This window comes from Lynx canadensis, chromosome D1 (assembly GCF_007474595.2).
Source record: "Lynx canadensis isolate LIC74 chromosome D1, mLynCan4.pri.v2, whole genome shotgun sequence".
In the NCBI taxonomy this organism is placed as follows: Eukaryota; Metazoa; Chordata; class Mammalia; order Carnivora; family Felidae; genus Lynx; species Lynx canadensis.
In genome coordinates this window covers 111,135,383-111,419,303 of record NC_044312.2, presented here as the reverse complement: position 1 = coordinate 111,419,303, position 283,921 = coordinate 111,135,383, and the positions used below count along the sequence as shown (strand labels likewise).

At 51.9% G+C, this 283,921-nt stretch overlaps 4 protein-coding genes and 1 non-coding gene across 27 annotated transcripts in view; 2 read left to right on the top strand and 3 right to left on the bottom strand.

The window, feature by feature from the left end:
* CPT1A (carnitine palmitoyltransferase 1A) overlaps positions 1 to 43,724 on the top strand; it is a 53,229-nt gene extending 9,505 nt beyond the window's left edge. Inside the window, exons 2-19 of the mRNA XM_030330762.2 lie at positions 5,863 to 6,016; positions 7,881 to 8,020; positions 11,097 to 11,268; positions 13,058 to 13,159; positions 15,735 to 15,872; positions 16,320 to 16,397; positions 17,087 to 17,194; positions 19,586 to 19,673; positions 21,972 to 22,167; positions 24,243 to 24,431; positions 25,325 to 25,430; positions 28,593 to 28,709; positions 30,171 to 30,335; positions 37,293 to 37,427; positions 39,004 to 39,156; positions 40,031 to 40,144; positions 40,390 to 40,482; positions 41,423 to 43,724. Coding sequence (XP_030186622.1) covers positions 5,876 to 6,016; positions 7,881 to 8,020; positions 11,097 to 11,268; positions 13,058 to 13,159; positions 15,735 to 15,872; positions 16,320 to 16,397; positions 17,087 to 17,194; positions 19,586 to 19,673; positions 21,972 to 22,167; positions 24,243 to 24,431; positions 25,325 to 25,430; positions 28,593 to 28,709; positions 30,171 to 30,335; positions 37,293 to 37,427; positions 39,004 to 39,156; positions 40,031 to 40,144; positions 40,390 to 40,482; positions 41,423 to 41,509 — 2,322 coding nt within the window. The 5' untranslated portion in view covers positions 5,863 to 5,875 and the 3' untranslated portion in view covers positions 41,510 to 43,724. The remainder of the gene's footprint in view (positions 1 to 5,862; positions 6,017 to 7,880; positions 8,021 to 11,096; positions 11,269 to 13,057; positions 13,160 to 15,734; positions 15,873 to 16,319; positions 16,398 to 17,086; positions 17,195 to 19,585; positions 19,674 to 21,971; positions 22,168 to 24,242; positions 24,432 to 25,324; positions 25,431 to 28,592; positions 28,710 to 30,170; positions 30,336 to 37,292; positions 37,428 to 39,003; positions 39,157 to 40,030; positions 40,145 to 40,389; positions 40,483 to 41,422) is intronic.
* On the bottom strand, positions 8,212 to 8,296 carry TRNAS-UGA. The gene has a single exon. It is a non-coding gene; the product is annotated as a tRNA-Ser (tRNA).
* A 2,327-nt stretch (positions 43,725 to 46,051) lies between the features above and the next one.
* On the top strand, positions 46,052 to 81,938 carry TESMIN (testis expressed metallothionein like protein). The gene is made up of 9 exons (XM_032594941.1): positions 46,052 to 46,565; positions 48,267 to 48,425; positions 50,751 to 50,871; positions 52,951 to 53,024; positions 56,748 to 56,839; positions 75,176 to 75,278; positions 77,920 to 78,057; positions 80,136 to 80,311; positions 80,703 to 81,938. The coding sequence occupies exons 1-9, from the start codon at positions 46,095 to 46,097 to the stop codon at positions 80,890 to 80,892; spliced, it is 1,524 nt and encodes a 507-aa protein (XP_032450832.1). The 5' UTR covers positions 46,052 to 46,094; the 3' UTR covers positions 80,893 to 81,938.
* A 12,224-nt stretch (positions 81,939 to 94,162) lies between these two features.
* On the bottom strand, positions 94,163 to 100,473 carry GAL (galanin and GMAP prepropeptide). Its single transcript, XM_030333280.1, has 5 exons — positions 100,393 to 100,473; positions 99,672 to 99,726; positions 96,277 to 96,363; positions 95,942 to 96,019; positions 94,163 to 94,424 (listed from the first exon to the last, which is right to left on the bottom strand). Exons 1-5 carry the CDS (start codon positions 100,471 to 100,473, stop codon positions 94,354 to 94,356), a joined length of 372 nt encoding a protein of 123 aa, XP_030189140.1. The 3' UTR covers positions 94,163 to 94,353.
* A 38,517-nt stretch (positions 100,474 to 138,990) lies between these two features.
* Positions 138,991 to 278,353, bottom strand: PPP6R3 (protein phosphatase 6 regulatory subunit 3). Of its 23 annotated transcripts, none has more exons than XM_032594938.1 (24): positions 278,255 to 278,348; positions 232,257 to 232,409; positions 208,815 to 209,047; positions 204,052 to 204,238; positions 200,809 to 200,946; positions 198,630 to 198,695; positions 195,728 to 195,840; positions 192,127 to 192,240; positions 182,026 to 182,155; positions 179,780 to 179,932; positions 177,499 to 177,648; positions 176,364 to 176,428; positions 174,093 to 174,208; positions 172,392 to 172,477; positions 166,197 to 166,283; positions 161,427 to 161,524; positions 159,533 to 159,587; positions 158,271 to 158,401; positions 152,454 to 152,575; positions 149,869 to 150,022; positions 148,335 to 148,441; positions 146,742 to 146,892; positions 144,245 to 144,364; positions 138,991 to 141,163 (listed from the first exon to the last, which is right to left on the bottom strand). In XM_032594938.1, exons 3-24 carry the CDS (start codon positions 209,039 to 209,041, stop codon positions 141,112 to 141,114), a joined length of 2,622 nt encoding a protein of 873 aa, XP_032450829.1. In that variant the 5' UTR covers positions 209,042 to 209,047; positions 232,257 to 232,409; positions 278,255 to 278,348; the 3' UTR covers positions 138,991 to 141,111. The 23 variants fall into 23 exon arrangements, with proteins under 23 accessions (XP_032450829.1, XP_030187426.1, XP_030187428.1 ...); XM_030331566.1 differs by lacking the exon at positions 278,255 to 278,348 and adding an exon at positions 277,691 to 277,852 and having other exon boundaries at positions 161,427 to 161,506; XM_030331568.1 differs by lacking the exon at positions 278,255 to 278,348 and adding an exon at positions 277,691 to 277,852 and having other exon boundaries at positions 161,427 to 161,473.
* Between the last annotated feature and the right edge of the window lie 5,568 nt (positions 278,354 to 283,921).

Sequence of the window (283,921 nt, the reverse complement as noted above, 5' to 3'; positions counted from 1 at the left end):
GAGAGAGGGAGACACAGAATCTGAAACACGCTCCAGGCTCTGAGCTGTCAGCACAGAGCCCGACGCGGGGCTTGAACTCACGGACCGCGAGATCGTGACCTGAGCCGAAGTTGGACGCTTAGCCGACTGAGCCACTCAGGCGCCCCTCTTGTTCTGTTTAAAAGTTTAAAAAAAAATTTTTTAACGTTTATTTATTTATGAGAGACACAGAGACAGACAGAGACCGAGCATGAGCAGGGGAGGGGCAGAGAGAGTGGGAGACACAGAATCCGAAGCAGACTCCAGGCTCTGAGCTGTCAGCACAGAGCCCCACGCAGGGCTTGAACCCACAAACCACGAGATCATGGCCTGAGCTGAAGTCGGACGCTTAACCGACTGGGCCACCCAGGCGCCCCCGGGTTTCTTGTCCTAAGGCCTCTGGTAGTTGCTCAGTGATGATTTGAGAGAACACACGACTGACAGAAAGGGGAGTTAAGCTCTCTTTTCATCCGTCTGTGTTTTCTTTGCAGCCTATCTCCCTGCCCCCGCCCCCCCCTCCGCCCACCCCGGTCTTTCCTGCTTTTCTTTTCTCTAGCTGGCTGAGAATTCGGGGAGCAGGTGCCGTCCTGCCGAGCAGGTGGATCCCAGGGGTCATGCCGAGTAAGCCCATAAGCTCTGTCCCCGGGGAGGTCACCTCTCTCCACCCAGGTAGAGAGGTGCTCAGGCGGGGATGGTATGGGGTAGTGGTGGGAGGACAGCATGTCTTTGCAAATTAGCAGGGTGTGGTGCTTGTGCGCGTCAAGGGGTGAGGCACGGAGCCTGGTAGGCAGTGGTGGGCTTCTAGGAGGGGAAACGGTGGTGAGGTAGCAGTTAAAGCCCCAGGCAGGGCCCTGTGCGGGGCTAACTCCTGGGGTGCAGAGGGGCTGGAAGAGGAACCGGGGACCCCCCAGCTCAGAATCCTGCCAGGGGTGAGGGGCGGTAGCAGATAAGAGTCTACATGCCCGGTCACCTTATCCGGGAGGAAGAGGATGGTGAGTGAGGCTGGCGCTCAGACTGTTTAGTTGTGTCTCTCAGCTGGGGCATAGCAGAGCCCCCCTCCCCAACCCCCAACAGCACCAGGAGGCGGCGGGGGGGGGGGTGCTGCCTGCTCACAAGGCCCTCGGGGGCCCCCTTCGTGCCGAGGCCCTTCACCGCCGCTATCCTGGAAGGTTGAAGGGTTACAGAGAAAAGCTGTCCAGTTAAGTGGCCTGGCTCCAGACGCAGGCCCGGCCTGCCAGCTGGCCCAGGGCCCTTCCTCTTACAGGGTGTTGGGGTTCCCAGCCGTGCTGAGAGAATGACAGGAGTCACCAGGAGGGGACTCCAGGGAGGCTGACCCAGGAGCGGAGAGTGGGAGACCGGGCAGGGTCAAGTTGATACGGCAGAAAACTAATATCCCAGGAAGGGGGCTCATAGGTATTGTTCTGTACTTGTCCGTGTTTGCAGCATCTCCCGATTTAAAACGTTCGGGGCAGAAAACGACCTTGCTGTGTAGTACAGTCAAGTTCGCCGGGCCTCCTGTGGGGTCCTCCTAATTCCTGATTGTCCCTGAATTGATGAATGGCTCGCCTCCTTCCGTCTGGGATGGGGGGGGGGGTCTCTCTTCTCCCCCAGCCTCCGGTGCGGTCAGCCTTTGGGAAGTGCTGGGAGCTGCGTCCTCCTCAGTTATTCTGGCCCTTTCTGGGGGAGACTCGGAGGTGAGGGAGGCAGGGCAGGCAGGCAGGCTTTGCCCACACCCACCTGGGTGAGAGGTGAGGGCGTGCCCTGCGTCGTGCAGGTCGTGCCAGGGCGCGTTAGGTCAGGGGGGTGCAGTGATCCGACAGGTAGCCTCGCTCGTCCTTTGTTGTTGTTGTCATTCGAGGTGTCGTTGGGTGGGTCTAGCTTATTCCCCGGTTACAGACACTGGAATGCAAGGGCCGGCTTGTGGGCGGGCAGAAACCCTGTGAACGGGCCCCTCCTGATTTGACTTTGACTCTGTGCATGGGTGGTGGGGCCTGGCCGTGGCTCTGTGGGTGCTGGCTTCCGGCTCACGTGGCCGGCGGGCGAGATGTGCCCAGGAGGCGGGCGCTGACGGCCACTCGAAGGGTCTAGGGAGCTTTGAAAGTTGGTCTCCGAGTGTGAGATTGCACTGAGCTGCAGCGGACAGGTGTTTTATTTCAGTCAACACATTTTCAGAAGTGATAAGGGAGGATCACACACCGACGGAAGAGGGACGGGCACAGCAGACCCCTGTGTGACCACTGCCCGACTTCAGTTCCCACACGTGGCCCCCACGGTTCATAATTCTGTCCGTCCATGCCCTCTACCCCCAAGATTTTGAAGCAGACCCTAAACTTGACAGAAGACAAACTTGTACTGATAAATATTTCCGTATGTATTACTAAAGTATAGCAGCTCTTTAAAAAACAACAACAACAACAACAACAATATCCTATGATGCCTAAAAATATTTAACGGCAGTTTCCAGATGCCGCGAGCTGACAGTTGTTCGAAGGAGTGGGTTCTCAGCGAGTGGGACACTGGAATTCTGTATTTGAGGAGAGGTTTAGGGGCATAAATGTTGAATAGATAACACTTCCGTTTCTTGAGGCAGTGTTTTTTTTTTCTTTCTTTTTTTTTTTAATAACAGCTTTATTGTGGTTTAACTTACCCCACAGTCTGCACGCCCGTCCAAAGCGAACACTCCAGCGATTATGAGTCTCTTTACGGATATGTGCAGCCATTAGCACAGTTAACATTGGAACGTGTTCATCGCCCGAGAAAGAAGCCGTCCTCCCTTTAGCTATCTACCCCACTCAGTCCTCCTTCTGCCCCCAACCCTAGGTGAGAGAGAGGGAGAGGCAGAGAGAAAGGGGGACAGAGGATCCGACGTGGACTGTGCTCTGACAGCCCAGAGCCCGACGCGGGGCTCGAACTCACCAACCGTGAGATCACGACCTGAGCTGAAGTCGGACGCTTAACCCACTGAGCCACCCAGGCGCCTCTCATAAGTGTTTTTGTTTTTATTTTTATTTATTTATTTATTTTTTAATTTTTTCATTCTTTTTTAAATTTATTTTTGAGACAGAGAGAGAGCATGAGCAGGGGAGGGGGAGAGAGAGGGGGAGACACAGAATCGGAAGGGGGCTCCAGGCTCTGAGCTGTCAGCACAGAGCCCCACGCGGGGCTCAAACTCACGGAGTGTGAGATCGTGACCTGAGCCGCAGTCAGATGCTTAACCCACTGAGCCACCCAGGTGCCCCTCATAAGTGTTTTTAAACATGAGGCTGTGATGCCAGGATTGGTGGAATGTTCGCTTACTAGATGTGCACAGGGAGTTTTCAGTTTTCAAGCCTTTGTCGTCCGGTTCACTTGGTCCACTAATGACCGCTATGGCTCGAAGAGGGACTTCTGCTCAGGGCAGTGTCCGGGCGACTGCAAAACTAGAGAGCCAAATTGTCCGTTCTGCGGTGCATTTAGGACTCTTACATCTGGCTTTTAGTTCAAAGCAATCAAAACAAGCGAATCCTGACTTAAATTCAGTGTTCTGACCAGGCCGTTGACTCCTGGAAAGGACCGCAGAGACTCCCTATCTCGCCTGCCTCTCCCTGGCGGAGGTTAGATTCCTGAGCAAACACCGGGACCGATACCTTTGGATAGAATGGTCTACAGACACGATGTTTATGTTCCGTCTGCATTAATAATCCCTCAGGTCTGGGTGAAGCTCTTGAAAGATCTTATAAACCATCGAGAGGGTAGCCAGTCTGTTAACCTTGCTTGCCACACTTCACGTTCTGCAGAATTCTCTCCGTAACGCCTGCCGCCTGCCACGTGTGTAGCCTGAAATCTTCGTGGGGAGGGGCTAAGGGTTAACCGTGAGGCCCCTGGACAATCCTAGAGACCCTTGGATAGCTTTTGGAGGGAGAGGATTCAGAGCGGTTTGGATGCCCCCGTCAACATCCCGAATTACCTGCAGCAGGCATTTGCCTGGAGAGCTCGAGGCTTTCAGTCTTGGGGTCTGGGCCTGCACAGCCGGCCAGGCGAGGGAGCCTGGCTCCGTGCCCATGAAATAACACGTCGATAACCTTGAACGCTTGGCAGACCAGGTCAGAGCCTCAGGTGCTGCGTGGTGACACTTCCCAGGTGTGCCCGTCCCAGCCTGTCCCTCTGCCCCCGGCATCCCCACCTGGACGCCCCTCCCACTCCCAACCTGTCCTGCCCACGCGGACACCCTCCTGTGTCCGCGAGTGGCTCCCGTGAGCGGATGGGCCAGAAGCCCCCGGGGGCCTCTGGAGGCTTTCTGGAGCGGGTCCTCCTCCGGTCCCCCACTGGTGCCCCTGTCTTCTGGAAGACTGCTTCCCCCTCTTACTGGTCATGCTTCCCGGCCCCACCCACAGTCCTTACGTCAGCCAGAGCGGACTTCTAGAGAACAGAAACAGTGACTTAAAGCCCTTGGAATGTTTTTCCTTCGTTCTTAGCATAAAACCCCTCTGCCTCCCATGGCTGCCTCTGGGCATTCCTCTCCAAAGTTAGCTGCCTGCCCTTGACCTCAGCCACCCTGCCCTTGACCTGCCCTTGACCTCTACCTAGAGGCTTGTTTTCCTTTAGGCTTGAGAGGCTTGCCCTCTGGTCTTCCTGTGTCACCCGGGAGGTCCCCTCTTTTGGCCTCTGTGTCCGAGTTGGGGCGGGGACCTTCTGCCAAGGTCTCCATCCTCCCTGTGGCTGGCACACCGGAGGCAGTCGACAAACTCTGGCGGAAGGAGCGCCCGAATGAAAGCTGCGTGCCTTTTGGGGCCTCTCCTGGGGCTCTTTGTTCCAATCAGCTGAAGACTAAGCTAGTTTGGGCTTTTGTAACTGGGCATCTTTGAAAGCGCGGTACCTGTTGATTTCCTCAGGTCCTACGCCCGCACTCTGTCGGCTCAAACAGATAAAAGCGGGAGGAACCGTTGGCGGTGAGAAAGCTCAGTGTCGGGTTTTTGCCCCGGTCCTCGGTGACTTTGCCCCTCTGTTAGCTGCCCTTTCCTCGCGGGGCGCTCGGGCAGAGTGTCGGAAGAGAAGGTGGCCGAGGGGCCGGCTGTGCGGGAGGGAGGCCGGGAGGGCATCAGGAGTGGCCAGGGAAGAAGACGGGCCAGGAGGAAGGGAGCCAGAGACCCGGCCCGGAGCCATTGACGGGAAAGGTGCGTTCATTTGTGGGCGCTCGTCAGTGTTGCAGCCTTCGGGCTGCTGACCCAGGTTGGTTTCAGTCACAGCCTCCGAGGAGGAGGAGGAGGAGGAGGGCCTGGCTCCGACACGCATAAGCACCCGCTCCCGAGGACTCCGTGCGCCTGGATTTCGTGGCGTCTTTGTGGCGACCGGGATGGTCTCTCAAGTCAGCAGCCACAGGCACACCCGAGTCCCGGTGCCCCGGCCTGAAGACGAGGGGTTCAGGGCCATCACGGACTCCTGTGGACCCTCTGGGTTTCTTCTGTGCCAGCCTCCAGGCGGCATTTGCAGGTTGCCGAACAGCCACCGGCTTCCTGAGTCAGCGGGGTGTGGCCTGGGCTGCTGGCCTGGAGGGTTGGTGCCGTGGGATGGCCCGGGGGCGGGGGCCAGGGGGTGGGGGTTTCTGGGTGGGAGGGGGCTCCCCTCCTGGACTCTGCTGATCCCCGCCCCCAGGCCTCCGAGCAGAGCGTGCGGTGGGCTGTGTAGTGCCCGACAGGCAGGGGAGGGGTCGGCACGGAATCCCAGGATCGGATCTCTTAAGGGACCGTTAAGTTTGTCAAATGGCTAGGAAACCTGCAAATTCAGAACGAATCCCAGGGCCGTGGAAGGGGTTTTCTAACATCCGGTGAAAGGCTGGTGTGTTACGCTCTCCCCTCCTCCTCCTAGGGCGTTACTGAAGATGGCGGAAGCCCACCAAGCCGTGGCCTTCCAGTTCACGGTCACCCCAGATGGGATCGACCTGCGGCTGAGCCACGAAGCCCTGAAGCAGATCTACCTGTCTGGACTTCATTCCTGGAAAAAGAAGTTCATCAGATTCAAGGTTAGCAGATACCTGTTGAGATCTGTAAGGCGCTCACGTTAGCATCTGAGAAAACGCCTCCAGCTGCTGGTGAGAAAGCATTTCAGAGCGGTGATTGCCGCGTAATTGATACTTCCTCTGTCCTTGTGAAACACGCTCACTGGCTTCCTGAAGTTCTGGAAGGCAGGCAGGGGAACCGGCGCCCCTAGGCAGGTGAGTTGGGGTTCAGAGAGCCTGCTCGGAGAAGCAGAGGAAAAGACCAGCATCCGTGTCTCCTGCTTGGAGCCCAGAACTCCTTACGCCTTGTAGAAAAAGGATTGTTTCCCAGCTGTGTGGATTGCAGTGAATTTACCTAACGGCTACCTTGCTGATAAAATTAGCCAAACGTTGGGGCGCCTGGGTGGCTCAGTCGGTTAAGTGTCTGGCTTCAGGTCATGATCTCACGGTTTTGGGTTCAAGCCCCGCGTCGGGCTCTGTGCTGACAGCTCAGAGCCTGGAGCCTGCTTTGGATTCTCTGTTTCCCTCTCTCTCTCTCTGCCCTCCCCCCATGCTGTTTCTCTGTCTCAAAAATAAATAAACATAAGAAATTAGCCAAACGTTGAAATAGGTGCACGTAAATTCAAATATAGCTAGCTTCAAATGCTCTCAATCCTGTTTACCTGAAAGAGTGGACATGTATTCACCATTTTTAATTAACCATGAGTCTTATTTCCCCTTTGCTTGTAAATTCAATTTATTTCCAAAATCACGGAAGGAATAAAATACACATATGGAAAAAATTCAGACGAGAGAATTGTCCGGTTCCTCCCCGCCCCCACCGGCAATGAGGGAAACGGATAACTGTGTTCATTTTCCAGTTTCCTTTTCAGAGGGTGTGGCTAAGAGAAGGGCTGTTGAGAAGGTGCCAGGAGCCAAAGTAGGTGAGAGCAGTGACCTCAGAGAAGGTGGACAGGTCCCTGGGAACCGGCCTTGCTGGACAGGTGCCTGGGGCACAGCCAGAGGGCTCCAGGTCACAGGCCAGCCCCAGAGGCACCTGTGGTGGGGGAGGGCGCCACCTACAGGGAGAGGCACGTTTTGCCACCCGACCTTGTCCAGAGCAACCCCTTTTTACCTCCAAATCCAAGAAAAGAGAAAGTTGGGTGCAGAGCTGTGGCCATCAATCGCTGCAACCCAGTGCAAGTGTTCTCTGGTCTTCAAGACCTTGTAGGACAGCTGAACAGTGCACAGCTGTGCCTAACCGAGGGGTTTGCAGAGGAGCACAGGGCTCGGAGCAAGAGGGGAGGCAGGGGGATGGCGGGTGAGCGGGAGACCTTCTGTCTAGACCCTTCCTGCCTCCGTTTTATTTATTTATTAAAAAATTTTTTTTTTACTGTTTATTCATGTTTTGATAGAGACAGAGCATGAGCAGGGGAGGGGCAGAGAGAGAGGGAGACACAGAATCTGAAGCAGGCTCCAGGCTCCGAGCGGTCAGCACAGAGCCCGACGCGGGGCTCGAACCCACAAGCCGCGAGATCATGACCTGAGCCGAAGTCGGACGCTCCACCGACTGAGCCACCCAGGCGCCCCAGTGACGTCCTTAACTCGGTGTCATGAGTCAGTCTGGATGGAGATGGGGGGAATCGGTGTTAAGCTAGTGGCTCGGGGGATTCTCCTGTCCCGGGGTCACTCTCAGCGAATCTGCTCCAGGGAGGGGATTGGCTCAGAAGCAGAGGAAGCGAAGGGGCTGGAGGCCCTGGGGAAGATTTCCAGTAGTGACAGTGTGGTCACTTAGCCACGATGTGCTGCAGACGCCTCCTTCCCAGTGTCCGTCATCCCACTACCCTCACTACCAGGGGCCGTGGATTTTGTGGGCGGGACGTGCTCACGGTGCATGCTCTGTTTCCAGAATGGCATCATCACCGGCGTGTACCCGGCCAGCCCCTCCAGTTGGCTCATCGTGGTGGTGGGTGTGATGTCAACCATGTACGCGAAGATCGACCCCTCGCTGGGAATAATCGCGAAAATCAATCGGACCCTTGATACTAGGTAAGTACTCTTTCCAGATCGCAAACCCTCTAGGAAGTTAGCGATTCTCGTTAGTGATTTTTGTCGCTGGTATGTATTCTTTTATTATTAAAAATTTTTTTTTAATGTGTATTTATTTGAGGGGGGGAGGGGCAGAGAGAGAGGGAGGCCCGGAACCCGAAGCAGGTTCCAGGCTCGAGCTGTCAGCGCAGAGCCCGACGCAGGGCTCGAACCCACGAATCACAAGATCATCCCCTGAGCTCAAGTCAGAAGCTCAACCGACTGAGCCACCCAGGCGCCCCTATTTTCTGGTTGGAAAGCATCCTAGTACCTTCCAGCTGCCATGGCTGTTCCGTGCCAGACCTCCAATCCTATTTCTCTGTTGTTTGTTTGCACTGACAAACCTTTTAAGTCTCTTACTAGAGCGGTAACGGTCCCCAGAGGCCTCGTCCCATAGCTGGGCTTTGTTTTTCGGGCCAGAGGGCACGTGTGGACGGTGGGAACCCCAGTGACGGACGAGAGGGCAGCCCAGGGGTGTCCCTGTCGTGTCGGGGGCTGGCCTCAGCCGAGCAGATGAACTCTGGGCCTTTTGAGAAAGCAGTCCGGGGGCGCCTGGGTGGCGCAGTCGGTTAAGCGTCCGACTTCAGCCAGGTCACGATCTCGCGGTCCGTGAGTTTGAGCCCCGCGTCGGGCTCTGGGCTGATGGCTCAGAGCCTGGAGCCTGTTTCCGATTCTGTGTCTCCCTCTCTCTCTGCCCCTCCCCCGTTCATGCTCTGTCTCTTTCTGTCCCAAAAAATAAATAAACGTTGAAAAAAAAAAAAATTAAAAAAAAAAAAAAAGAGAAAGCAGCCCGGAGCCTGCTTTCAATTCTGTGTCTTCCTCTCTCTCTGCTCCTCCCCCGCTCACACTCTCTCTCTCTCAAAAATAAATAAACATTAAAAGAAAAAAATTTAAAAGCTTGGCCTTGGGTCGCCTTGAGCAGGTGCCCTTTGCCCTTGATCCCTTCTTGTTGAAAGCCCAGAGTTCAGCTGAGTCGCTCCCGGCCTCCACGCGGCCTCAGGAATGCCGGCTGGGGCCTTTACAAGCGTCTGCAGGGCCTAGAATAAAAATGCCATCATTTCAGGGGAAGCGTGCCTGGGCTGAACGCCTGCCAGATCCCCTGCGCTGCCTTGGGGGCCCGGGAGGCCAAGGCGGGGACCCCAACATTCCTGATGCCCTGGGCAAACCTTGCTCCTCCTGTCCTGGCGATCCTGGGGAGTCACAGGCCGACCCCTGCAGACGGCTGGCCTCCACCCTGGGTCATACTGTTTCTCCGTACGTTTCAGACTGCTGTGGGTTTAACACAGATTTTTAATTTACTCTCCAGTGTGGACTCTTAACACTGGATTATATTTAGAAGTCTTGGCTATTTACAGCCCTTTATAATCTGGGTCTTTATACGATTTGTTTCTTTGCCCCCTCTAAACCAATTGCGGTGAACTGGGCCGTCCCTGGCCCAGATTTAGAAAGAACAGATTAAGAGCCAGCGTCTTCCAGGCTCGAGGGTCATTCTGGAACCATCTTCCTGGAGAGCATCTCCGACGGTCCCGGGTGACTGTTTTCATAAGCATAGACGTACTGGCTGTGTGGGGTGTGCTCTGTGTTTGGCCCCTGCAGCTTCAGAAGGAATGTGTTCTTTAAAAGAAAGCTTTTTTGGGGGGCACCTGGGTGGCTCAGTCAGTTAAGTCTCTGACTTCGGCTCAGGTCATGATCTCAAGGTTCATGAGTTCGAGCCCCACGTTGGGCTCTGTGCTGACAGTGCAGAGCCCGCTTCAGATCCTCTGTCTCCCTCTCTCTATGCCCCTTTCCCTTGTGGGCTTTCTCTCAAAAATAAATAAAAAAACAAAAATAAAAGAAGGCTTTTTTTTTTTTTTTTTTTTTTTTTGCTAATGCTTGTCATCCAAGTATCCATATGTATATTATATTAAAAATCCTGAATGTGTCGTCTCTTTGTTAACGTTATGATACTCTCCAATTTTTGTGGACCTAATAGGTATGTGTCTTTTCCTTCAGTGATGTAGGACTTCGGAATCCAAAGCGTAGATGATCTGAGAGATAGGTTCTTAAATGCCTAGATCTAAGCTGGCTTACAGATTACACTATCCGAAAAGAAAGTGTAGAGATAAAGCAGAGGCTATAGTTAAACTTGGACACAAGATTTCTTTTTTTAAGTTTATTTATTTATTTTGAGAGAGAGAGAGAGAGACAGATAGACAGGGCACCTGAGTGGGGGAGGGGCAGAGGGGGGGAGAGAGGGAGAGGGAGAGAGAGAGAATCCCAAGCAGGGACCATGCTATCAGTGCAGAACCCCACATGGGGCTCGATCTCACGAATGGTAGGATCATGACCTGAGCTGAAACCAAGTGTCAGACACAACCTCCTGAGCCACCCGGGCACCCCAAGCTTGAACACAGGATTTGACGGCTTATAGAAAGACACACATTTTGGAGCAAAAGTATTTTACGTTCAAGATAATTAGTTTCAATGTCACTTAAGCACGATAAGGTGTTAACTTGGCGGTTTTTCAGTAGTGGAAGTACCTTTACCTTCTGTATATTGGTCGTGTTAATAATTTGAAGCACACTTGAATCATTTAAAAAAACGAGATACAACTGACGTATAATGTCATGTTAGTTTCAGGTGTATAACATCATTTGGTAGGTGCATATACCTTTAAGTGATTACCACCAGCCTAATTAATATTCATCTCCCCATATAGGTACAAATTTTTTTTTTCTTACGGAGAGAGCTTGTAAGATCTACTCTTCTAGCAATTTTTTTGAAAAGTGTGTACTTATTTTGAGAGAGAGAGCAAGTGTGCATGCAAGCAGGGGAGGGGCAGAGAGAGAGAGAGAGAGAGAGAGAGAGACCTCACTGGCAGCGCAGAGCCCGACATGGGGATCAAACTCACGAACCATAAGATCGGATGCTTAACTGACCGAGCCACCCAGGCTAGCGTCCTCCCTTTGGTTCGGGGTCCAGAGTGTCACTGGTGTCGAGGGGAGGCTGCTCTGGCTGGCATCGCGTAACGCATTCTCGGCTTGTCTCGTCTCCCTAGCGGCTACATGTCCAGCCAGACGAAGAACGTGGTCAGCGGCCTCCTGTTCGGCACGGGGCTGTGGGTGGCCCTCATCATCACCATGCGCTACTCCCTCAAGGTGCTGCTGTCCTACCATGGCTGGATGTTTGCGCAGCACGGCAAGATGAGCCGCGCCACCAAGATCTGGATGGTAACGGAGCCTCCCTTCGCCCTCAGTGCCGGACTCGTGTGGATTTTTTTATTTTCTTTATTTTTGAGAGAGAGAGAGAGAGCGACAGAGCATGAACAGGGGAGGGGCAGAGAGAGAGGGAGACACAGCATAGGAAGCAGGCTCCAGGCTCTGAGCTGTCAGCCCAGAGCCCGACGTGGGGCTGGAACTCCCGAACCATGAGATGGTGACCTGAGCCGAAGTTGGACGCTTAACCGTCCGAGCCGCCCAGGCGCCCCTGGTATTGGTTTTTCCTTTTTTTTTTTTTTTTTTTTTTAAGTGCTTTTATGGGGCACAGTTTGACGTACAAAAGGCCGTAGCTGTTGAGCAGTGTGTCTGCGGGGACGTGTGCACCTGCAACCCCATGATCAGTCTCCGGGCCATAGACTTAGCTCCTTGCAAAGTTTCCTCACGCCCTGCCCCATTTTCCTCCGTGGAAAGAGCCCGTGAATGAGATCCACCTTCTCAGCAAGGGTTTAGGCCCACAGTGCGGCGATGTCGGGGACAGGGCCAGTGCCCCGGCCGGGCAGCCGCCGCCCCGTTCGCCGCGGTATCGGTCCTTCCGTGGCTGGCTCGCCTCGCCTGGCACGGAGTCAGGTGCGGGTGCCTTGTACTTCCAAAGGAGGATCCCCGTGGACCTCTCCCCTCCATGCTTGGCTGGTTGACCTGGGAGTTGGCCTCTCCTTGCTGCCAGGGGCATTGCTTCCCCGTGACTCACACGTGTGGCCAAAGAGTAAAGAGTCTGGGAGTCCTGAACATGGTGTATTAGCGTGTGCTAGGCTCGCCATCCATCAAAGTAAAGTGACATCCGTCTGCAGCTTTCAAAGCTCTTCTGACTGAGTGGTTCCCCTAGCCGACCGGTCTGACCAGGTCTCCCCGGTTCACCCTTCTCCCCGAGGGGGTTTTGCCTGCTCTCCTGGGCCCGTAGTCTGAGCGTCCCCTCGTCTGCCGTGCGTGTGGACGTTTGTCCGACTTCACCCGTGACGGCTGAGCTCCACCTCCCAGGGCCCACCCGCACCCACACGCTTCGCTCTCCTCCAGACCGACTTCCTGTGCCCACGTGGCTGTGAGATTTCAGTTTTCCAGAGAAGCAGAATTTAACACCCACGAGAGAGTCAGAGACGGCACCCACACTTCACAGAATAAAGCTAAACGGTGTTCCCACGATGGCATTCTGGTCACGTCCGGTTGAGTCCCAGCCACCCCCCCCCTCCCCCCCGAGCCCTAGAAATGCCTTTGAGGTCTGGTCCACAGGAGATGACCAGTTACGACACCAAGGTTAGATCATTCCAGATGAAAGCGAGGGCCGATAGGCAGATAGGTGCGTGCTGTCCATTGGGCTTGGCGGTGGCTGAGGGGGGGGGCCGCACCGCTGCTCCTGGGGTTGGCTCGAACCCAGGCTTCTCGGTCCAGCCCCTCATCACCGTTGCCAGAGTTTTGAGCCAGTCCCTAACCCGAGGGCCTCGCAGAACCAGCTGACTGACACGGGGCCCGCATGCAGCGGTGCAGTCAGACAGCAGAATCTGGGCGCCCAAGAAGGGGTCCTGTCCCGGGCCCCTCGCGGCATGTGTCAGACTTGGGCTTTCATCAGCCTGGGTTTCGTTTGGGCTTCCCTGCTTGTTTGTGTGCCCGGGGGCGGAAAACAGACCAGAGGGGACACAGGCCACCGCAGAACATCCGCAACCAGTCGGCAAGTCGTCTGCGCTTGAGAACCGGTTTCACATCTTTAACGCGGTCTCACGTTTTAAAACGTACCTTTTTTGTTTTTAAGGGCATGGTCAAGATCTTTTCGGGCCGCAAGCCCATGTTGTACAGCTTCCAGACGTCTCTGCCACGCCTGCCGGTCCCTGCGGTCCAGGATACTGTGAACAGGGTAAGCGTGGCTTCAGCTCGCTGTGACGCCCGCTCCGAGGTGCAGGTGTCCTGGGATTCCGCTTTGTGACCGGGTTAATTTACCATCGTTGGGTCACGGACTTGTCTGGCTGTTGTGGGAGATCTTTTCCTTTCTGATGTATCAGCGTGTGTTATGTGTTTTACTTTTTTTTTTTTTTTTTAATTTTTTAAATGTTTATTTGTTTTTGGGAGAGAGAGACAGAGCATGAGCAGGACGGGGGTGGAGAGAGGGAGACACAGAATGCGAAGCAGGCTCCAGGCTCCGAGCTGTCGGCACAGAGCCCGACGCGGGGCTCGAACTCATAAACCTTGAGATCGTGACCTGAGCCGAAGTCAGATGCTCAAACGACTGAGCCACCCGGTTGCCCCCGTATTAGGTGTCTTTTAAAAGGTATCACCCTTGTTAGAGAAACGGCTTCACAACGTTTTTCTTAGATAGCTTCGTTGAGCCGTAATTCACATGCTGTACAGATCCGTCCCAAGTATCTAGTCCGACGGTCTGTTACGTGATTAGCGTTTTACGTTGTGATAAAAATGTATATGGAACGTAAACATGACCGTTGTAATCACTTTGAAGTGTGCAGTTGTGTGGCATCGAGTACATTCTCTTAGCACAGCCTCCACCACAGTCTAGTTCCAGAACTTTCCGTCAGCAAAGCCCCGTGCCTGTGAGCATCATAACCCGTTTTACGCCCCAGCCCCCCGGCTCCCACTAGGCTGTCTCTAGGTTTGCCTGTCCTGGAAGTTTCCTGTAAGTGGAATCCTGCAATATGTCCTGTGCGCCCGGCTCTTAGACCGTTGAGATTTATGTGTCCCTCAGTCTGTCATTCCTGTTGATGACTGGATGCTATCCACCTGTATGGTCGGACCGCACTGTATTCATCCATGCATCTGTCGATGGACATTGGAGTTTTTTCCACCTTTTGGTTGTCGTGAATGGTTTTCGTTTTCGTTCAGGCACCTGCTTGCGGTTCTCTCGGGCGCGAGCCTGGCACTGGGATCACGGGATGAGGGAGGATTTCTTGTTTAACTTGTCAAGGAACAGCCGTGCTGGTTTCCACGGCGCCTGCGTTCCCACCGCAGCCAGTTTTTGCCTGTCCTGTGGCCCCACTTTAAAAACGTCTTGGCTTTTGGGGCCCCTGGGTGGCTCCGTCGGTTGAGCGTCCGACTTCGGCTCAGGTCATGATCTCGCAGTTCGTGGGTTCGAGCCCCGCGTCGGGCTCTGTGCTGATGGCTCGGAGCCTGGAGCCTGCTTCCGATTCTGGGTCTCCCTCTCTCTCTGCCCCTCCCCTGCCCATGCTCTGTCTCTCTGTCTCAAAAATAAATAAAAACATTTGAAAACATGTCTTGGGTTTTGAATCCAGGCTTAGTCATTTAGTTTCTGTTGGCTTTTTCGAGTCCCCCCTCCTCTCTGCTCTCGTGTGCCCTCCCCTGAGGACGGGCCTAGCGACACCTGTGGTTCTGGTGACTGGCCTCGAGCTCATTCTAAGTGTTGTTTTCAGTTTCGCGAATGCACATCTCACTTGGAATAAACTCGAACAGCCGGTTGGTTTCAGCAATGGGGCCCCACCTTTAAACATTCAGGGAGATTTCTAGAGATTTCATTGCTGCCTCAAAGCTGTTTTCACAGCAGATAATGTTGGCACAGTGAAACGTTTCCTGGTAAACCGAGGGCTTTACTTTCTTGTTTGTGATGTTTATTTTTGAGAGAGAGAGCGGGAGCGGGTAAGGGGCAGGGAGAGAGGGGGAGAGAGCATCCAAAGCAGGCTCTGTGCTGTCAGCAACGAGCCCATCACGGGGCTTGAACCCATGAACTGCCAGATCGTGACCTTGGGTGAAGTCGGATGCTCAACTGAGCCCCCCAAGCTCCCTTCTTTTTTTGTTTTTGTTTTCCATAATTGTTTTCATTCTTTTTTTGTTCTTTTAAAGTCGGTTTACTTATTTAGGAGTCGGGGAGGAGCAGAGAGAGGAGAGGCAGAGAATCCCAAGCAGGCTCCACACTGTCAGCGAAGAGCCCGACGCGGGGCTCGAACTCACAGACCATGAGATTATGACCTGAGCCAAAGTCAGACGCTTAACCGACTGAGCCGCCCAGGCGCCCCAAGATTTTCTTTGCTTTTAATTTTTTTAATGTTTAGTTTTGAGAGAGAGAGAGAGAGAGAGAGAGAGAGAGCGAGCATGGGTGGGGGAGGAGCAGAGAGAGAGGGAGACACAGAATCCGAAGCAGGCTCCAGGCTCGGAGCCGTCAGCACGGAGCCCCACGCGGGGTTCAAACCCAAGAACCGCGAGATCATGACCTGAGCCGAAGTCGGACGCTCAACCGACTGAGCCTCCCAGGCGCCCCGCGAGATTTTATTTTTAATCTCTACACCCAGCGCAGGGCTCGAACTCCTGACCCTGAGATCAAGAGCCACGCGCTGTACTGACTGAGTCCGCCAGGCGCCCCGCTTGGGGAAGATTTTTGAACCTTTGAAATCTGTTTACGGTTTTTTGTGAGGCACGGATGAGGGGCCCGTGCATTTTAACTTGGCTTATGTGCTTTTCGTCAACCCCAGTATCTGGAATCGGTGAAGCCGCTCATGAAGGAATCGGACTTTAAACGCATGACGGTTCTCGCGCAAGATTTTGCCGTCGGTCTCGGACCAAAACTGCAGTGGTATCTCAAGTTAAAGTCCTGGTGGGCTACAAACTACGTAAGTGCTCCCACACACCGTCGTTCTCGGGGCCGAGTGTTTCGTGTGCAAACACGGGTCCGTGCCACGAAGCCGGGCTCCCCCGTGTGTGGCCGCAAGAGGGGGCCGCCTGGCGGGTGACCCGAGATGGGATGTGGAGGAGACGTTAACTGTGACCTGACAGACCCGACGATGAGGCCGGAAGTCGGGGCTGGGGGGCTGGGGGGCAGTGGCAGGGGTGGGGGGTCGCGCTGTGTTTTGATGAGGCCCCGTCTATGAGGGTGTGGAACTCGCACACCCACCCGGGCTCCTGTGTGCACCGATGCGTGTGCACGCACACACGCACCTCAACACGAAGCAGTGTGGCAGGAGTCCCCCAGAGCAGTCCTTGCCCCCCGCCCCGGGCCCCGCCAGTCTGTGTCACTCCTGCTAAGCTCACCAGCGGTCTGTCCTGTGTGCACCCGACAGGTGAGCGACTGGTGGGAGGAATACATCTACCTGCGGGGCCGGGGGCCACTGATGGTGAACAGCAACTATTATGCCATGGTGAGTGGCCGGGGAGCGCCTGTCCCCGCTCCCGCTGGCCCTGGGCTTCTGTCCGCGGCCCCGGGGACCTGCCCTCCGCGCCCAAAAGCTGTGTGTGCGTCTCTGTGTTTGCCCCGAGCCACCGCGGAGAAATGAGGACAGCAGAAATGCTCTCGGGCCCGTGCCCTCTCCCTGTTGCCACCCCTGGGCGCCGGGTCGTGCCACAGCAGCCTGAGGGCCCGTGTCCCTGCCCAGCTGCCGCGCTTAGTGACCTGGTGGGCCGGGCGCACAGCTTCCTCCCTCGCTGCCCTAAGGCGCCAGGAGACCGAGCCCCGTGTGTCATTTCAGGGTCTCTCGGGGTTTTTTTCCCTGTCTTCCGCGACATTGATGGCCTGGGAGGGCACACGCCATTCTTTTGTGAGAAGCCCCTGAAAACGGGGGGTTTTGGGAACTGGCATTTAATACCTGTAATAACTAGCCAACCTCATTCTTTGTCTCTTGCTTTGTCCTTCCCTTCCTTTCATTTTCCCGTGAAACATGAAATAAAACCAGCAAAGCGTAGGAAGCGGGGTTTCGGTTTGTTTTCTATCAGAGCAGGTGTGATTTAACACGTAGGGAAGGATTTCCGCGGTGCAGAAACGCCCTCCTGTGCAGTTACGTCAACTTGTCTCCTCCTACGAATGTTCTCTGTGCCGTGTGCACCTTTCCAGGACTTGCTGTACATCTTACCGACGCAGATCCAGGCGGCGAGAGCCGGCAACGCCATCCACGCCATCCTGCTGTACCGACGGAGACTAGACAGGGAGGAGATCAAGCCGGTACGCAAGCAAACTGCTCTTTAAGAGTTTCGCTTTTTACGTTTATTTATCTACTTTGAGAGAGAGCGCGTGCACGTGTGGGGGAGGGGCAGAGAGAATCTGACGCAGGCTCCGGGCTCCGAGCCGTCAGCACAGAGCCCGACGCGGGGCTCGATCTCACGAAGTGTGAGATCATGACCTGAGCTGAAATCGAGAGTCGGAGGCTTAATAGACTGAGCCACCCGGGCGCCCCTAAAAAATTCTTTTTAAGCGGCTTTGTTGACGTGGTGCACATACGTGAGGCATGCGGTTTGATAGGTTCTGATGAATTTATATAATGTACCCCTGAAACCGTCACCACAGTCAAGACCGTGAACACAGCCGTCACCCCCAGACGTTCCCCTGGGGGCCTTGTGCTCTCGCTGAGCCTCTCCATCACCTGCCAGGTAACCGCCACCTGCCTCCTGTTATTCTAGATTGTTTGCATTTTCCAAAGCTTTGTGCAGGTGGAATCCTACAGTGGACACTCTCTCTGTCTCTCTGTCTCTCTCTCTCTCTCTCTCTCTCTCTCTCTCTCTCTTCTTTCACTCTGTATAACTATTTTGAGATTTAACTCTCCGTGCGTATCCTAAACGGATATCCGTTCGTTGTACTTTAGTCCCATAATCAGCCCTGGAAGAAGCCCTTGCTTACTTGTGCAGGAAAATGGTTAAGCTGGTAAATTATTCAAGAGGGACGAGATGTTCCTTCCTTCTTCATGCCCTGCAGGGAAGGGAGCCCAGTGCAGGGGCTTAAACTCAAAACCCTGAGATGAAGACCTGAGCCGAGAGCGAGGGTTGGACACTTAACTGGGGGCCACGCAGGCGCCCCATCGTGTCATGTCCTTTCATCCTTCCCTTCCCTTGCCTTCCCCATCCCTTCCCTTCCCTTGCCTTCCCCACTCCCCTTTCCCTTCCCCTCCCCTTCCCTGCCCTTCCCCTCCCCTTCCCCTTCCCTTCCCCTTCCCTCCCCTTCCCTCCCCTCCTCTTCCCTTCCCCTCCCCTCCCCTCCCCTTCCCTTTTCCTTCCCCTCCCTTCCCCTTTCCCTTTCCTTCCCTTCCCTTTCCTTTCCCTTCCCTTCCCTTTCCCTTCCCTTCCCTTCCCTTCCTTCCCTTCCCTTCCCTTCCCTTCCTTCCTTTCCCTTTCCCCTTCCCTTTCCCTTTCCCTTTCCCTTTCCCTTTCCCTGCCCTTCCCCTCCCCTTCCCCTTCCCTTCCCCTCCCCTTCCCCTTCCCTTCCCCTCCCCTCCCCTCCCCTTCCCTTTCCCTTCCCCTCCCTTCCCCTTTCCCTTTCCCTTTCCTTCCCTTTCCTTTCCCTTCCCTTCCCTTTCCCTTCCCTCCCCTCCCCTCCCCTTCCCCTTCCCTTCCCCTCCCTTCCCCTTTCCCTTTCCTTCCCTTTCCTTCCCTTTCCTTTCCCTTCCCTTTCCCTTCCCTTCCCTTCCCTTCCCTTCCCTTCCCTTCCCTTCCCCTTCCCTTCCCTTTCCCTTCCTCCCCCTCCCCTCCCCCTCCCCCTCCCCCTCCCCTCCCCTCCCCTCCCCTCTTCTCCCCTCCCCTCCCCTTTCCTTCCCCTTCCCCTTGAGAGAGACAGATAGAGCACAAGTAGGGGAGGGGCAGAGAGAGGAGGACAGAGAATCCCAAGCAGGCTCCACACTGTCGGCACAGAGTCCGATGCGGGGCTTGAACTCACAAAGCATGAATCCTGACCTGAGTCAAAGTAGGACACTCGACTGTCCGAGCCACCCAGGCATTTCTTTCTTAAATACACCTTTGGTTGAAAGTGTCAGTTTATAAATGACCGATCAGAACGTGTTACTTGGGAAGGAAGATGCCGGAAGCCCTGGCACAGTTCAAGCTTTGCTTTGCGGTGAAGGTCGGCATCCCAGAGGAAGGCTGCTCTTTGCAGAGTTTGCAAGGGATTAAGTCAAATGCCCTGTGCACTTGGAAAACAAATCCAGCATTTCAAAAATTTTTTTTCAGTTTTTTTTAATGTTTGTTTATTTTTGGGAGAGAGAGAGTGTGTGTGAGCAGGGGAGGGACAGAGAGAGAGGGAGACACAATCAGAAGCAGGCTCTGAGCTGTCAGCACAGAGCCCGGTGCGGGGCTTGAACCCATGAACCGTGAGATCATGACCCGAGGTGAAATCAGATGCTTAACTGCTGAATCGACTGAGCCACCCAGGCGCCCCTAAAGATTTTCTTTTTTTATTCTTTTGTGTAATCTCTACCCCCAGCATGGGACTCGAACTTACAACCCCGAGATCAAGAGTTGCACGGCCTTCCCACTGAGCCTGCCCCGTGCCCCACAAATTCAGCATTTAATTTGCTCCCCCCCCCCCCCCATGGAATTGTTATTTGTTTGAAACATACTCTTGTTGCAGATTCTGCTGCTGGGATCCACAGTCCCACTCTGTTCCGCTCAGTGGGAGCGGATGTTTAATACTTCGCGGATCCCGGGAGAGGAGACGGGTGAGTGGGGCTCCTTCCGGAAGCAGCACTTTCGCTCCACACGGAGGCGGCGGAATGACAGTGCGGTGATTCGTGCCCACCCCTCCTGAGGTTGTGAGAATGCGGGCTCGGGAACATTCCTTCCGTTGACCGGACGTGTGGCTTGTCTTCAGACTTGAGTTTGTCCTGGGCTGAAGGCCGTCAGATCCGGGCAGGAGTGCCCTCTTCTCCCTCTGGCTCCCGCAGGGGCGGTCTGCTCTGGCCCACGGGTGATGCACGCGGGCTTGTGCCCACCGGGGGCGACCGAGCCAGGACGGCTGACCCCCACCCACCCTTCCCGAGCGTAGGGCGGCCACATCACCCGCCCAAGCCGGGGCACCCTCGAGAATGAAAGGAACACGTGGCATCACCGGGGACTGTCCCGGGCTTGCCCGGCCACAGCTCAGGCTGTGCTGCCACTGAGCCTCCGGGTGGCCGTGCCGGGAGGAAATAACCTGCCACTCTCACCTGACGAACCAGACCCTGTCTAGACCTCATGGCGGCCACCCTGACGAACCCATTGCTGCCATTGAAGCTGGTCGTATATAGAGTCCCAAGCTGATCGGCTTTGGCGTGGGGGGAGAGGGGGTGTTGTGGCAGCCGGGTGCTTCCAGACTGTGAGCCCTGGGCGGTAACTTGTCCCCTGGTGCTGGGCACGGGGGTCCTTGGACGCAGAAGCTGCCCTCTGGGTGGGCTTCCGTCTGGACTCTGCTTTCTGGGACCCGGGATTCAGGAGCTTCCTGAAAAGTCACTCGAGCAGCGTACCTGCTGTTCCCCCGGCGTGGGGCGTCCTGGCTAAAAAGTCAGCCCCTGTCTGTCTCACGCTCTGGACTCGGGTGGCCCGTGGCCAGACTGCTGCGAAAAGTGGCCGGGCCAGCAAAAAGCAGTTTTGGAACAGTTGCCCCTATAGTGTTTGTAAAAGTGATTTTAATGAAGCGTCCTACGGTTTTGCCCCCTCCTGTCCGCGGTTTCGCGTTCCGCGGTCTCGGCTCTCCACGGCCAGCCGCCGTGCGGGAAGCACATGGTCCTCTAGAACATCAGCCTCACCCTGTGTCACACCTTTGTCCCTCGCCTCACGTCCTTTTACCACGTGGGCGTTTTACCACATCACATCATGACACGAAGAAGGGTGAGGACAGGGTATTTTGAGAGAGAGAAACGACGTTCACGTAACCTTCCTTGGCATGTACTACGTTTGTCCCGTTTTATTATTAGTTATTGTTAACCTCCTGCGTCTAGTTGATAAATCAGACTTTATCGTAGGATCGTAGGTATGTAAAACAGAAAAGCCAGCAGTGTGTTTCGAATTAAGTACACTCTGGCTTCGGGCACCCACTCGGCAGGGTGGGTGGTCTTGGAACATACCCCTCTTGGATCGGGGGGGGGGGGGGCTGCTGTACTTTTCTCTGCCGGGGTTTTGGGCCTCATCTGACAGAGTTATTCCTAAGTCTTTTATCGTTTTTGTTGTTTTAAGTGTATATTTCGGGCTGTTGGTTACGGAGTATGTGAGTTTCTAGAGTCGTGGTCACAAGTCACAGACAGCGTGGCTTAAAGACACATTCACTGCCTCCTGGTCCTGGAGGCCGGAAGCTGGAGGTGCAGGCACGGGCAGGGCCCGGTCCTCCCGAGTCCTCTCTACTGGTGTGTGGTCCCTCCGAGTGTGTCTGTGTCCTGCTCTTTTCCTAGAAGTATCCTAGTCATACGGGGCTAAGGTTCATCTTACTCACCGTGTTTTAACATAATTACCTCTTTAATGTCTGTATCTTTGAGAGAGAGAGAGAGAGCACAAGTGGGGGAAAGGCAGAGAGAGAGGGAGACGCAGAATCCGAAGCAGGCTCCAGGCTCCGAGCTGTCAGCCCAGAGCCCGACGCGGGGCTCGAACCCACAGACCGCGAGATCGTGACCTGAGCCGAAGTCGGACGCTCAGCCGACTGAGCCCCCCGGGTGCCCCTTCTTATTTCTGACTTTGAAGTAAAGGCTGCACGTTTGCTGGAGTTTTCTGGTAGAAACCCTTCAGCAGTCTTAAGTCATTGGCCCAGGATGGTACGTCCCTTGAGTGACTGAGCAGAGCTGCTGAGCCAGAGCGAAACCCGTGCGATCCCAGAGCTCTCCAGTCTGATGCCACACGGACTCTGGAGACTCTTGAGAACTGGACGGACGAGCCGAGCTGGGGGGACGCGGGACGAGGGGTTGGTGCCGCGGGCAAGCGGGGGGTGCCTCTCTCCTGTCCCGTAACCTCACGCCTCTGGATTTTGTGTCTCGCCCCGCGTCCCGCCGCAGACACCATCCAGCACATAAGGGACAGCAAGCACATCGTCGTGTTCCACAAAGGCCGTTACTTCAAGGTCTGGCTCTATCATGACGGCCGGCTGCTGAAGCCCCGGGAAATCGAGCAGCAGATGCAGAGGATTTTGGACGACCCCTCGGAGCCCCAGCCCGGGGAGGCCAAGCTGGCGGCCCTCACCGCGGGAGAAAGGTGCGCGGTGTCTGTGACCCCGGTGGTGCCTGGGGGCTGCGGGGACCCCTCGTGGTTCTCCCTCTTCCCCGGGGGCTCAGCCGGAGGACAGGTGCCTGTGGGCGACCTGCGGCTGGCGGTGGGGGCGGGGCCAGAGCCCGACGTCCCCGTCCCCGCTGGTGGGTCACCGAGGCCGCGTGTGCGCGCGGGTGGGCCTGCGTCCGCACGGGGACCGGGGCCCCCGACAGAGAGGAGTCAGCCTGTTTTGTGCGGCTGCGGGCGTATTTAATTTAGGACACGGGACAAGTTTAAACCAGGGCCTCCGCGTCAGGGATAAATTTCCTGCCACGTCTAAAGATCGTTCAGAGGCTTCTGTTTACTTAAGGAGTTAGCTCGGAAACAGAGCTGAGTGTCTCTCGGCCTCGGCTGTGTACACGTTGGGCTGGAGAAATCTGTGTCCTGGTGGGGACGTGGGCCCGTGCGTGGGGATGTTAAGCGGCATCCTCCCCCCGCCCCCCGCTACTCCCCCCTCCCCCGACACCAGCAGCAACCACTTAGTGGCAATGAACACAACTGCCCAGACTTTGCTCGCTGTCACCAGGGGGCAGTATTGTCCCCGGTTGACCAGCACCGGCTTCCGGCGATGGGGCAGCTGCGAGGGCAGCAAGGTGGTGAGTGACCCTTCTCAGAGAAGAGGAAGATGCCCGGGCACGAGCACGCGGAGGGTGGCAGCGGGCCCGACAAGTGGCAGGGGCGTCCAGGGAGCGCACTGCACAATCCGTGCAGGGAGCTGCAGAGGGGGTCGGGGACGCCGGAACACAAGGCGGAGAGGGTTCTGTGTGCCCGACTGCGTTTGGGCTTGACTCTGCTGTTGAAGGGGCCACCAGGCACCCCGAGCACGTTTGCGAGATTCTTCTGGCCCAGGGGCTCCTGCAGGCAAGGGGGTCCTCCGGCAGGGACGGCCGGAACGGCAGCCTGAGCAGCAGGGGAGGCTCGGTCCCAGAAGCCCCGGGAGTGTTGGGTCATCGCTGGGTTCGACGGGGCTGCGAGGAACGGCGGTGGACGGTCCGTCCTGGGGAACGAGCTCCCGTCCCACGTGCCCGTGAGCGTCAGTGCGCGGGATGGCGGGCGGGCGCGGTGCAGCCACGGAGCGGGCCTTCCTGGGGTCCCCCACCCCCCGCGGGGCTCAGCGGGCACCCGGCCCCGAGCTCCCCCATCTCACCTCCCGGAGCCCCCGGTGTAGACGCCGAGCGTGTCTGACGGCCTGTCACTTTCCTGCCCCCTCGTACTGCACCAGGTGCAGAGTAGATGTCCTTGTCACCGTTGTCCCCTGGCAGACACTGACGAGAGCCGTCCGGGCCGGGGAGAGAAGAGGGCGGGAGACAGACCAGGTGACCCTGACCTGGAAGGGTGGGCGGGGCGGCAGACCTGAGGGGGCGCTGAGTGAGGGGCCCAGGAGCAGTCCAAGCAGCCACGGCTGGGGCGCCTCTCAGGAAGTGGGTGTCGCATCGGCTGCTTGTAGCTCCCGTGAGGCGGGTGGGGAAGAAGAGTCCCTTCACTTGCACTCCCGGGGGCGCCTCTTGTCCCGGGGGTGTCCCGGGGTCGTTCGCAGCACGGACTTGGGCGGGACTTGGGTTTGAAGCTCTCCCCGCCACAAAGTAGCTGTGACCACGTCTCTGTGCCTCAGTTTCTCCCTCTGAAAAATGGGGACGGTCGCGTTGACCAGGGAGCCAGGACAGGGACGAGGTGGCGGTCACACACTTGCGGTGACTTCCTCGCCAGAACCGCTCCAGGATGGGGACCCTGGTGCGGGCGCGAGGGGCGCTTTCTCGGGGTCACTGCCCCGAGGTGGCGGAGCTCACGGGCCAGCCTGCGTTCTTGTCGCACGTGCGGCAGTTTGCGAACGGAGGTGCGCGTCGAACTCCTGCCCGCAAACGGCACGGCCACCCGCGGGCAGTCGTACGCGCAAAATCCTAAGTGTGCGAGTCCCCTTCGATTCCTAGCAAACTGGGAAAGACGCTGTCGTTTTGAACGTCACGGGTAAGGAGAGGTCCCTGCATTGCCGCGGGCTTACCTCCGTTGAACTCTGATTTCAGAGTCCCCTGGGCCAAGTGTCGCCAGGCCTATTTTGGCCGCGGGAAAAATAAGCAGTCTCTCGACGCCGTGGAAAAGGCCGCGTTCTTCGTGACGCTGGACGAAACCGAGCAAGGGTACAGGCAGCAAGACCCGGATGCGTCGATGGACTCCTATGCCAAGTCCCTCCTCCACGGCAGGTGTTATGACAGGTACTGCACCTCCCCTCCCTCCTGAGGGACCGTAGCTCGCCTGCGAGTTTGGAAGGGACGTCACATGTCACCGCACTTGCCTCCGGTATCTCCGCTCTTGAGGAATAAGGGCTCACGTAAAACACAACTCTTAAGGGGCGCCCGGGGGGGGGCTCAGTCATTAAGCATCCGACATTAGGTTTCGGCTCAGGTCAGGATCTCGCGGTTCGTGAGTTCGAGCCCCACGTCAGGCTCTTCGCTGATGGCGCGGAGCCTGCTTGGGATTCTGTCTCTCCCTCTCTCTCTGCCCCTCCCCCTCTCATTCTTCCCCCCCCCCCCCCCCAAAATAAAGAAATAAACTTAAAGCACAACTCTTGACTTTCTTCTTTCCATACACACACACACACACACACACACACACACACACACACACAGCTTAAGTGGCAGACTTGAGATCCTAACCCCTTCTGCGCGTGACCACCCGTCATGGTAGTGGTGACAGGCATGGCTCCTGGTGTCTGGGACCAGGCAGGGGAAGGAGGTGGACGGGGCTGACCTGTTGCTCACTGATCGTCACCGTCCCGGAGCCTCCTGTCCCTTGTCTGTGAAGCAAGGTCCTGCCTGCCCTGCCCCCGGGGACAAGGTCCGGCCCAGGGCGGGGGTGTGCGGGCACGTGGCCTCCTGTCGCTTTGGCAATTGCCTTGTGGGCTGGTTCACGTTAGAATAACACGTTCTATTCTGCCGGTCTCCAGCGCACAAATGCTTACGTCTGTGTCTGATACACAGAAGTGACTGGCCTCAGAGTCCAACGTGCGCTCTTATCATCAGTCCACAGAGGTTCAGGAGCAGCTTGTCGAGGGGCGGGGGCCCAGGAGCCCACCCAGAATAAAACGTGTAATTTTTGTTTCCCGCAGGTGGTTCGATAAGTCTTTCACGTTCATCGTCTTCAAAAACGGGAAGGTGGGCATGAACGCGGAACATTCCTGGGCCGACGCGCCCATCATCGGGCACCTGTGGGAGGTGAGCCTTTGCAGCTCCGGCTGGGATGTGGGAGTTGTTGCAAATCCAGACCCCAGACTAGGTTCTATCGTGTGGTTTTCGTCTGATGATACGATGCTTCGTGACACGTGTGGGCACTGGAAGTCACCAGTAGCCCAACAAAAGCCCTTCGTGTCTTCGCCTCCTACAACTCACGTTCCTTAGGTAGAAACACATTTAATGGGGCACCTGGGTGGCTCAGCCTTGGTTTCGGCTCAGGTCACGATCTCGTGGTTCGTGGGTTCGAGCCCCGTGTCGGGCTCTGCACTGACAGCTCAGAGCCTGGAGCCTCCTTCAGACTTTGTGTCTCCCTCTCTCTCTCTCTCTCTCTCTCTGCCCCTCCCCTGCTCACACTCTCTCTCTCTCTCAAAAATGAAGAAAACATTAGAAAAAAAATAATAAATAAAATGTGGTGTTGGGTTGGCCCTGCCAGTTTTTTTAATTTTTAAAAATTCATTTCTCCCTGAACTGTTTGAACTGTTTTCAGTGTTGGCGTGAATCACCGAAGGGAGGTTTTGCTTTCTTTTTTTTTTTATGACTTTTTTTTTTTTTAAGTTTATTTATTTATTTTGAGAGAGAGAGCACAAGCAGGGGAGGGGCAGAGAGAGAGAGAGAGAGAGAGAGAGAAGGAGAGACAGAATGCCAACCAAGCTCTGTGCCATTAGCACAGAGCCCAATGCGGGGCTCAAACCTGTGAACTGTGAGATCGTGACCTGAGCTGAGATCAAGAGTCCGTCGCTTAACCGCCTGAGCGCCTCCCAGTGCCCCCAAGGAAGGTTTTGCTTACTTAAGTCATCCATCACAGTTCTTGTTTAAAGAAATTGCTGAATTCCCGGGTTGTCAACAGTGGCCTTGATTCAGAAATTCTGTATTACTTGGGTCTGATAACGCTCAAGGTAACTTTTTTTTTTCAATTTTCTTTTTTTTAATGTTTATTTTTGAGAGAGACAGAGACCGCGTGAGCAGGGGAGGGGCAGAGAGAAAGGGAGACAGAATCCGGAGCAGCCTCCAGGCACTGAGCTGTCAGCACAGAGCCCGACGCGGGGCTCGAACTCACAAACTGTGAGATCGCGACCTGAGCCAAAGTCGGACGCTTCACCGACTGAGCCTCCCAGGCGCCCCGATGGAAGTGCTGGCGTTTAACTGTTACCGTCATCTGACAGAATGGCCTGTGGGTCCGGGGACTGGACGGGGGCCCCAGGGGCTCCCTGCGTGGATGGGATCTGACCTACTCTCTTGTCCCTGAGGCCCAGGCCAAATTAGAACGAGAGCTAGCCTAACTGTGCCAAGCCAGTTAAGAAAAAATCAGGTCAGAGTTGTATCCATTTTGCTGTCCGTTGTATTTCTGAAATTTCAGCATGTTGGACACTCTGGGGGCTCCGATGCAGAGCGGCTCAGACGCTCGGCGGGTGTTTTTTATCTGTTTCTTTATGTTTTGCCTCCCCTGCTGGGGAGCTCACTGAGTGCTGGGATTCCGCTTTAAAGAAATGTCTTCGTGGGGCGCCTGGGTGGCGCAGTTGGTTAAGCGTCCGACTTCAGCCAGGTCACGATCTCGCGGTCCGTGAGTTCGAGCCCCGTGTCAGGCTCTGGGCTGATGGCTCAGAGCCTGGAGCCTGTTTCCCATTCTGTGTCTCCCTCTCTCTCTGCCCCTCCCCCGTTCATGCTCTGTCTCTCTCTGTCCCAAAAATAAATAAACGTTGAAAAAAAAAAAAATTAAAAAAAAAATAAATAAAAAAATAAAGAAATGTCTTCGTTATTGTTGATGGAGATATAATTCGCGTCCTATGAAATTTACCTCCTTAAGGTACACAACTCCTTGGGTTTTGTGTTTTACAAAGTAGTTGTCCGGCCATCACCATTACCTAATTTTAGCATATTTTCATTCCCCCCCCCACCCCATCCCTGGCAACCACAAATCTACTTTCTGTCTCTGTCACTTTGCCTGTTCTGGGCATTTCATAGAAACGGACTCCTACAACGTGTGGTCTTTTTTGTTGTTGTTGTTAAGGTTTTATTTTATGATTATTTTTTTTAATTTTTTTTTTTTTTTTTTTTTTTTTACTTTTACAACCAAGTTAGTTAGCATCTACTGCAATAATGATTTCAGGAGTAGAGCCCAGTGATTCATCCCCTACGTATGACACCCAGTGCTCATCCCAACAAGTGTCCTCCTTACTGACCCTTCCCCATTTAGCCCATCCCCCACCCAACATCCCTCGAGCAACCCTCAGTTTGTTCTCTGTGTTTGAGAGTCTCTGATGTTTTGTGCCCCTCCCTGTTTTTATATTATTTTTGTTTCCCTTCCCTGATGTTCATCTGTTTTGTCTCTTAAAGTCCTCATATGAGCGAAGTCACATGATATTTGTCTTTGACTGACTAATTTCACTTAGCATAATACCCTCCAGTTCCATCCACGTAGTTGCAAATGGCAAGATTTCATTCTGTTTGATTGCCGAGTAATATTCCATTGTGTGTGTGTGTGTGTATCCCACATCTTCTTTACCCATTCATCCATCGATGGACATTCGGGCTCTTTCCATACTTTGGCCGTTGTCGATAGTGCTGCTATAAACATTGGGGTGCAAGTGTCCCTTTGAAACAGCACACCTGTATCCCGTGGGTAAATGCCTAGTCGTGCGATTGCTGGGTCGTAGGGTAGTTCTGTTTTTAGTTTTTTGAGGAACCTCCATACTGTTTTCCAGAGTGGCTTATGATTATTATTTTTTTAAGTAGGCTCCAACGTAAGGCTTGAACTCATGACCCTGAGATCGAGACCTGAGCTGAGATCAAGAGTCGGACGCTCACCTAGCTGAGCCACCCCGGTGCCCCATAAAGATTTTATTTTTAAGTAATCTCTACACCCAACCTGGGGCTTGAACTCCTGACTGTGTTCCTGACCAGCCCACAGGGTCCGTTTTTCTCCCCGCTCCTGGAGTGGAGATAGGAACGGTCACATTAGGTGGCTGTGCCGAGGGTGTGAAGTCCGCACACCCCAGGAGTGACTCTTGTTAACGTGTCAGTCGTATCTCTGTAGAGAACAAGGATCCGTCTCCGTCGGATGTCGTTTCAGATACGTCTTACATAACACTGTCGGCCACGGTGATCTTCTCTCACTTGACATGTGTATCTTTTCGTTTGCGACAGTACGTCCTGGCCACTGACTCCTTTCAGCTGGGTTATGCCGAGGACGGGCACTGCAAGGGCGACCCCAACCCGAACATTCCGTACCCCACCCGGCTGCAGTGGGACATCCCGGAGGAAGTGAGTCCGAACGATCCGTCACCCGGGGTGGGGGACGAGCTTCAGCTCTCCCAGCCGCACTGACCACGCGCACTTGGTGGGTGTGCGCCAGCCCAGCTGAAGACCACGGACACTGAACCTTGTCCGTGCGGGCGTCTCCGGGGGGCCGTGGGGCTGCCCCAGCTCCTGCTGTCTCAGGGGCCCCGCTAGGTAGTTCTTCCGCTTGAGGTTTCGGCGGAGACGGTCGGCGACGTTTCCAGCTCGGACCTCGCTAGACGTCACAGTGAAAAAGTGGGAAACTGAGTCCCTTCCTCCAGGGTTGAAGGACTCCAGATCACGCCCTTATAATTTTTGTCTCTTCAAGATTCTCAGGTGCAGTCCACTCGCTGGAAGGAAGCGTTTGGGGGGAAGGGGTTTTTGGGGTGGGAATAGCACATTCCAGCTCCTCTGGTCCGAGCAGGAGTTCCCGGGCCTCAAGAAATAACTGTCGAAGTAGAAAACGCCACATCTGGTGCTGTACCCCAAGCATCTGTGTCCCCGGGGCTGGGGTGTGCTCCCCAGAGAAAGGTAGCCTTTGCCAAAACGCGTCAGCTGACCGAGTCGGTCGGCATTTATTTAAAACGTGTCCGTAGATTTCACTTTTAGAGCCTTTTTAGTTTCACAGCAGACGTGAGCGGAAAGTCCGTTGAGATCCCTCCTGTCCCCCTTCCCCGACTCCACACGCACGCAGCCTCCCTCACTACCCACGTCCCCGCCAGGGCCGTGCGTCCGTCACAGCCCGTGAACCTGCATCCACGTGTCACCGTCACCCGGAGCCCAGCGTCGCCGTGGGGGTTGACTCTCAGTGGTGAACGCATCACTGATGAGCCGGGTGCGTGGTGACCTGTGTCCACCAGCACAGCATCCCAAGAGTCGTGTCGCTGCCCAGAGACCTGTGCTCTGCCTGTTCATCCCTCCCCGCCCCCCCTCCAGCCCCCGGCGGCCGCTGATCTTGGCCCGGTCTCCACATCTTGCCTTGTCCACGATGTCCTGTTTGTGGAATCCTGTCGTACGTGGCCTTTTCAGGCTGGCTTCTTTTGCTTGGTAACACGCATTTACGGTTCTTCCGTGTGATTCCGTGGCCCGGTCGCTCATTTCTATCGTGTGGTTGTACCACAGTCCGTTTCTTGCTTTAAACTGGTTCCTCGGTCGCCGCGATGGGTTTCACAAAACAAAACTCGGGCTGTTCCAAATGGCCTTTGGGGTCCCGCTCAGAGCAGGAATCCCCCGTCTCCTACCGGCGTCCCTCCTGCCGGGGCCACCCCGCCACTGGTCGGCGAGCGGGGTGCCGTGTTGCCAACAAACCACAGCTGCTGGGTAACACTTTGGAAAGAGCCGAGAGGAAAACGGGGTGTGTTTTCGGGCACCAACCCTGTGGCTTCGGGGTACGTCGGTAACCCCTCCGCCCTCCCCCATTAACTAAAACCTCTCCTTTCCCCCAAGTGTCAGGAGGTGATCGAGACTTCCCTGAGCTGCGCGAGCCTTCTGGCCAACGACGTGGATTTCCATTCTTTCCCGTTCCACACCTTCGGCAAAGGATTCATCAAAAAGTGCCGGACGAGCCCGGACGCCTTTGTGCAGCTCGCGCTCCAGCTGGCGCATTACAAGGTACGAGCCTGGGGTTTTGTCGCGAGCCCTGTGGGGTCCTGGACGCAAACGTGCCCAGGGCCGTGTGCCCCGTGGGTGGGGAAGGCCAGACACCTGTCCCGGGGGGGCAGCCGCTGGCGCGGAACACAGCCTGCTGGGTCTTTTGCCCGCGCGTCCTAGTCCGGGGTCTCTGCCACCGACGGGATGGGGCGCCTGGTGAGCGGAGCCCCCTCTCGGGTGGTAAACTCAGGGAAAGAAACGGATGCGGGACGGCGAGGGGTAATGTCGACCGTGGATAAACTAGAACACACAGGCCAAAACTGTACTTAAAATCGACTTTCCTGTAGTTCTTTTAACGTTGATTTATCTTTGAGAGAGAGACAGAGACGGAGCGTGAGTGGGGCAGGGGCACAGAGAGAGGGAGACACAGAATCCGAAGCAGGCTGCAGGCCCTGAGCCGTCAGCCCAGAGCCCGACGCGGGGCTCGAACCCACGGACAGTGAGATCGTGACCCGAGCCGAAGTCGGACGCTTCACCGACTGAGCCACCCAGGCGCCCCGACTCTACCGTAGTCCTTAACAGAGACGGTCACATCTTGAGGCTTTCTTTCACCCAAAGCAGTGGGACAGAAGCACAGCCATAGGGGAGCTGAGCTCTCTGTCGGATGGAGTAAGTGACCGAAAGATATGATAACTGGACCTTAGGATTAATGAGCTTGATTTCTTTTTTAAATTGATGAACACACATTGTCCATAAATACGCAGTGTCAGGGCTTTAAAATACAGGGCTTTCCGATACAGAGGTTTTCCTAAGGGAACACTCGGTTCCACAGTAACCCATTTGAACACAACTGGATGAAATGTTTTCGGCGGCGACAGAAATTAGTAAAGCTGACCCAAGATAAGGCACGAAGCTGGAAGGAGGTCAGTCCCCAAGGAAAGTCAGAGGTGGGTGGGACGCCTGGGTGGCTCAGTCGGTTCAGTGTCCAACTTTGGCTCAGGTCATGATCTCACGGCTTGTGAGTTCGAGCCCTGCCTCCGGCCGTCTGCTGTCAGCACAGAGCCCTCTTCGGATCCCCTGCCCCCTCCTCTCTCTGCCCCTCCCCTGTGCTCGCTCACTCTCTCAAAAGTAAACCAACATCTAAGAAAGTCAGAAGTTGGAGAGCTGCCTGAAACGTGACTGTGCTTAGAAGCAGCTGCGGGGCCATGACAAGCATAAGTTCTAGGGGCTTCGGAAAGGGAGGAGCTGCCTGGTTGGTTCCTGGGCAGGACCCTTTCCATCAGCGCGTCACACATGAGCAGGTGAGCTGGCTTGCCTGACATCGCGGCGCACAGTGGCGTGGCTGAACGTGGACCCAGGCAGGCTGGTTCTGAAACCCATGCCTGAACGGGATGGATGCAAAAAAGACCAACGTTGCTCGTGAATACAAATGCAAAGAAAAAAAAAACCCTAAATAAAATAGTAGCAAATACAATCTACCAGTATAGGAAAAGTACAGTCACCAGCAGCAGCTTATGGTCCCAGCAACGAGGGGACGGATCGGTCTTAGCAAATCCGGTAATAGATTAAATCGCATTATTCGATCAGGGGAGGAACCAGACAGTCCCCTCGACAGATACTAAAAAGACATCAAACACTGTCCATTCCTGACGACAGCTCTAAATGATAATAGGGACTGTTTCCTTAACGTGATCAATACTGTCGCGTATCAGTAGCCAGCATATGGCTTTAAAGGTGAAGAGGAGAGTGAGTCACCCCATTAAAATAAGGGTGAGCTGCAGCCGGCAGCTTCACTGTCCTCGAACTCCTTTCCGTAAGTGCAGTCAGTGCAGCTGACGGGATACTTGGGCAGGGGGACCGTCCAACATCCTCTCGGGAAGAGCGAGCAGAAAAGCTTTTACGATTAAGACGAACGCTCAGAGCGGAGCCTGCTGCGGAGTCTACAAAGCCCAGTATCTTCCTTGTCGAGCCGTGACGGCCAAGCAGAAAATAGAGCAGGTGGACAGAACGGGAGCAGAGACAAGAGTCTGGGATCCGGGCGTGTGTTCATAAAGCAGGTGGGACGTTGGGGGGAGGAACGGCCCAGAGCCACGGAGAAGATAGAGACGGTCTCCGAAAGGGAGACAAGGCTGTGGTTTGGGATAGAGAAGCTTGACCTCATAGAGGCAAATGTTCCCGGTTCACACTCCTAGTGTGAACACAGTCTGAGGTCCGAAGATGATTTGGGGAAGCTTCGAGTTCGTCTAGAAGAGCTGACGTTTGAGACTCACCGGGGACGATCCGAAAAGGGTACACGTAATGAGGCGGACGCTTGTTCTTTCGAAGTCTACGATGTAGAAGTTGGAAGAGCGTGGTAATTATCACGGTGCCATACTGCCTCCGGATAGTGCCACGCAGTTCTCTATGGCAAAGGTGGGATTTAACATCGGTGGGCGGGGATGAATTAATTAGGGAATGGAGTTGGGGAAATTGGCTGGAGGGTTCCATTTGGGAAGAAAAGACAGAGCCCGGTAGGAAAACAGAGTCAGAGCAGAAGTGGGTGGTTCACGAGAACGGAAAGCTGCAAACGGTCAGTGGATGTAGGTGGACAGTCTAATCTTGCCGGGAATCCAGAAAGTGCAGTGTAAGGAAGACTGAATCTTTGTGCCATTTGCAAAGGTCTTCCTTGAGTTCCGTGTTTGTGCAGGGCAATTTAGAAAGGGGCGTTCGTGCACAGCAGTTGGGCTCATAAAGCTGGAAACACGTGTCGTGAACGCGTGACCACTTCCCTGGCAAATTGTGCCTTGCGAATTGTATCCTTCAAGGACAGGCTCACAAAGGTCAGTTTAAGCACACCCCTCGGTAAAAATTGGAATCAATCTGAAAGCTTATCAGTGTGAAACCTGTTAGATTACGGTATTCTCGTACCATGGACTGTCACGTGACTGTCGAGTGATGTCTAGCATAATCTGTGAAAATGCACGGCTATGGGGCACCTGGGTGGCTCAGTTGGTTAAGGGTCCGACTCCTGACTTCAGCTCAGGTCGTGAGCTCACAGTTCGTGAGATCGAGCCGCACATTGGGCTCTGTGCTGATAGCTCGGAACCTATTTGGGATTCTTTGTGTCTCCCTCCCTCTCTCTCGGTTCCTCTCCTGCTCTCTCTCTTTCAGGAAGGAAGGAGGGAGGGAGGGAGGGAGGGAAGGAAGGAAGGAAGGAAGGAAGGAAGGAAGGAAGGAAAGAAGGAAAGAAGGAAGGAAGGAAGGAAGGAAGGAAGGAGGGAGGGAGGGAGGGAAGGAAGGAGGGGAAGAAAAAGAAAGAAAGAAAGAAAAGAAAGGGAAAAGAACAAATATGTGGTTGTAAAACACCATGTGAAAGTTTGAAGGCTGATAATTTATTACAGTGATCTTCAGACTTTGGCCCACAGGCCACATCCAGTCCGTGACTTGTTTTCGCTTGGCCCTTGGGCTAAGAATGGTGTTGACTTTTAATAATTGAAAAAACAAAACAGAAGGATAACACGACATGTAAATATCAATCGGAATTTCAGGGTTCACAGGGAACATGTGATTAGCACAGTCACTCCTAATCTGGATGTCCTGTCCACAGGTGTTTTGAGCTGCAGAGGGACAGCCGGGCCACTTGGCCCACAAACACGTGATGTTTGCTCCCTGCGCGGCACAGAAAACGCTTCCCAGCTCTGGCTTTATTGTATGCAGAGCCTAGAAGGGATGGATGGAAGACACTGGCAGGCGGTGCTGGGAAGGTTGATCTCTATTTTCTTCTCTTGTGCCGTGTTCGCGTTTTCTGGGCGTGTAAAGTTACTTTTTCAAGGCGAGAGATGACTTGTTTTCGGTACTTACATCTGTTCTTTGCCCTCCGGCTGGAAGTTGCCAGGATTTCATTCTCCACCCTCCCACCCATGTCTGTTTTTCACACCGCACTCAACCTATTAAGGACGGTCCGCGTATTAAGATGACCTATTAAAGATGCCAGGCAGCCCTTTCCTTTCAGAAGTTCGCACGTGCGTGCTCGCTCACGAAGCGGTTGCTGTGTTAGGGACGAGCCTCTCCCTAGAGACCCTCCTCCGCTCAGCTCTGAGCCGCAGACCTCTTTTTTTTAACGTTTATTTATTTTTGGGACAGAGAGAGACAGAGCATGAACGGGGGAGGGGCAGAGAGAGAGGGAGACACAGAATCGGAAGCAGGCTCCAGGCTCTGAGCCATCAGCCCAGAGCCTGACGCGGGGCTCGAACTCACGGACCGCGAGATCATGACCTGAGCCGAAGTCGGACGCTTAACCGACTGCGCCACCCAGGCGCCCCCAAAGCTAGTGTAGTTTTGAAGTAGTGATAAGCACGATAATATTTTGGCGTATCGGCAGCAACCATAATTTGTTGCACAAACAGCTATGATTTTCTCTTCCAAGTCACAGGGGCTGTTCATAATGAGTGTGGTTGGTCGGCTGTGCTTCTAAATGCCGTATTTCAGTTTGAGGTTGGCAGGAACTAAAATGTATCTATTTTTCCCTTCCGAGTGACCACGTTACCAAGGTTAGTAACCATTGGTCTGGTCCCTGTCTGCCCTTCCAGCCTTCTCTATTGACTCATTCAGCCTCATTCACTCAGCTTTGGCCACGCTGGTCTTTTTGCTGCCTGGGAGTATGTCAAGCTCGTCCCTACCTCAGGGCCTTTGCACTTGCTCTCCGCTGGTAATTGCTGTTTCCCAGACAGAGGCGTGGTTGGTTAGGTCTCTGCCCAAGTGCCCCCGTCTCCTATTTAAAACAGCCGCCACCCCGTGGCCCTTCTGTCACCCTGCGTTATTTCTGTTCGGTGCACCTGTCACCGTGTTACATTATATATATCACCCGTTTCTCCCGCTAGAACACTTGCCCCTTGAGGGCAGGGACACAACCCATCTCGTGCCAGGAACGCGGCAGCCGCGAGGAAGAAGCATCCGCAAACGAGTCATGACTGATTGAATGAACACACAGGGCAGCGGTCCTGTCTTTAGTCTGTGGCTGTTTGCCTCCTGCTTTGGGGTCCTGTTTATTTTTCATTTAGACGCTAGAGGTGAAAAATCCCCCCGAGTGCCACCACCAGCCTGAACACTGAGCCCGGGGCAGCCGTCCCAGGGTGTGACAGGTTTGTGTTCCTGCCCCGTGCATGTTAGTGTCTTCACAGACTTCTGGTCCTGCTCGTTAGAAACTGGAGGCGTCCGCGGGGGGCGAGCGGCCGCTGTCCCGGGGGTGGCAGGTTGAGTGGGGCTCCCGGCGTAACCCGGCTGGAGACCCCGAGCGCACTAATGCTCGATGCGTTTGCCGAGACGTTTAGGGGGTCGTTGAAAAAACTGTGGGTACCTTGCATGGCCGTGCTGAGCACTCACGATTGAGGTTTGATGTTGGAAAGTGGGCCTCACAGAAGTCGTTGCCTCGTGGAGCCCAAGCTAACTTGTGTTAAATGACTAAAATGCCACATTTACACTCTTTGCCCGGATCTCCTTCTCTTCCTTCCCTCCTCCCTGCCCGCGGCTGGATCACGTGCCCCTTGGCGCCCCTTGGAACCCGCAGCTGGCAGCGAGTTCGCTGAAAGCCGTGTTTGCTAAGATCACCCGGACCCCGTTTGCTTGTTAGTCTTCTCTGTACCCCGCATACACCAGCACAGGGGGCAGCGTGGAAGCCTTCCGCGTGGGCAAGTGCCAGCCACCGAAGGTGGATCGTCACAGGCCTCCTGGCCTGTGTTCCCCACCCCGTGGCCTGCTCGCCTCGTCTCTTCGCAGGCAGGACTGGGGGAGGGACAGAGCCCCGAAGGCCGCTCACAGCCACGGCCCGCGCTCCGGGAGGCTCAGCCTGGACTCTGGCTCTGGGTTTCTGTGACATTGTCAGCTGGTCGCAGGGCCCCCTCCGTCACGTCGGGGTCACCCGGGCCCGAGCGCCCGGCGCTGTTGTCCGCTCAGGAATAATTTGGGTCCACAAAGTGCCGTTGGCCGCTTTCCCGTCCATATTGGGAATCGGCGTGTCCTCGAGCTGGCCTGGCGGCCACGGGCACTTTGCAGGCGATTTCCTCCCACGGCGCATGCACTCCTCGGACCCCGTCCTTGTGCACCACCTGCCGCTTCCCCCTGGAGCCCCGGCCGTGCCATCAGCTGTCCCTCCCAGGGTCTCCGCCTCTGCCACCCCAGCCCCCTCGCGGTCCCCGACGACAGCGTTCCTGGACCCCATGGGGCCTCTGCCCGTCTTGCCCTCCCCGTCCCCTCCCCTGGGCTTGGTCTCCCCGGCCTGTTGCCGTCCTCCCCGATCTCGTCCCGTGGCCCCAGGCACAGCACAACCACCCCCGGCTCCGGCCGGCTCTCCGCCCGCTGGGCCCCGCACCCAAGAGGCTGGCGTACCCCCGGGCAGCCACCCTCTGTTTCGCGCCTCCTCTCTCTGGCTCTCAGCGCCTCCCTCCCCCGTCGGCAGGCCAGCCTTCTTCATGGTTCACTAGAAAAATGAGAGCATCCCAGTGAGACCTCAAGACCACGGCCACCCCCCTCTGCTTCGTCTCCCCTCCCGCCCGGCCACCTGCCCTCCTTCTGGAGGACATCACTCCTCACCTGTCCCTTCTCAACTGGGTCATCGCCGCCGTCATGCAGACATGGTGGAATGTTCCCTGCCAACACCTTGTGTCTTTTAATAACTTGCCCGAACATCTCCTTGCCCCGTGTTCCTCCCATAAATGTGTCTGCACTTGGGGTGGCGGCGGGGGGGGGTGCGTGAAGCTCAGGAAATCGCGCCATGGCATCGGTTGCACCCGGAAACGGAACCTGGGCTACCCAGAAACTGACCTCCCCCGCCCCCAGCCCTTTGCAAAGCTAACGACGTCTCCGTCTGCCTGCCGCACAGCCCCGTGTGAATGAAGACTGACGTTGACTAAAAGCTAAAGCTGACCGTCACCTTGTCCCTTCTTGTGCATCAGAGTCCATCCGCCTGCCCTGCCTCGTATGAAAGTTCTCTTCCTTTCCCAGGACATGGGCAAGTTTTGCCTCACGTACGAGGCCTCCATGACCCGGCTCTTCCGAGAGGGGAGGACGGAGACCGTGCGTTCCTGCACCACGGAGTCGTGCAACTTTGTGCTCGCCATGGTGGACCCCACCCAGACGGTAAGGTGGCGTCGGGCTGGGGACACTTCGGGGCTGACCCGCGAGCCTCTGCAGGGGGAGCCGTGTTCAGCTTCTCCCCTGCCCTCCTTTCAGGGGAACCGGGCGTGGTCGGGACGCGCACAGAGAGGTTAACGTTTGTGTCCCTTCCGTAACGTCTTACAGCTTGGACTCCCTGAGTCTAAGTTAGACGTGCACCCGGCGCGGGCAGGCCTGGGAGTGGGTGCGGCAGGACAGAACAAGGGGCTGGGTGCGGATGCGCGGACCGGGCCACGGGAGCCTTCCGCTCGGGGTTACGGGAGCCCGCTGCCCACGCCGAAGCTCCCCGCCCGGGCCCGGGGCTCCGGTTGTCCGTACGCTGCCTTTGAGAATCTGGCAGTGGCCTGGGAACTGTTAGGGCAGTTCGTTTTCGTAGCCGAGGATCGGAGACTCCGGTGAATTCCATAGGCTGCTGGGCCACACAACCGGGACGTGGCCGAGGCCAGATCTGTGCCCAGAGCGCAGGCGTGCACTGCTGGTGGCCCGGGAGACATTGGCCGGGGCCCTTGCTCCGCCCTCGCCCTGCCCACTCCGCTCCGCCCTACTCTGCCCTGCCTGCCCTGTCTGCTGTGCCCTACTCTACTCTGCTCCGCTCTGCCCTACTCTGCCCTGCCCTGCCCTGCCCTACCCTACCCTGTCTGCTCTGCCCTACCCTGTCTGCTCTGCCCTGCCTGCCCTGTCCTACTCTACTCTGCTCCGCTCTGCCCTACTCTGCCCTGTCCTACTCTACTCTGTTCCGCTCTCCCCTACTCTGCCCTGCCCTGCTCTGCCCTGCCCTACCCTACCCTACCCTGTCTGCTCTGCCCTACCCTGTCTGCTCTGCTCTGCCTGCCCTGTCCTACTCTACTCTGCTCCGCTCTCCCCTACTCTGCCCTGCCCTGCTCTGCCCTGCCCTACCCTACCCTACCCTGTCTGCTCTGCCCTACCCTGTCTGCTCTGCTCTGCCTGCCCTGTCCTACTCTACTCTGCTCCGCTCTCCCCTACTCTGCCCTGCCCTGCTCTGCCCTGCTCTGCCCTGCCCTACCCTACCCTACCCTGTCTGCTCTGCCCTGCCTGCCCTGTCCTACTCTATTCTGCTCCGCTCTGCCCTACTCTGCCCTGCCCTGTCTGCTCTGCCCTACTCTGCCCTGCCTGCCCTGTCCTACTCTACTCTACTCTGCTCTGCTCTGCCCTACTCTGCTCTGACCTGCTTGCCCTGTACAGCCCTACACGGCCCTGCCCCGCCCTGCTCTGCTCTGGTGAAACTGTTCCCGAGAACAAAGGCTTCTGATTCTTTGGAAGGACATCAGTAGGCACGAGCAAGGTGACGCTGGGCTGGCTGCACACAGGGCCACCATGCCTCTCCTGTCGTGCGCCCCCCCGCGGTTTCTGACCCGCCCTTTCAGTGGCACAAGGTGGGGCTTCCGCCCCGGCACGCCCCTCCCGAGACCCCCGTTTCTCAGGCCATCGGACCCTTGGAGGGAAGGGCCGTTGCTTGCGTCCCAGAGCCGACTTAGACCCCCCCCTCACAACTCGCATCTCCCCACCCCTCCTCGCTTAGGTTGAGCAGAGGCTCAAGTTGTTCAAGGTTGCCTCCGAGAAGCACCAGCACCTGTACCGCCTGGCGATGACTGGCTCCGGGATCGACCGTCACCTCTTCTGTCTCTACGTGGTGTCCAAGTACCTGGCCGTGGATTCCCCCTTCTTGAAGGAGGTGAGTGTGGCTGCCAGCGGCCGCTCGGCCAGGCATGTCGACTACACCCAGACTAAGTCGGTGCAGCCTTGCAAGTGGGACGGGGCCTCACAAACGGGCGTTCGAGCTGAACGGTCATCACAGTGTCAGATCCGAGCTGTGCTTTCAGTGCCGTGTCCCTTCGGTCCCCGGGAATACTTGGTGTCACATTTAACCCTCCTGACCCCCCCAGACGCCAGTGACCTCGAGCACGGAGCATGGAGTGATGAGCTCTTATATGTATCACCCTCGTTTGTAATGGAGTTTAATTTTGAGCTATAAAATTTAATTGTTAACGATGCCGTGTTTAACAGGCAACTCGAAGACTTCCTGCGAATTTGCTTCCGGGCAGCACAGCCCCCTTTCCGAATCTTAGTTAATGTATCCGCCCCCTTTTCTGCTGGTGCTGCCCATCCCCCAACCATCCGGGTGCCCTCATCTGCCCCAGGCCTTCTCTGCGCACATACTGCCCCCAGACAGCCGGGCCTTCAGGGCCGCAGACCTGTGGCGTCCGTGACCACCCAGACACCGAGCAAGCCTTTTCCTGTCTCCAGTGGGGCTTCCTGTCTCAGGGACAGAAGAGGACGGTACAGGGAGAAGTGTCATGGGAGAGACGCCTGGGTGTTAAGCATCTGACTTTGGCTCAGGTCATGATCTCACGGTTCATGGGTTCGAGCCCCGCACCGGGTTCTGTGCTGACAGCGTGGAGCCTGGGGCCTCCTTCAGATTCTGTGCCTCCCCCTTTCTCTGCCCCTCCCCCGCTTGTGCTCTGTCTCTCTCTTTCTCTCAAAAATAAATAAACGTTAAAAACATTTCTTAAAAAAGCGCCATGAGAGAATCTCCTTGTCCTCAACAGGTCTTATCGGAGCCTTGGAGATTATCAACCAGCCAGACCCCTCAGCAGCAGGTAGAGCTGTTCGATTTGGAGAAGAATCCAGAGTACGTGTCCAGCGGAGGGGGCTTTGGACCGGTAAGTGACTGAGCGTGATGTACACAGAGCTGCAGGTCGGGGACAGGACGCGCCCTCCCGTCCGCCTCTGCTTCAGGTCTTCCGGAATGTTCCACTCGCCCCTCCTTGCCTTGTCGGGCACCACTGTAGAGGAATTCTGCAGATTGTTAATGCAGGTGTTAATTCCAGTCTTGTATGGAAAAATGTTAGTCCCGTTTTCACATCATCTTTCCCGAGGTTCAGCTGAAACTTGCCTTGCTCTGTAGGTTGCGGACGATGGGTATGGGGTGTCCTACATCCTCGTGGGCGAGAACCTCATCAACTTCCACATATCTTCCAAATACTCCTGCCCTGAGACCGTAAGTATGAAACAGGGCCCCCTTTTCTAAAGACGGGGTGTTTTTACGGCCTTCTTTTTAATTTGACAGAAGTGTTTTTCCTCACTTTGATGGAAAAGACCAGTTCAACTGTATACTTTTACTTGCCTTGGACTTTGTTTCAAATAAATGAATTTCAAGATTCTCTTAACCTAAGTTTTTCAGTTTATTTAATTTGAGAGAGAGAGAGAGAGAGAGAGAGAGAATCCCAAGCAGGCTCTGTGCTAATAGTGTGGAGCCCGATGTGGAGCTTGAACCCCACGAACCATGGGATCACGACCTGAACCAAAACAAGAGTGGGATGCATAACGAGCTGAGCCACCCAGGCGCTCCTCTCTCAACCTAATTAACTGAAAAGATTAAAAAAAATTTTTTTAATGTTTATTTTTGAGAGAGACAGAGCGTGAGCGGGGGCGGGGCAGAGAGCGAGGGAGACACAGAATCCGCAGCGGGCTCCGGGCTCTGAGCCGTCAGCACAGAGCCAGACGTGGGGCTCGAACTCACAAACTGTGAGGTCGTGACCTGAGCCGAAGTTGGGCGCTTAACCGACTGAGCCACGCTGGAGCCCCCTATCCTTGTCTCTATGCTTCCTTTCCACGTGGAAAGCAACGCCTGAAAGCAATGCCAAGTGCCCTGTTAGCAGAGAGGACTGGAATTCATTTCTTTATCGTGTTTTATGTAATGTGTTGCCATGAGGGGAGGCCTTCCGGCAAAAGCACACCCGCACACGCACACGGCCGGTTATCTCCGTGAACCCTCAGCATGTCTCCAGGACGCGTGACGTAGTGATGAAGCCATAAAGTCAGAGCTTCGAGAACTGGCAAAGAGGAATGTTTGCAAGGGGCCGTTTGTAAGTGGCTCACGGTATGGGGATTTACGCGTCGTAACGTGTGTTTTCCCGGTTTTTGTTTTTGAACGCCAGGACTCGCATCGCTTTGGGAAGCACCTGAAACAGGCCATGACTGACATCATCGGTTTGTTTGGGTTCAGCTCCAACTCCAGAAAGTAATCCCACGAGAGCCACCGTGAAGGAGAACGAGCTCTGCTGATAAAAACCAAATGAAAAGTAGCTGTTGCTTCTGATTATAGTTCAGGGTGAAAAATCGCTCAAGAAACCCAGAAGTTTTCCTTCCCGCCCGGGGTTTGGTGGTGTTGTTTCCTAGAACAGCCTTCTTCACCCTGTGAAGTATAATCCCACTACTTCCTGGCAGGTCCTGACTTTGGGAATGTTTGATAAGGTGCCCGCCCCCCCCCACCCCGAAAGTTTTTGCAGCCACACTGCGTTTATATATGGGATAAAAATCTGGTTGAGCTAGTTAAGGGACTAGTGGGGTTGTGACTTCACCCATGGGAAATGACAGTGGCACGTTTCCTCGGTGGGGACCGAATATCTGGTCCTTAACGGGCATTTACTTTTTATCGGAGCTTTTTTTTGTGCAGAGAGAGAAGCGTTCCAGGCAGAGATGTTAGACTGTTCGTAGTTGACGCGTGTATAATGCACTAATGGAAGCCTTGTGCTTTGGGAACCAGTTTTGTGTCCCTGTGGGTAGTAACTCTGTCCTCGTCTGGCTTGGTAGTCTGTGTGTGCCTCTCCGTGTCTGAAGCGAGTTAGCATCCCGTATTCTGTAGTTTTTACTGACCGTGCAAGTCTTCAAACCCAGTGCCTTAAAAACGCGAGGCCCTAATGAAAGGGAGACCGTAGGAAAGATGTGCTCTGCAAACCTTCAGGTGGAATGGTGAGCGTCTTACTCCTTTCTCGTTTACGGAGCGGATAACCCTGTAAATAAGCGTTTCCTGTGGCTTCCCTACCCCTAGAAAGACCAGTTTCCTTGGGAGGGCAGCTGGCCTAGAGCCCTCTCTTCGGCCCGCCTTCCTTGCATCATTAAGCGACAAAAGAAAGAGTGTGCGTGTGTCAGAAACGGGGAGCGAGGGAGATCATGACCGTGTCTGCCGTAGTCACTGAAGAATAAAAAGGTACAGGACGTGCCTCGGGATCACTGCTTCCCCGGGCTGACGGCAAGGAGGGCGTGACGTTGACCACTGACGAAGGAAAAAACGCTCAAGAAACGGGAAGAGTGACCTCAGAAGGGTCAGGACAGTGCAGCACCTGGAGGCCCCGGGCGTGCTTTCTAACCCCACCTGGGGAGGGAGGACCCCTCTCCTTTCCAGCCGAGATGCGGGGAGATGGGAACAGGAGGCCACGCCATCTCGGTGACCCGCCACGAGTCACCGGTGACAGGTGCTAAGTTTAACGTAGCCTATCCTTCGGGTGGGGAGTGCCTTTATGGAGAGAGTCTGATTGACCAAAAAGCGATTATGCACTGAATCGTCTTCCGTATTTAATGTAACACTTAAGGATCGTGGAATGAAATAACCCACTGCCTCTGGGCGGTAGTGACAGGCTCAGCTGTCCCATTTTTAAACTGTGTATTTATTTTTCTGACCACTTTGCTCCGGTCGGGCTTGCTTCTGTAAAGAGTTGTGCACTCCAGTGATAACAACGGCCAGGCTGAACTGTTGGAGGAGACAGGGCGCTTGCTTGCAGAGCACATTTATTTATGTATATGTTTTCATGCAAAATTCCCACCTAAATGGGCCAAAGATTTTTTTTTTTTTGCTCTTAAAAGCAAGAAGAAATGAAAACAGGCAAAAAAAACAAAACAAAACAAAAACAAAACTAAGATGAAAACCAACAACTATGATAACAAACCCTCGTGTTCATCTGTGGTTCACAGTCAAGGAGGTGGGGGGTGGGGACTAACGCAGTCTGCCCCGGGTGGGCACGGCTTCCAATCAAGGGGGCATCGGCGACTGTCAGAGCCACCTAAATCCTGCACTATTGACCTGACAAGTCTGCATTCCCTTCGCGTTCGCATGTGAATTTGAATGTTGACCCGTAGCACTTAATACCTATTTGGGCTTGTCTCTCAGGTTTAAATATTTCCAATGTAATTACCTGTCGTTAACCAGTGCAGTTATCAATGCAATTTTATATTTACTGAAAGAAAGAAGAGTGGGTTTTTATTGTACATGTTGCAAGGAGGAGGGAAGAGTATTAATGTATTTAATTTAACGTGGAATAAGCCATAGTCTTTTCTTAAAGGAGCTGTGGTTTGAATTTGTTACCTTGGGCTGTCCGTTGCATGTAAATACAATATGCTCTTTTGGATGTAAATCTTAGAAATGCAGGATGAATGTTATCATTAATAAAACATTAATCCCAGTCTTTGTTTCTGGCTCTTCCCTTATGTTGATAAGGAGGCTATGAGTCAGGGACGAAGGAAGTCAGGCCCTGGAGACAGAGGTGAGGGGTTTGTGCCCATGGCCTGGCTTGGGCAGAGTGCACATCACAAGATTCACGGGCCTTGCTGAGAAAGGAAGCTGCTGTGGGCCGTGGGTTTCTAGTCTTCATCCCTTTATGCGTTCCCTTCCCGCCCCCACGCCTGGAACAGTGTCCCTCGTATAGTAGGTGCTCAACAAATATCTGTTCGGTGAACGCACGAATTCGTTTTCTCAGTAGTCTTTATTGAGTGCCTATTGCGTGCCAAGCTCTGCTCGGTAGAGCGGGGGCCCCACCAGGTTCTGGCGGTGGTGGAGATTGGATCCAGTGAGGGGAGGAGAGAACCAAGACAGCCGTTCAAAGGATCCTTGGTGTCCCAAGGCAGACGAGAGGGTCATGAGTAGGGGGACGTAGCTGGCTCGACCAGGAGGTGGAGTTGGGCCCGGGCCTGAGGAACAAGATGGCACTGGCTTTGGCTGACCCAGCTGGGCCGGCATTACATCTAGGAGTGTTCCAGAGCTCCTGGGTCTTTGAGTCTGGCTGGCTTGTGACTCACGCAGGTGGCTGCGCACGCCTGATGATCAGAGCGGCTCGATGCGAATGTCTGTCACGAGGGAGTGAAGGGCAGGGCCTCACGGGCTGATGTGCTTGGTCACAGGCTCTTGGAGCTCTTCGCTGCTGTTCGCTTCGGCTGCCTTCCAGATCCCTACAGTTCGGGAAGCCCCACTGCGTTCTCAGCCCTGCCCCGAACTCCGCTGAACTTCCTCGTGATGTGATTATTTCAGCCATAAAATGAGAGTAAGCTCATCGACACATGCCCGTGTAAGTGAGGCCCTGGACAGGGCTGGAAAGATACACAGCCGACTTCAGCATCCCCTTTGGGGACTGGCACGGTGCTTAAGGAAACTTCAGCCCCATTTATAATGTTTAAATATTTCAGTAGGAGAGATTATGTATTATTCACTTAAGGAAAAAAAATCTACCTTAATTTTGATCCGAACAAGTCAGACTGGCCTGAGGGCCTCAGTTTCTCCCTGTGAGCCTGGCGCTGAGGACCCCGGGGGGCTTCCCCGGCCCTCACCCCGCCCCCCGCCCCGCCTCCGACCTCCCACCCCGCAGCAGCCGGCCCCGCCCCCTCCTGACGCACCCGCAGCTCGGCTCCGCCCCCGCAGTGGCCCCGCCCACCGCTGCCCCGCCCCGTTCCCAGTCCCAACCGCCAACGGCCACGGGCACGTGAGGGGCCCGCCCGCCCCGCCCGCCCCGCCCCGCATCCTGGATCCGCGCTCCCGCAGCCCCCGCGGCCCCAGGTGCGTCCCCCTGAAGAGGCCTGAGCCCGCGCCCCCTCCGACAACTGAAACGTCAGCCGACATCGATATCCCCGCGGTCCCCGGGCCCGGCCTAGGGGTCTGCAGGAGGGGAGAGGGACCGTGGGTCCCCTAGTCAGGGCCTCGGAGACCGCGGGGCCCCTCCCGGGTCAGCCCCACGGGGACGGGGGTACCTCTCTCGGGCCAGGCCCTCAGGGACGGGGGTACCTCTCCCGGGTCAGCCCCTCGGGGACGGGGGGACCTCTCTCGGGCCAGGCCCTCGGGGACGGGGGTACCTCTCCCGGGTCAGCCCCTCGGGGACGGTGGGGGGGACCTCTCTAGGGTCAGCCCCTCGGGGATGGAGGGACCTCTCCCTGGTTAGGCCCTTGGGGACAGGGGGATCTCTCTCGGGTCAGGCCCTCGGGAACGGGGGGACCTCTCCCTGGTCAGGCCCTCGGGGAGAGGGGGATCTCTCTCGGGTCAGCCCCTCGGGGATGGTGGTACCTCTCCTGGGTCAGCGCCTTGGGGACTGGGGTACCTCTCCCGGGTCAGCCCCTCGGGGACGGGGGTACCTGTCGGGTCAGACCCTTGGGGACGGGTGGGACCCCTCCCCAGTCAGCCCCTCGGGGATGGAGGGACCTCTTCCTGGTCAGGCCCTCGGGGACGGGGGGACCTCTCTCGGGTCAGGCCCTCAGGGACGGGGGGGGGTACCTCTCGGGTCAGCCCCTTGGGGACAGAGGGACCCCTCCCCGGTCAGGCCCTCAGGGACGGGGGGGAGGAGGGACCTCTCTCGGGTCAGCCCCTTGGGGACCTTTCTCGGGTCAGGCCCTTAGGGATGGGGGGACCTCTCCCGGGTCAGGCCCTGGGTGGGGGATGGAGGGACCCCCGGGGTCAGGGCGGGGCCGCACCCCCCTCACCTGGCCATGTGTGTGCAGGTGCTTGGCTCCCGGCCGGATTGCGCGCGGCGAGGGGTGCAGGGCGACGCCCGGCCCGAGGTCCCCTCAGCAGACATGGAGGAGGCCCCTCTGCTTGGCGGGATGTCCAGTCCCGAGGAGATGGTGACAGACCTTTTCAGCGCAGACAGTCCGTTTGTTTCCGAAAACCTCACCCTGAGAGACCCGGTGGTGGTGAAGCACGAGGAGGGCGAGTTCCACATGTTTAAAGACGCGTACCTGAGCCCCGCGGACCCCACGGAGCCCCTCCTGCACGCGTTCAGCCCCCCGCTGCAGGCGGACTGTGAGACCCAGGGCAGAGCGGAGCTGGGGGGGGGCGACCACGCCCAGGAGATGCTGGCGGAGTACCCCGGCCTCCCCGACCTCAGCCCCCTGGAAGACGCCGTCCTGCCCGTGGCCCCGCAGCCCCAGGCCTACAACGTCCACTTCCTGTCCTCCCTGCTGGCCCCGCACAGGAGTCCCGCCGTCCTGCCCCTGGGCGCCTGGGCCAGGGAAGGAGCCGCCCACCCCGGTGTCCGGGTGATTCCAGTAAGACCCATGTGGGAAAAAGGCTCGGGACCTCTGTCACCCTGTCCCAGACAGAGTGACACTGGCCGTCCCAAGACCCCCCCCCCCCAAGCCTTTCGTAGCATCCCCGGTTGGATTCACGCCTTCCAACTGAGCGCCCCACTCTGGAAGCCGGGTGGCGGCTCCCCAGCGAGCCATTCTACCTGGAGGAGAATCGGGTCCCGGGGCCCTGGTTCCAAGGTGGGCTCACGCTGCAGAGAGCACAGGGCAGCAGAGGGAAGGAGCCAGGAAGCGCGTCGTCCTGGGCCCTGTTGCTGTCACTGGCTTTAGGAAAGGGGCCCCTGTTGACGTTAGTGTTAATAGTGCCTGTGAAAAGTGCAGTGTGGTTGAGTTTTCATGGAATCGTGGAATCAAAATGTGAGAGCTGCTTTCTGCTGCTAAGGGGCTGTTCCTCGGGCACATGTAACACGAATCCCAGTTTACGTAAACTCCCGCTAATTGTCAGCCGACCGCCCCCTTTTAGAACCACTGGTGATTTCTGCTTTGTTCTCGCCGAAAGGAAACAAGTCAGTTTTTAAAGGCAACGAAGGATCCCGAGGAAATGTGTGCTGCCCCCTAAAGGGACATAGTTTGGAAAGTCACTGTGTTCTCGGCAAATTTTAGGAAGAATCCTCATGGTTTTGGAATACCGAAATCTGATGGCAATTTCTTTAACCACTGAGTCTTTTTTTTTAAATGTTTTTATTTTATTTATTTTTTTATTCTTGAGTGAGAGACAGAGTGTGAGTGGGGAAAGGGCAGAGAGAGAGAGGGAGACACTGAATCGGAAGCAGGCTCCAGGCTCCGAGCTGTCGGCACAGAGCCCTAAGTGGGGCTCGAACTCACGGACCGCGAGATCATGACCTGAGCCGAAGTCGGACGTGTAACCGACTGAGCCGCCCAGGCTCCCCATGAGTCTTTTTGGTTTTTAAATTGCATTGATTTTCAGTGGTACCCCTGGCATTTCGCCCCCTCTCTGGTGGTGGTGCCCCGTGCCACTGAGTGGGCAGCTGTTACCGCACGTGGCTTGGAGACACGGTTGGCAGTTCCCCCTGACCTCAGTGTTTCTTGTTAGTGATCGTCCTGCCACGCAGTCAGGAGAGCACTACTGTGTAATTGTAAGTTCGGCTGTAAATGCGTTCTCAACATTACTGAAGCATCAGCGGGGATTGCGGGCGTCTCGAGAAAAAAAACAAAGTAGTCAACTGAAACATTAAATACAACCTGATGAGCACGCTCTAAGAACGGGGAGAAAGGGGCAGCCTTTGAGGCCATTTTGAGGGAGGTCCCACAGGGCTGTCAGCTCCTTTACAGGGTGGGGGGCCGTCCAGCAGCTCCAGGGGCACCCCAGCCAGCCAGGAAGTCCTTACGACGTGTGTTTGAAACAGCATGAGCGCCACCTCGAAATCACAGCTCCACACCCGGGGTACCTCAGTTGAGGGCAGATGGTCTCAGTCCTCCAGGTCCTTACTCCCCATCGACGCTGGTCAGATGGCTCATCGCACCCCCCCCCACCCCCTCACCCCTCGCCCCCCATAGGGAGAATGACAGTGAGGGGCAGAAGGAAAGGGAAGGGCTCTCTTTACTTTAAAAAACGTAACTTCCACAGAGAATTTTCCGTATTATGCAGCCATGAACCCGTGTCCACGGTGTGATCTCTAGAATAAAAATTGCTTTTTTTAGGTGGAAATAAAGGAAGCCGGTGGCGCAGTTGTAAGTAACAACCCAGAGGAGGCAACTTTTCAGAACGCTCTTGGCCCCGAACCCTGTCACACGTTTGAGTCATCCCAGGAAGCAGAGGAGGCCGCCGGCTGCTCTCTCAAGAAAGACTCTAACCCAATGGTAACGATGCCAAAGAAATGTGTCTAACGGGATCTTAAACGTTTGACTCCGATCGTCGCCAAGTCAACAGGAGTCATTGATTTCATCCTGTTTACTTGTCGACCCCGCCTTTTTGGCTGTCTCATCTCGCGGAAGAGGGACGTAATTAGGACCTTGCTAGGGCTCCGTTCGTCTCCAAGATCCTCCTTGCCCGGGTCGTAGCAGACCAAAGGTCGGGGCGTTGCCGTGTTGCCAAGGAGGGTAACCGCAAGTCCCCTCGGCCAGTGCAGACCCGGGGGGTGGCCCAGGGACCGAGGAGCCTGCAGAGCTCTGTGGTTGGGCGGGCGGTGCTGAGGTTCCGGGGTGGCTGTTTCCCTTCCTGCCTGCCCCCACATTCCTAATAATGCCAAGTAATACTTGCATGACCGTGGTTTATGCGCTGGTGTTACTTTGTATTTCCATTTGATCCTCCTGTCAACTCTGTAGGGGAGACATAATTTTTATCTACGTTTCACGGTTCAGAAAACAGAGATGCTACATGGTGTGCTTGCCAGTGGTACATCTGGGACTCCAGGTCTCCGTGTGGTGAGGCCTCCGGAGGAGAGGGGAGCCCGAGGATCGGGGCCCGCCTGTTCCTCTAGCAAAGAGTCCAAGGAACCAGAGACAGAGATTGCCTTCTCCGTGGCGGCTCTTTATTCTGAGAAAGGAGGCCTAAGCTCTAAGGCACAGGCTTGAACTAGGAAACACTTGAAAATGAGCTCATCACAGACTCGGGCTTAGCTGGGGCACACACTAGCTCCTGCCTCTCTGTGGTTTTACTCAGGCCCACGCGTTCTGACAGCAGAGCTTTCCCAGGATGCCTGGACCAGGCGAGCAGGATGAGAACCTTCCAGTGCTGCCTGACGACCAAGTAGCCTGGGCACGGTCCTGGGGGGGGACACGGCAGAGACCGGGAGAGCCCACTCTGGACGTTTCCCCCAGTTTTGTGCACCTGTGTGTGTGTGTGTGTGTGTGTGTGTGGCTAGGGCTCTATCCTCTGAATACAAATAAAATTCCAACCAAACATGAATACTGTCCTCTTAGCCCATGTCAGGGTGATCTAAGGGTTTGACCCAGCAATCAGCATTTGCAAGGCTCTACGTGCGTTATTCTGGTAACCTCAGTCCTTTATGCTTATTCAGGTTTTCCTGTCTGGGAAACCCAAAGGAGACTTAAAGTCAGAAACCACAGCTTCTCTGGGTATCTGTGGTTTGACTGTCAGAATTAGAAGCTGTGCGTGGGCAGAAACCACGACTTCTCTTCCGTATTCACGCCGTAATGGCTTGGACGGGAGCGCACCCAGCGAGGACTCTGTCTGTGCTTTGCTTGACTTATGTCTTTGACTGACGGACTCACCTGGCTTGCTGAGGATTTGTCGGTGGTTCGAATCCAACTGGGTGATCTGAGAGTGCCAGTCAGGCCCAGGAAGACTGACGTGGCCTCTTCGAATCTTCGGCTTCTTGGATTAGCCTTTCTTTTTTTAATTTTTTATTTTTTTTAATTAAAAAAAATTTTTTTTAACGTTTATTTATTTTTGAGACAGAGAGAGACAGAGCATGAGTGGGGATGGGGCAGAGAGAGAGGGAGACACAGAATCTGAAACAGGCTCCAGGCTCTGAGTGGTCAGCACAGAGTCCGACGTGGGGCTCGAACTCATGGACCGCGAGATCGTGACCTGAGCCGAAGTCGGGACACTTCACCGACCAAGCCACCCAGGCGCCCCGGATTAGCCTTTCTAAATGGTGCTTGCAGGGAATAAGATAAATGAACATTAGAAAAAAAAAAACACACATGTACAAGAATGATAAATATGTGTGTATAGCAGGGGAGAACAAGTCATAAAATTAAAGATTATCCTAAGGGTGTGACCAGCTCCAGAGATGGAAGTCAGGGGGACAAAGTCTTTCTTACGGTTACCTGGACCTGAACGGGGCTGGCACTGGGCCCATCGCCACACTCTTCATTCGTGCTGACAGTGGGGCCCAAGGGTGGTGGAGGGAGCCCTGGTGCATGGTCGCCTGCTCTTGACCCTGACCCTCCGCGGGCAGGCACCCGTAGGGGAAGGCGTCCGCAGACTTCCAGCAGCACACCGGACACGTCTCACAACACGCTTCCGGGGGCGGGGGGCGGTGCCTCCAGAGAGCATGTTATCGTAGAGTCAGAACTCGAGAACAGATCTCTAGTTTGCCGTTTTCCATTAAAACTGAAATTCTGGATTGAAGTCACTTTCTCAGATTTAAGGTTCTCTAGGTTCCTATTACTGGATATCTTTTAAAAACGAAACCTGATCATTATTTCTCATTTTAGGTGATATGTCAGTTGAAAGGGGGCACACAAATGCTGTGTGTAGATAATTCTGGCACGAGAGAGCTAAAAGCACTTCATTTGGTTCCTCAGTATCCAGACCAAAATAATTACCTACAGTCAGGTACAGAGCAAACTCCTACGAAAATTGTGTCCTACGTCGTACGTAAGTTGTGAGTGAGTGTGTTTGGCTTTGGATGTAGAGTAAACGTGAAATAGGCAGTTAGGTTATGAAACGGGCAGCGTGGCAAGTCTCACAGCCCTTGTGGGTGAAGTAGGAATAGAAAACAAATCCTTGTAGACGAATTGATGTGCGCTGTGTTCTTGGGCGGTTACCCCCTCGTGTTGCTGGCTGCAGAGAGCTTTGGGGGTCCCAAGAGGAGACTGCTGTCACCGACGGGTGGGTGTGTCTACAGGGGACTGGGCGGAAATACCAAACTTCCCTACACTGGGTAGGGGCTGACTGTTCAGGTGGGGTATAAACCATACACATTTTAATGGGAACGTTTTCACGTGATGGATGAGAACTATGGCTGGGCTTTAATCACCGTGAGCTTTGAAATAACTATAGCCGCTGCTGATTTCGCTGCCACTCACTCCAAAACATCTTTAAACGGGCATCACCATAATTAATGACCTATAAGTACTTGATTCTCCCCAAGTTGCTTATACATGATCAGAGAAAGAATAAATGACATCGCTTTAGGATTGGGTTTACAAAAGTTAGACACTCATTCTTGAGAACTGGGCCTCTCTGTGTGGATTATATACGTGATTGTTATTCTAAATCCGGAGTTAGCCAGAATGTTGTTATCCGATGTTTCACTGACCTTGCCAATGATTTATTTTTGTTTTATTTTTGTTGTTGTTGAAGTATAATTCACATACCATCTTATGCTCGTTTCATGTGAATAACGTAGTGATTTGACATTTGTATGCACTGGGAACTGATCAACACAAGAAGTCTGATTACATCTGTTATCGCACAAAGTTGATACAATATGTTGACTCTGTTCCCCGTGATGCACCTGCCAATAATTTAAATCAGGAATAAATACAGATGTCATTTCGGTGGAACTTTGGAGTTCATGGCCAAAAGAAATATCACGACTCCTATCCCATCCTGTCTTTATTTAGGGACAGACAAAATGCCTTCAAGACGTTTGCTTTTCAACGATACAGGATTGGGCTTGGGGTTTTGTCTTCTAGAAGCCCTTTGCTACGTGCCCACGGATTTTCTGGCTTCATTCCCTGTAGGTCAGAGAGGCGTCTGATCCTCTACACGGGCAGAGAGGGGTGCTTTCCTCATTCCCGTCCTTCTGGAACATGACAAAATCCTAATGCCCTTAGATCCACAGAAGGAGAGGGTTTATATAATGTTCTCCAAATCTGCTTCCTTGTCACATAATCGTAACCCCCCCGCCCCCATGCACATATTAAATACCCGCGTAAAATCAGTGCATCCTGTTACCAGAGTCTCAAGATAACGTCACTCAAAGGCTGCATAAGCCAGGAGCAAGAAATGTGTTCCCGTTGGTTAAGTGATTCAGGACGCTAAGACACATTTCTTCTTCTACCTGGACTCATGCACACAGAGATCTTCAGGGCTCTTAACGCCTGGGGAGTGTTTTTCGTAGCACCCTTAGACCAGAGAGATACTATCAGTGCCGGTAGTTAAAGAGTGTGGTCCAAATAGCCTTGTACGTATTTACATCCTAGCAAGAGAGTAGCCATTTGAAAAGAGAATGCACATAAATTGGAAGTAGTTCAACAGATGTCGTGTGTGCGTCCAACAGATGTCGCTGTGCTTCCTCTGAAAGTGTGACGACGCTGAGACTCCCTGCTGAGTTGGCTGTGGTACCTGAGGGCACCTTGGCACACAATTTGGGAACCTGGGCACTGGCAACAGAGGGGTGTGTGTGTGTGTGTGTGTGTGTGTGTGTGTGTCGAATATAGTCGACTATCCTTGGGAGCTTAAGTAGCTTTATGACCAAGACAAAGGGTGTGATAAGCAAACAAATAAAATAAAATACATTGACTCCAAAGGTTTTACAGAGTAAAAAACCAAATGGGATCAAGATAAGTTTAAATGATTTTGCACACGATAAATCCGTGATTCGTGATCATGTTTGTACTTTCTTCCATGTGCAAATGAAAAGAAACAATGCATGTTACCAATTAATTTTAATTGTCTTCCTTACAGATGTCCCTAAACCAATGACTACTTTAGTAGGAAGATTTTTGCCAGTCCCAGCAAAATTAAATCTCGTTACACAAGTGAGTCATTGTTTTAAATTAAAAAAAATACAGTTGGGCATTATTTTCTCCTAACATTTCAATTGTCGAGGTTGGGCTTACTCAGGAAATAGAATTTATCCTCTGCCTTTACCAAGTACCCCGTAACTTCGCCGCTGGGTCAGACCCCGGGGGTCGGGAGGGAGTGGAGTGAGTTTGAGACACAGTTCTGTGCCTACCGTGGGGGCTGTCATGCCCTTGCTACGGCCTCTAGACCGTCGCTGTGCCCGTCTGTTGAACTCGTCCTTTGTGGCCCAGCCACCCACCAGCACATGCTGCCCACTTGGGATAGAATATGCTTCAGTTTCCTTGGTGTAATGGAAATGCTTTTTTAAAGTTTAAAGTGCTTTTAGGGGGCACCTGGGGGGGCTCTGTCGGTTGAGCGTCCGACTTCGACTCAGGCCACGATCTCGCGGTCCGTGGGTTCGAGCCCCGTGTCGGGCTCTGTGCTGACAGCTCAGAGCCTGGAGCCTGCTTCCGATTCTGTGTCTCCCTCTCTCTCTACCCCTGCCCCGCTCGTGCTCCGTCTCCCTCTGTCTCAAGAATAAATGAACGTTAAAAAAAAAAAATTAAAGGGAAGAAAAGAAAGCGTGTGACTCTGCCCCCTGCAGCTTACATTTTAGTGTGGGAGACAGACACCAGGCAGATGTAACGATTTATAACGGATTCTAGGAGAGCGGAGGATGGGCGTAGGGGAATGGAAGTCCGCTGGGGAGGAGGGCAGTCACATTCGGCTCCACCGAGGTGACGGTCGAGCAAAAGCCTGAAAGAGAGGAGAGGGTGAGCCCTGTGACTATCACGTGGGAGAACTTTCCAGGAAAGCAGAACATCACAGCACAGAGTCATCCTGCTGTAGAGACAGGGAGGAGGTGGCCGTGGGGGAGCTGGGCTGGAGTGGGTAGAAAGAAGGTAGCGGGGGGGTGCCTGGGTGGCGCAGTCGGTTAAGCGTCCGACTTCAGCCAGGTCACGATCTCGCGGTCCGTGAGTTCGAGCCCCGCGTCAGGCTCTGGGCTCATGGCTCAGAGCCTGGAGCCTGTTTCCGACTCTGTGTCTCCCTCTCTCTCTGCCCCTCACCCGTTCATGCTCTGTCTCTCTCTGTCCCAAAAATAAATAAACGTTGAAAAAAAAAAATTTAAAAAAAAAAAAAAAAGAAGGTAGCGGAAGGGGACGGTGGCGGGGGGGGGGGGGGGGGGGGGAGAGATAAGGAAGGACAGGACCAGGGAGGGGCAGGGGCCGGGGAGCCGAAGCAGCGTCCCCGTCCCCTGATGGCCGTCAGCAAGGCTTGTGATGGGCTGGGTAAGGGAAGTAAGGGAAAGAGGAGGCAAGGGTCCCTGCGAGGTTTTCGGCCCGAACAAATGGAAAGACGGCGTTTCCACCAAGGGGCGAGGTGCACGTTTTGGGAGGGGGACCAGGAGCTGCGCTTGCCGCGTCGTGCAGGAGATGTCTGAGGCGCCCCAGGGACCGTGTTATGCGGGAGTCGTCCATGCGGGTCTGCAGGCCAGCGTGAGGAAGGGGAGGAAAGGCCTGGGCTGGAGGGAAGGGGAGTCGCCGGGGTGGAGAAGGCACTCAAGGCCCCGAGACCAGAGGAGAGCGGTGAGGCAGTGGGCGTTTGTTGAGGGAGTAAATCGCTTTCTCTCGAAAGATACGGGAGGCAGGAGGAGAGAGGACTGGTCCGTGCGGGAGATCCTGGGCCGTGATCCTCTGGGCGCGGGATGCAGAGTCTCTGCTGACCCTGGACAGAGGCCTCCGGCCTCCTGGCGGCCCCCACGCCACCGGCCTTCCTGTCCTGTCTCGGCCCCTGTCTGTGCCCCTTTGGGCCACGACCTCCTTTCTGACCACCTCCTCCCCATCTTTCCGTGGCTGTGTCCTTGTCCCCGCGTCGGCTGCCCTGACTTCTTATCCGGTGTGGACCTCGAGGCAATCATCTTAGCAACGCATTTGCTGCTTCTCTGCCAAACCCCAATCCGTGTGTGTATTTTGAAGGATTTTGTTTTGAAGGCCTCTCTACCCGCAGCGCGGGGCTCGAACCCACCAACCTAAGGTCCAGAGTCACATGCTCCCCTGACTGAGCCGGCCAGGCGCTCCCAGATTCTGTATATTTTTTGAAGCGCTTTGCTACTCAGTTCGCTGTGTGGACCAGAAGCCTGGGCATCATTTGGGAACTTGCCAGAAATGCAGGATCTCGGGCCCTGCCCCAGACTCACTGGCCCAGAATCTGCGGTTTAGCAAGGTCACGCCCTCACTCCCGGGTGGCCAGCCTTCGCTGACGAAGGTCACGGGTTCTGGCACAAAGTCACCCTAGATTTACCCCCCGTGGGGCACTGAAGCTACCTCTTCTGTGCTTTGCTTTGGGGCTAAATAAGCAAAGGGGGGAAGAGAAATTGTGCCTGGTTTGTGCACAGAGTTGCCTCGATCCTGAGAATCGGGAAGTCCTTTCTCCGAAAGCATGCAAAACTTTGGGCCGCCACTGGGGACACAGGCCTGACAGGTGTCTGGGTGACAGGAAAGGGATAGTTTCAGGAACTTGTGAGCACTTCCCTCCTGGCAATCGAGCGAGGAGGGCAGAGCCCCAGGTGGAAGAGAGGGGCTCTGGGGGAGGTTCCCCGGAGGACGGGGGCTTTGTGCTGAAGAAGGTGGGACCCGGGGTGGCTTCTCAGTGTCTTCAAGCCCCACAGCCAGTGGTGACGCACGGTTTAACAAGAGGCAAAAGAGAGAAAACGAGAATGAATAAAGCATTTGCTTCTCTAAGATTGTACTTTTTTTTTTTTAAAGTTGTATTTATTTAAGGAGTCTACACCCAAGGTGGGGCTCGAACTCACCACCCCGAGATCAGGAGTCACATGTTCCACCGACTGAGCCAGCCAGACGCCCCACCAGACCGTACTTTTTATAGAAAGCTTAATTTTTAATTGCAAGTTGTCAGGGGAGGAAGGGACAAGGATATGCTCCTGAGGTGTGATATATACAAATCATCTCAAAACCTAAATGTGTGCAGAACTTGACTTTTCCGTGGGCTTCTGAGAAGAGAGTGAGGTCACTGCTGACTTTGCCGCCCTTTCCTTTCCCCCGGAACACCCTCTGTGAGCCACGCTAAGGAGGCGCAGAGAGAAGGGTGAATGACAGCAGAGAAGGCAAAGGGCGTGGAGGGTGCGAGGCTGTGACGTTGTGTCTGGATTTGTTGAAACGGACTCTATAGATGAAAAACTAATGGTTGATAAGACTTCGGATGCCAAGATCTCTTATGTTATACTAAGAATGTAATCAAAATTAACAGCTCCAGCTTATGGAAGCTTTGCAATTGAATTTATTTCACAGTTCGCAGTCCTAAAAGCGAAAAAGCTGTCCGTGTCAGTGTCCCCGGCCAGTCGGCCGATGGCTGTCCCCTGTGTGGGGGTGCAGGACCCGGGCAGCCGTGGCTGTGCCCCACCCCAGAGCCCCCTGGTCCGCACAGGCAGGGCCTTCTCCTCCCGGGCACACTGTGGCCAGGGGGTGTGGGAGACCTGGGCTGGGCTCCCCCCCGACTGCTGCCGAGGAGCCTTGGCCGGAGCCCCCTCTGTGTCAGTGGGGTCGTGGTGGTGATAGGTGACGTTGTAAAGTGATCGTAATGTAACCACCAGTCGTTGTTGTCTGTACCTAGGGGTTGGCGGGATGGAACTTTTAAAACACGCACTAATTCGAAATACGCTTGCCTTTGACTTTATACAGCTCGATAACGGAGCCTTACCATCCATAGTCAACGGGTCTACTGTCCCTTCGGGATCCACCCTTCCAGGACCACCCAAAATATCTTTGGCTGGGTAAGGATTAAAAGCAGTCAATTGTCGCTTTCTTTAATGTCAGAGTTTAAGAGGCTCTTGGGTACATTTGTGATTTTATCGTAAGTCGCAAAATCAGCTTTGCCTGTAAACCTTCCCGACCTCTCGAGACTGTGTTGTACGTTGAGTGGTGACAGTAACAACGTGGCCGCGTGTGTCTGGTGTGTTGTGGCCGGAGAGGCTTCCGCGGTGCCCGCTGGGCCGTGCCAGTGTTTCAGAGGCTCGCTGCCGTTCGTAGCTCTGTCTTGGGTTCACGTCAGTTTAAACTGAGAGGCTCTATTTCCTTCTTGGCTGTCATCAACGTAAGTGATGGTGTGGCAGTCACCTGGCGGTGGTCTTGGTGTGTCTTTAGCCCTTTGCCAGCCCCTGCCCGCCGTGGCCTCCCTGCTGGGTCAGCCCCCACTCAGTGGCAGGCGCGAGGCACACGGTCTCCACGTGGGCACGGGCTGCACTTAATCTGGGATCTCGTCTTGCCCTTTTAAAGTCATGTCTCTGATTGTAACTAATTAAACTAACCAAGCTGGCTGGAACTTTGTCCAGTTAGCGTTCATGCGCTAACCTTGGATGGGGCACCCCTTTCCGCCCCATCCATCGGGCCCTTTAATTGCTTGTGGAGATCAGTGTATTCCTGCCTCCGCGAGTTTGGGGCGCACGACCTGATGTGGTCGGACAGCCCAGGGCCCGAAAAGAAATCAGGCCAAGCAATGCAGGAAATGTTCCCTGGGGCCTCTGGGGCCCTCCACGTCCCTGTGGGGCTTGTGGTGGGAGGAGAGGTGTCTGGGGGCAGTTGAGAGGCCAGGCGAACCGCTTGGCGGGGTTCTGGGTTTCTCGATGCCTTCCCCTCCGCGCGGTCGCTGGGCAGTGTCGGTGGCTCCCATGGTTCCCTGCTGCTGCTGTGGTTTTAGCAACCGGTCTTTCCGGGGGGGGGGGGAAGGGGTGTAACGGGGCAGTCGATGACTTTGCGTTAACTTAATGAGGTCTGGCTGTGTGGAGCCCCTGTCCTTGCTTCCCTCTTGGTGACGGATCCGTGAGGGTGTGGTCGCTGTTACCGAAACTGGTCCTACCTACCATCATGGGTCTTCACGTCCCCGGACAAGCAGCCGCCACCTGGGCGACGCCTCCCATCTGTGGTTACACGGCGTGACCTGTGACGTCACCATCCCGAAGACACTCCCTTTATCTTTCTTGTGGCCCCGGGAGCATCTGGCCCATGGTATTGCTTCACGACGTGCTTTGGTGTGTCTGGCACCATCGAGGGGATTTGGCTTTTCTAATGCTTTATTTCAGGTGTGTGCTCTTGGGGTCACGGTGCCATCCGGGGTTCCTCTGTGACTCGGCCGACCCACATTTTCCCGGGGGAGCAGTAAGCAGGGAGCTCTCTGTGCGGCCCGTCCCCCACCGTCTGCCCAGGCTCTCCTAGGTTTGCTCCAGCAGTCACGTATCTTTCTCTATTTCGAAGGACCTGTGCGGGTCATACAAATATTCTTCCCTTACAAATGATGTGCCGGGAACCACACGGGCTTTCTGTTTGTGTTTCGTTGCTGCCAACAATGACTTGATTCGATGTCACTCGACTGAACGGCCCTGGTGATGTGTATCCCCACCCTCCGGTACCGTTGGTGAAAGTGGCATCTGGACGGTACTCAGGACTGTGCCGTTTGTGGTAAGCGGGCGGTCCGAAAGCTGCTGCTGTGCGGCTCTGTGCGAGTTCCCAACCACGGCTGAGCTGCGCTGCCTTGTCACCCCCTTAGGTGCTCATTAGTTTCCTCTCTGACTTCCGCAAGATAACGAGGTCAAATAAGGTCTGAAGACATCGGAAGGGGAGCTGCGTCGGCTCCGTGTGGTCTCTCGCCCAGCACATGACGTGGAGGCAGGCCAGCCGTCCTCCAGGGCGAGCTCACCCCGTCCTCATTCTTTCCAGTTGGGCGGTGAACTGGCTAACTTATTAACTAGCTTGTCATATCAGTAAAAATATCCCTTTAATAATTCATGTCCCGTCACCCCCGTATGGCTTTAGTAATCTTGTTATCAATCGGGTGTCCGGTGAATTCGGATAGGTCGTAGACGCTACTATTTTGGGCAACGTCACGAGCGTTACAATAAAGAACATTCACGAGTCTGTTTCTCTGAAAACTCCTTTCTTAAAGACGAGGTCATGTCGCGGTGGTGCAGTTTATTTATCGTGCTCTTCTGAGGCAGAGTCGTGCAGATCTCCCCCGACTCGGTTGTTTGCAGGGTGGTGGAAGAGCGTAGACAGGTGTTCTTGGAGCCATGGGATTTTCCAGTTTAGTTCCCGTCCCCAGCACGACTGCCCCTCGTACGCTCTGTGCTCACCCCTGACGTGGTCTCTTCGCTCCCGCGGCTACTGCAGCCGAAACACCCCTGTGACCGACGGGGTCCAGTTCTGTCTCCTTCCAAAGTCGTTGGTTTTGCGTTAACTTCTTCCATCTATGCTAAGCCACCGTTTCTGAATTTTATATCCTTTACAGTCGGTATCGAATCGTGTGACAGCCGATTCTACGATACCTTCTGTCCTCCGAGTTGTCAGTTGTGTGTATCTCATGTTCGAAATTATTGGCTGGGTTCCTCCAGGGCTGGCACTATGAGTTCTTACGGTAAAACCGTGGCTGGCGAGGAACCTGTTGTGCGAGCGTCCCGCAGGACGAGCAACCACTTCCGATAAACCTTCGCTTGATAAACGAGCGGCGTCTTGCAACACGAGTAACACGTGATGCCGAACGTCACATGATTACATCGGAGCCAATGGTTCTTGAAATTCGCTTTGATATACGAGTGCTTTGGATGCCAAGCATGTTTCCGGAAGGAATTATGCTCGCAGACCAAGGTTCTGCCGTGTAGTTTTTGGCGCTCCCTGAAGCTCTTATCACAGTTCCGACCACGTGACGGTCTCTCAGGAAACGCCCGGTGGCATCTTCCTGATACTGGACATTTGTCGAACTGCACTCTGTCCTCCCACAACTAAAGCAGGTCACCCCTGGGCTGTCCCCATGTGCCCCCACCCCATCTCCTAAAGGGAACGACTTTGGTTCCTCTGGACAGGCACTGCGAGGCCACGCTGTGCCCCATTGTGGGCGCAGGTCCGAGAGGGCCGAGGGCAAGGGCAGCGGAGTGGGTGTCCACACCCCCTCCTCGGAACAGCCCCCGTTCGATCCCGGGGGCACAGGCCAGGGCGTAGTACGGCCAGATCTGCCACCTCTGGGCACCCGTGGGGACAGAAGTCGGCAAGTGTGCTGTCCGCGAAGGAGAAGAGTAAACTAGATGAGTAATGAGTTAATATGGCATTCAGGACACAGTTTGGGCGCATTGTATTAAACATGGGAGGATCTCTGCAAGTACGAATTAGCAGCTCACCCCAGAGCCGGCTACCAAGTGTGGGGCAGGGGTGTCACGAAACAGAAGCCCAGACAGGCAGGCTGCTGGGGCCAAGGGGTGCCGGGTGAAGCGTGCCAGCGCAGGAGGGACCCCGGCCAGGGCACACGCGCTGGGATCCGGGACGGGCCTCAGTCCTGTCCTGACTCCCGGAGTTGAGTGTGTGAGTGGGCAGAGTGCGGTAGCCACGGAGCGAAGGGCACAGAGTGGTCCCCGTGCCGTGTGGTGGCAGGAGACCGTCGGCCACCGTTGGCTGTGCCGAGCACCTGCTGTAGTTCCTGTGGGAAACCCCAGACCGGAGCAGCCGGGGGGACGCAGAAGCGAAGCCTGCCCGCGCCATCGCGGGGAGCGCGTGGCCCCGGGGAGGGGAGCGCACGCGCCCCGGGACAGCCCCGTCGCGGCCGGGGGTTCTTGTGCAGGTGCTGGTGTCCACGCCGTGGCGGTGAAACGACTCACGCCACCGGAACAGGGGGCAGCACCGTCGGGGGCAGCGCTCGGGAACCGCTCCCGATTTGCGATTTGCGCACCCACAGCTGCCCCCCGCGGCTGGCGGCGGCCAGGACACGTTAGCCTCGCCTCTGACGCCCCTGCAGACGGCCTCCAGGCTAATCCCCGGGAGAGTCAGGAGGGAGGTCCCTAGCAGCCACACGGCAGGCACACCCACGCTTGCTGTGACACTGCGGACGGCCCCAACACCGCGGGGACGATAGGAGATGATGGCTTTCCTGTTGTCTCGCTCATATCATCCGTTGGGATTCAGGCTTTGGGAAGCACACAGTGAAAGGAGCTGTTTGGTGCGAGGGGCCCCACACAGTCGGGGTTTAAGCAGATCGAGGGAAGGAGCTCCCGAAGTCTTCGCGGGGAGGGACCCGCTCTGCACCCCCGGCTGCACGGGTGGCCTCGCGGGCTGGGACCGGCCAGGCCGGCTCCGTCCTGCGAATGGGCACGCCAGTCCGTTTGTGATCAGGCCCCAGTGACTGAGACCGATAGCTGTCTGCTGTTGCGATTTTCAGTTTCTGTTCAAAAACGCCAGATGCTTAGCTAAGTCTCCTTTGAAAGAGTAACGATCTGAATACATTTTCTTTTTTAATCTTTGTAGAGTAACTCTTAGTTCATGGGACACAAAGTCTAAAAAGCCATGTAACTGTACCAAATCCCAGTGTCTGAAATTGTAAGTAATCACAAATCCTTCGTTATTAAATAGAAATAAGGTTGTTTAGAAGCCAGTAAGTGGAGCAGAGCCCAGCTGAGCCCCAACGGCCGCGTCCCCACGCTCACTGTGGGCCAGAGCCACAGGGACGTCGCGCTTCCCGCATAAGCCCGGGTCGGGTCTCGGGATTATCTGGACCAACGCGCAGGAACGGACCCCGCCTGTAACTTCCCCGGGTCTTGGTTTCCCCATCTGCCCCTCGGACGGACGAGTGCCGACCGCGGCCCCCTTGCTGAGCGTTAACCCTAACATTTCCGCATCCTGGTTTTTACCGGTTCGAGGAACTGGTTAACTCAGTATTGAATTTTCTCGGGAAAATTTCCCCCCGGGGAGGCCAGCTCGCAGGAGCCTCGGTTGGGGGCGGGGGGCGGGTCCCGCGGCAGAGCCGTGGGCCGGGGTGGACCGCGTGGCTGACACCGGAGGCGGACCTCGTCGCTGCGGCTGGCAGCTCGTGGCCCCGGCATCCTCTCCTGCCCTGCCACGCGTTCACGCTGCTCGTGGTGTCTCCCCTGCTCCCAGCTGTGCCCGGTCTCTGCCCTGATGGCCTCCTCAGCGTTGAGGGACACGTTGGAGGGACAACCACCCCTGTCCGCGTGTCTGACACCGTCTGTGCGTGATTTCCCCTTGCAGCGCTCCCGCTGAAGTCACTGATGGGACGGTGACTTGGGGGCGCACGAGTGGGGGTAAAAGTCCACAAGAGCGAGAAACTTGGTTCGCTGACAAGAGCAATTCATTCTCCAGAAGGCAGTGCCGAGGTCTAGGGTCGTCCCTGGGCAAGCGTTTGAGGTGCCGCGGGTTTAGTGCACGGATGCGAGTCGCACGCCTGTCTGAACGCCGTGGACGCGGGGACACCACTGCCGTGCGGCCCTGGGCGAGGAGGAAGGACAAGGGAGGGACGTGTGACGCCGTCGAGCCCAGCGGCCTGCCCAGACGGAGACGGCTGACGCGTGGGGGGACACGGGGCGGCGTGTGGAACGGACAGGGCCGGCAGGGTGGCAGGCCGGGCTGCAGTCTTGTTTGGGGACCGGGAGGCCAGATGGCCCGTGGGGCCTGGAGCGAGGGGGAGACGACAACCGGGGACGAAGTGAGGGGACCCCTGAGGACTTGGAGGTCAGGCGAGGCTCCGAGAAGGGTTTAACTCACTGATGACCTCACGACGGAAGGCCAGAGAAGTAGCTTCTCGCCTGGAAGCAGCTTCCCCGACTGATGGGCGACTGATGCGTTAAAGAAAGAACTTACCGCCCCAAGTGGGCGTGGTCAGCACTGGAACAAAGGAGAAGGAGGTTCAGAGCGTGTCCTGTGCTGTCCAGAGAAAGGAGGCACTGTCCCCGGGGGACGTGGGCACTGCCTTCCTCCGTGTGCAAGAGACTCACAGCCCGCACGCCGTGCTTCAGGTCCCCCGCCCTCTGACCGGGGGGGGGGGGGGCGGTTTAGCTCCCTCGGTAGCTCCGCGCTGAGAGGCCAGGGCCCTCGGATAGAGGATGTGAGCGTGATGGGCACCGGAAGGGACGTTATTTCCAGCAGAAGTGAACACCTGGCACTCTGATCCGTGTTCTGCTCCGTGATTTTTTTTTAAGTAGTTCCCTTTTACTCTTCCGTTGCTGCTACCTACGCCTTTTTAAATATTTTTTGTAACGCATTTCAGGCATGGATTTTGCCTCGTAATTAGTTTATAAGAGCATTGGTTGTGAAAGCCACCTGGATGACAGGATGTTTTGATGCAGACAGTGGCCTAAGTGTGGAACTCTGGGCCTCTGGACGACGACGTCATAGAGCAAGGAGGGGAGCTGCAGGGACGACGGAGGGTCTCTTCCTGTCTTCCTGTGTCCTGAGCACAGTCGGGCTTTATGAGTACGGGTGCTTTCCAGGGCAGTTTTAATCAATCAGCAAATCCAAACAAGGCTGTTTAAGTATCCTTTGGTGCAGTTCAAGTTGTGCTGAGATGCCGGGTGGGATTTGTTGGGAGCACTTATAGGATCCACTAATCAAATCTAAATTAAAACAAAAACAAAACTAAATCAAGATTTTAATCCCAGATCGGCAGTCTCCATATTGGGTTTTCAAATGGCCTTCTGTCTCTGATTAAACAGGTTCATGAACTAAATCAGCTAGAATTTTGTGGCTAGAAGATCAACCCCGGGGGGTCGTTTCGTACAGTCTCGTGTTTCTGACCGGTGCTTTGGCTTCCTCCTCTTACGTTTAAAAATATTAAATACTTCCTTCATCCCTGTGTAATAACTCCTAATCCTAATATTTATAGAGTCCTTGCTTGTCTGCTGCTGGTGCTCCCTTCTCTTGATTTTTCACTCCTGGTTTGTTGCCTCGTGTATTTGGTGGGTTTTCAAGCATCGCGGATTATACCCATTGGGACGGTATCCGTGGGGATTCTTCGAGGTTGGCCGGAGGGGCCGTTCCTTCAGAGAAAGTTCATGTTTGCTCCTCCGCTGTGTAGCTCTCGGAGCTGACCCCCACCGCCTTGGGTGTGCCCTGGGCTGTGCGTTCGTATACGTAAAGCACTTAGAGAAACGGCTGGGGGACTGTACGTGCTCCTAAAGTGTTTGCCACTGCCGTGATCATCCCGCCTCGCCCCTCCTCGTAACAGTTCAAACCAAAGCCTTGGCCTGTCGGGCTCGGCAGACGCCCTACCCTGTCAGCTCCAGCTTGCCCCGCTGAATTTTTGTGTCTCTTACTTTCTGGCCTCTGAGGGGTTTCCTCATTTCCTTAAATTTCTTACCAGCTCAGATGTGCTTCTAAAAAGGTTTAAAAGCTTGTTTAGTTATTTATGTTTATTTTTTAAACATTTATTTTTGAGAGAGAGAGAGAGACACACACACAGAGCGTGAGCAGGGGAGGGGCAGAGAGAGAGGGAGACTCCGAATCCGAAGCCAGGCTCCGGGCTCCGAGCCGTCAGCACAGAGCCCGACGCGGGGCTCGAACCCATGAACCGTGAGATCGTGACCTGAGCCGAAGTCGGACGCTTCACCGACTGAGCCCCCCGGGCGCCCCTAAAAAGGTTTCAGATATTTAATGCCAGTGTTTTAACGAATTTGTCAGGATGGCCAGTGAGTTAAGAATAAGTTTAGAACGTATGTTGTCTTAGATTTTTTCAAACATGTTAAGACTCCACAATTCTAGGATACAGGGTGCCTCCGGGAAGTGAACACACCACAGGGCAGCTCAGGTATTTTCTTGAACAGTGTCATCCCCTTCCCTAAGCCACGGAGTAGGATTACCCAAAAGCGTTGACAGGCTGCCGTCTTGCCAGCCCCCAAGCACCTCGAGAACAGCGCCTTTAACAGGTGGTGCTGCTTCCGTGGGTTTCACGGACAGAAGAGGGGCCACCTCACTTCACCTGGGGGCAATGGATGTGGTTTCCTAGGCAACAACGAGAGTCGACTCCGGAAGGGGGGACGCTACAAGTCCCTAGAGCGAGAACACGTAGACCGCGTGCGAGGGTGGTAACAACGCGTGACCACCTGGGAACGAGGTGCCCTCCCAACGACCGCCATCCACATCCATCCGTCAACCAGCCGGCAGTCCGATTTTGTGCCACCGGAGACTCGGAACCCTGAAGTCTGGGTCGAGCGAGTCTGCCGAGCGGGGGAGCCTCAGACCGGAGAGGATGACGCTTCCCCCGCTCTCTTGCTGCCGCCAACTTGGGCAGACCGGTCCGGGCCTTTCCGGAGAGCAAAGCAATTTTGCATAGACGGGCAGGTCCACATAAGTGGCGAGAACAGGAGTGGGAGTTCACTTGGGCACCCAGGTATTTGTCCTGACCCAACACGTGGGGTTTTCAACCCAGACGGCGCTCTGACCCTGCGGAAGGGGGCACGGACGGTTGTACTTCTCACGAAGACAGGGACAGCGCGTAAGGTCTGAGGTCTACCAAGCACTCGGTACACGTGGTTTAACGTCAGCACTGACTGCTGATGGACAGGCGTTTTAAGTTTAATGCGGTCAAAATTGTCACTTGTCTTTATTATTACTGCCTTCTTGTCCAAGAAGTCCAGACATACCCCAAGCTTAAAACATTTTTTTTTCATGTTTTTATTTATTTTTGAGAGAGAGAGACAGAGCGTGAACAGGGGAGGAGCAGAGAGAGAGGGAGACAGAATCCGAAGCAGGCTCCAGGCTCCGCGCCGTCGGCAGAGAACCCGACGCGGGGCTCGAACTCACAAACCGCGAGATCGTGACCTGAGCCGAAGTCGGATGCCCAACCGACTGAGCCGCCCAGAGGCCCCACCCCAAGTTTAGTTGTGCTGTTAGAGTTCGTCGTAGAGTTTTAAAGGTTCGCTTTTCCCCATCGGGACCTTAATGCACCTGGAATTGACTTTTATGAATGGCGTTAGGTAGGGGGTCTGATTTCGTTTTTGTTTTTTTCTTCCATATGTGCAATTAATTGTCTAGCACCATTTATCGCAAAGCCCTAACGCAGTCCCGAGCGATCTGCAGGGGGTTCCCGTCGGCTCTCGGGGTTTGGTGTCTGTGTGCGGGTCTGGATCTCGCTCCAGGCGTGGGTCCCCCTTCTTAGTTGTAAGGATTCGTCTGTAGATTTCCTTCACTTTTGTATTTAACCACTCATCTTGTCCGCAAATAATGGCCATGACATCTTTCCTCAGCTTTCTACTCTTTTCCTTTTTCTTGCCTTATCCTCTTAGCGAGGGTCTCTACCACCGCGATGAAAGCAAGTGCCCACAGTGGTTACTGGTTGGCTCCTGGTTTTACTAGTAATATTTCCAACATCGCTTGCCCTAAATAAGATATTTGCTGCAGGGTTTTGAGGCCGTGTACCCGAGGCGTGCCTGAGACGTACACCTGAGTCATTTTGGGGCTCGTGCGGCAGCTGTCAGCGTTGGTGTGTTGGCCTCCCTTATCGGCTGCCCCAGCCCTCACCTTCACCTTCATTCCAGCCACTGGGGGAGACGAAGGAGGGTGCAGGCACACTTCTCACCTTTCAAGGCATAACCAGAAACGGCCCGAATCACTTCCGCTCACGCTCCGTTGGCCAGAACCTATCACGTGCTCAGACCAAGCTCGGTAGGAAGCTGGGAAATGTCGTCTTGAGTGGAGCCAACCACGTGCTCGGCTGGAATTGGTGTTGCTGTAGAATAAGGGGGGAGTGGTTACCGTGGAAACATTGCTTCTCTGCCCCACACCCGTGTCCGGCTAAGGGGGGGGGTCTCCTCTTCCTGGTTCATAACACGCTTTCTTTTTTACTCCTCTTATAAATGAGCGGTGACTTGTATCAAAGGCTTTTCCCCGAATTTATGGCAATGATCATTGTTGTCTTCTTTTGATCCTACAGTATCATCTGTTACAATAAATTTTCTAATGTTAATCCACCCTTGTATGCTGGGGGGTGAACCCAAATTGATCACAAGGTACTGATTTTACCTTTTTTTGTGAACACTGCACGATCCGGTTTTCTAATATTCTGCCTAGGACTGACTGACTGCATGTTTTCTTGAGTCGGGTAGAGGTACAATTTTCCTTTCCCACTTTTTTCAAACTTTGGTTGTGGTGTCAGCACCAGCATTTTATATTGCCTGACAAAATGCATTATCGGGCTTCCCTATCCCCACTCCACCCTCTTCTGTGAAGCCTCTGAGAAAGCCTGGGTAAGGTAGCATTTATTTGTTCTTTGAAGTTTGATTGCACTTCGCCTGTAAAACCATCTGGGCTGGAGGGCGCCTGGGTGGCTCAGTCGGTTAAGCGTCTGGCTTTGGCTCAGGTCACGGTCTCGCGGCTCATGGGTTCAACCCCTGCATCAGGCTCTGTGCTCACAGCCTGCTTCAGGTTCTGTGTTTCCCTCTCTCTCTGCGCCTCCCCTGCTTGTGCCTTCTCTCTCTCTCTCTCTCTCTCTCTCTCTCTCTCTCTCTCTCAAAAATAAATAAATATTGGAAAAAAACCCCATCTGGGCTGGGTGTCTTTGTGGGTTGGCGTGAGAGAAGGGGATGGGCTACTCAGTCCACTTTCTCTCGTGGTTATTGCTTTCTCTCGGTTTTTATTTCTTCTTGAGTCCGTTTTAATATTTTATATTTTTCTTGAAAATTGTTGAATTCTCTAAAATGTTAAATCTACTCATATTCCTGTTTATATGTTCTTACATTGTTTTGAAAATTGTCTCTGCAAAGGGGAGCTTGGGTGGCTCAGTCAGTTGGGCGTCTGACTTAGGCTAAGGTCATGATCTCACGGCCTGTGAGTTCGAGCCCCGCGTTGGGCTCTGTGCTGACGGCTCAGAGCCTGGAACTGCTTCTAATTCTGTGTCTTCCTCTCTGTCTGCCCCTCCTCCGCTCACGCTCTGTCTCTCTCAAAAATAAATAAACATTAAAAAAAGATTGTCTCTGCATGTATCTTGTAAATTTTCTAATATTTTAGTTTTAATTTCTACTATCATTTGTTTGTACCCTTTCTCCTTCTCGATCTTTCCCACGAGGAGTTTGTCTATTTTGTCAGCCCGAGGCAAGCTTCAGGCTCTGAGCTGTTAGCACAGAGCCCGAGGGGGGTGGGGGTGGGGGGTGTGGGGGGTTGGGGGCGGGGTTGAACCCATGAGCTGTGAGATCATGACCTGAGCTGAAGTTGGACACTTAACCAACTGAGCCACCCAGGCGCCCCCTAACTGCCTATTTATTTTCATTCTTTCTTGTTTTTTTTAGGAAATGCCTTTAAAGGTTTAGATTAACCCTCTGCACCTGCTGTAATGCACCTACAACAATTGGTATGAGGCACTTTTGGTGTCACTCACTTGAAATATTTTTATTTATTTATTTTTTAATGTTGATTTTTAAAAGAGACAGAGCATGAGCGGGGGAGGGGCAGAGAGAGAGGGAGACACAGAATCAGAAGCAGACTCCAGGCTCCGAGCTCTCAGCAGAGAGCCTGACACGGGGCTCGAACCCAGGAACCATGAGATCGTAACCTGAGCCAGAGTCGGACGCTTCACCGACCGAGCCACCCAGGCGCCCCTAACTTCCATTCCTTTTTTAAGGCTCAGTAGTATTCCACTGGATGAATAGACCACATTCTGTTTAGCCCTTCATCTGGTAATGGACATATGGGTTGTTTCCACCTTTCGGCTGATGTGATTAATGCCGCTGTGAACTGTGGTGTACCAGCATCTGTTTGAGTCTCAGCTTTCAATTCTTTTGGGTCTGCATACCCGGAAGTTGAATTGCTGGATTGTAGACTAAGTCTGTGTTTTAGCTTTTTAAGGAACTGCCATACTGGTTCTCCACGGAGGCTGTACCATTTGACATTCCCACCAGGAACGCACAATACCACTTGATTTTGTAGTCTCGGATTACAGCTTTTTCTTCGCTGCTTTTTGCCTGATACCCGCTTCGGGAAATTAGCACTAACGGCCAAGGTGGAGGGAGTTGAAAGTGAGATTAGTTAAGAGGCTATCACAAGAGTGTGGAAGAGGTGAGGAAGACCTGAACTAAGGCAGGGAGGGTAGCAATGAAGGAAAAACCCAGAGACTGAAGAGACATTTCAGACGTGTACATTTACTCATTCAATCCCATCAATATTTTTGAACGCCTGTGGTTTCAGGACTGAGGAAGACCAACATGAACAATATAGTCATGGTCCCTGCCCTCTTGGCACTCACAGCCTGATGGGGGAGATGGACGTGCATAAGATAATCATATCCATAAAGGTCAGGGTGGAAATACGGAAAATGTGGCCAAGGAGCAGTAATGGGTGTGTGCGGGTGGGCGGAGTTGACCAAGTGTGAAAGTCAGAGAAGCTTCCCTGAGGGAGGGGTGTTTGGATGAGGAGAGTTAATGAGGTGGAGGTGGATTGAAAGCGGGTGGCTAAGAGTGCTCTAGGCAGAGGAAACAGCAGGTGAAAAGGCCCTGGGGCAAGACAGGGAAGGGATACGGGGTTCTAGGAACAGAAGGGGGGCCGGTGCCACTGTTGGAGTATTGTTCATAATCCAAAATCTGTAAATTGATCTAAACGTTCAGTATAAAGAGAACTATTAAATAAATCATGCTGCTGCTACAGAGTGGGGGCACTTTGCAGTCATTAAAATGGTGTATGAATCTTTTTACATGGGAAACACTCATAATATTGATAAGTAGTAAAAGCAAGTTGTCATAGTGATTCCTGATATTGGTAAGTAATAAAAGCACACTGAAACAGTGTATAGAATATGACCTTGCTTTTGTTTGTCTTTAACATGTGATCAAACAGCATATGTTTATTTTGGTACGTTTTGTTTTAGAGAAAAAGTCTGAAATACGTTCACTGAATGATCATCTCTAGGGAGTGGGATTCTGGGTGATTGTAATTTTTTTCTTTGTGTTTATTTATACCGACACACTTTTGTTCAACCAATGTCATTCACTTGTATAAAGATAAAATTAAAAAAAAAAAAAAGACATTTCTGAGCCGGAATCAGCAGACTTGGTAACTCCTTGGGAAAAGAGAGAAAGAAAGGTAACTGTCAGAAGGGACTCAGGATTATTTTAGCGGTAGACGGCACCACGGATGCAGAGAGGGAGCACGGCTTGAGCAGGAAGTGGTGGGAGAAGATTGCAAGTTAAGGCTGGACACTGAGGTGGAGGTAGAAACGTCTGAAAGGAAGTTGGAAATGCGGTTCCGGAACATAAGAGTGTTACAGCCCCTGAAGCAAACGTGCAGCGAAGGGGTCTTTGCATCTCCAGTGAGGAGGTCGTTGATTGCCTCTGAGAGCCAGTGGGGCAGAGAAGAAGGTCCAAGGGCAGTAGGGTAAAGGGTGAATGGGAGACGAGGAAGAACAAGCAGCAGATTTAGATAATCCTTTCATGCTGATGGCAGAAGAAGAAAACAAGGATTTTAGGGTAGGAGACAGAGCAGGTTTGGGGACAGAGATTTAAAAATCTTCAACTTAAAGTTAAAAAAAGCAGAGGGGCAAGAGTTAATCGATCAAACCACCCAGCAAAGTATGTAGGACAAGAGATGACACGTGCCTGGTCTGGACCTTGGTGAGTAAACATAGTTTGACTGGGTATAAAATTCTAGATTTTCAGTTTTCCTCTCAGAGCTTTGAAGATCTCGTTCTACTGTTTTCCATGATTTCTAACAAAAGTACACTGTCAATCTAGGTAACCTGTCTTTCCTCTCTGGGGCTTTTAAGATTTCCCTTTCGTCTTTGTTTTTTCTTTGTGTATGTCTTTTTGGGGGTTCGCTAAGGTTCTGAAATCAGTGGATCCACAACTTTTGACAGTTCTGGAACACTTACATGTGTCCTCAATGCACACAGTCTCTTCATCCTGTAATGCTAATCTGCCATTTTCTGGCCTAGCTATCCACCGTTCCTCATAACCTTTTTTCTGTATTAAAAAAATATTTTTTTAATGTTTATTTATTTTTGAGAGAGACAGAGACAGAATGCGAGTGGGTTGGGGCAGAGAGAGAGGGAGGCACAGAATCCGAAGCAGGCTTCAGGCTCCGAGCTGTCAGCACAGAGCCCGACATGGGGCTCGAACTCACGAGCTAGGAGATCATGACCCGAGCCTAAGTCAGACGCTTAACCGACTGAGCCACCTAGGCGCCCCTTTTTTTCTGTATTTTTTAATCTCTTTGTTTATGATGCACCTCGATCTTAATTTCTTATCTTTCAGTTTATCCTTTTTCACTTTGAATTTAGTTATTATTTTTATTCAGATTGTACATACAGAGAGTTTGTTTTTTTTATTTTTATCTTTTTAAAATTTTTGTTTATTTTGAGAGAGTGAGAGAGAGAGAGAGAGAGAGAAAGAGCACACACAGAAGCAGAGAAGGGGCAGAGAGAGAGAGGAAGAGAGAGAATCCCAAGCAGGCTCCATGCTGTCAGAGCAGAGCCCAGCTTGGGGCCCCATCCCACTAACTGTGAGATCATGACCTGAGCTGAAATGAGGAGTCGGACGCTGACCCAACTGAGCCACCCAGGTGCCCTTATTTTTTATCTCTTTTAGATTTTATTTTTAAGTAATCTCTACATGGGGCTCAAACTCACAACCCCAACATCAAGAGTTGCACGCTCCACTGACTAAACCAGCCAGGTGCTCCAACACACGTAGAGTCTAAAGAGCCAAATAATTCTACAAGGCTCGTGAGGAAGAATGGTAGCTCCCTGATAATTGTCCCTTATTTTCTGACCTCCAGGAATTTTCGACTCTCTTAACAGAGTCTTTTAATATTCGCCTCCATAAATGGAAGTAACCTACCTGCTTTGCTAAGCTTGGCTTTTCAACTTGGGAATAATCTCATTTCTGTACCATGGAAGATGTGGGTTTGGCTGTTTCCGCCCTGCCACCCTGTCAGCTCCCTGCCACCATTTCCCACACCCAGACATCAGATGCCCGTGGTTAGATCAGTAGTCTTTGTATTTCACAACTAGGAAAACACTACTCTCTGTGGACCTTGATTAATTTCCTTTCCTGCCCTTCTTCATCTTTTCCCTTGAGTTAATACTTGGTACTCAGCTTTCTATGTACATGACACTAATTTAAACCTTAAACTGTGCTCCGGGTATTTAACTGTCTTCCCGCCATGGACAGTGTGGCTTCCAGGCCTGATGCGCAGCTCTGACCTTGGACTCCCCTCTGCCGCCACGCCCAGGACTTCCTCTGTGTCCTCCTCAAGTCTGATTCCCCGGCTCCTGGATCCCCCTTGTCGTCCTCATTTGACTCTGCGTCGTTTGACGTAGCGCATCCTCCGGGGCGTCCTTTGAGAGCGTGCAGAGAGATCGTCCCATGTCTAAACCCGTCAGAGCCTGTCCTCAACGCCTAGATGGTTATTTTGGAGTTGGAGTTCCAACTTTAGTTCAACTTCAGTTTTTCTTCAGAATTTGGAAGGCTTTGCCACCTTTTCTTCTAGTTTCCGGTGTTGCCATTGAAGTTTTGATAGCATTCTCGTTCTTGCTGCTTGTATGAAATCCGTTTTACTCTTTCTAGAACCTCGTAGGATCCCGTCTGTGTTCCCGGTGCTCTGAAACTAGGTGATGAAGTCTTGCTTTGGGTCTCCTTCACCTCTTGCGCTGGCCACTTGGCAGTCCTTTTACTCTGAAGAGACGTGCCCCTTAGTTCTGAGAAATGTTCCTAAATTATTTTCTGCCCTTCATTATTTTCTTAAGGTATATTTATTTATTTTGAGAGAGAGAGAGAGAGAGAGAGCGAGCACGTGCGTGTGCATGAGCGGGGGAGGGGCAGAGAGAGAGGGAGAGAGAGAATCCCAAGCAGGCTCCACACTGTCAGCACAGAGCCTGAGGTGGGGCTCGATCCCATGAACCGTGAGATCGTGACCTGAGCTGAAATCAAGAGTCGGTCACTTAACTGACTGAGCCACCCAGGGGCCCATGTGCCCCTTTGATCGTAAAACTCTTCTCTTTCCGGACCTCTAATTGTGAAAATTTTGGACCTAGAAAACTCATCCTGTGTTTTCGCTTCCCTTTTTTGGTGGGCACTCTAGTTTTCATGCCGTCTGTTAAGGTAGGTAATCCTCTCATGTGATTGCTTCTTTATTTTCCAGAACATCATTTTTATAGTCTGTTTTTTTTTTAAGTATCATTTTCTTGTTTCTTAATTCGTCCAAAGCCGTTGATGCCCTCGCTCCCCCCGTTTCCGTTTAGTCCTCTGTCTTTCGGGTCAAAATGTTCCCTGAAATGTGTGCGGATCTCCGGCTGTCACACTGCTCACACTTAAGAACGAGGCATAAGCTGCCTGGGGACTCTCCGTGCATCAGTGGGGACCTGCTCACTGTGGCCGCACCGTCGGGCCGTGTGACTAAGCCATCTGTCTGTTGGGAAACTGCGGGACCCTTCCTCCCTGTATGTCGTTCTGGGCTGGCTGGGATCCTCGGAGAAGGCTTTTCCAGGGTGGTGCTAGGATCCTAGGGGCCACGGGGCTCCACATTCACCTTTCCTCCTTTGATCCGTTGTGATCCCCCAGCCCTCACTTGTTTTACCCCAGAGAGTAATTTCGGTCTCTGGCCACGGTGATGGAGAGGGCGGAGGGTGCTGGAAGGGGGCAGGAGCCTGGGGGCCCGCGCCCCCCGAAATAGCATTTCCACCAGTTCTCTTCCCATCCCACCCTCCTTGCGCTCCCGCCCCAGAGCAGCCTCTGGGCCCCCTGCTTCCCAGTCTTAAGAGCTGGCGCGCTCTTGAGTCAGTTCTCGGTACCTCTCTCCTCTGCTTTCCAGACTCCTCCTCCTGTTCTCTCTGTCCCAGTGGAGTAGATGATTTGTGGGGAGTTTGCCCTTTAAGGGTCTGTGCTTTTTATGGGCGTGTGTGTGTGTGTGTGTGTGTGTGTGTGTGTGTGTCTGGTGCACCTCCCACGTTCGGTAGCCCGGATTTTGTCTTCTGTCTCCTGAATGAGCAGGCTCTGGGTCACCAGGGACCAGCAGATGCCCCAGGACAACCCTTAGCCGCCACAGAGCCATGCCCCCCGCCCCCCGCCCCCCGCCAAGTTTGCAGTTTCTTCTCCTTCTTCTTCTTCTTTTCTTTTTAAATTTATTTTCGAGACAGAGAGAGACAGAGGTGAGCAGGGGAGGGGCAGAGAGAGAGGGAGACACAGAACCGGAAGCAGGCTCCGGGCTCCGAGCTGTCAGCACCGAGCCCGACTCGGGGCTCGAACTCACGAACCGTGAGATTGTGGCCTGAGCCGAAGTCGGACGCCGAACCGACTGAGCCCCCCAGGCGCCCCTGCAGTTTCCTGTTTATTTCACCTCTGATGATCTCTTGTACTCTCCTCTTGGCTTGACATGCATTTAAAAATATTATTTAAGAAAGTTAAAACCATACACGAAAGAAGAATAATGTTTATGAATTCCGTAACGGTGAGGCTGGTACGGACATCCGGCCACCGTGGTGTCCAACAGAGGCCCCTCCTGGCCTCACCCAGCACTGGACGGGAAGCAGGGCCACACGCTGTCCCAGCTCCCCTGGGCGACCCCTTGAGACTGGCAGCTTAGATGCCATGACTTCCATTTTAGTGCTCAAGATGCGACAAATAACCCGCAGCAGATAATGTGGGGACCTGGCGGCAGAGCTGGTGTGACAGACGGATTTGAACCCCTTGTCGATGCCTCATGCTCTTGGAAGAGAGCGGTGTGGGACCCGTCCGGGAGGAGAACTTGCGAAACCTCCCCGGGGGGCCGGTTGTGGGTAAGACGGGGGGAGTCCGTGCCTCGACACTGAATTCCCACGCGAGGCGAGGAAGGCGTCTCAGCGCGCAAGCCACAGGCCCAGCCACGCTGACCGCTCTGCGAGGTCGTCAGCGCGGCCACCTGTCACCGGCCGTTGCCTTTATGACTCCCGGAATCCCGGGCCGCAGTGGCCGCAGTCTGGGAGGGATTCCGCCACCAAAGCTGTTCTGCAGAGCGGGGATCCACGAACGCCCTCCCGTTACAGCAGGGGGTGACACGTGTGTGTCTCCTGCTCGCCAGCGGGGGCCGCTCCTGGGGGCGGGGGGCGTCGGTGGACGCCCGGTCAGAGGTGGGGGCAGCGACTGACGGCGTCCGGGAAACCGTTTTGCTTTGCAAACTCCTGCATTACGAAACGAGTGGCTCTGACTCGTTTCTCTCTGTCCTCTTGGCCGCTGGAGGGCATCGCCCCGGGCTGTAGCTCTCACCAGGAAGGCGTCAGAGGCGTCTAAGCGGCAGCCGTGTGGACTGCGGCACGCCGGCTCCTTTCCCGTGCCCGCTGCTGTCGATGGCGATCGCGGCCTCTGAGCCGCCGTGTCGTTGCTTCACAGGTACTGCGAATGCTTTGCCAGCGGGGACTTTTGCCACAACTGCAACTGTAACAATTGCTGCAACAACCTGCATCACGAAGTCCAGCGGTTCAAGGCCATTAAGGTGACCACTTCCCCCTGACTCCGCGCGTTCTAACGGTCTTTAAAAGTGCTTGAGGGGGCGCCCGGGTGGCTCAGTGGGCCGAGGGTCCGACTCTTGGTTTCGGCTCAGGTCACGATCCCAGGGCCGTGGATCGAGCGCCGCGTCGGGCTCCACCCTGAGCGTGGAACCTGCTTGGGATTCTCTCTCTGCCTCTCCTTCTGCCCCTCGCCCTGCTCTTTCACGAATGAATGAATGAATGAATGAATCACACACGTGCATGAGATACTCACAAAACTTACCTCCAGAGATCCCCGAGGGTGGGGTATTGGCTCTCGAGAGAGCTGTTGGGAGAGCGGCAGTCAGAGAAAGATCTTTGTTCCCCACCGTGTGGGATGGCTTCGGTGGAGGTGCCGACTTAAGAGCGTGCAGATGTCCACTTTGTCCTGATTTGGGGTTCAGAGATTTGAGTCCTAAACTCGATCATGCAGGAGACAGGCCGAGCTTGGAGGGTGGCGTCTGAGAGGGGTAGGAGCCGGCTGGACGGCGAGCTGGCTGGGGCTCTCAGCCACGACACGTGCCCAGTGTTTATTCTCTGTGGCTTCCGGGTGAAAGGGGCGCATCTGGACTTTCCTCGGGGGGCCACGGCGGCTCTGTGGCCCCGTGTGCGCTACAGGCCGGATGCGGGAGCTCGCGGCTCACCCCTTCCCATGGACATCAAAGATCATCAGAGAAGGGAGGACAGTCGGGCGTGGGGAGTGACGTTTTCGTGTCCCCGGTTTACAAAGGGAAGTCACGGGCCATCGCGTGTCGCCTTGAGGCTGTCATGCTCCGTTTTGTCCCTACGATAATTTAACTCCCCTCTTGGATTATAGACAGGTCACTTGAAAGTATCTTACCCATTTTGATAGAGCCAGAGCCATGGGACGGAAGAGAATGATGATGCCGCTAAACTTCGGTGGTGTGGCATTTTCTTTCTTTGGGGCTGAAAGGTATTGTCTACAGCTAAAAGTGTATAAAGTTTTATTTAAAAAGTGTTGGAATTTGGGGGGCGCCTGGGTGGCCCAGTCGGTTGAGCATCGGACTCGTGACTTTGGCTCAGGTCTCGATCCCGGGGTCGTGGGATCGCGCCCCACATCAGGCTCTGCGCTTAGGATTCTCTCTCTCCCTCTGCCCCTCTCCCCTGCTTGTGCACGGTTCTCTCTCAAATTAAAAACAAAAAAATGTGGTTTTGAAAGCGTTGGCATTTTCAAGCATCGCTGGTAGGAACATTCGATGGCATAAGCACGTGGGGAAATCGTGTGGCAATAGTTTCCGCAGCGGGACCTTTGCACGTGCTATGAGCCAGCAGTGTTGTTCCTGAACACAGGGGCACCGGAAGCGTGCGTGAGTGTGCGTGAGCGCGCGTGCTCCACCAGGGACAGCCCAGTGTTGGTCAGCGGTAGAGTGGGAGAGAGCGGACGGTGAGAAGAAGAAGGGGAGTCTCGTGGGCGCCGTGCTGCTGATGCTTGCGCGGGGACAGCAGAGGGGGTCGGCACGGGGGTCCCCACCGGGTATGTTGACGGGGGGGAGTCACGGGGAGCCTCTGGGGCTGGGTCGTGCGCCATTCGTGACACCCCGCTGTCCCCCAGTCTCGCTCCAGGCCGTGCTGCCCAGGGGACCCTCTGCAGCGACGGGAGGGTCTTGTCAGACCGCACAGACCCTACGTGTTAACCTGTGGCTGGGGGGAGGGGAGCGAGGAGGGCAGGGCTGCTACCGTGACTTGCCTGGTGCTCGGATTGGCCTGAGTGACTTTGTCTGTTTGCTGTTGTCTTTTTAATGTTTTCATTTTTTATTTGTGAGAGACAGAGAGAGACAGAGCACAAGCAGGGGAGGGGCAGAGGGAGAGGGAGACCCAGAATGGGAAGTGGGCCCCGGGCTCCGGGCTGTCCGCACAGAGCCCGACGCGGGGCTCGAGCCCACGAACCGCGAGATCATGACCTGAGCCGACGTCGGACCCCCAGGCGCTGCTGTACCCAATCACTTCGTTAAAAACACTATGCCCGCATTTGTCTGTGTAGATAGATAGCGGAAAGATGGATAAAAAGTTAGAGCGGCCAGGATAAAAAGCCCAGCGAGCGCGTCGTGCGAGCAGGACGGGGCCCAGTGGCGGGGCCCCGGGCCGGGCGACCCCCTTCCGTCCCTTGCCATGTACTACTTAAGCTCTCGGGCCTCAGTTTCTTCATCTGTGAGACAGAAACAACGGTGGGGTTTACTTCCCGAGGCCGCTGTGAGGACTAAGTGAGGGAGTGCCCGCAAACCCCCCGGGAAAGGTGCCCGGAACACGGTAGATGTTCAGTACGCCGTTAGCACAGCGCCACCTTCCCCGCTGTCTCGGGAAAAACATGCCGGGAAGGAGACACGGCTACGGGGACACCATCATCCTGTTCGCATCTTTACCATCCAGCGATTTCACAGTAACTACGTACACGACCTTGAACCTCGGGGCAGCAGTGGGGCAGCGGGGGGCGGGGGGGGGGAGCCGGGGGGAAGGCAGTGCCTTCAAGCGCGTGCGTGTGTTGGAACAGGACATGCGGGGCCCTTCCTGGAGGCCCCGTGAGTCTCGCGGAAAGTTCTCTTGCCAGAACGGAGGGTACCTGACGGACTTTTGTGTTTTCTGCCTTAGGCATGTCTCGATAGGAACCCAGAAGCTTTCCAGCCAAAGATTGGGAAGGGGAAGCCGGGAGACGTGAAGCCTCGGCACAACAGAGGCTGTAACTGCAGGAGGTCAGGCTGCCTTAAGAATTACTGTGAGTGCTACGAGGTCAGTCGCTCTTCCCTGGGGCTGGTACGAAAACCAACAGGCCGGTATCTGGGCCTCAGTAACCTCTGCGGTTGAAAGAATTGTGTTTTACCGTAATTAAAAAAGAAGTCGGGTTCCGTCTGCTTCCCCCTAAGGTTTCTGTCGTGCACTCGTGTTAATCTGCATGAATTTCTCGGCGACCAGCCATGCTTTCCGAGTCAAGCAAATGAACCCGGGGCCCCTTCGGGAACCGGTCGCCCGCTCCGAGCCCAGCCCCCGGCGCCCAGCGGAGGCCGCCCGCCGCCCGGCCCCGCCCGCTCTGTGCGGGCCCTGCCTGGCAGAGCTGGGTGCCCAGGCCGGGCGCTCAGAGCCCAGAGCGGGCGGCGGGCCCTGGCCGCCGGCCAGATGCTGGGACACAGCGGTGCAGACCGAGTTCCTGGACGAACCCGTTTCTCAAGGGTTCGGTGGCCGTGGAGGGACTTGCTCCCGCCCTGTGGTTTCCCCTTTCCTGCCACCTTTTCTGTCTCCTTTCTTGGTGTTGGAGGACAGGGAGGCAGAGGAAGGAGCCCGCAAGTCCCAGCAGCAAAGCAGCCAGGAAACCCTCCCTCGAAAGGCTCTCCTTTGGTTTGCTTGCCGTCTTGGGGGGGCGCCTGTGAAGTTTACTTTTATTTATTTATTTTTTTAATTAAAAAAAAAAAAGTTTTTTTTAACGTTTATTTATTTTTGAGACAGAGAGAGACAGAGCATGAACGGGGTAGGGTCAGACAGAGAGGGAGACACAGAATCCGAAGCAGGCTCCAGGCTCTGAGCTGTCAGCACAGAGCCCGACGCAGGGCTCGAACCCACAAACTGTGAGATCGTGACCTGAGCCGAAGTCGGACGCTTAAACGACCGAGCCACCCAGGCGCCCCTGAAGTTTACTTTTAAAAGGTAGTCACAGATGGTCAGGCTTCAGAAGACTCCTTGTGGTTCCGGGGACACGTGTTGGAAGATCTGAGTGAGCAGACCTAGCGATCCCCCGGCTAGGATTTTGCAAATACGGTCAGAAGTACTGCAGAGATGCCGAATTCAGCCAGCGAGTGGCATCGCCCCAGCAGAAGGATCTCCAGGCGCGGACGGCACCTCCAGCCGCCCTCCATGGTGCCCTCCCTGCCGCCCGAGACAGCGAGCCGCCCGTTTTCCGGAGGCCCAGGCAGATGTCCCGTATTCTCCAGAGTAGGCTAGAAATCCTGAAAGGCCTCTTGCTCAAGACACCCAGAGGTGGAGGTAAAACACAATGGATTCCTCTTGATGTGCATCTCTGAGCTGAAGAGAACAGAGGGAAATCCCAGCAGCGGAAAGAAAGAGGGGGCCGGGAACCATAGCGCTGGGCAGGCCGGCGTCCAGACCGCCCAGCCGGCGTGAGAAGGGGTCGCCCGGCTGGCCGGGCCAGCTGCCTGGCGACAAGAAACACAAGAAAGTCCGCCCACGAGTAAGCAGGAAGGGCCTCTCCCAGAACACCCACCCCAGGCCTGCCCTCGGGGGGGTCTCAGACCCCACCCACCTGCGCGAGCTGGGCCACAGCAGGGCCTGCGCCACTGGGGCCCCCCGGGGGGGGGGGTCCCACGGGGCCCGTTCCAGATCACCGCAGTCAGGCAGCCAAACGAAGGTTTTGGCTTCCCAAGCGCATAGAAAAGTCGTGTCTATATTACACGTGGTCTGGTAAGTGTGCCGTAGCCTGGGGGCGAAAACACAACGTCCACGCCTCCGTTAAGAAATGCTTTGTTGGGAAAAAGTGCCCGCCACCATCTGAGTGCTGGGACGCCCTCACTGCTCACAGAGCACCGTCACAAAAAATGTCAAGGCAACGACGAGAGAATGACCAAACTGCGACGCCGAGACACGAAGTGAGCCAATGCCGTGGGAAAAATTGTGTCGACGAACAATTGGGTCAAAAAACTGACCCTGGACGCAGGGTCACCGCAAAGCCTCCGTTTGTGAAAAATGCCGTATCTGCCGCGCACACGCCCACACGCTGTTATTTAAGGTCCAGACAGAATGTGTTGCTTTTTGCCGAATTACGAGCAGTCTAATTTCATGGAAGCGTTTTGTCTTACCAGGCCAAAATTATGTGTTCTTCTATTTGCAAATGCATTGGTTGCAAAAATTATGACGAAGGCCCAGAAAGGAAAACCCTAATGAGCATGCCCTACCATCCGGACGCTGGAGGGTTTGAAGGCAGCCCTCATTTGTCACCAACTGAATCCGCGGGACTGCCGCAGTTCAGAAAAGACAGGTAGGTGCCGTGAACCCGCCGTCAGAAGAGGGGAAGCAGGTGAATTCGAGGAGAGTCGGTCTATACACTTGGAAAGCAAGTGCGTGTGTCCAGGGGGTGGGTGCGAGGGACGGGGAGGACCGGCAGCCCCCCGGGCTTGACCGGCCCTAGATGTCACCCCGTGTTTCCTCGGGGAGGGAGGGGTGCCCTGCCGAGACCGCTGTGTCCGACCTGTCCTGTATGTAAGTGGGTCGTCTGTTTTCGTCCTCGCCGAGTTACCTGCTCTGTGCGGGAGCCGGTGACGTTCTTTAACATACCAGGACGCGGGTCCCCTTGAACGTCTCAGGTGTCGCAGACACCCGCTGGGTCTGGAGTTCAGGACCGCGGCCCGTAACCGCCGTGTCTCTGCCAGGCGGCCCTCGTGCATCTCCTGGGAGGTGGTGGAAGGCACGTGCTCCTGCCTGCTGGCCCAGGGCGAGGAGGCCGAGAAGGAGCGCTGCTCGGAACGCCTGGCGGAGCAGATGATCCTGGAGGAGTTCGGGAGGTGCCTGTCCCAGATCCTCCGGATGGAGTTTCAATCCAAAGGGTTGGAAATCGAGTAGAGTTCGGTGGAGAAACTCTGAAGGCACAGAGACGTCGTCTGGATGTGCCGGGGGGGAGGCGAGCCGGAGTTTGGAAGGGTTGTTTAAGGGGCTGCGGGGAAGGGGGGCAGCTTTCCGTCCGCATCAGGGCGCCGAGGGGGCCGGCGCAGGGGCCGAGGGTCTCGGCGATCAAAAGCCCCCTTTTTGAGGAAGTGCGGACGTGACACGCTGCTGTGTGGCCCTGGGGAGAGGGCGAGGACTCCTGTGATGTCGGGAGAAGCCTCTGCCCCGACGCCGAGGGAGGGAGGGTTGAAGGCTCTGCGGAGAAGTCTGTCCGTTCCTCCTGACTTCACCCCGTCTGGGCGGTTTTCCTCTGGAGGCTTCTCTGCCTAAAGAGCCACGGTGAGTTTTCGCTAGTAGTATTTTGAAATTAACTCTCCAGATGGGCTGCTAAGATACAACTCAGACTAGAGACGTACTGAATACCTTGAGGCGTCCCTGAGCGTGGACACTTTCCCAGGGTTGCCCGCAAACTCTCCGTCTCTCTCAGGGCCCCCGTGAAACGCGGGCGGTGGGGTTGCGGGTTATGGGACCAAAAACTATCTAGTTTCTTAGGTGTTTTCATCGGGTTGTGGAAAAGCTGTATCATCCAGTTAACTTTCTCCCTGGTTGTTGTTCTAATATTATTCTTGTTCGTTAAAATACCGTTAAGATAACTGGTTTGCAGAAACCAGCAGGTGAGATTGGTTATTAAGTGGACTCTCTTCTGGTTCTGCTGTAAACAGCACAGAGGATTAAAATGTTCAACTGCCTCCCCTTGTTGTAATTAACTCGGTCAGTGAACATGTATACCCGGCAGGTGTCCGTGTTTATTGACAGTATCGGGCCCTCAGAGCTCGTTTAGAAAGCTCGCTTACAAGCCGAGCGGTGCCGGAAGCGCGGAGCCCTTGGAACAGCGAGTTCTGACGGGGAACGGCAGAGCGGGAGGGAAACACCGAGTTCATGGCCACTTCTTTCCCCCTCTGGCCCCTTGGGATGGAGACTCCGTGGGCACAATCCAGGGGCAGAGACGAGCACTGCCCGGGGGTGGTTGGGGGGCTGTCCCCAGGCTGGTGCCCCGTCGTTCGTTGTCCGGGTGCACCCGGGGCGGAGCTGGAGGGGTGCGGGGGTGAGGGGTGGGGGGAGCCCCGCCCACTTCACCCCTGGGGCTGGGAGGGGCCTGGAACGGGCTTCCCGACCCCTTCCTGGAGGGTGGCCTGCCTTCTGCGTCGCTCCCCAAGTGCTGCCCACGGCATGATCTGCAGGCCAAGGCCACACCGCTTTTAGAAAATTCAGCATGAGGAGGGAAAACCGGAGCAGAGTTGCGGGCGAAGCCAGCCCAGAGGCATAAGTAGCACGACCAAAAGGATACATTACGTCTATTGTTGCGGGTAGAGAGCCAGTGCCTTGTAAAACCACATAAAAATAAAAGTGGCGTGTCCTCGTCTGTGGGTGTGGCTTTGCACAGTGTCTGTCCTGTACTACGTGACTTGGCCACCTCTGTGGTTAGGGTTAGATTATCCGGAGGTTTTGGGGGGTGGTTTTTTTGTTATTTAATTCAATTCGGACACTAACTGCCTGGACTTAGTGGCAGATCGCACGAGGCCCTCGAGGCCGGCCCCCATTCGGACACCGGTCACGGCGCGGGGTCCCCGGGTAACCCACACCTCTGTCTGCCTTGGCCGCAGGCGGCAAGGCCGTTCCCAGGGCCGCTCCTCGGGCCTGAGAATTTGCTGTAACAGCCCAGGAGCTCAGGGAGACACTTTTCTTACTATCCCAATTTATTATAAAGGACACAGATGGACAGCCAGAGGAAGTACGTTGCGGAGGGAGGGGGGGTTCAGCAGGGCCCTTTACAGATCCCTGCACCACTACCTGGAACTCTCCCACGGTTGGCCGAAAGCCAGCGGGGATGCAGCTTGAAACCACAATAGACAGGGGCGCCTGGGGGGCTCAGTGGGTTAAGCATCCGACTTCAATTCAGGCCACGATCTCGCGGTCCGTGGGTTCGAGCCCCGCGTCGGGCTCTGTGCTGACAGCTCGGAGCCCGGAGCCTGCTTCGGATTCTGTGTCTCCCTCTCTCTCTCTCTGCCCCTCCCCTGCTCGCACTCTGTCTCCCAAAAATGTATGAAAACATTACATTATAAAAAAAAAACAACAAATCCCGCCACAGACAAATTATCGTATGAGCCACGTTGGAATACTGGTCTAGGGAATTGAAGGTGGAACTTTCATCTAAGAGAAAAATGGCGCCCAGGGAATCGGTTTGGGGAACATACAACGCGGAGCATTGTCTGCGTATCTTTTTCAGTGAGGCGTCTGTCCAGGTCTTTTGCCCATCTTTTAATTGGGCTGTTCATTTTCTTACTGCTGAGTTTTTAGAGTTCTTCGTGTATTTTGGATGACAGTCCTTTATCAGATGTGTCTTTTGCAAAGATTTTCTGCCGGTCAGTGGCTTGTCTTCTCATTCGCTCAATAGTGGCCTTTGCCGAGCAGGAGTCTTACATTTTAACGAAGTCCCAGCTCATCACTTATTATTATTTCTTTATGGATCATGACTTTGGTGTTGTATCTAAAAAGTCATCGCCAGGGGCGCCTGGGTGGTTCAGTCGGTTGAGCGTCCGACTTCAGCTCAGGTCACGATCTCGAGGTCCGTGAGTTCGAGCCCCGCGTCAGGCTCTGGGCTGATGGCTCGGAGCCTGGAGCCTGCTTCCGATTCTGTGTCTCCCTCTCTCTCTGCCCCTCCCCCGTTCATACTCTGTCTCTCTCTGTCTCAAAAATAAATAAACATTAAAAAAAATTAAAAAAATAAATAAAATAAAAAGTCATCGCCATACTCAAAGTCATCTAGATTTTCGACATTATCTAATAGCTTTCCAGTTTTGCGTTTCACATTCATGTGTAAGGTCTGCTTCGGGCTAATTTTTGTGACGAGTGTAAGATCTGTGTCTAGATTCCTTTCTTTGCATGTGGACGTCCAGCTGTTCCACCAGCGTTTCTTGAAAAGCCTCTTTTCTCCATCATGTTGCCTTTGCTTCTTTGTCAAAGAGCAGTTAACAGTATATAGGTGGGTCTATTTCTGGGCTCTCTATTCTGTCCCATCGGTCTACTTTCTTTTGCCGACACCACACTGTCCCGAGCACCGTAGCTTTGTGGTAAATCTTGAAGTCAGGGAGTGTCAGTCCTTCAGCTTTGTTCTTTTCCTCGAATATTGTGTTGGATATTTCCTTTTTCCATGTTATTGGGTTTGATTTGCTAATGTTCTGTTGAGGATTTTACATCTATGGTTATGAGAGATCCTGGTCTGTAGTTTTCTTGTAATGCCTCTGGTTTTGGTATTAGGGTAATACCAGCCTCATAGAATGAGTTAGGATGTATTTCCTCTGCTCCTATCTCTGGGAAGAGATTGTAAAGAGTTGGAATAATTTTTTCTTTAAATGTTTGGTAGAATTCACTTGTGAACATATTAGGGCCCTAAATACGTGTATTTCAATAGCTTAAAAAAACTAAACTTTTCATTTCGAGGTAATTGTAGATTCACAGGTATTTGTAAGAAATGATGCAGACAGATGCCGGGTATCCTTTGTCAAGTTTTCCCTAACGGTAACGTCTTGCAGGATATCACGACCAGGGTACTGACATGGACACAGCCAAGATACAGAGCGTTTCCACCTCCTCGAGGGTCCCCAGGTCACCCTTTAGAGCCACGCCCATTGTCCCCCTTTCCCCCACCCCCTTTCTACCCCATTTCAGGAACGCTATATAAATGGGGTCATATAGTATGTAACTTTCTAGGATTCGGTTTCACTCGGAAGAATTCTCTGGAGATTCATCTGGGTTGGTGCACGTCTCAGCAGCCTGTTACTTTTTCTTGCCGAGGGTTGGGTGCGTGGTGTGGATGGATGGGGGCTTAACCGTTCGCCCACTGAGGGGCATCTGGGCCGCTTCCGGTTTTTTGCTGTGATGAATAAAGCTACCGTGAACGCCTGTGCAGGCTGTGTGTGCAAGTCTCGTGTGAAGGTGACTTTTCTCTCGTCTGGATGAAATGCACAGGAGTGTCCTTGCTGGGCTGACTGGTAGCCACGTGTTTCCTTTGTAGAGAAACTGCCAAGGCGTCTTCCACAGTGGCTGTTCCATTTCACGGTCCCGCCGGCAGGGGGCGGGCGATCTACTTTGCCTGCGCCTTTGCCATCATTTGGCGGTAACCGCCACTTTTTAATTTTGGCCGTCCTGATACATGTTTCGTGGAATCTCATCGTGGTTTTCATTTTCATCCCCCCTGCTGACTAATGTTGAACATCTTTTCCTGTGTTTGTTTTCCATCTGTGTATCATCTTCAGTGACGTGTCTGCTCACGTACGTTGCCCATTTTTAAAATCGGATTTTTTGTTTTCTTTACTGTTGGGTTTGGAGAGTCCTTTTTATGCTTCAGGGAAACATGCCGTCGGTGGGATGGATCCCTTGATGGGACGGGTGGTTCACAAAGATTTTCTCCCAGCCTTTAGCTTGCCTTTTCCTCCTCTTCCTTGATAGGAATTGTGTTAACCTACACGTCAACTTGGACAGAGTCAGCGCCTTTCCTCTGTTGAGGAGACAGAAAACCCAGAACTCACCACTGTCTTATCCTGGGGTCCCGAGGTCTGCCTTCTTCTTGACCTTTTCAGAGTCTTAAGTTTGCTTTATACAGAATGCCCAGGGCTTTTTGTTGTACTTAGCAAGAGGATGAGACAGAAGTATGTCCGCTCTGTCTTCCTGAAAGCGGAAATCAGCCAACTTTTCCTTACAAGTTGGAGCAGAGGCCTTCTTAGTTTGTTTCGTGAATAAAATGGGGTAAAATCCAGACTGCAAAGTGGAGCACGGGACCTCTTGTTTAGCAGCGTATTAAAAATAAGTTCATGGGGGGCGCCTGGGTGGCGCAGTCGGTTAAACGTCCGACTTCAGCCAGGTCACGATCTCGCGGTCCGTGAGTTCGAGCCCCGCGTCGGGCTCTGGGCTGATGGCTCGGAGCCTGGAGCCTGTTTCCGATTCTGTGTCTCCCTCTCTCTCTGCCCCTCCTCCGTTCATGCTCTGTCTCTCTCTGTCCCCAAAATAAATAAACATTGAAAAAAAAAGATAAGTTCATGGGCTGCACGTTAGAGTGATGGCTTCCACTCTTTTGGTCTTTCTGAGGCTCTGCTCCTGCACTAGGACTCCCTTAGCACCGCCCCCCCCCCCGCTACCTCTCCCCTTCTTCCTTTTCCGGGGTCCTCAAGAGCAAGACTTTGGGCAGACCAGCGACACCACAACCTCTCTCAGTCCCTCCCTGGGGAAAGTTGACAGGTGCGGTCCCTGGCCGGCCGCAGCCGAATCACCAGGTTCTGGCCCTAGGAGCAGGACGTCGTGACACGGAGTCGAGGCCTTTCTTCCCAGGAAGCAACTTCGTTTGTGCCGGCACGGGCTCGGAGGGTTTGTACCCAAAAACTGAGCCCCGAACCCCGCGTGGTGCAGTCTTTTATGCGTCTTCTACTTCCTTGCCTCCCATACATGGGTCTCGAGTTGCGGGGTCGTGCGGGATGTCACGGATGCACATAGCCAGGTCGCCCTTCCTTATCTTGAGGTCTTTTCTCATCACGCTCCTTGGGAAAGGGCTCCATCACATCCCTCCCTTTGATGCTCCGACCCCCCTAGTTTGGGTCCAAGAGCACCATCTTGGTTTAGAGGTTTCTATTTCCAGAACATCACATGCGTGGCCGTTTTCCTTTAGACCATTGTCTCAATGAGACTGGAGACGGACCGTATACAGGGGCGCTGGGCAAGCTAGGATTAAGCAAGCTCCCCACATCAGGAGGATAATTCCCATGAGGGTTTTGAATCTCCCGAGAGTTGAAAACCATCCTCCGAATAACTCTCCGGGGCCCCGGCCGTCCCAGGTCCAGAGTGGGACATGAGCAACCTTTCTCATTCCGTTGGTGATCTCCTCTGTGACTTTTCCTTCCTCATCTGTAGGCAGCAGTGGCTCAGGTTAAACTTTCTACGAACTCCTCCCTCCAAAGCAAGCAGGTGATCTAAGGCCGAGCCATTTTGATAGATGGCGTTGCTGCTTGGCTAGTAAGGGAAGAGCTCTGGCGGTTTCACTGCTTATCATTTCTACAACTGCCTGCAGCCTGATTACGTGGGTTAGCACGTAAAGGCGTATGTGGTGGCCCCAGGACCGTCCTCTGCCCAGGCGGCAGGGCCATAATATTGGGTTCTAGGCTGGGGAGGCCACTCGTTACCTGTCCAGTTGCCAGTTTGTGGGGCACTTCGTTTCCTTTGAGTCTCCCTGTCCCCCTACACGTGGACCCCCCAAACGTTCCCCTCTGGCAAGTGGGAGCAGGAAGAAAGATGGACGGATGGTCCCCGGCACACCCATGACCCTGACCAGCCTGCGGGAAGTACCATACAGGCTGTCCTCCCACATACCCAGAACAGGCCACCTGGGGCCCGCCATTCGACGGCGTGTCGACATTTTCCCAGGCCTCTCGGAGATGAGAAAAGTTAGACGAGGTGTGGGGATCCGGCTCAAGGTGATCTGGGGGTCCCCCCCACCTTTGGGTTTCCCGGGTGGTTGAGTTATCAAATCTTTGGGCTAGCTGTGTTAAGTTTCCAACAGAGACGTGAACTTCCTTCCCTACCGGGCAAGGCATTTTTTTTTCCAATTCGATTGAGGTTTTGAGGAACCAAACCCCGGTCGTAGGACTGGGGTATTCTGTTCCGCTATAAGGTTCGCAGGGATCGAATTCTCTAGCCTCCCATGGCCATTGATCCCCCGTGTTGGTACCAACGAAGCATCCTATCCACCAAGGGAAGGTGAGCGCTAACAGAAACCTCTCTCTTGGGGCACCTGGCTGGCTCCGTCGGTTGAGCGTCCGACTTCAGCTCAGGTCATGATCTCGCGGTTCGTGAGTTCCAGCCCCACGTCGGGCTCTGTGCTGACAGCTCGGAGCCCGGAGCCTGCTTCAGATTCTGTGTCTCCCTCTCTGACCCTCCCCCATTCATGCTCTGTCTCTCTCTGTCTCAAAAATAAAATTAAAAAAAGTAAAAAAAAAATTAAAAAAAAAAAAAAAAAAGAAGGACGGTCTTTTGTTTCGTTGGACCGTGATTCCTCAAGCTTCTGCCGTGCGTAGATCAGTCAGCTTCCAGAATGACTGAAGCAGGGCTGCGGTCTCCCAGAGCCTCTGGAGCGGCGGGCTGCTTCTTCCGTGTGGTCAGCTTTCGCGGCATCGATAGATCAGGAAGGGACTCCCAGTTTTGAGATGCCGGCCTCACTCCGCTGCGGCGAAGCCAGGGATCCACCTCGTCTACCTTTACTGCAGGAGGGGTGACAAAAGGACGGTGAACGGGCCCCTCCAGAGGGGTTCAGGGGTTGGACATCCCACCCCGCCACCCACACAGCATCGCCTGGTTTAAAGGGGTGAGCATCTGTGGCCGGACTCACAGGTAGTCGCTCCCTGACCCAATGGTGTAAGGTGGTCAGGGCAGAGCCGAGGCCCGCATCTGTTGCCTTAGGGTAGATCGCCTATCTCATTTAGATCCCCGAATGATGCCCGAATGTCATCCATCAGTCCTAAGACTCTGCGACAATTACCGGTTATATTGAAACAACGTATGTCAGGGACGCTCTCATAACCCGGGTAACGGAGGCGCAGTAAGCCCGGAGTCTTACTGGAAAAAAGAGTCGTAACGGCAGCCGTTTACCATTGTTAACTGGTAAATTTTTGGGTAAGCCAAACCCGGGTGTTATTTTCTACAGCAGACCTTGTGTTATTTCTTGCGCCTTTTCTGCCTTGCAGGGGAAGGCCTCCACCCAGTCAGTAAGAGTATCAACCCATCCCAACAAATGTTGAAACCCCTTTGACCTGGGCATAGGGGTGAAATCTAATTGCCGATCTTTCCCGAGAGCCTCCAATTCTTTGACTGCCGGCCTGTGGTTGAGAGGTTGTTTCTAAGACATACTTCACAGGCTGATATTACGTGCTGAACGGTCCTTGACAAGTTTTTCCCAGGAAACATCCTTTGGGCCACTTGGCGAGTTTTCTCTCTCCCTAAATGAAAGGCCCGATGCAGGACTTGAATGCTCTTTCGGTTCTGTGAGCCCGGTGATGGTCGTTGCCCTGCTCTGTCGGTAACCATCCCGAGGGCAGGAGGCAGTGTCCACGAGGCAGACCCCGGCTGATTTCCTTGGGAGGGTGGGTGGGATGGAGTCTCCTTTAATAGTTGATACGGCGGGCAAGCTATTCTCTGAACCCTGATGTCTCTAGCCTACAATATCCGGTAATTCCCCCAAACTCACGTCATTGTTTATCTGTCCTGGAGTTAGTGGCTCCATTGTCTCCAATTTAGTTATAATGTCCCTTTCTAGCAAGGGAGTAAGGCTCTCTGGTCTTATCGAGAAAGAATGAGAAAAAAATTAGTTTTCCCCCTATGCATCCCAGGGGCCGAGAGAAAAATGTAGTTATGAGTTTCCCAGAGATGCCCCTCATCGTCATGCTGCATTTGGAGGGTTGGCCTGGAGTGGAAAGGAGGACAGAGAAGGTGGCCTCGGGACCAAGAAGGAAATGAACCGGACTTTTAGTTACCTGAGTTTTCCAGAGTGACCCGAGGCTCCGGGCTTCCGACAGGCAGTCGAGCCACCCCGAAGAGCCCCGGGCCCCCATCAGTCCCCTGCCAGGGACACTGGTTATCTGAGCCCTCGCAGATAGAGGTCCCCGAGGGCATTCAGACCTCCAGTGACTGTCTCCACACAAGGGGCATGGCTGGTGGGGCTTTGACTGCTGTTGTCCCTTCTGAGGGCAGTCTCGTTTCCAGTGAGACTGGCCACATAAGTGGGTGGCATTTGGGGCCAGGACCTCGGGAAGTCTGGTCTGACATAGCGTGTAAGGCCACGACTAAGGCCTCAGACTTTTCTTATGGCCCGCTTACTGGTTTTGTTTGTTTGTTTTTAATCTCGGTTGTAATGTGCCCGATTGGCAGCTCGTAAGAGCCCCTCCTGGGTCCCTTCCAGACCAACTGCCCCTGTTTGCAGCTTCCTCTGAATATCTGGGGCCAATTGAGTGACAAATGTGTCCTTTAAAATCATCTCCGCCTCAGGGGTGTCAGGGGAGATATATTTAATGAGAGCCTCCCTCAACCTCTTCAGGAAGGCCATCCGGCTCTCCTTCTGTGTTGGTGAAACAGTGGCTAATTTAGCATAATTTAAGGGCTTACCCTTAGACCTCCTTAGTTTCCCTAAAGCACCAGCCTGGAAACGGGGGGCGATACCATTTCTCAGTGAGATGGTCGTAGTCCCAGTTAGGATCTTGGGGTCGAACTGCCGGGTCCCCGTAGGAAACAGCAAACTCCCTGCAGGACCTCCAGCCCCGTGACAATTAATGAGTTGCTTTTTCTTCGGAGTTTATAGATCAAGATCAACCCGATTTTTCAGAACGCATCCCAAAGGAGTGTCGGCCTTGGCTGGGGAATATGCCCGTCTATAAGGGAAAAAGAGAAGAGGCGTCCCTTATCTTAATTTGCCGCAGCGGGCCAGGAGAAGCCACAGCTCCTGGCCCTGAGTTTTGGCTGGCTGTTCGACGGGCAGCCAAAAACTTTGTCAGTCTCGGGAGGTGCTGGGAGCAAGTCGCTCTTACCCCGGCTCGACCCTACCTCCGAGAGCTGACCTTGTCTCCCTGATTTCTCCTATACCGCCGTTTTCTGCCTGTGGGACTTTGGGGGTATTGACCGTGACCCAGTAAGCCTTCCCTGGTTGTAGAAGGACACCGTCATTTTATTTTGGCCTCTTTACAAATATATTTTAAAAGGCTGGTGAAAACCATGGTTTTTTGTAAGGATAAAATGGGTCGTCAAGGGGCTAAAAGGGCCAAAGTCGAGGTCTACTCCCTTGCCTTTTTTCAGCAGCGCCCACGTAAACACGTTCCAGGCATGTGGATATCCATTTTAGAGTATCTAGGTGTTTCCAAATTGGCGGACACTGGGCTAAGTGTAGCAAGATGGCTCCTGTGTATCCCAGGAAAAGCCCTTTATATATGTCGTTATCTAGCCCTCATCCGGCCCAGGCATCCACTCCCGTGCTAGAAAGAACACAGGTACGGAGCATTTGGAGGCTGGCAGCGAGGACGTCACCGTCTCCCCAACCTTTAGATCAGAGGAGGGGCAATTTCAACCAAGGCTTGAGTAAAACAACTCAAAAGGGCATGCTGTCCTGCCGTCCTGCCCTTCAGTTAAAATCGTATATTTTTCCCCCATCTTTTTGGGCAGACAAAAGGGGGGAACATCCTTTGTTCACTTTTTTTTTTTTTTTAAATCAAAAGCATACAAACAATCCAAGAAAACTTTGCCTTTTTAATAGAGAGTAAAGCAGAATTTTAATCTTAGAGCAGCGTACTTTTAAAATCCATTCATTTCAACCTTCGTCCGTCCTGGCCACATATAAAATTTCTTTCTAAAGGTTTCCCTTCCCAAACCTTCTACAACTTTGCTTTGCTTTCAGATGTCGACCTAAGCCCTTTTACTCCAAACAACCATCTCAGTTAGGACAAAATTACTTTCTTTTACCTTCAACAAAAAATACATTTTCAGGGACGCCTGGAGGGCTCAGTTAAGTGTCCGACTTCAGCTCAGGTCATGATCTCGAAGTTCATGAGTTGGGGCCTTTCATCAGGCGCTGTGCTGACAGCTCGGAGCCTGGAGCCTGTTTCGGATTCTGTGTCTCCCTCTCTGCCCCTCCCCTGCTCAAACTCGCTCTCAAAAATAAATGTATTTTCATTTTTTATATCTTTCTTACCTATCTCCTACTTTTTTACATACAGACTTACTTTCCTTATTTTTATCAGTCTTAATTACATTTAGCAGGATTTTAACTCTTAGGAACCTTAGTCTCCAGTGAAAGGTCAGCAGTAACCAATTGTGAACTGTTACATCAGAATTTTTTTTTTTTTAAGACGCTAGATGTCTCAACTAAGCACAAAGCAGATTTTCCACAGTAAAATCTTCATAAACCACGAAGCACGTTTGTAAGACCCAAATAGTTCTTTTTCGCAGTAAATCAGAAGCACAAACCTACATCTGGTAATTAGTGCTTTAGCCTCTTATCTCATTAGGTATCCAATGAACTCAATCCCAATTTATCACTCAGGCAAAAGTTTACTGTTTCAGGTTACCAAAGACTTTGAAAGCTATCTTAACCATCACCCATCAAAACTACGGGACAAAGTTAGCCATCACTTTTCACCCATGAAAACTAGGAGACAAAGTTTGAGGTAGACCAACCAGGGACAGTTGGCTCCAATTAGCATAGTCATTGACCCAGGAAATGAATGAGAGAGAAGTCCCCACGCACAGTCACACGGCGACTCCGACCCACCGCCCAGCGGCTCAGAGTCGCAGCTTTGTTCCTTATTCCTTATGAACTGCTCAGGCGACTCTGGGAGGTGTCAGGCTCCCCTCCTGCCTCTCGGGGCAGGCCTACCAGAACGGACGAACCGGGTGCTTACCAGTCTGACACCCTGTGCTCCCGGAGCCGGTTCCTGGGCCTCACGGGTTCCATCGCGCACACACGGGGTCCTGACCCTGGCGCCCCGCGAGGGCTAGTCTGCGGATCAAGTGGTCTGGTCCGCTGGCCCCAGGCAAGGTTGCCTGTCCCGGTGCTCCGAGCTTCGTACCCCGGTGGCAAAGCGGTTGGAAACGCACCGTCTCCAGATCCCAGACACGAGCCCCCGGGAAGCATAGCAGGATTCTCGCACGGAGAGTCGTGACACCGAGGCTTTCCTTCCCAGGAAGCAACTTTGTTCCTGCCGGCACAGGCTCAGAGGGTTTGTACCTCAGAGAAACTACCCCGAACACCGCCGTGGGGTGTAGCCTTTTATGCATTTTCTACTTTCTCATCTCCCATATGTGGGTACCTTGGAGAGACGTACGGTCGGATTGGGTGCTGTCTTGTTACAGGGTCGTGAGGGACGTCACCTATGCACAGAGCCACGTTGCCTTCCCTTATCTTGCGATCTCTTTTTACCACATTCCTTAGGGAGGGGACCTTATCACAGCCCGCCCGGCTCTCCTGGATCGGACGCCCTGAAGACGGGCCTGGTGGCCCGGGTTCTGACGAGCCCGGCGCAAGTCTGAGAGAACAAAAGGGAAATGAATGGGAGAGAGGGAGGAGGAGGAGGATAGTGAGGGGCGGGGATATGGCCCGGCCCGGCATGGAGACGGCCTGGTGGCCGTGTTCCCGCCCTGAGCTGGGAGAGGACAACCTGGGTCCAAGTCCGGCACGTGCAGGGGCGGGAAGGGCTGACGGGGTCGTGGAACCACCTGGAAGTGGCAGGGGCCGTGGGGCCCAGCTTGGGGGTCTGGGGGATGGCGGCCTCACGGAGTCCGGGAGGGACGCGAGGGCTCTGTGCCCGCCAGCGCGGCTTGGATGACTAGCCTACAGGCATGTCTTTAGGTGGCAATTCTCACGCGTGGCTGCGTGTGGCAGTCACCGGGGGAGCCGGAAGGACGCGGTGGGCTTCCAGACTCTGCGGGTCGCCTGGGTACCCCGGTGGTGCCCACGCAGCTGCCCTGGCAAACGCTAAAGAGTCCCGAGTTGCCATTTAATGTAACAGGCTGGGGATCTCCATCCAGTTTCTTCTCGGATCTTCCGAGACCTTTCGGTCACCTTCCGTGGGACCTTTTTGTTTCTGCCCCGGAGACCCTCCCCGCCCTGCCTCTCTGGCAGTGCTCTCCCCACAAGCTGTCCCTCCCGCAGCACTGAACCCCACACGTCTCCTGACCGGTCTCCGTACCCCGGCCGCGTGATTTCAACACGGTTGTCAAACCCCACGTCGCCCTGCTGGGTCTCCCTCCTCCTCCTCACCCGGGACCTTCGCCAGCACCGGAGAATTCCCTCATCTACCATGTTCAGGGGTGCCCTAGGCTTTCTGTTTCCATCTCTCAAAGCACCAGCTCCCTGCGGGCAGGGGTTCGGTTCTGTTTTGTGTTTGTGTCGGTAACAGACCCACCTGTGTAATTATGTTGTACTCGGCCGAAAACGGAGATAACTCTGTGCTCCCTGGACACGTTCCCTCGCCATGACAAGAGACGGTGTGTCACAGACGCTCTGGACGGTAAAATTTGGGCTTAAAACTCATCTGATGCACGGGATTCTAATCAGGCTTTATCTTTTAAACGCCCCCCCTGCCCCCCCCACCCCGGTGGCAGGGGTGACAAGACAGACACACGGAAATGACCATCGAAAGCGGTTGCTATCTTTTATTTTGCCACTCAAAATAATTATCAAACGGGAAAAAAAAATCTTAACAGCAATAACACGGCACAGCATCAGGGCAGAGAAGACAGGACTGGCCACCCCACGTAAGTTGGCACAACACCATCCGTCGTGGCCGAGTTTGGCCGTAAGCGACATCGTGCGGAGGAACATTCCCGAGGGCTTCCTCAGGGCTGTTTCCAGTCTTCTGCGGAGGCTGCGGGCGGGAGGTCGGGCAGGAACCCCAGGGCCCCGGCCTCTGCAAAGAAGGAACGCGCTTGGGTAGAGCCCCAGAGAGAGCGGGCGCTCCAAGCCCACACGCCCGAGCCGCTGCGGCCGCTCCCCGGGGGTCTCCCAGGATCACACCCGAGATCGGGCACACCCCATCCCACTCCGCACCCTTTACCGACGTTAAGTCTCACGCCTCTTATGCATCTGAAACGGTCAGACTTTTTAAACCGTGATTTAAAGGCGTGTAATCCGCGTTGGGGTAATAAAAAGCGGTGTCCCCTAATGCAGTTGCGTGTGACAAAATTCGAAACGTAACGGAGCAGAGAACGGGAAGCCCCTGGAAGAGTCCGTCTGCCCCTTGCTGGAAAAGTCACCACCAGATGTTCTCCGGCAGGAGCTCTCCGCGCGCTCGGCGGGGCTCCGACGGAGCGAACTCGGTTCTGGGTTCTGGGACTGCCGCGTCCTCCACGGTCCCCCTGCCCACGGGCGGTTCTCAGGAAGGAGCCGCAGGCCTCTGACCTCCTCCCTCCCACACCCACCTGAACCCCTCCAACCCCGGCCACCCGCGCAGCCAGAAAGCACACAGACCGAAACACGACCCAGGAATTGGTCCTGGCCAAGTCCTGCCAAACTCACAACAAACCGTAAAGTGCAAAACATGACAACCGTGTCCCCTGCTGTCCCCGGTCCCTGTCCCCTGTGCTCCGCTCCCAGGGCACTGCCACCTCTGTCCTCTGTCCTGGCGCCTTCCGGCGAGCAGTGTGACCCCCGGGGTTGTGTGATGAAGGCAGTCACTGCTCACTGTCGCCCGCGTGACCACACAAGGCAGAGGCGCGAGGCTGAAACGGGCCCCCAGGGAGGCCTCGTGGCATGTGGTACCCCCGGAAGACACCAGACCTAGGATGGAGGTCATCAGACGGAAGGGCAGCCTGTCCTACGGGAAGGCTGCGGAAAGAAAGACTGGAATCGGATATACGGGCGAACTAATTCACCGGGCTGACAAGACGGTTTATGATGGCCTACAAGGGGCCGTGGCCCCTACAATGTACAGGAGTTGTTGCCGTGACACCAAGTGTCGCCCCAGCCGAGTGAGTGGGACCTGGGGCCTCCCTCTCCCCTGCTTCCTGTCGAGGGTCCCTCTCCGGGGACAGTGCTGGGACCACCAGCAATTCCGACCAACACTGGCGATGGGAATGTGGGGGGGGGGGGAGCTACGTACTCCCCAAGGGAATTCTACGGGAGCCCTTTCTGGCCGGTTTTTCACGTGTGTGGGGTTCCAAGAGGTGGCCTTTAAAATTGGTAATATTTTGGGGCGCCTGGATGGCTCAGTCGGTTAAGCGTCGGACTTCAGGTCACGTCATGATCTCACAGTCCGTGAGTTCGGGCCCCGAGTCAGGCTCTGTGCTGACAGCTCGGAGCCTGGAGCCTGCTTGGGATCCTGTGTCTCCCTCTCTCTCTGCCCCTCCCCTGCTCACACGCACTCTCTCTCTCTCTCAAAAATAAACGTTAAAAAAAATTTTTTTTAATGAGTAATACTTCACATACCTTTGAGACGCAAGAAAGTCAGGAACTCAATTATCGTGCGCACAACAGCATTCTCGGAAAGCGGCCTGGCAAAGCTTCCTAGGAAACAGAAAGAATCCGCATCTGCAAAACCTGCCCCACGGTGGTCTGCGCCTCACCTCTCCGTCTGCGGAGACCTGGGCATCTGGAAGTCAACAGACTGGCCGTGACCCCTCCCGCCCCGCAGGGCCTTGCTCAGCACCGCGGGGAGGTAGGGCGGCGGGGGGGGGGGGGGGCGGGGGGAGAGCCAGGTCAAGGCCAAGGGGCCTGCGTGCCCTGGGAGTGGCGGACGGAGATGTGACCCACAGCTCGCTCACCTGGCCTTGCTTCGTCTTCGGGCGGGAGCTCCCGTTTGCCAGTGAGGCCAGGCTTCTCCTGAAACGATCTGTGGTTGTCAATGGCATCTGTGCGCAGAGAGGAAAGCACCTGACCGTCGTCCCTACAGTCACACATGCCCCAGCCCCAGAGAAGGACGCGCTGGCTGCGTATAATCTAACACACACGGTAAAAATAAAGCCACGGCAGGGGGAAACCATAGAAGCAGGAAGATCATTCTCTGTGGAGCTAGGGACTCGTGCCAGGGCCAGAGGCACGATCTCCCCCAGGTGCTGGCACTCTGCCGGAGGGGGGAGCCCACCCAGACAGGAGGGGAGCGAGGGGGCGCACAGCCCGCAGGTGCAGCGAGGGGAGCGTCCGGGGGGGGGGTCCCAGGGGCGCCGGCGCCCGAGCTGAGTGTCTCTCGGGGACACCGCAGGGGCTGGGGTCCTGTGTCCCTGAAAACAGACTTATCTTTCAAAGACCTCTGTGGCAGCTGGACTGGAGCCAGGCAGCCAGAGACAGCCAGGGACAGCGGCAGAGGGGGAGAGGGAGGGGAAGCAGGGGGGCTGAGGGTGCGTGCACACGCGCGCGCTCGTGTGCGCTGGGCGGTGTGAGACGAGGGACTGCGAGCAGAGCGACCCCTCGAGAAACTCGGGAAGAGAGCAGGAGGTCCTGACCCGGCGTCCAGCGGGGGGCCAGGCGCCTGATTCGGGGCGACGAGGCAGCGGAGGTGAAGGGGCGACGGGGGCAGGCTGTGGGGGCTGAGCAGGCCGAGCCAGACGAAAGGAACCCCTTCCTCCAGAGCCGGAGTCCATCCGGAGTTCGTGGCACGACACGCGGGAAGAAGCAGGGCGACCCTCGCGTGGCGCCTGGAGCCGGGTCAGGGCCCCGCCGTCTGCAGCAGCGGCCGGGACGCGGCCCGCGCTGGCGGAACGGGGCGCACCCACGAACCCGTCTGGATGTCCACCTCCTGGTGACCCAGCTGGACAGAGACGCCACCTTGATGGTAAAAGGGTCCTGACTCAGGACTCACATCTTCCTGACGGACGCCGTTTCAACATTCTGAGGCACCACGAGCGAAGATCTCCGATGAACGGCCTTCCTTTCCTCCGGGCCAGAAGCACAGAGACGAGGTGCTTCCCGAGGGACGGAGCTCAGGGTCCCAAAGGGCTCGGGGAAACGAGCCCTTTGAGCCCGTCTGTCCGTCCCGCAGGCGAGGCCAACCCACTTGCAGCGACAGGACCGCACGGGGACCTGCCCTTGCCTTTGACCGGAGACCAGAGCACCCAGAGACGCTGCCTGTGGCCCCGGCCGGCTGGCTCGTCTCTGTCCTCTCCGTGCCTGTGTTTCCGGAAGCATCCCCCAGGCGATCAGACAACCCTCTGCGGCAGGAGGTCTGTATTCTCACGGTGGGGTTAGGAGCTAAGCGCGCCCTGCGGGCTCCTCCCTAGTTGCTCTGGTGGGAACCGAGTTATTCGCCTCCTTTCCTGCTGCGGAAGGCAGTTCATAAACAGGGGAGGGTTTGTTTCTGTTTCTTTTTAAGATCTAAGGCTGTCCCCAAACCAGCCCTGCCTGCAAATTTGAAACTGCAAGTGCGTAAGCGATTGGAGGGAGGGTGAAAGGTCTTCCCTCGTCCCCTCCTTTAGGATAATTAAAATCTGCAGGTGCCACTCGGACAGAGGGGACACACGCAGCCCGCAGGTCGCAGAGCTGTCCTCTTCGGGGCTGGGGCCAGCTGGAGGCCCAGCCTGCTGCCCCCTGTTCCTGCCAGGAGTCCCACAGCCCGGAGCGAGCACTGGCCTCTCCACAAGCAGCTGCCACACGAGGGGCGTGTGAAGGCCCAGCACCTCCAGACCCACCGGGTTCTCTGCATCGTGAAGGCGCTGAAGCTACACCGCGTCCCCACGGTGGCACGTCAAGGACGGGACACTCAGTAGTAGTCCACCCATAGCCTGGCAAGTTCTGGGAACTGATGGCTGCGGGTGAAGCCACACGCCCGGGTTCTAGTGTGTTCCCCACACGCGCAAGCCCCCCACCCCGGCCTCACGGTTCAGCTGGAGTATTCGTGGCGCAGAGCTAAGGCCCGGGGCGGCCTGGCACCCTGGTGGGCGACCACAAGTTGGTGCAAGTGCCCTGCCATCGGCCACCCGCCCAGATTTGAGCTTTCAAAGCAGACAAAGTGCTACTGAGGCCGACTGCGCCCGGCAGGCCCCTTGGGGGAACGTCGGGACTCGGACCAGCTGACCCGTTTCCACTTACGGCCCGGGGTGAGGGCTGTGGGCATCTCATGCCTCTCCGTGCAGCCGGGTGCAAACCCCTGCCCACCAGCCCCGGCCCCAGTCACGCCCCGGGAGACCTATACGTGTGGGTCACCGGGCCCCCGGCTGACACTCGGCTTTCTTCCTGTTCGCCACTCGCCTCCCAACGGGGCATTTTGGTCATGCTGTAACACTCTGAGTCCTGCCCTGTGCCACACGGGACGGCTGACCGTCCGTCCCCAGAGAGCAGGGCGCCACGAGGGGTCCTGGTGATGGCAGTGGGCTGGGGAGGGCCCGCAGGCGAGGGGACAGGTTTGGAGCAGGGCACGGGGCGAACGTGTTTCAACTGTCCTGGGGCCATCTGGGAGTTCCCATCCGGGGCTTCCAAAAACACGACAGAGAGAGGGGCTTGAGTGCCGAAGACGGCCTGTGCTTTGTGACGCTGAGGGAGGATGGGGGTGTTGAGGGAGGCGCAGGGACTCGGGAGAGGACCCAGAACAGAGCCCCGAGGGAAGGTCCGCCTTCAAGGGCTGTGACCTGGGGAAGCCCGGGCAACGTCGGGGTGCAGGGCAGGAGGGCGAGGAGGGAGAGGCTTCCAGAAGGAACGGTGCTTGGGCACATGTCCAGAGCGGAGGCTGGCAAGGCTGTGCGCGGCGATGCACAGGTCCCTGGTCACCCTGTGAGGTTTGGGGGTGGGGCGGGGGCAGCCCTGAGGAAAGGGGGCGGTGGACGAGGCAAGGGGAGGGTGCCCAGGGTCTGCCTGGCCGCAAGCCGCAGGACGGGTCAAGGTTCAAGACAGAGCAAGGCAAAGAGAAGGGGCAGATGGGGTCAGAGGTCCCCAGGCATCTGCCCATTTGCTGAGGGACAGAAATAAAGGGGGAGCAGGAGGTTGGTGGCCGGGCCTGCCTTTTGGGGCACGGGAAGGGGCGCCACTGTGGACGCAGCGACTACTGGAATCAGCTGTCCCCCCCCTCCTGCTCACAGCCTCACGGAGCCCCCACTTCCCCTTGACTGAGACCGGAGAGTCAGCATCACAGTGTGGCTGGCTCCGCGGATCTCAGGGGCAGGGTCAGCACAAGTGGTTCCGGGCGTTGGAGGAGCAGAGCCCTCGGAGCGCGTCGCGCACTGTCACTTACGTGGCCCGAGGAGGTAGCCGGCGCTGTTCAGGGTCCAGCCTCTCTTTTCCTTCACCTTTGGGGGGGAGAAAAGGGGGTCAGATGGCCAGACTGGGGCCGGTACAGGCTGCAGGGGCTCACGGGAGCCCCCAGGGCAGCTTCTGTCAGGGTAACCCACGGTGGCAAGCTGTCGGGGGTGCTTCAGACCGGCACGGAATTTACAAGCACACACACAACAGTGCGCTAAGGCGAGACGCACGTTCAAGGCCGGTCACCAGGCTTTCCACGCATGATGTGGGAATCCGGAAAAGGCATACGCTTCCCGGGGCTGCAGGAAATCCCTGCTTTGCCCCCACATCTGCCATATTCGACCTGAAAACAGGACTGCTGGCTTCACCAAATAATTCACTCTAGAGCCACCGCCCGGAACCCGCGGTGCACCCAACTTGCCTCTAAGCCACACTGAGGACACGCCAGGTGGAGGGCACGTGTGGGTGGCCCGCTCCTGGACGGAATGAAATGAGATTTGCTGGCAGCCTCCAGCTTTCACCGGTTTCTAGCCCGGAGCCGGTCGTGCGCCGGCAGAGGCCACCCCCCCCCCCAACCCCCCAGGAGGAGCGGGGAGCGCTCCCGCGGGACCCGGCCCTGGGCTGCAGGACCCCCGCCGCCCCGCTCGCTCCCGGGCGGCTGCCCAGCCCCCGCGCCCCCTGCCCCGGAGCGGGGGGACGCGTCCCGCACTCACCGGTGCCCCGAGCCCCGGGGTGGCCGAAAGGGCCGCGGCGAATAGCAGCCAGGCGAGCAGGAGCGCGCAGCCGCGGGGCATCTGCAAGGAAGGCGCGGGGCGGGCGTGGGGCGAGCAGCGGGGCCCCGGGGCGCACGTCGGGCGGCCGGGGGTGGGGGGCCGGGGGGCTGGGGAGGGGCGAAGGGCCCCGGGAGGGCCCAGTGCGGGAGGGGCGCGGACCGCAGACCGCAGGAAGGGGTCGCCTCCCGCTGCCCCACCCCCCGGGGCGCGCCGTACCTTGAGCGGGGGCGGGGTCCCGGGGCGGCGGCGGCGGCGGGGGCGGGCGTCCGGTCGGTCGGTCGGGTTTGGCAGAGCCCGGGGCGCTCAGCGCATCGCGCGGCCTCGGGAACGCGGGGAGGAAGCGCGCGGCGGCTGGGCTCCTCGACGTGTCCGCGGCCCCGGCTGCCGCCGCCGCTATTTATGCCGCGCGCAGCGTCACGGGGCTCGGTTCCCGCCTTCCGCCCCTCCCCCCTGCAGTGCCCCCCCCCCGGGGGGGGGCGGGCGGGGCGGTAGCTCAGCTCCTGCAGAGGAGGCTGCGAGTGGTTCGGTGGCGTGGCTGGAGGGGCAGGGAAGGCACAGTGCCCCCAAACCCCACGGGACAGCCTCTGTCACCCCACAGAGAGCCCCCATCACCCCTGCAGAGCCCCCATCACCCCTGTAGAGAGCCCCATCACCCCTGCAGAACCCCCATCACCCCTGCAGAGAACCCCCATCACCCCTGCAGAGCCCCCATCACCCTTGCAGAGAACCCCCATCACCCCTGCAGAGAACCCCCATCACCCCTGCAGAGCCCCATCACCTCTGCAGAGAATCCCCATCACCCCTGCAGAGAGCCCCTCATCACCCCTGTAGAGAGCCCCATCACCCCTGCAGAACCCCCATCACCCCTGCAGAGAACCCCCATCACCCCTGCAGAGAACCCCCATCACCCCTGCAGAGTCCCATCACCTCTGCAGAGAATCCCCATCACCCCTGCAGAGAGCCCCTCATCACCCCTGTAGACAGCCCCATCACCCCTGCAGAGACGCCCCATGACCCCTGCAGAGAACCCCCATGACCCCTGCAGAGAAACCCATCACCCTGCAGAGAGCTCCCATCACCCCTGCAGAGAACCCCCATCACCCCTGCAAAGCCCCCATCACCCCTGCAGAGCCCCCATCACCCCTGCAGAGAACCCCCATCACCCCTGCAGAGAGCCCCTCATCACCCCTGCAGAGAACCCCATCCCCCTGCAGAGAGCCTCCATCACCCCTGCAGAGAACCCCATCCCCCTGCAGAGAACCCCTCATCACCCCTGCAGAGCCCCCATCACCCCTGCAGAGAATCCCCATCACCCCTGCAGAGAACCCCCATCACCCCTGCAGAGCCCCATCACCTCTGCAGAGAATCCCCATCACCCCTGCAGAGAGCCCCATCACCCCTGCAGAGATGCCCCATGACCCCTGCAGAGAAACCCCATGACCCCTGCAGAGAAACCCATCACCCTGCAGAGAGCTCCCATCACCCCTGCAGAGAACCCCCATCACCCCTGCAGAGAACCCCCATCAGCCCTGCAGAGCCCCATCACCCTGCAGAGAACACCCATCACCCCTGCAGAGAGCCCCCATCACCCCTGCAGAGAGCCCCCATCACCCTGCAGAGAACCCCCATCAGCCCTGCAGAGCCCCATCACCCTGCAGAGAACACCCATCACCCCTGCAGAGAGCCCCCATCACCCCTGCAGAGCCCCATCACCCTGCAGAGAACCCCCATCACCCCACAAGTTTTCATCACCCCACTGGGGCCGTTGCACCATGGGAGAGCCTCTGTCACCCCTCTGAGAGCCCCCGTATACTGAACGGGGAGCCCGGAAATCCATAGGGGACAGCTCGCAACATCCCATGGCCCGGGTCATTGCTGCGGTGGTGGGCCCCACCCCCCACTCCCCCCACCCCAGGTCCAAGCAGAGGAGTGAAGCCCCCACCCACAAGCAGCACTCCCCCGCTGCAGAAGGAGGGGGCGGGGGCCCCCCGTGTCACACACCCCTGGGCAAGCCCTCAGTCCGAGCTAGGCCCGGTTGGGTGGTCCTGGGGCAGGGGTGAGGTAGAGCAAGGAGCAGGATCCCCCTCCCCTGCAGACGTGCGTCCTGGCTGGAGTGTGGCTTCAGCCTCAGAAGCCATTCATGGCGGGAGGGCGGGCCTGCTTGCGGGCCTGGCTTCGTGGCCTCTGGTGCCTGGTGACCCCTGTCCTGTCTTGGTAAAAAGGGGCAAACCGGCCAGGGAAATTGGGCTGTCTCCTGGGGTGGGGGGGTGCGTGTTGGCCTCCAGCCTGGTTGCCGTGGGTACCCGTACATCCCACAGACACCGCTGTCTCAGAAAGGGTCCCTCCTGTTGTCCCTCGCGGGTCCTGGGCCCAGGACACAGAACTCTTTTGAGCAGGGTCAGGTGGTGGTTGAGCCTTTGGGGGTCTGGGGAACCCAGAGCGAGACCAGCCGACCGGTGGGCAGGCGGGCAGAGCAGGAGGAAGACGCTGTCCTGTGGCAGGTGCGAGGACATCACGCCGGAGCAAGGCTCTCCTTGGTGCACACCAGGAATGCTTCCTTAGTTTGGGCCAGGCCCGGACTGTCCTTTCCCCCACCCGCAGACATCAAGGGACGGACGAGAGTGGCTCCTCCAGGCTTCCAAGGAAGGATGAGGCCATCAGGTGAAGGTTGGCCTGAGCTCCTCCCCCCTCCTGGCTGGCCACCGGCTGGCCACCGAAGTCCTCAGCAGTGGCCGACCCAGCAGCGCCGGCCTGTCGGTGCCTGGTGGCCCCAGTTACTTACCGGGGAGCTGCAAACCTCTCCCCACCCACCAAGCCGGGTATTAGGTTGGTTGACGTCACTGGGGACCCTGGAGCAAACAAGACACAGGACAGATAATCACGATGCCACCCGGCAGGCATCCTACATTTTAGAGTGCTGACCCTTCGTGCACACGGCGGGAGAGCCATTTGCCTCCTGGACGCCTGCACGGGGAAAGACCCAGGGGCCCTGGGGGACTCGGGTCAAGGCCAGTCGGTTGGGCGGGAAGGAGCAGGGCCCTCGCCTGGGGTGCTGAGTGCCCACCCTGGCTTGCTGGAAGGCGAGGAGGGGTGGCATTGGGGAGACCCGACTTGGTGAGGGGTCTCCTGGACAGACTCCTGACTGAGAAATGCCATTATCTCTTGACAACCGCTGGAGGCATGCACGGTCACTCTGGAACGCTCACTTTGCTTCTGAGAACAAGGACATCCCAGCGCCCGGTGCATCTTGGCCAATTTCTTTCTGCCTCCTTCCGGTCTCCCTCGTGAGGCGCCCCCTGCCATTGGCGCGGGTCGAGTGACCTTCTGAACTCAGCTCACTTCGTCAAGGAGCCTTTTTGTCTGGAGAAGCAGAAATTGTAAACCAGGGTCCTTGGGACTAATTAAGAAAGACTGCAAGCCCATCCCGTACATGGGCTGGAAAATGAGGACTGTTCAGTTCAGCTTCTCACTGCTCTCATTTGGGTTGATGCACTCTTTTTGTTTCCTTTTGAACTTCACTTTTATTTATGTACTTAAACAATTTTTTTTTTTACGTTTATTTTTGAGAGACAGAGAGAGACAGAGCACAAGCAGAGGAGGGGCAGAGAGAGAGAGGGAGACACAGAATCCGAAGCGGCTCCAGGCTCTGAGCTGACAGCACAGAGCCTGCCTCGGGGCTCGAACCCACAAACCGTGAGATCCTGACCTGAGCCGAAGTCGGACGCTTCACCGACGGAGCCACCCGGGGGCGCCCCTCCCTTTTCTACTTTAAAAGAAACTTTACAGTAGTTTTTCTGGTAAGAGCGTCTTTATTAAAGAGACAGTTTGCCGTTAAGTCAGCCTTGTTCCTGCAGGTGTATAAGGTGAACGGGTATAGAGGTGCCCTCTCCGCGGCATGTGAGTCTCGTATGTCCACCCAGATCCTAAAGAAAACTTGGCCGCAGGCAGGTTGGGGCCGAGCGGCCTGACCAGGGAGCCAGCACCCAACCCAGGTGGCAAGTGGGGAGAAGGTGGCCCTGAGGGGGACAGTGTTCTCGGCCCTGGGAGCTGGCTTAGGTGGGGCTTAGGCGGGGCCATCAGGCTGTCTGTACGATAGCACCCAGACCTTCCTGGAGGCGGAGCCCTGGGTCTGAGGGGCGCAGGTGCAGCCAGGTGGTGGGGGATGCTGGGCACTAACCGCGGGGGAGGGTGTTGACCCCATAACTCATTGTGGCCTCTCCGCGCGTCAAGACGCTTTTTCCAGGCGTCTCACAGAAAAATCGTAAGCAAACATAAGCAATCTTCACGTGTACTGTGACTCCATGTAACGGACGGATAATTTAGACACAGGAACTCAAAACAAACGTGCCTCCTCGAATTCATGAGGGCTTTCGCCAGGACACCGCTTGGGGGTCGCCCCGCGTCCTCCCAGATCCTGGGCGAGGGGATTCTGCCTACGTCCTGGAAAGTGGCCGGTGCCCCTAGCAGGGGAGACTTCGGGAGGCCCGGGGAAGGCTGCAGACAGAGCCGGGCGGTGGCGGGGCGCGGTGACATCCCCGGGCCCGCGGACGCGTTCAGACAAAGAGACGGCGCCCCTGGGATGACAGACACCTGCTTCCCCGCACAAGCTGTTCTGGGTCCCACAGCCAGCATTATAATGGGCTCTGTGTGCTCAGCAATGACCCAATGGGAGTCATTGTCAACTTGTCATCTTGAAGACGGCCCAGCGTGTGGCAGACAAAATGGGTCACCATTAGAGTAATGGAGATCAGGCAGAAAGCATAATTTTACCGTGTGCTGGGAGCCGGCCCATCTTCCCTTAGAAGCCCCGTTCACCGCCACCCACAAAAACCAGCCCAGTCTGACAAGCAGAAAGAGCCAGGGTCCGGGGCAAACCTCGGCCGTGCGCCCCAAGGAGGGATGCCGCTGGCCCCGGCGCCCGGCCTGCCCTCACGGAGACCACGGTCCAGGGAGACCCACACACAACACAATCCTACAGGTTATCGTGAGAAGGAGGGCCGTGGGTTCGGGGCGCCTGACCTGGCGGGTGAACAGGATGGGCCAGCTGGCTCCCAGCACCCTCCAGGTGGAGGGCTGGAGCCGGAGCAGCCATTCTGGGCCGCGAGGTGATGACCCTTCACGACGGCGACACTGGAGGAGCGTGGGTCCCCGGGGCCACCAGCCTTCAGGCCTGTTTCCCAACAGGGAGAAATGAGCTTCTCTCTCATTTAAGCCAGTGTCATTGGGGGAGGGCTTCTGTTGTATGTGGCTGCAATGACTCCCATCTAATTCAGCGTCTTACCCAAAGCAGTCAACAGATGTTTCATGAATGAATTAGTGAATACTGACAAGTCAAGGGCTGGGCCCCCTGGGAGGGAGCGAACGGTGGCCAGAAGGGCCCCGGAAAGGCCAGGCTTGGGAGAGAAGGTGACGCGACCCCACCACCGTCTCTCTTCCCTTGAAAACCCGAGGAAGTGACTTGACGATGTAACAGGGGCTTTTCTTTGACCCTGCCAACGTCTGTGTCCTTGACCCTCCTTCCCGGTCTCTAGATGCCCCTACTCAAGCCCACCGGGGTCGGCGCGGTCGGCACGGAAAGCCCTGGGATGCTCCTTCACGATAGCAGCCTGGTGAGGATCTGGTGAGAGTGAATGGGTTTTTGACTGTACGTATTTGGTTCTTCAACAGACTTTGTTAAAAGGTCACGACGCGCGGAAAGATCGGCTTGCTTCGTCCGTAGACTCGATCAGGCGTTTTTGCGAAGGGTGCAGACGGGGCGGAGGGGAGAGGAGCCCCCCTCTCTGAACCTCCCGCTGGCCGCCCGCGCCGGGCTGTGACCGAAGGGGTGGCGTGGGGTCTCCCGGCGGGGCCGAAAGCGGGGCTCTGCCCAATCCATGATCGTGCACCTCTGCAAACTTTGACATAAGCCGAGAGCGCAGTCAGTCCAGAACTTTCCACATCCCCTTCCCTGCGCTGTGGCTGCCCTCGCGCAGAGTGCTGTTGGGGAGGCCGCAGGCGTTTCTGGGCTCTCTCAGGGCAAGTTGGACGCATTTCTGTGGGGCTCAGTGGGGTGGCAGCCGTCGGGTTCGCGGTGAGGATGTTTGCAGCCGTCCTGGGTGCCGGACGGTTTCCAGGAACACCCCTGCCCTCCCTGCCCCCTCCGCTGGCCGTGAGAGCTGTCACCTCCCCGGGGGGACTGTGTGGAACCAAGCCTGGGGTCACTGGAAGAATGCAGACAGCACCTTTTAAAGCATCAGCTGACACCCTAAGCCCACCCCCCAGCATGTTCCCTCCTGCACCCCCCACCCCCAGCCCACTCCTCCGCTGCCCTGGGCTCCAGGCTCCTGCCTCTCAAGCGGGGGCGCCCGCCTGGTCTCTTCCACGTCCCTGGCTCCCCACGCACCACGACGAGCCCACCCTGAGGAGCTCCTGGTATCTGGTTCCGGGGACCCATCTGTGCCCTGGGGTGACTCACCCCGTTCGGTGTTTTTCTGGCCGCTGATCGCGGAGGAAGGGGAGAGCTGTCTGCGCTTGGGGGGCTGGAAGCTGGTGACGCAGCTGTAGGCCCTGGACAGCTGCACCTGTTTCCTGGCCCGTAGGCCCATGGGCAGCACCCCCAGGGCCATGTGGGAGCCCATCTGGCTAATGGGATGTGGGTGCTGAGGGACAGGGCAGGCAGCCGGGGGCCAAGCGGGAGGGGCCGTGTCAGACGTGAGGGGACACCTCCTCCCGGGAGCCTGAGCTACGCAGAAAAGCAGGCTCAGGGCGCTCCCACCTGCCCCTCAGGGACCCAGAATACTTTAAGGGGCCTCAGAACGATAAGCATTTTTAAAAACCTTTAGTTGAAGAATAATCCACATACAAAAAGGTGCACAAATGAGTGTTGACCTGGCTGTTTGCCCAGACACACAGCATTACCAGCCCTGGGTTGGGACGAGCCCAGTTTCCCAGGCCCCGCGCCCCTCCTGTCACTACCTGTCACCCCCCAACCCCCACCCCAGGGGAGCCTCTGCTAGACTTCCAGCAGCAGTGACTCATTTTGTTTAAAAATTTTTTTTAAATGTTTATTTTTGAGAGAGAGAGAGAGAACGAGAGAGCATGAATGGAGGAGGGGCAGAGAGAGAGGGAGACACAGAATCGGAAGCAGGCTCCAGGCTCCGAGCCGTCAGCACAGAGCCCGAAGTGGGGCTCGAACCCACAGACCGCGAGATCGTGACCTGAGCGGAAGTCGGACGCCCAACCGATTGAGCCCCCCAGGTGCCCCTCGCTTTGCCTGTTTTAAACTAACCCGCTGGTCTCTTTCCTCCCCGCCCCACCCCCACTCTGTCAGAACCTGCCCCGTGTTGCTTCGCGTCTCTGTAAACCCAGAACCGGCTGATTGGCTGACCCCGTGGGCACCAATGTAAGCCTGATGCGTCCCTGAGCCTGTCAGGGGGTGACAGTGTCCAGCTGGTGGGCAGCTCATGGGTGGACAGGAATTGAATCAGTCCCTTAAAAGGCACTGGGCACTGAGAGTCACTTTCGATTTACATCCCTGGGAGAGCAGGGAAGAGGACCCCCCCCCCCCCCCCAGCTTCATCCACTCATTCAGGGGTTGGTGATCCCCTCCCCGAGGGACAGTCCCTGTGGGGGCGGGGGTCAGCTGCCCCTGCCTCGGGAAGGTTCACTGGCCAAAGTGGTTTGGGGGTGGGGTGCTAGAGAGATTTCCGGTCACCCGTCAGAATAGGGAAAGGAGCCGGTGGAGGCTTAAATCCCGTCTCAAGAGCATTCAGGAGCTGTGTGGCCTCAATCTGTCATCCACCCTCCCTGTGCCTCCGTTCCCTCCCCTGTAAACTTCCAGCTTCACAGGTGACTGTGAACTGTGAACAAGACGGTGGGGACGTGGGGGCGAGAGGTCAGCCAGCACAGGACTCTGACTGGTACTGACCAGTGATCTAGAAGGGTCCGGATCCGAGGCTGGGCGGTTCTGCAGCTCCCAGGAATGCGGGATGGGGACCAGGCTCTTTTGAACGAGAGTGCGTCTTCCATCGTAGGCTCAGTGTGGAGTTACTTTATTTTAAGTGCTTATTGTCAGAGATGTTGTATTTGCAATGGGCAGAAAAGCATGAAACGGAAAAGTCACCCATAATCATAGCAGTTTTTAAAGAAGTTTTTTAAAACGGGGACGTCAGTCCTGCCATCCACCCTTCTAGAAGGAGCCTCTGCAGTTAGGCGTGTGTGTTCTTCCAGGTGGTTCTGTTTTCACTCTGGTTGTACATGCGATTAGAAAAAAGACAGTAGGGCACCTGGGTGGCTCAGTCGGTTAAGCGTCCGACTTCGGCTTAGGCCATGATCTCTCGGTCCGTGAGTTCGAGCCCCACGTCGGGCTCTGGGCTGATGGCTCAGAGCCTGGAGCCTGCTTCCGATTCTGTGTCTCCCTCTCTCTCTGCCCCTCCCCCGTTCATGCTCTGTCTCTCTCTGTCTCAAAAATAAATAAACGTTAAAAAAAAAAAATTGAAAAGCAAAAAAAAGCATCCGACTTCGGCTCAGGTCATGATCTCACTGTTCGTGGGATCGAACCCCACGTCAGGCTCTGTGCCATCAGCGTGGAGGCTGCTTGAGATTCTCTCTCTCCCTCCCTCTCTCTGCCCCTCCCCCACTTGCGCTCTCTCTCTCTCTCTCTCTCTCAAAATAAATGAACTTTAAAAAATAGATAAAAATTAAAAAAGGAAGTGAACTGGGACTTGGCGATGTTTATTTTTCCGCAGCTTGCCGCTCTGGGTTTACACCATCTCGCATGCCTTTCCGATTGAGGACCACCCCCTTCTTTCTGCGGTCAGGAGCTGCACTGCTGTGTGGGCGCACCCCCCACCCCGATGACCTTCCTGGGTCCTGGATGTTCACTGGGGTCCCAGCGTCCTGGGATGAAATGGACTTCCTTGTGCAGGCTCCTTCCAGAAGCAGGTGACGGAGACTGAGCCGGAGAGGCAGGGTACTCAGGGCGTGCACCTTCCCACTTTTGTTGGGAACACCCCCTTCCCGTCTGGAGAGGCTGTGTCCTTGTATGGCCCCCCTCCAGAGTCGAAGGACCCTTCGCCACAACCCCCGGCCGGGCGCTGTCGCGCTCGAATGTTTGCTCATCCCACAAGGGGGACGTTTGCTGGGGCTGCCGGAACCGAGTGCCGTGAGCTTGTGGCTCACACAACGGCACGGAACTCGTCCTCTGTCCTGGAGGCTGGCAGTCTGAGGTCAAGGTGTCGGGGGGGCACCTTCCCTCTGAGAGCCGTGAGGGGGAAATCTGTCCCGTCTGCCTGGTCTGGACATTTCACGCGAATGAATCGCGATGCGTGGCCTCCTGTGTTGGTCTCCTTTCACTGAGAAGAATGTTTTTAACGTTGCGGCATGGGTCAGTGCCTTATGCCTTTTGTGGCTGAGTGTTGTTTCATTTGAGGGATAGACCACGTTTTCATCCACTCATCAGTCGACGGACACTGGCTTGTTTCCACCTTTTGTGGAAATAACGCCACTGTGAGCATTTGTATATCTGTGTATGAGTTGAAAAAACCCCCTTTTTTTTTTTTACGTTTATTTATTTTTGAGACAGAGAGAGAATACCTGTTTTCAATTTGGGTACAGACCTAGGAACCGATTGCCGGTCACATAGTAATTCGATATGGAAGTTTTTTGAGCAACTTTATTTAAATTTTTGATATTTTGGGGGCGTCTGGGTGGCTTAGTCAGTGAAGCGTCCGCCTTCGGCTCAGGTCATGATCTCGCGGTTCATGGGTTCATGGGTTTGAGCCCCGCGTCGGGCTCTGTGCTGACAGCTCGGAGCCTGGAGGCTGCTTCCGATTCTGTGTCTCCCTCTCTCTCTGCCCCTCCCCTGCCCACCCTCTGTCTGTCTCTCAAAAATAAATAAAACATCAAAAAAAAATAAATTTTTGGTTATTTTGTTCATCATGGAAATGTTTACATTTCCTGTAAGTATTGTGTTGAAATATTTGTCTTGACTGGTGAGTTTTTGGTGCCCGTGCCATTTTGTACCCAAGGCCGGCGCCTCACCTTGCCTTGCCCTCTCGCTGGTCCTGCAGGATGGGGGCGGACGGCGGGGGGAAGAGCGGACAGAGTCAAGCCGTTTGCGGGAAGCAAACCCACCTCCATGATTTTGCAATTCCTGCTTCCTCGAATCTAGAACGTCCTACCTGCTGAGAGCGAGCAAGCATCCCAGGTTGCCTGAGACTGAAGGGCTTCTGGGAGGTCCCCGGCAAGCGAGGACAACGGTCACCCGAGTGCCACTGTCTCTGGCTAGCTGCTTCCTCTCCATCTTGGAAAATCTGGCTGGAAACTCCAGCTGGCCGGGAGTCTGTCCAAGGTCACGCTCCCCGTAGGGTCCTCCTTGCGCCTCATGCCTCCCCCTGGGTAGTTCCAGCTACACCAGGCCCACCTGTCTCTGTGTCCCTCCTGCTTTTGTGGTTGACCCGTTAGCTGCCTCGGGGGTGACTAGGAAGTGCAAATACAGGACCCACGGGTGCATTTGAATTTTAGATGAACAGCGAATACATTTGGAGCGTAAACACGTCCCGTGCGATATTTGGGACATCTTCCACCAAAACGTTACGTGCCGTTACCTGAAATCCACATTTAACCGGGCCTCCTGTGTTCCCAGCAGCCCTAGCGGCTGGGGTGAGTCTTCCAGAGCTGAGACTCTCGGTCACGGAGACGGCTGCTCAAGACTCCCGTCTCCCTCATTTCCACTGAGAAGTTCTTTGGGGTCAAGTTCTACTCTGAGGAGAATGGAAAGGCCCGTGTGGGTTCTCTATTTTTTAAAAAGAAGACAGCCATTGGGTAGGAAGGTGGCCATGAACAGTAATTAAGAGGACATCAGGCTGACAGGTCCTTTGTGGTAAGAGCTCTCTTCCCCTGTGGTGCATTGAGAACGGAACAGAGCGTGACCATGGGGGAACAAAAATTAAATTCTCAAGCCCTGTTATTATATTTGAAGAGTCAGGCCGACTTCCCAAAGGAAAGACATTGCCAATTACCATCACGAGGGCCATCTTTTTCCGGGGAGCACAGCTGTCCTGCGAGCCACCCGGAGGGCAGTCCCCTGCCCGACAGCTGGCCCCCCAGCCCGCCTGCATCGCCAGGGCAACCGCAGACCGTCTGCTGTGGGGGGTGACGGAAGGAGGGGGCTGCTGGGATTTCAGCAGGAAACGACTCTCGGGAACGACTTTTCCTGGCCACCGCACGGGTCCCAGCCAACTCCCACCAAGTGCCTCTCTGCGGAGTCCAGCCAAGGCCTCCGTCCCCGTGTCCAGCACTTCAGGTATTCATTGCCACGTGACAAACTGTCCCCAGCCCCCTCCCTGTCTAAGGAATCGGGTTCAAGCGTTTGGGCGTGGCACCCGAGGCTCTCCCGGGTCCGACCTGTACTCACCTTCCCACCCCTCCCCAGATATTTGGTCCACGCACCGGAGCCAAGTTGTTTCCAGGGATACGTTTTCCTTTGTTCTGGAAACATAGTCTGTTACACACACAGAGCACTTTCTTGCTGGGCTCAGCTCCTCGGGGAGCAGGGCCGGGTCATAAGCACCGACATCCTGTTTTCAGGTTGATCAAAAATATCTTCCTAGCCTCTCCCCTATCCCTCCCAGCCACCTGTTATTCTGTGGGCATTTAGAAAATATAATTATAGGGCCGCCTGGGTGGCTGAGTTGGTTGAGCATCCGACTTTGGCTTAGGTCATGATCTCGCGGTCCGTGAGTTCGAGCCCCACGTCGGGCTCTGCGCTGACAGCTCGGAGCCTGGAGCTGCTTCGGAGTCTGTGTCTCCCTCTCTCCCTCTGCCCCTCCCTTGCTCAAGCTCTCTCCCTCTCTCTCTCAAAATAAACAATAAACATTAAAACCATTCTGTATATTGTCCAAATTTCTCCTTGTTGTTCCTCTCCTACAGATTTCACAGCTGTTCTCATTGCTTATTTATTCGGATAACTTTCGTCATTATTTCGTTAATACGTTATTACGTATTATTTCGTATAAGTTTCGTATATTCGTCTAAATTTCAACATAGCTTATCTGCTTCAGGGAGAACCCTTTTGACACTTTTTGGGATTTTCCACACGTGCAGGTTCTCCCAGCCACAACCGACAACCTTGCGACGTGGATCCTCCCACGCTGGGTCTCGGTGGGAACATCCATGTGGACTTTCACGTTTTCCCCACACGGCTTTTATTCCATTCCTTGCTGCAGTGAATGCCTGATTCCTTCACCCTATTTGTTGCCATTATAAATGGGGTCTTTTGGTTGTTGCTTGAAGGCGTGAGGGTTTATGGTTTTACACGCTGACAAGTGCCCGTCCCCTTGCTGAAGATTCTCACCGGTTGGCATTTGGTTTTCTGTGTTAGGTTGTTGCTTGCTTTTGTTTTCATCTGCTCGTTCAGGGAAGGAATCGTTCTTCCCCGTGTGGCCTGGGAGACGAGACGCCCTACGTGTGACTCTGCAGAAACGCCCGTGGGTTTTCCCCTGGTTCTCTCCCTGTGGTCGTCTTGTGCCCCATCCGCTTAGGAACCACCACCCAAGCTCCCGAGGTGGCGAATGTCACATGGTGAACATTCAGTGAACCCCCCTGTCATCCCCGGGCCCCCAATACACAGACACAGGGCTGATGCCGTGGGGCCACGTGGGACGGGGCAGGAATGACACGTCCCCTCAGCCCTGAGCAGGTCAGAGGGCTGGTGTGGGTCAAGGCATGGCAGGGGGGGCCCCCGCTCCTAACCCCGTCTGACCTGCCCACTGCCCAGCTGGTGCTGCTGGATTCCTCTGAACGCCCGGCAGGGTGACACCACAGCCAGCACAGAATGTGACCCCTTCGGGCTCGGCACCTGCTGTGGGGTGAAAGCTGACAGGATCAACTGTTGCACCAATAAATGCCACCAAGGGACTCCACTGGGCCTCGTCAGGAGGCGCCTGGAGCTGCCCCACACCTCCGCCCCACCCTTGGTGGCTCTACAGGTAACACTCACACCTGACACGTAAGTCAGAGACCTGTCCTTGCTTCTGAAGCTGCAGCCACCGGGTGAACGGGCCCAGGTCAGCGTCACGGTAACCGAGGGGACATCGGCACTCGTGAGGGGTGGCCTGCCCTCTGGGTGCTTGCTGTCCAGCTGGGAGGGGACACCAAGTCACGTGACCAGGTATTTAATGTCATCACTGTGTCCCAGGGCGACTGGTGGCGAACTCCCAAGGTTCGGAAGTACAATAAATCGTCCGGGCCCAGGGTTCCAGCCAGACCACGAGGGAGACACTGTTTCCAGGAGGGACAGAAATGTCAGATGGCCACGCAGAGCGGGTCCCAGTGTCAGGCCCCTGTGGAGGGTGCGGAGACGGGCAGAGAGACGAGGCGGGGGGACCATCGGGCTCAGCACACGGGGCCCCCGAACACAGCGCAGTCACACGGGACATGGGTCCCCAGTGTGGAGCCCGTGCGTCCAGAGGTGCTTGGAGGGGCTTTGGTTCCAAAGGTTCCCAAAGGTGCCCGATGCCCTGACCGGCTCGGTGAGTTTGGGCTCCAGGGCAGGTGCTTCCCCGGGCTCCTGAGCCCGTTCTGTGAAGATGAAAGGGAAACTGAGGCCCGGCCAGACTCAGAGGAGCGGCTGGCGTGCCGGGGGGCCTGTCGTCAAGTGGCCGCTTGGCCCAGGTGGGCTCTGGGGCCTGCCCGAGCTTCTCCTTCCCCCCCCCCCCGGGGAGTGGAATCCCGCTGGGGGCGCTGAGGTGCCCTCTGCCCTTCCTGAGCCCTTTCCTGGGGAGGGGGCTTGGTGGGGACCCTTCCTCCTGGCTGACCCGGCCGGTGTCCCGGCACATGGTCCTTTCCGAGGCTCAGAGGCGAGGTGAAGGGGACACGGCGTTCGTCCCAAAGAGCTCTTGGAAGGGGTTGACAGGAGCCTTCTTGGCCGGGGGGCCTGGGTCCCAGATGTGCACTACGTCGGGGCCGCCTACCTTGTGCACAGGCAGCTGGGGGCGGGGAGGGGAGCCTGTCACCCCCTGTCCTCTGGGAGAGCGCTTCCCCAGCCCCAGACGTGAGGTCCCCAAACACAGTGGCAACTGCGGACTTTCTCTCCTCGGCCCCAGGAGCTCGGTGGCTTGGTGTCACAGAGTGTCACAGGGTGCCTCTGGGGGGTGGCCCAGGCTCGCGGCCCCTGGGGGCGGCGGGGACCTGGGAAGCTCAGCGACCCAGGCCCCTGCCAGAGCCCCTCAGAAGGTCACGCGGCGGGGCCCTTTTCTGTGCCTTCGGGCCCTTCCGGTCCAAACGTGGCAAGACTCATCCACTCATTCTGCTATTTCAGTCCTGGTCAAGAACAGGGATTCGCTTTTATGAGTAAGACAGAGGCACGACGTCGCCTCGAGATGATTTAGTCTTACATGGAGTCTCGTAGCTCTGACAGGGAGAAAAGAAAATAGCATTTACTTCCTCTTCTGAAAATCGAGAAGATATTTTGAAACGATCTTAAAATTTTCCCTTCCCCAGAAACAGTATAGAGAAATAAAGACGTATTATCACCAAGAATAAAATGTCCTGAAAGGAAAGTTCTTAAAAACAGAACGGTTGATGAGCACACGGTGAGACTTGTCACCTGGGGGTGGGGGACAGAGGTAGGGACAGGACAGGATGGAGGCAGGGAGAGTAGGGGGACAGGAGGGGACAGAAGGGGACAGAGGCAGGGGCCGTAGGGGATGGGAGGGAGGGCAGGAGGGGACAGAGGAAGGGATAGGAGAGAGGCAGGAGGGGGTGGGAGGGGACAAAGGTAGGGACAGGAGGGGGACAGGAGGGGACAGGAGAGGAGTGGGATGGGAAGGAGGCAGGGACAGGAGGGGGACGGGGGGGCAGGAGGGGACAGGGGAAGACAGGGCACCCATTAGGAAAGCAGCGACTCCCAAGGCAAACAGTTGAGCTTGGAGACAGATGAAAGGCGCTGTCCCCTTAGAAGTGCCAAGGGCTGGCCCCGGAGAGAGTTTTGCTGGAGCCCCATTAGAGGCTGCTTCTTTGCTCTGTGTCTGAAATACAATAATTTGGCTCCTTTGGTCACTTTTTGGTTTGATTTCCCTTTTCCCGCCCCCGTGGAGCATGAGACGGTCCATTACGGGAACTTTCATCTGAGGCTTTCTTTCTGAATCCCAGCCCTGGACGGCCCTGCTGAGCGGGGGCGGGGGGTGGGGGTGGGGAGGGGGGACAGGGTGTCCCCTCCCCAAGGGAGGACACAGAGGAAGGGCTGCTGGGGAGAGGAGCTCGCTGTGCAGGGGTGGGTGGGGAGCTTTCACGGGGCGGGGGGGGGGTGGCCACTGCACCCCCAGCCCCAGGGGAAGGGGAGCGTTTTATCCCGTTGTAAAAATGTGTTGTCGATTTGTAGTTTTGGGGAGCAAGTTTTCTTTTCAGTTGACACAGTGCGTCCAGGTGGGGACAGGGGGTGGGAGGCCCGCTGCCCAGCCCGGTGACGGGCGCTCTTTGGGGAGCGGGCCGGGGGCTCCACGGCGAAGAGGGGTGCTGGGAGGTGGGGCTCCGGGAAGCCGGGCCCCTAGGGAGGCGGCCTTGACTCAGGAAGTTCAGAGCAGTTGGCTGAGCTGCGGCCGCCCCCGTGGGGCGCACCCCGGGGTGGAGAGGAGAGGGTCAGGGCCCCTGTGTCTCTGTCACCTGGCAACATGGATTTCTGTGCCCCGTCTCCCTCAGGCCCATCGGTTTTAGCTGATGCCTGTCTCTTCCGCCATTCAGAGGTGAATTCTCAAAGATCCGAATCGTATAATCACAGCTACAGTGGGGAGCAAAGTTAAGTGACACCCCAGTTTGGTTGGCGGAGAAAAACTGTTTATTTGGTCCATGAGTTAACGTGCCCGGCACCCCTGCTTGTGATAAGAGCCCCGAGCCACCTGTCCGGGGGTAGCCTGGTCCTCCGGGTACAAATTCCTAACAGAAAATAGTCATCTTTTTAAGACTCTTGAGATCTGTGAGCAAATCCCCAACATCCGTGTGGTTCTGTGTTTCCTGAGGCAAAGCTGTTGAAGCCCTGCCTCTTCCTGGGGCTCCGCCCGGAGGCCTGAGGCTTTGTAGGGGCGGGGGGCCTCCCTGGCTGTGTTCTAGTGCTTTCTGTCGCCAAAGCGACTGGGTGTGCGCATGTGCGTCCACAGCAGTGTTATTTACGAGAGCCAAGAGGTGGAAGCGGCCTATGTGCCCATCAGTAGATGAGCCAATGTGGTCCGTCCAGTGGGTATGATTCAGCCTTAAAAGGGAAGGCCGTTCGGACACCTGCTGCCTCCTGGGTGAGCCTTGAGGACACGAAGCTGCATGAAAGGAGCTGATACGAGGTCCCTAGAGGAGTCAGAGTCATTGAGACAGAAAGTAGGATAGAGGCCACTGGGGGGGGGGGGCGCGGGGGGGGGTGGAGGGGATAGGGAGTCAGTGTTTGAAGGGGGTGGAGCTTCTTCTGTCTGGAAAGAGGAAAACTTTCAGAAACGACCAGTGGTGATGGCCGCACCACACGGTGAATGTCTTTAACGCCAATGACTTGCACACGTAATGTGTAAAATGGCACGTTACGTACGTCTTGCCACGGTTTGCCCAAAGGGGGACAGAATGGCCAGAGGGGGATACCCGTCCTCAAAGCCCCGTGATTCTTTACAGACTCCCCCAGGACAGGTCGCTCGGAAAAAAACGCGTCTGCAAATTTCACAGGCTAGCGCCCCAACAGCGCTGCGTCCCCAGTAAAACCGGAAGCCTCCGTGAGAGGCGACAGGCCGGCGGGGCGCTGGCACAGCGTGACTCATGCCGCGGTCACCCAAGACGCCCTCGGCGGGGCCGCTGGGCTCCTTAATGTCGAAAATGCTTTCTGATTATTATATAAATTTGTGCCTGTCAAGAGAATCACGAGGGCGGCGTGACCCTTTTGATGGCATTATCCCAACTTCTCGGAGTCTCGTTTCTGGGTCATCGTGATGGACGAGTTGGCAAATGAAGCCTGTGGTTTTGATCCGAAAGCTCTCGTGCTCCTCATCCGCCAGAAATGGGTCCGAATCCGGAGCCGTCCTGGCTCCCTCCTCCGACAGTGACAGTCCGCAGCACGGGGGCGGGGGCTCGGGGTCCTGGGGCTGCCCCGTCGTGGGTTTGGTTAAGTGCCATTTCCCCAGGATCGCGCTGCCCAGGGATTTGGGGGCCATGCTGAGTTGGGGGCGAGCACAGAGGGGGTGCTCACCCCCCCCCCCCAGGGCCGAACGCACGACCCCTCTCGTCTGCTCACCTTCGTGCTCGGGCGCTGAGCCATCTGTCACCGAGTCCCTCACAGCACTCGGGCACTTGTCCATCAACCAGTCTGCAGCCCCACTGTCTGGAGCTGAGCGGGGGTAGCGGGTGTCACTGCGCCGTTCCCAGGTCCCCCCCCCCCCCCCCGTGCACCTGCGGCTGTTCCGAGGGCTCCCGGCTTACCGCCGCTCCCTTCCACCAGAGCTGCTCTCTGCCACCAGGACCCACCCAGCTCAGCGATGCCTGGGAGGCTCCCCGCCCTGCGCCCAGCCCCTGATGAACGACTGGAAAGTTCGGTGGGATAACCCTGTGAAGGTCACTAGCACCCCAGAGCTGTCGCAGGCCCAGGCTGGCGCTCCCCAGGCTTCTTCTCTGTCCTGTCCTGTCCTGTCCCCCCTGGCTTCCTTACAGGTTTCTCCCAAGGTCATTCCCTCAATAACCTGCTTACATAACCCTTGTCTCAGGCTCTGCTGGGTGGAAGCCAACCGAGGGCAGGAGTTTAAAAAACAAGGGCTTAGAGGGGGACCTGGGGGGCTCAGTCGGTTGAGCGTCTGACTTCGGCTCAGGTCGTGATCTCGCGGTCTGTGAGTTCGAGCCCCACGTCGGGCTCTGTGCTGACGGCTCGGAGCCTGGAGCTGCTTCGGATTCTGTGTCTCCCTCTCTTTCTCTGCCCCTCCCCTGCTCACGCTCTGTCTCTCTCTCTCTGTCTCTCTCTCGAAAACGAATAAATGTTAAAAAACAATGAGCATGGGGTGTTCGAAGCCACCGGAGCATCTCCACCAGCTGAAACACAGAGGCAGGTGCTCGGCTGAGCGGGTCATTGTAGACCAGGACGCGCCTCGTCCGCTGGAGGAATAACCCTCGAGCCCCGCCCTGCCCCGCGTGAGCGTGCGAGCATGCGTGCAGGCGTGTGTGTGAGTGCGCACGGTATACACGGGCGCGGATGCGTGTGTGAGTGCTCGTGCCTGAGCGTGAGCACGCGTGTGTGTCTGAGCGTGTGAGAGCACGGGCTGTGGCGCTCGAGCGTGTGTGTCTGTCCGGGGGTGCGTCTCTGAGTGTGACCTGACCCCCGGGTTATGGTCGCCTCACGCCGCCTCGAACTCCCTCCGCTCCTTCCGGGTGAGCCAGACCCTCTCTGTCCTCAGGCCCTGACCTCATGTCAAGGAAATCGGGTCCCCCCCGGCCCAGGGCGCCCACCTCCTGAGCTCCAGCTCCTGAGCAGGGACCTGCCGGGGGAGGGGACGTCTCGAGCGGCTCTTTTCCTCCCCCCGGCTGGTGGCACTCCGGTCCCTGCCCTGCCCAGGGGAGGGGGCCTGGCTCCGGGGCACCTGCCTGGAGTCCTATCCCCCCGGGCCCCCCAGCCCCACCCTGCGAGCTCCAGCCCCTCGCTCAGGACTCGCTCCCCGGCCTTTCCGTCCCTGACTCCCGATCTGAGCCGCGTCGCCACGCAGCTCCTCTGGAAATCGTACAGACTCCGGTTTGCCAATCGAATTTGACTTATTAGGTTATTCTTGCCCTTTTAAAAAACATCAACGTGCCTGGCAGGTCTCCTAATTGAATAACATATAGCACATGAACTTTTCTTTAAAAAACAAACCAACCCCCAAAAATGTTATCGAGAGGGGGAGCTGCTTCCGCCTGCCTTCCGTGCTTGCCAGGTAAGCCCCTTCCCTGCCAGAGACACCGCAGCCTGGCAGGCCACCGGGGCCCGCTCCCTGCGGCAGTCTCGCGTCATTTCGAGCGGGCAGGATGCTCTCTGGCCAAAGACACTGGGCACCCGGAGGGGCCGGGCTTCCTGGCCCCCGCTCACCTCCCACCTTGCCTTCCTGCATCCGGTTGTGCCTTTGCCCATTCTGTTCCTTCTCGGCAATGCCCTTCCAGCCTCCCGGCGGTTGGCACGAGGCTCGGTGCCCAGGTCAGCCCGGGTGGCTCAGACAACGCACAGTGGTTTCTCCCCGCCGGGAACGGCTCCTCCTCTTCTCCTGGCCTGTAGGCGGCCGCCCTGTCGCCAGGCGCTCCCGTGGCCTGTGCTCAGGGAGAGAGCGCAAGCAGGCTTTCTAGCATCTTCCACTAGACGGAAGGGCACCGATCCCATCATGGGGCCCCAACCTCATGACCTCAGCTGATCAGACCCCAACCCGCTCCCGAAGGCCGGCTCCGAACACTGTCACACAGCGGGGAGGGCGGGGGTGGGTTAGGGCTTTGACACACGCGTTGGGGACACACGGCTTCGGCCCGCGGCACCAGCTACGAGCCTCGCCGCCCTTCCCCACCCCTGGATCGAGCCTCCAGAAGCCCGCGCAGCCAGAAGCAGATGCCTGCCCCGTGCGTTGGACACCCGCACCCCTAAAGGGCAGCGCCCCCGCCTTGGGCTCGATAAACCTTGTCCGGGTTGACTCAGAGCTGTGGTTCCCGCAAAGCCCTCCGGGATCCGCCACCCGGGGCCCGCTGGGGGTGCCTGCCAGGGTCACAGCGTCGAGCAGCGGCCCCCTCTAAAGGAAGAGCGGGGGGCCCTGCCGGGGACACCCCCTCCCCACGCCACCCCTCATGCCTGGAGAGGATAATGGGACTCAGCACTCGCTTTTCATCAACAAGGAAAAGAACTATTGTGGCAGCAATAATGGCCTCATTTCTGAAATTATCAGCAATTTGGGCCATTGAAGCTTTTGGGCTGATGACTTCTTTTCCTGAACACAGACTAGAGATGAATTCTTTGGAGGAGCCGTTTCTGTGGTTCTATTTTGGCTTTTTTTCCCCCTTTAATGTGTTCGTGGTCGAGACGTGAGCCCCTTCTGGGGCCGAGAGCCTGGGCGCCTCCCCTTGAACCCAGGAGCTCACGGCTGTGCTTGAGCCCAAGGCCCAAGGCCACGGGCGGGCGGGTGAGTCTCTCCCCGTCCATCTGCATTTTTATTTCTTTACTTTCCTCTCTGTTGGTGACTTTAATATTTGAAACCATTAAAGGCAAATGGGGATTTATATTTGAATTTGCTATGGCGTCATCTAACAAAATTTGAGTCTCATCTGAAGCTATTAAAAACACATTTCAGGACGATTTGCCAGGATTAAGAACTTGGGCCGAGGACAGTCTAGAGAACTGACCCTTCTGAGCGAGGGCCAGGTCGCGGGAGACAGGAGGAGGGGAGCTCATCTCTGAACCCCTGACTTGATTTTATGCACAGAGGGGCTCAGGGCACGGAGGGGTCTCGGGGGGACGAGCCCGGGCCTCGCCTGGGTTGGCTCAGGACAAAGCCTGTTCCCCGGGAGGCCGAAAGGAGAAGTCTTCGAGGACCCAGTGACCACCTCGAAATCAGGCATCAGCCAACGGTCCCGCCAAGGGCCAGACGGGACGATTTTTGGCTTCGTGGGCCATCGGGCGTCTGTCCCCAGCGCTTAGCGTCAAAGCGGCCGCAAGCCACACGCGGAAGAAGAGGTGTGGCTGGTTGCTAATAAAACTTTAGGCAGCAGGCAGAGGGCCGGGTTGGGCCCACGGGCCGTAGTTGCACCCGGTCAGAGCCCGCGCTCGGCTGTGAAGGGCGACGCCAGCAAATTCTTTCAGTCGTTGGCAGGATTCGGTTCCGCGGAGTCGCGGGGCGGGAGACTCTCGGTCTGGGAGACGCACTCGGCCCGGCGCAGGGGGGTGCATCTACGTGGGTCGCAGGGTCGCAGGCCCTTGAGGCCACACCCCGGGCTCTCTCCCCTCCCGCGGGAACGTGTTCACACCCGCTCTTCCAGGCCGCACAGCACAGCCTTCGCTCCGTGGACGCGGATGGGGGCAGAGCAAAGCGTGTGACGATCCCCCGCGTTCCCGGAGCAAACCTGCGCCCCTCCCCGCCCCCCTGCAAACTCTTGGCACCTCTGCGAAAGCTCATTCCTGACAGAAAGTCGGTCAGTCCTAGAAATGTGCAACGGGCTGTGAGGGACATTTCTCTACACCGTCGATGACGGGAAACATTTCCATCAGCCACGATGGAGGGACGTTGCACGGCCTTCTGTGCTCCGTCTAGAAAACAGTAATCCCAGAGCCCTGCCATGTGGAGGGAGATAGGGGACCAGCTGCCCTTCAGGGGTCCGGCCTGGGGACCCCCCCACCCCCCGCCCCTGCCTCTGAGTGCACGCGCCTTAGGCCAGGCCAGGGGGCACAGTTCGGTGGGCAGAGGCCCCCTCGTGACCTGGGCCCCTGGGGTCCTGTCTGGGGTGGGCGCCCCCCAGGCCAGCAGAGCACCCACCCGCAGAAACACGCTGCCACACGGAGTCCCTCCCCGTCGCCAAGGCGATGCCTCACCCCTGAGCTTCGTTTTCAGCGCAGGCCTTCCCAGAACATTCCACCGGCTGCACAGAGAACAGAGCAAGTTGTTCTGGGGACTCGTCTGTCCCCAGCAGGGACGTGGCAGGAGACCACAAGACTCCTGTCTAGCACATTGACACTTGCTTGATAAAAACTGTGGGTCTTAAAATGTCACCTTGCAGGAGAAGGGCAAGTGGGAGGACGGTCGGCCTGCCCCGGAGAACGTGTCCCCACCAGCCCCCCGTAGCCCCACCGGGGACGGCCATCCCCAGGGGGCGTGGGGTCTGGGAGGCAGCAGGAGGGGGGCGCCGGGGGGTGAGGGCGGGGGCCGCGGGCTGTGACTCGGGGGGGCCCTCACATCAGACCGCAGCTCCCTGGACGCAGGGCCGGGGCCTGGCTGGATGCGAGGCTCAAGGCCGCCTGGCCCCCGGCCCCCGTTTAGGGACGAAGCCGCTCCCGAGAGGAGAGGCGCCAGCCCAAAGCGCAGACTGCAGGAGCGGGGCGCCTGCCTCGGGGGCAGACACGTGGCAAGGGGGCGGGTCGGAGTCCGGGGAGTGGGTCCCGGTGGGCGACGGGAATCGGGCCACGAGTGAGCACAAGGACTCAGGGTCGAGATTTGTGGGAGCAGCTGTGCAGGCCCGAGCTGAGAGGGGTGGGGCGGTCCCTGCCCGCTGGCACTCGGCTCTCGGCTGCCATCCTGTTCAGCGGCACGCACCGGGCACGTGAGAGCCCCGTCTCGTGTGCCCGGGTGTCCAGAGCTTGGCGGGAGGGGCTCGGCCGTCCGCCGTCTCTCCTCCAGGGTGGGGTCGGGAGCCACAGCGTGTGTGAGACCTGTGGCCCCCCTCCAGCCCTCCAGCATGGCCTCCACCGGGCCGCGGCCTCCGTCACACCACAGGAGTCCGTGGCCCAGGCCAGGAGCGGCACCCGGGCAGAGAGCGGGAGGCTGCGCTCAGGGTCCCGGGCCGCGTCTGGAGCGGCTCGGGCCGGCCAGCCCCTCTCCCGAGCCCCATAGCGGAGCTGAACTGAATTGCATTAAGCTCAGCTTTTAGAGGCTCTTTTCGCATTGCCTCCCTAATGGGCTTCACGTCTTAGCTGAATTCTGATGTGAGTAATCTTGTCTCCCACTCACCCTACAATGGCCCTCGTCCAGGTGAGCGGAACAAAAGAACTAGTAGGAAAATAACGGTAAAAATCATGGCGCAACTTTCATCGCCTTTATGGTTTTTTGTCTGCTTGCTTATGTTTCTCTGTTTTTGCCCCGTTTGCCTAAATTTCCAACAATGTAGGTTAGGATTAATTCCCGGATAGCGTAACCTTTTTGGAAATCCCCCTCCCCCTCCACAAATGAACAGCTGTGTGTGGTCATCAAAATAATGTCATCCTGGGCCGTCACTGCTCGTGCTAATGAGGCTAATTGACATCAGCGAGCATTAGCGTGATTAGCCACAGGCATCTAATAGCATCGCCGTGCCTGTAATTTTCTACGTGAAGGGGTTTTTACATCTCTTTTCAGCCGCTGTCTGCTCTCAGGATTCGGAGTCTGGGCTGTGCTTTTCTCTCCAAAAGATCCCCTATTTGCCCGGTACTCAATAGTCGGGCTCTCTTTGCAAAGGTGGAGGACAGAGTGCTGGGATCGAACATTTCGTTTGGCGAGTTTCTAAAACGAAGAGTGTCAGCTCCAGAGTCATCAGCCATTCTAGGATTTGGCGTTTATGAACACGGACACGCTCCCCTATCGTGGGTGAACCGGAAGCTCAGGGCTCAGCCAGGATTTACCCAAGAACTATCACAATAGAAAAAGACCCTGAAATCGAATATGCTTTTTACAGAAAGCGAAACAGTCCATACAAATTTTCTGTGCCACCAGACATTCTATGAGAGCGGAGTCTTTTAAGATCCCCGCCAGGGAAGCCTCGCAGTGGGGTGTTCTCTCCGCCCCCCACCCCTCCGCCCTTGAAGGGAGAAGGCCTGGGGGCAGGGCTGGGGTCCGGCTGGGTCACTCGAAACCAAAGCTTGGTACTCAGTTTCACTCCCGAGAGAGGACGTGCGTAAAAGTGCACGGGACAGAAAAGGCTGAGAAGAGACTTTGAAACAGAGCTTTCCATGGTGGTCCTTGCAGCCCAGGGACCCGGAATCACAGGAGACAGTTTCCAGAGGGAGATTATGGACTTCTGCATTTGAGAAGAATTGGTCAGGAGATAAGCAGAAAGGAGGGTGATGGGGAGTGCATAGTAGGGGTGCTTTGGAGGAAATCTAATTCCCGGGAGGTGGGCCCCACCCCACAGCTACGGCAGCGGAAAGCCACAACCTTTCCAGCTCAGGGGGGCAGGGTCCAGGGCTGGCAGAGCAGCTGGAAAATGGGGCACCAACCTCTCCAACGAGGGAGCTGCAGGGAGGTGAACCTTCTCCTCCAATCCTTGCCTCGCCGTTAAGTGTGCAGGTGTAGGGGACCAGCAGTGTATCCGCTGTGAAACAGTTGAAGAATGAAGGCTGGGCTAAACACCTTTCCAGGTCAACAAAAGCTTGAAGTTTTTGCCAGCTGATTCAGCACAAGAGATGCTAACGGAAGTTTCGGGTTGAAGGAAAAGGACGCCAGAGGAATCCACAAGTACAAAGAGTAACCAGCAAGGGTAAACAACTGTATAAATATTAAAGACTACATACATACAGGCCTGTTGCCTTCTCTTTATTTCTTCATGACTGTTGTGGGACTACGCACAATAGCCAGAAGGTGGAAACCGCCCAGATGTCCAAATGAACGGATCAGCAAATCGTGGTCTGTCCGTTCAGTGGAATATTATTCAGCCATAAAAAGGAACGGAGCTCTGACCCCTGCTACGATGTGGATGAACTTGAAAACATCCTGCACGGTGAAAGGAGCCAGACACGAAAGGTCACCTGCTACATAAATCCATTTAGATGAAATGTCCTCTGTAGGTGAATCTGTAGGGACAGGAAGCAGGGTGGTGGTTCCCAGGGGCTTGGAGGAGGGGAGAGTGGTGATAAAAATATTTTGGTACTAGAGAGAGGTTGTGATCGGACGACATTGTGGATGTGCTAAATGCCACTGAATTGTTCACTTAAAAACGGTTGGTTTTTTGGAGCGCCCGGGTGGCTCAGTTGGTTAGGTGTCCAACGTATTGATTTTGGTTCAGGTCATGATCTCGTGGTCTGAGAGATCCAGCCCTGTGTCGGGCTCTGCCTCGGTGACGTGGAGCCTGCTTGGGATTCTCTGTCTCCTCTTTCTCTTCCCCTCCCCCGTGCTCTCTGTCTCTCTCAAAATAAATAAACTTAAAAAAAAAAATAAAATGGTTGGTTTTGTATGAATTTCACCTAATAAAAATGATCATAAGAAGACATAACTGTTTATAAAGCAAAAATAATGTCAGGTTTATATCCTACATAGACAGTTTATATCAGGTTTATATCCTACACGTAATATACGTGACCACAATAGTGCAGCGGACGGGGAAATAAATATAACCCTTCTGTTGTCAGACACCTATAATCTACCCAAAGGAATTAAGCATTAACTTGACGTATATTTTGATATGTCAGAGATTCTTATTGTAGTCTCTAGAGAAGCCACTGAAAAATGCTAAACGGCCAAAGAAGGAGTTAAAATGGAATGCTAAAAAATATTTGATTAATGCCAAAGAAGAAAGGAGGGTTAGAAAAACAACAAAAAATGGATGAGACTAAAGCGAAATGAAAAACGTTAATAAATCTAATCATATCTGCAACTGCATTCAACGTAAATGGACTAAACCCAAGGTCAGCCAACTGCGGCTCGCAGGCCAAGAGCTGTCTGTTGCCTGTTTTTGTAAATGAAGTGTTATTGGAACACAGCCACACCGCAGTGGCAGCAGTAAGCCCTTAGGACAGGGACCGGCTGGCCCAGCAGACCTAAAATGCTAATCAATACAGGAAATCGGCCAACTCTTGGACTAAACACTCCAATCAAAAGGCAGATATTGCTAGATGAGATTTAAAAAAAAAAATTTTTTTTTAACGTTTATTTTTTGAGAGACACAGGGAGAGACGGGGTGTGAGCAGGGGAGGGGCAGAGACAGAAGGAGACACAGAATCCGAAGCGGGCTCCGGGCTCCGAGCTGTCAGCACAGAGCCCGACGCGAGGCTCGAACCTGCAAACTGTGAGATCATGACCTGAGCCCAAGTTAGACGCTCAGATGACTGAGCCATCCAGGTGCCCGAAATTTAGTCCATTTACATTTAATTAAGTGTATTTGGATCATCTACTGTTTGCCTCCTTTGTTCTTGTTCTCTTTCTTCCCCCCTCTTCAATGCATCCATTACGTTGGAGGTGCTGCACTCAAGTCACAGTGCGAGAGGTTTGTCGGGACTGACTCTGCGACAGGAAGGGGGCTGGCGGGCCGTGATTCAGATCTGACGAAGCGCCCCCCCAGCCCAAGTAGGCACTTCAGTACACAGACTTCCCAATATTACAGCCATGGACTCATCGGATTGCGCACCTGAGACCAGTATCACCTGGAAACCACACCTCAATAGAACAATTTTGTAGACGTGGCCCAGTAGAACCGTCCCACGTTGGACTGATGTGGCTGGGCACATACAGCACTGTCTCTTTCGTCGCCGAGGGTAGGGAGCACACCAATAAAAATGTGACCTTGGGTCCTACCCCCTTGCTCAGTCATCGGCCCCCCGTGAAGCCACCTGTGTTGGGCTCCCACCCAACCACGTTCGCCGCGGCTGGTCAGCAGATCGTACTTTCTTGAAGAGGGCGCCACCTGGGCTCTGTTTCTGCCACTGACCACTCCTTGTGCTGCACGGATCTACTGATCCGCTCTTTCTTACGTGTGTAGGAAGCAACCCCTCCAGGGCCCCTCTCTGTGTGGGGAGGCTTGGAAGGGGGGAAGTTAATAGGATGGGTGATAGCCCGACCGTCGCAGTAGTCTTGGGCCACGATGGTCCCTCGCGTCTCCCTCCTCCGCACTCCATTCTAAATGCCCCCCACACTCAACTACCACCTGTTGATCTCAGGCTTCTCTGGGGGCCTGACCCAAAGCCCGGTTCCTGAGGGTTGTGAGTCTCTGGTAACCATGCCCTTGGGCTAGGGTTGCTGCTCACACCCCTTTCCAGTCCCAAAAGGAAGAGGGAGCCCTGAGAAGTTCTCAAGTGGGGTACCAGAATCCCACACGTATTCCCCCACTGCCCACCGTTGCAACAGCGGCCCCGCCTCCTCCTGCCATTCAGAGTGACTTATCTGTGTCAAGATGGCGGCTCCTTTTACAGCCTTTGCCGGCCTTGGGTCAGACGCAGCCCAACGTGCCCAGAGAGAAGCAGTAGCTTGTAGTTTTGAGGGACACTTGTCTAACCCCTGGCCAGCAAACATCCCTCCTTGGGGCCGAGAACCTCTAAGCCTGTAGAGCCAAGAGTTGTGGAGATGAAAATCACGAGGTCATTTGTGGGTTACGGGGAGCGATGCCAAACGGGACACCCCTGCTTCCACGTCTTGGCTCCCAGAACAATGTATTCTTCCTCCCGAGGATACAGTGCCATATTTAAGGTCTTTGAATCAATGTGTATGCCACATCCTGGAGGATGGCGCCCCATCCTTGTGGGCTGCGGCCTCCAAGTTTGCGCTTGGCTGTCCATTCAGGAGGCTATTCCAATGTTCTAGCAGCTTGACAGCTTCTGGGCGAAGGATACAACCGGTGGATCTCATGGCCACGGGCCCATCCCCACGTCTCCTTCACTACGCAGTGAAGGTGCTATAATGTTCCTTGGTCAGAAGCTGTGTCACGGGGATACATACCTATAGTTCAGACATTCCACAAGTCCTCTGAGAGTGGCTCCGGCTGAGGTTCTGGGGCCGGGAGAGTCAAGGCCACACCCAGCAGAGGTATCTGTTCTTGTGCGAACCACTGGCCCTTCCAGAATGAAAGGGTCCCGATGTTGTCAACTTGCCACCGACTGGCCGGTTGGTCCCCATGAGGAATAGAGCCACGTAGGTGGCTCAGCGGTGGTCTCCTGTTGTTGGCAGGTTGGGCGTCTTCAATCTCTGCTGCTGTGGCCACTTCATTCCCGTGCCCACCGTTTCCGTGTTGGCGTGGCTGCTAATGGTGGCTAACCTCAACTGGCTGAGTTATTTTGTCCGCCTTCTTGTTGACTGCCTCTTCCGTTGAGGACGCCGGGCACTACTGTGTGATCCGGAGATCGTCACGCTCTGTGCCCACTGCCAAATGCAGCACATGCCTCTACTCCGCACCCTCTTATCTCTGATCGCCCAACTTTCCTCCTTCTGGGTCCTAGACCAGCCAGCCAGGCCTCTTGGCACCGACTGTGAACCTGCACACGTTCTAACCCCGGGCCGCCTCTGCCACACAAAGTAAACGGGCAGGTTCACACGTGCAGCTCTGTCCGTTGGGAAGATTCTGTTTGCTGTTGTCTTTCAAGGCCACCCCTTGACCTTTTCGGTCGTGGTAGCTGCAACTCCCTGACTTCTGGTTATGCGCCGCCACCTGGCCTCCACTGCTTTGGGGCCCTCACATCTCACTGACCATCGGGCCATGTTCCGTAACGGCGGCCTTACCGTCATCCCCGGCCTGCGGAGAAGGCCCTCTCGGCCAGTGCATTCCTGGCCACGCTGGGTGGTATGTTCTCTGGGTTCCTGGAACCATGTGGGTTCCACACTGGTGTGTCCACAAGCCTTTCTCTACCACACACGTTGTTCTAGTCCCATTTCTCGGCACGGGCCATTGCTTTCCACAGGCTTCTGAGAAAGTTTACACCCTCTCTAGGGCGCTTGAAGCGCCCTCAAGTCAGTAAGTGCTCCCTTAACTAGCCTAATGTTCTGACTCCCTCAGCATGACCCCCCGAATCCGGTCTCATGGGTAGTTCCCAGTGCCTGTCAGCCTCCTGTATCATCAGGCCCAATGGTTCCCTGAGTGGGTCATGTTGTGTCTCAACCCGGGCCTGAGGCTTGGCGGCCCAGAGAGGAGAGGCGGCCAACTCCTGCAGGGGGAGCCTGCTGCCCTGTGGGAGAAATACCTCTGTGTTTTCTTTACACATGAGGAAGGTTGGGCTTCTACAGACTTCTTTTTTTTTTTTTTTAATTTTTTTTTTTCAACGTTTATTTATTTTTGGGACAGAGAGAGACAGAGCATGAACGGGGGAGGGGCAGAGAGAGAGGGAGACACAGAATCGGAAACAGGCTCCAGGCTCCGAGCCATCAGCCCAGAGCCCGACGCGGGGCTCGAACTCACGGACCGCGAGATCGTGACCTGGCTGAAGTCGGACGCTTAACCGACTGCGCCACCCAGGCGCCCCGGGCTTCTACAGACTTCTACAGACTCGGAGAAGGGTGGCGGGTCAAGTTCTCTAGAGGCATCCACCAAGGTGTCCCCATTCATGCGTCAGGATCACAGGTTTCCCCGGCGAGGGCCCTGCGAGCGGCATGAAAGGATCTGAAGTACAGCCATTCTGAAGCCCACTGTAGGAGATGTAAGGCACACGTGTCTAAGCTGCTAAAATGATCCTTGGGCTCCCAGGCTGCTAATTGTCCCCACTTGTCATTATCTAGCCGAAGGGCCTCCATGCGGCTTAGTGACATCCTTCTGTTTCCACGATCCTTACGTTCCCACTGCCACTGCCCCGTACATTTCAAATGCCTGGCATCACCCTGGCGACTGCATTACCCCCCCACCAGCTCGGTCTTCCTGGACACCACTGGTGACCATTCCAGCAGCTGCTCCCCACGCTGTGCCACTGTCCACGTCCCACCCCGGCCAGGCCACGAGGGAGCTGCTCCCCAGCTCCTATTTGCGGGACCATTCCTGCTGTCGACTGTTGGGCTCTCCAGGAGGCAGACAGCGAGACAGAGTAAGGAATACAAAGGGCCTCCTGGCTAGGAAAGGACACAGGAAGAAGTTGGGTCGGACGGGCTCTCCTTCCACCCAGTGGGGAGCCGGAGCCCCGGGAACAAAGATTGTTGTTTAGAGAGGTTCCACCTTTGGCAGAGAAGGAACGCTAGGACCTGGCACCGCCCCCTGGGCTAAGGGCCAGGAGAGCAGGGCTCAGGCGAGACAGGTGAGGCAGTCCCGTTCCCTGAAGACGGGCATCGCGTCCTTCGAAGGGGAGCTGAGCAGCACATCTCTATGGTCCCTCCAACAAAGTGCGATTCTATTTCACTCCTCTAGTAACTTCTAGCTACACTTTAAAATTTTTAAAAAAATGTTTGTATTTATTTTTGAGAGAACAAGAGAGAGTGTGAGCAGGGGAGGGGCAGAGAGGGGAGGGGGAGGGGGGACACAGAATCCGAAGCAGGCTCCAGGCTCCGAGCTGTCAGCACAGAGCCCGACGCGGGGCTCGAACTCGTGAACCACAAGATCATGACCTGAACCGAAGCCGGACACTTAACCAACTGAGCCACCCAGGTGCTCCAAGGTACACTTTTTTTTAAAGGGGGGGGACCCCGGGGGCACCTGAGTGGCTCCGTCAGTTGAGCGTCCGACTTCGGCTCAGGTCACGATCTCACGGTTTGTGAGTTGGAGCCCCGTGTCGGACTCTGTGCTGACAGCTCGGAGCCCGGAGCCTGCTTCGGATTCTGCTTCTTCTCTCGCTGCCCCTCCCCCACTTGCAGCCTGCCTCTGTCTCTCAAAAATAAATAAAATGTAAAAAAAAAAAAAATTAAAGGGGGAGGACCCTAAAAATTACAGCATGCATCCTTATCAGAGGATAATTCATATTTTTAGCACTAACTAGGTAATGCCAACACCTTGGAAGGCAAACTGTTTACCTTCCTCTGTCTTCTGTGTTGCAGTCACATATCTCTTTTTAAAAAATGCCAACTTCTTTACTAGTGAAATTAGACATGTAGTTGCTTAAAAATGATTTTTTAAATTGTGGCAAGAACACTTACCCCGAGACCTACCCTTTTAACGTATTTGTAAGTGTAGAATACGTTAGTGTTGACCAAAGGTACAATGTAACTGAAACACGCCCACTGATACAATGTAACTGAAACACATCCACCGATAAGTACCTCCCACCCGCACCTGGCAACCATCCCACACTTTGCTCCTATACATCTATTTTCACCACCTCGTACAAGAGGAATCCTGCAGTGTCTTTCTGTGACCGCCTTATTTCCTTTAGCGTAATGTCCTCAAGGTTCATCCATGTTGTCGTAGGATGCCGAATTTCCTTTTCTTTTTTTTAACGTTTATTTATTTATTTTGAGAGAGAGAGAGAGCGTGAGAGCTGGGGAGGGGCAGAGAGAGCCGGAGAGAGAATTCCCAGGAGGCTCCATGCTGTCAGCACAGAGGCCGATATGGGGCTCAAACCCACGAACTGTGAGATCGTGTGACCTGAGCCTAAGTCAAGAGTCGGATGCCCAACCAACTGAGCCACCGGTGCCCCCAGAATTTCCTTTTCTTAAAAGGCCGAGTAGTGGGGCGCCTGGGTGGCTCAGTCGGTTAAGCGTCTGACTTCAGCCAGGTCACGATCTCGCGGTCCGTGAGTTCAAGCCCCGCGTCAGGCTCTGGGCTGATGGCTCAGAGCCTGGAGCCTGCTTCCGATTCTGTGTCTCCCTCTCTCTCTGCCCCTTCCCCGTTCATGCTCTGTCTCTCTCTGTCTCAAAAATAAACATTAAAAAAAAAAAAAGGCTGAGTAGTATTCCATTGTACGTATAGGCCATATTTTCTTCATCCATTAATTTGTCAGTGGACATTTGTTGTTTCCACACATCGGCTATTGTGAGTCATGCTACAACGAACACGAACACGAGAGGGCTAATATCCCTTAGAGATCCTGATTTCAATTTTTTTTTTTTTTTTGGATAAATACCCTGAAATGGGATTGCCGAATCACATGACAGTTCTAGTTTTTAGTTTTTGAGGAACCTCCATATCGTTTTCCATCGTGGCTGCACCAGGGTTCCAATTCCTACACATCCTCTCCAACAGCTGTCTTTTTTATTTTTTTTCTTCATAAGAGTCATGTTGACAGTCTGAGGTGCTATCTCATTGAGGTTCTGAATGGCATCTCCCTGATGAGTGATGGTCAACATTACTTTCATATACCTGTTGGCCATTTGTATGCCTTTTTTTGGAGAAATGTCTATTCATGTTTCTAATTCAGGTTAATAGTTCTCCGTCCTGCTGTGTTGTAGGAGCTCCTTATATGTTTTGGAGAGCAACCCTTTATCAGATATATAGTTTGCAAATATTTCCTCCCGTTCATAGATGCCTTTTCATTTTGTTGTTTCTTTTCCTGCGTGGCTTTTTAGTTTGATGTAGCCCCACTTGTAATTTTGGGGGCTTGTACTTTTGTTGTCATATCCATGAAATCATTGCCAAGACCAATGTCATGAAACTTTACTCCTGTGTTTTCTTTAAAAAGTTTTTTACCATTTTATTTTTATCTATTTTTAATTTTTTTAAATGTTTTGACAGAGAGAGCATGAGCAGGGGAGGGGCAGAGAGAGAGGGAGACACAGAATCGGAAGCAGGCTCCGGGCTCCGAGCCATCAGCACAGAGCCCGACGCGGGGCTCGAACTCAGGAACCGTGAGATCATGACCTGAGCCGAAGTTGGACGCTCAACCTACTGAGCCACCCAGGTGCCCCCCGTTTTATTTTTATTTTTGAGAGTCGGAGCGTGAGCAGGGGAGGGGCAGACAGAGAGGGAGACCCAGAATCCAAAGCAGGCTCCAGGCTCCGAGCTGTCCGCACAGAGCCCGACGCGGGGCTCGAACCCACGAACTGTGAGGTTTTCTTTTCTTCTAGGACTTTAGCAGTTAGAGGTCTTACATTTGAATCTTTGATCTGTTTTTGAGTTTCTGTGTTTGGTGAAAGGTGAAGTCCAGTTTCATTCTTGAATGTGGATATCCAGTTTTCCCAACACTGTAGATTTTCAAACTCCACAACAAGACACAGTCACATTCTCCTTTTTACCACTCGTGTCCCTTTCCGGTGATCTCCGTTCTTGCTGCCTTGCTGGCCACGCTTCCCTCTGGGAAACTTGACCACTAACCCTTTGACCACTAACCTTTTGACCACGAACACTCCTTTTAATACAGCTCTGCTGGTATGGGAATCTCTTGAGTTTTTGTTTCTCTAGAAATGTTTTTATTTTGCTTTCATTTTGGGGGACAATTTGCTAAGTGTAGAATTCTAGGGTGGCAGCTTTCTGTCAGCATATAGTGTCATTCCAGGTCTCTGGCTGCCACCAATTCCACTGGGAAGGAACGTGTCTGCGGAAGGCAATGCCTTCCCCTCTGAGTTTTGGTGGGTTTATTATGACGTTCCTAGTTGTGGTTCTCTTTGCATTTATCCTTCCTGGCGTCCCGAGTTCATTGCATGTAAAGCGTTAGGTCTTTTGGTTAATTTTGGAAAATTCTCGGGAGTTTCTTGTACCCCATTCTTTCCCCTTTCCTTTCTGGAACTCCAAATGCATGTCTGGTATATTTTTGCTGTATCCTATAGATGTCTTTGGTGTTTTTCTGGATTTTCTATCCTTTTGCTCTCACATTTGTTTTCATGTTTTCTACAGACCTATCGTAAATTCATAAATCTAATCTTCTGCTTTGTCCAATCTGCCTTTAAATTCGTTTATGGGGTTCCTTTCTTAAAAAAAAAAAGTTTATTTTTGAGACAGGGAGAGAGCGAGTGGAGAGGGGCAGAGAGACGGGGACAGGGTAGGGGATCTGAAGCAGGCTCCGTACTGATGGCAGAGTCCAACGCGGGGCTCGAACGCACCAACATGAGATCATGACCTGAGCCAAAGTCGGACACTCGACCGTTGAGCCACCCAGACGCCCCATTTGTGGGGTTCCTAATTCCAATTACTGTTTCAGTTTTGGAGTTTCCATTTGATTTTCTCCCCTCTTTTTGTAACGGACCCCAGGCCTTTGATGAAATTCTCCAAACTGGTCGCCTATTGGCACGAATATATGAATCGTTTAACATCTAAAATCTCCAAGATCCGGATCACCCGCTCTCTCCAGTTTTCAATCGCTGTTGATTGTGTTGTCTTCTGGTACATCCAAGAAATTTCTCTTCAATACCAACATTGCGTATGGAAAACGGTCACAGCTTTTCGGGCGATACCGTCCTTGGGAAGGGATTGGTCTCTTCCAGTAGATAAGACCGCTCTGTCTGCTGTGCCCTCACTCCCGGAGTGCAGTCTATCCGTCATTTCAACATGTTTATGAGTCCTCCTCCTTTGACGTCCCAAACCTCCAATGTCTGCCCCCCTGACACTGAGCTGTCTGAAGACTCTCCTTAGCCTCTTCGTTTCTCAGCAGTTTTCTGCTTGGCTTTTTAGCATCTCTCCCTGCATAGCTTAGGAATCATCAAAGGCCCTGAGAGGTAAGTAGAGAGGTCAGGCTCACTTGTTTCTTTTCTCGAAGAGCTTGTGCCTTCAGTCTTAGCTGCCTTCACAGCCCTTTGCTCTGGTTGTTTTTGTCTTCCCAGCCCTGTAGGTGCTGACGCTCGGAGCGTCTGCTCTGCTGTGCCTCACGCCCCTCACCCAGCAACCTCCGCGAGGTGAAATGTCAGGTTTTCTTCCACACCTTTCCTTTCTCTCTAGACCTTGGCCCCTTGAGCACTTGCAGTCTGTCCAACAGCGAGTTTTCAGGGCTTTCGCTGTCTTCAGGATGTCTAAACCGATAAAACCGCTCCTTTGGCTGCGAACGGAAGCCCCTTTCCTTGCATTTCTAGTAATTGCTTGGCTGTTGTAGTTATGGTTGGATGCAGGCCTTTGACCCCACCCAGAAGCTTTCACTTTAAATTCCACTTTACTTGAGATTACGTTTTTTGTTAGCATTTTCCTTTTTTATTTTCAGCTTTTGCCACCTTCAAGACTTCTGTACAAACAACCTATCACTGGTTTTATTTTCGAGCTGTCTGACCGTTGATCTTTTAAAAAGAGAAATCTACATTTGATGTAACAGCGAACATTCTTTCTTATTTTTGTTTGGGGGAGCCCATTTCTCTCTACCTGGGAGCTCAGAAATTGCGGGGAATGATAACGTGGACGACAAATGGACAAAACCTGGTTGGAAAGTCCAGCTTGAGGCGTGGGGCTGGACAGGCTCGTTGACACCTCCCGACGTAGAGTCCCGCACCTAGAGACTTGCAGAGCTCTTGTCTGGAGGGACGGCTTATACAACAGACTAGAACGAGCACCCCAGTAGGCCAGCAAACACGAGAAAAGGCACATAAGGCACTGAACCAAAATTGCAGATCCTTCCCAAATTAATCAGATAAATCACTCTAGCCTCCCCTAAGAGGGAGACACGAGGTAGAGAGGCCAGGAGTGTCCACTTAGCATTAAGGTCCCACAGAGAAACATAAGGCCAGGAGAAGCACCAATTACCCCAAATATTACTCGCTTGTGGGTCCTTTTAACCCGGTAGACTTAACCATGAAGCTCTGGTCAGCCATGCGAGCGGCTGCCCTCCACGGGAGCGGAAGCAGAGGTAGGACATTTCTGCCCCCGCCGACACGACACCTGCCGCTCCCTCATGTGTCTTCCTGGAACGAGAGTTTGGTTGTGTGCTTTTCATGGAGGAAATACATACTGCCCCCTTCTAGCCTTCTCAAGTACCCCTCTGGGGAGAAGACACAGCAGACAAACACATGGAAGGAACTACGGATACTTGCTTTCTTAACCACCCCGTTTTGAAGGACATGACTTGGGGGTTTCCTAATACCTGATCTCCGGGTTAGACTATTTACCCACCCGGCACAGGTGCACAGAACAAATGCAAACCTCTCCCTCCACAAGGACAGAATTCTAGACCATTGCACGAAAGGGGCAATCCAGAATGTCTCATTTCTGTGGGCAGACAGACCCAGTCTGGGTTCCAGAAAACGTTAACCCAAGCCTGCTCAGATCCTCTCCCCAAATCCACCGAGATCTGGCCTCTTCTCTTCTGTTGAGGAGGAAAGCAATTCCCTGGTCACCGTGAGACACGGGCAATGTGTTCTAACAATGTTCAATGTTTGCTTTGCTTTTTCCTCCTCTTCCTTCCTGATCCTAGAAAAAGTTAAGGTATATACGTCACATGTTAACAAGGCGTGTGGGTTTTGACAAACATCTATACTCATGTAACTGCCATCACAAACAAGATGTTGATTTCCGTTATCCAGAAAGTTTCCTTGGGCTCCTTCATAGCCGGCCCCTCCCCTCTCCCTCAGGAGTAAACCATGTTCTGATTTCTAGCACTGTCAGTCAGTCTGACCGCTTTTATGAGCTTCATAGAAAGTCCTCTTTCTTATGGGTCTTTCTCCTTTCCCTTAACATGTTCAAGATCGACAATATGTTGCATTTATCAGTCCATTCCTGTTTACTGCTGAGCGTCTATTGTAGTAATATGCCATAACCTGCTTACCCATTTTCCTGTTGGACATTTTAAAAAATCTTTTGTCACTATGAATAAAGCAACAACAGACATGGCTTGTGTATCGTTTGCGGACGCCCAGTTTCTTGTCTCCTGGGTGAACGTCCAACAGAATTGCTGACTCATAAGGCAGAAGAATCCCGAACTCAAAACATTGGAAACTCGCCCAACGGATTTCCGCACGGGACGCATTTAGACAGCAAGGAGTGCTAGCTACTGCCTCTGCCGCACACTCCTCGACTCTTGGGGTCGCCAGTCTTCAGTGTTAGCCGAACTGGCAGATGGGAAATCGTCCCCTCCTGTGGCCTTAATGTGCATGTTCGGAAGCCTAGGCGGACACTGAACAACTTTTCAAGTTCTTGGCCGCTCGTGTATCTTCTTTGTGATGATGTGTTCAAGTCTCTTGCCCGTTTGCTAAGCCGAGTTTTCCGTCCTAGTTTTGATTTGCATCTTTCTACCTTCGGGGGAGGAGTCCTGTCAGGGCACGTGGAGATTTTCCCCTTCTTGGCAGTCCAGGGCCTACCCGTTCATTTTGAAGGGCACAAAACGCTCATCGTGGTGAACACCCGCTGCATTTTTGTCTGTCATTTGTGCTTTGTGTCCTAGGAAACTTTGCCCGTTCCAAAGTGGTTTGGTTATTTGTTTCCTTTTAGGAACTTAAGTGCTTCTGTTCACAGCTGTGACTTACTTGGGACTAATTTTTGGATAAAGTCTATGGTAGGATCGAGGTTCATTTTTTCTCATATACATACCCAGTCATCGGGTCACCGGCTGGAAAGACTTTCCTGTGCTCACGTCACTGCCTTGGCAACACTGTTGAAAACCAACTGCCGGTGAGCTCGTGGGTCTATTTGTGGACTCTATTCCAGGGGCTGGCAGCCTTGGTCTATGAAGGGTCAACAGTCAATACCTTGGGGTCTGCAGGCACTACGGTCTCTTGCACCTCCCCGACTCTGCCAGCAGATTATGAGAACTGCTAACCAGGGGTCAGGTCCAGTAGCGAGGCGGGGCGGTCCCAGAAGTCACCTGGACGTCTCCACTCCTGTGAGCGAACTCATCAAATTTACCATGTGCGCATGCACACACACGTGCACACTGCTCTGCTGCAGAACTGTTCTGTGCGTGACTCCTCAGTCTGTCTTCTGTAATGCAGGTTGACATTTCTATCATTCTACTGGCTACCAATTCCAATGCAGCTGGTCTCCATCTGTCGTCTACTTTGAAATCAAACTGTCAAATTCCAAGAAAAACATAACCAAAAGGCTTTGACTAGGAGCGTCTTTTATTTTTTAGTAACTTTTTAGAAGTTTTATTTATTTGAGACAGGCAGCATGAGCAGGGGAGGGGCAGAGAAGAGGGAGAGAGAGAATCCCACGCAGGCTCCACATGGTCAGCGCAGAAGCCGACGCGGGGCTCGAACCCACGAACCATGAGATAGTGACCCGAGACGAAGTCAGCCACCCAGGCACCCCTGTCCTTGCCTGTAAAGCATTTAGGACAGATCTGGGGTGACCAAAAACAGCACCGTGGCACCCGTGTCTTAGGTAAATACTGAAAAACTAACTGGCAGAGATGGCAAGGGCAAAAGAAGCCAGCACACGCTGACTGCTGAGAATTAATGACAGGAAAGGGATCCACGTGGATGGGGGTGGGATCCAAACAAGGAAGGGGCACCAGGGTGCACAACGAACACAGGCTATGCAGTGAGTGAGGCAGCGTTAACCCCTCCACTCTCCCTCAGTGCACACGTGGCCATCGACAGTGCGTGAACACACGGCCACAGCTGTGTTCCAGGAAACCTACCTGTGAACGCAGCTGGTGCTGGATGTAGCTGACTGACCCTGAAGCAGAGAACTAATTCAGCCCATCTGACTGGAGCGAAGGCGCTCCGGTTTTTAGGAGGCACAGGGTTGCAATAAAACAGGCTCAGAGCCAGGACTTAGGAAGGTTCGTCTGTGACATTATGGGGTCGAGAAGTAACACTAACGATTCTGAAGCACCTACCATGAGGCAAAGAACTATTCTAGCTACTTCTCAGCCTGAAAATGTGTCCCTGTCGAGTTCCACCTGGCGGGGAAAGATGGGGAGACAGTCATTACGAGAGGGTTCGGCGGGACGCGATCACAAGCCCCTGGCCCCAGAGCCGGTGCCCACAGGGTCCGGGCGTGCGTGGCCCAGCACAGAGGGTCGTGGTGGCTGGCTCGGGGAACAGCTACGCCTGTTGGCGCAGACAGGTGGAAGGCGAGTGAAAAAGGAGAGGCTGAAAAGTAGCACCACGTTTTAAACCTCATGATGGGGCACCTGAGAATTTTACCAGCGGAGTTACCGGTAGGGAGGGAGACCAACCACATGGCCTGGAGAAGCGCAACCCACAGAGACAGTGAGGCGCCCCAGGACCAGGTGAACCACCTAAAGACCAGAGCTGGCGGGGAGTCTCCGTCTGCGGAAGTATACTTACTGGGCCCCCGTGCGCCGCTCGCGGACGGTTCGGGGTGCCTGGCTTACAGCGGTAGGCCCTGCGGACGGCACACACTCCTCACTCGGGACCTGGTACACGGTCAGGAGGCCCCGCCCATTACACACCTTGTCTGCTTATTAAAGCCCAAGCGAGGCACAAGAGGAGATTTCTAGAAACAAAGAATCAGGCTTTATTTTTGCCGCAGTTATCTTTAATACAGGTACTGTATTATAGACATCTGTTAGGCTCGCAATTCGGTATGGCCAATACACAGAAGTCAGAGACTACACGAGAGCGGACTCGCTCCTGGCCCTCGGGCTGGCGCCCCCAGCACGCTTGCCTCTTTCCACCCTTGTGTCCTCCCTGCCACGTCAAACGAGCTAACAGAACGCCACTCCAAAGAAAAACCTCGAGTCGCTCTTTCATCGGCAGTAGGTGGGATGAAACGCTGTGTTACCTTGGGGTGCGGTGGAGAAGCCACCCGCGCGGAGGCGGCCGAGCCCTGTCGGCGGCTGGCGGGACCATCGCGGACCGTCCGTCGGCCGTCGCCGGGAGTCCGCGTCCTTGAGACAAGTGGAAGGAGCCTGTCCTCTGGCGGTGCTGGGTTCCGGAGGAGAATGCACGAGGACAGTCTCTTCGGAGAGGAGCTCACGGCAGCAAGGGTTCCTGAGGAGGTGCGCCAAGGCCAGGTACGGCACCCCCGCCATCCGTCCCGGGCGCGCTGCCGACCCCACGGTCCCGGAGCGCTGGGTCGGCCTCGGTAAGCCTCACACAGAGTTTTGACACCATTTACAATGGAAAAGTAAATAAGAAATAAGGCATTCAACATTTGATTCTTTTTTATTTCCATATGCAATGTAATGTTTAGGCACGCTGCTTGGGATGCTAGTTCTAAAAAAATCGTTGGCCATTATTCAGAATGTCCTTTTGGTTTTAAATACTGGTCAGGAAAAACAAATGATGTAAAAATACGCGAATAATTTTCTATTACAGAAATGAAAAACTGATCTGCGTCTAAAAGTGCAAGAGGTGAAGTAACTGAACCCTTTCCCCAGACGATACGGCAATATACGATATATTGCTTCAGCTGTTTGAGAAGGCTGTGATGTATCTTTATATTGACATAGAAAATTATAAATTACACTGAATTAGTATCCATAATCACTATATATATACACAAACCAGTCCTAAAAAAAAAAATACACTGGTTTAGAATTTACGAGTGAAAACCTCACAAGGTACAGGAAAACAATCACCATGCTTAGGTGCCGGGTTTTGATTTCTGGTTTTAGAATACCAGCCTGTGAAATGGACGCGCTCTAACCCATCAGCAGCACGAGCATTCTCCAACTGACCTGCCTCGCAGGATGTAGGTTCGTTAAATACGCAAACTGCTCGGAAATGTTCACTGGTGATGCTTGTTAACAAGGTAAGTTTTGGTGAATGGGTTAAAAGGCGGAGGAACTACTAAAACAAAACAAAAAACAGAAACAAAAACGAAAAACGAAATAACTCAAACCACAAGCCAGGTACACTCCAAACAGTCTAGTGTCTCACCTGTAGGAATAACCATTTCAAGCAAACGAGACTTTAACAGAACATATGGCTTTCCAATAACATCGATTTATCAACTAAGCTGTAGCAATAAATACTTAATCTCTACCCATAGACTTACACTTTTTGATCCGTTTAAAACAATACAGAAAACAGTTACCAATCGAAAGCTGGTTATAAAAAGAACACCAAATATTTCTTATTCAAAATCACGTTTGTAAGTCAGACCAACCAAAATAACACTCAGAGGGCATTTCAACCCTACGACTCCTCGCCAGCCTGGAAGGGAAATGAATTCAGAATTTTGTACAAGGTGAAAAATGTACGAAAACTGCCTAATACTTTGGTCACACTAATAATTGTCAAATAGTTATGTTTCAAATACAATAGATCTGTGTATTCACTTTTATAAAACTATTCTTACAGCCATTCGAACTACAGCATTACTGCCATTATTACACGGGTGGCAAGATCGTTTTTCACAGGCTACCCATTATTTAGAACAATACAATATAAACATACGCAAAAATTCTTGGTATTTGTCAATGTGCAATATTTTTACACTTCTGGATTTCTCTGTACAATGTCTTAGAATCTAGAATAGAAAGGTTGCTGGTCCTGATCCCTTGCAGAGCGAGTGCAGCAGTGGCGGCTGGGCGGGCTCCAGGTGAAGTCTCCAGGGGCCCCGAACGGTGGCGACGCGCAGCCCTCAGTCGGCGGCGGAGGTCACTCATCATACGGGGCCATTGACCGACGTGTCGCCTGGCGTGCTTGGCTGGTCAGTCCTGCGGGGGAAGAGACAGACGTTTGAGGCACTCAAGGCGGAAACGTGAGACGGTTTGTGAAAAACTTCCGTTTGGCTCCCCGAGGGTGGGGACGTTTCCTTTCCCAAGTTTACCCAAAGCCCAGTGCAAGGCCTGGCACTGGCGGGGAGGCGGGTATTTAATGGACCGCTTCACAGACACAAACCTCCAGGAAGCCTAACCGAACAGCTTCTAGCTTCCCCTCTGCGGTGGTGACCGGGCACACAGGCAGGGCTGCGGCAGGGAGGGGCTCCGTGAAGCCGTCCCGCCTCAGCCTCCCAGGGGCACAGGTGTGGCCTAGCTCGGCCGCTTTCAGACTGTTGCTCCTGGACCCGTCATGAGCCCCTTGCTCGTTCCTCCTTCCAAACATCTGTTTGTGTGTTCCACGTAGGAGAACCCACATAAAATTTCACTTGAAAAACAGGATTCTCCTACCGAAAGAGGGGGGAAGAAGCTTGTAAACAGGCCAGCTCTGGAAAACAGGTGTGCACTTTCACAAACGTGCTTCTGCCGGGCAAGCGTTAGGCTGAGGCCGGGCGCACAGAAGAGGGAAGGCTGGACAACACACAAACCCCACGTTCCTACCAAAATGGCGGGCCAAACGTGTCAGATAGTCTTGGCCGTGTTTCCAGAACTTTGCAGCGCAGGCTCGGGAAAGGGGGCTGAGAGATGCCCGGGGAAGAAGCACACAGGTGCCTCGGGACCGGCTTGCGGCTCACGAGCCCAAGGCTCCAGACACCTGCTAGTGGTGACAGAGAGCCCAGAAGCCGGCTCCGCGAGACACACGCTGCTCACATTCAAGGAGTCTCCGCGCCTCAGAGACACGACGGTACGGACCGTGCCGTCACGGCTCACAGGCTGCAGGGCCTCCAGCACGTTCTCTAACCTCTGTCAGCTCAGCTTCTCCCTCTGGGAGAGGCAGGGGGGCAAGTCCCCCGGAGGTGGGGGAGACGGGATGCGTGCAAAGTGCCTGGTGCGCTGGCCAGCACAGGAGTCGCACGTGCTTGACGGACAGGAGTTACCGATTAAATCCCGTGGCGGTGCGCCCCTGTCACCCCAAGGGAGCATCACGCCCAGCTGTGATGGGAACCGTGTGGGGAACAGGGCACACGGAGAGTCCCGACGGCTCTCTTTACCTCCAACGCTGCCACGTGTCACTCTCAGGGCACAGATGTGACGCATCGGACGACTTACCTTCTCCCTGCCATCACGGCAGCTCAACGCCACCTTCTCAGCGGCCTTCCTCCACCGCCCCATCTAAGCGGGACTCCTGATCTCATCCAGCTTTCCCGATTCTTCAGCGGCACCTCTTTCTACACGTCCCTATGTCACCCGGGCGCCTGTCAACCTACTGCTTCACCCTCAGGCCTAGACCAATGGCTGCCACACTCACGTGTGTTGGATGGAGGAAGGACAAACAGATGAGTGCACGGGCACAAGGGACGCCCTGGTCTTCTTCCGCCAGCCCTCCCCAGTGCCCCTCTCCCCACCCCACCCCCGCCCCGCCCCACCCCGCCACCCGAGTCCGGCAGACGGACAGGCAGGGCTCTTCGCACCAGATGTTTCTAGGTGGGTTCCCCGGAGGCAGATAATCTGCGCTCCAGAGATCCAAGGAAATGACCCCAGAGCCTCCTGTAACACTTGTGCCCGAGAAACCAAGAGGCTCCCGAAGCGACTAGTCTGAACGGGAGCAGACCTGGACGACCCGGCCTTCGAAGCAGTTCTCGTAGAAGGGAATGTGTAAGCAGCAGGAGGGAGGGGACATAACTGGCGAGGGGTTAAGATCCTACAAAATACCTTGAAAAAACCTAACACGGAAACCCCAGGCAAAACAGGTGACCTGCCCGGACGCTTGCACAGCCGGGGCTGGGTCGTCACTCTGCCTCCTCCCACGGCCCGCACGAGAGCCAACATGCTCAAAGAGTTCTTGTAACTCATCTGTTTTATACGCCCCAAAGGCTTTTTTTTAATCATAAAAGCAAACCCTCGTGCTGTCATTCCCAGGCGAGAAACCAAAGCAGGGTTTGCTACACTACAGGTCTGCCGACCAGTGAACAGAGCGCGCCCCCTGCTGGCCCCCCCTGGTCCCATTACCCCGAAAATGACGAAGACTTGGGGGGTGGGGGTCTGGCGAGGGGGAAAGTACAACTTCTCTGAAATGGCTTTAAAGGTTACTTTATTCCTTATGGAAGGAATGTACAAACTTAGATGTATATAACCAAAAAAGTTAACTCTGGGAAGTGCTGAGCAAAGTTCCTTGTGGTCCAAGGGCAAGTCCTCTTCTTGTGCGAGCTCTGGAGCAATCGGAGGCCGCCCTTGCTCTACCTGCGAGGCCGTGCGTACGGGCCGGGGCGCCGGCCCTCGGCGGCTGAGGCTTTGGCTTGGCCTATCCCTTCAGACCACTGGCTCAGTCTAAGCAAAAGGTGACTAGAAAGAAAACATCACATTCCAAATCACTCAGCTCTGGCTTAAGCAAGACAACTATTTTGCAAAAACAAAAACCGTACAGGGAATCATCTAAGAGTTAAGAATATTCAGCTACATTTATAAAAGGGCCTCCCGGAAGGCTCTCCCCATGTGTCACATATGCGTGATCGTGGGAAAAGGGGCACCAGGTGCTGCCCGTGGCTGGTGGACCCAATGAGAACTGTGGCTGCCACAGCCTAGGGACCCCAAACCCAGAAGAGCTCAACATCAGCCTCAACTTAACATGTCCTCAAAAAAAAAAAAAAAGTGTAAGGGGGAAGGTATGCCAGCATCCAAGACCTTTCCGTTCCCAGTAACATTTTAAAGAGCCAGTGATGTTACTGAATCTCCAAAAACCAGTCAGCTTTTTAGCTTTTGGAGTAAGGAGGTAAACTGATCTAAGACCTTGACTCAGGCACCCTGCCTAGATGTGGCCTGAGAAAATGTTACCGTGCTAAGTCACTGAATGCCTGAGGACACCTGTAAGGACCCCTCCTGTGTCCCCAGCCCTGGATGCCAACCTTCCTCCCAGCTCCCAGGAGACAAGAGCCACAGCCAGAGCAGGGCCTGGGCAGGTCCGAGGAAGCGGGGAGTTACCTCTGCTCTGGGCTACTGCTGGGGGGCCGGGGGCCCGCAGACTTCGCCTCTGCTGTCTCAGGGCTCTCCTCCACATCTTTACAAGCAGCATCTTGAGAGGTAGACAGTTTTCCTTCCTCGCTGCAGTAAAGAGGATGACAGACAGCATTAGATGCCCGGGCTGCCAGCTCGGGGGGAGGATGAAGGTACATGCAATGACCCTGGAAGTCACGGCTGCCACGGAGTAGAGCCCCGGGGTTGAGCATGCTCGGGGGACGGGCCACAGGGACCACAGACGGTGACTGGGAAATCACGGACGGAAAGGACCACACACAGGAGGGAACCGGAGGAAGGATGACGTAATGCGGCTGGTGTCGGATCGAGAACGGCCCGTGTTACCATACATACCGATAGGATTTCAACACTCTGAAGCCCAGTGTGCAAAACAGAAAAAGAAACGTACAAGAGTTTCAGAATACTCCTATAAATGAGGAATGTGGGGGGGGAATGTGTCCACGACTGCACATAAGCAGAACTGCAGACTCGGTGGAGGTGTCAAATGAACCTGTTTGAAGGAATGAGTCTTTAGTTACGGCACTTTGCTTTCGGGGCCCAGCCCAGCATCACACGGTCGGCCGGAGAGACCCCGGTCGGCTTGCTGCCCCTGTCACGTGAGCCGGGGACCGGGGGCCTGCAGTGGGATGGAGCTCCTCGAGGAGCACCGTGAAGGCAGAGAGGCGAGAAGGGTGGCCACAACAGGCGAAAGCGGCTCCGAAGGGGTCACAGGGCTTGGGCGGGCGAGATACCGGCAGGGTTCTCTACCCCTTCGGTGGCTGCTGGCGGAGGAAGGTAAGCAGCAAGTGCTGTGGCTCTCTGGGGGCTGGACAAGCAGACTGTGGCCTATCCTGTCCGGACTTCCCATTCTGACGCCATAATTTTGGCACCCACGTAAGCTAAAGGGCAGCTAGCGGTTCCCTCCGGGAAGGGCCGTCATTCTCAGAGCTGAGTCCTGTCTTGCACTTGCTTACGAAAAACCCAATTTGGGATGATTTTCTTCGGTGGCTTTCGGGAGGGTCGAGGCAACCTATAAGGAGGAAATCGGCCTAAAGTCTAAAGAGTCACCCGAGTCACCTGGTTCCTTACTCTTCTTTATCCGCACCCCCCCACCCCATCCTCACGAAAGCAACTATCCTGATGTGCTCACCGCGTGTTACTGCCGTTCTCGTAAAATGCAGTCATGGCCTGCGGCACGTGACTGGCGAGGAACGGGCCACCTCGCTGTACTGCTGTGGACTCATGCTGGGAAGATCATGTGTTCTGGCGATGGTGGCACAGTGCCCCGGTGCGTGCACCTCCCAATTCCACCTGGCTTCTCACAACGGCCCGGTGCCCAACTGTCCTCTGCCCCGGGCCTCTACGCACAGTGCTGCCGTCCTCGCCGCCGTGGCCTCCATGTGTCCACTTCTTCTGGGACTGCTTTTATCAGTTCTTCCCAACTCTCTCTAGATTCGTGGGTTCAATTACTCAGGAATTATCTTAAACTTGATGTAGTTGATGAATGCCTTTTATGATGGGTCCTGGCTGCTTATTACTGATGCAGAGAAAGGCTACCGATTTTTTTAAAAATTTACTCTAGAGAAAGAGAGTGCGAGCAGGGGGGAGGGGTGAAGAGAGTGAGAGCCGAGAAAATCATAAGCAGGCTCCACGCTCAGCATGGAGCCTGACACGTGGCTCGAACCCACGAACTGTGAGCTCACGACCTGAGCCGAAGTCGGATGCTTAACCGACTGAGCCACCCGGGTGCCCCCGCTAGCTTCTAACTTCAAAGTTGTGTGCGTATACGCTCACATGGAAAGTCCACGTCCCTTCTCGTGCCTGCTGTGTGTTTTGCAGCGACCTCCTAATGAGGCGGGAAGCGCCCCTTCCGATCCGAAAGGCTCAGCGGAGCACAGAGGCCACAGCGGCAAGCGCGGATGTCGCTGCAGCACACAAGTCTTGACGGAAGTATTTGTGACTCTTTCGGTTTTCCGTTTTTATTTTCCATTAGGATCCCTGTTTTGCTCCATGAATTTAAAAGTGCGGTCAACGTCCACAATGTTTCTTAAGCTACCATTTCGCTACTGAATTCTCACGGCTGCACTGTGTCTGGAGAAAGTGATGTGCACGACACTGACCCTCTGGGTTTTGACGGGCTGGAGCCCATATGCGCGTCAATTTCTACTGTGACTACAGAAATGTCCATTTCCCATAGTCCTCTATTTAGAACCCACTAGACTTAATCCACAGTCTTCTGAGCATCACAGACAGAGAAAGAGAGAAAGAGAGAAAAAAGGCACTCAGGGACCCCAAACTCTCCATGTCTTCGTTTAGATTTATTGGGCTCAACAGAGAAGCTGGGAAGAGGTCCGGCCAATGTCTGAACCCACATCGGAATCAAATCAGAGATGCTAACATTCGAGGTCTCCCCCCGCCGTCCTCCCACAACCTGAAGCTGCCAGCGTGATCCAGCCCTGGTTACCTTTTGAAGACTGCGGTTTCTGTCTTGGCATCTACAGTGAGGCTGAGAGTTTCCTTCATGCCGCCGTTCATCACTGTCTCAGTTACCTTGTCTGTACTTTCTGTGTCCTCCTCTCCGTCAGAGCTGGCCTCCATGGCTACGCTGCCTGGAGCTGAAAGCAACACAGCTGATGGTCACACGGACCAAAACCAACAAGAACGGGGCCCCGCTTTCCGTGCAGACCCAGCCACCCGGTGTCCCAGCTACTGCTTGGGAAAGAAAGAGACTGTTTGCTGGCTGCCGCCTCGGCCAGTTCTTGACGGGCACGGGCTTCTGAAAACTGCCCACTAGGGGGACGTCCTGCAGGCCCTCTTCAGGACCACGGGCCCCCTCCGGCCTTCCCAGCTCAGCACCCACCCACACGCCCAACCTCTCCCAGCCGGCTTTCCCAGCTGGACGCTCCGGTTCACAGCAGACAGCACTCTAGGCAGCCACATATATTCGCCCGCTTTAGCCCACAAGTGCCGAGGAGCCAGTTTATTCAGGGTACTGTTCTCGTTCTCTCTTTCAGTTGGGTCCTATTTTCAATTGGGTCCGACTGGGTCCTTTTTTCTTTTCCTAAGTTACTTTCCTGTGGTTCCTCGTGGATTATTTCTTTGTTCTGTAATAGGGAGCTCTACGCTATATTGGTTATGAGCCTGGGCTCTGCGGTCAGACCTGCTGAATTCAAACCCCGGCCTCACCACTTACTAGCTAAAGAACCCTAGGGCAAGACTTTTCTTATATGTAAAATGGGGGTAACTAAACCCACGTGCAAAACTGCTGAGGGATAAAATGAGATCATCTACATAAACTATTTAAAAGCAGAACAAATAAATCCAATATTAGTTACTAGTTTTATTACTTTTCCCACCCCTTGGTTCTTGGGCCCCACCCCCCGTGTCCTCACTTCTTGTTCTAAGGATCTATCTACTTCTTTTTTCCTTCCACATACTAACTCCTCGCACCCCCCTTCCACCAACCTCCTCCCAAGCCCTGTTCGCCAGGCTGAAAAGAGCTCAGGGCCTCTGCAAGGAACAGCGTGTACAGCTTGAATAATGTGACAATCCACTGGACCCATTTCAACTGTTCATAAAGGTGAGAAGGAAATGAACAGCCTTAGGCCTGAAACGTGCCTGGACACACACAAAGGCTCCAGCAAAGCAAACTCCAAGTGACTAAAGAACTGGGCACCAGCTGGTCCTGAAAACACACGTGACTAATTCCGATCTCATTCACACTGGGTTCTGCAGGCTAACTGGGCTCTTCTCTCTGGGCCTGTTTCCATTTCTGCACATTGACAGGACTGAGTAACTGACAACTCAGTTCCCTTACGCCTTCTAGAATCAACGCGCTCGGCTCTGGAATGAACACATCGTTTCTCTTCAGCACTTGCCCCGTGGACGTCAGACCTACCATCCCGATTTCCTGACTCCTATCGGCCCTTGAGCCCAAACCTATTATGTGGACGGAAAAAACTAGATCTAGAACACTAAGCACAGAGTTAAAGCCCGAACAGCCTTGGCACGAGCGGCCGGTGGGCATGCAGGCTCGTGCCCTGTTCTCCGCACCCACCTTCCGGCTGCACTCCCAGGGCGGCAACACTGGGAGCCAGAGGGTCCATCGGTTCAGTGCTGGTTTCCATCTCCACTGGAGAATTACTCCTTAGAGAATCTTTAGTACTTTTAGAAAAGCGAAAAGTCAGTCCGTTAGCAGTGGGAAACAGCCCTCAGTTACCATTATTCACAAAACCCTCTGAACATCCAGGCTTTGCTGGGGCGACACGGGCGGTCGGTTACAGACTCTGCCGACACAGAGGTCTAAGTGCAGACAAGCGGCTGCCTGAAGGTCGACGAGCGTGGGCAGGGAAACATTCCGCCAAAGCAGCAGCACAGTAGCTCAGGGACTTCCCAGAGGTGCGCAGGGAAGGTTCAAAACGCACCAGTCCCGCGTCCTCCGCGTGATCGCCAGGCCCGCGGGGCTGGGAAGGCAAGGGCTCGCCCTGTGTGGCACCAGCTGCACCCGTCGTGTCATTTTCACCAAAGTCCCTACTTTTACCTCGAGCCAAACCGCCTCAGGGCCTTGGGGATACTTCAAGAGGCGGTATGACTTGTGCACAGGGTTAAAGGCGAGCCCGCTGCTTCAACAACATGCCAAGTAGCCCCGGGCACCTAACCTCCGGTCACACACGCGGCCAGAGGCGGAAAGGCGGCGGCCCGGTGCGAGGGCGGAGCCAGTGAAATAACTTGCGACGCCCTGGGGACGTCTGCCCACAAATCTCCCTTTTACGTGTGAACGAGAACTTCCCGCTGGCACGACCGCCGCCGTAAAGCCGTGTGGGTTGAGCCAGCTCTGCGGTCTGCCGAGGGTGGCATACCCGCAGCTGCTAACAGCCTGTCCTCTGGTCTGCAGTTACCGCTGCCTGTTAGATTAGGGGAAGCCACAGAGTCTTTCAAATGGGGCGGTGGAGATTGTTTTTTTCCCTCAGTAGACAAAATAAAACCACGTTTAGCAAATCAAACTAGGCCTAGTAAGGCCTGAAATCCATAGTTAATACTCAAATGCGGACAAAACTGTTCAGGAAAACTATGAAATGACAGGGTGCTGTCGTGAAGAATGCTACAAGTAACAAGAAGGACGGCCCTACCTTTCACGCCCCTGATTTCACACCCCTAAGTATCAGACTAACTACAAGCGACATACAAGTTGATGTTATCTTTCACCTGAAGACACATTTTGCACTGTTAGGCAGCGCTCTGCACAGAGGCACCTGTCAGGAGTCCCTGGGCTCCACCTCGCTCCCATCCTCCTCAACCCTGTTTCCCGATAGCTCGGTGGGGCCAGACGGGCGCCTACAGACGGCATCTCCGTCGGCGCCCTGCTACGTAACCTCCTGGGGCCACACCTTCCCGGGCGACTGCCTTTCCCAGCTCATCCTGGATGAGAGGGAGGAGGATGAGGCTGGTCTCCTTGTAATTCGTTGCCGTCTCCGCCACACCGATTCGTAACCTTGTGTCAGGCACGACCTTCACAAACGGTGTCAGCAGCTGGCACGCCACCCCCAGTTCTCCAGGGGAAAGGTTTAGGGAGCTGGCGCACGGGCACTCACCTCAGGGAAGACGTGAACTCCGAGAAAGAAGCCCAGCCCGTCTCCTTAGTTGGCATTGGCTCCTCTGTGCTCCAGACATCAGACCCTACAGAATCTAAAGGAGCACCGTGGGTCGTCTCCATGGGGACATCAAAGTTGGCTGACCAGTTGGGTGCTGAAAAGAGGGGAGGAATTTCATTTTGAGAATACTTCAGTAGTTTAACGGAACACAAGATGTCTCAAAAAAGACGCGCAACGATAATATGGACCAGCGTGGTGGGGACGGGACAATCCCGCGGAGGGCGATTCTTACTTCTTATTTCAACTCTTATTTCTAAGATTGCTTTTCCCCATAGAAATACCACACAAGGCCACTTCTGTCCCAGTTAGGAAAGGAAGGACGCCGGATTTGAGGCTGGGGTTGGGAACAGCTACCATGACTTCCGGTGCTCTGTTGAACCCTCAGATGCGAGGCCTTCTGGCCAAGCGTCTGCAATTTCATACTGCGGGAGCATTCGCTGTACCCTGGGGGTGGCAGCGTTCTAGAAGTTTGCTGTGGCCGAAACAAGAAAGAAGGTATATGCAGATGTCTACGGAAATCACGATTCCACGAAAGATTTTGAGGAGATGAAGGTGGCTGGTATCTTTCAGAGTGCAAAGCGATGTTGGAACGTGAAGAGTCTCTTTGGGCTGGCTTCCACGGAAGTCTGTCACTGACCTGTGTTCCCGAACTTGGAAACACGAACACTGGGGTATGAAGTAGCTTCTCTTGATAAACGAACAACTAACAAATACCGTGGGAAGAAAAAAAAAAAAACAAAACAAAAACGCACAAGGACATAAAGCTACATCTAAAAGAAGATGCTAATTTCTTACTTCTGACAAATTTACCAAGACTATAGTAACACTGGGAGGATGACGGTGCACGGCCACTCCCTGCACAATCTCTGCAGCTTTGCCGTAAATCCAAAGTGATTCCAAAACAAAGTTAAAAAACGAAAGAAGCAGTATCAGTATGCTGGCCATTCCGCTGCCACAAATTGGAGACTTTAAATGCTTCCCAAGTCAGGTGTGGCCCCACTTCGCACTTCTAACGGCCTCCCCACACGCAGTGCCCCGTCGTCAGCACACACAGAAGGCACAGCGCACCCCCAAACCCTTGGAATCCGAGTCTTTCTGTGTGCTACAGATCCGTCCGGCTGGGGACTCCTGGGGAGCCTCAGGGTGGGCTGGTTGCCAGGGGAACCAGCCGGGGGTCAGAGGGCTGCCACTTCCAGCCCCCACCCCACAGCCCAGCCTCCTAGGAATGGAGCAAATCACGAAGGGCCGGTGACTTAAATCAACACGCGGCCCCGAAGAAGGGTCCGTAAACACTCAGACTTGGGTTCAGAGCCTCGGGGCTGGTGCACAGAAGGCGGTACCTGCCACACTCGAGGGGAACAGAAGATTCTGTGCTTGGGACCCTTCCCGACCACGTCCCGACCTCTCTCTTCACCTGGCCGCTCGTGTTTATATCCTTTAACCCATCCTCCCTGTGCTGCCCACCAGCAGTTCGCACCCAACCTGCAGGTCTGTTTCGACGCCGCCTCCTCAGAGATGTGTCCCCTGGGGCGACACGAGGTCTCTGTGTCTTTGCTCTCATTGCACACCACGCTTTAGGCTACGCAGAAGTGACCTTCCCAGATGAGCTCCCCAGAGTCTACGGCAGTCTCCCCATTTCCTCAGGAGACCGAGCTCCGGGACGCGGACTGTGTGCTGTCCCGTACCCGGGCACACAGTTGGAACCTGATAAAGGCGTGTGGATTCTAACTGAGCTACAGACAGAAAAGCCCACTGCTTCCTCCTGAAGATGGTGAGCTGGGAAAGCAAGGAGAGGAGAGACCAAACCTCTCTTGCTCGCTGGGTCTACACCGTGGGGGTGTGCTGGCTACCGCTAAGGCCCCCGGCGCTGGGGTGCTGCGGTCCCCCCCCCGAAGCCCAGAGCTGGGGTTCGGCCTCCAGAACTGAGTACACAGAGGCCTTCCTGGGGAACAGGAGCACTGTCAGCCCCGAGGAAAGCCCCAGTGTCTATCCATATGGCTCTCTCGCGTAAAAATTAACCCGAACTTTCAGAAGGCAACGGTGTTTTTGTACAGGCCAGCTAATGCAAGTCTTCTTTGCAAGTGGGACACAGATCAGCGCGAAGGCGGGACAAGTTCAAGGGTCACAGGCTTCATAAGTACACCGAAGAACCCCTTTCCAATCATTTCAGCTTTAAGGTGGCACCTTCAGGATAGTCCCTGCTGATCCCACAAACACAGCACCTCCTCATCTCTTCATGATCTACGTGGTCTCCCTTCCTGCCAGGCACCCAGAGGCTGGAGCTCCCAGTGTGCTGTGTCCTCCAGCCAGACCCACACAGAGGGCATCCATACCGCAGGAGACGCCCCATCCTCAGAGGGACAGCCAGCTCCTTCCCTCAGCCCCCATCCTTGACACTTAAACCTCCTAGGGGACTCAGAGGACGCAGTTTCAACCTAACTCCCATCCTGCAGGCCAGGGCGCCTAGTTTTAAAATACACCGGTTTTCAACACACAGAGACGAATACAGAAGGAAGACGACTTACGTTCATTCAAGTCTACCTCCATTTTATCCTCCGTACTGGCACCACTGGGTTCAAACAAGTCTTGTTTCGCTCCGTCTTCTTCTTCAGAGTCTGTACTTTCTTCACTGTCTGTACTCCCCGAGCTGGGGGGGGGGGGGGGGGGGGGGGGAGAAAGACTGAAATATTTAATGATGCCTATCAGTCACCAGCTAAATCCAGAAAATTCTGAAGGTCATCCAGTAAGAAAAAATCACATGCACTTTGTCTGGATCATTCTTGCCTTCGTGAACATGCTGCCTAACCCTGCTCTCAGCTGTCCCGCTGGCCCCTGTGCATCAACACGTGGGGGGCTTCTAACAGGATGCAAACGCCGCTCACTGTGGCACTGCCGTCACGGCCAAGGTGTTGAGCTGCTGTTCACATGCCGACCTACCTACCACCCACATACCATTCCTCGAGGGTGTTTTCCCACCTTCAGCAGTTTGAAAACCAGGCTGCCATTACCACAGGGCCCCAAGAATCCTTTACATGCCCCGCACAGATGCCCCACGTCAGACATGTGACTTGCAGGTGTCCTCCCGAGTCCACGCACCATCCCTTCCTGTTACTAGTGCGGTCGCAAGAGCAGAAGCGCTTAACTGTGACGCACTTGAGCTTACGAAAGTTTCCTTTCATGCATGTGCTTTTGGTGTCGGACCTTAGAAATCTTGCCCTAACCCAAGGTCACAAGGATTTTCTGTACAAGTTTTACAGGCTGACGCGTCACATTCAGGTTTAAGATCCACTTCGAGTCCCCGTGCACATATGGTAAGAGGCACAGACAGATGTTCACCCATTCCAGAACTTTTGTTCAACAGACTATCCTTTCTCCACCGAACTGCCCTTGCACCTCCGTCAGAAGTCAGCTGTCACCATATCTAATAATTTATACTCTATTCCGTCCCCCGATCTACTCCGTCTTAACGGCCACTGTCGCAGTTACTGTGTTCTGAAATCGGGTGCTGCTGGTGCTCCAATTCGGTGTTATGAAGGTTGTTTTGCATTTCTTTACGAATTTAAGTGCCAGCTTGTCGACAGTTACCAAAAAGCCTATTATCATTTTACTTGAGATTGCACTGACTCTAGATCAATCTGGGGAGAAATGGCATGTGAACAATACTGAGTTCCAAATCATAAACATCTATCAATTCTGGATTTCTCTCAGCTGTCTTGTGATTTTCAGTGTCCAAGCCTTGCACATCTTGTCAGTTACCCTTATATATTCAATATTCTGATGCTACTATCAATAGGACTGTTTAGTGATCTCAATTCCAACTGTCTGCTGCGTTACGGAGAAGCACGATTTTACTGATCGATCATGCCAAACCCACTTGTGCTGTGCGATCATGCCAAACCCACTGAACTGTTCTGATAGCCTTTTCGTAGATTCCAACAAATTTTTCTACACTGACAGTGACTGCTGTCTGTGAATAAAGATAATTTTACCCTTTCCTTTCCGATCTAGACGGCTTTTATTTCCTTTTCTTGACTAACTGCACTGGCTAGAAGCCTCAGCAACAGTAGCGAAAAGCCATGGTAAGAGGAGACCTCTTTTGTCTGGTTCCTGGTCTTAGGGGGACACTGTTCACTTTTTACCACTTTTTAACCTACCAAGCCATAGGTTTACTGTAGAAGCTTTAAGCAGGTTAAGGAAATTCTACCTCCAGTTTGCTAAGAATTCTTATCAGGTATAAACGTTCGGTTCAGCCACATGCTTACCGATTGATTTTCAAATATTAAACCAACTCTGTAATTCTGGAATAGACTTTATTTGGTCATGATGTATTATTGTTGCCTTTATTTACTGAAACCTTGAAAGGCGTTTCTGCATCCACATTAACGAGAATAACGCAGTCACATTTCTTGTCATGGCATGTGATGTCAGCTCTGGTGTCACGTCACACTGATGTGGCCTCTTAGAAATGACATGAGGGGCGCCTGGGTGGCGCAGTCGGTTAAGCGTCCGACTTCAGCCAGGTCACGATCTCGCGGTCCGTGAGTTCGAGCCCCGCGTCAGGCTCTGGGCTGATGGCTCAGAGCCTGGAGCCTGTTTCCGATTCTGTGTCTCCCTCTCTCTCTGCCCCTCCCCCGTTCATGCTCTGTCTCTCTCTGTCCCAAAAATAAATAAACGTTGAAAAAAAAAAATTTAAAAAAAATAAAAAATAAAAAGAAATGACATGAGCACTAGATTCTCCTTTTCAATTTTCTAGAAGCTTTTGTATAAACCTGGTGTCATTCCTGAAACGTCTGGTAGAATCCACCAGAGAAGCCACCTGGGCCCAGAGTTTTTTGTGTTTTATGTAGGAAGTTTTAAACTAAAAATTAAACTTTCATAGATACAGGACTATTCCACTCATCTTTCTTGGGGGGCAGGAAAGCTTTGGTAGTCTGGGTCTTTAAAGATCATCTGCCTCAGGGTCAGATTTATCGGCACAGTCACGGCATGCCCTTAGTACGTTGTGGTGTCACTGCTGTCGTTCCTGGTGGTAGTACCGTGTATCCCCTGCTTCTCTTGACTGCTCTGTCTGGAGGGGCACCAACTCCTCAAGCTTCTCAGAGGATGACTTTAAGTCGCAATGATTTCGTCTACTTTCTGTTTCCTAAGGTGGAAGCCAAGGTCATGGCCTGGAGAGGTCTCTACCTGTGCATAAAAACAGCACTAGGGGGGGCGCCTGGGTGGCGCAGTCGGTTAAGCGTCCGACTTCAGCCAGGTCACGATCTCGCCGTCTGTGAGTTCGAGCCCCGCGTCAGGCTCTGGGCTGATGGCTCGGAGCCTGGAGCCTGTTTCCGATTCTGTGTCTCCCTCTCTCTCTGCCCCTCCCCCGTTCATGCTCTGTCTCTCTCTGTCCCAAAAATAAATAAACGTTGGAAAAAAAAAATTTAAAAAAAAAAAAAAAAAAAAAAAAAAAAAAAAAAAAACCAGCACTAGGACAGTCTGGTCACGCCCCCTTTGATTTCCTCATTCATTAACCCACTTGTTATTTAGTTTCCATGTGTTTAGGGATTTTCCAGAGATCTTTCTGTGACTGACTTCTAACTGAATTCCACCGGAGTCAGAGAACATGCTTTGCAGGACTTGAAATCTTAGGAACTTACTGAGATTTGCTTTATGGCCTGAATAGGATTTCTCTTGGCATAAATATCTCACATGCACCGGACAGTAGGGCCTCTGGTGCTGCTGCTGCCTGAAGTGCCTTGCACATGTCCGGCAGGTCCGTGCTGACGGTGGTCCGCGTCTCTGATTTCTGCCTGTGGTCAACTACTGACAGAGGAGTGTAGACGCGTGTGATGGTAACCACAGTTTGTCTGCTTCTCTTTGCCGCTTCACCAGTTTCTGCCCCACATATTCTGAAGCTCTGTTAACAGGTGTGTAGGCATTCAGAATTGTTACGATCTCCTGAAGATCTGACCCCTTAGGACCTTTTCTTTATGCTTTTCCTCTGAAATCCGCTTTACTATTAAATATGTAGGGGCGCCTGGGTGGCTCAGTCGGTTAGGCTTCCAACTTCAGCTCAGGTCATGATCTCGAAGTCCGCGAGTTCGAGCCCCGCGTCGGGCCCTGTGCTGGCAGCTCAGAGCCTGGAGCCTGCTTCGGATTCTGTGTCTCCCTCTCCCTCTGCCCCTCCCCCGCTCATGCTCTGTCTCTCTCTCTCTCTCTCAAAAATGAATAAATGTTAAAAAAAAATTTTTTTTTTTTTTTAAATATGCAGACCCTCTTTTTTTCCAGCCTGTTTGTGTCTTTATATTTCTTTCTCAGATGCAGCATATGTTAGATCTTATTTTTTTATCCGATCTGAAATCCCTTCATTTTAACTAGGGTTATGAGATCGTATGTTTAATAGCATTTAACGAATCCTGATACGGTTGCCTAGGTTTAACATTATCACACTGTTATTAGTTTTCTGTGGGTCTCAGTTGCCTTTATTGTTTTGTTCTCTTTTTAGGTATTTTTTATGATTTAATTTCCTTTGTTGGCTTATTAATTATAACTCTGTTTTTATTGCTTAGTGGCTGCTTCAGGGTTTGTAATATATAACCATAACTTACCACTCTACCCTCAAGTGATACCATAGCCCATAACTAGAAACCCAGATGTCCATTATCAGGTACGTGGATAAACACAGCCACCCATTCGGTGGGTAGTACATCCATTTAATGGAACACTTCTCAACCGTAAAACAGAATGAGCTGTTGACGCATCACCCAACATGAATGACTCTCACAATAGTTATGCCGAGTGGAAGAAGCAACATAAATTATGTAATGTGCAATGTGACTTACACAAAACTCTAGAAAACACAAATTATTCTAAAGGAACAAAAAGCAGATGGGGGAAGGCAACAGAAAAGGGCAGGAGGAAACTTCTGCGGGTGATGGATAAGTTCATGATCTTGATTGAGATGATGGTGTCATGGATGTATTCATAGGTCCAAACTTGGTACACTGTATGATTTAAACAAACAAGTTTTCTGTACGTCGATTACACCTCAACAGAGCTGTTAAATACTAAAAAGTTGCCTTTTCTCATCATCCTGTGCTCCCTCTGGGTATCAACTGTCCTGTCCTCTAGGATGCTACCTTCACCGCCATACTCGATTCTCTACGCTCTCTACAGAGGGTGCCCCGCTGGGGTGCGACTGCTCCAAGGAGTGAGGACCGTCTGCCATCACGAGGTGAACGGTAGTAGGCAATGGCCATTCAGTGAATTCACTCAACACGAGGCCCAGAATTTCATAGTGAGATGGTGACAGACAAGTTTGGGGCTTTATCTTAAAAACAAAACAAATACACAAAAACAAACAAAGTCACCATGAAGATCTCTGTCTTTGCTTCCTGGTCCTGGAGCTGCAGCTGCCTGGTCATCACAAAGTAACAAGGCAACACGCAGACGGTGACAGAGTGGGCATGAGAAAAGCCGCTACGTTTAATGACCTTACACAGCTGTGGATTACGAGACAAATACACCGTCGCTGTGTTTAAGCGACAGGGGGGTCTTCTGTAACCCGAAGCAGTACGCTTCCTTAGAGACACGACAGCTGCCGGTGTGTGCGGAGAAAGGGCAGGGATGCTGGTGCCCTCGACCCAGCAAGAGGAAGAAACGGCCAGTGGGGCAGGGGCGGGAGGGGTTGTACTTTGCACCATACGTTCTGTCTTCTTCGAATTGTCTGCCAGGTGGACACATTACTTCTTAAAAACACATGAAAAAAACAGGAGAGTTCCGCTGCTATTCTCCCGACTATGAGGATGCTGGCGATGGCTACTCGGATAACAAGAACTCCGTGTTCTCGTGCCGGAGCGACAAACAAATTAGACGGGAAAAAACCCAACTGGACTGACCCCAAAGGGCCCCCGCTGGCAGGAGCCCGTCTCCCCAAGCTAGACTAACTTGTAGAGACAGCTTTTCCCGCCCTGGGGAAACCTTCAGTCTTTTGAGGCAACCATACAGAACTCCGCTTCCGCGGACGTTAGTGGTGAGGGGGCATCGACCCGGAGCACCGTTCGCTACGTTCCTCGGCACTGCCTCCCGTTCAGAAGAGGCCGCGCCACGACGCTTCTCGAACTACGTCTAAACGCTCCCTGCATTTTCAAGTTCATCACCTTGACTCGTCCACACTCCTGTCACACTGGACACGGGCAGACTGGCACCACCTCGCGTCAGCTGACAAGGGCATTTCTGACCACGACAGAAGCACTGGTCTCTAGGTCACATACGTGCATCTGCCGAGGATCCGATGTGCGTCTCCCAACCACCCCCGACTCTCCGCCTGGGGATTACGGCCACCGTAACAAACCCCTCACCTGGACCGTCTCTGGGATTCCGGAGCGAACGCAATGTGCTTTTCCTCCCAGATGTCTTCCTCATCGGAGCCGCCATCGTCAAACTGCTGGATTCTTTCCTTACAACATGCTTCAAACAAGGCAATATTTCCCTAAATAAAAGCGAGAGAGTGAAAAATAAAACAAACTTAAAAATCAAGTTATTTTCTCCACAAGTTACCAACGCAAACTTCCTTTAAAAAACAGTGTCTGTCTGTAGGGGCGCCTGGGTGGCTCAGTCGGTTGAGCATCCGACTTCAGCTCAGGTCACGATCTCACGGTCCGTGAGTTCGAGCCCCGCGTCGGGCTCTGGGCTGATGGCTCAGAGCCTGGAGCCTGCTTCTGATTCTGTGTCTCCCTCTCTCTCTGTCCCTCCCCCGTTCATGCGCTCTCTCTGTCTCAAAAATAAATGAAAACGTTAAAAAAAAAAAATTTTAAAACACAGTGTCTGTCACGCACACCAAAACGAAACGTAACAGCACGCAACGCCAGCTTTTGCGGAACCACAGAAAGCTCCCCCTCCAAAGACTCAATTCAAAACTGGTCCACAGAAGCCTACACAGTCTCCCCGGACTCCCCTCACCCGGAGAAGCACCGCGTTCCCTCCAAGAGCCTCCCTGCACCGCACCACCCCCCCCCCCACCCCGAGATGCAGTCCCAGATCCGCCCTGACAACAAAGCAACCCGCGTTTCCTCCACTTTTACCAGCTAAGCGGCAGTGACGGTAACAGCAACAGCCCAGTTAGGACCTTCTACCTCATCACATCAGCCAATAAGCCAGCGGTCCCTCGTGTCAATCAACAGAAAAATCAGGACCGTGCCCACTCAAATGACACCAATCCCGCATCATTTGCCGACAGGGCCGACTTGGTGTCTGAGCCCTGCCCGGGGAGGACACGCTGACCCTGATCTAGCCCAAGTTTCTCTCCCGGTGACATACATCTGGAATAAAAGGCATCTGGCTCGAGTCAAAATGCACTCTCTGAAGTCTAGACTGTAATCACAAGTGACCCGATTTTAGCAGCCCTGTCACATCTTAAACCAGGGTTGCAAACTCACATCCCCACAGGGACCACGCAGGTGACACGGGTGGGTGAAGTGATACCAGCCTAAGATGAAGGGTCCTGGGGCGCGGACAGTCCCAGCGCACTCGGCATCCACGCACAGGCTGGGACAAACCCCAGGCCCCACTGTCCACCTCTCGTATACCGTGTTGCTAAGGAGAAGAAACATTTAATACTTACGCTTTCATTTGTATTGAGAGTAAAGTTGATGTCTGATACTCGATCGAAAGAAACACTGTAAACAAAATGTACGTACAGGAGTAGTTAATTGCCTACAGACGGACAGAAACATTATTTGCAACATCTTCCACATTTAAAACAGTTACCCTACCATTAAAATCTCCACAGGTAAAACTAAAGCAAAAACCTACTTGCATTAAATGATGCCTCTTCCCTCGGTATGAAGAAGGGATGGAAAGGCAGGGACGGATGCCTTGTAAATCAGAATGAACCCACCCTCGAAGCCTTTCCATAAAAGATCTTTAACATCCACGGCAACAACCATGGTTCCACGGGCCATACTTACACAACCAAGGAAAAAGGTTATTTGGAAAGAAGAAACAGTCAAAACAGGTACCCAAAAAAAGTACCCAAGGGCTGTCAGCTCTCAGACACTAATCTTTCTCCCGGGATGGCCAAATTCATACACAGAATAGACACCCCCCAAATCCTAACATATGGCATGATCGGCAGGAAGGTAGGGGTGAAAGAACTCAGCCTGTGAAACATAATTTCTTGAGGAAGTAAGATTCTTATTATTTTGGAGAAAGAGGGTGAGCAGGGGAGGGGCAGAGGGGAGGAATCTTAAGCAGGCTTATGGCCAGCTTGGAGCCCAAGGCGGGGCTCCATCTCGGGACTGTGAAGTCATCATCTGGGCTGAAATTAAGAGTCGGACCCTTAACCAACTGAGCCACCCAGGTGCCCTAAAGTCAGTATAATTCTTAAAAGATCTGTTCTAATCAATCATTACTCCAAGCACCCAATATACATTTTAAAGGGACTGGATTCCTAACAGGTAACATTTAGTGAGAGCGGAGACGGGCAAGCGCCGAGATGCCGCGTGGGGAGCCCGTGGGCTCTGGTGCGAGCGCTTCTGCGGTACAGACACAACCACCTCGGGGGCAGTCCTTGCTCATGTTGCATCCAAATGAGCTGACGCTTAGGGCAGCTGGCAGCCTTGAACTCTTGCTCTGTTTACAGGGAAGCCTCCGTCCGCTGTGCTAACACAGCGTGCTGTATGGTACAGCTGGACCGTGCCGGGGGCCTTCAGCTTCTCACATGCCACAAACTGCAGCTCGGGACAGAAGACGGCTCTGCCGGCTGCGTCACTGAACCACGAGCACCTAACTGCTAGCGACGAGCCACCCGGACGCCGGGTACTGACGAGCATCATCAGGCAGTGCCCTGTGACAGCAGCCGTTTGGTCCTCACCTCTGTTCTCGATGAGCTATGACCCTCCTCGTAAATACTTTACTTATGAACACCTCTCCCTTCCCCGGGCCAGACGCTAGACCCTTTGTTTTCATTCCCGTGGATCGCCCACACATCTGTCCCTCACTGGTTTGGTATGGTACCAATCCTTCTGACTCCTGTGCCCCCCGCTTCCCTCGCCCACACGAGCGCTCTGCCTGCCCGGCTCCTACGGGACACCCGGCCGGCTTCACGGTGAGCGGGCTGGGGAGGACACACGTGGGGAGCCCCTGCTGGGAGGCCACCAGGTCCACTCCCACCCGCCAACTACAGCAGGGACTCACCACCCTGGGGGCCGCTACCTGGCACAGCCGTCGGCGGGGTGGGGGAGAGGGGTGCAGGCAGAGCAGCGACCAGAGCTCGTGAGCAAAGCTCAGTATACACAGCGACAAGCCCCTGTGAGAAAGAGCCCCGCGGCCCTCAGCCCCCCCCGCCCCCCCACCCCCGGCTGCTTCAGGGCCCGACAGGCTGGGACTGCAGGGGCACCTCGTGGGGGCAGGCTCATCCCAGCCCGTGAACGCGCCCAAGTCCCGGGAACCCCGGAGAACCGCGTGTCACAAAAAACAGGAGCACACGAGACGGGGGGACAGGAAGATATACTCACTTGCCAATGTCATCTTGATCCGCAAACTTCTCATCGTTGAAGCCAAACTGGTCAATAAAATTGGACGTCATTTGTTGCATCTGATAATCAGAAAAGGCCTGGCAGCCCCAGGGCCAGTGACAGTGATACAATGATTCTAATGACATTCTACACACTATCTGCCCACCTGTGTTCCAGAAACCATCTTATTTACATAGCCTTAGGGCTTAAGAAGTTGGTGTGTTTTTCTAGAAACAATCAAATAATTTCAGACACAATTTACCCAAAAAAGGACATGTTTGGAATTCGAATGCACATGTCACTGCAGGAAATGTTAACGACCACTCTGTCCTCTATTGCAAATTATCTTTAGAGTGAGGTCTGGGTTAAGTCCAGTTCGAAGAGGTGATCAAGTGACACGTGACAGTCTGAAATTACAGGATGTATCAATCACCTCTGCACACAACCAACCTTAACCTAAGATCCAGTAAGTGGTGACCCACCGCCCTCCCTCCGCCCCCTCCTCCCCTCCCCCTCCCCCTCCCCCCCCCCCCCCCCCCACAGTAACACCGCACCAGGGGAAAACACAACCAGTAATCAAAGCTGCCAGCCTACAACACACAACGTTCGGGGACACTTCGTTCTCTTTAAGAAAAAGACTTGGGTCTCAGAGGCCGGGAAGAGTATCAAAGTAGCTTCCATCCTACCTACCTCAGAGACAGGATAAAGTCTTAACGCTGACCCGACACCGGGCTGAAAACCTACAACTGCAGGGTCCACAGAGGAGCCCATTCTGTCTCCTACATTCTAGACAGCACCAGGCTCACTTGGGCTTTCTTAGGTGGCAAACGGGGGAAGGTTAAAACGGACTTCACGAGAATGCTGAGGTTCTGATTTAAAACAACAAGGAGGCCCAGCAGAACAAGAGAAACCGGCGAAGGTGTCCTATGTTCTGAAGCAGGAGTAAAGGACAACGAGGACAGCGAGCGGCACCCCGCACGCCACCCCGAACCAGGCACGGACGCTGACGAAGAGCAGTGTGTGTGCCGCCTCGTGGACTTGCTCCGGACAGATGGGAAAGCCCTCGCCTGCAGGCCGGGAGCTGAACCACAGGCATCTCGCCAGAAGCCACGTGCTGGGGAGGGAGGCGGCTACCATGGCCTGAAACCCAATTCTCCCGGTTCTCCTTTTGAGCAGCGCCCGGAGGTTCCACCCCGCGGACACCTGCTGCAGAAATGCCCCTTCTGCTTCCTCCTGATCACTCATGCGGGTGGCAGGGAATTATGGCATGGATAATCCAAATCGAAGGTGATTAAAAAATAAACCTTATATTTGGCTTTGGAAGGCAACTTTTCCTCAGGTCCGAAAAAAGCGGTTATCTAGTTTGCTGAGAACCTGAAACTTCACTTTTCTCTAACTTGAGAGACCTCTCGCGCCCCCCCCCCCCCCACCGTGCTCACTCACGCCCTTCCATGCTGTCCCCTTTCCTGCCCATGGAGGTGACACTATGTGACACGGGGCGGGGGGCCGGCCTCTCGGGGGCGCATTTGGTAAGGTGCGCCAGGGCTGAGTGAGTCGCGGGTGAACGCAGAAGGGCAGAGACAAGTTCTGGAAGGCCGGGCTGAGCTTGGACAGGTGAATGAAAAATAGGACACGTAGCACTCACACCCGTTAAACCCAAAAGAAAGAAACAGATTCTGCTGAATTGCGCCCTCGTGTTTTCTAAGGTAAAATGGGACGTGCGGTGCCTTCAAAGATGCAAAGAATCATGAAGTCATTCTTCCAAGCAGGCGGCAGAAGCCGGGCTCTGAGTTTATTTACAGATTAGAAACTTGGCCACACAAGGGAGAAGGTCCCTCCCCAGTTGGTCTGTTTCTTTTTTCTCCCTTTAACTTTTTTGTGCCTTTGGACTTTGAACTATGAAGTTTTGGGGTTCATAAAACCGAAAAATGTTCCTTTAAATGCCTCATAGCACGCAGACACTGAATGTATTAGAAGTGTATGTATGTGAATACACGTACATGTGTACAGATATACATGTGTCCACCCATATATGCATCGTCTGTCTGTCTCCCTGTCTATTCGTTCATGTCCCTAGGGAGACACATATAGCCACTGACGGACACAAGTAACCTCTATGCAGTAACTTAGGGGAAAAAGGAAACAAACCTCCCTGGTCCTCATTAGTTCTTAAGTCTATTACAGCTTCTATGAAGATGCAAATTCGCAAAGAACTTCCAAGTTTCAGACACGATTTTTACTAATAAAGCTGCTAATGTGTACTAAACCCACCTAAGTGAAAACTGTTACTGTATTGTACTTAAAGTCACATAAAAAGTGCTCTGGACTTGGAGAAATCCAAGTCTGGGAAGCACCGTACGGCTGTGTCATTACTGAGAACTTAATTATTAAAAAACAAAAAAACAAAACACAAACCCCACACTGCCTAGAACTGTCATCCTGGCCAAAGCCGGGGACTGTTCAAATCACTGAGAAGTGAGTCTACCGCTTTATTAAGCAGATCTCTTTGGAGGCGCCGCTGGAGCGACAGGAAGTCCCTGCCTTGCCTCCTCTCCCCACCGCCGCCCTGCACGGGCCTGGGAGCGGGAGGTGCCGGCCAGGTCTCTGGAGCCCGTCTGTGGCCCTCAGCCCCAGTTCTCCAGACACAGCAGGGAGAGGACCTCCTCACACTCCACACCTCTGTCAGATTCAGAGGGAGTTAGAGTCAAACACCAGAGGTTAGGAAAGCAGAAGGGCCAGAAGGCACAGCCAGACTGCCGGCGCTCACAAAACGCCGTGAATTCACAAAACTTCCTGCGAAGCATCCCCTGAGCCAGACATGGCCCACAGGTGAGTGCCACGGTCAAGGGACCTTATTAAATGACCTGCCCTACGCTCTCTATACTCAGGACTTTATATCAACATGAAACCTCACTTTAAATGTGAATGAGAAACTGAAACTAACATATATAAACTAATATTCTATCATGGAGACCCGCATAAAATTCTTAATCTATACTGGTCGTCTCAAATTAAAAAAAAAATAGTTTGGAACATATTTCTTACTTTCAAAATGATCCAGCTGATTTGTCACTCAAGCATGCAAAGAAGTGTTTACTAGAAGCTTGTCCGGTAGAGAAGAATTATTTTTCCTACTTTTAGAGGGTTCCATGAAGTGGATAAAAGCCCCAGGAACGGGACCTGTGGAGAACTTTGTCAGGAAGGCGGTTTTGTGTCTGGGATTGCCTCATGTGCACATCAGCAGTCAGTCAAACCAAAAAGACGTCAGAAAACGTCCTCCCCAGAACAGCCATGGAATCAGATTTCACGAGAAGGAGACCCACTTTCCAGATACCGAACTGTAATAAGCACTCCCTAAGATTAAATCAGCCGCCTCAAGTTCCGAGGGCATCAGCTTATCTACACGTAGGTTGAGGGCATTCTCTTTCTTAAAGCGATTCCCCAACAGGTTCGGAAGCACCTTGATAATTTACACTTTATACCACAGAGCTTCACTGCAGGGGTGAGCAATGCGTAGCGCTGGAGTTCACACCAGGCTGAGTGGCCGGTTTCAGGACTCTCCAGATGCTTCCGTAGGGGCAGAGAGGCTACCGCCAGGCCGGAGAACTCTGGGGTCAAGGAAGAAGGGCCTGTAGGCACCAGGGCTCACAGTGGGCCAGGTGGGCACCCTGGGTGCACCGGCAAGGCACGAGGGTGGCAGCGAGGGGCTGCTGTCTCTACAAGAAGGCCCCTGCTGCTCAACAGCCCCCCGCTGTGGGCTGGCCGCCCCTGCCCCTAACCCCGGGAGGCTGGCTTCTGAAGGGCAGGAGCGTTAAGAATCAACGGAGAAGCCAGCCTAGCGCTGAAAACCCACTCCAGACCTGTCCTGTAAATGTGAATGTGAACCTGACTTAGTAACCGCCCTGACCACAGCAGGACAGCCTACTGGGAGGCCCAAACACGGGGTCGGCAGAGCCACAAGCAGCCTCATCCTGGCCCTGGGAAATGATGAGGCTTAAAGGCTAAGAAAAAAGAAGCCAAGCGAACATTCAGTGCCGGGTAGGAAGGGGGCTATGTCAACCTCCCCCCGCCCCCCCGACACCAAAGCAACTCGGTGCCAAGATGGGGTCCTGGCACCATCTGTCCGTCTGAGGAGCTGGTGCCTTGAAAGAGGGGCTCGTGCCGTTAGCTCCCACGTCGGGTACGCGCCTGGTATCCAGTCAAGGTAGCGAAACCACCGGCCGCCTCTCCAAGAACCACCGCTGGGTGAGGGACAGATCCAGGCATGTCACTTTTAGACCCCGTTTTCTCCCCCACAAAGGGCAGAAGCAGCTGATAAATGGAGAGTATTGGGGACAGGAGGGTGGGGTGGCAAGGAATTACTGCAACTGAAACTTTCACTAGAAAAGACCGTAAGGACACACGAAGAGTGTGATTCTCACCCACCGGTCGCTACTACGGGATCTTTTAAGCAACCACACAGCCGGTGCACAGGTCTGCATAACACGTATGTCTGAGGCACTCGCTGAACCATTCGGTTTGTTCAAGTCTGAAAATTCACCCAATTCCGCTTTGTCGTGACCAGGGGTGAAACATTCCCTGGAAACATAATCAGTACAAACCTTCCTCTCACATACCTGAAACTTCCTATTTTTAATGCTTTTGCCTAACTAGTAAGTAACCCCAAATCATATCCTAGTGCATAATCTGCCTCCAGAGGGGACTCATAGGTGGCAACTAGATTAAGCATTTAAAATAAAAACAAAAAGCAAAGCTTTAGGCATGACTCACTTGCTGCAAAGAAGAATCCTGTGAGAAACCCGTTTCTTTAAAGTCAATTTCATCATCACTGGATGAATGAATATGGCAGGTTGTAACCTATATGCATAAAAATGTAAAACACTATTTAACAGAGAAAAGTTTTGGACATTTGCATCAGCATTTTTATGGAAAAATCACATTTAGTTTTTCTCTCAATGTGTAACAACAGCAAAGCACAAAAATAAGTTAACAGTTAAGTTACAAAATCCACCCCAATAATCCAAAAGCCCATTTCGCTCAACCAGACGGTCAGGTTCCCCGCCCTTCTGCTGCCCACTTGTGTTCTCGCTCTCGTTCCTAGTATCACCGGAAACCAGGGAAGAGGGGAGTTACTCCATTTGAGGGATTGTGACAATCATCTCCGATTAAATGTTTACAAAGGGCAGGTGGAAGGAACGGCTCAGGTGAAGTATAAAAATAATTCGTATGTGCCAAGCTCAGAGAGTGAAAATACCACGCCCAGGGGTTACTCATGGGCCCCCGGGAAGGTCAGGTTTAGATAGGAGCACTTTTACTTCTCGCGTCCCCTGTCCACTCTGAGAAGAACATTGTCCATAAACCCTAGAGTGGACTTTGAACCAGTAGAACACCCTGCTTATAAAAAGACCCCAAATCTTCTGTCCCTTACAACATAGTCCCTGCCCTCAAGACTTACAACCAACTCAAATTAAACAAAACACGGACATGAACTGCTCACCAATTCACGGTGATTTTTATTCATTCATAAATGACACACGGCATTGAGGGAACGTATTAACAATTAGAAATGAAAATACACAAGTGACTAAGCACGAGTAACAGGGACTGCTGTATAGCCAGTAATAAATATGGACAGTCTGTAAAATCCTAAAACCAGCACTGTACTTCTGAGGGTAACTTGCACTGTATTTCCTGAGTTACTCACCCTGTACTTTCCACAGAAGCATAACCGGCAGAGGGCACGGTCATCGGGGGAAGACGTGAGCGGCCGTGACCTGCTAACTAACCCTTGAAACTGTGTCTAAGAGCCTGAACGGAGCTACAGAAAGTGGCCTGGTTTGTTCTGTGATGTTCCAACACTGGACCGAGAAACCCGAAGGAGACTCCCACAGGTCTGGGTGTGGTAGGGCTTATGAAACGGAATACATCACCGCTCGAATAAAATCAATCTCTTTTCTCTTCGACCATCTCTGGCAACGATGCTGAGCCAAGCGAATTGCCCGCATTTCCAATTAATCCCCCCGGCCCCTTCTCCCTGAGGTAGAGGTGGGTGTGCACGCTCAGAATCTGAAACTGGCCAGAGGAGGTCAAAGGCAGAATCTGTGACCAACGAAGGGAGTGTGCCGGGGTCAATCGTAGCTTCCGAGAGTTAGTGGGAAAGTCGTGCAGATGGGGCCCGAACGCGGGAGGGGGGGGGGGGGGCGGGATCCTGCTCGGTCACGGCAGCTGGCGTCACGGGAGGCCCTGCCACTGTGGCGGGTTCAGAGGAGACCCGGGCTGCTCGGCGGCCAGCCAGTGCGAGAATCCTATTATGTTTTAGGGGGCGCCCCCCACAGTAGGGTGCAGGATTAGAAGACAAGCCAAAGAGCAAGCCAGGTCAACTAGACAAGAGAGAACAACAAAAGACCTGGCCACCCCTGGCGGGTCTTGTCCGAGTTCAAGCAGGATACAACGTTTCCTCATTCACAGTGTGACCTTTCGCTACAAAATGCATTGGTTCATTGACAAAAGGTGAGAAAGAAACCCGTTTCTGTTGAGCAACTACTACGTGCCAGACGCAGTAGTGACCCCTTTTACATATCCTCTGTAACTTGTTTCCTCAAAGCAATTCTGGGAGGTAATTTTTTCTCCAAAAAGAAGTTTTACCAAGTCATTAACAACACGGTGCACGCACACCTCTGTGTTTACGTACGGATGGATGTGGTGACTCTGATTCTACCCACACCCTAGCTGGCCTCAAATTGTTACCGACAAAATGGGCTACAAAGATGGCTGAACGCACCCCAGCCCCGGCGGGGAGGGGACCTGCTGCCTGGAATCCCACCTAGTCCGGCACACAGCTAGGTGCCGCCACCAGAGCCCCTGCCCCGAGCCCCCGGGCACACCGCCTCTGAGGTGTCTTCATCTCAGCAGATGCCACTCGTCACCTCCTCACTCCTCAGCTCAAATCTCGGCCTTCTGGTTTCTTCTCTCTCACACACATCTACTCACTCCACCGTCAAAACATAACCTAAGAGACCGTCGCTCCTCACCAGGCCGATCAGCTCTCTCTGGTGCAAGCTGCCTCCGCCTCTTGTCCCGGTCAACACCGTACCTGGTGGCTGACGGGTCTCCCTGCCGCCACCTGCCCCACCGCAGTCTGTTCTCAACCCGAGAGCCGTGACGCTCTTTTACGATGTATGTTAAGTTATGTCACCTTTAGATGCCACGCCGAACAGCTTCTCATCTCACTAAGATATAACCAGGGTCCGAGTGGACTAAAGCAGGAGAGCTGGCCTTGGACCTCATGCCCGCTCTCTCCCTCCAGATGCTGTGCCAGCTTCCGCACGAGCTCTGCCCCCCTCACGCCTCTGCACAAAGGTACCTCTCGGAGAGGTGTGCACACCTGCCCCAGACAAACCCCTGGCTCCCTGCCCTGGAGTTTATCCGTTTCCACCCAGGCAGGGATCTTTGCCAGTCGAGTTTACGACAAGAGCCTCAGTGCATGGCACACAGTAGCCGCTCAAATGTTTATTAAATTAACGAACACCAACACATTATGAGAATGTACGGAGAGCACAGTCGTAACTTTTTAAAAAGTAACAAGTACGTACGAACACCCTGACCAAGCTAGAAGTGTTCTAAATATAGTCTTGACGCTTCAGTGGAAAAAAGCTTTTGAGATGTTGTTCCCTTCTTTCATAGTAAAATTTTAGTTTCGTTAACTGTTGCTACAGGAAAAAGCCAAGTGTTTTTGGCGCCTTGGCCGGTCAGCTTGCTAAATGCTAAGGAGGATCATGGGCACGGCTGGCATGTTAACCCAGGTGACATGTGGAAGTCACAGACAAGATCTTCCCCCTTGCTACCCTGGGGCCCTGCTGGGGACCCCCCGGCACCCCCATGCCCCGGGGCGGGTGAGACACACAGCGGTTCCGCCCCACGCTGCTGGGCCTCTGGGCCAACGCACGAGCACACGTGTGCCTTAATCTGCACAACCTCCCCGAGCGAGCTCATCAGTGGCGGGAAGGACACGCCAATACTTGAGACAACACCTTCTCCCTCACACACAGGAGGCAGAGAACGAAGCAAACGCAACCTTCCAGAGTCCGTGTCGACACCTCCTACGTTACCTAACTTTACCAAGACTTTACCAGTTCTTACCAACAGACCCACAGAGAGGTCTCTGGATGTAAGTAACACACCAAATTTCATTCATAACAAAACTCCCAACATAAACACAGAAGCAATCTACGAGTCTACTGTGCATATACTTCGGTGTGATGAGGCCAAAAGATTAAAGTACTTCACAGACCTCGGAGACAGGGTAGTTAGAAAGCCGCCCAGGAGCGGGAGGAGCTCGGGGCTGGCACAGCTTTTCCTACAGGAGTGAGCAGGACCTCAGGCCCACAGCCAGCGGCACAGGGAAGTGTTTGGTGCGCTAATCAACGAATCCTCGCTGTGACTAGGAAAATAAGAACAGGCCAGGGCAATACAACAATATTTTAACCCAAGCATTTGGTGTGAACTGCAGATGGGCTGAAGTCCTAGGCAACACCTAAAATGATTCCTAGGGAGACATCTGAGCCATGGTAAAACCAACTAAGTCAAGGCATCAAGACAGCGTCTCTAATCTAATCTATCGATTTGGGGGAGCGGACAGGGAATAAGCCATCTATTATTAGTCAACTGCCTATTTTAGGAATGAATGTATCCGAGATGCCTCTACTTAGACCTTGTACTGCATTACATGGGGAAGTGAGCCCTCTTTCTGCAGGACATTTTCCCAAGGGCAAGACCCACTGCGTTTACCAAGCTGGGTTTATGATAATGTGCCCTGGAACATGGTACCCAACCCTCCTAGGATATAACCTGAAGCTTTCTGGGCACAAACACGGAGAGCCCAGAGGCCGCAGGAAGTCTCGCTGGTGGCCTAGAATGCACAGGCACCCTTAGGAACCGGGAACCTACGTATCCCTAAAGTGACTACAAAGCAAAATTCCCCACTGAAAGGACTTAAAACTGAAGGGAGGTGGTATTTAAGTCCTGGGCACGTGGGATCACGGAACTGAAGAGGTCTTGAGACATCAGCCCGAAAGTTCTCACGGACAACAGACAACAAAATTACAGAGTGGGGCTAAATCAACACGGGATATGAGCGACATCAACAAGGCTCTAGAAGTCTCACCGCTTTTGGCCAAAGAGAACTAAGCTGCTATTAGTGACAGGTGGGCCCAGGATAATCTTCCCTTCCACCCAGGTGTAAAGTCTGGACGTCAGAGGCGTCTGACCCAAAAGGGCTGTACGTGAATTCTGCACTGCTTGTATACGCCCCTTCACGTAGACACACAGAACATTTACACGGAGTCACAGCCCAGGTTACTGACAGCACCATGCAAAGAAGCTGAGTGCCGTCTGAACTGCAATGAAGGCTGTCTTTACACAGAACTGCTCACACGAGAAATGTTTCAATTACCAAAGACAAAGAACATGTTTTAAAAACCGCTGATAACAGCAAGTTTTACTGGACACTTTTGAAGTCTACAACCCTTTGAAGGAACACCTTTAAAGAAGTCTCCCAAAGTCACAATTAATATTCCTAAACATTCCTTTATAAATAAGAAATATGACAACACCCCTTCAAGGAGACCACACTGCCCGCAACCTTAACAAAGAATCGAGATGGGGCTTCTACTAAATTAAATGGTTCAATTTAACAGTGCCAGAGAACAATCTCACCCTACAATAAAACCTTGATTATCCACAATTTTAAGCAATCTGATTGGGGAAGAAAGCAATCAATCCACCGTAGGTGGTTATGTTCATCAAAAATTACTTAAGTCTTCCTTGATGACTCAGGGCTGTCAAAGTGGAGGTCAGTCTCTCTGCTGGGCTACGATGCACTGAGACACTGAGGCCATCGGACGTATTTTAATTAAATGGCCTCACACAGCTCCCCTTAGTGATCTCTTAACTTCACAATCTTCCAACTCCTACTGATTCTATCATTATACCCATCCTTAACAAGCCATTACCCAACCAATCTGTGAAGAGTCTGAAAAAAGATAACCAAATTTGTTAGACAATCTACCAAATAAAAGGCAACAGCCCTTTGGGAGAGTAACACAGGATGACCTGGTGACCGCTCTGTAGCTGCCACTTCTGTTTCTGCTCTGAGCCCTTCTGTTTCCCTCCTGTTTCTAAACTCTGCTGTGAACTGATAAGGCTGTCAGGGACCTGACCGCCTAACAGCCAAGGCGTTAGTGTGTATTAGAAGCAGCTGCTGAATTTCAAACATAGAATTAAATGCCCGACACATCTACTTCTGTGTAGAGTTAAGGCCACCACCTCAATTATCAGCTGGCACGTGCTTACAAAAGGAAATGCTTTCCTTATCTTTAAAACCAAAAGCAATACTTACCTTCAATCTCAATGCATTAAAAAAACAAAGAATACATTCCAAAGTCCAATATAATTTTTAAAAATATTATCAATGCCATTATTCCCTGGCTAATGGTTCTAATGTGTTTAGTTCCAAAGTCATCTACAAAATTCTCCCCCGCCCCACAGTGGGAATAATCTAAAAAGAGGGTAAACTCAACTCAGTAATATTAGAAAATATCCAAAGGCTTCCTGAGGCTTCTAACCACCCTGGCTTATCTGAGGCATAAGGCAACACACCCAACAGAGAAGGCGGGCTAGCAGCGGTTCTGTTGAGGCACTGAGGGAAATGGGGGTGGGGGGGGGAACGTAGAGGTCGGTGGCCTCTCTGTACCCTCTGGTCACCGCAGGCAGGAATTAGGAACTGACGAGACAAGTTGTCAAGAATATGGTGAACACTGACCTCTCTTCCTTGGTAAAGAAACATGAACTTATCCTTGGCCCCAAATTACCGAGACAAACGAAAGATCTTTCTCTCATCTCTTTCTGAGCAAGTGGGCAAAGGCCGAGAGCACTGGAGTCACCGAAACGTGACCCGGTAAAACCTACTAGATCTACCGTGTTCCTCTTGTTAGTTTCTCCCAAGGAGCTTGCGCAGAACGCCTCCCATCGCTCCCTGACTGTATCTGGAAGACCTTTGGAGGGAGAGAAAGAAAGAGGCATGGTCACTCCAGGGGCCTCAAACACAGACGCACAAAACAAACAGGAAACGGGGTGCACCACCCACTCGGCTCATCGAAGGCAGATGTGCCCCATCATCTGAGCACCCGCCTCTTGGAGAAACAGAGTTATAAGGCCTTGTGGCCTGGACGTCAATAATTTCAGGAACCAGAGCCACCCCCCCAAAAGGTCTCTGCTTGATGCCAAGGGTGCTACGCAGCTCCGTGAATTTAACAAGTTTTAAAAACGGTAAACACTGAATCTGGAAAGCGTGTGCCCAGCGCACTTCAGAGAGAACAGTGGGTCTTTTAAGGCAGGAGGAAAAATCGTCTGTTTCCACGTCGTTCAAGTTTAGGAAATGCTGTAGCACAAGCTCCCGCACACCCGTCAGATGCGGTGATGGCGCCTGGAGCCTGGTTCGGCTGCTCAAATTATTCCAACACAGTGTTTCCGAAATGCTTGTGCCCACAGGCCACCACGGCAACACAGACGCAGCAGTGAGACTCCACCTTCTAGAGGAATTTTAAAGAAAAGGGCACACAGATACTTTTTCCGAGAAAAGGGAACTACGGCTATAATCTCGGAACCCTGACAAGAGCTGTCCTCTGACACTTCCGGTTCCAACAGATGTGTGTGTGCCCCTCACATACCCCGTGGTGAGCAGCTCCGGGAAAACAAAGACTGAGCCACAGGACGTAATCACGCCCATGGCCACCTCTCCAGGTGAGCACACAACCTGGGACGGCCCCGCTTGGACCTGTCTCGGGGAGCAAAGTTACAGGGGGGCAAAGCCCCAACTGATCCCACGGCCTAGAACAGCTCTTTCAGTGCACGTTCGACAGGGAACAGCCTCTTGAACACAGACATTCTTAAAAGACAAACCGGATAGACTGGGAAACAATTTCTAGTGTTCAGCAAGTTGAGTTTGGATGAATTCAGAACTACAGGGGTTGGAGATTTTCACACTCCTGGAGTTAAGTCGCAGGACCAGTCCAAGCCCCGGAGTCCACAGAGCTCCTGGGCCCTCGGTGTAGAGGGGACGGACTCTTGGCCTGGGCGCCAGTGTAAAAGGCACCTGCATCTTCTTGCCAGTAACCTCGCCTGGTAAATTTCAATGCTGGTACAGAGAGCATCTTTTAGAGTCCGCTAGCCCTCCTCTCAGGAAGAGAGACGGAAAACATGTGGATAAATGCTGTAATACCCCAGCTGAAGGAACTCAATCCACAGGCTATATATACACACAGGGGCCTTCAGAAGTAAATAAAAAGAGCGATCCCAGCTCGTGCCATAGCGGCTGGCGATGGGACGCCAGACTTGGTGGATATGGTGAGCAGGCTCCCTGAGAGCGAGAGCGGGTGCCTTGGCCGGGCTGCCAGTACTCACTCAAAGGACTGCAGAAATAAGGAGAGACACAGAGCAAGGAACTACACTCCTCAAACAACTTCACTCAGATCTCCAGATGATTCTCGCAATATAAAGGAACTCCACAGACTGCCATTAAAAACGTTAACGAAAGTTTCCACTCAATTTACCCTTAAATCCTTCCTCCAATCCAACAAAAGTGTAATTAAAATTCCAAAAGCCACTTACCTTTGATAAGCTGCTGTACTAATGCACTGTTGGGGCCCTTGTCAGTGCTGTGCACGATACAGTTAGCTATCCTTGTCAGGTGTCCCATGTAGCCGTGCCGTCTGCCTCCCTCGGCCCTGACAAGGGGGAGAGGACAAATCCTCAGACTCCCGACCGGAGGGAGTCGTGAGACAGCCTGGTAAGCACAGCGGGTTGGAGTGATCATTCTAAAAACAGAGGCCCTGAAGCTGGGGATGGACGGTCACCAGGTCAGGCCAGGGTGGGGAGGGGCAGAGGCGGTCCGCTCAAGGATCACACGGTGGCCACACTCATCAAGGTCCGTTCAATATACAAACCAATCATTAACCTTCGATAATCTTAAAAAAAAAAAAAAAAAAAAGCCCAAACATTCACTGACACCTAATATTTCTGTGACTTGGCTTTGGATCTTTCTGTGAACAGACTTTAAAAAGGCTGAAAGCACCTAAGGTGACAATCCTGCTGCTTCGTTTTCTGAGACATCACGTCTCCACTGCGTCTACTAACAGACATAATCGTCTACCAATGGCACTTCTCAGGTTAAAAGAGCAGCCGATCTTAAGGATCCGGCCGAGGCGAGGGGCGCTCAGCTGGTCTCGGGCCCACAGGGCACCTGGAACACGGGTACAGAAACTACTCCCCGTTGCTCTCCCCCGTTTAGGGCCTACCCTTCCTAACCAGGACCCACCTTTACCAAATCCATCCATGTAGATACACTTCTCACATCGCTGTGATTCTCTGCCTGTTTACAAAGGGTCAGGACTTAGATTTTTGCTTACAGGGAGAATCTTTCAGGGGCCACTAAAAAAGCCATACTGTGCTTGAAGGCTTTTCTGAGAAAGAGGGTATCTGCTAAGAATCTTAAAGGGTCTGGAAACAGCTAAGGGTCAGAAGACAGAGTTGATCTCAAGTGAGTTGCTAGGAGCCTCTCCTGGCTTCACAGTAAGATCCCGAGACCCCGGTGTTCCTCACAGGCAGCTTCCTGGTCAGACCCCGTGCGGTGCTCCCACGAGCTCCCGAGGGAGCTCAAACGCCCACCCGCCAGGGTTTTGCTCCAAGGCTCCTGATGTTCTTTCGGCTTCTGGGGCAAGGAAACGTTAGGAAAGCTCGTTCCGGAACCCCCAAGGTGGGGGGACTGTAACAGTCAAGCCTCTGAAGGATGGAGCTTAGGGAAACAGCACACCCGACACCTTTGCACTGGCGACGAAGAGGCAGAGAACAAGGGAGGTTGGGGAGGGCGCTAAGCTGCTAACGTGGGGCCAAACACAGACCCAGAGAGGCTGATCTGGCCAGACACAGCACCCCCACAGGAGCTCCGTGTGGAAGACTGGACCCGAGGCCCACCGAGACGAGCCTCGGACGAAATGCAGGTTTTCCAGAGTCCAGTCACAGCTCTATCAGTGCCAGTGAGCACTTCTGGAAACACCAAACCTGACAAAATAAAGCTGACCCCTCCCTTTAGTTCCTAGCTCTCCCACAGGCCGCAAGAGGAGTCTGAGCAGAGACACAGAGCAAGAAGCCTCCCGGCACGGGCTCAAGCACGAAGGCGCACGGGACGGCCTTCTGGGCTGATGGAAATGCTCCGTGCCTCGAGCGCAGCGCTCCCGCAACCACACGCGTTCGTCAGAGCTCCTAGAAATGCACGCCCAGAAAGGATGGAGTCCCACCTTACAAGAATTATACCTCAATGCACCTGACTTAAAAGCAAACGCAAGAAGTGGGCCCTGCGACCGGCCTTCCTGTGAGATGGCGTCCGAGCCCCCAGGGCCCGAGGGAGGAAGCGGGGTGTGCGGCAAAGCGCCTGACGCGCGTCAGCCACCACTTCAGGTAATCGTGCCCGTCAGCTGACGGGGATTTTCTGAACACAAAATGCTAGGGCAGTCGCCATCCCCTCTTCAGTCGGGAAGTGCCCTTCTCCGCGGCGAGAACACAGGGTGACCTGAACTTGAAGCATCATCGGGGAGGCCTTGACTTGAGGACTCTCTTTCTTTCCTACTGTCAGTAAAACAGCTATCCAAAAAGGTGCAGGAAGTTTCAAAGGCAGCTAACCCCTGGGTTCCCCTCAAGAGAGCTAGAAAGACAGGGGGGGATCTAAAAATAAACGGCTACAATGAAATAATGTGGAGAGAACCATTTGTAACTGGAAGCTGGTCTGTACCTCGTAGTTACTCTCACTGTTCTCTCAGGCAAGGGAGGGTGTTTTCTTCAAGTTAAAAATCAGACAGAATTCCTCTCAGAAAACGGCTTACTTACTGTTTCTTCTCATTCATTTCCCAGGCATCAAGTATTCGTTCTATTAACTGACATTTTTGAAAAAGCTGAATAAAAAGGAATATTCCAGTTAACATTTATGTAAATAATGTCAAAGCATCAAAGTTCTAAAGTGAAACAGAACCCTACTCAAATAGAACAGTGACATGCTATCACCCGGCAAGCTGTGAATTACCGGCTAACTCATCTGCAACGTGGTAACAGATTCACGCAAGGCCCTCAGACAAACGCTACGGGGATCGAGACGGGAGCCAGGCCTCCAGCACTGTAGCTGCTGGGGAACAGCGACACTGCGGGTGCCGCTCCACTGAGTAGCTGACCTAAAGCAAAGCCAGGTTTCATGAGCCATGAAAACTGGCTAATAAATTCAAAAGAATAAGGAAGATCACACCCTGACAAAAATCTCTCAGAATCCGCAGCAATCCCTGTGCTTTTGAAGCCCGGGCCACGCTCGCTTCCGCGCCCGCTGCCATCGCTGTCGGGATGCGCGATGCAGTTGCACCCAAGGTCACGGTCTTTCCCTTCGACCTGGTTGAGCCAGCTTCTCCCAAGTCCCCGGTTTGCGAGTAACCCAGCGTGAGCTAGAAAACTTCGTACAGCCACAGAACTTCAGAGCAAGAAGAAATCTGAAGACTGACTTAGTAAAATCACCTCGTAGTTAACAAAAGGAAACAGGGCCACAGAAACGTTTCGCTCGTTACTGCACGCAGCCCACTCCTGCCAACCTTCACTCATGTATTTAGCCTACAAATTAAAAGTGGCAAGCCGGGGCGCCTGTGTGGCTCAGTCCGTCGACTCCTGATTTTGGCTCAGGTCACGATCTCACGGTTCGAGAGTTTGAGCCCCGAGTCAGGCTCGGCGTTGGCAGCATAGAGCCTGCTTGGGATTCTCTCCCTCCCCATTCTCTCTGCCCCTTCCCTGCTTGCACACTCTCTCAAAACAAGTAAGCACACTTAAAAAATTTAGAACTGGTAAGCCAAACAACTGGTCAAACGCTTTCTGCAGACTTTAAAACAAGAGAGTTAACTATCTGGACTCTGACATCACCTCCCTGCCCTTCGACTAATTCACTTCACACTTATCAGGAGCAGCAGAAAAGAGACACCAGTAAGCTTACGTGTTTCAGTAACAAATTGTCACCGGCGGAGTCTTGATCGGTAATGGTGTTATTTTCCGTATTTTCAAAAGGACTTGCAAGAATCAGTGCGATACAAATTTCCACTTGAGTATGTAAAAAGTTATTCCACGTATATTTGAAGAACATGTCCTACGAAAAAGAAAAAGCAATGCTTGCTTTTATTCGGTTGCCTCCATGTTGAAAGCCACTACTCTAATACACTTCCCAAAGAGTGACTTAATGAAGTGGAAACGATATGTTCTTAGTTCAACAGGACTATTTAAAAGGAAAACAAGTTTACTTTAAAGGGCTTGAAATGCCACTACGTACACTGAAGAGCATGATACCTGCTCATTCAACATGCCAGCAATTGCACGGAATCTAGTAGAAAACAACAGTAAGCTTCTGAAAGAGAAGATCTTTTTACATTTTCAAGGCAACTAATACAGGCATTAAGTTCAGTAAGCGTCCGATAACTTTTAAAGAAATGTTTAAGAATTTTATTTTGAGTCAACAAACCTGTACTGATGGCTTTTGTGCAGGGCACAGTGCTAGAGGCCATACAGGAGACAGGGACAGACAAAAAGATGGTCTCCAATCTCAGGGTGCTCACACCTTAACAAAGAATAAGCACTCAGGCATTTGAAACTCATGGAACTATTAGCGAATGGAGTAAAACAAGAGAGGTCTGGGAAGCGGTGACGTGTGGACCTCCAGAAAGCACACGGGTTTCCCAGATTGCTCGAAAAGCTGATAGTATCACAAAAAGGAAAGACAATTCCTACAGACACAAAATCCATCATGTATACATATATTCAGGACATGCTTTGAGTCTGGTTACCTCAACTCAAAACCAGGTAACGATTCATGACCCATTTAGGAGTTTTATCGAATTTGCTGTCCTTCAAAAGTAGTTGGGTACTTACTATCAGTAAGATCAGAGGCTAGTGACTGACGACTTCAGGGACAGGAGAAGAAACTTATGTTGCTATAATTTTATACACCAGCCAGAGGGTAGGGCAAAAACTGTCCCCAGACAGCAATGGTTGTTATTTCACCAAAGAGAGTGTAGTTCTGTAACGTTTTATCCACTCCAACATGTTCCTGCTCTCTATTCCTACACTGTCGTCATTTTACCCAAGGCTGAAACGCAGCTAAAAATATCTTAGTGACATCAGGTGGCGTAACAGTGTGGCTGATAAAGCCCACGTCAGTTTGAAACTGGATGTGGGGGCGCCTGGGTGGCGCAGTCGGTTAAGCGTCCGACTTCAGCCAGGGCACGATCTCGCGGTCCGTGAGTTCGAGCCCCGCGTCAGGCTCTGGGCTGATGGCTCAGAGCCTGGAGCCTGTTTCCCATTCTGTGTCTCCTTCTCTCTCTGCCCCTCCCCTGCTCGTGCTCTGTCTCTCTCTGTCCCAAAAATAAATAAACGTTGAAAAAAAAAAAATTTTTTTTAAAAAAAGAAACTGGATGTGAATTCAAATCTTGGTTCCACCACTTATTAGCCATAGAATGTGTCCCGTCTCTGGGCAAGATGTGAAAAACAGACCCTCTCTCTCGCACAGGCATTTGTACCCAGCATCACATGAGAAATGGAAGGAAGTGCAAAGAGTGTGCAAAAAGCCCAAACTTCCCCTTGTGTACGGCAAGGCCAGACGGCTCATGAAACCCGCGAAGTGTTAACCCCGTGCCTTCTATGCCCTGGCGTGGCAGGACAGACAGAGCAGGCAGGGGCACCAGAGCCGGGCCTGGGGATTCTAAGCACAAACCTTGGAACTGGGGAACCTGAGGGTCAAGGGAGTCCAGACGATTCCTGGGCTCTCCCTTTCCCTTTCCACCAACCACAGACTATAGTTGTATCAGGGAAGAATCTGGACTCAACTTAAAAGACCACATATCTGTCAGGGGAGAGAAGATAAACACTTGTCCCTTTGCTAATTACAAACGGAACACGGTGCTGTAACCAGCAGTCATTTCTAGCTAACAGCTCCCCCGAGGGACAGGACTGCTCAACCACCTGTGCCAGACTGAGATTCTGGAGGCAAAGTGGGTCTTAATCATCTATGAAATCTCTAATATACTTCTTTACACGCAGCAATAATAAATACTGAAAACTTAAAAACTGACGATAAACTCAAGGCAAAAACTACATAAAAGACCATTTGTGCTCAGAACCAGGAAGTCACTGACAGACTGTAAATGCATGAGGCTTTTCACTTGTGCGAGTTGTAGGTCTACAAAACATCAAGGGCAAATTAAATGACCTTTTGGGGGAAATCTTACCAATATGACCCCGACGCTATTCAGCTCCATAAGGTCCCCATTGATACTGCTGGTATTTGTCTGCAGGAGGCTGGATATCAACCTGATCACATTCAGTCGGGTGTTGCCCACGGGAGGGTCCAGCACACCCCACGTAGTTTTCATCACGCTTTTCTGGGGAGGAAAAAGCCTTCCAATTAAATCCAGCTCAGTAAACAAGCAAAAGGGTGGAGGGGTACGGGCGAATATGCACGCCACGTAAACTCCCCCTGCAAACACTGGGGCCTGAATCCTCCATCGGACGGAAACCCAGAGCCACTTTTGCCATCTTGAAGATACGATGAAATAACCAAGGGGGGGGGGAAATCGAGTCATTTCCCTGGACCATACACTTTTTAAGAAACTGAGTATCCCCCTGCTTCGACAACGCAAAGTGCCGCAGGAAGATCGCAGAACGCTACACTCAGGGGGAAAAAGGTGAGACATTCCAAACCTGGCCGGAAATCTCGAAACTAAGACATGTGACAGGTGGTCTTGGAACCCAGTCCCCAATCTTTGCAAAATCCGAGAACGAGGCAAGCTCAAAAGCTGTCCCTGGGTCACAACCTTGAAAGAGGATCAACTTCGAACTGCACCTGCCCATAAAAGGGAGTCTCTACACTTTGAATCCCAAGAGACAGACACAGGACACTTGGGACTTTCACGAACCCCACAGGAAAGGGTGGCGAATCCTCAGCCGGCAGTGAGGCCGCCCTTTCCCCACGTCCCGCGCCGCGCCTCACACCCCCCTGCTCCTCTCAAGGCTGCGGGGAACTAGAAGCTTCAGCCTCTTCCTCCAGCTGAGGTAGCTCTGAGTAACGACACGTTAAAACCTTCAAGGGTCTAACTCACGCCACATCCTCTACTAAAACCACGTACAAACTGACCTCCCGGACTCCTAGCAGTGACAGAGCGGAAGTCCAAACGGGAGACCGCCTTGCTTCTGCACCAGGGCCAAGAAGCAGAGTGTGAGAGTCCACACGACACGCTGCCTTCCTGTCTATGCAGAGAGGAGACAGGCAGGCCAGCAAAGACGCGGGTGGGGAACTTCCTCATACGTCCTCCTTCCCCCACCTCCCATTCCCACCTGGAATATTCTCTCTGCTTCTCCTACTTAAATCAATCCCTTCTTTCCCTTTCCTGACTCTGTTTCTTCCCTACGTGTGCCACGAGGGACGCTGCTGGCCGGAATGGTTAAACAGGGGCACAGGCGCTTTCCCCGAGGGTGAACGCCGAGCACTCTGGCCCGCACCCAGCGCTGGCCGGACGTGGAAGACACGACTCGGGCAGGGACCCTGCCTGCTAAGTGGTGGCGTCAGCCGTCTGAAGAGACCGTCTGGAAGCTGAACTAGACTCCCTGCGTCGTGGACGTAAATAATCGTGTTCCCCTCCACAAAACGCCGAAATACACAGAAAGCACCTAATGCAGAAGGGAGAAAGTAGCGCCTTCGGATTCCCAGGGCCTGGCACGGTAGATACCACAAGACACGCATGACGGCTAGGCCGCTGGGTGCGAGGACACAGGGCAGAAGGAAAAAGGAAAGTGGCAGCACTGGGGTGGGCAGGGGACCTCCCGGACCGGACTCTCCCACAGAGATTCCCAGAGGAAGAGCCTCTTACCCTCACCTAGTTCTCTGCTGCGGGAGAACGGCACTCGTGGCCCACAGACGGCTCTCCTCTACCGGGCCTCGGGGTGTGTGACTCGTGCTCTCAGCGGACCGCCTGAGTGAAGTCCCTGCTGGCTTAGCACGCGGAGGCCCCCAGCGGAAAAACGAGCGGAGCCACGCTGCGCCGAGCACTCCTCAAATAAGACATCTACCCGTCAGACTGATACGCCACTCCAGCTCGGATTAAGGCAACTCAGCCTCCAAGATCAGTTCCTAAGAGATGAACTCAACCTCAAAGCTGGGAAAATGACAGGCCACAAGGACTGTTTGATTGGCAAAAAAGCCCCCAGAATTTATAGAAAAAAAAGCACAAAAAGCTGAGTATCCTAAGTAAATACTCTGCTTCATTTCAATTCTGCCCCATCCACCATATATATAGACAAAAGCTGTAACTCGCTTAAAACTAAAACCTCACTTAACAGCAGTACAGACGATCGGAAGGGCTAGCTTGTGTGTGCTGTTCACAGCCGGTTCCATTTCCCACAAGGTTCACGTGCTTTCTAAACACTATTTAAACCAAGTCACTGACCCGGCCAGCCGTGATGAAGATAGCTGCCCTACCTTGGGTGGCTCAAGCAGGAGTTCATGAAAAGATCCAAGTCTTCCTCGGATAGCTTCTAGAACACTCTTGTTGACCGAACAAGCTGAATGACTCATGCCTGGTGGGCAGATCTCTATATGGCCTTCAAATCTTGAAACAAAGCAAGGTAATTTTGTTATAATTTCAAAACAAATCAATTAAGGTGCTCCCTATCAGTATGTAGGTAGATACGGAACAGCTATACAAATATGATTATATCAACATTTCTGGAAGGATGGGAAGAAGGTGTAATAAAACCTCTCCGGGGACAGCAACATGATCGGAAATCCAATGGCCTACAGTTGTCAGGAGAGAAATCACATGCGATTTCCTCCCATTCCCCCACACCTTCCAGCTCCGTATACCTATAATCCTAATAGCAGGTCTCTACCAGGAAATCTGGGAAACAAAAGGAGATCAGGTCCCTGAATTATAGGCCATACCATACCGTGTGCCATTTTGGGATACTGCTAATCACCAGGCCTGCGTCGGTCCCATTACAGTTTTTCTTAGGTAGCCAACACTGTTTCCGACTTACAAAGCCTAAGTTACTCGTGTACGTGAAGCTCAAATTATACTCATTACAGGAGAGGCTAACCAACGAGTAGAATGAGCCATCGGAATCTCAATCGGTGTTAGTGAGCACATGGGAAAAGGGGCCCCCAAGGACATCAGGAGGGGAAGGGCCTAAAAATGTGGGCATGAATTTCAAATGACAAGACAGACCTGGAAGTGGTGTGTCAGTAGTGTGACGTCAGCTGGACATCAGTGCAAACTGGTGGTTGACCACGCAGCTGCCGAGCCCCAGCCCTGGTTTTTCACTCCCCGGTTGTGCGTGCTACTGTGGACACTGGGAGCCTCTGCAGTGTCTCCCCCAGGCCTGCCGTGAGGGTCACACTCGCGCAGAGGACCGAGGATGCCGCCTGGCGCACAGCTAGCACCCGGAGAGCAGCCTCGCTGTCATCTGAAAGCCTTCCACACACGTACGCGCTTTCTAACTCAGAGCTGCTGTAACGGCATTTAGCCATTTTCCAGTCTGAGGACACTTTGGGTTGTTTACGGTTTTGTGTGATTATGAATAAAGGTGACGCAAACCCTCACAATTTTGTGTCGCACAGTTTTCATTTTACTTGGGTAAACACCTAAGACATTGCTGGATGGTACAACAAATGTCTGTTTAACTCTGGAAAAACTGCCAAACGTTTTCAGAAACCGGTCGTCTGACTTTGCATTCCCAAGAGTAACGTGTGAGCCCTCCAGGTGGCTCTCCACTGTCGCAAGCATGGAGTACTGTCTATTTTGTGGTCTGGCTTAGCTGTGTAGGAGGCTGAAAGGTGGCCTCCCAAAAGATAGGTCTACACCCTATTCCCCAGGGCCTGTGAATGTTACCTTATTTGAATGTAATCAATTAAGGATCCTGAGAGGAGATTAGATTATCCGGATAGCCCCTAAATGACATTCCGGGTGTCCTTATAAAGGACACAATGGGGCACCTGGGTGGCTCGGTCAGTTGAGCATCCGACTTCGGCTCAGGTCATGATCTCGCGGCTTATGAGTTCGGGCCCCGCGTCGGACTCTGGGCTGACAGCTCGGAGCCTGGAGCCTGCTTCGAGATCTGTCTCCCTCTCTCTATGCCCCTCCCCTGCTCACATCCTGTCTCTGTCTCTCAAAAAAAATAAATGTGTAAACAAAATTTTTTTTAAAGAGGCACAATGGCACACAGAGAAGGGGATGTGAAGCTGAAGGAGGCAGGTGACCACAAGCCCAAAGATGCCAACTGCCACCGGAAGGTGCAAGAGGCTAAGGAGGAGTCTCGGCTAGTGTCCCTGGATGCAGTGCGGCACTGCTGACACCCTGAACTTGGGCTTCCAGCATTCACTGGGACGCAGTGGTGTCTGCTGTTTTAAGCCCGTTTGTGGCTTTGTTACAACAGTTTGTTACAGCAGACACAGGAAACAAATACAATTTGTTCAAAAGGTACATAATGGTATTTCAATGTGGTTTTAACTTGATTTTCAGTACTGACAAATGATGGGCATTTTTAGATTTATTTGCTACACAAATATATTTCATTCATTGTCTGCTCAAATCTTTTGATCTTAAGAAACTGGACTGTTTTTATTACTGAAGTTTTGAATATTCGTTATATAGCTGGATATAGTTCTTGCTCAGACACATGATTTGTAAATATTCTTTGACAGTGTGTGGCCTGTCTTTTTATTTCCTAAGTAGGCTCTACACCCAGCATGGAGCCCGATGCGGGGCTCCAACTCACAACCCTGAGGTCGCTTGTTGATTTCTACAAACACTCCTGCTTGGATTTTGACTGGAACTACATGGGCACTTCAGATCAGATCACTCTGGGGAGAGCTGACATCTCAACAATATTGAGTTTTCTAATCCATGAACACAGTATCTCTTTCCATTTAGATTGTCTTTGATTTCATCAATATGGAATGGTTTTCAGCATTAAATCCTACACACACTTTATTTTTTTTTTAAATGTTTATTTATTTTTGAGACAGAGAGAGACAGAGCATGAACAGGGGAGGGGCAGAGAGAGAGGGAGACACAGAATTGGAAACAGGCTCCAGGCTCTGAGCCATCAGCCCAGAGCCCGACGCGGGGCTCGAACTCACAGACCGCGAGATCGTGACCTGGCTGAAGTCGGACGCTTAACCGACTGCGCCACCCAGGCGCCCCAATCCTACACACACTTTATAAACAGGTATACATTTAAGTACTTTCTTTTTTCTATGTAAATATTTCATAAAAATTCCAAATTCCAGTTGTTTGTTGCTATGAGAAAGAAATCCAACTAATTTTTGAATACTGACCTGATGATGTCTTGCAATTATACTAAATTTATTTGTTAGTCCTCGGAGGGGTAGTTTCGGGGTTTGTTTTGTTGTTTTTGTTTTTTCTTGTATTCTTTCGTATTCTCTGTGAAGACAATCCTGACATCTGCACACTGATTCAGTTTATACCTTCCTTTCCAAACTGGATGCCATTTCTTTCTTTCCTGCCTTACTACACTGGCTGGGACTCATGAGGCTGAATACGACTGGTAATGAATATCCTTGCCATGTTCCTTGATTTCAGGGGCTTATCATTTCAGTCTCTGACCATTAAGAATGGTATCAGCTACAGATTTTGTTTTAAGGGGGCCTTATCAGTTTCCAAGGTCCTTTCTATTACTAATTTATTGAGAGGTTTTTATCATAAAGGAATTTATTGAGATGACTACATGGTTTTTCTTCTTTTATCTGTTAGTATCACTGTTTGATTTTTTATTAAGACTTTATTCTCACAGCAAAGACTTTAAGTTCACAGCAAAGTGGAAGGGAAAGTACAGGGACAGTCCATGTGCCCTCTACCCCCTTATGTGCAAGCCTCCCCCATTATCAGCATCCCTACCCCCAGAGTGGTATATCCATTTCGATCAATGAACCTACACCGACACAACATAATCACCACAGGTCTAGAGTTTACCATCACAGTTCGTTCTTGGTGTTGTGCATTCCAGGGATTTACATAAATACATAATGACACATATCCGTCATGATGGCATCACACTATTTTCACTGCCCCGAGAGTCCCCTGCGCTCTACCCACCCATCCATCTCCCCACCGCCAACCCGATCTGTTGTCTCCACAGCTCTGCCTTTTCCCGAATGTCACACGGCTGGAATCATACAGTATGTAGACTTTGCCTTGGCTCCCTTCACTTAGTAACATTTAAGGTTCTTTCATGTCTTTTCGAGGCTTGACAGCTCATTCTTTTTAGCACTGGGTAATATCTGTTTGGTTATACCGCCGTTTACTGATCCGCTCATCTACTGAAGGACATCTTGGTTGCTTCCAAGTTTTGACAAGTGTGGATAAAGCTGCCATAAACATCCGTGTGCAGGTCTGTGTGTGAACATCAGTTTTCAACTCCTTTGGGTAAATACCATAATTGCTGGATTATATTTACTTTCGTAAGAAACTGTCAAACTGTCTTCTGCAGTGGCTGTATCATTTTGTGTTCCCACCAGCCACAAATAAGAGTTCCTATCGCTCTACCATTTTGTCTGCATTTGGTCATTAGTACCGATTATATGTATGTGTGTGTGTGTGTGTGTGTGTGTGTGTGTATACATACACACACACACACACACACACACATTTTGCGAGAGAGAGTGCATGAACGGAGGGGAGGGGAGGAGAATATAGTATCTCAAGCAGGCTTCACATTCAGCACAGAGTCCAATGTGGGGCTCAATCCCATGACCCTGGGATCATGACCTGAGCCGAAATCAAGAGTTGGATGCTCAACTGACTGAGCCCCCCAAGCACCCCACACTGATTGATTTTTGAAGGATGAATGAGCCTTGTGTTCCCAAGATAAGCGTAGTTGGTTATGACATGTTATCTTTTTAATATATTGCTGTATTTAATTTGCTAATATTTTCTTAAGGAACTCTACACCTAAGTTCTTGTGGAATCTTGTTAGTTTTTCTTTTCGTCTAGTTTCAAAGTAAGGATGGCCTCATAAAATGAGCTGGAAAATGTCCTTTCCCCTGTATTTTTGTAGAGTCCTTGGATCTTTGGTGGAATTCAGCAGTGAAGCGAATCTGGGCCAGGAATTTTCTTTGCCAGAAGCTTTTAAATAGGAATTAAACTTCTTCAAAAGATCTAAGATCATCATGCTAGCTATTACTTTCCGGAGTGAGCTCTGGTGGTACTTCCTTAAGAAAGCTGTCCGCGGCCTTTAAACTGTTGGAACCGTTTGCCGAGTGTTCACAGTGCTCTGTTACTCTTCTAATGTCTGTGGGGAAGGCAGTTATGTCCCCTCTTTTACTCCAGTGATTTATAATACGTATCTTTTCTACATTTTCTTAATCTGACCACAGATGTATTCATTTCATCAATCTTTTTAAAGAAAGGGCTTTTAAGTTTCACTGGTTCTTTGCATTATTTCTCTCTTCTCAATCTCTTCGATTTCTGCTCTCATCTTTATTATTTCCTTCCTGCTTTGCTCTGGGTTTCATTTGCTCTTCCTTTACTAGTTTTTCTTTTTTTAAGCATTTACTTAAAATGAGAGAAAAAAGAGAGAGAGAGAGCGCACGCGCTGGGGGGGCGGGGGGCAGACACAGAATCTGAAGCAGGCTCCAGGCTGTCAGCACAGAGCCCGACACGAGGCTCAAACCCACAAACCGTGAGACCATGACCTGAGCCGAAGTCAGATGCTCAACCGACTGAGCCACCCAGGGGCCCCCTTCTTTTACTAGTTTCTTAAGGTAGTAGATCATTGGCACAAAACTTTGTCTTTTTTTGTCTTTCTTGATGTAAACATTTAAGGGGTGCCCGGGTGGCTCAGTCGACTGAGCGTCCGACTCTTGACTTCGGCTCAGGTCATGATCCCGGGGTTGTGGGATCAAGCCCCATGTTGGGCTCTGCATGGAACGTGGAGTTTGCCTGAGATTCTCTCTCCCTCCCTCCCTCCTTCTCCGCCCTTCCCTGGCTAGTGCACATGCAAATGCTCTCTCCCTAAGAAAAAAGGGAGAGGAGGGGAGGGGAGGGGAGGGGAGGGAAGGAGGGAGGGAGGGAGGGAGGGAGAGAGGGAGGGAGGGAGGAAGGAAGGAAGTGTCTTGCTTCATTTCCAAATATTTGGTGATGTTCCAGCAATCTTAAACCCATTATGGTTGGAATAAATACTATGTATAATTAGATCATTTTAATTTGTTACGGTTTTGTGCTGAGCATCTGGTCTATCCTGATAAAAGTTCCGTGTGCACTTGGAAAGACTGCGCGCCCTGACGTGGCTGGGGGAAGGCTCTGCAAGTGTCACCTGGGTCACGCGGGCTGCTACTGCTATTCCAGTCTTCTGTGTTGTCACTGGGTTTCTGTCTAAATGCTGTGTCAATTTCTTTTACAACTGTTTCACATTTACAGAAAAACTGCCAGGGTAACACAGACCGTCCCCACACAACCCAAACCCAGTGTCCCGTTATCAGTATCTTACAACGTTAACACATTTGTCACAATTAATACGTCAGTGTTGACACACAACATCCATACTTTATTCAGATTTCCTCAGTTTTACCTAAGGTCCCTCCTTCATTTAAGAATCCCGTCCAAGACACCACACCTTATTTACTTGTCCTGTCTCCTCAGGCTCCTCTTGGCTGGGACGGTTACTCGGACCTTACTGGGTAGGTATCCTGCAGTCCCTTCACCGGAGTCTGTCTCATGTTCTCCTCGTGACCGCGGGGCCTCTGAGAGGAAGCCCGCACAGGGAAAACGTCACTTCCGTGACGCCACAAGAGCACAGACTGTCAACACAACTTGTCACCGGCTGCCACTTTGATTATCTGGCCCAGGAAGTGTTTGCCAGAGTCGCTGTCAAGGTGCTCTTTTTATTGTCTTTCCACACAGAACTCTCTGGAGGGAAGCCATGGTGCGCGGTCTACGCACGAGAGCGGGCAGTCTTTTCTTCCTCCTTGAGGGGGGTGTATCCACGTGAACTCCGTGCAACTCTTCTGCAGGGGAGACGTGTCTCTGCTCTTCTGTTTATTGGTATCAGTATGAACTATCGGAAACATTCTACTGTGGGTTAGAAGACGACGCCTTGTGCCGTTGTGGGGGGTGTTGACTGGGCCAATCGGCTTTGGCCAATGAAAGCTCTGGGTGTCAGTTGGCCCAGTGTTCTTCTGACCTAACCCCGGCCACTTACACCATGGGGTTCTGCAGGGTTTTCTGTACTTCCTAATTTTTACCTGACACGATGCTCCAGGCTCCTCCTGCCCTACCTGTAGAACCAGCCACTTCTCTCAGGAGCCCCGGTTCCCTTCCCTGGAGACTGGTGTGAGGGACCGAGATCTGGTCACCGGTCCTTGTTCCCAGCGGCGGGTCACTCCTAGGCCCTTGTGGCTCACAAAGCAAGTCTTTTTGGTTCACCTCTTCACGGTCAGTGTGGGTGATTTCTAACGTCCTAGAGATTCCTTCTTTGACTGCGTCCAACTTCACCAGTAAGCCCCGAGGCCTTCTTCATCTCTGCTGCGGGCCTCAGCTCCAGCACTGTCCGTGTGATGTTCTATCTCCGCTAAAGTCCCCTCACCTGCTTGCGCTTGTCCATTTTCCCCACAGGCCGTTGGCATACTAATCAGAGTTATTTTAAATTCCCTGGCAGACAGTTCCAGCATTTTTAAATCTCGGTCTGTTGACTACTCCTGCTCTTGAGTTTTCGGGGTTTTTTAATCTTGCTCGTCTTACAATTTTTCGTGGAAAGGTGGGCAAGTCGCGTAGGGCAGTAAGTGTTTCTAGAACACACACCCCTTTCTCTCCAGGCCCTCAAGGCGGGGTTCACCTCCCCCTCCAGTCAGCGGCTGGCCTAGGTCTCGGTTCTGCTGCTGCCGTGACCTCAGCCCGCTCCAGACTTCAGGTGTGTGTCCCCTTACTTCGTGTTTACAGTTAGGGCTGGTTCGCCAAGGTCTTCCCCCCGTCACTCTTTAGCTCAGTCTTTGGAGGTTCTACCCTTTAAGCTTGCTCCTGTGCCCGCAGGGTCTCCTTCCACACTGGCCTCTCCTGCCCCATCAGCCCAGGGAACCGGGACTGCCGATGGGGAAAATGTTGTTTTGGGCTAGCCTGTCTCAGGCAGCTGACAGGCCCTTAGGTCTCACTGACCTCGCTTCAGTGCGAGGGGCCCATAATGCGTCCCCGCCTGTCTTGTGGGCTAGAGGGTTTTTTGCAGTTCCTTCTGCCTACTGCAAATGGTCTCCAGCTGTGTCTTCGGGGCTAGAGCGTGTCCTTAGGAGCCAAAGAGCTTCGCTCAGCAGGAGAGAGGGTAGAGGAGGATCACGGAGGGGGATCGTGCATTCTGCCCAAAGGCCGCTGCTCTGGTTCCTCGCGCCCGGGGCAAAGCGGAGTGTTCTCTCGTCTGCCCGGCTCTGCCTGCCACGGCCGCTGCCACCGCCACCGCGGCTCCCCGGGGAAGGGCCTGCAGGTGTATGCAAATTACCCTGTGCCTACAGCTCTGAGGTTTCTCGGCCCTCCTTGCCCCCTAGGGAGCTTCGGGACTGTCACAGCCTACTACTCTACATTTATGGAAAATGTATCTGAACTATAATTTATCAAGATGAGAAAAACTGTGAGTGCACCTCAGTTCCTTGGTGTAGGACAAGAACCGACATACATACTAACTTACCCCATCTCATGTCTTAAGTTTTATTAAAATAATCTAAAATTCATTGTTTTCCCCAACACGTGACTTATTCAATGATTCTTTCTTAAAAGTTAACCTTCACGTTCATGTTAATAATGCTCCCCCCGCCCCCCATCCATTTCATTTATCATCAATTTTACCAATATTATCCCTTCGAGTTCTTTATTCTAACTTATTTTCCGTTGGTTTCGGCAAAGTACAATCTTCACAAAATGTACCCCCTGAACAGAAACCAGATGGGCACACTGAGGTCACAGAGGCTTTAAAATGGCTCTCCCGCCCCCACACACCAGCAACGGCGCGTCAGGGTCGCAGTCCTGCCCTGCTTTCCAGTATCCAGTTACAACACCCACGGAAGATCTATTCACATGCACAGAGAACAGGCCTGGCAATCCGATTCGCTTTGTAGTTGACCCACGACTTCTTAGCCAGATACCTTCAGGATTTATCCTTTCTTCTTGGGATTCAGAAAGCTCATCAGGAAAAGGCTAGAATCTGAGCCCTCCCCCCCTAATATTTAATCTTGTTTAGTATTTGATAAACCTTTCTGATTTGAAGACAAGTTCCTTCTGGTCAGAACTTTCCTCCTCTTACTGGGGTATCTCCTCTGCTTTAGGCTGCACAGCGGTGTGGTTCTTCTCTTCTATACACAAAGATGCATCCTTGTTCTCAGAAGTAGCCTTCTCAAGGCAGGGCAGCTGGTCTAAGCCACCAATACCGCTTCAGGTGCTTCCAGACCATTTTCAGAGATGGTGCCACCACCACCGTGAGGGCAGGACCAGCAGGATGACAGTCCCGCGCCACCTGCCTGACACCTGAAAAGTTGCCGGTTACGTGACTTGAAACAGAATTTACAGAAGACACGGTCAAAGCTGCAGACGCAATCTCCAAATTACAAGGCATTTGAAGCAGGGCTGCCAGACTGCCCTTCCCCTACCGCTAACCAAGAACTCAACAGACCAGGACAAGAGATCAGGTATCTGGGAAGCAGAATGGCTGTCCTCACTACTTTGCTAGAAACCAAAATTACATCGTTAGAAACACATCCAGAAACCCTGGACGGCCGAGATTTTCATCTGCTGACGGCAGCCCTTTTCTGTCCTCTTCATGCCCTCTGGTTTACCGGATAAATCCAACAGCGAGTGAGAAAACACAAACTCTAGTCTCTAAACCACATATTCCTGCAATGCTTACGGGTACGTACCTCTTCTCATGCTCCAGGGAACCATCAGAAAACGCTGATGATCACTAAGCGAATTAGCCAGCAGTGGACATAAACTGTGAAGAATGACACGACGAACACAAACGGCTGGCCCGGGACACAACACTTGGGGGAAGCACACATTTCTGGTTCTCACTTTGCTCAAATTTTGCCGTAAAGGCCTCAAGCCACCTGCCCATCCATTTTAAAACAGCCTCACCAACTGCAGTGGCCTCACATGTGAAACCCCCAAAGGCTCAATGTGAAGCCTCAAGCTAGCACGAGGAGGAAAGAATCACAAGACAGAAAGTCCCTGAACCGCTGCGTGGAGGAGAGAGAGCTGCCCACCGACCAGGAGAACACCTCTTTTCCATTTTCATAATTAGGAAAGAAGCTTCTCCGCTGTGACGCACTTGTTTTATGACAGCACTTACAGCAACGTTTTCATAACTGGTACAAGTACCCAGACGCTGCCCATAAACAGCGTCACCAAACTGTATCCCTACCTACCACATTCACATAAAACTAACTTACAGTTTATGTGGTGGAAAAAGATTCGGCACCTGCAATTCAAGGGCATGATGTTGCACTTTATCAACCAGCGACTCTGCACTTTTAGGAAATCTAAAAGCACGACAACATGGCTCGTTGCTGTAAGACAAAAGGAAAGCTTACGTTGGTCGCCGTGTCTCAAGTAAAGTCAGCAATATCTGGATTGCACTGACGATGGCTGATTCATTTTTCTCCTTGTGAAAAATATTTGATAGAAGCTGTTCTATAATTTCTTGCCTGGGGAGACAAATCAACAGTCAAGTGCTAACCGTAACATCATTTAACAGTAACGTCAGAGAAAAAAAATCACGCTACCGGTAAGGCAAGTATCCGTTTTACTTAATGTTTTATTTTTAATACATTTATTAGAGCACACAAGTGATCCTGCTTATTAGAAATGCAACTCTCCCACATACGCTTTCCTACTCGCCCCACCCCGCCGCCTCAGCAGAATTACCTGGGCCCTGCTGGCCTTTGCCAATCTTGGCGAGAGCCAACAAATACTTCAAGATTGGCGGTCACCTCCCACTGAGACCAGGGTGGTGGCGGTGGTAGCTGTGGGTGGTAATAAGATTTGGAACTCTATGTCCCACAAAAGAAGGGTAATTTTTCAAAAAGGAAAATAGAACCCACAAGTGTTTTCCCACAAAGGCACTGATGTATAATTAACTAAGATCTGAAACAGGTAAAAGACAAGATCAATTGTTGCATTTTACCCTCTAATTAAAATCTGGTAAATCAAAGTAACACGGTAGCAATGAAATGGATCTGACTGAACTACTGCCCAAGAAGTATTCTCTGCGGGCTGGCTCTTCCCATTACATATTCAAGGTCATGATCAATGTAAAACACAAGGGTAACTTGTTAGGTAAACTTACATGGGTGTTCTCAAGGAAAAATCTCAGTTTCTCAGGATCTCAGTATTTCCGAATCCAAGTGAATTAGAACTGGGGTCTCCCGTACAATGGGGCCTACAGCTGGGGAGCCCCCGCTGCACACCCAGCGGAGACGCCAGTCATGCGGAGGACAGCTGGGCCCGCCGCAGCCCAACACCGCCGCCCTCTCCAGGCTAGGGCAGCAAGCAGGAGAATCTCCTTTTATTTGGGGGAAGCAAATACAACCGGTGCCGAACTTCAGAGGACCCCCCTCGCTGGAAGGAGCTCTCACACACTCCCAGACCAGCACTGAAACCCCTTGTGAGACCTTGGCCCAAAACAGCACCGTAAACGCTACTCAACGCATGGCAGTCCAGAGAATAAATACTAGGTTTGGGCTTGAGCTCTGGAAAACAGACAGCTTTTTCACAGTAAATATGTCTATTCTTCAAATAGCAGCCTCACCCCAGGTAGAGGAGTATGGACACGGCGACCAACTATAGACGTCCACCTTCTCGTTCAAGTGATGTTCTTACTTAGCAGCTTGAAACCACAACAGACAGGGGTGCCTGGGGGGGCTCAGTGGGTTAAGCATCCGACTTCAATTCAGGTCACGATCTCACGGTTCGTGGGTTTGAGCCCTGCATCGGGCTCTGTGCTGACGGCTCAGAGTCTGGAGCCTGCTTCGGATTCTGTGTCTCCCTCTCTCTCTAGCCCTCCCCTGCTCGCTCGCTCTCACTCTCTCTCTCAAAAACAAATAAACGTTAAAATCTTAAAAAATATAATATTGCTACATTACGCCATAATTTATCAAACATAAACAGGTATTATACATTACTACCTAACAATATATCAACTATACACAAATGCTATTATGATTAGTAAGTTTGCCAAGCCTGTAGAAGCCTTTGGTCACTGTGCATTTTCTTAACCAACAGACACTAAGAAACCACCATAACGTGGGAGCATGTGTGATATTAAAAGGGGCTGGTTCTCATCTCAAGAGTGTGGGAGGCGCTGTTATAGAGTAAGTCTCCCCACTGCTAAGTGCAGTGAAGATTTAACTCAGTGATAGCATGGGACTCCTGACTCCTCAAGTCCACGAATTTGAAGAAATTTACTCCAACTAGTATTTAATGATGTCAATTCTGAGTATGCACCTGTATAATTCAATTTATAGCTGATCCAGGACTAAAGACACAGCTTGAACTCTAAGAGCTAGTCCATACAGGGGCTTCATGGGTCAGATTCCACATTTGAGAGGGCTCTGGTGGCGCTGAAACTCCGTGATTAATGTTGGTCAGTCTGACATTCAAGGCGAACCTGCTGTCCCAGGTGGCCAGAGTCAACCACATGAGGCCACTGTACTCAAACTGCGATTAGTCTCAATTGATCTGTCCTACGTGTAAAATATATGCTGGGTTTCCAAAACTTTGGGCAAAGAATGTAGAATACCTCAGTAATTTTTTAAATGAGCTGATGTTCAAGTATTTTGTATCAATTAGATTAAATAATTATTACAATTAATTTCACCTTTTACTTGAATGTGGCTACTGGGTAATTTAAAATTACATCTTTTATTTCTGTTGGACAACTGCTGTCATGAACCACAGACTGTTGGTATTCAATATGTTTTTACCCTACTCAAATGGCAATTTGACGTGGTTCAACCTAATACTATGATTACTGGTATTTGAATGCGGAATGTCTTATATTTATAAAAAGAGTACATATACCATAAAGCCAAGAATAACGGAAATGGGATGGGTAAAATGACATATCACTCAGGAACCAATAATCTGTTTCGCTCCCTCAGAGAATTAGTCAACTCCTTCCTAGTCAACAATACTCACTGGGAAAACACAACTCTGCTTCTCTGATGACAGACTAAAAAAGTTACGACGTCTCTAATTTGGTCCTCGCTCATCTCACACTTGCCAGGTAAGTAATACACACAAATGTTTTATTTGAATAAAAGGACCTTCCAGGTAGTTAAGCCAAAAGAAGCCACATGAACGTCAACGTACAGAAGGATCGCAAGAGGACAAGAGCCGCCGTGCACTGAAGCAAGGCCGCCACTCGTACCTCACCGCTCACGGTGTGTGCACCCTCTCTACTTACTCACCTGAAGGGCGGAAATGCCTGATTCTTCTTTATGCCAACAGCCTGCAGCCGTGTGGATGCAGGTCGAATGTATGCCCAAGCTTGATGGTAAGCATTCTTTCAGAAAATTTGTGAATCTACAGAAACTAATACCTACGGGTTGGCCATTCGCATATTTCGGAACAGCACAGCACCCCCAAGCTATCTTCCACCCAAACGGGAGCCGGCTGCTCAAAGGCACGGTCTCAAAATAAGGGCACGAGCAGTTCAAAGACACAGAACATATAGGGCTTGTGACCCTTCCATCAGGTCTGGTCAGGTTGCCCCTAGTCAGCTGCAAAGATACAGTAAACACTAAGAAGAGCTTCTAGTAAGAACCATGGACTAAAATGGGTCAAATTAGGTTGTGTATAAGACTCTTCACCAAAGACTTGTGGGGCAGTGACTACAGTTCTACTGCGGCCACCCCCTCTTATGATGGCTTTACAGAATTCTAGTTTACAACTACTTGAAAGTTGAAAGTCCACACACAAATGTCATTTATTCACCTTCTTACCCTGTGGGTCTCCAGCGGGCCCCACAGACAGCTGAGGTCAGATAAGCCGGCTCTCCTACCTTCTCACCCACCCGAGGGGACTCTGCAGGGACACGATTCCCACACAAGGAAGACTTACCAACACTCACAATGGTAACACGTCAAACAGCATCAATAAGAACAAAGAACAAGAACAGACTTTGAAACATACTTTTCTAGAGTGGCAAGCAGGGGATCTGGTTCTGAACTGTTCTGGATCTGTAACATCTGGTCTCTGCTCAGGCGAACAATTTCACAAAGTGACTGTGAAGCATTTGAATGCCGCTAAAGGGAAAAAGTACAATTTTAACTATCAAACACGTCAAATGTCAAATTTATAATAAAACATTAGAGAAGAAAATGCTTAAGAAATAACACAAATTAACACTGGCCATAATAAGCTGCAGTGAACAGAAAGTCAAGCTCAAAAGAAGTCACGCAGGTAAAGACACGAGCAATTTAGTCTGCCAGGCTAATGAGCTCCATGTAACAACACTGCACGATACAGATTTCCATGTGTAGGGACATGTGATCAAAGTTCTGGCAAGGAAGAATTTCGACAAGTGAAAACTTGAAAAAAACACGTCCCCAAATACAGCTGACCTTTTAGCAACACGGGTTTGAACTGCACGAGTTCACTTACATGCGGATTTTCTTAATACAGTACCATACTCATGTAAGTATACGTTTTCTCTTCCTTAGGACTTTCTTAACAACACTGTCTTTCCTCTAGCTTACTTTATTAGAAGAACGTGCACAGAACACATCCACAATCTATGTGCTAACTGACGGCTGACCTGATCGGCAAGGCTTATGGTCAATCGCAGGCTATCAGCAGTTAAGCGTCTGGAGTCCAAACTTTTACGTGGATTTTCGACTTCGTAGGGGTTGGCACCCCTCGCCCCTGTGTTGTTCAAAGGTCAACTGTATATACTCTTATTAGCATAGAAGCTCATAAATTAGCTTTTAAATTGGCACTGATTTAAAAAATAAAGACAGGGGTTCCTGGGTGGCTCAGTCGGTTAAGCGTCTGACTTTAGCTCAGGTCATGATCTCACTGGTGAGTTCCAGCCCCGTGTCGGGCCCTGGGCTGACACCGTGGAGCCTGCTTCGGATTCTCTCCCTTTCTCCCCGCTCCCCGCCGACTCGTGTGCAAGCACTCTCTGCCTCTCTCTCAAAAATAAATGGACGTTAACCAAAAAAAAAAAAAAAAAAGAAAAAAAGACAAAGCTTCCTGGAATATGCCAATGGGTAACAAATACTGCATGTTCTCCTCGTGTGTGGTGTAACAGCCTGCCAGGAAAGGTCCGAAGTCTCAGCACCCGCGTGCATCACGTTCTGTGGCACGTGACACGGGCACGGTCGACAGCGATCCTGTGGCACAGGTGACGACACGCGCCAGGACAGCAAAATCCACTGACCGGAATTAGGAGCCTGAAGTTTCCTTCACGAACACAAACCGGTCAGTGCCATTTTAGCATATAACGTATCCCATAATACAAAACAGAAGTATCAACAGGACTGTCCAGAGGCAAAATTAACTTTCTTGCAAGGCAAGTAAAGAAGGTGTTAATGCCCCCAAATGCTTTGTCCTTGAAAAAAGAAAAAAGAAAGCTGCAGAGCCGGGCTTCTCCTTTATCAGTTTCTCCTGAACCTCGCAGGCAGGTATAACTAACTTCCCGTTGAGTAATCAAGCTCTGCCGTTCAGGAACGTGAACCTGGCGAAAGGCAAGCCTCGTCCACGGACACATGCTCCCCCCGAGTGGCACGGGCCGCGCTCCCTGTCACCTCTCTCCACGGCCCGCGCCGGCCACACCTGGGTCACACGGGAAGCGTGCTCGGGAAGCGCCCAACCCCCCGGCACGGGAGGGGTTACCACCCCAACCAGACGGTGGGCTCCCGCTGGGCAGGGCTCCCGCACTCGAGCACCGGCACGGCACGGGCGTGTGCGGGACTGTGTTCTGAACGTCGGCAGTGACGACACCGAGGGGAGCGCCAGCTGCACGGTCCCGAGGGCAAGACGGGAACGAATAGCACCTTTAATGATTAACTTTTTTTTTTTTTTTTTTTTTTTTTTTTTTTTTTTTGGAAAAGCCCGTTTCAGCTGAACTCCAGGTAGCAAAGGTTTTGAGTGCACCAGAGTAGAAGGGGCTAACTCAACCTCGACAGAAAATTCACCTTTGTGAGCCAAATGTCCTCCGGGGACACACGCCTAGCTTTGTGCTACTCCTCCGTGGGGCTCACTCTTCGAACTAAGTGGCCACCTAGAGGCCTAAGGGAGGGTCCCCCGACCTCCCCGCCTCTACTTTAAAGCAGCCCCTTCACAGACAGTAGGCTGAGCCCCACAGAAGTGCCACGTGCGCGGGGAGAAAGGGCTGGACGCCCGCAATCCCGCGTGGCCCAGCCCTGCTGAAGGTGGCAGCCAGAGCAGCGGCAGAGGCGCAGAGTGACGGGTCCCTCCACGAGGCGGACGGGCTGGTCCCGGGGACCCCTCCCCGACCCCGCACGGGCATCCGCTGGGCACACAGCTCTGTCTTCATGCTCCAACCCGGCCTCGATCCTATTGCCAAGTCCGTCGTCAGCACCCGGGACAAAGCCAAACCCTCACGTGAGCGCCGTGAGCCAGGCCAGGAAGTGCCACCGCCAGGAGCCCAACGCTCTAGGGGTCCGGTGGTGGCGAAGATTCTGAGGTGCCGCCCGGAAAGCTTTAGCCAGAACAGAGACAAACAAGTGCAGATGTGGCCACACCATTTGGGCTCAAGATGTGCACGCAAGAAAAAAGGAGTGTGGACGGAGGTCTGCGGCAAAGGCGAGCAGACGCAGCACAAAATCCCAGCTCCGGGAGACGGTGCTGGAACCGGGGCCTGCTGTCTTCCACATTTCCGGAAAAGTTCTGGGCAACAGGAAAATGTAGTATTTTTTAAACCCTTCAGTGTTTAGAAAACGGTCAACTTTAACAACACCTGTCCTCTACCTTCACGTCTCGTACAATTATGTTCTGTGCACATAAACACGGTTGCTTTTTAAAAAACAAAACAAGAACATCGAGTTTACAGTCGCACAAGAGAACTTACGTCTTCTTCTTGCGATGGATGAACTATTTCCACAAGCCTCTGGATAATTTGCTCCTCATTTAACCACTGTAAAACACATTGTAGAGGTAATCATAGCAATGCGTGGCTTTTGTTCAAGCCCCAATGAAGATTAACATACTTGGAAATATCCATCACATTTTAAGTGGAATGTTACAGGTTTCTCTGGACTTTGAACACTACAGGAAATTAAAAGTCCCCCAAGGAAAATGCCAGTGAATATATTATTTAAACAGCAGCCAACAGTACCAACTATGCCCCAAATTACAGTTCCCACACATAGAAATTCTACCATCAGCTTCTCGGCCACAGAGTAATTCTCAGACACCACCCACTAAAGGGGTCTGTGTTCTGACTGTTGAGGGGAGGTGGAATTTATACATCTTCTATAAGCGTATGTACATCTTCGCTTTCAGACAGCTTCAGAAACACTGACGAAAGCAGTATTTGGTATCAGGCCTCTGGGTTAAAACATATGATGAACGTTCAGACTCAAAACCAAAGCAGCCACAGGAAGCACGGGGGCAGTACCCCGCAGCAGGAGAGTGTGTCTGCCCCGTCACGAGTTCGTAAAGAGCTGGTATCCTGACCAGAACAATCTCCCCTCCACACGTGAGGTACTGCTGGGACTGCCAACAGGAAGAGGAAAGGAGTGAGGAAGAATAAATCACAAGTCAGCTAGTGGAGTATTAGTTGCGCACGGACAGGAACACCGTAACAAACAAAGCACTCGCAACCGCGAAAGGACACACAAAAACAAAAACAACCCCCAAACGAGCGAAACCCAAAGGTTAAAGGAGAAGGGGGGAGGCGTGGCGCCGGGTGGCAAGAAATCAAACACACTTTGCTGAAGGCCCAGCTGTCTGGTCCTCAAGGAGGGCGGTGCCCAAAGGAAATTGCACACGAAGCTACCAGAGGGCACACAGCTAGAGGTCCCACTTCACATTTTAAGACCAGTTTTAAAACGGGGACGTGAATCCCCCTCCTGGGTGTCTTGCTCAAGCGCAGACTTTGATTCAGCAGGGCGGGGGGGGGGGGGGGGGGGGTAGAGCTGAGCTCCCGGGTGATGTCTGAGGGGACGGGGCGGAGGGTCCTGACCACCCAGGGAAAAGGAGGGAAACTGAGGACTGTGAGCTAACCTGCCCCACATCCATTAAGAAGCACTTAATACTCCGGGACGCCTGGGTGGCTCGGTCAGTTAGGCGTCCGACTTCAGCTCAGGTCATGATCTCACAGTCTGTGAGTTCGAGCCCCGCAAAGGGCTCTGTGCTGTCAGTTCAGAGCCTGAAGCCTGCTTCGGATTTTGTGTCTCCCTCTCCCTCTACCCTTCCCCCCGTTTGCGTGAGCTCTCTCTCAAAATACATACATACATACGTATATATATACATACGTATGTAAAATAAGAAAGGCATTGCCAACAAAACGGACTTCAAAGAAACAAGTAAGTGCTAAGGTTCAAAGTGGAGTATTAAGGATGGAATGGACTGGGGAAGGTTCTGGAAGAAGGCAGTGAAGAGAATGAGAGAGGAGGAGCCAGAAGACAAGAAGAACAGGCAAAGATAAGAGCCCGTGAGGAACTTCATCTTTAAGTTACTCGTTCCACCCAAATTCCACTTAAGAAAGCTCTTCAAGAGGCACACGGATCCGAAAATCATCACCTACCAGAATTCTAAAATGTATGCTTTTGAAAATCAATCTCCATTCTCCCACTTATCCCACGCTCCTAACTACCCACAAGAAGAAAGTTACTTGTGAAGACGGATTTCCTGGAAACAGCCACACGTGTCCTTGCGGCCAGACCCTGCAGGGTGGCCACGGTCTCAAGAGTGACGCCGAGATTTCTCACTCCCAACCTTCCGCTCGCACCAGGGCAGCTCTAAGACCCATCCTCGACCCATCCCGCCGAGAAACAAACCGGCAAAGGCTGGAGAGCCCCTCCCAAAGCATCCCAGGCACCTACAGATGTGCACACCCGGAAAACCAATCCTGCAAAACCTGAATCTCTTCCTACGAACAACCTTCCTTCCTCCCCCTGCCCTCTCCCCCCACCCCTCACCCCTGCCCCGGTTTCCCAGACAACTCTCCTCTCCCAACCTCCTGGAATCCCTCCGGGCTCCCAGCTCCCAGCAGCCCCGGTGCGGGGGGTCATGATTCTACTCACATTCAGAACATCCTGCCTGGGCTGCGGAGGCTCGATGCATGTCAGGAGCCTGAGCAACAAATCCATGATGGCCGAAGTTCCTATGTGCTTTATAATAAGGTCTACAAAATCACGTTTCTTCTTTAAGAAATCCACGATCTAGAGGAGAACAAACCGAAACTGAAAGACATGGAAATGGGCAGAACTGTCAACTTTAGGTCCTACCCCGCCCTGACCCCCGGACCCGCCCCCTCAGAGCCCACCACCACCTTCCGCCGAGGACTGGCAGACATGGAGTCAGTCATCAGACATAAAACCGGAGAGCTGCTGGCTGTTACGGTACGCAAACCCCTTAGGAAAAAAATCTCCCCAAGTATCACGCATTCCTTAATATAAACACATCATAACAGAGTCTTTTTCTGTTCACTGTCGTTAACTAACTTTCAAAGAATAAGGATAAAGAATTTAATACCCTAATAATGAGCATGAGAATATACCATTTAACAGTTTATGGACATAAATATAAATCCATTAGACTTTGCACGGAAATGCAGAATATTCAAAATCCTAATTAGACTCCAGCAAGTTAAGAAAAAAAATTCAAAGCAAAAAGCATTTCTACGTCAGTCTAAGTGGCTAAGTGACCTGCTAGAGAAACATCACATCTGGGTTTCATCTGGGTTCACCTGACCGGGTTCCCACAGGGAGGGGTGAGGGAGGGACGGGCAGCTGCACAGAAGGGACGTGGAAACACCCAGAGGCCACCTGGGTCTCTCTTCTGTGCCAGAAGAGGGAGCTGGTTCTGTCCTGCACACCCTGCTGCGCCTTCTGTCCGGAGCCACCCGGGGTCCCTTCACAAGTCCCAGAAGCAACACGACCAGTGTGGCGGCCGCTAATCTCACCGAAACCTCTCGAGAGCCCTCGAGGCGAGGCTGCCCCACTCGGCGTTACAGATGAGGAAACCGAGGCGCAGACCAGTTCAGTATGTCGCTAGGGCCAAACCGTGGCTGCCCTGAGGTTTAAACTTCGATCTGTATGCCACAAAAGCCACAATCCTGCCACTGTCCCACGTGGAGAAGCCCGAGAGTCAGGGATGACGGAAACTGCTCCACACCACCGGGCACAAGTGCAGGACTAACCATCATACGTTGCTTCTCTAGACACGTTGTAACACAAACCTTCAAGAAGTTCATCCACTCACAGCTGAGTCACACGGTTTTTAAAAGCACGAGGAGAGGAGCAAAGAGGAAAACGTCAGATGTGCCCCACATACTGCAGGGTTCAGTGGCAAGGCGCCGGACGTGGGGCCCCGAGGCACGAACTGCAGCCGGTGCCGTGGCCAGCAGAGCCAGGACGGCAACACGTCCTAGACGGAGGAGGACACTCCTGACGTGCGAGCCCCCGACGCGGAAGGCGTCCCACGGCTCGACTTCCCGCCCCGTGAGCGAACGCACGTCCGCGTCGGTTAAGCCAGACGGAGTCGACGTGCTTTTCGTCACCTGCAGCTGCACAGCCCCTTCCGAATAACGTATCATGTGATGGGACACCTTCGTTCACACTCTTAGCTCCCAACGGGAGAGAGAGGCGCTAGGTTTGAGCTCTTCCTACAGCGAGAAGAGCAGGGGCGACTCCACTCAGAGTCCTAAGCCAAGAAGCACAACAAACAACAGAGCGGCCAGGCCCGTCTCTCAGTGTTTAATCGGCACGTGCCGTCACCTCTGCACAGAGAGGTCTGACCTGGAAGGCCGTGCAAATGCTGAGTCCCAGAAAGCTTCCAGCGCGTTCTGGCTCTACAGTGAAGGTCTGGTGAGAACCGGGACCCGGGGGTTCGGACTCCCCCAGCACAGAGGGAAAAGAAAAGGCACGACGAAGGTGTAAAGACCTGTTTCGATAATGGCTACAACCATCCGAAAGGACCAGGAGTAACTGGGGCTGATGGGATAAGACCCAGCAGCGCTGTCACTTCTCCCCAGCAGGCAGACCAGGGAAAGACAACCTGGGTTACAGTGACCGTGACTGGGGATTCACTCTCTAAGAAAAGAGAACTTCAATCCCAACTCATTTAGGAGGGTAATGCTGCTTAATTAAGAACGTGAAAAGAACAACCCCGTCTTTCTAAACTCTGCCTTGGCACAGACGGACGGACGGACTGGGCCTAAAATAGCTTCAACCCTCTGCTGACAGCAAGGACGGGTCACGGAGCCTGTTTTCCATCAGGAAGGAGGCCAGGCCCGGCCGGCTGGACCAACTGCACCCGGGCATCACACCCTTGCTCGCTGCTCTCTGGCAGATCTGTCTGTACTTGAGCGTCGAGGCCCTCGTGGCTCCTTGGGTGCGTGTTTCCGTAAGCGGATCGTAATCTCCTGGTAAGCACGTCCTTTTTCACACCAATATCCACCACAGCTGTGATTCTCAAATTGTCATCAGAGTCATCCAAGAAGGCTTATTAAAAATCCCAGATCGCTGGGCCCCACCCCCAGAGTGTCTGATCCATTAGGTGTGAGGTGGTTAGAACTTGCATTTCTAACAAATTCTCAGGTGGCACTCATGTCCCGGAACCCTACTTTGAGAACCACTACACATGCCACAGATCCTTAGAATACAAATTTCCCACGCGGATCTGAATTGTTTAGGAACAAAACAGACGTGAGGGTTTGGGGAGGGGGGACGGGAGGGGGAGGTTCCTGCCACAACAGTAACGTAGGAATTTCTGCCCCCAGCACTACTGGACAGGAACAGCAGTCTGAACAGAGACGTCTCACGCTAAACACTGAAGTTTTTGAGTGGAATCAGACCATTGGCATAAACTACTCATCAATTACACTTCTAGAAAAGCTTTTTGATTTAAAGCCTCATCTGTTGTGCTCATCATTAGGGGAATGCAAAAAGTAAATAAATAATAATGATAATTAAAAATTTACTTTGCCAGAGTCACTACGACCCTTCAACCACTTGGTAGGAGCCACGCCGCTCGCTACCTTCGCAGATGGACACCCCACATTCTCGTGCTCCAAATATGTCAAAAGAGGAAACCAAAGTAAACCAAATAACGGAGCTGTGGGGCACTGGGAAAAGAACATGTCAAGTGGGAACACGCTCATTAACGTGTGAATCGGTGGTAAGTCAGTATATTTCAAGTATACTCTTCCTCTACAGAACCTGGACTTACGGCACACTCAGAACACTGAAGCAACAAAATGACTGGGGGATCATCTCAGGGGGATGATCAGCCCTAATACTTACCTTTTGGAAAATAATATTTACCTGTTCTGGTTTTCTGCTGATAAGAATACTTAGCACCTTGCTGAAGAAACTGGCAAGTAGTGGGTTCAAGGGGGAATCGTTTAGGAGGAAGCTATATAATTTCATTAGCAAGGACTCATCTTCTCCCAGTCTATCATTCATCTGGGAGACATCAGAAGTGAGCAACTCACAAGATATATTTGGGTACCTAGAAGAACAGGACACTTGTATCATCATCTGTATTAACAGTTTCATGACATAAAGTAAAAACACAAATCAGAAAGGCTTCCTAAAATTTTGTGAAAAACAAAATCACCTTTGGGAATTAGAAGAGCATGTCAATCCATTGTGTCCAACCTGTAGATGAAAGTGAATTTTCTACCGTGTCTCAAAAATTACTTCTAAAGCAAGCTGTAACAGGACACGTTTTCCCCAACAAAACCAGAGCACAGCCGGGGCTCGGGAGCCTGGGGAGGCCACGCCGCAGGGCGTGGGCCTTCTCCCACAGGACAGGCCTGGCGAGATGCGGCAGCCAAGAGCCTCGGGCTGCAGCCCTGAGCAGCCTGCTCTGACGTGGGAAGTGGCCCGGCGTGTAGGACGACCACGGGGGACGCTGGTGTCCAGGAAACTGCCCCGCACACAGCACCTCGTAAGTACTCGCTCAAGACACATGCAGGTTCCGAGACCGGCCACGCCTATTTTCACATGGCTTGCAAATGGTACCAGAAAGCTGTTTTGGGGGCGCTTACCAAGTGTCCAGTCCATGTCACATCTTAAGAGAACAAATCTTCTAACATAGGGAAGCGGAGAGGAGGATGTCAGCCTGAGCTAGCTACCCAAGCGGAGAAACGACATACGGGAAAAGAGCTCTCCAAGCCAGCCTTGCAAGGTGGTCCAGGATCAGCCCCCGTCAGACCTCACTGCTGTGGGACGCAGACCTCTCCGCAGACCCTACGGCCCTGGAAACACCTGCACCCCGAAAGCATGCTTGCCTCTGCCCACCAGAGCACTCTCTCTCTCTCTCTGAAAACCAGACAGCTGATCCGTTTTCTCCACTCACTCCTTTTACCACAGTTTCCCGTCTGTTTTCAATGGCAACAAATGGAGACGCCACGGCCGTTCTAGCCACAAGCTCACTCCTCTGCTCTTACTCCGCCCCGTCAAGCAGCCAGGATCCAGAACCGACTAGTCCTCTAGAGTGGCAAGTCAAAGGCTGACCAGGATAGGGAGGTGACAGGACAGCCACAAGTGGCTGTAGGACAAGAAAGAGGGAGGACTGCCGTCTAGAACACACAACACACCCCTCGAGGCGCCCCAGGGCTGCCTGCTGCGAGGCCCCTGGCAGACCAGAAAGCTGCAGCCTCTGCGAGGGTCTGGGGTGAGGTCGGAAGGCGGAACAGGACAAGAAGAGTGTCCCCAGAAGAACCTTTGTAGGGAAAAGACAGACAACAGAACCGGAAGGCGTGTGGGCATCAAGATCATATTATCAAACAGCTCTCTTCTGTGGCTCAAATTAAAGTCTCTCTCTCCTACTCTGTGGAACATACGGGCTCAAAGACGCCACAACATAAAGTCACCGTTGTGCCAGGGGCAGGATCATGCACGGGGTGCAGGTGCAGCTTCTGGAGTCGCACCGCCTAGGTTCAGACTCCCATCTCTACCACTTACAAGCTGCATGACCTTGGGCAAGTTCCTTAGCCTCCCTGGGCCTCAGTTTCCAAGTCTGCAAAATTAAGATAACAGCATTTACCTCACGTGGAAGGATATGACATACGAAACACTGGGAAGGAGGCCCGGAATAAACAAAAGCTAACTGTTTGTATTCCTCTATATTTTCCACTTTACAAAACTTCCGAAATGCTACTACGGGAACACTGGGGGACGATGTTGGGGGAACATTGTCTCGATTACCCCAATTTGAAATTGCTGGCAAATAAAGGACCGGTAAAAGGTAGTGGCCTCAACCGTGGCTGCAAACCAAACGTGTAGCGGGTATTCTCCAAATTCTGACACACGAGGTCCCGAAGAGGCCACAGGCATTTAAAAACTTTTTTCAATGAATTTTTCACCTGTTTTTGCACAGTGACTGAGACACACGACCTAGATAAAGAGGCACACGTATGGGCCTGGGCACTATACGAAAAGCTCAAGGTCCTGGTTCTGGACAGGCTGGGGTCCTCTCTCTCTCCCCTTCCCTACCTCTCAAACATTAAACGAGCTTCTAAAACACCCCAAGACCCCCGCCATCCCACCCTGCGGCAAGCGCCACCCTCCCCCCCACCCCGGCCCCAGCACAGGCTCTGACCCCCCGATTCCTCTGTAGCTACACCCCCACCTGCATCTGGGCTCCTTCCTCCTCCCCATCCCCAGGGCCGACTCTGCTCCTAAAGCCTCCCTCCCCTTGTCCTTCTGACCACACGGCCTCCCGCCTGCTTAGGCATAGCACGTCCCTGGATGGCTCCCTCCCTCTGCCCCGTCATTTCCCACTGGACTGCACACGGCCTCACCGGCACAGAAACCCCCCACTACTTCTCCCACCGGGGAGGACACCACCAGCACACCTCTCCTGACTCCTATCTGCCCGCAGCGCCCACTTGCTCTCTCTGCTCCTTTCCAGGGAAACTAGCCAGAAGAGCTGTCTCTGCTTTGCCGCCAGTTCCTCCTCAGAGAGCTCCCGGCCGGGCTCTCCCCTCCGCCCCTCCAGAGAACCCACGCTGCCGGGGCCCACGTGCTCTGTGCCGCGGACACCAACGGTCACGGGGCCTGTGCGCAGCGGCCCCGACCCACTTGTCCCATCTCTCTTTCCCGAAGCCTGGCTTCCCTTGGCCTTCAGGGCGGCAGCCCCTCCTGGTCTCCTCTTGCCCCAGCCCCTCTGCGGGAACCTTGGCCCAAACAACAGCACCTTAGCTTTAGAATTTATTATACTACTTAGGAACCGAGGGTTAAAGTTCTGCTGGATCAAATTTCTGCTAAATAGTTTAGGACGGAGGTATCTGTCATTAAAATTAAAAAGGTTAGCACAGAATGACAAACCTTTAACACCTTGTGTATGATCATCAGCTTAGAACAGTGATGACTTCAATCCACATGTGTGACTAATACAGTGATGAGGTTCACAAAACACAGAAATCACTCCATCACCCAGACTCTATAAAACAACAGTCTAAATTTCCCGAGATGACTCTAAGTCGACCTTAACCCCCAAGAGCTTTCAGGTCCCATCTGAAACACCCCGCTGCGCATCTAGCTGTGTGTACTGTGTACCTTACACACAGCCCGTGGCTCCTCCCAGGCCAGAACTACAGCGGAGAACTCACCTGCCCAGCTCAAGTCAAGCTCCCTCAAGACGGTGCCATCCGGAAGGCCACGTGGCCAGGGAGGCACGGCTGCTCTCGCAACCTCAAAGGGAACACAAAAGAACGCCAGCATGGCGGTACCACAGAAGCCGTGACTACTTTTCGGTGAACTAAGCACCTTCTGGAAGACGTGCTGTGCCTGCTCTTCCCAGTCACAGAGGTATTAGCTTCGTTCAGCAGGTGAGGAAACCGACCCAGCAGGGTAAGCCCTCTGGCTCAAGCGTTCCAAGAGGGGAGGTCGACACCCCTCCCAGGCGGGCTGGGCGCGAAGCCCGCAGCGCACTGGCTCCTGCCAGGACAACCCCGGACGAGCGGCACCCACACGTGCGGGCTGTTCACCGTGAAGGGAATTCCAAAACGGCTTCCGGGGGATGCGAGTACACCAGTGCTCCTGCTGCGAAATTTCTTTCCTCTTCCTTTTCGGGGCACTGACCTGAGTAGAGGCTGTCACCAATGCTAACTGTCAATCTTAATGGCCGGCAGAGAACATAACCTCACCTCCTTGAAGGTCCAAGTCGCTAGCAACTTGAAGGCATTAGTAAGTACTATTTCTCTGACAGCAAAATTCTCCCCAGAAAGAAATAAAAAGGTATCTGAAAAGAAGAACAGACTGGGGGAGAAAGGGCAAAGAAGGATCTACTAAAAGCCTTAATTCCTCCTGTTCCGTTAAGTTTATTTAATGCAGAATCAAGGACTTTTTGTTCCCGAATCCGCCCTATTTTGGGGGGCGGGTGTGGGGGGGTACGGAGTCAAATCTTTCAACACAGTTGGACATGGAGGGACAGCTCCCTGAGACCTAGGTACTTTAAATACACACGGAGTGCTCACCAGGAGTCGGTAGGAGTGTGCAGTCCAAGTGCGGTCAAGACACAGGGATAAAGGACCCCGGCGCACTACTGCTCTGCCGTAAGCAGATGAAACTAGTGATGAGCACGTGAACTCGCCACGGTGGTCCAAGGCGCTAGCTAGTTAAATTTAGCTCCGCTCACGTTCACCAAGACCCTGTTCCCTGAAGTTAACGAAGGTCAGAATTTATTTGATCAGTAACGGTCTTCATAACCCAAGCTCTGGCTTAGATCTGCCATATGATCTCGGGGTGTCACGTAGTCTCTAGCTTCCTACTTGCAAAGAAGAGAAAATACTTACTTGAATCGTCTTACTATTTTAAGAAACTTCATCACTGTTGACAAAGCACGTTGCCCTGCCACAAAGCCTTCTGACTGCAATTTAGAACACTCCTTTTTAAAACCCTATGATTTCACTGGACTTGGTTCTAGAATGGATTACATGCTCCACCGAGTCTGTCACTCTTGACCATCTTAACACTCTAAATGGTCTACGACGGCCCTGGGGAATTGCTGGACAAGGATAAGATTCTACCCCACTTCACTTCAGTCCCACCCTAAAGAGAAGATTGAATTTTCTTACTTGTATCTGATCTTTTCATCCATGTCTTGAGGTGGTTCTTCTATAATGAATGAGACTAAATCTTCGAGACATTCTGCTTTTAACAGAAACTCTATAAGTTTGCGGTTCTGAGCTTTACATTCCTGTAAAACATCTTCCTCATCCATTAACTCCTTCAGTGTTACATCTTCTCTTTCTAGAAGTGTGTCTATGTGGGATGATGAATGAAGATCAAATTTCCAAAACATGCTGGTCTAAACAAAACGCAGAGAGTATTTCAAATAAAATTTCAACTTTACATATTAACTTTTCAAATTTCAGCTTAGTTTCACAGTCTAAAATGCTAACTTGCATCACATAAGTACAGTAAGTTTCATATCGAGCCTATAAGGTACTTGTCTAAATAAGTAAAATTCGCAGGGCTTTTCCTTCTCAGAAAAGAAAATATTTTTATTGAAAACAAAAAATTTTGATTTAAAAATGCTGAAAGAACGCTAAAGCTTGGGATGATGTCAACCTGCAATATGAAGCCATCCATACTTTGCTAAGAATGTAATGCTGGGAAAGGAAGAAAGTAAACCCTCTCTTACGGGGGAAGCGCACATTCAGACACTGAGGTAGTACCTTCCAGCAACAAGTGACTAGTACTTGACCAAAGTGTCCGGCATTCTTCGGAGTATGAAAGAATTAAGTAAATAACCACCACCAAGCAGCACTTTCACAGCTGAGAGTCCTAAAACGATCAGATCCGTGTCATTCTTCACAAAGAAACTACACAAGAGGAAGCTAGTTGCTAAGGAATTAGGGAAACGAGCCACCCTCAGCTATTAGGAAACCCATCTGACACTGACCGTGCCACATATATACTCCCCCCTCCCCTCCTCAACAGCGAGGGCACGGCCATCTGCAGAGTCACACGAGGTCCTCACTGGTTACAACTGGAAACAGGAAACACAGAGTCACTATGTAATCTGCAGCTGCCACAACAGGACGCTCTCAAATGCCACTTTTGAGCAACGCATGACAAGATGACAGCACCAAACAAAAGTCCTGATTAGGGTCAGGACTATTCAGAAGTCATTCTTGTGGGTCCAAGATGCTCACTGCAGAATTCCGGAGCCGGGGTTTGGTGAGACACACACTTACTTCCTGTAACACCCCTCCCCGCCCCCCACCGACAAAGCCAAACCTACCGATCAACTGCGGCTCTACCACCCACCAAGGGCAGTGGCCCCTGTTACCGTGATCGCTGAAAAGCACGTTAATCTCCACGCCCGCGCGTGCAAAATCCTGTGCTGGAAGAGCCTAGGTAGAAGGCAGGCAGCTGCAAAGGTCACAACCTATGTATAGCACACATGACATTCTGAGAACTACTTATTTTTGCTAAATCATCCATGTTAGATCAGGTAGGAGTATTTAGTATTTTCAGGCACATCCGTCCAAAAAATTTTTTAAATCAGAGATCACGGAGGGCAAGTTTTAGTTACACAGCCAGTCACACCGATCGATCCAGGCACAGAAGACTGTGCACCATGGCAGGTTACTCAGGGACGTGGAAAAGTACACCCACTTCATGTGACTTGACTATTAAATGGACGATCATGGGAGTTTAAAATATAAGCAGTCTTAAGGAATCTTTAAAAAAAAAAAAAAAGACTCCTTAAGGGAACAGGTTTTAGGGAAGATTATGAAATATGATGTTATAAAAGTTGTCCCTGCTTAAAAAAAAAATTCTTTATGTTTCAAAAGGCACTATACATAAGCTCACACCAGTCAGCAGCACGAGGAAGACACAGTGGGCAGAGGGGCTACCCTGACAGTTCACGGAAAGCAGAGCGGCGGTGGGGCACCTGCACGGGGACACGTTCACCACGAAGCTCAGGGGACGGCACAAGAATAAGGCATCGCCACCTCCCATTATGTACAGAAGACGTCACAGAACACACTGAAAGGGCAGCGTCACAACTCCCAGCATGGTCGGCAACTGCCCCCATGCCACACCAGCGAGTGACCTCTCTGCTCCAGGACCAGGAGCGGGGCGGAGCGCTCGCTGCGACTATAACCCTTGCCAGCGAAGGACAGAAACGGATACTTCAAACACAAGAGCAACCTACTTCTGCTACTAAGCCAATTACAAAGGAAACAGGGCAAAGGTGATGTATCCTAGTAAGGAACTTCGGGGGAAAAGATGGTGGAAATCAATAAAACCATAAATGCTTTTCTGGTTTTCAGACTGTGGAAAATGGCAAACAGAAAAGGCGTTATTAGGCCGTTTTGCCCTAATAAAATTGACAACGTGAAAAAAGACAAAACGACAGCAAAAGCTAACTGCAAAGGAGGAAAGAAGGAAGCTCCCCAGGGTAACGCCGTCAGCACCGTCTACCAAGCTTCTGCCGGAGCAACACGGCTCATTCATCCGGGAGTTTGAACCACAAATCCTAAAACCTGTACACTCTACCGCTCTGCCTCATACTTGGAACCGAAGTGTACGGGCACGAAAACAGCTGTGTTCTCGCACAGCCCCAGCACACAAGTCCCAGGCCGTGTTCGGGCTCCGAGCACGTATTAATCTGCACTGTTCCTGAAGGGCAGATACGGGCACTTGGGACAGATAATGGAGCTCTCGTTCGGCTCACGGAGCAAAGGCACCTTACAGAAGGCCAAAAAAAGTAACCATCCATGTCAGTACACCTTGGCCTCACAGTTGATCATGGAAAGTTCGATCCCGGGATGTCTACAAATTGAAAGAAGAGTTCACTTTACTTATTATAAGTACTTTAGTGAAGTCACTGACTGAAGAGCTACAGGTGTATTCAAATACTTTCCAACGCTCCACTGACATCAGATGAGTTTGTGCTTATTTTGGTCTGTAAACCAAATTTCTGATCATCTAACAGAACAGTCTCTCCACCTGAAGTCAGAAAACTGGATATCGTTACTAATTTAGCCTTAAGTCTTTTTTTGAAAGATTAGTTCTCATTTAAAGTAGTATGTCTTTTTTATTTTTTGTAATCCCATACAGAAAGGCGAGGTAAAATGAAGAATACTAAGAAATCAATCACAAAAAAGCAAAGCTGATTACCAAGACCTTACGATTGGCTAATTATAAACAAGACACACACTCACGTCCATCAAGTGGAAACTATAAACGTCCACAGACACAGATAAAGGCACACTCCTTAATTATGGATCAGAATATAGTCATATCCAGCTAATCCAAGTAAAAATGGACTCCCCAAATTTCAACCTTATGAAGGTAACTCATTAAATACTGGATTTATAAAGAAGACTGATAATTAGTCATGACGAAGTAAAAGCAGGAATTGGCAAGTTACGGCCCACAGACCAAATCCGGCCCACAGCCTGCATGCTAAGAACGGTTTCAATATTTTTAAAGGGTTGTTTTAGGAAAAGAGAAGAATGTGTGGCAGAGAGCAAATGTGGTCCGCAAAGCCTAAAATATTTACTACCTGGCCCTTTACAGGAGAAGTTTAGCATCCCTCGCTCACGGGGAAGTCAGGTTCCCACCAACGCTAACTTTCCTCTCCAGCATCTCTGAGCCCGCACGGACGCCACCCGGGCCCTCGCAGCCCACTCGGCTGGGGGCGGCCACACGGTGTGGGGCGAGACTGGCTAGATACCCGTTCTCCTTCCCCGACTTCTCGGGCAGGTAGGGATAAGCGCACGACAACGTCGTCCCCCACGTGCCATGAACCATAAAAATCTCCACGCACTCTCCTCTGCACCTGGCTGGATGCCGAAGACAAGAAGGGCTCTAAGGGATGGCAGAGCCAAAAAATGGAAGACGCCTCCGTCCCCAAATCACCACGTGGGAGAAAGACACCTGCCAACCTCAGAGCCTGCCCTGGGCGGTGTTACGACGTGCCATCACACGCTGGTCTGTGTGCTCTGACAGGGTGCCCTCCCTCCCTGACCTCCCAGCTCCTCTAATCCCCAAGCCTGTGACTTCTTGTCTTCCTATACTTACTTAAGCAAGGGAACAGGAATGCTTAAGCAACTGTTTTAAAATGCCTGAGTCCTTTCGTTTTCCACCATCCTGAATTAGAAGAGCATTTTTTAAAATCGGAACACTCTGAAATATGCATTTCCACAGTGCATTTTCTTTAGACTGGGTATGCTACAAACTTAAAAATAAAATAAAACCACAGTAGACTTCTTAAGCAAACATTATGTATTTTACCTTTTGGTCAAGCAGCAAACTGACTGGAAACGAATGGCATCAGTAAATCAGTTCCCCTAGCTTCTACTTATGCCCTGTGAGGTAGAAACAAACTAGGTATGAACTGATAGTTACATACAAAGTTCAACCGCCAGGGCCCTGCAGTACAATGGAGTCCTTTCAAAAATACAACTAGGATACTCAGAAAAACTGAAAGGAGCTGGCACTTCAACAGCTAATTTTTAGTTAACACACATATAGTTTTAAATCCTTACTAGGATTTAGGAATAAAAGGGAATACAATTTCTGGGGCACCTGGGTGGCTCGGTCAGTTAAGCGTCCAACTTCAGCTCAGGTCACGATCTCACGACTGGTGTGCGTTCGAGCCCCGCATCAGGCTCTCTGCTTTCAGCCCAGAACTCACTTTGGATCCTCTGTCCCTCTCTCACTCACGCGTGCGCAACACGTTCTCTCTCAAAAATAAACATTAGAAAAGGTCAGGGGATACAATTTCTCACAGTAAACCATGTCATGGGCTGTTATCAGGAGACAAAGAAGGGAATGGTGAATAAAACCTAACTACCTGTCATCTTTCTTCCAAACCCTAGAGTTGTTTTAGAAGTTGGAGTAAGAGGGTTGGGTTTTCTCCCAAAGAACTGAAGGTTAGGTTGGCGGGTCGCTGGGGAGTCACCTGTCAACTTGCCATAGACGGACTCGGCTGTTCTCGGTCTTCCCCAGAACTGACAACACCAGTGAAAACTACCATCTTATATGCACAAAATAGGACCAAAGGCCATAAACCTATTCATCTCAGATCAACCACTTTAACTACAGGTCCTCTGCAATTATCAAAATAACCTTCCTTCTTAGAGGCAAAATCTGGGCCTTGGTACCTTTTTTTCAAAGCAGTTAAGCAGTGACGCGGTTTCTGGGAGAAAAGGTGTCACCCTGTCTGTGACATAGGAACCATACGGTGATGTGGTCAAATCATTTCTAAGAGGTATGACAAACACATCAGACCTTCTGCAGAATTTTCTGGGGCGCTGCTGGCAGAATATATTCAACAGGGGCTCAACTGTGGTTCGGTGTGAACCGCCTACAACCACTTGCTTTCATCAAATAAACAGCTTTTCCTCCCAAGCCTCGTTCGGACTCTTAGGCACCCAGACGGACCTGGATTCCAAGGCCCGCTCGGCTACGGGCTGGCCCCGAAGCCTTGGGAAAGCAGATCCCCCTCTCCAAACCTCCGTGTCCTCACCGAGCAAACTGGCTGTGAGGAGTCAATGACAAAGGCCTGCTTCCGGAGCTGGACCGCACGGGCACCTCGGCAAGCAGAAGCTGCTGTCGACAAACGTGCCGGCCTCTGACGTCTGCGAGGTTTAAGCCAGCGCTTCCCTGATTCCCACGGGCACCGGAGACACCTAGGGGTCCTGTTAAAGGGCAGTCTCAGATTCGGACTCAGGAAATCTGGGGTCAGGCCAGAGATTCTGCATCTCAACAAGTCCCCAGATGCTGCAGATGCTGCTGCTACCGCCGCCCTGGGTTTAAACTATGGCTGATCATTTGCAACAAATTGTAATAAGCGTATTCAAAATAATTACATAACTAAGAGAAACAGGAAAAAGGCCGACTTTGCAAACACGCGGCTGTGTTATTTCAGAAACTCCCTGTGGACAAGCTGATATTAGTGGGTTTTCTCTGGACATGACAGATGCAGAGTGTGACATATTATATCACTTTCCAACAGGAGCCCAGAAAGAATGACACGATGAATGTGGTGAAAGATAAACCAGTGGTACCCAGAAGGGAGAAACTGCTAATCATCCTGCCTCCCGATGGCAGCAGTAAGCCGAGGGAACGACAAAGAGCTCTGATGAGTCTAAAATTCAGAAAGCTCCCATTTCTATGAACTGTACTTAAGTTTAGCAAGGATCTAGCCAAGCGGGACAGGCTATCCTCCACGAATCCTACCGCCACACCTGTGGAGTACCTGCACCCGGGGCTGGCTGGGCCCAGGGCAAAACGTCCAGAGACTCAAAAAAGGATTCCAAGATTATTACTAAGAACTGCTGAGCTTACGAAGAGCAGCTGAGCGTCACAGCAAACACTTCTGCACGGGGGGAACCCGAGACCACATGGGCTGCACAGGCATGAAGGCTGCCTACACCGTTTCATCACTGGCCCCACTGGAATCGCCAAGATTCCATGCTCTGAAGTGTTTGCTAACATCCTCCAGGCCTGCAACAGACATGCACCAGATCCTTGCAGTTCAAGTAACTGCAGTCACCTAAATTCACGGAGTAGAAACCAAAGGGAGAAGCAGCAGCCGCTTACATCCAAGACAACACCCAGGAAACAATCTATAAACAAAATGTGTTATGTTTAATATTTTTCTTTTTCTTTCTATGTGCTACGAAGGGCATGTCTGTACTACAGATTTATTTTCAGAGTCTCAAACGAAGGCATACAGGCACATGCTGTCGGGAGTTCAAACTCCGGGGCACCTCAGGCCTCCCACCGCACTCCTCCCGGGAGGCCCTCGGCCCGGGGCTGCGGGGCCAGTGCCAGCGGGGCCCCGGCGGACGGAAGGAGCACACAGAGCACGCGCGCCACAATGTGAGACACGTGTACGTTTACATTTTCTAGCAGCCACACCAAAACAGTAAAGCAAACTGGCTACGTTAACTTTAAAAATATATTTTATTTAACCTCATACATCCAAACGGTATTATTTCAACATATAATTCTATTGTAACGAAGCCTTCAAAATCTGAGTGTGTCTTATACTTACGGCACATCTCAATTTGAACCGGCCACATTTTATGCTCAAGAGTCCTATGTGGCCAGTGGTTGCTGTATTGGGACAGGACAGTTCTAATTATACATTACTACAGTTATGGTTCAAAGTTTCTCTCTTGGTACTAAAATAACCACCCTACTCTTGTTCCCCGCCTCCCCCCCCCCAACCGCCCAATATCCTCCTACAGCCAAAGTCAACAGTTAACCACCTTTTCCACACAGGGCCAATGTGGGATTGGTGAGGAGAGGGTTACATGGGCCAGGTTTTCCCCTTCTGAGACGTACACATACACGAGAAATCATGTTTATTCTTGTACATATAAAGCAACTTGGACATTCTTCAACACAAAAAAAGTTCGTCACAAGAAAATCAGAACTGTTATTTAGCCTCTAATATCTAGAAATATTTGTAGCACTAATAGGAAAAGTTTTCATTCCTCACCCTGAAATAATGAAGGGTTAGATCTTGAGTCGAGAGGGCCAGAGTGGCTCACTACTGGTTTAGACATGCCTCGCCAAACTGTAAAAGAGGCACATGTCTCTGGGAATTTCATTTCTAAGCTGACTCAAAAATATTGTAAACAAGAAAAAATACCCCGATCACTCAAATATTTTGGGGAACGATGATGTTTGATCAATGTACCAAAAAACCCACTAGACTCCCCTTCATCTTGGGAGTAAACTGAGCCTTCATGGCCCCCAATTAAATTAATAACGACGTACTGTTCAACATCACTCATCATCAGGGAAATACAAATCAAAACCACAATGAGATACCACCTCACACCTGTCAGAATGGCTCACATGAACAACTCAAGCAACAACAGATGTTGGCGAGGATGTGGAGAGAGAGGATCTCTTTTGCACTGCTGGTGGGAATGCAAATTGGTGCAGCCACTCTGGAGAACGGTATGGAGGTTCCTCAAAAAATTAAAAATAGAGGGGCACCTGGGTGGCGCAGTCGGTTAAGCGTCCAACTTCAGCCAGGTCACGATCTTGCGGTCCGTGAGTTCGAGCCCCGCGTCAGGCTCTGGGCTGATGGCTCGGAGCCTGGAGCCTGTTTCCGATTCTGTGTCTCCCTCTCTCTCTGCCCCTCCCCCGTTCATGCTCTGTCTCTCTCTGTCCCAAAAATAAACGTTGAAAAAAAAAATTGAAAAAAAAAAAGAAAAAAAATTAAAAATAGAACCACCCTACAACCCAGCAATTGCACTACAAGGGATACAGGTGTGCTGTTTGGAAGGGACACATGCACCCCAATGTTTATAGCAACACTATCGACAACAGTCAATGTATGGAAAGAGCCCCAATGTCAACTGATGGATGAATGGATAAGGAAGATGTGTGTACGTACACACACACACACACACACACACACACACACACACACACACACACACAAACTGGAATATTACCCAGCAATCAAAAAGAATGAAATCTTGCCATTTGCAACTACGTGGATGAAACTGGAGGGTATTATGCTAAGTGAAATTAGTCAGAGAAAGACAAGCATCGTGACTTCACTCATACGAGGACTTTAAGATACAAAACAGGTGAACATAAGGGAAGGGAAACAAAAATAATATAAAAACAGGGAGGGGGACAAAGCATAAGAGACTCATAAATATGGAGAACAAACAGAGGGTTACTAGAGGAGGTGGGGGGGAGGGGCTAAATGGGTCAGGGGCACTAAGGAATCTACTCCCGAAATCACTGTTGCACTATATGCTAACTAACTAGGATGTAAATTTTTAAAAAAGGAATTAAATAAAAATTAAAAAAAACGAAACCAAAAACACAACTTGCTTATTCCGTGAGCAACAGACCCGGTTACCCCACGCCCCCGGCCAAGTTTCCAAGCAGCCTGGGAACGGGACGTGCTGGACGATCGAGCTGCTGCAAGGCTGCCGGTGCTGGCTCACCTGCTCCCGCCAGCATCCAGACACGTGGAGTATCAGGGCTCCCCCGGGGCCTGGATTCAGGTATTCGGGGAACTCAGGGGGGCAGCGTCCGCCAAGACCCAAACGGGGAAGCGCCGGGCTCAGTAAGGTGGGAAGCTGCTCACGTGGTGCGCTGAAAGCTGCGCCGCAAGGAGGGACAGGGAGCCAAGTGCCCACAGATAGGAGCACGCGGTGTCACTCTGAAGGGGGGACGCCTCTGTGCCGTAAGGTAAGGAGAAACTCTCCCTCCTCACAGCAAAGCCGAACGCCGAGGCAAACGTTCTAACTTCCCACGGGGAAGCAGAAACACGGCACCCAAAGAAAGAGCACCAGCGGGCCTCTGAAGGCAGCTCTCCCTCGGTAGCAAGGGGGAAGGTCACGAAGGCCTGGAAGGTCCACCCAGGAGCTGCTTCTCCGTTCTTAGCAAAGGCATCCCCTGCCGACAGCTGCCCTCCCCTGCCCCCACTCAAAGGCCGGGCTAACTCAATCGAAGGTCACACTGCCTATCAGAGAGAGGTATTTCTTTAGAGGGAAGCTTCATTATATTTGGTTTCGCAACTGCTTCTTCCAAAGAACACGTCAAAAGCGATCACGTTTTTAGCACCCAGATATTCCAGAATCGTTTTCATTTTTACTTCGTAATTTCTTTGATATCTCAGCTTGTCTTTGAGAGCGATAAATAAAGGAATCAATTCCATTTAGTGTGTTTTATATTAATTAACAAGTACCTTGACTACAGGAGTAACATGTCAGATGGTCCCAACCCCTTGAAAAATACAAGAAAACTGAGGAAAGAGAAAACACAGAGAATAAAAGGCATCAATGCCAAACTTGTTCTGTAGAATGGGAGCTCAACAGAGGGGAGCTTGACCAGAAAAGACTCCCTTAATACGTGAGGCCTAAGCTGGGCCTCAAAAGACCTGCAAGGTTCAGTAGGTGAGGATGCAGCGAAAAGCATTCCAGGCCAGTAGAAGTTAAGTCTGCAAGCACAGAGAACAGGACAGAGGTTTCCAGGAGCTTCAGGAAATTCATAGCAGGGAGAAGGCCCTGACAACCAGAAAAGACTTTCAGAAGGCGTGAGGACAAGCTTAGGCAACACGAGACCGGGTCTCAAAGGGCCCCTGCAGAACTGCCCACACAGCTGCATGGGCTTGCTGCGGGAGCAGAGAGAACCAGTGAGGTTTTTTTTTTTTTTTAATTTTTTTTTTTTAACATTTATTCATTATTGAGAGATAGAGACAGAGCATGAGCAGGGGAGGGGCAGAGAGGGGGGAGACGTAGAATCCGAAGCAGGCTCCGGGCTCTGAGCTGTCAGCACAGAGCCCGACGCGGGGCTCGAACTCACAAACCATGAAATTATGACCTGAGCTGAAGTTGGACGCCCAACCGAATGAGCCACCCAGGCGCCCCGAGAACCAGTGAGTTTTAACTGAGATAAACACACAGTAGACACACCCACAGTAGAGAGTCAATAATGTATCTTAATAACATCTAGAAAGAACCAATTCTGAGCGGAAGCAGAGGCAAGTAACACAGGAGATGACTGGAGCTCTGGCGGGTGCACTCAACAGAGGGCGCACTCCCAGAGGCCAAGAGAGGGAGAGGTCCAGCCTGTCCTGGGTGCGGCCAAGTGTCTGAGTGGAACTGAAACACAGGACGGGGAAGGGAGTGCTAAAGACAAGGCCACGAAGGTGGACACGGCAGGAACTGCACACGACGCCGACACAGAAGCGGGGGAGGCAGGTGAGACACGGCCAATGAGCAGCACGGGGACATCTGTGCTTTACGTACCGAACGGCCCACAAAGCCACGGAGGCGCTGACAGACAGGAGCCTGAAGAGTGAGCGACCCGTGCAGGAGCCTGTGTCAGCACCCCGGAAGGTGGGGAGCCCTGCGACAGCCCCTCCTCCGCAAACCACGGTATCCCCGATGAGGTTTCCCACCGGATGATCGTTCTGCCTCCGACATCAACCTCCAACATCTGCCTCTTCAAAGCCCGGTCTGCAGGTTTCCTCTGATCCTGGCCACACCGCGTGGTATCAGGCGACACAAACTGATGGCTTGCGTCCTAATTCTGAGCTGCCCGGGAAACGCACGACCCTCAGAAAGCAAACGCGACCGCCACACTGAAGCCAACTCCAAACCCAGCACTCGGAAGCGAAGGGCAGGGCGAGAGGTACAATCTTGTCACCCGGTTCGCTTTTATATTAAAAAAGCCAAGTGCCAACCAAGGAAGATCCAGTCTAACTTTTGTCACCTGATCCACATTAAAGCAGGTAACGTGTTCCTGCACAAACATATGAAAACTCAAATGTACGTGAATCTTTATGCGTAATTTCCACAATCGCAAACACTTCAATCCACGTATATGCAAAAATTTTACTGAGAACAAGTTTTGTGTTTTTTTTTTTAAATTGCGACTGAAGAGTTAGGAAGAAAGAAGGCAAATAATGAGGGTGACACAATGGTAATCAAGTTTCTGCCCGAAGCCCTGGCAAGAAAGACCCAGCTGCATCTAGGTAGTGTGTGTGTGTGTGTGTGTGTGTGTGTGTGTGTGTGTGTGTGTGTGAGAGAGAGAGAGGGAGAGAGAGAGAGAGAGAACAAGAGAACAAGAAACAGAGACAAGAAGGGGTGAGGGGAGAGAGTGTGTGTGTGCAAACAAGCAAAGGTAAGAGAGGTGATATAACTCAAAGTCACATCCAAAAATTCTCATGGGTGAGGTGCCCGGGTGGTTCAGTCGGTTAAGCCTCCGACTTCAGCTCAGGTCATGATCTCACGGTTTGTGGGTTCGAGCCCCACGTCAGGCTCTGTGCTGACAGCTCGCAGCCCGGAGCCCGTTTCGGATTCTGTCTCCCTCTCTCTCTGCCCCTCCCCCACCCCCAGCTTGCGCTCTGGCTCTGTCGCTTTCAAAAATAAACATTAAAAAAAATTTGTTTTTAATTTTAAAAAAAGAAAGAAAAAAGAAAATTCTTATGGGCTCCAGAGGTTGATTTTCAATCTCAAGCCCCAGGATTCTCTGAATCTCTGAAACCACACAGGAGCATCAGCGACCTGAGCCGAACATGAGATAGAAGCAACGCGTAACCGGAGAGCACGCGGGGCGCTGCCCTCTCCCCGGCGCCGTGTGCGGACGCGGGAGCCGCCTTCCGTTCGGCACGACGGCCACCCTCAGACTTCTGGTGAAGCCCAACACCGTTAAAAAGAGAACGAATATGTCAAAATGAAGCACAACTGGGGGAAACTCGGAGACGCTGACACCAGGGTGCACGGGAGACTCAGGGCCGGCCCCTCGTGCCCGATGCTGATTACGCAAGGACACGAGAACAAGCACGTGCTGCCCGGTGGCTTCCGGAAGCTCCTAGCCCCCAGAGGCAAAGAGCCTGAAGCGCTGCTGATTTACAACAAATCCCACCGTGCACAGACTGCTCAAATGTCTCCTCCAAGAAGCACCACGCCACTGTGGAAAGAGCAGCCCGGCTGGCCATCAGTCCCCAATCCCCAAGCTAGGCTACGCAGCCAAGGAAATGAATAGACAGCCTATGTGCATGTCATATTTTATTAGTAAAACCATAAAACTACGGAGAGAGAGAGAGAGAGAGAGAGAGCGCGCTTTTACCTGGCACAGCACACAACAGTTTCTGAGTCTGCGGCTACAGGGAGCAGCCCAGCAAGAGAGCAGTGGTCTGAGAACCGCGCAGCCAGAAAGAGCTCCCACAGGAGCAGCCGGGGTACAGAATGCCTGATGTGCCCAAGTTTTACTAAGTAAGTGAAGCCAAGGGACAGGTAAGTTTTGAGTCCTCTACCTTGAAGCAAGTGACAGTGGCCGCTGTATTATTCGCATATCTGCTAGACACAAGATACCCAAAGAGAACAGCCTCTCCAAATTAGCTACAAATTCTAGAGCAAACCGAGAATGCTATTAAGATGCTTTTGAAAAAAGGACAGAGGGGCGCCTGGCGGCTCAGTGGGTGGAGCGTCCAACTCCTGATCTCGGCTCAGGTCATGAGCTCACGGTTCCTGAGATGGAGCCCCCAAGTTGGGCTCTGTGCTGACAGTGCCGAGCCTGCTTGAGATTCTCTCTCTCTCCCTCTCTCTGCCCCTCCCCTGCTCTAAATAAATACATAAACATTTTAAAACAAGTAAAGATGGGGCACCTGGGTGGCTCAGGGGGTTGAGCGTCCAACTCCTGATCTCGGCTCAGGTCAGGATCTTACAGTCTGTGAGTTCAAGCCCCGCATCGGGCTCTGTGCTGACAGTGCAGAGCCTGCTTGGGATTCTCTGTCTCCCTCTCTCTTTGCCCCTCCCCTGCTCTCTTTCAAAATAATCACAAATTTAAAAAAATTTTTAAAAGGAAAGAAAAAAAGGCCAAAAAGAAAAAGACTGCGGATCAAGAACAAGCTAACTACCCTAGTTAATCTGTAGTTATGACCAATTCTGTAGCAGAAACCAGAACTGGCAAATTGGTCACGGAAAAAGGTGAAGTTCCGTTTTTCAGCTCTGGCTATTAAGCGTCCATCGTCCTTGCCCCGCAAACTTTCAGCAGGCCACGTTCCCTCCTGAAGCGTCCAGGTCAGGCTCCACAGTCCCCGGGACCCCGGCACCAGGCCGCCATCCTCCGGAGGGCCCGGTCTCCATGTGGTCTCGCGGCCAACAAGCGAAAGGGCGAGGAAAGAACAGCGAGCTCGGGGGCTGCTGCGCGTCTGCTCAGGAACGGAAGTTCAGAGTCATTCAGAGAACTGAACGGTTCTTAGGATCGTTACAGCTCCTTCGGAAAAACAATCTTGAACCTCTTCCAGCTATTCCACGATAACATTAACCGTCCTGACAGTGCAACCTTCTATCAGAGGTGGAAACACGATTACTAATGGCTACCCATTAAGTGCCTACCACAGGCCAGACTCGGGTCTGATGCTTTTAGATACACCCTCCCTCGAAACCTCGGAACCACCTTTCATGGTTTTGTTCTTGTTCTGCATACGGAGAAACCAAGATCGAGAGGTCAGAGGACCTACCAAGGACCAGAGCAGGTAAATGCGCTGGCCAGAACTGGGATCCACACCCGCGTCTGTCGAGCTCTGTCTGTGCTCCTCCCATTACAGCACCAGCGTGGGAACAGCAGCTGCGTGGCCGGGCCCAGCAGCAGGTCGGTCTCCCGGCACGGGCCGGCCCCAGGCCAGCCCGTGTGCGCTCACGCCTGCAGACGGCAGTGCAGCGAGCCGACCCGTGGGCTCTCGGCGCTTAGGACTCGCCAGTCAATGGCAACAGCCTACCTGTGCGTGTGAGGTCAAGACAAGCTGGTTGGACAGCTCAGTCAGAACAGCACGGCTGGGGACACCGGGAGCCCAGCTCTTGTGGCCAGTGACTGTTCTCAGTCAGTTCCCCAAGATGCCACAGGCTCATCAAAATGCACAGAAACACGAGAATCAGTATGCAGAATATTTCTAAACATGATGAAACGAAGAGAAATTTAATCAACATGAGGTACATTTTAGATAAAAATTGAAAAACATGATCGGGGCGGGGAAACACCAGGCATAAGTAAACAGGAAAAGTAGCGAGAGAAACAGGTCCAAAGACCGTAGCTGATTATAAGCTCAACATAAAGTCGAATTCTGACGCGACTAATAAGCAAACCAACCTCAGAATAAAGTCATACATGAATCTCGTCTAGGACCGTGGAAGACACGAATCCTCCTGCGGCCTGCCCCGGGCCGCTCACCTCCTTGCCAGATGATACCATACCTTGTTCGGGGGAGGAAAGAAACTGCTAACCCACATGGCCCCCAAAGAGATGACCAGTCAGAAGAACTCGCCACTTGGGGGATGAAATAACTGGCTCTGGGGCACCCGGGGGGCGTCCGACTTTGGCTCAGGTCACCATCTCGCCATCCGTGAGTTTGAGCCCCACGTCGGGATCTGTGCTGACAGCTCAGCGTCTAGAGCCCGCTTCGCATTCTGTGTCTCTCTCTCTCTCTGCCCCTCCTTTGCTCGCATGCACATGCTCTCTCTCTCTCTCTCTCTCTCTCGAAAATAAACATTAAAAAACGATTTAAAAAAATAACCGGCTTTGCATATCTTCAAGCTCTTTTATGCTATCATTTATAGTTCCCCAACATAAAATGAGAGCCAGTGAGTGAAAACTACAGACCACGGGCAAGCAGTCGAAGCAGGAACTTGTTCAAGATCAGGCTAAAGGTTAGGTTCACTAACACAAGCAATGCCCCAAGGCTGGAGGAAGTGTGGCCAAAACCTGGATGATCCTCTAGGAGAGCGTGAGGAGAAGAAGGCTACACAAACGGATCGTCGTGTTGTTTGATGAACCTCTTCTCAAGCCCGATTGATATAAAAGGCACGGCTTTATCTGGGCCGAGATGGAGCCTCGACAGGAAAACAGAAAGGATTACGCAACCTTCCAGATGTTCACTGGGTTGAACCTCACACAGTTCTCCATTCCTCTGGCAAGTCTAGCAAGATAGCAATAAAGGACAAGGAAAAAGAAACAATGCCGGCAAATTTAGGAAACGACAGAAACTGGAGAAATAATTCAGAAAGTCCAACATCCAAGTAACATAAGTTTTAGAAGAACATATTATAATCCACAACCACCTGCCTCCACCAAAAAAACCTTTTCTCAGAGTGTAAAGCGCAGGAGTGCCCCCCCAGGCCGTGCACGTCCTGTCACCCCGGGTGCTGAAACAGACTTCTCCGGCACAGTGTGAAATTCCAGAGCATCAGAGATAAAGACAGTATCTCAACTTTTCTCGTGAGGACAAAACAATCAAAAAAAGGACTGGAAATCAGAATGACATCAGCTTCCTCAACAGCAATTGCAGAAAAGAGCATTTTAAGACATGGAAGGTCGGAAAGATTTATTCATGCTTTCTCACAAAGCTACTGGAAAATGGGCTCCACCAACGCGTGGCAATGCGCCAGGAGGGGTGCCCGGCTGGCTCGGTAGGTGGAGTGTGCGACTCTCAATCTTGGGGTTGAGGGATTGAGCCCCGTGTGGGATATACAGATTACTAAAAATAAAAAAAAAATTTTTTTATGCTTTCTGTGCCAAGCACTAAACACTTTTTAAAAAATGTTTATTTATTTTTGAAGAGAGAGAGAGACAGAGTGTGAGCAGGGGAGGGGCAGAGAGAGAGAGGGAGACGCAGAATCTGAAGCAGGCTCCGGGCTCCGAGCCGTCAGCACAGAGCCCGACGCGGGGCTCGAACTCACAAGCTGTGAGATCATGACCTGAGCCGAAGTTGGACACCCAACTGACTGAGCCACCCAGGCGCCCCAAAAATAAAATCTTTAAGGGGCACCTGGGTGGCTCAGTTAAGTGTCCGAGTTTGGCTTACATCATGATCTCGCAGTCAGTAAGTTCGACCCCCACGTCAGGCTCTGTGCTGACGGCTCGGAGCCCGGAGCCTGCTTCGGATTCTGCGTCTCCCTCTCTCTCTGCCCCCACCACTTGCACACAAGTGCGTGCGTGCTCTCTCTCTCTCTCAAAAATAAATAAACATTAAAAAAAATTTTTTTAAGTTAAAACAGTAAAAAGAAGCATTGAGGTGCTTGGGTGGCTCAGTCAGCTGAGCATCCGACGATTCTTGACTTCGACTCCGGTCATGATCCTAGGGTCATGGGACTGAGGTACAGGTCGGGCTCTGCACTGAGCATGGAGCCTGCTTGGGATTCTCTCCCTCCCTCCCTCCCTCTCTCTCTCTCTCTCCCTCTCCCCCTCTCCACTGCTCATGCTCTCTCTAAAAAATAAAAATAAATAAAAATAAAAATAAAATATTTTCAAAAAGCATGGCAATAAGCCATGAGAGGAAGACAGGGAACACACGGAACTACGGATCCCACACACCGAGAAACAAAAACGATCCTCAGAAGAAAAGCAACGGGGACACCCGCCCGGAGGAGCCAGCCCGGAGTGAGGCACGAGGCAGAGGGCTCTGAAAAGGATGCGTCCAAACAGGAGATGTGTGTGCAGGATCTATGTGACCACGCAGAGACGAACTGTACTAATGAAGTCAGAGCCCTAGGGAATAATGGACTCAATACACATATCTTTACACCGATTTTAAGCAAAGTTGTGCTGTAACTATGCTGGAAGACGAGGGAGGGAAAGAAGCTATGCACGTGCGAGGTGAATCTTCACCCTCACTGTTAGAAGTCAGCCAGTTTTGGGGCGCCTGGGTGGCTCAGTCGGTTAAGTCTCTGACTTCGGCTCAGGTCATGATCTCACTGTTCATGGGTTCGAGTCCCACATTGGGCTTCTGTGCTGACAGCTCGGAGCCTGGAGCCTGCTTCCCATTCTGTGTCTCCCCCCTCTCTCTCCGCCCCTTCCCCACTCATGCTGTGTCTCTCGTCTCTCAAAAAATGAATAAACGACAAGGTGCCTGGGTGGCTCAGTCGGTTGAGCATCTGAATTCGGCTCGGGTCATGATCTCTCGGTTCGCGAGTTTGAGCCCCGCGTCGGGCTCTGTGCTGCCAGCTCGGAGCTTGGTGCCCGCTTCGGATTCTGTGTCTCCCTCTCTCTGCCCCTCCTCTGCTCGTGCTCTGTCTCTCTCAGAAAATAAACATTAAAAAAATGAGTAAATGCCAAAAAAAACACAAAAGTCAGCCAGATTAGAGAAACAGCTCCCTACAGGCACACAACTTAGAAACCTGGAAGGAGGTAACTGTGCGAGAACAGCTAAGTGACGAAGGTACAAGCTACAGCCCCTGGTTAAGTAACTGAGGGACGAGGAAGGGAGAAGCCAGCAGAGACGGAGGAGACGACTGTCACTTCTCGCTGTGAACCATGCACCTACGTGAACCACGTACGCGTACAGGATGGAACACGAGAGGAAGGCAGACTGACGGCACTGGTACCACGCCTGGCACTCAGCGAGAGCTCCGTAACGTCACCTCAGTCTGAGATCGGACGCTGTGGAAGAGGAGCTCGCCTGCCGGGGGGGGGGGGGGGCAAGTAGGCGGCGGCCGCACACACTCACGAGTCTGTACACGAAAGCCGAGCAAACCAAGAAACAGGACCAGCCGACCGACCAAACCAGCCAACGGCAAGAACCACAGCGGCACCTTCTCACAGGTGCCCCGTCAGGTCTCGCTTCCACCCCATCCTTTCTGCCATCAGCGTGTGAACCCACGCCAGGGCCCTGGGACACCCAGGCTGCCACATCTGGCCTGCCACCTATTTTTACACAGCCTCTGAGCAAAGAATGATTTTCCTGTTTTTTACTGGGGGAGGGGGGAACCAGAAGCATGACATTCTAGGACTTGTGAAAATTCTCTGCGATTCATGTAAGTTTTCCTGAAACGCAGCCACACCGCTCATTTACACACGGTCTCTGGCTGCTGTCACGCTGTGAAGGCAGTGCTGAGTGGGACAGATCTCTGCGCCGCTCCTCTGCTTTCCAGATCACAATGACACAGTCACAAGTCAACGGTGCTTTGAGTGCCACGTGTGGAACTGTGACACTGTATTTTCTTATCACCCGTGCGTCCCCACAACGTCCAAACAAGAGAAGAGGAAGTGGACCTCGCCTGCCGAGCTCCTAAGCACAGCAGGACGAGGACCCCTTCGTCACGAGATCTGCCGGCAAAGCCCTGCGTTCGTCGTGCCACCGCACCACACCTGTGCTAGGAGAACACAATCGACGTCCACGTTTCCAGAAGAGGCGGTCACCACAGTATCGCTCATGCACAGGAAGGCAGCATCAGAAAAACTTAAAATTTTTAAATGCTAACCATTCTGGATGGATAGCTTTTTTTATTATTACTATTATTATTATTTTTTGCTTACTTAATTTTGAGAGAGAAAGAGAGGGAGGGGAGGTAGGGAGGGAGGGAAGATGAGCGGGGTAGGGGAAGACAGGGGGACAGAGGATCCGAAAAGAGCTTTGTGCTAACAGCAGAGAGCCCGACGCAGGGCTCGAACTCACAAGCCAGTAGATCATGACCTGAGCCAAAGTCAGACGCTTAACTGAGTCACTCAAGTGGCCCATAAAAATGTAAACATTTTAAACATTTAAAAAAAAATTTTTTTAATGTTTATTCTTGAGAGAGAGAGAGAGAGAGAGAGAGAGAGAGAGAGAAGAGAAGAGAAGAGAAGAGAAGAGAAGAGAAGAGACGAGACGTGAGTGGGGGAGGAGCAAAGAGAGAGGGAGACACAGAATCCAAAGCAGGTTCCAGGCTCCGAGCTGTCAGCACAGAGCCCAACATGGGGCTCGAACTCAAACTGTGAGATCATGACATAAGCCAAAGTCAGCTGCTTAACCAACTAAGCCACCCAGGTGCTCCAAAACTTAAACATTAAAAAAAATTTTTTTTAATTTATTTTTGAGAGACAGAGAGAGATAGAGCATGAGTGGGGGAGGAGCAGAGAGAGAAGCAGACACAGAATCTGAAGCAGGCTCCGGGCTCTGAGCTGTCAGCACAGAGCCCGACACAGGGCTCAAGCTCACGGACCACGAGATCTTGACCTGAGCCAAAGTCGGCTGCTTAACCGACTGAGCCACCCAGGCGCCCCAGAATTTCAACCTTTGAAATGGAAAATCTCGTAACAGAATTCCTTCAGAAAAATAAAAACGGAAAAGGAAACTCCAAGCAAAGCTGGTCTCCAAGTGGCCTGTCAGCCAAGCGCGAGGAGGCCAGTGATGGTTTTCCTTGGATTCTGGCGGAGTTCACGGGCACCACCGATACAGCTCAGCTGGTGTTTACTGGAGGAGTCTGAGATGGTGACGAGAAGCCTCTCGGAACGGCCCGCGTGGAACCACCACAGGAGGGTGTTTTCGGAGAAGCTGAGTGAAGATGAAGTCCCTACAACACAGCGGATCCGTGTCCCGGCTGATGGCAGTAAAATTACGTGTAGAGCAAAAAACAGCTTCGTGGGGCAAATTTACACGCCTGGGAAAATGTAATGTTTAAAGCTTACGGTTATTTCTTTTTACTTGCATCAGCAGGTACTTCGAGAGGTTTTTAAAATGCCTCGTGTGTGACTGAGCCAGTAATGTCAACAGGAACCTCATGTACTTGTGGAGACTTAACCGCCATTAGACCCTGCCCTGTCCCGTCACACGGCAAGCAGCTCATCACGGGTTAATGGGGTTTTTTTTTTTTTTTTTTTTTTTTTTGCAACTTCTTGAGCTCAGGGCCAAGACTGAAATTTCCCCGAATGAGAAAAACAACTCTCAACCACTACTGACGAACACCGAATGGCTCTGGAAACCGGCCTCTGGCTGCAATCTTGATGTTTCTTAATCAATTCAACCTAAAACGATAAGGCTAACCAGCACGGATCTGCAAAGTCTCCACTGTGGTTAAAAAAAAGGTCATTTTAGCACTAGCTTTCAGGAGTGAAAAGAAGGGAGATCCCTGTTCTCACACAAGTTTACGGCGGGTACATTTTCTGCGCTCAAACTACAGTTAAACAGCATTTTTCAGACCTTAACGCAAACGTGAAGGAAGCTTTCCTATTACAAAATCCACACAGCTATACACTTGAGGAAGTTTTTCCTAACTGTGAACTGGAAGCGCTTAATCTACGATGCAACAGAATCTAACAGAATTCCGCAGCTGCTCTCCGAGTGAGGACGAGTGAGGACGCTATGTACCTGTGGACTAGTATCGGAGTGTGGCAGGCGCTATCTGTGTAAAAGGACATTTCCGAAGATGAAATACGTAAATCTCATTACAGATCAGCATTAATAGATTAGATGAAGACGTGCGGTAGAGTCTGAGAGGGGAACCGCGGCTCTGAACACCATTTCGGCGAAAATGTTATCCCCTCCGGAAAGAGAATCCCGTCCTTCTCATCAGCAGATCGGTATTACAGAAAACGGAACCCCAATATTTTTCTATTTTTAATTCCATCAGTAAGATCTGTGAAAATGTGCTCTCTTATTGTACAGACACTTTATAATATCCTCTTCTTTGCCTCTCGGTCTACAAAACCTACGATATTTCCTCTCTGGGCCTCGCTACCCCTGGTCTTAAAGAACCCTGTACTTGCAGCGCTGTTCCTCTTTGGAAACCTTTCTCAGCCACCTGGCACTGATTCCAGGCCTCCTGGAGACTAATGAGTAACTTCTTAAGAGAAGAGTTCACCCGGCATCAGACAGCATCTGATGAGCAGAGGGAGTGCAAAAAGAAACAGGAGGAATACAGCTAACGGTAAGAAGCGTTCTACAAGCTGCCACGGCTAAGAGTCTTTGTCAGCAAAGAAAAACAAAATGAAAAGAGAGCGAGAAAGAGAGGCAGACAGTCTTTAAAACGTTACCGTGAGAAATGGCTCTAAAATTTTAGCTCCTACCACTAAATAATGAATGATACCTACCATCTAAAAAGTACTAGATACAAAGTAGAAGTCAAAACTCCTTGCTCCTGGCATGTTTAAATCTGCTCAAAGAGGAAAAACAATCCTAAAATAATTTAATGAGATATTCTAAGAGTTCACAAAGGAGTGGCCACAGAGGACCTGGAACAACACAGAGAAGTTTGACAAAAAAGGTAGAAAGAGAGTGGAGCCCTAGAAAAAGGGGGATCAAATACACAGACTAATAGTAAAACCATATGATGGGGGATGGACAGAATGGGTAAAGGCGGTTAAAAGGTACAGATTTCAAGTTATAAAATAAGTAAGTCACGATGGTGGCTACAGTTAATAATCCCGTATTATAGATTTGAAAGTTGCTACATGAGATCTTAAAAGTTCCCATTACAAGAAAAACATGTAACTGGGTGGTGACAGAAGTCAACTAAACTAACTGTGCTGATCATTTCACTATGTACACAAATACCAAGTCATCACGTTGTACGCCTAAAACTCACGTTATATGTTAATTATATCTCCATTTTTAATAGGCTAATATGTGTAGTATTATAGAAACACTTCCAGAAATCATTCTTGAAACTCTGGTATCACAATAGAAAAGCAGATGATTGTTACAATTTACAAACAGACAAGGGTCCACTAAACATAAAAAAGATGTTCAGCCTCTAAAATAACCAGCTGGATTCAAGCTGGAGGGCTCCGTGGGTCCTAAAACTAGTGCCCTCTTCCTGTCACCCCCAGCTCTGAACCAGCTGCTGAAAAAGGCAAGACGACAGCTCACGTGCGTCACAAATGATCTTTTTTTATTGTGGATCGGCCTGATGGTGGGACCACAGCTTGTTAAACTACATGGCCCTGACCTTCTCAAATCTGAACCCTCGACATGGGCTGAATTCTTCCCGCAGTGCAGTCAGAAGCGGAAAAGACTTTACCCACAAGGTCAGAATGTAGCCCCAGGCAGCGAAAGAGAAGGGCTGGGCCCCAGAACACACTCCCTCCCCTTAAGAAAAAAAAGCCTGAGGAGAAAAGGTGCCAAGAGGTGAATGAATACTTAGGAGAGAATCCTCTCTATGAGGATTTTCACAGAATAATAATACGGGGGAAAAGCTGGAGAAATAAGAACCCTAAATATCAGGCCCAGGAGTTGCAGCTTCACTGTGTAAGCACAGAGGGAGGCCGGAGGTTGGAGGAGGGTCATTCAGGAGGGGCTGAAGGAAAGACAGCCCTGGGGATCAGGGGCAGAGACCCTGCTACAACAGAGTAACTACACTGTCTCCTGAGGTGACGAAGCCTGAAACGTAGCCAATTAAATGGTTATGCCCACCTTCTCCTCAAGATACAATGGAGCAAGGGGTGTCTGGGTGGCTCGGTCGGTTAAGCGGCCGACTTCGGCTCAGGTCATGATCTCACACTCTGTGAGTCGGAGCCCCGCGTCGGGCTCTGTGCTGACAGCGCGGAGCCTGGAGCCTGCTGCAGATTCTGTGTTTCCCTCTCTCTCCTCTTCCCCCGCTCATGCCCTGTCTCTCTCTCTGTCTCTCAAAAATGAATAAACGTTAAAAAAAAGTTCTTTAAAAAAAAATACAATGGAGCAAACGAAAATGGATTAAAAATAGGTCATGTCCCCCAAAAGACCCCACTGGGCCATTTTCTGAAGTGCCAGCTGAGCAAAAAGTCAAACATGCCAAGTCAACCTCTGGTCTTTAATAAAAACTTTCAGTGAAGGGTTCCAAAATGACAGTGATTAGGACTCACAGGGAGTCAGACGGCTGACTAAAAACCAGAGATGTCCTGTGGCTGGTGTAAAATAAAAACAAAATAATCTCAATTCCTCTCTCTCTCTCTCTCTCTCCCACACACACACTCACACACACACTCACACTCCCTGTCTCGCAGGTAATGTGGGAGCAGCAGCTGGGCATCTACGAGCAGTCTTTCTCTGAGTGCTACACTCCAGCCTGCTAGGCCTGGCTGCTCCTTGGGGCCCAGCTTAACCCCCGCCCTAGGAAACCAGGAATCCCGTGGGTACTGCACATTCCAAAACATACCAGAGCAAACCACAAGGGCTGCTATTTAACTTCCTAAAAACACCCCAGTGCCACAGAACCACACTGTGCCTGGTCTAGCCCTGGTTGTTCTAGGCTCCAGGGTCTCCCAACAGAACGCTGCTCTCCTTGATGCAACTCATGGAAGAAAACGCCTGATGATCTCAATGGTCTTACCTTTCAAACCAAGTTTAAAAATTAAAAGAAAGCTTTTCTTCTCTGTGGCTCCTTGCCCATTACAGGTTATCCTGGTAACAGTTGTCTTCAAATTTACTGCATTAGCAGATTAGCAGGAGTAAAGTGGGACGTGGAAGCAAAACAGAAGCTCTTCTGCAAAGAAAAAAAGAGCGTATGATCACAGCGGGTTCTGTGTGGGTCTGACGACAGCTGCCAGTAAAGATACGGTTTCAGGGTCCTGATTCACGTAGAACTGCACCTCAGAAACTTGAGAAGCTCCAGTTAACTGCAATTTTTCTGTGGGAAAACAGGGAAAAAAGGCACCGTCGGCCCCCTGCCTCAGCTTTTAACCTACACTAAACAATAACCCAGAAATAGAGACACCGTAATTTCACCATCTGTGAACAAATAACAAAGAACGTATGTATTACCGTCATCTTATGAAAACATCAATAATATTCTTATCCGACACAGAGCTAAGTAATGGCACTATACTTTAAAATACTGAAAGCGGGGCGCCTGGGTGGCTCGGTCGCTTGAGCATCCGACTTCGGCTCGGGTCATGATCTAGCAGTCTGTGAGTTCGAGCCCCACGTCGGGCTCTGTGCTGACAGCTCAGAGCCTGGAGCCTGTTTCAGATTCTGTGTCTTCCTCTCTCTCTGCCCCTCCCCCGCTCGTGCCCTGTCTCTCTCTCTCTCTCTCTCTCTCTCTCTCTCTCTCTCTGTCAAAAATAAATGAACATTAAAATACTGAAAGCAAATTCGGGGGTGGCTGGGTGACTCAGATGGTCAAGTGTCTGACTTGGTTTCAGCTTAGGTCACGATCTCAGTTTCGTGACTTCTAGCCCTGCGATGGGCCCTGTGCAGAGCCTGCTTAGGATTCTCTCATCCTCTCTCTCTCTCTCTCTCTCTCTCTCTCTCTCTCCCCTTCCCTCCCTCCCTCCCTCTCTCTACTCCTTCCCTGCTCACGCTCTCTCTCAAAATAAATAAACTTAAAAATATAGTAATAAAATTAAATAATAAAAATAATAAAATAAAAATTTTAAAGCAGATTTTCAAAGTATCTCCCTCTAAATGCCCTCAAGTAGCCCCATGTAATATGTTAAAACATAACGTTTACCAGGAAATGTAAGCAGAATATTGAAGTCACTGAAGTACTAGCTATACAGCCAAATTCTAATGTCAATGAATCAAATACTACACATGAAAGGACTATAAACTGTCTTCCAAGGCACTTCATTTATAACTTAACACTGCAGGAAAAAAAGACTCAAACTATGGACAATATGCTAATGAGAAATCTTGTAAGAATGCAGTCTACAAGGCATTTCACAAAAAATGCTGTTCATGTGATAACCTTTCTTCCATAAAACACACTACACTCAGGTCAATGTTTTCCATCAAGTAATAAATAGAAACAATGCTAACTGCTTGATAAAATGAATGAAACAAAACAGTAAGAAACCCAGGTTAAAATGAAAAGAACATAAAAATCTGATGTACTTATGTGCTCCACAGGATTTGTGTGTGCGCGCGCGCGCGCGCGCACACACACACACACACACACACACACACACTCTTTAGCGTTTAATTTGAGTGGCCGCAGGACCCTCAAAACTAATCCACAATCATCTTTTCCAGGAGCCAAGACCACCCACCTCTCCTGCTTGTGGGCGGATCACAGGCTCCCAGCAGAGCTGGACAACCTGCCGGCCTCACGCTGCCCCACACGCCCATCCAGGAAGCCAAAAGAAAAAACCCGCTGTCAAATGTACTCCCGAGCATTATGAACCTGAGTGCTTATTAAATAGGAACAAGTATGCTGAGACTTAATCCACTTTTCTGGAATACGGTCTTTGCATAATTGCTCCTACTCTTTGCACTTAGGCTAATTAGGAAAGGGAGTGGGTCTGTACTACTGATGGCAAGAAATACAGTTGGTTATTCTAAGGTGGGAGAACATGAGAAACAGGACCAGACGATGGAAGACAGAACGGGCCAGTGTCCGAGTGGAGCAGCGGAACTCTGAGTAAAGAGCATATACTGAATACACGTTGAAATGCCTCTAGAGGGGCGCCTGGGTGGCGCAGTCGGTTGGGCGTCCGACTTCAGCCAGGTCACGATCTCGCGGTCCGTGAGTTCGAGCCCCGCGTCGGGCTCTGGGCTGATGGCTCGGAGCCTGGAGCCTGTTTCCGACTCTGTGTCTCCCTCTCTCTCTGCCCCTCCCCCGTTCATGCTCTGTCTCTCTCTGTCCCAAAAATAAATAAACGTTGAAAAAAAAAATTTAAAAAAAAAAAAAAAAAAAAAAAGAAATGCCTCTAGATCGACAGTAAAAAGACTACCTCGGTTGTTTTGCCTTGTTTTTCAAAGGCACAATCTACAAGGACCAGGAGAAGGCAACAGAATTGGAGGGGTGCTGGAAGGGAGCAGAAGGAGTGCTGCCTGAAGAAATTATTCCCTGAATACTCAGATCCCTAAACATCCTCACCCTCTGTCCCACCCCTGCCAGCCCCAGGAGGCAGGCCTCTGAACTGGGAGACCCTGGTTCAGCTGGGCACAGCTGGGGACAGCTTGCCACCCTGACAACAGAAAGGCTGTGGGAACTGCGGAACAAATGCGGAGACACAGGCACCCCCCACTGCCCACCCCAGCCCCAGCCAGATTCTCTTACTGGGCGCCAACAGTCTTCGGAGCTAACGAAACTTGAGAAAAAAAAAGAACCTGAAAGCACCAAGACACTGGGCACTTCCCAACCAAGGAGCGCTACTAGTCGCTGTGCTGGAAAGTTCGTAGCCAACGCACCCCTCTTGTGATGGGAGCCTTCAATCTACTACTGTTAAAACCAAATGTTTTTTTAAAAACCCTTTTTCAGGGGCGCCTGGGTGGCGCAGTCGGTTAAGCGTCCGACTTCAGCCAGGTCACGATCTCGCGGTCCGTGAGTTCGAGCCCCGCGTCAGGCTCTGGGCTGATGGCTCGGAGCCTGGAGCCTGTTTCCGATTCTGTGTCTCCCTCTCTCTCTGCCCCTCCCCCGTTCATGCTCTGTCTCTCTCTGTCCCAAAAATAAAAATAAAAAAACGTTGAAAAAAATAAAAAATAAAAATAAAAACCCTTTTTATCGCAAATTTGCAGGACAGTTGCAAGAGCAGTAGGAGAAACTCTCAGCGAGCCTCCACTAGTCTCACAAGTGACCACTGGGTCACTTTTGCTTGAACGCTCCACTCCCTCTCTGCGAACATCCCAAATGTTTGAGACCTTTCTGCAAAGGTTTCGTGGACCTTTCCGCAAACACGCCACTGTGTATTTCCTAAGAACAAGGATAGTAAGTAACACAAGCACAGTACATATGTCACAGTCAAGAACACAGTACCTGTTGACTATGGAGTAAATAGTTCACTTTCTAATCCTGCCAATGGTTTTATGATGTCGTTCGTGGCAATCTTCCCTCCCCTCCACTCAGGATCCTATGTCACATTTCCTTCCACTCCTGTCTGAAACAGCCCGCCAGCATTTCTTAGTCTTTCATTTTTTTATCTTTTTGAAGACTACAGGGTATGCATTTCTGGCGGGAATGACTGAAGTTTTGTTTTTCCCAGAGTATCACATAAGGCAGATGTCAACCTGTCCCTTTACTGGTGACCACTCTGATCACCCGGTTAAGACGATATGTGCCATATTTCTCCACTGTAAAATAACCGTTTTCTCCCAAGTAATCAATTGGTAAGTAATCTGTGGGAAGATATTTTGAGATTATGTCCTTAAAACATTCACTCAGTAGTTTTACTACCCACTGGCAATTTTTGTCTGAATCAACTGTTACTCTGATGGTTATAAAGCGGTGTTTTCTTGAAAGTCTACTATTCCTTCATCAGATGACATTCTAACTTCAGGAAGGTGGGCCTCCTTCTCCCCACTCATCTTTATTCTGTTAACAGTGTGGACTCATAGGTTCTTATTTTAATTATTAATGCCATTATCCACTCTGATACTCAAGTTGTCCCAGATTCAGCCAGTGAGAATCCCTTCAAGCAGACTCCCATGTGCTTTCCATGCTTTTTGAGCACTTCCCTATTTCCTGGCATAACAACACGTTCGAGATTCATCCTGAACGTTCTCTGCCCCAGCTCTAAAATCATCCATCTTCCAAGGAGCCCTGGTTCTTTTAGTGGAGAATGTAATGCAGAAATGAAGATTTGAGAGCCAAGGACAAAGCTGGGAAAGACGGTGATTCCAAATAATTCAACTGTGTGTGCTATGTGTATCCCTGACTTTTAAATATGAAGGAAAACCAAAGATCGCCAGACATCTCAGGAAATCCTCTAGCATGAAAAGTCAAGGGCAAAACAAACAGAAAAATACAAGCTGGAGTAAAGACTATACAAGGAAGAGAGAATATAAAAAAAAAAAAAAATTGTATCCTCAGATGGATAATACATCCATTGGGGGAAAAAAAAAAACAAAAAACACAGGATACTATTTAAAAGGGCACAGAGAATAATTAACAGACTAATACAGAAGGAAAATGATTTCTGACCCGGGAGTCTATACTCAGCCAAACTATCAACCAAGAGTACACAGAAAAACGAGTCAAAGATCTACCTCCTACACGATTTATTCGCAGAAAGCTACCGTGCAGAGACTGTGCTCCACTGACACAAGAGGGACAGCCATAAAGAAGACAACACAGAATACAAGAACAAGAGAGTCAATGCAGGAGAGAGGCGGAGAGAACCCCTGGGATCCTGGCAGACAACTGTGCTCCCTGCAGGGAGGGCAAGCAGGGCAGGCCGGAGCGGGGAAAGATTTCCTCGAAAAGATAAGGCTGATGGAATACTTGCTGAACACGTAACTGACTAAAAGTCTGAAGCTAAAACAGTGCATTAATAGCTTCTTAGAAAAGTGATGGTGGGGCATCTGGGTGGCTCAGTCGGTTGAGCGTACAACTCTTGATTTTGGCTCAGGTCATGATTGCAGGGTCATGGGAGGCGGGAGCCTACTTAAGATATTCTCTCTCTCTCTCTCTCTCTCTCTCTCTCTCCTTCTACCCCTTCTCCGCAGTTTGTGCACTCATACTCTCTCTCAAAAAATAAAAAATTAAAAAGTGATGGGTGCCTGGCTGGTTCAGTTGGTACAGCATGTGACTCTTGATCTTGGGGTTGTCAGTTTAAGTCCCACGCTGGGTGGAGAGATTACATATAAACAAACAAACAGGGGTGTCTGGGTGGCTCAGTCAGTTAAGCATCCGACTTCGGCTCAGGTATTGATCTCACAGCTGGTGGATTTGAGCCCCGCATCATCAGGCTCTGTGCTGACAGCTTGGAGCCTGGAGCCTGCTTTGGATTCTTTATCTCCCTCTTTCTCTGCCTCTTCCCCACTCGCTCTGTCTCTTAAAAATAAATAAACATTAAAAAAAAAAAACACAAACATAACATTTTAGAGGGGGAAATGATACTATTTCTGGGAAAACCAAAAAATTTTTAGGAAAGGAAAAATATTTGTAATTTACCACTTAACATTAAAGAGCACACAGGGTCATAATGATAAAACTAATTACTGATTTAACCAAAATTGTAATAAAATTATCAAGGAAAGACGGAGAAGACAGACTGTGGGGAGGGGAGAGGAGAGGAGAAAGCTAATCCTTATTCCATATCTTTTCACAGCAGGAAATAATAGATATGCTTAAAACCAAAAACAAATTAGCATACAAGTAAGCAAATATGAACTCTTCAAATATGTTCTTCAGACATATGGAGGTAAATACATTTTTTAATTGGCCAGAAGAATTCAAAGAACTACAAACTGCCTTCAGGAAAAGGGAAAAGAGGGTGGAGAGGCTAAAGAAAGCTGTTTTTCTTATCCAACCTCCCAGAACTAGCTCACTCTTAACTGTGGATGTGTAAAACACTGACAAAAAAAAATTTTTAATAAATTTTTAAGAAGAATGCTTAACTGGGAAAAGCTTTTAAATGTTGAGACCATGGGGCGCCTGGGTGGCGCAGTCGGTTAAGCGTCCGACTTCAGCCAGGTCACGATCTCGCGGTCCGTGAGTTCGAGCCCCGCGTCAGGCTCTGGGCTGATGGCTCAGAGCCTGGAGCCTGTTTCCGATTCTGTGTCTCCCTCTCTCTCTGCCCCTCCCCCGTTCATGCTCTGTCTCTCTCTGTCCCAAAAATAAATAAACGTTGAAAAAAAAAAAATTTTAAAAAAAATAAATGTTGAGACCAGAGAGCTTTAACAACAGCAACTCACTAGCTATGAAACTAAGTCCTCTAACCTGAGTACCCATTTCTTCATCTATGAAATAACGAGTTGCACTAATAAACTCTAAATGTTCTTCCTGCTTCAGTAATTTATGAATCTGCTATAAAAACAAAGTAATCTAGGCTTTAAATATGGTGCCAGTGGCAGGGCATCTGACTTCGGCTCAGGTCATGATCTCACGGTTCATGGGTTTGAGCCCCCCTGTCGGGCTCTGTGCTGACGGCTCAGAGCCTGGAGCCTGCTTCAGATTCTGGGTCTGCCTCTCTCTCTCTCTCTCTCTCTCTCTCTCTCTCTCTCTCTCTCTCTGTGTGTGTGTGTGTGTGTGTGTGTGTCCCTCCCCTGCTCATGCACTGTCTCTCTCTCTCTCTCAAAAACAAATAAACATTAAAAAAAAAAGATTAAAGATACACACACGAAGGATGTCCACGAGGACAATCCACGAGGATGACGACAGGTACTTCCTTCTCAAAAAGGGGCAACTCTCCCCAGGTGTTTAACTTCTAGGAAACCCCAAGGTTTACATCGTAACTAAAGGGCGAAGATGAGAAGGGCCTGGCCAAAGCGCTCTTGAGAGTACGGAAGCGCGGAACAACAGCACAGTGTTGCGGGGCTGAAGGAGGAAAAGCAGGGATTTGCTAGTGACCGCTACAACGTGCACTCTAACGGGTGACGTCCTAGTCTATTGAGGCCACTGCAGAATACCACACTGGGCGGCTGATAACAACAGAAATTTAGTTCTTACAGTTCCAGAGGCTGGGAAAGCCCAAGATCTCAGCGTCTGGTGAGGACCCGCTTCACGGTTCACAGACAGTGGTCTTGTTTGCTGTGTACTCGCTCAGCAGGAGGGGGCCGGCAAACCTCCGGGGTGGGTTTTTAAACCCCCTTCATAAAGGCTCCACCCGCATGGTCTAACCACCTCCCAACAGCATCACACCGAGGATGCGTAAGGATTAGATTTCAACACACGGACCTTGAGGGGGGACACCGACATTCAGTCTATAGAAATGGGTATCGTTAGAGTCTTCTCTCAGAGGAAATGGATCCAGAGGGCCCCCTTCAAAACAGGAAACCAAGATTTAAGAAAGAGATAATACACTTTTATATTTATTTCTGCCAACCATTCTTTGAAGGAGCCACATTTTCTTCAACAGCCAATAGCTCTATCACTGAGCATCTCCTCTTTTCAGTACTACTGACTCTGACCAAGGCCAAGAAGGGGAATTCAAGAACAATATACCTATAAAATTACCAGTCAGAAATGAGGACTGGTTTAGCCTAAGACAGTGAAAAAAACCAGACTCTCAACTCAACAGTGTCTAAATACGTACTTGCTTAGTCACAGAATTTGAGAACAGCAACAATGAACATCTACCCTTACAAATCCTTTGTGCTAGCATTATGCAAGCATTTTCCACTCTCTTAGGTATTAATTCCTATTTTACAGTTGAGGATAATAAGAAAGGATTTACTCCAAATAACCCTTATGTGAACTAGGTTTTGTTTTTTTAAGCTCACCTTAGGAAAAAAGCCAATGAAAATCTCTCTATGCTGTCACGTGAATTTTTAATATAGATTCCAAGATATTCCCCACTGATGCAAATTCACAAGAGGAAGTCACAGCTAATGCAGAACATACGAGAAAGCATTTTCTCCTTATATCCCACGTCACGCACAAACAAAACACCTCAAGTACAGAGAGGCGACCCAGCCTGATCACATAAAAGCAAGTCCCTTGATGACTTCTTAGCAACATCAGGAAGCTCCAAGGTAGGCCAGCTCGATCAGAGTAAAATTTTAACATGGGTCTTCCCCTCACTTCTGTAAGTATTCATTCTCACACATGTTTTTCAAAACACCAAGTCCAAAGAGAGGGAGTATGAGATGGGAAGATAATCCATCTTTGAGGCCTTGTCCATCATCTCATCCTCAATGCCTAGCACAGTGTGAATAATAATTCTAAAAATCCACAAAAACTTGAATGCAAAAATCATCAAAAATGAACGAACAACTCATAATTGGGAGAAATCACCTAAATAAATAATTTGGATGACTTCAGAGGCATCTTTCTTTCTTTCTTTTTCTTAATATATAATTATTTAACCCATGACTCCAGTCTTGTGGTGGTCTTAGTGCAACAATTAAGTGTGGGGTTTTTGTTTTGTTTGTTGGTTGGTTTTTTGAGAGGGGTGGGGCAGAGAGAGACCAGGAGAGAGAGAATTCCAAGCAGATTCCACGCTGTCAGCACAGAGTCAGCACAGAGCCTGATGCAGGGCTCAAACTCACAAACCGTGAAATCCTGACCTGAGCCTAAATCAAGGGTTGGACGCTTAACCGACTGAGCCATGCAGGCACCCCCAAAGGTATCTTTCAACAAAATTTAAAGATATATTTGCATGTAAATATTTATACTTAGTATTTCAATATTTATACTTAAATATACACATATACACGTAACTCAGCTAATTTCAGAAACGCCAATCATTTTAATACAAGTCGTGGCAAGAATACCAAGGCTTCTAAATCATTAATCATGGGGAGGCTCATTCGGTTAAGCGTCCGACCCTTGATTTTGGCTCAGGTTAAGATCTCATGGTTTGTAAGATCAAGCTCCATGTCAGGCTCTGCACAGTGAGGAGCCTGCTTGGGATTCTCTCTCTCCCTCTCTCTCTCTGTCCCTCCCCCACTCGCACACACACACGCTCTCGCTCTCTCTCCAAATAAATAAACTTAAAAACAATCATTAATGAGAAATCACCATACCAAGAACGCAAAAAAAAAAAAAAAAGTCTTTATTAAAGTATAAAACATCCACAGTAAATCCATACTATCACTTTTTAAAAACACAATCACATATGTAAAGTACTTTAGGTAAAAACTTTGGGGGCGCCTGGGTGGCGCAGTCGGTTAAGCGTCCGACTTCAGCCAGGTCACGATCTCGCGGTCCGGGAGTTCGAGCCCCGCGTCAGGCTCTGGGCTGATGGCCCAGAGCCTGGAGCCTGTTTCCGATTCTGTGTCTCCCTCTCTCTCTGCCCCTCCCCCGTTCATGCTCTGTCTCTCTCTGTCCCAAAAATAAATAAACGTTGAAAAAAAAAAAAAAAAAAAAAAAAAAAATTTAAAAAAAACTTTGGCACCTGATTAGATTACATCATCGTCTGGCTATGCACCTTATGGGATACTCAAATCACTGCAGTCATGCATGAAGCCAACCCAATCTAAGTTGCTATTAAAATGGAGCCAAGTCATAAATTAGTAAATTAGCATCCAAAGGAAAGCCCCAACTCTGCCTATAAGACGAGAGCAATGGTATGCAAGGCGACACGATCTCAATCGCCAGCAAGTGGCTCAGCCACGATAAACCATCAAGTTTAATTTGATGTAAAAGCTGAGATTTCCATAATCCAGGATACAACGGCAAGAAACACATCAAAACTTTTTGCAGGACATCTTGGTAACCAAGTGATTAGTAAGTTAAATAAAAGTACAGAGATTGGAAAATGTGCTAATAAGCACCATGAAAGTGGAAGAATTTGTCCACTGAGAACTCAACCCAAGAATGGGATTGTCTCTCTCCCTCTCTCTGCCCCACCCAGGTGCGCACACTCACGTGTGTGTCTCTCTCTCTAACTAAATAAACATTTTAAAAAGTTCAACTAGATTATCTCTGTGACTGTAAATAATTTAGCGCAGCGTATAAATGATCTTCATTAGAACTGCGGCAACGCAACCAAAACCACACCTCCCTCCAAATCACGGCAAGGTACTTCGGCCCGAGGATGCGCAGAGGCCATACTGTATGCCCCACGCCACCAAACAATGGGGAAGACTTAAAAGAGAACACAGATTTGGTTCAGTCAGCTTCTGGGCAAGAATTCATCTCTCTAAACTTACCTTATCTGTAAAATGAGAAGATCAGACTAAACTATCACTTATGATGCTTCAAATCCTAACCTTCTAGAAAATGAAATATAAAATCTAAGTGAAACCAGGAGATTCAAAGAGATGAAGAAAAAGGAACCAATGAGTAACCACAGTCAAACTCTTAAGAAATTCAGTAAATTTCAGCAAGAGCTTAAAGTATAGAGTCCCGGTAACAGAATTTATAGAGTTGTACAGTATCACTGTATTCTGCTAGGAAACTGATTTGGTCTGTGTCCAGTATTTTTGTTTTGCTTTAAGTCCACATATGGACACACCACCTCCAAGGAAGGCCAAACTGCAGAAAGGTCAGGGGAACAGAGGGCTCACAAAGGTACGTACGGTCCCTTTCTCCCATAAAAAGTGGACCAAGAAACTCTTCCTCCTACGTCAGGTTATAATCCCCAGTGCCACCTTCAGCGTTCTCCAACAGCACCATAGGCCTGCTTTGTCAAGGACCCAAACCCAGTACAACTCGACGCCCTTTTGATAGGAGTTGTGGTTATTTTTAGGTGTCGTAAGGTAAACTGGAGTATGAATTCATCCACGAAGCTTGTAAGATACCCCACACCCACCTTTCCTGTGGTATACAACCCAGTACATATATAAAACAGGACAGGGTCCTCCGAAAAGAATCCTGACAGGTATCTGGAGAACAGGATTTAGATTCACAAATTCTGTTCATTCACTCATTGCATGAAACGAGTTAATAGGCAGAAGCTCAAGGCAGAATGAAAACCTTAACACAGCTCTTCAAAGGCACATTTACGAATAGCTTCTGTGGCCTGTACCAGACCTCATATTTTTCTCCATCCTTAAGAAGGGGGGAAAGACCCCTCTCAAAGAGTTTGATTTATAGCACGGTAGGAAAAAACAAAACCAAATTCTTCTTTCTCACAGAGTAAAATGTTTTACCTGACAGACTTTCCTCTGTATCGCAGTTGCTTTCACTAGGCCACCACTGATGACCGTTTAGTTTTCATTTTTCCTATTATGAAACAACGCCGGGGTTCCCAGGAGTGGAGCTGTCGATCAAACGTGTGTTTCTAACTAGACGCACACGGGCAAACGGCTCCCCCGGAGGCCGTGCCATCCGAAGGGCCACCAGCAATGCAGGCGCGCCGTGTCCCCACACCCTGGCCCTGACGCGCACCGTTCGTACGTCTGAGAGCCACTTACACTCCGCTCTTCAGCCCACTGTCTGTTTACATCCTTTGTCCGTGTTTCCACCGGGGCCGGCCTTCTCCGTGACTTGTAGTGGGGACTTACAAGGCAGAAAACGAGCCCTCTGTCCGACCGCATTCCAATCTCTTCAACTCATTCCGATCTGGTGTCTGTCTGTGCCACTCAACTGAAACTGCTCTTTCCAGTCACCAGTGACCTCCAGATGGGGCTAAGTCCAAATGCAACTCCTTCTGTCCTCATCTTGAACTCGCCCTCGGCAGCTTTCAATACAGCTGACCAGCAGCCCCTCCTCATTACAACATTCTCCTCACTCGCCTTCTTTGGTATTAGGCTCCCGGTTTCCTCCCTGGCTTCTTCAGTCTCCCTAGCCGGGGCTCCCGTCCTCCCCCCCCCTTCCCCTCCCACACGACCGACCGCGGTGCAGGCCGCAGGGTCCGGGCGGTGCCCGCTACCTACTACGCTCTCCCAAGCTGACCTGACCGTATTAGCTGGGGTGCCCGCTCACACTTGTTCTATTCGCGCTGTCGCCCCAGCGACCGCAACAAGGCCCGGGACACTTTCAAAAAAAAGTCTTGTTGACTAAATGAAGCCATTTCAGTGGGTTTTAAAAAGGCCTCTACAGGGGCGCTTGGGTGGCTCAGTCGGTTAAGCGCCCGACTTCAGCTCAGGTCACGATCTCGCGGTCCGTGAGTTCGAGCCCCGCGTCGGGCTCTGGGCTGACGGCTCGGAGCCTGGAGCCTGCTTCCGATTCTGTGTCTCCCTCTCTCTCTGCCCCTCCCCCGTTCATGCTCTGTCTCTCTCTGTCCCAAAAATAAATAAACGTGGAAAAAAAATTTTAAAAAAAATAAAAAAAAAATTTTTTTTTTAAATAAAATAAAATAAAAATAAAAAGGCCTCTACAGACACAGTTGAGATACAACTTTATACAACCGAAGACCATCTCTGCACTTCAAACGCAGGCACCCAACTGCGGGCCGACGTTCCCTGTCGGATGGCTCAAGCACCCCAAAATCAGTGTCTCCAAAACTGCCCGTCCACCATACACCAACACTGACCGGCCATCAATCCTTTCCGTCCCCGTGTCGTCCCCGTGTCAGGAAAGGCATGCCCCGGGTGTAAAAGTCAGAGCCTGGAAACCACCCTGGCTCTTCTCTTCCCTCCCAATCCTATTCATCCAATTCCATCTTCTGAGTACCTCCCCGCCTCCATTTTCTGCCACCACCAGCCCCCTCCCCCAGGAGAAGAGAAACAGCTCCTGATCCATCTCCCTGGGTCTCCTCTGGACCGTCTAAGCCACTGTGGGTTCGGGTTCCTCGTCAGCGTCCCCTGCCACTCCGTGCGAGGCATGGTAACAATAATTCTGATCCATGTGGTCCACCACAGGAGCCACGTAAGGCTTCTGAGCACTTGAAATCTCTAGATTTGACGGAGGTGTGCTGTAAGCATAAAATACTCACTTGATTTCAAAGGCGTGGTACAAAAGACAGAAATGAAAATATCTCATTGGTAATTTTTATGCTGACTGCATATTTAAAAAAGTTAAGATTCCATATGTAGCTTGCATTACATCCTATTCATTGAGACATTGTCCTGAGCATTTCACTGAGAGCACCGGCACCATGGCCACCTTTTTCTAACCATGTATGACCACAGCATGGCAAGAGCTGGGCCTGGCACGGATCTGGCAGCGAGATGCTTGCCGAACGAATTATGGCCAGCAGTCAGTATATCATTTATGTGCGCTCACTTAAAAACAAAACATTAAACGTGTAATTCTCACTTGGGAGTTGGATGACACTTGTACGACACACTTGGTATTAAGAAGATCTTCTATGTTTAAAACTTTATTCTTTTAAATGTTTATTTATTTTGAGAAACAGGGAGAGAACACAAGTAGGGGAGGGGCAGAGAGAGAGAGAGAGAGAGAGAGAGAGAGAGAGAGAGAGAATCCCAAGCAGGCTCCATGCTGTCAACGCAGGGCCTGATGCAACGTAGGGCTCGATCATACGAACCGTGAGCTCATGACCTGAGCTGAAATCAAGAGTTGGACGCTTAACCGACTGAGCCACCCGGGTGCCCCTACGTTTAAACTTTAGGTACACACGCATCTTAAGAAATAATTACTAGGGGCGCCTGGGTGGCGCAGTCGGTTAAGCGTCCGACTTCAGCCAGGTCACGATCTCGCGGTCCGTGAGTTCGAGCCCCGCGTCAGGCTCTGGGCTGATGGCTCGGAGCCTGGAGCCTGTTTCCAGTTCTGTGTCTCCCTCTGTCTCTGCCCCTCCCCCGTTCATGCTCTGTCTCTCTCTGTCCCAAAAATAAATAAACGTTGAAAAAAAAAAAAAATTAAAAAATAAAAAAAAAAAAAAAGAAATAATTACTTACTTCTTTAATGTGCATTCTAATCATGTCGTCATTAATTTTTCTAAATTCTCATGGCCAAAATTTCTGTTAGAAGGGAAAGACAGACTGGGGAAGACGGGAAATTCAAGCTGGCCTATAAATAACTTGAAGATTATGAGTCATCAACTAGTAAAACATTGGTCATCACAACTCAAAAAATCAGCCACAAGAGAAGGAAGGTTGGCGGACAGCACAAGGCAAAGCAAGCAAGTTAAGGATAAACACGCAAAGTCTAGTCAACGAGAGCTGGACTCGTTTTGTTATTCCCTCTGCAACATTATCAAGCCACGGAGAGGGTGTGGGATACACTCACGCTGACAAGCTTTACAGTCGTATGTTGTCATTCTACAGAAAACACACTCTCAGATGGCCTCACAAACCCAGAAAGTGATAGGGTAGAAAGGACGATCCAAATGATCATTACATTTGAAGTACAGAACAACCGTGACCTGAACGAATTTCAACGTGATTTAGGTTGGAAGCCCTTTAAAAATTTAAATTTGGGTCCTCATTCAGCCTCCACAGACAGATCACGACCAAACAAGCACCCCCAGTGAGAGTATGACAAAGTTTACCCCTCAAACAGAGACATAGCTACCAGCGAACAGGACACAGAACACTGTGGGGACCCCACAAAACAACCCAGGTCTTCCACAAATAGAGGGCAAGAGGGGGAAAAAGTGATGAATGGGTAATCTACCATTTTTTTAAAACTGGTAGACTTTATGTGGATCCTGATTTGCCAAAATTAGAACACTGTACCAAAAATTATACTATGAGGCAGGTGGAAATTTCACTCTGGGTATTAGATAACATTAAGCAACTACCGTGTGGGGTTGCTTTCTAGATCTGAGAGTTTTGTGGTTATGTTCTGTATGATTAAACAGCCAAAGGGGAAAAAAAAGTGTTTTCCTTCGAAAGATAGTACATGTATACTGGCATATTTACACAAGAAACAATATAATTACTTGGGGATTTTCTTCCAAGTAATATGGAAAGAACTAACCATAAAGGGAAAAGTAATAAAGTGAATCACATTCCAAATGACTTCTCCTCCTCAAACGACACAATGGAAAGCCACCGAGCAGGTGAAGACATTCACCACACTTACATCTCCTGAAAAACTCATACCCAACATAAAAGAAATCCCACCAAGTGTCATGCTTGAAAGTATGTCCAAATATTGTGAGACTCCTCCTTTCAAAAAAAAAAACGGAGCCCAACTCCCCTCCCCTTGAAGGCAAGCTGGGACACTTTGACTCTCTTCTAACAAAGAGAACTCGGCAAAATTCAATGCCATGTGACTTCTGAGGTCATAAAAATGATAGCTTCCACTTGGTGCTCTTTCCCTCAAATCATTCTCGGGGGGCTGGTGGGGTGGGGGGAGTCGGTCACCATGTCCTGAGGACAGGACCCACAGGATCCCTGACACCAGCCCACATGAAAAGGAACCGTGGCCTGCCACCGACAGCCAGGACTAACCTGCCGGGCATGTGAATGAGCCACCTTGGGATGGAACTCCCCACCGCAGTCAAGCCTTCAGACTGGGGGTCAAGACACTGCCCAAGTTCATGTCCTACAGAAACCGAGACAATAAAGGTTTTTTTGTTGGGGGGGGGGGGGTCTAGGTGGCTCAGTCAGTTGAGCGTCCGACTTCGGCTCAGGTCACGATTTTGAGTTTTGTGAGTTCAAGCCCCACGTCAGGCTCTGTGCTGTCAGCTTGAGTCTGGAGACTGCTTCAGGTTCTCTGTCTCCCTCTCTCTCTGCCCCTGCCCCACTCCCCCTCTCTCTCTCAAAAATGAATAAACATTAAGAATTTAAAGGTTTTTTTGTTACTATGAGCCACTAAAAGTTTAAGGATAATTTGTTATGCAACAACAGAGAGCTAACACAATAAGAAAAACTAATAATGCAGTGAAAAAAAAAAAGAATGAAAACTTTAAAATATACTCTTTATAACAAAGGATATCCCAGGGGGCACCTGGGTGGCTCAGTCAGTTGAGCATCTGACTCTTGAGTGCGGCTCAGGTCACGATCCCATGGTCGGTCGTGGGACTGGGCCCCGCCTCGGGGCTCCGTGCTGTATGCTGGACAGCAATGGAGCCTGCTTGGGACTCTCTCCCTCCCCTGCTCTGCCCCTCTCCCACTAGTGCACACACGTGCTTGCACTCTAAGTAATAAATGCACTTTTAAAAAAGGGTAGAAAAAAAGGAGAGCCAAATGACCAATAAAAGTATGGAAAGGTGCTTGACTTCACTGGTGCAAATTCGAACTCTCCTAAGACATCACTACACAGCTAGGAGTGTAGCTGCAAAGCACAGCACGGACAACGCGAGCTGCGGGAGACGACATGCAGTGAAAGCCTGACACACCGCTGGTGTAACGGCACTTTCACTCGCTATGAGTACTTGAGGAGGTGCAGCCACAGTCGTCCAAAACCAAATATATGCACGCCTCTAAGACCTGGCAATTTTACTCCCAGATACATTCCCCAAAGAAATACATGTCTCTGTTCACCAAAAAAAAAAAAAAAAAGACAAAGACACCGTGAATGTTCAGGGCAGCAGTATTTGTCACAGCCCCGAACAGACATCCATCTAGATGTCCATCAACAGAGTAATTTCAGAGCAACGAGAACAAATGACAACTGCATGTAACGACGGATAACCTCACACAACGCCAAGAGAAAGGACTCAGACACTAACATACTGTAAAGTTCTACTCATTTAAGGAACAAAACGGGCAGACTAATCAGTTTGGGCAGACGGGAGGACACCGGTGCCTGCTGCAGGGAGGGTACCGACTGGACGGGAACAAAGGGGCATCCGGGGTGCCAACTACCCAGGTGCGTTTCAGCTTGTGGAAACTTCTTCTGATATGAGCCCTTTTCTGTCTCTTTAGTCTACTGAACTATAATTCAATAGAGTTTTAAAACAGTAACGATACAGGAGAGAAGTGACGAAGGGAGTGAGGCAGGAACGGCCTCCAGTATGGCTGCTGGCGCTCAGCAAAGGAGGGTTCGTGATACTATTCTGTTTCGCATGTTAGAACTTTCCCCTCGTAAAAAAGACTTTTAAGTTTCTTAATACAAAAGTAGCTGGAACTGCTGGTAAAAGTATAAACTTGCATGTTTTTTCTGGTCAGAGACAAAAGGTGTTGAATTCTTCACATTCTTTGACCCAATTATTCTACTTCTGTGACTTTATCCTGAGGTGTTTATCCTGAGCAAAAGGTTTATATGTAACAATGTCCACAGGAGTTTAAAACAGGAAAGAGAAATGTCTACATGCGGAGAACACAGGACACCTAGGGACTACCACGGGACAAATAATCCAAGTCGCTCACAAACACACGGCACCCAACTATGCCATGGTAAACACCAACGATCGAATCTGCACCAAGGTTCTTTTATCCATCCAATGAAATACAGTTGTTACAAATGATCTCACGGGGTGCCTGGGGGGCTCGGTCGGTTAAGCATCCGACTTCGCCTCAGGTCGTGATCTCGCGGTTCGTGGGTTAGAGCCCCACATCGGGCTCTGTGCTGACAGCTCGGAGCCTGGAGCCTGCTTCGGATTCTGTGTCTCCTTCTCTGTCTCCCTGCCCTTTCCCTGGCTCATGCTATGTCTCTCTCTCCCCCGCCTCTCAAAAATAAATAAACATTAAAAAAATTAAAAAACAAACAAGTGTACCACTCTGGGATGCAGATAACGAGAGAGGCTGTGCTAGTGTGCAAAGGCGGGGGGAAGAGCGGATACAGGGGAAATCCCTGACCTTCTCCTCAATTTTGCTGTGACCTTAAAATGCCCTAAAAATAGTCTTTAAAACGATGTAAACAAAACTCTTAGAAAAAACAGAGCAATAAATCTTTGTGACCTTAGATTAGGCAAAGCCTTCTTAAACATGACGCCAAAAAATAAGAAACAAAAGAAAAAAAACAGATAAACTGGGCTTCATCAAAGTAAAAATGTGTGTGTTTCAATGACACCATCAAGAACGTGCAAAGATGATCTACGGAATGAAAGTATCCGCAAGTCATATACTTAAGAGGGACTTCATAACTCAATAATAAAAAGCTAAGCACCCCAGTTTAAAAATCGGCAAATAATTTCAATAGTCATACCTCCAAAGAAGATAGACAAATGGTGAACGGGCACACTAAAAAAGTACTCGACGTCATCAGCCATCAGGGAAATGCAAATCAGAACCACACAATACCACCAAATACCCACACTGACACGCTACTATCAAAAAGACACAATCACAAGAGGTGACACAGATGTGGGAAAACTGAAACTCTCACACACTGCTGGGAGTGTAAAATGAGGCAGGCGCACCGGAGAATACGCTGGCAGTTTTTTCAAAAGTTTTCTCTTAAATACGGAACTACCTCGTAACCCAGCCAGTCCACTCCCGGGTATGTATCCAAGAGGAATGAGAGCGTGTGTCCACAGAAAAATGTGCACACAAATGTTCACACGGCATTATTCACCAGAGTCAAAAAGCAGAAACACTCAAATACTCATCATCCGATTAACGAACAAATAAAATGCGGTGTTTCCACACGATAGCGTATTTAGCAACACCGACAACAAAAGGACTGACATACATGCGAATCTTGGACACGTAGCGAAGGGAAGGAGGCCAGTCACAAAAGAGCACACGCTGTACGATTCCACCCATAGGAAGTGTCCAGAATAGACCAACCCACAGAGACAGAAATGAGATTAGTAGTCACAGGGGCCAAGGGGATGGGAGAGAAATGGGAGTGGCTGCTGAAAAATCCGGGGTTTCTTTCTCAAGTCATGAAACTATTCCTGAATGACAGCAGTGACAGCATGTACGCACCGTGACTATGCTAAAAAAAACCCACATCAGCAGTATGCTGAAGCGTGTGAACCGTCGGGTCTGCGCACTGTGTCCCAACAAAGCTGTTAGAAGAAGAATGATAAAATCTGTATTTGCAAAGAGAGGTGGAAGAAAAAGTTGTTCGCGAAAAACTTCAGACTCTATACTTCACCAAACGTGTTCGCACACACTCACTTGAACCTCACGACACTCCTCGGTGGCAAGTTACGTCACTTCCTGCATGTGGAGATTCTGGGAGGCAAAGGCAGTAAGGAAGGGACTCGGGTCCCAAACTTAGGGAGCGGTTAGGCCAGTGGGGCTTGGAAACGCCCCCCTCTTTCTACCACTTGTCGCCTCCCAGAGTGCTACAAACACAGCCATCACTACACGCGAAGCTTCTGCAACAGCCGCACCGTCCACAGAGGGGCTATCGTGACCCACGTGGTCCTTGGACATTTTGTGCCTGGCACTTTGCGGGCACTCCAAAGTGTCGGTGAACAAATCACATTTTTCCCTCACAACTCCTTTTACAATTGAGGGCACTAACATTAAGAAATTACGTAACCCACGGCACCTGGGTGACTCAGTCGGTTAAGCATCTGACTCTTGATTTCAGCTCAGGTCACGATCTCATCATGGTTCATCAGACAGAGCCCTGTGTCAGGTTCCGCGCTGACAGCTCACGGCCTGCTTGGGACTCTGCCTTCCCCCTGCCCTGCCCCTGCCCCGCTTGGGTACACATGTGCCCTTTCTCTAGAAATAAAAACTAAACATTTAAGAGAAATTAAGTAACCCAACAATTATTATATAGTAAACTTACCTGACATAAATATGTTTTGGGGAGCTTATTATAAGCATATTTCTCAATTACAAGGTGGGAGGACCATAAATTGAGCCCAGAAAGGAACAATGATATAAAGCACAGGAATCAAAAAGGAACGGGAAGTCCTTTCAAAATACGGGAGCAAACTGAAAACACCAGGGGATAATTTTTGAGTTTATACAATGCCTGGTGAGGAGCCAAGGAAATCGAAACCTAATGGTCAAAAGATCTGAACAGTGTACTCATTTATAAAAAAATCAAAACATGGGGCGCCTGAGTGGCTCAGGCGGTTAATCGTCTGACTCTCAATTTTGGCTCAGGTCATGATCTCACGGCTCATGAGTTTGAGCCCCAAGTTGGGCTCTGCCGGACAGCACGGAGCCTGCTTGGGATATTCTCATTCTCCTTCTCCCTCTCCCCGCCCCCCCCACCCCGCCTCGCTCCCTGCCCCTCCCCCACCAGGGGGTACAAGCACACATGCACTCCTTCCCTCTTTCTCAAAATAAATATTTTTTTAGAAACCTCAAAACATAAACCAACATGTGAGAAACATTTAGCATGGCTAATTTCTTAAATTAAAAAATGCAGGAGATACTCTTTTATATCCCATGAATCAGCAAACAAAAAATAATTAGAATTAAAATTGATGGGAGAATGTGGAAAACGGGGATATTCATTTATCACTGATACACTGTAAATGGGCACCAATTTTTTAAAGAAGATGCTATATAAGACTAATAAAAATGACACTACTTTTTGATTAGGTAATCTCATGAAAATTAAAAAGAATTTTATCAAAAAGGGGAGAAAATTATTTGTACAAAGGATAAGAGTAACTATGGTTATACTCACTACCATTCAGGTATGTCCTGATAAATATGTCATTCCTACTGTACAAGAGAGAAAATCAAAGCTCAGAGCTCAAAGAACTAGTGTTTGACAGTATTAGGATTCAAGTTCAGTAGTATTTAAACTCTACCTTACTAAGGTCATAACGGAGTCTGGGACAGAAAGACTATGAATGAGAATTCTCTGGAAACAGCTAGATCCAAAAGAAAATCAGGGATACAGAGATCTGAGCAGATTAGCACATACATGATAAGTTTAGCCATGAAAGTAGATATTAAACAAGGCACAGTGTGGAAAATAAGGAAGGCTGAAGAACAATATGTGAAATGAGTCTGGAAGAAAATTAAAAAGGAGGTCAAGAAAGCAAAGAAGAAAACCAAGAAAATGTAGTGTCAGAGAACTTGTAAATTCTACAAAGAAAACTCTTCCCTGGTTTTTGCTGCCACTAAGATTTAAATAACAGTGTTTTGGGGCGCCTGAGTGGCGCAGTCGGTTAAGCGTCCAACTTCAGCCAGGTCACGATCTCGCGGTCCGGGAGTTCGAGCCCTGCGTCAGGCTCTGGGCTGATGGCTCAGAGCCTGGAGCCTGTTTCCGATTCTGTGTCTCCCTCTCTCTCTGCCCCTCCCCCGTTCATGCTCGGTCTCTCTGTCCCAAAAATAAATAAACGTTGGAAAAATAAACAAACAAACAAACAACAGTGTTTTATTTATTTTAATGTTTATATAGAGAGATGAGAGAACGGGGGGGGGGGGGGGGGGAGGGGCGCAGAGAGGGAGGGAGACACAGAATCGGAAGCAGGCTCCAGGCTCCGAGCTCCGAGCTGTCGGCACAGAGCCTGATAGCCTGATGTGGGGCTTGAACTCACAAACTGTGAGATCACGACCTGAGCCAAAGTCGGACGCTTAACCGACTGAGCCACCCAGAGGCCCCTAAGCCACAGTGTTTTAAACACCTTTCTATAGCTCATAGATAAGCACTCAAAAAGGAAAAACAAAGTCTTGTGCGCTGTTGCTGGAATGTAAAATGATGTAGCTTTTATAGAAAACAGTATGGCGGTTTTGCAAAACAAAAGTAAAAACAGAATTAGCCTATGATCCAGCAATTCCCCTTCTGGGTATATGCCCCAAAAGAAATGAAAACATAGGGCCAAAGTGATACGGTACACCCATGTTCACAGTACATAAACCAGAACAGTCAAAAGGCAGAGGCAAGTATCTACCGACAGAGGAATGGATGAACAAAATGTGGCAGACACATACAATGGCATCTAATTCAGCCTGAAAAAGGAAGGGAGCTCTGATAGATGCTACAACACAGACGAACCTTGAAGACTTCACGCTTGAAGTCACTCAACAAAAGGACAAATACCATCTGATCCCCCTTCTGTAAATGTGTTTATACGAACATTCATATGAAGTGTTCAGAGCAGTCAAATTCACAGAGAGAGTAGAAGGCTGGTTGTCAGAGGCTGGGGGAGGAGGGACTGGAGAGTAATGGCTTTAACACGCACGGAGTTTTAGTTTGGTAAGATGAAAACAGGTCTGGAGAGGGATAATGGTGCGTGTACTTAATGCCAATGTACACTTAAGAGGGAACTTCCGGTTTCTTGTCCAGCATGTAAGGAGCTTCAAAATCACCTCTTATCCTAGCAAATGGTAGAAAGCTAACAACCTGGAGCCCGTGGGGGGCCCGGTCTGTTAAGTGTCAGACTTCGGCTCAGGTCACGATCTCACGGTTCGTGGGTTCGAGCCCCACCTCGGGCTCTGGGCTGACGGCTCAGAGCCTGGAGCCTGTTTCGGATTCTGTGACTCCCTGTCTCTGACCCTCTCCTGCTCGCACTCTGTCTCTCTCTCTCAAAAATAAACATAAAAAAGAAAAATTAGAAAAAAAAAAAGCTGAACAACCAGAAGAATCAACAGCTCTTCTCAGATTCATCACAGAAATGCGGTCACGGGGCGAACTGCAGCCCTCAAAGAAAGGGAAATACAGAGAATGACAATTTACCAGACCAGAACCCGTGAACAAAAACCTTCCTCGGAATCTAATGCCAGGGTAGGAAAACCTGAACTAAAACTGACCAGTTGCTGGAGGCTCAATGGGGACAACTCTTAAGACTTAAAAGACCCAGGAGGATTGTTAAGTTTTACCTCCAGGAGTTCGACCAGGTCCTTAGAGTGAGCATAGGAGAAAAATCTGCTCTGGCGGGGGGAGGGGAAAGGGAACAATTCCCAAACACTCCAGAGCTTTCTGATCTTCCCAAGGCCCGCCCTCAGGAGAAACCGTTTTACCTGAGTGTAAACTCTGGGGTTTTATCGAGGTCTTCCTCTTGGGGAAAGGGGAAAAGTCAACTCTAGCCATCCTGCCACATCTATAAGGAGGGGAAAAAGTGGAGAAGCACTCAAGTTCAGAGGAAGGGCACAGGCTCACCAAGACTGAGATCCACCCACAGGACGGCGGCCCGGGCTCCCCTCCCGGCACGTTACCGGGACGCTTCCAAAGGCCTGATTACCACAGTCACTTTTACCCAGTGCATCATGTCCGCCTTTCAAAAGAGATTACAAAGCACACTAAAGGCAAAAAACAGTCTGAAGAGACTGAACAAGCATCAGAACCACAATCAGATAGGACAAGGACATTGGAATTATCAGACAAGGAACTTAAAAATATTTTTAATGTTTATTTATTTTTGAGAGAGAGACAGAGCATGAGCAGGGAGGGGCAGAGAGAGAGAGGGAGACACAGAATCCAAAGCAGGCTCTGAGCTGTCTGCACAGAGCCCGATGCAGGGTTTGAACTCGTGAACCACAAGACTATGACCGAAGGCGAAGTCAGACGCTTAACTGACTAAGCCACCCAGGTGCCTCTGGAATTTTAAAAAACTATAATGTGCCAGCCAAGCGCGTTAATGGAAAAGACAGGCAAATGAGGTAACGGACAGACAACAGAAAAAGAGGTAGGCATTTTGAGGAAGAATCAAAATGAAATGCTAGAGATCAAAAACACCGTAACAGAAATGAAGGATGCCTTTGACGGGATCACTAGCAGCCTGGACATGGCTGAGGAAAGAATCTGATTCTCTAGCTATGACACTAAAGACGTCCAAAATGGAAAGGCAAAGAGAAAAACAGGTTGAGAGGAAGAAAACGAAACAGAACGTCTCAGAACTGCGGGACAATAACAAAACATGTAAAAAGGAACACGAAAAAAGGAACAGAAGCAGTGATGACGGAAATTTCCCCAAATTAACATCAGACACAAACCATAGATCCAGGAATCTCGGCGAACGCCAAGCAGGTAAATGCAAAATACAAACAAAGCAAGAGCCCAAAAGACCTACATCAGGGGGCACCTGAGCGTCTCAGTCAAGTGAGTGTCTCACTCTCGACGTCAGCTCGGGTCATGATCCCAGGGCGGTGAGATGGAGCCCAGGGTCAGGCTCTGCGCTGAGGGGGGAGCCTACTTAAGATTCTCTCTCTCTCCCTCTGCACCTTTCCCCCACTCACATGCTCGTGCGCCCTCTCTCCCTAAACTAAATGGTAAAGAGAAAAAAAAAAAAAGTACATCGACACATCATATGCTGTCTGCCTATTTATTTATTCACTTATTTAAGAGCGCATGAGTGGGGAAGAGGGGCAGAGGGAGAGAAAACCTTCAGTAGGTTCCACCCTCAGTGCAGAGCCTGACGCAGTGCTCCGTCTCACAACTGTGAGATCACGACCTGAGCAGAAATCAAGACTTGGATGCTCAACTGAGTATTCCTTCCAACTGAGATCATGATCTCAGGCTTAAGATTCTTCTCTCCCGTTCCCTCTACCCCACCCTGCTCACGCGTGCTCTCTCTCAACAAACAAACAAATTATAAAGACGTGTCTTTATACACAAGAAAATGGGGGGAGTCACATCACACTGACGCTAATTAAAACAAAGTGGGGAGTAGCTATTTTAATTTCAGACAGAGCAGACTTCAGAGAAGGAAAGTTATCAGGGGTATGGAGGAGTATTACAAAACGAAAAAGGGGTCAGTACTCTAAAACATGACAACCCTTAATGTTACACACCTAACAATCAGAGCAGCAAAATACACAAATCAGCAAAATAACCTGGGTGGCTCAGTCAGTTGCGCACCCGACTCTTGATTTCGGCTCAGGTCATGGTCCCGGGGTCCTGGGATGAAGCCCCTCATCGGGCTCCAGGCTGAGTGTGGAGCCTGCTTAACATTCTCTCTTTCTCTCCTTCTGCCCCTCTCCCCAGCTCTCTCTCTAAAAATTAAAATCATTTTTAAAAATTACATGGGTGCCTGGTGGCTCATTTTTAAAAATTACATGGGTGCCTGGGTGGCTCAGTCAGTTAAGCATCTGACTCTTGATTTTGGATCGGGTCATGGTCCCGGGGTAATGGGATCAAACCCCGTGTCAGGCTCCATGCTGGGTGTGGAGTCTGCCTGAGATTCTCCCTCTCCCTCTAAATTAAAAACAAACCAACAGAACTGCAAGGAGAAATAGATGAATCCACTATTATAATTGCGGTCTTCCAGACCATTCTATCAGAAATGGACAGATCCAGCAGGCAGAAAATCAGTGAAGACCTAACTGAACTCAACACAGCACCACCAATCAACTACGTATAACTGACAGGTATAGACTTTCATCCAACGTCAATTACACATTTTTCTTAAACTCACATGAACACTCACCAAGACATACCACATTCTAGGACATGAAACACACCTTAACAATTTAAAAGAAGAGACATCACACAATGTCTGCTCTCAGAACAATGCAATGAAGTTAGAAATCAGTAGCAGAGATCTGTAAAATCCTAAAGTACTTGAAAATTAAACAGCATACTTCTAAAAATCACATGAATCAAAGAAAAAAAAAATCTCAAGAGATCTTTAAAACTTTTTGAACAAAATGAAAATGAAGATACAACGTTTCAAATTTGGGAGCTACAGCTACAGCAGTGCTTACAGGGAAATTTATAGTAGTGGAAACACATTAGAAAACAAAGATTTAAAATTAATACCCTAAGCTTTCATCTTGAAAATATAAAGAGCAAATTAATTCCAAGGTAAGCAGAAAACTGAAATAATGAAAACAGAACTCAATGAAACCGAAAGCAAGAAATCAATAGAGAAAAATCGACAAAACCAAGAGATGGTTCTAAAAACAAACAAACAAACAAAAACTTCAATAAAATCTATAAGCCTTTCTCCAGGCTAACGAAAAAAGACCCAATTGCTAATATCAGAAATGAAAGAGGGGCTATCACTCCAGATCCCATGGACAATAAAAGGATAACAGGGTGCCTGGGTGCTTTGTCAGTGGAGCATGTGACTCTTGATCTTGATCTACACTGGATGTAGATAGTAATTAAAAGTAAAGTCCGAAGGGGCGCCTAGGTGGCTCAGTTGATTAAGCGTCCATCTTTGGCTCAGGTCATGATCACGCACCCCATGCGTCGGGCTCTGTGCTGACAGCTCAGAGCCTGGAGCCTGCTTCAGATTCTGTGTCTTCCTTTCTCTCTGCCCCTCCACTGCTCGTGCTCTGTCTCTGTCTCTCAAAAGCAAGTAAAAATGTTTAAAATTTTTTTAAATAAAATCTTAAAAATAAAACAAAACAAAAGGATAACAAAAGGATGAACTGTACGGCCACTAATTTCATAACCAAGACGAAATGGACCAATTCCTTGAAAGATACAATCTGTCACAACTCACTCAAAAAGAAATAGACAATCTGACTAGGCCTGTATCAACTTAAGAAAAATGAATCAGTGATACATAACCTTCCAAAACAGAACATACCATGCCCAGATGGACCTACTCATGAAGTCTATAAAACATTTAAGGAAGAAATGATACCAATTCCCTATAATCCCTACCAGAAAACAGAAGCAGAAGCAATACTTCCTAACTCATTTCTGAGACAAGCATTATGCTAGTACCCAAACCAGACAAAGACCTTACAAGAGAACTACAGTTCAGTATCTCTCATAAACACAGATGCAAAAATTCTCAATAACATATAAGCAAATCAAATGCAACAAGGCATAAAAAGAATTATAAACCAAGCAGGATTTATCCCAGGTATACAAGACTGGTTTAATATTTGAAAATCAATTAATGTAATTCATATCAACAGGCTAAAGAAAAAATCACATGATCATATCAATAAATGCAGAAAAGGCATCTGACAAAATCCAACACTCATTTGTGTAAAAACTCCCAGCAAACTGAGATCAGAAACAATTCGATTCAAATCCAATCAAAACCCCAACAAGTTACTTTGTGCGTACTGACAAACTGATTCTATGGCTTACATCAAGAGACAAAAGACCCAAAACCACTAACTCCATACCGAAGGGAAGGAAAGGAAAGAACGAAGTTGGAGGACTGGCACTACTGACTTTCAAGACTTACTACAAAGCTGCAATGATCAAGACGGTGTGGCACCGATGAAGAACAGACCAAATCAGTGGCATGGGACGTAATGACGGTCAACTGATCTTTGACAGTGGCGCAAAGACAGGTCTTTTCAACAAATGGTGCTGGAACAGCTGGACAGCACACGCAAAAAAAACTCCCGTACTCTTCACAAGGTAGCCCTAAATAAGGGGAACTTGGGTGGCTCAGTCACTTAGGGATCCGACTCTCGATTTGGGCTCAGGTCATGATCTCACCGTCTGTGAGACTGAGACCTGCACTGACAGCACGGAGCCTGCCTGGGATTCTCTAACCTCTCTCTCTCTGCCTCCTCCTCCTCCTCTCTCCCTCAAAATAAACAAATAAACTTTTAAAAAAATGTTAAAAAAAAAGAAAAATTCACAATCTCCTACCCTAGTCAAGATTTTAAAACCAAAGCCAGCAAAAGTTCGTCAAATAAGCTATTAGTCATTAAGAAAGTCAACTTGTGGCCTGAACCACTTGTTCTGTGAGAAAGTCCTGTAGACTTCTACCTAGAAATTAGAACACTTGCAAAAAAAATAAAGAAGTAAATAGACATTCAAAAATTCAATTCCCCGGAGTTATTTCCTATGGAAAAAGGAGCAGAGCTTTAATCCCTCCATACTACGTGGGAAGAAACTGGGCTCAGGATGGGAAAGAATCTGCCCAAAGTCAGCCAGCTAGTCTGCCGCACCGAGGTTCCAATGCAGTTCCCATCAACTAAACAGCCCTTTCTCGGAACCATTCCGGCCAGACGGCCTCTCTCCCTCCCACAGGCTCCTTCTTCATATGAAAGATGAACATCCTACACTCATCTTGGGGGAAAACTTAAAAATAATGCGTGCAATGAATCAAACACAAGTGACAACTGTACTAACAGGCACAGGGCCAACAAACTAGGAAGAGACGCAATTTACACCTACCAGGGTGAGGCAGGTAGGGTGAGCTTGGGCAGACTGAGGAGGGTTTACACTGAACAGGAGGCAATTCAGCAGTAACTGACGTGAAGAATCGAAAAACAGGCCTGACAATGCGGCAAACAGCAGGAATGGACGTTCTCTATTTTTTTCTGGAGACACATACAAACACGCCCAATACTGTTTATTTTTGATCCTTGCAACAATTCTGCCAAACCAGCTCTCTCTCCACTCCGTGCCCCCCACAATTCTTTCTCATTCTCTCCTCAATGCCCTGGAAGATTATCGAGCTTTGGTTTTTGAAGTTTGATGAAAACAATGGTGACACTGTCTATGCATTTCAAACTCTTTGTCCTCAGTGAAACATCACTGGGACAGGACCAGAAGCCGCTATTAGGTCTTTGTTACCTGACGTCGGCTGCCCTCTCGAGAAGGGCTGTGGTGGAAAGCAGGACCACAATCTGGGGGCCTGTGAGCCTCAACCCTAGCCCAGCCTACACACCCTCAGGTCCACTGATGCCTCTTTTGTTTCTGATTGTCCCTCTTTCATTCATTGGTCAAAGTAAGAAAAGACTTAACGTAAAGAAATAAGTGCACAACGGTCCCTCTCTCCCTCACGATAGGCCATGTGTTACAAATGCTGAAATGCACTCTTTCCCTTTTCTCTTGGCTCATTATCTGTTTTGATCCATTACCCCTTTTCCAGATTATTTCTGGTGTTCTGTATTGGCCAGTCACATTTAAGGTTCACACAGATGTTTTCTAGCAATCAAATGATTCCACGTTAAAAAGGTAATTATCTTTGAAGTCTTTCCCATTTCTGGATATAAAAAGAGCTAACTAATGTGAAAGAGTAGAAAATCTCTAAGAAATTCCCTTACTGACCACAGGACCACTCCACACTAACAGAGAAAAAACTTCACATCTGCCAGCTCTTACACAAATGAACATCTTATATTGTAAGTTCTCAGGTTTTTTGAATACTGACCAACATGTATGCAAAAACGTGTTTCTGGTACCTGGTTTATTCAGAGGTAACAAGACCAAAAGAATAATCCAAATAAAAGATAATGCCACCAACCTAAAATGAAAGACACTAAACACAGCATGCTGAACTGACCAACATAATGAAGTGTTTTAGGAACAGAACACCTCAATTCCCGGGTAAGGAACAACTGACCGCTAACTTCCAGCTAATCTCAAAGCAGCAATGGTCAGGGCACCCCTCTTTTTGTGCTGTGTGCTCAGTCCGTTAAGCGTCCAATCTTCAGCCTCAGGTCATGATCTCATACTCCGTGCGTTCAAGCCCCGTGTTGGGCTCTGTGCTGACAGACTCAGAGCCGGAGCCGCTATTGGATTCTGTGTCTCCCCTCTCTCTGCCCCTCCCCTGCTCAATGCTGTCTCTTTCCGGTCTCAGAAATAAATACAAACATTAAAAAAAAAAAAAGGCAGCAATGGAAAAAAGACAGGAAATACTGTCAAGTGCTAAGGGAAATAATCATCAATCTAGAATGGGTATCAGACAAAAAAACTGCTTTTCAAGAATAACAATATATTAGGGGCCCCGTGGGTGGCTCAGTTAGTTGAGCGTCTGACTTCGGCTCAGGTCACGATCTCACAGTTTGTGGGTTCGAGCTCTGCATCCAGCTCTGTGCTGACAGCTAGGAGCCTGGAGCCTGCTTCCAATTCTGTGTCTCCCTCTCTCTCTGCCCCTCCACTGCTCACGTTCTGTTTCTCTCTCAAAAATAAATAAACATTGAAAAAAAACAAAAACACAGTATGTTAAAAAAAAGTACTGTCTCATCTGCGGGATTTTAAAAGCAGCAAAATGAAAACTAGGTAACAGCAGCAGATTAATTGGGAAGGAATGTAGACCAGAGCATTCAGAGGTTCTCATAAGGGTAAGAACCTCCGAATGAATGCTCTAGTCTACACTCCTTCCCAATTCTTTGTCAGGGCAAAGACATCAATTAACTATAGGCTGTTAAGTTAAATATGAAACGTCCGCGGTTACCAAGAAAAGAGTGTCTAATCTCCGTATTACTGGGAATGGGTACAGGGGGTAGACAGGAGTAAAGAAAAAAAAAAATCCTGTAATACACAAGGGAAGAAAAGAAAAAGAACAACAAAAAGCCAAGTTAGAAAGCAGAAAATATGGTAGTAGAAATAAATATTTCGATCACAATGAACATAAATGGACTAACTCATCACTTTAAAGTCAAATTATAAAATGTAATCTAGTTGGTGCTGCTTTCAAAAGGCACATCTAAAACATCAAAGCCACAAAAAAACCTGTTGGTGAAAGGGCAGAAAAATAGGTATCAGGCGAACATTAACCAAAGTCACTGTGTACAGCTATACCAATGTGACAAAATATCCTTTAATGGAAAAGCATTCTGAGAGATTCACAACAGAATGACAAAGTGTGCCAGTCACTGGAATTTAATGAGTCTAAACTTACAGGCACAGAGCAAAATCAGAGAGGGCTGCAGAGACGGGACCAGTGTCCCATCATTAACAGGGGCCTTCAACCACACCCTCCGTAACTGACATGACAGCAGACAACTAGTTAAGGTTACCAGTTTGAGTGTGAATTCAATTACTGTACTTCATCTAATACGTATGAGGAAACCTCACCTTAAAAACAGAAAACACACCCCAGCTTTTAAACACACTGGAACAGTGATAAAAATCTGCCACAAACCGGACACCATTAAAACAGCCTCAACAAAATTCAGAAACATCAGAATCACACTGGACCATGTTTTACTAACACAGTATGCTAGCAATCAGTAACAAAGCTTTAAAAAAACACATACAGGGGCGCCTGGGTGGCGCAGTCGGTTAAGCGTCTGACTTCAGCCAGGTCACGATCTCGCGGTCCGTGAGTTCGAGCCCCGCGTCGGGCTCTGGGCTGATGGCTCAGAGACTGGAGCCTGTTTCCGATTCTGTGTCTCCCTCTCTCTCTGCCCCTCCCCCGTTCATGCTCTGTCTCTCTCTGTCCCAAAAATAAATAAACGCTGAAAAAAAAAAAATTTATAAAAAACACATACATACACCAAAAGTTTTCAACATACTTTTTCTAAGCTCTTAAGTCAAGGAAGAAATCATAATGAAAATCTGAAAACATTCAGGACTAAAAGAAACTCTACATAGCAAAACTTGTGAAATGTAGCTAAAGTGCTATTTGGCAGAAATTACTACTTTATTTAGAAATACACGTATGCAGGGACGCCTGGGTGGCTCAGTCAGTTGAACGTCTGACTTCAGCTCAGGTCATGATCTCATGGTCCGTGGGTTCGAGCTCCGTGTCGGGGTCTGTGCTGACAGCTCGGAGCCCGGAGCCTGCTTTGGATGCTGTGTCTCCCTTTCCCTCTCTGCACCTCCCCTGCTTGCAACCTGTCTCTATCAGAAATAGAAATTTTAAAAAATACATGTACACTTAAGCATACGAAAAAGCTGAATATTAACGACATAAGCATCCTGTTTAATAAATTAAAAATCTGTCTCTATCAGAAATAGAAATTTTAAAAAATACATGTACACTTAAGCATATGAAAAAGCTGAATATTAACGACATAAGCATCCTGTTTAATAAATTAAAAATCAGTGGGGTCCCTGGGTGGCTCCGTGGGTTGAGCATCCAACACTCAATCTCAGCCCAGGTCTTGATCTCAGGGCCATGAGTTCAAGCCCTGCACTGGTGGAGCCTATTCAAAAAGGTAAAAATATAAGTTGAAAATTAATGATGAATTACACATAAGGCAGAGATTCAAAAGAAATTAAAATTTAAAAACTTCTGCCAATATATTTGAAAATGAAGACAAAATAAACAGATTTTAGAAAAATGTAAATTACCAAATGGAACTCGAGAAAAATAAAGACGCTAACGATCCTGTAAATATTAAACCAAACAAATCAGTGACTTTAAAATGTCAGACAGAAAACACCAGGCAGGCTTTGTTGGTTTTACAGGCAAATGTTATCAAACACTGAAGGAACAGGTAATTCCAATTTTACATATAAACTCTCTGAGAACAGCAGGAAGTACTATAGCTTATCTTATTAGACGAGAAAAGCTTTGATGGAATTTACCAAACTCGATACAAAAAAGGAAAATTGCAGACCAACAACAGACCAATCAACAGAGATCCATAAATCCTAAGATATTAGCGAGTCAGAAACATTTAAAAACACCAAAAAAAAAATTTTTAAGACAGTATTTTTTCAGATATGTCACGATCAAGATGGATTTATTCCAGAAATGTAAGGTTAATTTCAATATTACCTTAATTTCAAAATTACCGTATTTTTCTCACCTTACCAGATGAAAGTTGAAAAATCCTATTATCATCATCTTGGTAAGACACAGAAAATGCATTCAATTAAACTTAACACCCACTTGTGATTCTGTTTAATTCTCCACAAACAAATCCCGAAGGAATCTTCCTCAAGTTGCTAGAGGAAAGAAAAAGTGCCATACGTTTCATCTCATAGTGGAAGATGAAAGCATTTCCTTCAGACCCAGGAACAAGACAATCATGTCTGCCATCACCATTTATCGTCTCCATTGCAATGGCTGTTCTGAAGCAGCGCATTAAGACTAGAATAAGATATAAAGAGAAAAGTACTGGAAAGAAACGAACCGCCATTATTTAAAGATGAGATTACCGTCCACATAAAAACCCCACAAGAGTCCACAGGCACATTATTAAGTTAGAGAAGTTGCTGCACAGAAGAGCTGCATATAAAGGCAACCGCAATGCCATTGGGCAGCAAATAGAAAATTGAACTAAAAAAAAAAGTCGTGGGGCGCCTGGGTGGCGCAGTCGGTTAAGCGTCCGACTTCAGCTCAGGTCACGCTCTCGCGGTCCGTGAGTTCGAGCCCCGCGTCAGGCTCTGGGCTGATGGCTCGGAGCCTGGAGCCTGTTTCTCGGAGCCTGGAGCCTGTTTCCGATTCTGTGTCTCCCTCTCTTTCTGCCCCTCCCCCGTTCATGCTCTGTCTCTCTCTGTCCCAAAAATAAAAAAAAATAAAAAAAAAAAAAAAGTCGTTTCACGAGGCACCTGGGTGGCTCAGTCGGTTAAGCATCTGATTCTAGGTTTCAGCTCCGGTCACAATCTCACATTTTGTGAGATCGAGCCTTGCATCAGACTCCTTGCTCACAGAAGGAGCCTGCTTAAGATTCTCTCTCCCTCTATTGCTGCACCTCCCCTGCGCACATGTGCACGCTCTCGCGCGCGCGCGCGCTAAGATGAGTAAATTTTTAAAAAAATTTCCAACAGCAACAAAAACTATAAAAGTATCCAAAGAATAAACCTAACAAAAGATGTGTAAGACTTGTAGGGAGAAAAACCACAAAACTTTTTAAAAAACAACTACCCAGGGGCACCTGGGTGGCCCAGTCAGTTGAGCATCCAACTCTGGCTCAGGTCATGATCTCACAGTTCATGGGTTCGAGCCCTACGTCCGGCTCTGTGCTGACAGCGCAGAGCCTGGAGTTTCAATTCTGTGTCTCCCTCTCTCTCTGCCCCTCCCCTGCTCATGCTCTCGGTCTCAAAAGAAAAAAATAAACATTAAAAAAAAATTAAAAAAAAAAACAAAAACAACTACCTGTAAACTACAAGTCTGTTTCCTCTTCTATCTGGCCAGTACAGTGTCAGAAGACACTGACATCCTGTTTTGTCCTTTAATTCCATGCTTTCAGTAAACACTTTTTAAAAAGTCCCACAAACACAGTAAAAAGACAAGTCACAAATTGGGAAAAGACATTTTTCATACAATCAAAGATTATTAATCAGAACACACAAGAGTTTCTACAGGGGAGACTGGCTGGCTCAGTGGTGGAGCGTGCGACTCGATCTCAGGGTCGTGAGTTCAGGCCCCACACTGGATGTAAAGTTAACTTTAAAAAAAAATGAGAGAAAAAAGAATTTCTACAAATAAGAAAAAGCAAACAACTCAGTAAAAAAAAAAAAAAGAAAGAACAGCCATTTCACAGAAGTGGAAATCCAAATAACCAAAAAGATGCTTAACTTCATCAGTAATCAGAGAAAAGAACAGTAAAACCATGCAAAAATGAGGGGCGCCTGGGTGGCTCAGTCAACTGAGTGTCTGACTTCGGCTCAGGTCATGATCTCACGGTCCGTGAGTTCGAGCCCCGCGTCGGGCTCTGTGCTGACAGCTTGGGAGTCTGGAGCCTGCTTCGGATTCTGTGTCTCCCTCTCTCTCTGCCCCCTAACCCACTCACATTCTGTCTCTGTCTCTCTCAAAAATAACATTAAAAACAAACAAAACCTATGCAAAAATGAGAATCTGAAGAGACTTTCTTCTAAGGGATGGGATGGGACAGCCAACCAGCCAGTGAGCACACGTGGGCCTGTCCACCAGTATGAGTCATCGGGGAAGTGCAGCTCAAAACCACAGGGAGATACCACACTCCACACCCACTAGGCTGGCTATTAATGTTTTTAAAACGGAAGATAATAAATGTCAGCAAGGACACGGAGAAACTACAACCCTGATATAGTGCTGGGGGGAATGTAATATGGTGCAGCCACTTGGGAAAACAGTTTGGTAGTTCCTCAAAATGTTAAATATACCATTACCACGATCCCCAACAATTCCACTCCTAAGCATACGCGGAGGAAAATAAGAACGTTACGTCCGCCCAAAGACGTGTACACAAATGCTCTTAGCGGTACTACTCACGCTAGTCAAAAAGCAGAAACAACCCACCGGATAACAACACGTGGTGGATCCATACAACAGAACATCACTGGACAATAAAAAGCAACACACTACCGATACTGACACCTTCTACAACGTGGACGAACCTTGGAAACGTTTTGCTAAGCGAAAGAAACCAGACACGAAAGAACTCACGGTGTGTGATTCCAATCACATGAAATGTCCAGAACAGGCAAATCTACAGAAAGAGAAGGTGCACAGTGGTTGCCAAGAGGCAAGCAGAAATAGGGAATGACTGCTCGAGGGGACAAGGTTTCTTTGGGGGGGGGGGGGGCGAGAGGGGGGATGAAAACGTTCTAAAATTAGACTGTGGCACTCATGACACGATTCTATAAACACACGAAAACCTGTTAAATTCTACACTTCAAATGGATGAAGTGTATATGTGAATTCTATCTCAATAAGGTTGTTATATTTTTAAAAATGAGATGTAGGTTCGTACCCACCAAATTGGCAAATATAAAAGTGTGACAAAGCCAGCGCTGGCAAGGATGCGGGACAACAGTGCCTGCAGGAAGGTAAGTGGAAGAGCCACCCTGGAATACAATCTGCAGCGTTTACGCAAGTTAAAGATGTTCAGGTCCCGCACTTGTACTTCGCTGCACTTCTCTTCAAGGCCTACGCCCTGGAAAAACGTTTCTGCCTTTGTTCAAAGCGGCACCAGCACCATTTCTCTACTGGAAACAACCCTATCCTCCAGTGCTGGGACAAAGACGAGATGAGACGTATGTGCGCGGTGAGCAACAGGACAGAGCACAGAAGCCGGGAGGCGTGAAGCACAGCCACGTGCCCAAGGGTGGCGGCAGCTGCCCGTCTACACACGCTCACTCCCCCCGCCCCCCACCAGTGGCAGCTCCGTGGCCCCCACGACAGCCCCTCCCCTGACCTCCTCTGGCTTTGCCACTTAGGCTCCGGGAAACTCACAACCCCACAGGGCCTGCTCGTGTCTGGTAAGACAAAGGCAAGTGCAGGCGCTGCTCTCCCCTGAGCATGGCCTGACTTTCCCTCGGCTTCCGCACCTTCTCTCCTCTCCTCTCGCCCCACCAGCCGCCACTCACCCTAACGTTCACGGACTGCTGCTAACTTCCTATTTCCCCAAGAGATGAAAGAAAAAGAGGGAAATGCCCACATGCTCCCACTGCCCTGCGCCCCGCAAGGAGGAGCCCACGGCTCCGGCCCGTGTCCCCCCTGCGTCACCGGTTGCTCACTCTCTGAACAATCATGTCCCCCAGTGTTACAAAATGCCGTGATTTCTCCCATCTCGACAAAACCCTTCTCGGGATCCCAAATGTCCCTTCGGTGTCCCAGCACACGCCCAGAAAGAACTCTACCTGCTCTTCTCTCCATCCTTCGTGAACCCTCCCCACCAGGCTTCTCGTGCACCGCCACGTAGGAACTGCTCTCCTCAAGGTCATCGACAACTTCCGTGCTGCCAAAGCCACCCAGCGAGGCCTGGGCCTCATTTCACTTGACCAGATGCAGTAGCACTGGCCACAGGTCCCCCAGCCCGGTCCTCCTCCTCCGCCTCGGAGGCCGGTCTTCCGTCGTGCCTGCCGACTCGGTCCTCATTCCTCAGTGTCCCCATTCCACCTTGGGGCTCCCAGGTGCCCTCACAACACAGAAGACCAACATTTCCGTCCTCAGCCCAGACCTCTCCCCCCAAGTGCAGACAGCCGAACCCTGCACGTGTCCGGCTGGCCCTCTAAAAGCTCCACAAACTTACCAGGTCCGAGCTCTCCCCAGCCTTTTGGTAAGATGTCCGCACCCCTGCACCTCCGTGGTCTTCCGTTCTTCACAGGTGACAACCCCCACGGCCAGCAGAGCCCCGCACCCTTCACTCTGCTCCCACGCTCCCATTCCATCTGCCCACAAACCCGGTCAGCTCTACCTTCAAGAGGCATCCAGAACCCACCCACTTCTCACGGCCACCCAGTGCCCCTCAGTCCCAGCTGCCACTACTGCTGACGGGTCCTGTGGCAGCACAGGGGCAGCTGTTCTCACAGCTTCGGGGAACTCTCCGAAAACATAAGTCAGGCCTCGTGCCACACTTCTGCTCCAAACACTATGGGGACCTCCCATCTCATTCAGAGGAAAAGATAAAATCGTAATGCTGGCCCGTGTGACTGGCTCGCAACCAGCACCTCTGCCACTCTCCCCCGGGCTCTCCCTCCAGCCAGCGGGCCTCCCCAGTGTCCCTTCAACACAGCAGGCACGACCCTTCTTCGTGCCCCCAGCTGACTCTCTGCCTGTAAGGCTCCTCCAAGCCCCGGCCCCAGGGCTCCGTCACCTCCTTCTCAAGGAGGTCCACCCTGACCCCCTTTCAATCTTCAAACAGCCCCCACCATCCCACCTCCCGCTTACTTTCCTCCCTACGATATCACTCACCATATCACTGCCGCAGCTTTGACCTACCTGTTAACTATCTTTGCCCAATGAATTGTAAGCTCCATGAGGACAGAGACTTTTGTCCGCTTAACTCATGCCAGCGCACCCAGCATCAGAACATAGGTCTTAGCGTCTAAGACAGAGTAAGTACTCAAACATTTGAATGAAGGAATCTCAAAACACATCGTGGGGGAAGGGGGAAGTCACAGAACAAAATGATCCAATTCGTATACTTTAAAGATTGCAAAAAATTAAGTTACATTATATAAGGATACATTAACATATGGCAACACCACAAAGAAAATGATACATGTAGGGTAGTGCTTGCCCTCCTGAGGTCAGAAGAAAAGGGGGTCAGAGAAAGACCTAGAGAGAGCCACAGGTACTGGCAACATTCTATTCCTTGAGCTGGTTACTGGCTACACAGTTGCTGGTTTAACATTTACCATCTACACACCCTGCTCCACTCTCTCTGAATTGATGAGCTCATAAAAAATTAAAATACAAAAGCAGGTTAGAGCAGGACAGCCCACCACCTGTCTCTTGTGAGGTTTTAGCTTTTGGAATAGTTTTATTATTTTTTCACTAGCATATAATTGACAAACAATATTATCCTAGTTTGAAACGTACAACATAGTGGTTTGGTATTTATACATTCCACACTGTTTTTGTAAATAATGTTCCACTGGAAGACAGCCAGCCTCATTTGTTTACATGTTGTCTATGGCTGCTTTCATGCCACAACGACAGAGCTGAGTAGTTACAGAGATTCTACACCCCGCAAAGCCTAACATATTTACCAACTGGTCCTCTACAGAGAAAAGGTGTCTGGTTGTGATGCGGAATTTGTGAAGAAATTAAGTGCAAAATAAAGAAAGATCCAATCGTATGTTAAAACACATCGATCCCTCAAGGCCTGTGTGATTTTCTTCAAGAACACAGTACGCCGAAAAATACAGTTCTACGAAACAGAGGACACTCTAAAGCAAACGGAGTTACCTTTACAATGTCACAAGTGCCAGAGGGATTTTAAAGACTGTTTTAGAGAGCAAAGTACAAAACCTCAAATATATGATCTCTACTCCCATCAAAGAAATATGATCACATTTACCTAAGCATATATAATATAGTCCAGATTTGAAAAAAAAACGTGCATATGAACACTAACGCCGTAAGCCCTCCTCATCCGTATCACTATCACCCAGGACCACCGCAGAGCAGTTCGTCGGACCTCAAAGTCCTCTAGGATCCCTTAAAATTCCATTTTACCTCTTTAGAGCATTCACTACACCTTATGTTAGAGACATTTCTGTACTTACTTCTATTGTTATTATGAAGAAGATTGAGAGCAGTAATACCAATAAAAATATTACTCTGTTCTAACCATTGTGCAAATGAGTTTCTATTTAATATTCATGTCACAGATAAGGAAACTAAGGAACAAAGATGTCGTCGGATATTAGGGTTACACAGCTGGGAAGACTTTGGGAGCCAGAACTCAAAGCCAGCTATTTTAGGTCCTCGCATACTCTTGACCTCCATGATATACTCTGAATTGGGGAAAGAGAACAGTATTAATCTGTGAAACCCCCTTAGTTTAAAATACTATGCCATGACAGGCGCCAAATGCATAGTTGTTGAATTCATGTAAGGGTGTAATAAATTGAGGACGAGAGGTCTACAATGGGAAGGGCATGTTTTAACCAGAAGGGACAGGGTCTTGGCAAGCAGGCACCAGAGGCAGGCGAGACATGCCCCATGCCCGCTGTCCAGAGGCAACAGAAAACCTTTGTATCTCCAGGGAGACACTATCCCCTCGTCTACTACAATGACAGAAAACTGACAAGTACTACCACCAAAAGGAAACAATTCAGAAATTAAGCATTTATTCTTAATTCTCAGTGAGATCCAGTTGTGATGTCACTCTTGAAACAAATGACACTAGAAACTGTGGTCTAGTGGGGCCACCAAAACCCGAAGGCATCACCCAGGAACAGAGAGATCCGTTCTCCAGCATGGCCTACACTTTTCTCTAAGAATCAATGACCTCGAAGTTTTGTTCCAGCTCCAAAACCATGACTTTCAAGAAAGGAAACCCCAAACAGCCAATCAAGTCAGTCTTTTCAATGTTCCTCCTGCCACTGCCCCCATCTAGAGACAGAAAGCCCAAATCTCACCAAGGCCCAGCCAATGCATATGAACCACCAGGCCACCACGGAGCGTGACTTAGCGGGGAGTGTAGCACGCCCGCCTTACTTGCCCCGATCAGGGTCTCGGGGTGCCTCGCATGCTCACCCAAGCTTTCCTTTCTCTTCCTGCCAAAGTACGTCTCTGGTGCCAGCACTGCTGTTCAGATTGGTGTCCAGGTTCGGGAACTCAAGGCTCCAACCAGCAATCTGAAGAGCGTTCTCCAAATCTGACTCGACATTCAGTCACACTCTTACTTCTGCAGCCTTTGTGTTCTACTCTCTAACTCCAAAATAAGAATCTGTAATTCATCTTGCCTCTGGGTTACCAGATTTCAGGGCAGTCAACCTCTGGGGCACACAAGCCATTCAAGTCAATATGTATTCCCACCGAAAGAAATACCACCCTAGTCTTCTCCAAAGTCACCAAGAAGTACAAAACCAATCAGAGCTTCTTTATATTAGTAAAAAGATTTCAGAACCAATCAAACTTCATCTGTATAAATTCGCAGATGACTGTGTAGTCTTCACTAATACTTATTACAAAGCAGGTCAACACTAGGCAGCTGCGAGTGACGAGTAGTAAAACACTTCTGCTCAGGGCTAAGCCCAGACTGCTAAGTCCAGGACATGAAATCGTCCCCATTAAGGTGAGAAGTCCTTCAACTCCTACCTGCTTCTTCACCAGTTGATCTTCCTGGTATCCAGAGGTCAGTCCACAATCATTTAAGCCCTGAAATAAACTGGGTATTGATCTGACTAGTAACTATCAACCCTCTCCAAGTAAAGAAAAGTAAATGGGGAGGGAGAGAGGAAGAAAGGGGTTTTCCGTGGCAACTAAATCTAAGCCAAAGTCAAAAGGCCACAGAAACAAACCTCTAGTCAGCCTAGACCCAACTGCAGCAGGAAAAACAAAAAAACACTCCCATTAGAGACACGATCAATTTCAAGGATGCTCAAGATGTTCATTCAGTGAGAACCTACACAGAGCCTCTGATCGGTCCGGGAGCAGTCTGCGTGTCCAGTTTGACCAACAACCATCATCTATGGAGCAAAACCGAATACAGACCGATCCTATTCGCCATTACAAAACAGCTTCGCCAGCACAGAAACGGCACTGCTTTCTAAGACACACCAACCAAAGAAGCAAGGCAAAGTAACCACTTAACACACATAAGAAACAAAGGTGTAACTATTTTCTTAAGTGGCAAGAGACTTCTGGCAAATTCAACCCCCAAGGAGCAAAACCTAAGCTCTTTCTGCCCAGGCTTGTAGGGCCTCCCTGAGGAGCCTACTTACCTACACCGTGGACAATTCTAACAAGCTTTGTTACCTGGCCTCCCAGCCAAAACTGCACCCCTTTTATAATTGCTACCTCTCCCTCCAGAGTGCAAGTACTTAAGTGCCTGTTCGTGAGTGAGTCCCTAATACGGCTCCTGGCAGAGTAAGGATTCAACTACTCTATTTGCTGATCAAATAAATGAAGATTAGAAGAAATTGATGGGGGAGGGGTCGTTCGTCCTTCTCAACAACAGCCATAAGCTGATTTCAGGATGAAAGATTACAAAGTACCACCATGATCTTCTTTCTCCCTTTTAGATGCCCAGATACTAACATTCAATTGCTGGAAATCTGTAGTTTTTAAACCAGTATTCTTCCATTCAACAAACAGACGATCCAAATTGTAAGTATGTGTAAGAAAAGGATCTCTGCCCTTCTGCTAACGCACCTCTTCCCCCTCCCCAACTCCACCGCCCACCCCGCCAGGAAGAGAAACACTCCCCCATTTGGGTCAGAGTCCAGAGCACAGAGGAGCCTCCTTTCCTAGCAGGCAAGGGTCTCTGTGTTAAAATGTTACGCATGGAGTATGCCTCTCTCTTGTCCTAAAAAGGCAGAACTGGCAAAGAGATCCAGGGCTAACTCTCTGCAAATAGGCCTTCATTACAAAAGGAAAAAAAAAAAAAAAAACAACAAAAAGATAATGATGAAGCTTGCATCTAAAAACAGAACTGACAACTGACTGACAGGATGGGAGCAAAGGATATAAAACTCAAAAATCACGTTCTAGGAGTAGGAGCAAACAGCCCTAAACACCTGAGAGCTGCACCACACAGTGATGTATTCTCACGAGGTAAAGGAAAAGTTTCTAAATTATATTATAAAATCTGTTCACTTAAAATTTCTTTTTAAGTTCAGTCTTCGGGGACGCCTGGGTGGCTCAGTCGATTAAGTGTCCGACTTCAGCTCAGGTCATGATCTCGCGGTTCGTGGGTTTGATCCCTGTGTCGGGCTCTGTGCTGACAGCTCAGAGCCTGGAGCTGCTTCCGATTCTGGGTCTCCCTCTCTCTCTGCCCCTCCCCTGCTCGCGTGCTCGCTCCCTCTCTCTCTCAAAAAAATAAGTAAATATTAAAGTCCAGTCTTGAGGCACCTGAAACTAATGTGTGTACACCAACTAGCCCCACTACTAAGTGATCTCCTAGGTAGGATCTAGGTGCCACAAAGACAGAGCTCACAGGTCACCTGAAGGATTCCTTGGCCAACAAGTAGTCACTACTGTCTGTCGTCTTGAGCAGTGGTTCCAAAACCTAGCTACACTTCATTATTACCTGGGCAGCATTCTAAAAATATATTCTTGGGGCCCCTGGGTGGCTCAGTCAGTTGAGCATCTGACTCTTGATTTCGGCTCAGGTCACGATCTCATGGTCCATAGGATCAAGCCGTGAGTCGGGATCCACGCTAACAGCAAGGAGCCTGCTTGGGATTCTCTTCCTCCCACCGCTTCTCTGGCCCCTCCTGGCTCGTTCTCATTCTCTCTCTGTCTCTCTCAAAATAAAGAAATAAAACTTTAAAAAATATATTCTCAATACCACCACAAATTTCCAGAGGTGGGGTCCATCATCCTTGGTCTTAAAAATGTCCTAGGGGCACCTGGGTGGCTCAGCTGGTTAGGTGATCAACTCCTGATTTCAGCTCAGGTCATGATCTTGTGGTTTGTGGGATTCTCCCTCCCTCTCTCCTGCCCCCCCCTTCCCTGCTCACAAACACACAGTCTCTCTCTCTCAAAATAAAGAAACATTAAAAAACAACAACAACAAAAAGTCCTAAGTGATTCTAATGCGTGCCAGTCTAGCATCTATCTACAACAGAGTTTCTCAACTTCTACACTATAAATTTTGGGGGCTGGCTAATTTTAGGGTGCTATCTTGTGCATTACAGACCGCTTAGCAGCATCCCCGGCCTCTTATCTTCTAGAAGCCAAATTGCACATTGCCCACTCCCACAGGCAGGACGTGCAAAAATGTCTCCAGACATTGCCAGATGTTTCTTTAGGGGCAAAACTGCCTCCCAACCATGAAACACATACCTAGAGCAAATCAAAAACCAGTTACTTGAGATTCTCTTAAGGAAAAAGAAGAAATAAGACAGATGCTTAAAGCCAAGAGTCCAGGTTTATTTTTTTCAGTCCATCTCACCTAAGAAAAGTAGCTAACACACTACTCAGCCCACACAAGGACTCAGATCTTGACTTATGAGGGCCAAACCACAGCTTCTTCTGCTTTTTATGAAATAAACTAACTCAAGGCTGAGTTTTAGATAAGTAGATAATTAGAAGAACTGCATTGTCACTACCATGTATTCTTCTTAGGGGTAATAAAACAATATAAAATTTGGACCAACATATACTGAAGCTGCCTCTCAACTGCCCAAAATATGAAATTTCAAGAAAGAAGTTCACAACGGCAACAAACTAAATACCGATCCTGACAAATACTGTTGTTTTTTCTTAAATTTTTTTTGTAACATTTACTTACTTTTGAGAGACAGACAGAGACAGAGCATAAGTGGGGGAGGGGCAGAGAGAGAGAGAGAGACACAGAATCGGAAGCAGCTCCAGGCTCTGAGCTGTCAGCACAGAGCCTGACGCGGGGCTCGAACCCATGAACCACGAGATCATGACCCAAGCTGAAGTCGGACCCTCACCCGACTGAGCCACCCAGGCGCCCCAGTGACAAATACTGTTTTAAGAAAGAGGTTTTTGTATACTAACTAACTGGAATTTAAAACTTGAAAGAAAAAAAAAAAAAGAGAGAGAGAGATTTTTGCCTGTGATAAGCACAATGCCTTTGCACCAAAGCAATGCAAAAGTTACCTTAAAGGAGCGAACGTCACTCTGTCAAATCTTACCACCATTCATTTTCTGTCCAGCTGTGGTCTGATTCTCAAATTCTCAAGTAGTTAATTCAAACCAGCAAGTTTTTGTTTTGTTTTGCATACTTCACACAAAAGCTAAAGTTTTCTAATCCAAAACCCTGTTCTTAAGTTACCCCAGGCGAGATGCCCACCTCTACTTAAAAGTGCACGGGGGGGGGGCACCTGGGTGGCGCAGTCGGTTAAGCGTCCGACTTCAGCCAGGTCACGATCTCGCGGTCCAGGAGTTCGAGCCCCGCATCAGGCTCTGGGCTGATGGCTCAGAGCCTGGAGCCTGTTTCCGATTCTGTGTCTCCCTCTCTCTCTGCCCCTCCCCCGTTCATGCTCTGTCTCTCTCTGTCCCAAAAATAAATAAACGTTGAAAAAAAAAATTAAAAAAAAAAAAAGTGCACAGGGGAGGGGCGCCTGGGTGGCTCAGTCGGTTAACCATCCGACTTCGGCCCAGGTCATGATCTCACGGTTTGTGAGTTCGAGCCCCGCATCGGGCTCTGTGCTGACAGCTTGGAGCCTGGAGCCTGGAGCCTGGTTCGGAGTCTGTGTCTCCCTCTCTCTCTCTGCACCTCTCCAGCTCATGTTCACTCTCTGTCTCTGTCAAAAATAAATAAACTTAAAAAAAAAATTAAAAAATAAAAAATAAAAAAAGTGCACAGGGGCACCCGGGTGGCTCAGTCGGTTAAGCATCGGACTTCGGCTCGGGTCATGATCTCGCGGTCCCATCCGTGAGTTCGAGCCCGTGTCGGGCTCTGTGCCGACAGCTCGGAGCCTGGAGCCTGCTTCGGATTCTGTGTCTCCTTCTCTCTCTCTGCCCCTCCCCTGCTCATGCTCTGTCTCTGTCTCAAAAATAAATAAATTTAAAAAAAAAAGTGCACAGAAACACTGCCCCAGTGCAAGCGAAGCAAGCCAGGTCCCAAGCAAGTAACACCGAGGGAAGGGCACCACGGTTCCGAGTACCAGAGATTAAGAGACTGTGAGTATGTGTGTGACCGAGCAGATGGCATTCTGTTATTAGAGGCTCCAGACTCCCTAATCAGACACACCGAAGGCAAAACACTTCCGAAGCATCCGCGGGAGGACGGTGACTTCCCAAACGAGGCTTGCTGAAGTACATCTCAACACGCAGCACCCTTGCAAACCTCGATAACCCGGAGAACACGGACGAACAGATACCGGGACCATAAAACTGGAGTTGACAGACATGGGGACCAATCGCACCGAGGGCCTCGTATCCCCAGGCAGGCAGGAAGAGAATCGGACCCGAGCTCCCGACGGGCTTTTCCTCAAGTAACCGTTACCTCTCAGACAAAACACTCTGAAGCACCACCATGAGCTTATCACTTCAGGAAACACTGGTGATTTAACGAATCTTCAGCCACCCCTCTCCTGGAAAAGTTAAAATAACGTCCAGCCTCTTTTCTCCGCAAAGCTGACGGTGAAATAAATACACAGGGCTTTCTGGAGACCGTCACCGAGGGCCAGGGCTTACACGCTCATTTGACTTCCTAATGGTAATCCAAACATTTAAACCTCAAATTTAAATTGGTACCAACAGCCACTAATTGCACCAAGCTGATTCTGCGCGCCAGGCACCGTTGCTAACTCGTTCCCTCCCCACAAATTATTATTGCCGTGTTACAGGGAAAGCAGACAAGCGGGGTAACTTGTCCAAGGTCGCAGAGCCAGCAAGTGGTGAAGCCAAGACCTCGAGCCAGGCACTCTAGCTTCGCAGTAGAGAAAAGCTGAAATCCCACCACCGCTTAGGAGACCTTCATTCGACTGGCTGGACATCTGGAGCCCCTCTCCCACTCGCCGCCTCCCTGCAACGTGACCTTGAGGACAAAAATCAAAGTAAACTTCCCATTAGCAAAGCGGGACGATATCCACGCCGACGGGTGCTGTGGGGACGAAAGGAAACAACCACGTAAAAAGCAAAACATAAACAAAGCTCTAGCCGACCCGCCAGAAAGCGTTAAGAAGGACCGGGAACGCCACGGGAAGCTCGGAGGCTGAAGCGTCAGGGCACAGGGATGCTCGCAAGGGCTCATTCCGCGCCCTTACAACCGAAAAGTGCAAGTTGAGATGGGAGCGAGCGGCACCCGGGAGGAAAGCCCTCCAAGCCCGCAGCGGATGGGCTGCTTTAAGAGGGAGGTACTTCCAGCCACACGAAGGACCACCCCCCTCGCTCATATTCGCCGGGGAGGCGTTCGTGACCAGGTCTACCTTCGAGTCACAACACGGGAGTTAAAAAGCCGCTCGGAAGGCTATTTACATACTCCGAGCCGGGTTCTGCGTGTCCCGATGACTCTGCGGCCGAAGAGCCCAAACCCACAGAACTTGTTTCCCGCAGAACGGAGCCCAACAATGGCCTTCGAGAGTCTGCGGCGAGCTGCCGCCTCAACTTGACACGCTCGCGGGCCCGCGCCCAGAGAAGTTGTCCGGGGCGGGCCGGAGCCGAGCGGGGCCCGGCCGGGTTAGGGGCGCGCCCCGCCCGCCGCCGCCGCCGCCGCGCAAGGCCGCGGACGCCAACCCGGGCGCAAAGTTCGCCGCCGGCCCGCGGCTCGCCCCGGCGCCCGGCGCCGCCAGGCCCCCGCGGGCCGCGGCGGGCGAGCAGGCGGCTGACAGGCGCGGGCGGGGACGGGCCGCGGAGCCCGGGCGCCGCGCCTCCCCGGCCGCCGAGCGGCGAATTCCGGGGGGGAGGGGAGGGGGCCGGGACGCTCCCTCCCCGCGCCGCCGAGGCCGGGCGGAGGGGGCCTCGCCGTCGCCGCCCGCGCGCCGCGCGCCCCCCGCGCCCCCCGCGCCGCGGCCCGCTCCGCCGCCCCCACCCCCACCCCCATTACCTGGAGGTGCCCGCGACCCGCCGCTAGTCGCGCTCAGGCGGGAAACGCGCTCACCGACACCATCAGCGAAGCGCCCAAAATGGCGGACGTATCAAGCAGGCCTTGAGTTCCCCCCGCCCTCCCTCCGGCCGCCTCGCAGCCAATCGCGACCCTATCTCCGCCCCCAGGTCCGCGCTCATTGGCCTTCCTCTCCCGCCCCCTACAGCCTATTGGATCGCCCGGCGGCCCGGTTGCGCCTGCGCCGATTGGCTCACGGGCCCCGTCAGTCAAGCGCGAGGGGAGCATTCTTTTCCCATGGACTTGACGGATCCGGAACCTCTAGGACCCCGGAGTCTGGAGAAACAAATCAGAAACCGGGAGAAACCCGGCCGGGTCCCCCTACGCCGTAGCAACAGCAGGGCCTCCGCTTGACGGACGCTGCGGACCACCAATCCGATGGCCAATGCTTTTTAAAACTAAACTGAGCCAAACCAATCCTGGCCATGGAGTTGGGAGCAGTAAGGGAACCAATGAGGTAGCGAGAGCCGCGGGCAGGCGGGCTGGAGGGTCAGGAGCCGACCGTGATGACGTGAGCCACAATACGTCCCCGCAGTGGAGGGTGCCCCGAGCTGGGGAATTAGCTCAAATGGTAGAGCGCTCGCTTAGCATGTGAGAGGTAGCGGGATCGATGCCCGCATTCTCCACAGCTGCATTTTATAGGGAGGTGGGGTGGGATCGTCCGTTCTCGGCCCCTTCCTCGCTCAAGTGGTGGCCCGGCCGGGAGTTGGGGTCAAGGTGAGGGGATGGCTGCTTCCACCCCCGGCGTCCCAGGGGTCTGTGACCCTAACTGTGCGTCCACACCCGCGGGAGTGAAGTGCGCGGTGGGGGGCGTCCCTTTTGTCTTACAGAAGGATTTACACCGGAGCCTCTTCCAAAATGCTCGCCCGGGCCCCCCCCATCCACTGCTCGGCCTCCCCGGCAGGGAGGGGCCGGGACACATTAGAGTAGCCCACCTTGGCCCATCTTAGACACCTTCTAATAACCCGTCTGGCTTCTCAGTAGGTGCGGAGCTCTGTCTAGAGTCACGAGTAAATCGACAGGAGGGCGGAAGTTGGCGGCAGCGCTGAGCAGCGCAGGCGAGGTGAGGGTGGTGTGGAACCCAGCCCGAAGCCGGCAGAACGCGAGCGCGCGCGTTCGCGAGGCTGCCCCGGGGGGAGTGCTGGCCTCTCGTGGGCAGCTCTCCGGTGAGCACTGTTCTGTGCCCAGCCTGCACGGGTGCGTGGGGAGCAGAGGGTCCTGGCTCTGGCGGTCTGTGGGGGACGGTCAGACACCCCTTGTAACACAGGCCGCAGAGTGGCGGGGGCCCCTCGGGAGCAGGTGGCATTTCAGCCCCCGAACAGGGAGGACTGAACCGTGGGTTCCTGGGTCCGGGTGGCGGGGAGAGAGACCAGAGACCCCAGGGCGGAGCTTTGGAGCGCTGGGGAGGCAGGCACGATTCGGTTGTGGTGGGAGAGGAACGTGGCAGAGAGAGGAGGTGGCCGAGGTGGCTGCACGATGCAGGGCCCTGCGGACAGTGCCACCGTGCCCAGGAAAAAGCAAGAATCCCTAATGCCCAGACTTGGGTTGGGCACCAGGCCGGGCGTCATAACGGGGGCTCCATGCAGGGAGGCTGGAGTCTTTAGGGCAGCTAGCTCACTCCAGTGGTGCCGGCTTGGTCCGGGATGGCCACTCCAGCTCACGGAAGGCTGGTTTCTGTGACCTTCCCCAAGCCTCCTGAGAAAAGTGACATAATCTGGCCACTGCGGGTAGGGAGGGCAGGCCCAGGAGAGCGGCCGCCAGGTTGCCTTGCAGATAGATGCTCAGGATCTTTCTGTGCCCATACCCCCACCCTTGGCACCCACCTCAGCCGGCCCCCAGCTCCCTCCGTCTCAGGGACTCAGGCGCCCTCTGAGCCCCCATGCCACACAGGGAGAATGAAAACCAGCGGAGCTGGGTCAACCCCAGTGCCTGGAAGCTGGGCCTCTGGTGCAAACATGCCCCTCCCCCAGCCCACCGCTTCAGCAGAGCCTGACGCTGATTCTCGAAAGACGTTGCGGCGGGTGGCTCTATTACGGTTCGGTATTATTGTCCCCATTTTATAGACTGGTGAACAGAAGCCCAGGAAGCATTCGGGCACCAGGTGTGGGCCGTGTTGGCTGAGTGAGCTCGGCTGGGTGATCTCACCTCTCTGACTCTCCAGTTCTCATCTGTAAAGTACAGTACTGATAATACCTACTAACCTGTGTCCGTGCCCTGAAGGGTGCTGGACGTCTAGGGAGGTAGCAGCCAAGGGCAGATACTATTCACCATTGATCCTGCTGCTCAGAGCGGCCGTGGGCCTGGCCAAAGGCCACACAGCTAGTGAGGAACGCAGTCGACGCGGTCGAGGTTGAAACCGGTTCAGGTGTGCTGGTGCGGAAGGGTAGGGGGAGGAGACATATGCAGATAACCTGGGGTGGGGCCGGAGCAGGCCGGCCTGGCTGAGAAAACCGCAGAAGGACGGTGCAGAGGATCCGGTAGGGATGACTGAGGTCTGGGCAAGGAGACTGGGAGGGACTCCTGGAGGCATTGGAACTTATAGTTTCTGCTGGGAGACTGAGGGCGGGGAAGAACTTCTGAGTTAGAAGGGGCGTGTTCAGGGCTGGCCCCACCTTGGAAAGGACGGACAGGGCAAGGGCAGCAAATCTCTGCTACAGAAGTCGCACCCGGGCCAAAGGGCCAGGCCCCAGCCGCTAGACCCAGCAGCCTGGGAAGAGGCCGCAGGGAACCCCTGGACAGGGGGGCGGCGCCTGAGATGAAGGGCTGGGCCAGGGTTGGGAGCCTGGGGAGAGCCCAGCCACACACAGAGATCCCTTTACTCACTCATCATCAGAGGACTTGCCTGTACAGGCTTCAGGCTCTTTCACCCCAGACCCTGAGGAGGGTCACAGGGACATTTGCACTATAATTAAGTGAATGATGCAGTACCTCCCCCAACATAAGTGGGCCCCAAAAGTCTCCAATTATGATGAGCTAACCTAACTGGAAGGGGTGAAGTCAGGGAGGACTTCCTGGAGGCATCTGAGCTCAGCCTATCTCCTGAGAGCCCTAGGGCGCCATTGACAGGCTTTAAGCAGGAGAGTGATTTTGAACCTTTGCATTGGCCTCAGTATCCTAAAACTTCTAGAGTTCATGGATCACCACCTTCCCCTTTTCCCCCTAATCCTTTTATGGTTTCATTTTCACTGTTTAAATTTTCAATCCATCTAAATTTAAAAGTGTAATGAATGCCCACATACCCAGCTATCACCCCCTTAGCTTGTGGGAACAGACACAGAGCTGCCAACTTTCAATTCTATCAAGTAATGATTTTTAAATAAAAAATTTTTAGGTAGTGATTTAAAAAAACACACACCTTATGCTATTACCATGATTTCATGAAAGAAAAGACATTTTAACCCATACGTACACTCAGAAAAAGGCTTTAAATCGAATAAGCTCAACTTGGGGGAAACGCCCCCTCGCCCATGGTCCTTCCTAATGTCATGTCACCAGGGCTCAGACCTGATCTAAGGGCTGGAGTGAGGCCACCCTGGCAGAGGACAATGCCTCGAAGGCCAGGCTGGTGCTCGGCCAGGTCATGTGTTGAGGCTGGAGGGCTGTGGGGCCAGATAGGGAGCTCTAGGAGGTAGGAAAGGTCGATCCGTTTTAACATGGAAATTATGTTCTTCTGTTTCTCCTCCTTTTTTTCAGTGCGTTAAGATTCAGTCTGGGTTGCCAAGGAGGGGAGTGTGTTGTACTTCCTACCAAGGACTGTTCGTGGCCCCAGGGTTGGTAGAAAGGGCGGCCACTAGCGTTGCTAATGATCAACCTGTCCAATCCAGCAGGGAAGAAAAGAAGAGAGGGCATTTGGGGAGGCGGAGTGGGGGGGGGGGGGTAGGTATGGGAGTCTGGGAGAAGCCCCCAAGGGGACAAGCCAGCAAGAGCCGAGTCTCACCCAGCTCCCCAAAGCACTCAGGTTTCTTGGGGACAGAAACTTCCACACCTGCCAAGATCTGGCCTGCCTGGTGGCGGACATGGCCCTAGCGTCCTGCCTGGTGGCGGACATGGCCAAGATCTGGCCACCTGGATTTTGTTCAAGTGTCCAGGGCAGCTGTAGACCCACGGGGGCTGCTGGACCCGGGGCAAGGAGGAGCCCCTCACCCATTCTGGATGAGGCGAGGGAGGGCTGAGCGGAGCAAATGATAGGACCAGTGAGGCGTGAGACCCCGCAGGACTCGGGGGTGGGCGACAGAGACTTGGGGAGTAGTGGGTGTCACTGCAGAGGTGAGATGGTTGGGAAGGCTTGGACACATTGAGCAGTGTCTGGTTGTCAGTATTGCTTGTTGTGTAAAGAAATGATTGACCAAATTAGTAAAAAAAAAAAAAAAATCTATTTTCTCCCAAGCCTTGGTTTCCTCAACTGCGAATTGGGGACACCATCTACCTAGCGGGACCGTTGTGAAGTTTAAATGAAATAAGCCAGGTTAACTTCATTTAAGACACAGCTTAGATAGCACCTCTTCCAGGAAGCCCTCCCTGCCCTCCCATCTACATAGGATGTTCTCTCTGGGCCCCAGGATATCTCAACACAACGCTCTCTCCCCCTCAGCTTTGGAAACTGTCGGCCGTGCCTTCGACAAGCCAGCAGGTTGGCCCCCCTTCCTCCTAGCTGACCTCATGGCAGCAGAGGGTCCAGCAGAGTGGCCTCTGGAGACAGGCCTGGGATGCCAGGGGGGGTGTCTCAACCCTCCCCTCAGCCCATGCAGGCCGTCACCAGCGGTCAGCGGCACAGGCCGCTTCTCTTCTTGCCTGACCCTGGCTGGCCCTAGGAGAACGGAGGGGACCCTCAGAATGCACGACTGAACGGAAGGGCAGGACAGTGGAGGGGGTCCCGGTAGCCCCCCGTGATGCAGCTCCTGCTTCTGAGTCGGCAAAGTCCCCCCACCCCCCACCCCCTCTGCCCACGTTGAGGTTAGGGTTTTCATTGGCACCGCGGGGCTTGTGGCCCAGCCTGGAGGAAGGGGGATCCTGAGTGCTCGGGAGGCCCCGACCCCCCCCCCCCACAAGAAGCTCTCTGGGGCTGGGCACCCCACCCTGGGCCTGAGAGCTCTGGGTGCACCCTCTAGGGCTGGTCCTTAGCGGTGTGACCTTGGGCAAGCACATCATGTCTCTGGGCTCTAGTAGGTCACAGCTTCCATTTACCAAGGAGCTGCTCCTTGCCAGGCGCTCACTGGGCAAGGCTTCTCAACAGGCATGATCCCATCGGAGCGGGATGTCTTAAATGACAGTCCTCAGGGGCGGGTGACAGCACCCTTCCTTACCAGATGGGGCCAGCTGGATGAAGTAAGTGAAGCTGGCCTTCCCAGGAAGATCCAGTCCCTCCTTCTGCGAAGGGGCCTTGAGCACAGGTCCCCCCTCCGTCCCCCCACCCCGATGGCAGCCCTCTTGGTCCCAGGGGCAGCAAGAACCAACAAGTCCGCCAGCCAGTCCCCTTCACCGCCAGTGCTGACCGTGACCTCCGGGAACTCCTGGACAATCAGGGAGCAGGGGAGACAGTTCCCCGAAAGTCTCAGGAAACCAGCCTGGCAGACTCATATGCCTGACACCCCAGCTATGTCCCCTGGTCAG

Excerpts from the sequence above, each read along its gene's own strand:
- PPP6R3 (XM_030331552.1), bottom strand. The coding sequence starts at position 209,041 with ATGTTTTGGAAATTTGATCTTCATTCATCATCCCACATAGACACACTT. Across the intron at positions 192,241-195,727 it reads CTGCTTGCCACTCTAGAAAA|GCAAGAAATTATAGAACAGC; the intron begins GTATGTTTCAAA and ends TTGTCTCCCCAG. Across the intron at positions 182,156-192,126 it reads CTTGAGACACGGCGACCAAC|ATTTGAAGGCCATATAGAGA; the intron begins GTAAGCTTTCCT and ends CTTTGTTTCAAG.
- TESMIN (XM_032594941.1), top strand. The coding sequence starts at position 46,095 with ATGGAGGAGGCCCCTCTGCTTGGCGGGATGTCCAGTCCCGAGGAGATG. Across the intron at positions 48,426-50,750 it reads AGAAAGACTCTAACCCAATG|GTGATATGTCAGTTGAAAGG; the intron begins GTAACGATGCCA and ends TTCTCATTTTAG. Across the intron at positions 56,840-75,175 it reads CCCAAAATATCTTTGGCTGG|GTACTGCGAATGCTTTGCCA; the intron begins GTAAGGATTAAA and ends GTTGCTTCACAG.
- GAL (XM_030333280.1), bottom strand. The coding sequence starts at position 100,473 with ATGCCCCGCGGCTGCGCGCTCCTGCTCGCCTGGCTGCTATTCGCCGCG. Across the intron at positions 96,364-99,671 it reads CGGCTACCTCCTCGGGCCAC|ATGCCATTGACAACCACAGA; the intron begins GTAAGTGACAGT and ends CTCTGCGCACAG. Across the intron at positions 96,020-96,276 it reads CGAAGACGAAGCAAGGCCAG|GAAGCTTTGCCAGGCCGCTT; the intron begins GTGAGCGAGCTG and ends TCTGTTTCCTAG.